The following is a 288358-nucleotide window of genomic DNA, read 5'->3' on the forward strand; positions in this document are numbered from 1 at the left end:
TTTTTTGGGGTTAATTAATCTTCCTTTTTCCTCCCCCTTTTCCTTTACCCTCCCTGTTTTGCCCTTATCGACTTCTTATATTTATGTTTATATTTTTTCCATGTTTTATTTTTGGGTGCACTCTAGATTATGGTTTTGGATTCTTTCTGGCTCGCAGCTCATATACCTATGGAAGAAATGCTCTGGATTCTGGATGGAGTAACTTCTGAGTCTGTATATCATCTTGAAGGACCCTATCTTCTATCTGCAAATCCTGGACTCATGTTGTGACTAATGATCGGTCTTGTTGACAACTTCTATTGGGTCAAATGTATTCGTTCTGACGTCTCTATTGATTTGAAATTCCGTGGAGTTGCTGGTTTTTCCCATTTTTGATATTTGGTGCTATCCCTTTTCTTATATTATGACTGTCTTCTTGCAGGGGTTTGTTTCATTAAGTTCATCTTGTTACCCTTCAATGGCTCATGGGGCGTTATAGGGATTTAGGCCTCCGCTGCTCTGTGTATATTCTCATGATTTGTTTACAGAATTCCATTGAGGGTTTGTCTATTTAATTGCCACTGGGCTCATGTTTTATAAGAACTTTGATCTTAGGGGGTGGGGTCATCCGACTTCTGTCTGACTAAGACGCCACATCTGGGGGTTCGCTGCTATTTGGGGAGTGTACAAATGTTGTGTTTTGTTACATGTTATTGCAATATTTAATAAAAACTATTTTTATTGTCATATTTTTATATTAATACCTCTTCCCTTTCAGGCCGCAGTGATGTTGTATGACATGTGTGTTGGTGTGCCCCCGGGGGTTGTGTGGTTATTGAGGTGCCTGTACTTTGCATGTATGGATACATATGAGTACAGGGTTTGCTATATAGGGTCCTATTTGGGACCATATATGTCGGCCCTAAGCTTGGCTATCATTATATGGCCCTCTATATTTGTTTGGCTGTAGGTGACTTTATTCCTGCAGCATATATTCCGATGTAGATCTGCTTCTATTGGGTTGCAAGGTCTATACATGACTCTAGGGATTACATAGATATCTTGCCATATCCTGGCACAGATATCCTGCCATATACTTAGTAGATGGCTTTCTGATGCAGCATTCTTATTTTTCTATTTTGGGCTGTTTCCACGCCCTGGCTGTGCGTTCTGTCTTGGTCTGCACCTTTTTTCCCCCCAAACCGGCTCCCCCCTCCTCCTTGCCCTTCTCTTCTTTCGGACGATCACCTTTCCGGCTATAAGAGGAGTTGCCCTCCTCTCAGCTGTTTATTTGCGCTTGCGCACATGTTATAGACAGACCAGCCGCGTCTCCGGCGGCTGGAGATGCTCAGGTCCTGCTGGCATGACTGCGCACGCGCACCTTTTGCCTGACTTGGGGGGGGGGGTGTGTCCACTCCTCATTGCTGGGCGACGCATGCTTCTCTCCTAAGTACCATACTTCCGGTAGCACCGGCTTCTCTATCCACCTGCGTTTCATTAGGTAAGCCATATACATATTATTTATACAGGGGGTCCTTTGACACACGGCACCTTCCCCTGACGAAGCCCTCTTGAGAAGGGCGATACGCGTTGGGCGTTCTTTCTTTTTGGCACATACTTTGTCTGCGCCTGGAGCTGGCGTGCCTGCCCTCTCCACCTTGGGTATGTTTAGCCTACCCATCTTATTAGAGACATGGGATCTACTGGGACTCTATAAGTCATCATAGGTGCCACTGAATTCGGGTGGCCCTGCCCTGTACGTTAGGCGTCCACACTTTAGTGGTTTTCCCAGTTTGGTGGATAGTTTTTTGGCTATTATAAAGGTTGTGCACTTGTCCGGTCATTTATTATCAGCTCCATGAGCCAGAGGGTTACTTCTGCTATTTATATACTGGTTTTTGCAGACTTGTACTCTGTATTTTTGTACACGTTATCTGTCTATGTGCCAATCGTACTTTGCATTGTTTTTAATTATGTTTTATGTGTTCTGAAGTTGCTGTGTGTCAATAAAAATCCTTTGGTTATATTATATATATATATCCTTGTTTCATTTTCTGTGGTGTGCATCCTTTGGAGCAGCTTCTTTTCTTTGTGTATTCTTCATGCTTGGCTGCTTGGTTGCACCCCGTTGTGACATTTCATTATAGCCTGTATTGGTAGTGCGCTCTATTTTTTGTTTTTCATGGAGTTCAGTTTTTCCCTATTCTTTTTATAGGGTTTTCGTGAGCAGCACACATCCTATTATGGATTATGTTTATTAATATAAGATCCCTTATGGGATATTGGTTTTTGTATTATTCTTGATAGTATATGGCTGCCTGGTGGCATCTATCGTAGGTGGGTTTTATATTTTCTTTGCGATAGAGTGTTTCCCCACCCGACTTCCTACAGTTTCTTGCTTATGGTTGGTTTTTGTATTTAGCACTCTCCTTAGGTATCCCTTTGTACAATGGACTGGGAGGCACGTGAGGCGGCATGGCAGGCTCAGTCGGCTGATATTTTCTCCTCTACAAAGGACATCACTGTCGATTCGGATTTTGTTAAACTTACAACGGAATTGACTACGGCCCATCGCACTGGCATACGGCTATGGTGGAATATCCATAGTCTGGAGGAGTATATCAAGTCCAACATCGTGCCTCGTGGCCTCAGAGTATCCATCTATCCAGCCTGGGAGCCCTCCCCTGTATTTAAGAACACTTGGGAACAGGGATTGCTCAAATGTTCCGGTATTATTATTAATATGTTGCTGGAGCATGACAGAGAACTGTTATTAATAACCAAAACCAAAATCAAGGATCTGGATTCAAAGTTGGTCAAGTTTGATGAGGTTAAGGAGGTCCAGCCCTTTAGACAGCGATTGAAGGAGAATCTCGACAAGTATGATCGAGATATTATGAATAAGAAGAAATCTAAATTCTATAGAGACCGTATGGATTTTGAGTCATCTAGGGTTTTCAGATGGAAACATCAGGGTAACCAGAGATCTACTACACCTGCACAGAAAACCAGAGACATGGTGCAAGATGGTCCAAGGACTACCAATTATACTTCGGGCAGTGATTTTTTATCGTCGGCAGAGAGCGAGCCAGACGCCGGGTCCGAAGAGGGCGCAGGCGCCGCTGTGGTGCCCACACGGACCACTCGGTTCGGGGGTCGGCGTCAGCTGACACAGAAACAATATCGGAATTATCGCAAATACTAGCTTCGCCCTCGGTGGAAGCGGATTCGATGGGGGTCCATGCTTCAGGTAATGTTTTACAGGTTATCAACCTTTCTGATTATGTTCTGTCTCCCATTGAATTGTCTGTCCTACAGAGGGGTTTAACTTTTTCACCTGTGCAATGTGCTGATAAATTTACACTTGTAAAGGATTTATATCTCTTCTGTAGGAAGCTCGTTCTCCAAGTGCTGCATAGTCGGCCCCATCTGGCCAATAATCCGGACTACACGGACCAACAAATTCTACAGGATCTGATTCAATTACTTCACGAGAATGAGGTTGGCCTAGGTAGGAATCGCTTCCCACATAGAAATCCATCTAGGGTCTCTCCACCCCTCTCATTGGTGCCCACCATTCGAGTTTTCTTCGAATTGGTTAAGAAGGATATTATGAACCTTGTCCCTCGGGCACTGGTCCCTAACAATTTAAACAGGGAGGAACAAAGGGCTCTTACTAAGCTTCGTCAGAACTCCACATTTTTGATCAAAGAAGCGGACAAGGGGGGTAACGTGGTCTTGTGGCCACATGCTTTATACTTGGAGGAGGCACAGCGCCAACTGGGCGACTGTAGGTTCTACAGGAAATTACCCTCTGACCCCACCGTGATTTTTGCCTCAAGGCTTAGACGTCTTCTGGACAGGGCTAAGGATTTGGGCATTATTGACCACCATGAGCATAAATTCTTGTGGGTGGAGTGCCCGGTTACAGCGACCTTTTACTTACTACCTAAGGTACACAAATGTTTACTTAAACCTCCGGGTAGGCCCATAGTGGCCTGCATTGGTAGTTTATGTGAAAAGGTCTGCATCTATGTTGACTTTTTTCTCCAGCCCTTAGTCAAGACACTACCTTCTTTTGTTAAGGACTCAGCCCACTTCATCCAGATCTGCCGGGGCCTGACGGTGCCCCCTGGAGCCTGGCTCGTGACTTGTGATGTGGAGTCCTTGTACTCCAACATCGGTCACAAGGACGGCATCCAGGCGGTTCTGTTTTTCTTGGACCAACTTAATCACTCTGACCGTATGCACGATTCCCTGATAGTGGACTTGTTAGATTTCATACTCAGGCACAATTACTTTTTGTTTGATAGGGCCTATTATTTACAAGTCTCAGGGGTGGCCATGGGTGCGAGATGTGCGCCCGCCCTAGCAAATTTGTTTTTAGGATGGTGGGAGGCGACCAAGGTGTTTCCATCTGTGTCTTTTATGGAGAAGGTTTCGCATTGGTCTAGGTATATTGATGACCTATTCTTTGTTTGGACGGGTTCTCAAGAAGAGTGTTGTCAGTTTATTGAGTCTCTAAATAACAATACTCACCATATTTTTCTAACATATACCATGTCACTATCCACAGCTACATTCTTGGACCTGGAGGTCTTGTTGGATAATGGATCGATCATGACCAAATTGTATCGAAAACCCACGGCCACAAACAGCCTATTGGATTTTAGGAGCTTCCACCCGCTTCACACCCGGATGGGTGTTCCAACAGGCCAATTCCTTCGGGCCAGAAGGAACTGCACTAATGATTTGGATTTTCAGATAGAAGCTAGGGAGCTCACTTATCGCTTTAAGGACCGGCACTACCCACATAGGAGCATTTCGAGGGCCTACCAGCGGGCTAGAGCCCATACACAGGATTCACTATTGGCCCCAAGGACCAGGGTAAGTGATAATAAACCCAGGTTTATTACGACGTTTAACAACAATTGGGTTGGTCTTAGTGGCATCCTGCGTAAACATTGGGGGATACTCACCACGGATCTCAGTACTTCATCTATCGTGGGTGATCGGCCCCTGATAGTTGCTAGAAGGGCCCCGAATTTTAGGGACATCCTTACCAGGAGTCATTATGCCAGACAAACTACTCGTACAGGTCAGGGCATTAGACTCCTGGGCTCTTTCGCCTGCGGTGACTGTAATGTCTGTGCTCATATGACCATGACCAGGGATTTTTTCATCAATCCCTTGGATGGCGGATGGTACAAATTACGTTCTTACATCAATTGCAAGACTTCACATGTGATTTACGCCCTAATCTGTCCTTGCCACTTGGTATATGTAGGTCAAACTACACAAGAATTACGTCGCAGAGTACAGAAGCATTTCTCTACCATCCATATGGCCTCGGGTGAACGGGCCAAGGGCAAAATGCTTACCCCAGTCGCTTCCCATTTTCTGTCCCATCATGGGGGACGTACCACCAATACGCAGGTAGTTGGGTTGGAAAGAATTCTTCGGACGAATAGGGGTGGCCCCATTGTACTCCAGCTCCTCCGGGCTGAGGCTCGGTGGATTTTCCATTTGGGATCAGTGACTCTGGGGGGGCTTAATGAGGAGTTATTATTTACCGTTTTTTGGGGTTAATTAATCTTCCTTTTTCCTCCCCCTTTTCCTTTACCCTCCCTGTTTTGCCCTTATCGACTTCTTATATTTATGTTTATATTTTTTCCATGTTTTATTTTTGGGTGCACTCTAGATTATGGTTTTGGATTCTTTCTGGCTCGCAGCTCATATACCTATGGAAGAAATGCTCTGGATTCTGGATGGAGTAACTTCTGAGTCTGTATATCATCTTGAAGGACCCTATCTTCTATCTGCAAATCCTGGACTCATGTTGTGACTAATGATCGGTCTTGTTGACAACTTCTATTGGGTCAAATGTATTCGTTCTGACGTCTCTATTGATTTGAAATTCCGTGGAGTTGCTGGTTTTTCCCATTTTTGATATTTGGTGCTATCCCTTTTCTTATATTATGACTGTCTTCTTGCAGGGGTTTGTTTCATTAAGTTCATCTTGTTACCCTTCAATGGCTCATGGGGCGTTATAGGGATTTAGGCCTCCGCTGCTCTGTGTATATTCTCATGATTTGTTTACAGAATTCCATTGAGGGTTTGTCTATTTAATTGCCACTGGGCTCATGTTTTATAAGAACTTTGATCTTAGGGGGTGGGGTCATCCGACTTCTGTCTGACTAAGACGCCACATCTGGGGGTTCGCTGCTATTTGGGGAGTGTACAAATGTTGTGTTTTGTTACATGTTATTGCAATATTTAATAAAAACTATTTTTATTGTCATATTTTTATATTAATACCTCTTCCCTTTCAGGCCGCAGTGATGTTGTATGACATGTGTGTTGGTGTGCCCCCGGGGGTTGTGTGGTTATTGAGGTGCCTGTACTTTGCATGTATGGTTACATATGAGTACAGGGTTTGCTATATAGGGTCCTATTTGGGACCATATATGTCGGCCCTAAGCTTGGCTATCATTATATGGCCCTCTATATTTGTTTGGCTGTAGGTGACTTTATTCCTGCAGCATATATTCCGATGTAGATCTGCTTCTATTGGGTTGCAAGGTCTATACATGACTCTAGGGATTACATAGATATCTTGCCATATCCTGGCACAGATATCCTGCCATATACTTAGTAGATGGCTTTCTGATGCAGCATTCTTATTTTTCTATTTTGGGCTGTTTCCACGCCCTGGCTGTGCGTTCTGTCTTGGTCTGCACCTTTTTTCCCCCCAAACCGGCTCCCCCCTCCTCCTTGCCCTTCTCTTCTTTCGGACGATCACCTTTCCGGCTATAAGAGGAGTTGTCCTCCTCTCAGCTGTTTATTTGCGCTTGCGCACATGTTATAGACAGACCGGCCGCGTCTCCGGCGGCTGGAGATGCTCAGGTCCTGCTGGCGTGACTGCGCACGCGCACCTTTTGCCTGACTTGGGGGGGGGGGTGTGTCCACTCCTCATTGCTGGGCGACGCATGCTTCTCTCCTAAGTACCATACTTCCGGTAGCACCGGCTTCTCTATCCACCTGCGTTTCATTAGGTAAGCCATATACATATTATTTATACAGGGGGTCCTTTGACACACGGCACCTTCCCCTGACGAAGCCCTCTTGAGAAGGGCGATACGCGTTGGGCGTTCTTTCTTTTTGGCACATACTTTGTCTGCGCCTGGAGCTGGCGTGCCTGCCCTCTCCACCTTGGGTATGTTTAGCCTACCCATCTTATTAGAGACATGGGATCTACTGGGACTCTATAAGTTATCATAGGTGCCACTGAATTCGGGTGGCCCTGCCCTGTACGTTAGTCGTCCACACTTTAGTGGTTTTCCCAGTTTGGTGGATAGTTTTTTGGCTATTATAAAGGTTGTGCACTTGTCCGGTCATTTATTATCAGCTCCATGAGCCAGAGGGTTACTTCTGCTATTTATATACTGGTTTTTGCAGACTTGTACTCTGTATTTTTGTACACGTTATCTGTCTATGTGCCAATCGTACTTTGCATTGTTTTTAATTATGTTTTATGTGTTCTGAAGTTGCTGTGTGTCAATAAAAATCCTTTGGTTATATTATATATATATATATCCTTGTTTCATTTTCTGTGGTGTGCATCCTTTGGAGCAGCTTCTTTTCTTTGTGTATTCTTCATGCTTGGCTGCTTGGTTGCACCCCGTTGTGACATTTCATTATAGCCTGTATTGGTAGTGCGCTCTATTTTTTGTTTCTCGCCTGTTAGCAGTCTGGCACACATGGCTGTCTTTATGTTGTGCTGCGTTTCACGTGACCCTCGCATTCTAAAAATTTTTGGTGACACTCACTACTGGTTGGTGACACTTCTAGACCCACGCCAAAAGGAGAACTTTCAATCTTTTCTGTCAGAGGCAGAGAGGTGTACTAAAATGTTGCAGTACCAGAAGGCTCTTGTAGTGGAATTACTTAGAAAGTTCCCATGTGAGAACGCTGGCAGCAGACGTCAGAGTTTGTTGTATAACCAAGGAGTCCAAGCGAGAGAGACAGAAGTACAATCCAGCTCAGGCAGGGGAACAATGGCAAAGTTCTCGGACAGTTTTCTCAGACCCTCCCATCGTGCCAGGACAGAGGCAAGGGGTGCTGTCACAAGAAGTATAATGTTTGGGAAGATGCTGAGGGAGTACCTTGCAGATTGTACAAACGTCCCCGGGATTCCTCTGTGCCTTTTAATTATTGGGTATCCAAGCTGGACACGTGGCATGAACTGGCTCTCTACGCCTTGGAGATTCTGGTGCTAGATTTCTGTCAGAGTGGGTTTTTAGTGCCGCTGGTGATATTATAACAGATAAGCGCATCTGCCTGTCAACTGAAAATGCTGACAGGCTAACTCTTATAAAAATGGATTGGGAAAGACTTCTGCACACCATCAAGTTAAAACAGCGAAACATAACCTCTAATACATTCTCTTTTTTGGGGAGTTGTATTCTCATGGACCTCTTCACAACCACACATGGGTATACGCTTCCAGATTTGGTCTGTTTGTTGTAATCCTCCTTATTCTTATCCTCATCATCCACACCCAGTAGAACACCAGGGTGAATGGATTCCGTGATGCCAAAGTCACAATTTTTTTGTGAAAGGGTGTTTTTATGATGCCGTTACTAATTGGAAACCAAAACAAATGTTACCCCCACAGGGGGAAATGTCATAAAAAAGAGATGTACATCTATTATTCCCATTTATTCTTATATTTTCCATTGTCCTTTAATGAGGTAGTGTATAACCCTACAATAGAAAATAATTCAAAGACTTTTATTTTTATTTTTAGCCCTATCTCTGAGCTGTTGCTAGGGACAAACATATCTCGTTGGACACATTCTGGCTTCAAATCTATGAACCTGTGTTCATCCCTCACTTTTGTTATTTACTTTCATTGGTGGATTTACATTTTTTATTTATTTGTTTTATTTAATTATGATATATCTGTATGTCTCCTCATTCTCCACCAATAGATGCTTAATGTCTTCTGTGCTGCTACAGACAGTAAATTTTTTGACAAGGGTGTCTATGATGCCCATAGTATATTTTTTAAAAATTTCCCCCCATGGGCAAATGTTTGTCAGCCCATACACTTAGTGTATGGGCATTACAAGTCTAGTAGACCCTTTAAATTGGGCCTAGTTTTTAATGAGGCCTTCAGCAATGTCTCTTCATTCTCCACACTAGATCACCAGGCTTAACGTCTTCTGTGCTGCTACAGACAGTCAGTTTTTTGGCAAGGGTGTCTATGATGCCCATAATATATTTTTTTTAAATTTACCCCCATTTGGAAATGTTTGTCAGCCCATACACTTAGTGTATTACAAGTGTAGGAGACCAGCTAATTTAAATTGGGACTAGTTTTTAATGAGGCCTTCTTCCACCTCTCATCATTTTCCACCACTAGATCACCAGGGTTCACGTGTTCCGTGCTGCTACAGACAGTCAATTTTTTGGCAAGGGTGTCTATGATCCCCATGAAATATTTTACCCCCCATAGGCAAATGCTTGTCAGGCCATGCACTTCATTGCAAGTCTCAGAGACCCACACCCCTACATTGGGTCTACTTCTTAACTCAGTTTCCTGCAATGTCTCTTCCTTATCTCCAACTACATGACCTGGGTGAACGTGTTCTGTACTGTTACAGGCCACTGAATTTTGGGCAAGGGGGGTTGTGATGGCAATAGTATATTTTAAAAAAAGGTACCCCCCATTGGTGAAACCACATCCTTGTTGGGAAAGACTTCATAACATTTGTGTACCTTAAAGAGCTCACTTGAAAAGCTCCTTTTTGTGTTGCCTGGTTGCTCGGTTGCTCACATTGGACACAATACACTTCATATAAATTTGATAAAGCAATGCTGTTAGTTTGGCTCAGTAGTTACCATATTTTTCGGACTATAAGACGCACTTTGTTTCCTCCAAATTTGGGAGGAAAGTGTGGGTGCGTCTTATAGTACGGATATAGCATGTGGGGAGGGGGGCAGCAGCGAGTGGGATCGCACTGTTATCCCACTTCAGGATGTCCCCGCTGCCCGGAATCAGCTGCTGGGGAAAGCACATGGCCCCGCTGATTAAGTGCAGTGAATATTTATTAGCTGCTCCCCGCCCACCGATCAGCTGAGCGGTGAGCCGGGAGCAGCAAATGAATTCTGCACTTAACCGGGACACACAGTTTTCCCCAGCACTGATTCCGGGGAGAATCTGTGTGTCCGGGGGAGGAGGAGGCAGCAGCAGGGGCCAGGAGATCGCTGCATACCTGCCTGTGCTGGATGCTGAGCTGTCTGGTGCACAGGGAGGACCTGTGTGATGTCAGTAGTGGGTGGGCTGGAGCATCACATGGCAGCTCAGAGCCCTCCCTCTTCTGACATCATCACAGGTCCTTCAGACTCCCACCAAGAATCTGCAGCTTCCTCTTATGTCCTGCGCTGTGGAAAGGCAACATCAACAGGGAGGGCTCTGTGTGTGTGCAGCCATGGGATGCTCCAGCTTTTACCTCACAACAGTGTGGCTGGCTGCCACAATTAAGAGGTCAGTCTTTACAAAACACAATAAAGCACTCTGCCACTCCTTTGGTGAACTATAACTCCCAGCATGTCATAGGATCTGCAGGACATGCTGGGAGTTATAGTTCTCCCATGGGATTTTAAAGCAGCACTCCAGTGTTATTTTCGTTTCTCTCCTTGAGAGCCATAACTTTAGCTGCATCAAATGGTAAGAGTTCAATACAAAAAAGTGATGGCTGAATGCTTGTAGATGCAGAGGACTTAATCAATTTTGGCAAACATAACTTGAATGAGGGAGACTGCATGTTCCATCTTTCTTTCTAGGATAATAGACAGGAATAATAATAAATGTTCTTTTATCTGTAAAGTAATTATTTGAAAGGATGTCAGATCATCTATTGTGTCTCCAAAATTTATTACACAGCTGAATGGAACAGTTATGGAAAATTGAGCATGGTCACAGTTATGTTTTAGAACATCTTCACATTCTTGCAGTTCTCACTTTTATTTCCAGAATACATAGTAGCAGCTATTTTTAACATTACTTACCTATAGATACAGGTCATGAAGATTGTCATGATTGTCCAGAGTACTTAATGGGTTAAAGTTAAGTTTTTCTAGAACCTCCGGGTAGGCCCATAGTGGCCTGCATTGGTAGTTTATGTGAAAAGGTCTGCATCTATGTTGACTTTTTTCTCCAGCCCTTAGTCAAGACACTACCTTCTTTTGTTAAGGACTCAGCCCACTTCATCCAGATCTGCCGGGGCCTGACGGTGCCCCCTGGAGCCTGGCTCGTGACTTGTGATGTGGAGTCCTTGTACTCCAACATCGGTCACAAGGACGGCATCCAGGCGGTTCTGTTTTTCTTGGACCAACTTAATCACTCTGACCGTATGCACGATTCCCTGATAGTGGACTTGTTAGATTTCATACTCAGGCACAATTACTTTTTGTTTGATAGGGCCTATTATTTACAAGTCTCAGGGGTGGCCATGGGTGCGAGATGTGCGCCCGCCCTAGCAAATTTGTTTTTAGGATGGTGGGAGGCGACCAAGGTGTTTCCATCTGTGTCTTTTATGGAGAAGGTTTCGCATTGGTCTAGGTATATTGATGACCTATTCTTTGTTTGGACGGGTTCTCAAGAAGAGTGTTGTCAGTTTATTGAGTCTCTAAATAACAATACTCACCATATTTTTCTAACATATACCATGTCACTATCCACAGCTACATTCTTGGACCTGGAGGTCTTGTTGGATAATGGATCGATCATGACCAAATTGTATCGAAAACCCACGGCCACAAACAGCCTATTGGATTTTAGGAGCTTCCACCCGCTTCACACCCGGATGGGTGTTCCAACAGGCCAATTCCTTCGGGCCAGAAGGAACTGCACTAATGATTTGGATTTTCAGATAGAAGCTAGGGAGCTCACTTATCGCTTTAAGGACCGGCACTACCCACATAGGAGCATTTCGAGGGCCTACCAGCGGGCTAGAGCCCATACACAGGATTCACTATTGGCCCCAAGGACCAGGGTAAGTGATAATAAACCCAGGTTTATTACGACGTTTAACAACAATTGGGTTGGTCTTAGTGGCATCCTGCGTAAACATTGGGGGATACTCACCACGGATCTCAGTACTTCATCTATCGTGGGTGATCGGCCCCTGATAGTTGCTAGAAGGGCCCCGAATTTTAGGGACATCCTTACCAGGAGTCATTATGCCAGACAAACTACTCGTACAGGTCAGGGCATTAGACTCCTGGGCTCTTTCGCCTGCGGTGACTGTAATGTCTGTGCTCATATGACCATGACCAGGGATTTTTTCATCAATCCCTTGGATGGCGGATGGTACAAATTACGTTCTTACATCAATTGCAAGACTTCACATGTGATTTACGCCCTAATCTGTCCTTGCCACTTGGTATATGTAGGTCAAACTACACAAGAATTACGTCGCAGAGTACAGAAGCATTTCTCTACCATCCATATGGCCTCGGGTGAACGGGCCAAGGGCAAAATGCTTACCCCAGTCGCTTCCCATTTTCTGTCCCATCATGGGGGACGTACCACCAATACGCAGGTAGTTGGGTTGGAAAGAATTCTTCGGACGAATAGGGGTGGCCCCATTGTACTCCAGCTCCTCCGGGCTGAGGCTCGGTGGATTTTCCATTTGGGATCAGTGACTCTGGGGGGGCTTAATGAGGAGTTATTATTTACCGTTTTTTGGGGTTAATTAATCTTCCTTTTTCCTCCCCCTTTTCCTTTACCCTCCCTGTTTTGCCCTTATCGACTTCTTATATTTATGTTTATATTTTTTCCATGTTTTATTTTTGGGTGCACTCTAGATTATGGTTTTGGATTCTTTCTGGCTCGCAGCTCATATACCTATGGAAGAAATGCTCTGGATTCTGGATGGAGTAACTTCTGAGTCTGTATATCATCTTGAAGGACCCTATCTTCTATCTGCAAATCCTGGACTCATGTTGTGACTAATGATCGGTCTTGTTGACAACTTCTATTGGGTCAAATGTATTCGTTCTGACGTCTCTATTGATTTGAAATTCCGTGGAGTTGCTGGTTTTTCCCATTTTTGATATTTGGTGCTATCCCTTTTCTTATATTATGACTGTCTTCTTGCAGGGGTTTGTTTCATTAAGTTCATCTTGTTACCCTTCAATGGCTCATGGGGCGTTATAGGGATTTAGGCCTCCGCTGCTCTGTGTATATTCTCATGATTTGTTTACAGAATTCCATTGAGGGTTTGTCTATTTAATTGCCACTGGGCTCATGTTTTATAAGAACTTTGATCTTAGGGGGTGGGGTCATCCGACTTCTGTCTGACTAAGACGCCACATCTGGGGGTTCGCTGCTATTTGGGGAGTGTACAAATGTTGTGTTTTGTTACATGTTATTGCAATATTTAATAAAAACTATTTTTATTGTCATATTTTTATATTAATACCTCTTCCCTTTCAGGCCGCAGTGATGTTGTATGACATGTGTGTTGGTGTGCCCCCGGGGGTTGTGTGGTTATTGAGGTGCCTGTACTTTGCATGTATGGATACATATGAGTACAGGGTTTGCTATATAGGGTCCTATTTGGGACCATATATGTCGGCCCTAAGCTTGGCTATCATTATATGGCCCTCTATATTTGTTTGGCTGTAGGTGACTTTATTCCTGCAGCATATATTCCGATGTAGATCTGCTTCTATTGGGTTGCAAGGTCTATACATGACTCTAGGGATTACATAGATATCTTGCCATATCCTGGCACAGATATCCTGCCATATACTTAGTAGATGGCTTTCTGATGCAGCATTCTTATTTTTCTATTTTGGGCTGTTTCCACGCCCTGGCTGTGCGTTCTGTCTTGGTCTGCACCTTTTTTCCCCCCAAACCGGCTCCCCCCTCCTCCTTGCCCTTCTCTTCTTTCGGACGATCACCTTTCCGGCTATAAGAGGAGTTGCCCTCCTCTCAGCTGTTTATTTGCGCTTGCGCACATGTTATAGACAGACCAGCCGCGTCTCCGGCGGCTGGAGATGCTCAGGTCCTGCTGGCATGACTGCGCACGCGCACCTTTTGCCTGACTTGGGGGGGGGGGTGTGTCCACTCCTCATTGCTGGGCGACGCATGCTTCTCTCCTAAGTACCATACTTCCGGTAGCACCGGCTTCTCTATCCACCTGCGTTTCATTAGGTAAGCCATATACATATTATTTATACAGGGGGTCCTTTGACACACGGCACCTTCCCCTGACGAAGCCCTCTTGAGAAGGGCGATACGCGTTGGGCGTTCTTTCTTTTTGGCACATACTTTGTCTGCGCCTGGAGCTGGCGTGCCTGCCCTCTCCACCTTGGGTATGTTTAGCCTACCCATCTTATTAGAGACATGGGATCTACTGGGACTCTATAAGTCATCATAGGTGCCACTGAATTCGGGTGGCCCTGCCCTGTACGTTAGGCGTCCACACTTTAGTGGTTTTCCCAGTTTGGTGGATAGTTTTTTGGCTATTATAAAGGTTGTGCACTTGTCCGGTCATTTATTATCAGCTCCATGAGCCAGAGGGTTACTTCTGCTATTTATATACTGGTTTTTGCAGACTTGTACTCTGTATTTTTGTACACGTTATCTGTCTATGTGCCAATCGTACTTTGCATTGTTTTTAATTATGTTTTATGTGTTCTGAAGTTGCTGTGTGTCAATAAAAATCCTTTGGTTATATTATATATATATATCCTTGTTTCATTTTCTGTGGTGTGCATCCTTTGGAGCAGCTTCTTTTCTTTGTGTATTCTTCATGCTTGGCTGCTTGGTTGCACCCCGTTGTGACATTTCATTATAGCCTGTATTGGTAGTGCGCTCTATTTTTTGTTTTTCATGGAGTTCAGTTTTTCCCTATTCTTTTTATAGGGTTTTCGTGAGCAGCACACATCCTATTATGGATTATGTTTATTAATATAAGATCCCTTATGGGATATTGGTTTTTGTATTATTCTTGATAGTATATGGCTGCCTGGTGGCATCTATCGTAGGTGGGTTTTATATTTTCTTTGCGATAGAGTGTTTCCCCACCCGACTTCCTACAGTTTCTTGCTTATGGTTGGTTTTTGTATTTAGCACTCTCCTTAGGTATCCCTTTGTACAATGGACTGGGAGGCACGTGAGGCGGCATGGCAGGCTCAGTCGGCTGATATTTTCTCCTCTACAAAGGACATCACTGTCGATTCGGATTTTGTTAAACTTACAACGGAATTGACTACGGCCCATCGCACTGGCATACGGCTATGGTGGAATATCCATAGTCTGGAGGAGTATATCAAGTCCAACATCGTGCCTCGTGGCCTCAGAGTATCCATCTATCCAGCCTGGGAGCCCTCCCCTGTATTTAAGAACACTTGGGAACAGGGATTGCTCAAATGTTCCGGTATTATTATTAATATGTTGCTGGAGCATGACAGAGAACTGTTATTAATAACCAAAACCAAAATCAAGGATCTGGATTCAAAGTTGGTCAAGTTTGATGAGGTTAAGGAGGTCCAGCCCTTTAGACAGCGATTGAAGGAGAATCTCGACAAGTATGATCGAGATATTATGAATAAGAAGAAATCTAAATTCTATAGAGACCGTATGGATTTTGAGTCATCTAGGGTTTTCAGATGGAAACATCAGGGTAACCAGAGATCTACTACACCTGCACAGAAAACCAGAGACATGGTGCAAGATGGTCCAAGGACTACCAATTATACTTCGGGCAGTGATTTTTTATCGTCGGCAGAGAGCGAGCCAGACGCCGGGTCCGAAGAGGGCGCAGGCGCCGCTGTGGTGCCCACACGGACCACTCGGTTCGGGGGTCGGCGTCAGCTGACACAGAAACAATATCGGAATTATCGCAAATACTAGCTTCGCCCTCGGTGGAAGCGGATTCGATGGGGGTCCATGCTTCAGGTAATGTTTTACAGGTTATCAACCTTTCTGATTATGTTCTGTCTCCCATTGAATTGTCTGTCCTACAGAGGGGTTTAACTTTTTCACCTGTGCAATGTGCTGATAAATTTACACTTGTAAAGGATTTATATCTCTTCTGTAGGAAGCTCGTTCTCCAAGTGCTGCATAGTCGGCCCCATCTGGCCAATAATCCGGACTACACGGACCAACAAATTCTACAGGATCTGATTCAATTACTTCACGAGAATGAGGTTGGCCTAGGTAGGAATCGCTTCCCACATAGAAATCCATCTAGGGTCTCTCCACCCCTCTCATTGGTGCCCACCATTCGAGTTTTCTTCGAATTGGTTAAGAAGGATATTATGAACCTTGTCCCTCGGGCACTGGTCCCTAACAATTTAAACAGGGAGGAACAAAGGGCTCTTACTAAGCTTCGTCAGAACTCCACATTTTTGATCAAAGAAGCGGACAAGGGGGGTAACGTGGTCTTGTGGCCACATGCTTTATACTTGGAGGAGGCACAGCGCCAACTGGGCGACTGTAGGTTCTACAGGAAATTACCCTCTGACCCCACCGTGATTTTTGCCTCAAGGCTTAGACGTCTTCTGGACAGGGCTAAGGATTTGGGCATTATTGACCACCATGAGCATAAATTCTTGTGGGTGGAGTGCCCGGTTACAGCGACCTTTTACTTACTACCTAAGGTACACAAATGTTTACTTAAACCTCCGGGTAGGCCCATAGTGGCCTGCATTGGTAGTTTATGTGAAAAGGTCTGCATCTATGTTGACTTTTTTCTCCAGCCCTTAGTCAAGACACTACCTTCTTTTGTTAAGGACTCAGCCCACTTCATCCAGATCTGCCGGGGCCTGACGGTGCCCCCTGGAGCCTGGCTCGTGACTTGTGATGTGGAGTCCTTGTACTCCAACATCGGTCACAAGGACGGCATCCAGGCGGTTCTGTTTTTCTTGGACCAACTTAATCACTCTGACCGTATGCACGATTCCCTGATAGTGGACTTGTTAGATTTCATACTCAGGCACAATTACTTTTTGTTTGATAGGGCCTATTATTTACAAGTCTCAGGGGTGGCCATGGGTGCGAGATGTGCGCCCGCCCTAGCAAATTTGTTTTTAGGATGGTGGGAGGCGACCAAGGTGTTTCCATCTGTGTCTTTTATGGAGAAGGTTTCGCATTGGTCTAGGTATATTGATGACCTATTCTTTGTTTGGACGGGTTCTCAAGAAGAGTGTTGTCAGTTTATTGAGTCTCTAAATAACAATACTCACCATATTTTTCTAACATATACCATGTCACTATCCACAGCTACATTCTTGGACCTGGAGGTCTTGTTGGATAATGGATCGATCATGACCAAATTGTATCGAAAACCCACGGCCACAAACAGCCTATTGGATTTTAGGAGCTTCCACCCGCTTCACACCCGGATGGGTGTTCCAACAGGCCAATTCCTTCGGGCCAGAAGGAACTGCACTAATGATTTGGATTTTCAGATAGAAGCTAGGGAGCTCACTTATCGCTTTAAGGACCGGCACTACCCACATAGGAGCATTTCGAGGGCCTACCAGCGGGCTAGAGCCCATACACAGGATTCACTATTGGCCCCAAGGACCAGGGTAAGTGATAATAAACCCAGGTTTATTACGACGTTTAACAACAATTGGGTTGGTCTTAGTGGCATCCTGCGTAAACATTGGGGGATACTCACCACGGATCTCAGTACTTCATCTATCGTGGGTGATCGGCCCCTGATAGTTGCTAGAAGGGCCCCGAATTTTAGGGACATCCTTACCAGGAGTCATTATGCCAGACAAACTACTCGTACAGGTCAGGGCATTAGACTCCTGGGCTCTTTCGCCTGCGGTGACTGTAATGTCTGTGCTCATATGACCATGACCAGGGATTTTTTCATCAATCCCTTGGATGGCGGATGGTACAAATTACGTTCTTACATCAATTGCAAGACTTCACATGTGATTTACGCCCTAATCTGTCCTTGCCACTTGGTATATGTAGGTCAAACTACACAAGAATTACGTCGCAGAGTACAGAAGCATTTCTCTACCATCCATATGGCCTCGGGTGAACGGGCCAAGGGCAAAATGCTTACCCCAGTCGCTTCCCATTTTCTGTCCCATCATGGGGGACGTACCACCAATACGCAGGTAGTTGGGTTGGAAAGAATTCTTCGGACGAATAGGGGTGGCCCCATTGTACTCCAGCTCCTCCGGGCTGAGGCTCGGTGGATTTTCCATTTGGGATCAGTGACTCTGGGGGGGCTTAATGAGGAGTTATTATTTACCGTTTTTTGGGGTTAATTAATCTTCCTTTTTCCTCCCCCTTTTCCTTTACCCTCCCTGTTTTGCCCTTATCGACTTCTTATATTTATGTTTATATTTTTTCCATGTTTTATTTTTGGGTGCACTCTAGATTATGGTTTTGGATTCTTTCTGGCTCGCAGCTCATATACCTATGGAAGAAATGCTCTGGATTCTGGATGGAGTAACTTCTGAGTCTGTATATCATCTTGAAGGACCCTATCTTCTATCTGCAAATCCTGGACTCATGTTGTGACTAATGATCGGTCTTGTTGACAACTTCTATTGGGTCAAATGTATTCGTTCTGACGTCTCTATTGATTTGAAATTCCGTGGAGTTGCTGGTTTTTCCCATTTTTGATATTTGGTGCTATCCCTTTTCTTATATTATGACTGTCTTCTTGCAGGGGTTTGTTTCATTAAGTTCATCTTGTTACCCTTCAATGGCTCATGGGGCGTTATAGGGATTTAGGCCTCCGCTGCTCTGTGTATATTCTCATGATTTGTTTACAGAATTCCATTGAGGGTTTGTCTATTTAATTGCCACTGGGCTCATGTTTTATAAGAACTTTGATCTTAGGGGGTGGGGTCATCCGACTTCTGTCTGACTAAGACGCCACATCTGGGGGTTCGCTGCTATTTGGGGAGTGTACAAATGTTGTGTTTTGTTACATGTTATTGCAATATTTAATAAAAACTATTTTTATTGTCATATTTTTATATTAATACCTCTTCCCTTTCAGGCCGCAGTGATGTTGTATGACATGTGTGTTGGTGTGCCCCCGGGGGTTGTGTGGTTATTGAGGTGCCTGTACTTTGCATGTATGGTTACATATGAGTACAGGGTTTGCTATATAGGGTCCTATTTGGGACCATATATGTCGGCCCTAAGCTTGGCTATCATTATATGGCCCTCTATATTTGTTTGGCTGTAGGTGACTTTATTCCTGCAGCATATATTCCGATGTAGATCTGCTTCTATTGGGTTGCAAGGTCTATACATGACTCTAGGGATTACATAGATATCTTGCCATATCCTGGCACAGATATCCTGCCATATACTTAGTAGATGGCTTTCTGATGCAGCATTCTTATTTTTCTATTTTGGGCTGTTTCCACGCCCTGGCTGTGCGTTCTGTCTTGGTCTGCACCTTTTTTCCCCCCAAACCGGCTCCCCCCTCCTCCTTGCCCTTCTCTTCTTTCGGACGATCACCTTTCCGGCTATAAGAGGAGTTGTCCTCCTCTCAGCTGTTTATTTGCGCTTGCGCACATGTTATAGACAGACCGGCCGCGTCTCCGGCGGCTGGAGATGCTCAGGTCCTGCTGGCGTGACTGCGCACGCGCACCTTTTGCCTGACTTGGGGGGGGGGGTGTGTCCACTCCTCATTGCTGGGCGACGCATGCTTCTCTCCTAAGTACCATACTTCCGGTAGCACCGGCTTCTCTATCCACCTGCGTTTCATTAGGTAAGCCATATACATATTATTTATACAGGGGGTCCTTTGACACACGGCACCTTCCCCTGACGAAGCCCTCTTGAGAAGGGCGATACGCGTTGGGTGTTCTTTCTTTTTGGCACATACTTTGTCTGCGCCTGGAGCTGGCGTGCCTGCCCTCTCCACCTTGGGTATGTTTAGCCTACCCATCTTATTAGAGACATGGGATCTACTGGGACTCTATAAGTTATCATAGGTGCCACTGAATTCGGGTGGCCCTGCCCTGTACGTTAGTCGTCCACACTTTAGTGGTTTTCCCAGTTTGGTGGATAGTTTTTTGGCTATTATAAAGGTTGTGCACTTGTCCGGTCATTTATTATCAGCTCCATGAGCCAGAGGGTTACTTCTGCTATTTATATACTGGTTTTTGCAGACTTGTACTCTGTATTTTTGTACACGTTATCTGTCTATGTGCCAATCGTACTTTGCATTGTTTTTAATTATGTTTTATGTGTTCTGAAGTTGCTGTGTGTCAATAAAAATCCTTTGGTTATATTATATATATATATATCCTTGTTTCATTTTCTGTGGTGTGCATCCTTTGGAGCAGCTTCTTTTCTTTGTGTATTCTTCATGCTTGGCTGCTTGGTTGCACCCCGTTGTGACATTTCATTATAGCCTGTATTGGTAGTGCGCTCTATTTTTTGTTTCTCGCCTGTTAGCAGTCTGGCACACATGGCTGTCTTTATGTTGTGCTGCGTTTCACGTGACCCTCGCATTCTAAAAATTTTTGGTGACACTCACTACTGGTTGGTGACACTTCTAGACCCACGCCAAAAGGAGAACTTTCAATCTTTTCTGTCAGAGGCAGAGAGGTGTACTAAAATGTTGCAGTACCAGAAGGCTCTTGTAGTGGAATTACTTAGAAAGTTCCCATGTGAGAACGCTGGCAGCAGACGTCAGAGTTTGTTGTATAACCAAGGAGTCCAAGCGAGAGAGACAGAAGTACAATCCAGCTCAGGCAGGGGAACAATGGCAAAGTTCTCGGACAGTTTTCTCAGACCCTCCCATCGTGCCAGGACAGAGGCAAGGGGTGCTGTCACAAGAAGTATAATGTTTGGGAAGATGCTGAGGGAGTACCTTGCAGATTGTACAAACGTCCCCGGGATTCCTCTGTGCCTTTTAATTATTGGGTATCCAAGCTGGACACGTGGCATGAACTGGCTCTCTACGCCTTGGAGATTCTGGTGCTAGATTTCTGTCAGAGTGGGTTTTTAGTGCCGCTGGTGATATTATAACAGATAAGCGCATCTGCCTGTCAACTGAAAATGCTGACAGGCTAACTCTTATAAAAATGGATTGGGAAAGACTTCTGCACACCATCAAGTTAAAACAGCGAAACATAACCTCTAATACATTCTCTTTTTTGGGGAGTTGTATTCTCATGGACCTCTTCACAACCACACATGGGTATACGCTTCCAGATTTGGTCTGTTTGTTGTAATCCTCCTTATTCTTATCCTCATCATCCACACCCAGTAGAACACCAGGGTGAATGGATTCCGTGATGCCAAAGTCACAATTTTTTTGTGAAAGGGTGTTTTTATGATGCCGTTACTAATTGGAAACCAAAACAAATGTTACCCCCACAGGGGGAAATGTCATAAAAAAGAGATGTACATCTATTATTCCCATTTATTCTTATATTTTCCATTGTCCTTTAATGAGGTAGTGTATAACCCTACAATAGAAAATAATTCAAAGACTTTTATTTTTATTTTTAGCCCTATCTCTGAGCTGTTGCTAGGGACAAACATATCTCGTTGGACACATTCTGGCTTCAAATCTATGAACCTGTGTTCATCCCTCACTTTTGTTATTTACTTTCATTGGTGGATTTACATTTTTTATTTATTTGTTTTATTTAATTATGATATATCTGTATGTCTCCTCATTCTCCACCAATAGATGCTTAATGTCTTCTGTGCTGCTACAGACAGTAAATTTTTTGACAAGGGTGTCTATGATGCCCATAGTATATTTTTTAAAAATTTCCCCCCATGGGCAAATGTTTGTCAGCCCATACACTTAGTGTATGGGCATTACAAGTCTAGTAGACCCTTTAAATTGGGCCTAGTTTTTAATGAGGCCTTCAGCAATGTCTCTTCATTCTCCACACTAGATCACCAGGCTTAACGTCTTCTGTGCTGCTACAGACAGTCAGTTTTTTGGCAAGGGTGTCTATGATGCCCATAATATATTTTTTTTAAATTTACCCCCATTTGGAAATGTTTGTCAGCCCATACACTTAGTGTATTACAAGTGTAGGAGACCAGCTAATTTAAATTGGGACTAGTTTTTAATGAGGCCTTCTTCCACCTCTCATCATTTTCCACCACTAGATCACCAGGGTTCACGTGTTCCGTGCTGCTACAGACAGTCAATTTTTTGGCAAGGGTGTCTATGATCCCCATGAAATATTTTACCCCCCATAGGCAAATGCTTGTCAGGCCATGCACTTCATTGCAAGTCTCAGAGACCCACACCCCTACATTGGGTCTACTTCTTAACTCAGTTTCCTGCAATGTCTCTTCCTTATCTCCAACTACATGACCTGGGTGAACGTGTTCTGTACTGTTACAGGCCACTGAATTTTGGGCAAGGGGGGTTGTGATGGCAATAGTATATTTTAAAAAAAGGTACCCCCCATTGGTGAAACCACATCCTTGTTGGGAAAGACTTCATAACATTTGTGTACCTTAAAGAGCTCACTTGAAAAGCTCCTTTTTGTGTTGCCTGGTTGCTCGGTTGCTCACATTGGACACAATACACTTCATATAAATTTGATAAAGCAATGCTGTTAGTTTGGCTCAGTAGTTACCATATTTTTCGGACTATAAGACGCACTTTGTTTCCTCCAAATTTGGGAGGAAAGTGTGGGTGCGTCTTATAGTACGGATATAGCATGTGGGGAGGGGGGCAGCAGCGAGTGGGATCGCACTGTTATCCCACTTCAGGATGTCCCCGCTGCCCGGAATCAGCTGCTGGGGAAAGCACATGGCCCCGCTGATTAAGTGCAGTGAATATTTATTAGCTGCTCCCCGCCCACCGATCAGCTGAGCGGTGAGCCGGGAGCAGCAAATGAATTCTGCACTTAACCGGGACACACAGTTTTCCCCAGCACTGATTCCGGGGAGAATCTGTGTGTCCGGGGGAGGAGGAGGCAGCAGCAGGGGCCAGGAGATCGCTGCATACCTGCCTGTGCTGGATGCTGAGCTGTCTGGTGCACAGGGAGGACCTGTGTGATGTCAGTAGTGGGTGGGCTGGAGCATCACATGGCAGCTCAGAGCCCTCCCTCTTCTGACATCATCACAGGTCCTTCAGACTCCCACCAAGAATCTGCAGCTTCCTCTTATGTCCTGCGCTGTGGAAAGGCAACATCAACAGGGAGGGCTCTGTGTGTGTGCAGCCATGGGATGCTCCAGCTTTTACCTCACAACAGTGTGGCTGGCTGCCACAATTAAGAGGTCAGTCTTTACAAAACACAATAAAGCACTCTGCCACTCCTTTGGTGAACTATAACTCCCAGCATGTCATAGGATCTGCAGGACATGCTGGGAGTTATAGTTCTCCCATGGGATTTTAAAGCAGCACTCCAGTGTTATTTTCGTTTCTCTCCTTGAGAGCCATAACTTTAGCTGCATCAAATGGTAAGAGTTCAATACAAAAAAGTGATGGCTGAATGCTTGTAGATGCAGAGGACTTAATCAATTTTGGCAAACATAACTTGAATGAGGGAGACTGCATGTTCCATCTTTCTTTCTAGGATAATAGACAGGAATAATAATAAATGTTCTTTTATCTGTAAAGTAATTATTTGAAAGGATGTCAGATCATCTATTGTGTCTCCAAAATTTATTACACAGCTGAATGGAACAGTTATGGAAAATTGAGCATGGTCACAGTTATGTTTTAGAACATCTTCACATTCTTGCAGTTCTCACTTTTATTTCCAGAATACATAGTAGCAGCTATTTTTAACATTACTTACCTATAGATACAGGTCATGAAGATTGTCATGATTGTCCAGAGTACTTAATGGGTTAAAGTTAAGTTTTTCTAGAAAGGCTGAAAATAGATATGATTGCTGTTAATAGTGTAGTGCGAATATACAAATGCCGATTTTGAATCCAGATTGAAATATACCGAATGCATCCAGATAATTACATAGCTGCATTTCTTGTAAAAAATGTACAGATGTGACAGACAATGCTCATAGTGACACAATCTTGATAAATGTTTGTTTATTCACTTCACAAACAGTTCTAAGCCTCTATATGTCTGTTGTTTGTCATTGCAAAACATTAAGGTTTACTGAACCTCTGCCTGTGGTGGTTTTATCTAAATCCTTGTGGCTTTTATATTCTAAGGGTTTATGGCCCCTCGTCTGATGACTCCATGATATCTCAGTTTCATCTGACCATGAAAGCTGGCCACTTGAAGGGCTGGGTGAAACTAGAGTTACTACATAGTGTAAATCACTATATAGGACCAGAAAAACATGACTAAGACAAATGCAAAAACTGGGGTACCTGTACATGTACAGTGTGCTCATACTTGCATAATTGGGGACGCACATGCAGTGTAGTGAATCTCCCAGGGGTTCTCTGTCTTGGTGTTGCTTCTCTGATATTCCAGACGGATGATGTTTAAAAGCCTCTTGGTGATGATGTAAGTATACTGTATGTAGTTAATCTTTATATATACTTAATAATTTTATGTATTTAATCCTTATATGTACTTAACCTTTGTATGTTAACATATACAAAAGTGTACGCACTCACACTATTCAATCATTCTATTCCTTGAATTTTGTGCTTTGAAATAAAATTGCTTTGTATTGCAAGTACTAGCCATCTTTAAAGCCGTATCTGAACCTTAGTGTTAAAAACTTGGCACATAAAATTGCCAAATTCTCTTGTAAATAATTCTGCAAAGAGGGAACCATCATACCATTAAAAATATAAAAAGTTAATCGTCCTTCAATGTAGTGCATCCTGCTCTCAAGATATTGTCGGGATTCCATTACCATTTGAAAACCAAGATAGGGTTTGACAGCTTGAGGTTTCATGGTACACAATTTTTTTTCTTTTCAAACTAACAGTCTCCTGTCACGTCTTTCAGACTGCTTTGTTGGGTATTCTCAGAAGCTTAACTGAAAACAGACATCATTTTGTGTCACATTAGTAAACTTTATAGTCTTGCAAGGATATAAAGTAATCTGTTTCACTCGCTTTTGGACTAATTGTTGATATTTTTATCAGCCACAACTCTGAAGTATTGCAAGTTTTGGTGGAAGATATACAGATTCTTTCCTTTTTTTCCTTGCAGTCAGTTTTCCTTAACTCTGTGTGATTTTATATTTGATTTTTTATTTGAACATTGAGAAATGGATTTGGTAGGGGGAGAACATACTTTTCTGACATTTGAAAATAATCTTTTGGAACCATGCCTTGTTTATTGTTCACCATTTTGCAATGTACGATCTTTGCCTACAGTTTAACAGTTCACTGAATGCTTTTCCTTTCCATCAGAAGACGATTTCTTTATCTGATACAATAACAGTCGAAAAAAATATAATGATCTTCAAGTGTTTCTGTGGAGAAAACTCACAGTTTGCATGGATGTGTAATTACTTTTTTTGGCGTGGAAATGCCATTTACTTTTGTATGTTGGAAATCTTGCACTGAAGCCCCATTTATAATCACTTGGGTAGGGTAACTTAGACCTTTTATGTCTATCATTGGTGACTTCTGGATGTACAAAATGCATATTGTGAAGTGGATTTTCATGGGCCCATCCAGTATGTGGGTTCCAAGGCGTAATGGGGTGCATATGACTATGCAGTAGGGCAGACATTGCTATCACTGTGTAAACAAAGGAGTACAGGAGTACAACATGAATATTATGAAGTGAATTTTCATGGGTCCATCCAGTATGTGGGTTCCAAGGCGTAATGGGGTGCATATGACTATGCAGTAGGGCAGACTTTGCTGCCAATGTGTAAAACAAAGAGTACAGAAGTACAAAATGCATATTGTGAAGTGGATTTTCATGGGCCCATCCAGTATGTGGGTTCCAAGGCGTAATGGGGTGCATATGACTATGCAGCAGGGCAGACATTGCTGTCACTGTGTAAACAAAGGAGTACGGGAGTACAAAATGAATATTGTGAAGTGGATTTTCATGGTCCCATCCAATATGTGGGTTCCAAGGTGTAATGGGGTGCATATGACTATATGCACCTGCAACCAGGATGTCTTGTCTGCCATTTGTCTTTTATCTCTGGACATCGGCTGATCCATTTGCCTCCTGATGAACTTTGATTATGGAAGGGAAACGCGTTGAAGCACTCTTTCATTATCCGGATTTCAGATAAGATTCCACTGATTATTTCCTGATTATGCTGGGTATAGTGCAATAGGGGACTAGTGCAATTATAATAATCTGTGCAAAACTATTAGTGTACAATCTAAAAAATTTTGATATCATAAGTAGTGTTAAGCGATACTTTCCGATATCGGAAAGTATCGGTATCGGAAAGTATCGGCCGATACCGTCAAAATATCGGATCTAATCCGATACCGATACCCGATCCCAATGCAAGTCAATGGGACGAAAATATCGGAATTAAAATAAACCCTTTATAAACTTGTAGGTTCATTCTACATGAAGGAAAACAACTAAGAATAATGTAGGATGTATTGGGGGACGTGGCGGAGACATTAAAGGCACAGAGGTTTAGCCCAATGTAATAGAATAGCAGGATTTTGCTTTTTTTTATGACGTTCGGCGGTAGAAAGATTTTGACTATGTTAATTTTTTTTTTATTTTGTCAGATATTGATGTTTCACTACTTCCACGCCCTTCACCTTCTTTTTTACTTCTCCCACACTTTCTTCTTCATTATCCTCATCATCAGCTTCTTTGACATCAACTTTTTCACCTTATTCATCTTCTTCTTCATCTTCTACCTATTATTTTTTTGGTTACATTGTTCATATTCTTTTTATTTTACTATTATCTTCATCATATTCTACTTCTTCATCATATTCTTATTTGTGACAGGCATTCCCGTAGTTGTTATCTATAAAAGTTTGAAGATTACACCTACCGTTCTGCCTGTCACAAAAGAGTTACATTTGTCCGCGTTCAGTTTGGCCTGCAGCATCAGGCTTTATCCAGGGGCACCACAAGGAGGAACGGACTCACCCCCATACACTGCTTAGTCTTCTTCTGCTTATAATTTAGATAATATTTTTTGCTCTGATATTTAGTGTTATGCTTAATGTTCTTCTGCTCTTTGTTCTGCAGCCTCTTGTTCTTCTGCTTCTCGGTCTTCCAGGTCGTCGTCGTCTCCAGGGTCGTCGTCTCTGGGGTCGTCGTCATCGGGGTGGTCTTCAGGGTCGTCGTCTCCGGGGTCGTCGTCATCGGGGTGGTCTTCAGGGTCATCGTCTCCAGGGTCGTCGTCATCACGGTGGTTGTCGTCTCTGGTGTCGTCGTCATCTTAGGGGTGGTCTTCCGGGTCATCGTGTTTAGTCTCTTGAACTTGGAAATGTAGCAGAAGGTACAAGAAGGCTGAGAAAATGCCGAGAACCAGCTGATGGAACTGGAACTCGGATGGCTACCCGAAGGTCCAAGAGCCAATGGAACTACCGAGGACCAGCTGACGTTACTGGAACCCGGTTACTAAGCAGGAGGTACCCGTGCCTGAAAGCACTACCAAGGACCACCTGACGTTGGTGGAACTCGGATACCCAGAGGGAGGCACCTAAGCCAAAGGCTCTGCCCGGAACCAGCTGACGGTACTGGAACCAGGATGGGGAGCAGAAGGTACAAGAGCAAAAGACACTGCCGAGAACCAGCTGACGGTGCTGGAACCCGGATGGGTAGCCGAAGGTCCAAGAGCCAATGGAACTACCGAAGACCAGCTGACGTTACTGGAACCCGGTTACTAAGCAGGAGGTACCCGTGCCTGAAAGCACTACCAAGGACCACCTGACGTTGGTGGAACTCGGATACCCAGAGGGAGGCACCTAAGCCAAAGGCTCTGCCCGGAACCAGCTGACGGTACTGGAACAAGGATGGGGAGCAGAAGGTACAAGAGCAAGTGTCTGCGTGGCTTTTGCAGGACACGATGCCGGCTGCACAGCAGGGGAACAGCTGGCGGTGCTGAACCCCACTGACACATTGGCTGGTGTTTTTCTCTGTGCAGCTAGCAGTACCGGGCCCCAACTGGCGGTGTTAGAGCCCGGGGTCAGCAGGAGGAGGAGATGGAGCAGAGTGTAGGCCGAAGCCTGCACTGGCGGCAGCTTTGGGTCTGTTGTGCCTGCGTGGCTGTTGCAGGACACGTTGCCGGCTGCACAGCAGGGGAACAGCTGGCGGTGCTGAACCCCACTGACACATTGGCTGGTGTTTTTCTCTGTGCAGCTAGCAGTACCGGGCCCCAACTGGCGGTGTTGGAGCCCGGGCTCTGCAGGGGGAGCAGAGTGTAGGCCGAAGCCTAATTGAACCAATTTCAAAGGTAACCTTTAACCCCCCCTCAGGGGTTACAAAGTAGAAGAGCCACAGCTTATGCAGCAGTAGTGCTGCACAAGTCAAAGGTTGCTCTTTTAATTTTGCTCCTTGCACACGCTGAATGAAACACGTATAACATTTAGCCCTTTATACAGTCAAACTGTGTTGGAGGCGCGAGTTCCCTTTGTAATGAGACGCAGCACAGATGTCAAGAATCCCACCTTGGTGCTGGGTGCAGCCTCCTGAGCGTTGTTATTTGCTGTACAGGAGTCTGCGCTGTCGTGTTATCCCCTGGCCTAGCGCTGTTAGCGCTGCCCATCTTCTGACCTCATTTAATGTCGGCCGGTGCGGTTCGCGATGACCATGAATCCCAGCCCCGTGGTGTCTTAACATTGTTAAAACACTGCGGGGCTGTGATTCATGGCCTGGCGCAGCACATATGTTCGCCTCTCGCACTCGGGTCCTTACACCCGCTGCAGACTGTGCGGCGTCAGCTGATCCCTTATCGCATGCCACGGCCATGAAGCCGCACAGTCTGAAGAAGGCGGAAGGAGATGAGGGACAGGCGAACTGATGCACTGCTCATGCCCATCAATCACACGCTCGCAGTCCCAATAAATAAGACACCGAGGGATGTTGTGTGGGTCAGGGCGGCCGCAGAGGCGCAGGCAGCCAAACAATGATGCCAGAAGACGGGCAGCGCTACCAAGGGGGTTGCAGCGTGTCATTACAAAGGAAAGTCACACCACCGGGACGGTTAAATGGTCACACAGAGGACACATTTCAGACGTGTTTTCAGTTCCACATGTGCGAGGAGAATACGTTTATGAGCCACCTTGCACACATGCAGCATTACCGCTGTACAAGGTGGCTGTAAAACGTACAAACGCCTGGGGGAGGGGGGACAGGTTCCCTTCAATTTCAGTTCTTGTGTCTGCGTGGCTTTTGCAGGACACGATGCCGGCTGCACAGCAGGGGAACAGCTGGCGGTGCTGAACCCCACTGACACATTGGCTGGTGTTTTTCTCTGTGCAGCTAGCAGTACCGGGCCCCAACTGGCGGTGTTAGAGCCCGGGGTCAGCAGGAGGAGGAGATGTGTTATGGTTCTCAATGGCAAGAGAACATAGCCCAGCAAACATAAGAACTAGCTCTTGGAAGGATGGAAACTAAACTGACCATGAACTAAACCTGCCGCACAACTAACAGTAGCCGGGTAGCGTAGCCTGCGTTTTATCCCTAGACGCCCAGCGCCGGCCGGAGGACTAACTAATCCTGGCAGAGGAAAATATAGTCCTGGCTCACCTCTAGAGAAATTTCCCCGAAAGGCAGACAGAGGCCCCCACAAATATTGGCGGTGATTTAAGATGAAATGACAAACGTAGTATGAAAATAGGTTTAGCAAAATTGAGGTCCGCTTACTAGATAGCAGGAAGACAGAAAGGGCACTTTCATGGTCAGCTGAAAACCCTATCAAAACACCATCCTGAAATTACTTTAAGACTCTAGTATTAACTCATAACATCAGAGTGGCAATTTCAGATCACAAGAGCTTTCCAGACACAGAAACGAAACTACAGCTGTGAACTGGAACAAAATGCAAAAACAAACAAGGACTAAAGTCCAACTTAGCTGGGAGTTGTCTAGCAGCAGGAACATGCACAGAAAGGCTTCTGATTACAATGTTGACCGGCATGGAAGTGACAGAGGAGCAAGGCTAAATAGCGACTCCCACATCCTGATGGAAACAGGCGAACAGAGAGGATGATGCACACCAGTTCAATTCCACCAGTGGCCACCGGGGGAGCCCAAAATCCAATTTCACAACAGTACCCCCCCCCTCAAGGAGGGGGCACCGAACCCTCACCAGAACGACCAGGGCGATCAGGATGAGCCCTATGAAAGGCACGGACCAAATCGGAGGCATGAACATCAGAGGCAGTCACCCAAGAATTATCCTCCTGACCGTATCCCTTCCATTTGACCAGATACTGGAGTTTCCGTCTGGAAACACGGGAGTCCAAGATTTTTTCCACAATGTACTCCAACTCGCCCTCAACCAACACCGGAGCAGGAGGCTCAACGGAAGGCACAACCGGTACCTCATACCTGCGCAATAATGACCGATGAAAAACATTATGAATAGAAAAAGATGCAGGGAGGTCCAAACGGAAGGACACAGGGTTAAGAATCTCCAATATCTTGTACGGGCCGATGAACCGAGGCTTAAACTTGGGAGAAGAAACCCTCATAGGGACAAAACGAGAAGACAACCACACCAAGTCCCCAACAAAAAGCCGAGGACCAACCCGACGCCGGCGGTTGGCAAAAAGCTGAGTCTTCTCCTGGGACAACTTCAAATTGTCCACTACCTGCCCCCAAATCTGATGCAACCTCTCCAGCACAGCATCCACTCCAGGACAATCCGAAGATTCCACCTGACCAGAAGAAAATCGAGGATGAAACCCCGAATTACAGAAAAAGGGAGACACCAAGGTGGCAGAGCTGGCCCGATTATTGAGGGCAAACTCCGCTAAAGGCAAAAAAGCAACCCAATCATCCTGATCTGCAGACACAAAACACCTCAAATATGTCTCCAAGGTCTGATTCGTCCGCTCGGTCTGGCCATTAGTCTGAGGATGGAAAGCAGACGAGAAAGACAAATCTATGCCCATCCCAGCACAGAATGCTCGCCAAAATCTAGACACGAATTGGGTACCTCTGTCAGAAACGATATTCTCCGGAATACCATGCAAACGGACCACATTTTGAAAAAACAGAGGAACCAACTCGGAAGAAGAAGGCAACTTAGGCAGGGGAACCAAATGGACCATCTTAGAGAAACGATCACACACCACCCAGATGACAGACATCTTCTGAGAAACAGGAAGATCCGAAATAAAATCCATCGAGATGTGCGTCCAGGGCCTCTTCGGGATAGGCAAGGGCAACAACAATCCACTAGCCCGAGAACAACAAGGCTTGGCCCGAGCACAAACGTCACAAGACTGCACGAAGCCTCGCACATCTCGAGACAGGGAAGGCCACCAGAAGGACCTTGCCACCAAATCCCTGGTACCAAAGATTCCAGGATGACCTGCCAACGCAGAAGAATGAACCTCAGAAATGACTTTACTGGTCCAATCATCAGGAACAAACAGTCTACCAGGTGGGCAACGATCAGGTCTATCCGCCTGAAACTCCTGCAAGGCCCGCCGCAGGTCTGGAGAAACGGCAGACAATATCACTCCATCCTTAAGGATACCTGTAGGTTCAGAATTACCAGGGGAGTCAGGCTCAAAACTCCTAGAAAGGGCATCCGCCTTAACATTCTTAGAACCCGGCAGGTAGGACACCACAAAATTAAACCGAGAGAAAAACAACGACCAGCGCGCCTGTCTAGGATTCAGGCGTCTGGCGGACTCAAGATAAATTAGATTTTTGTGGTCAGTCAATACCACCACCTGATGTCTAGCCCCCTCAAGCCAATGACGCCACTCCTCAAAAGCCCACTTCATGGCCAAAAGCTCCCGATTCCCAACATCATAATTCCGCTCGGCGGGCGAAAATTTACGCGAGAAAAAAGCACAAGGTCTCATCACGGAGCAATCGCAACTTCTCTGCGACAAAACCGCCCCAGCTCCGATTTCAGAAGCGTCGACCTCAACCTGAAAAGGAAGAGCAACATCAGGCTGACGCAACACAGGGGCGGAAGAAAAGCGGCGCTTAAGCTCCCGAAAGGCCTCCACAGCAGCAGGGGACCAATCAGCAACATCAGCACCCTTCTTAGTCAAATCAGTCAATGGTTTAACAACATCAGAAAAACCAGCAATAAATCGACGATAAAAGTTAGCAAAGCCCAAAAATTTCTGAAGACTCTTAAGAGAAGAGGGTTGCGTCCAATCACAAATAGCCTGAACCTTGACAGGATCCATCTCGATGGAAGAGGGGGAAAAAATATATCCCAAAAAGGAAATCTTTTGAACCCCAAAAACGCACTTAGAACCCTTCACACACAAGGAATTAGACCGCAAAACCTGAAAAACCCTCCTGACCTACTGGACATGAGAGTCCCAGTCATCCGAAAAAATCAAAATATCATCCAGATACACAATCATAAATTTATCCAAATAATCACGGAAAATGTCATGCATAAAGGACTGAAAGACTGAAGGGGCATTTGAAAGACCAAAAGGCATCACCAAATACTCAAAGTGGCCCTCGGGCGTATTAAATGCGGTTTTCCACTCATCCCCCTGCTTAATTCGCACCAAATTATACGCCCCACGGAGATCTATCTTAGAGAACCACTTGGCCCCCTTTATGCGAGCAAACAAATCAGTCAGCAGTGGCCACGGATATTGATATTTAACCGTGATTTTATTCAAAAGCCGATAATCAATGCACGGCCTCAAAGAGCCATCTTTCTTAGCCACAAAGAAAAAACCGGCTCCTAAGGAAGATGACGAAGGACGAATATGTCCCTTTTCCAAGGACTCCTTTATATATTCTCGCATAGCAGCATGTTCAGGCACAGACAGATTAAATAAACGACCCTTAGGGTATTTACTACCCGGAATCAAATCTATGGCACAATCGCACTCCCGGTGCGGAGGTAATGAACCAAGCTTAGGTTCTTCAAAAACGTCATGATATTCAGTCAAGAATTCAGGAATCTCAGAGGGAATAGATGATGAAATGGAAACCACAGGTACGTCCCCATGCGTCCCCTTACATCCCCAGCTTAACACAGACATAGCTTTCCAGTCAAGGACTGGGTTATGAGATTGCAGCCATGGCAATCCAAGCACCAACACATCATGTAGGTTATACAGCACAAGAAAGCGAATAATCTCCTGGTGATCCGGATTAATCCGCATAGTTACTTGTGTCCAGTATTGTGGTTTATTGCTAGCCAATGGGGTGGAGTCAATCCCCTTCAGGGGTATAGGAGTTTCAAGAGGCTCCAAATCATACCCACAGCATTTGGCAAAGGACCAATCCATAAGACTCAAAGCGGCGCCAGAGTCGACATAGGCATCCGCGGTAATAGATGATAAAGAACAAATCAGGGTCACAGATAGAATAAACTTAGACTGTAAAGTGCCAATTGAAACAGACTTATCAAGCTTCTTAGTACGCTTAGAGCATGCTGATATAACATGAGTTGAATCACCGCAATAGAAGCACAACCCATTTTTTCGTCTAAAATTCTGCCGTTCACTTCTGGACAGAATTCTATCACATTGCATATTCTCTGGCGTCTTCTCAGTAGACACCGCCAAATGGTGCACAGGTTTGCGCTCCCGCAGACACCTATCGATCTGGATAGCCATTGTCATGGACTCATTCAGACCCGCAGGCACAGGGAACCCCACCATAACATCCTTAATGGCATCAGAGAGACCCTCTCTGAAATTCGCCGCCAGGGCGCACTCATTCCACTGAGTAAGCACAGCCCATTTACGGAATTTCTGGCAGTATATTTCAGCTTCGTCTTGCCCCTGAGATAGGGACATCAAGGCCTTTTCCGCCTGAAGTTCTAACTGAGGTTCCTCATAAAGCAACCCCAAGGCCAGAAAAAACGCATCCACATTGAGCAACACAGGATCCCCTGGAGCCAATGCAAAAGCCCAATCCTGAGGGTCGCCCCGGAGCAAGGAAATCACAATCCTGACCTGCTGAGCAGGATCTCCAGCAGAGCGAGATTTCAGGGACAAAAACAACTTGCAATTATTTTTGAAATTTTGAAAGCAAGATCTATTCCCCGAGAAAAATTCAGGCAAAGGAATTCTAGGTTCAGATATAGGAACATGAACAACAAAATCTTGTAAATTTTGAACTTTCGTGGTGAGATTATTCAAACCTGCAGCTAAACTCTGAATATCCATTTTAAACAGGTGAACACAGAGCCATTCCAGGATTAGAAGGAGAGAGAGAGAGAAAGGCTGCAATATAGGCAGACTTGCAAGAGATTCAATTACAAGCACACTCAGAACTGAAGGAAAAAAAAAAAAATCTTCAGCAGACTTCTCTTTTCTCTCCTTTCTCTGTCAATTAATTTAACTCTTTTAGGCCGGTCAAACTGTTATGGTTCTCAATGGCAAGAGAACATAGCCCAGCAAACATAAGAACTAGCTCTTGGAAGGATGGAAACTAAACTGACCATGAACTAAACCTGCCGCACAACTAACAGTAGCCGGGTAGCGTAGCCTGCGTTTTATCCCTAGACGCCCAGCGCCGGCCGGAGGACTAACTAATCCTGGCAGAGGAAAATATAGTCCTGGCTCACCTCTAGAGAAATTTCCCCGAAAGGCAGACAGAGGCCCCCACAAATATTGGCGGTGATTTAAGATGAAATGACAAATGTAGTATGAAAATAGGTTTAGCAAAATTGAGGTCCGCTTACTAGATAGCAGGAAGACAGAAAGGGCACTTTCATGGTCAGCTGAAAACCCTATCAAAACACCATCCTGAAATTACTTTAAGACTCTAGTATTAACTCATAACATCAGAGTGGCAATTTCAGATCACAAGAGCTTTCCAGACACAGAAACGAAACTACAGCTGTGAACTGGAACAAAATGCAAAAACAAACAAGGACTAAAGTCCAACTTAGCTGGGAGTTGTCTAGCAGCAGGAACATGCACAGAAAGGCTTCTGATTACAATGTTGACCGGCATGGAAGTGACAGAGGAGCAAGGCTAAATAGCGACTCCCACATCCTGATGGAAACAGGTGAACAGAGAGGATGATGCACACCAGTTCAATTCCACCAGTGGCCACCGGGGGAGCCCAAAATCCAATTTCACAACAGAGATGGAGCAGAGTGTAGGCCGAAGCCTGCACTAGCGGCAGCTTTGGGTCTGTTGTGCCTGCGTGGCTGTTGCAGGACACGTTGCCGGCTGCACAGCAGGGGAACAGCTGGCGGTGCTGAACCCCACTGACACATTGGCTGGTGTTTTTCTCTGTGCAGCTAGCAGTACCGGGCCCCAACTGGCGGTGTTAGAGCCCGGGGTCAGCAGGAGGAGGAGATGGAGCAGAGTGTAGGCCGAAGCCTGCACTGGCGGCAGCTTTGGGTCTGTTGTGCCTGCGTGGCTGTTGCAGGACACGTTGCCGGCTGCACAGCAGGGGAACAGCTGGCGGTGCTGAACCCCACTGACACATTGGCTGGTGTTTTTCTCTGTGCAGCTAGCAGTACCGGGCCCCAACTGGCGGTGTTGGAGCCCGGGCTCTGCAGGGGGAGCAGAGTGTAGGCCGAAGCCTAATTGAACCAATTTCAAAGGTAACCTTTAACCCCCCCTCAGGGGTTACAAAGTAGAAGAGCCACAGCTTATGCAGCAGTAGTGCTGCACAAGTCAAAGGTTGCTCTTTTAATTTTGCTCCTTGCACACGCTGAATGAAGCACGTATAACATTTAGCCCTTTATACAGTCAAACTGTGTTGGAGGCGCGAGTTCCCTTTGTAATGAGACGCAGCACAGATGTCAAGAATCCCACCTTGGTGCTGGGTGCAGCCTCCTGAGCGTTGTTATTTGCTGTACAGGAGTCTGCGCTGTCGTGTTATCCCCTGGCCTAGCGCTGTTAGCGCTGCCCATCTTCTGACCTCATTTAATGTCGGCCGGTGCGGTTCGCGATGACCATGAATCCCAGCCCCGCGGTGTCTTAACATTGTTAAAACACTGCGGGGCTGTGATTCATGGCCTGGCGCAGCACATATGTTCGCCTCTCGCACTCGGGTCCTTACACCCGCTGCAGACTGTGCGGCGTCAGCTGATCCCTTATCGCATGCCACGGCCATGAAGCCGCACAGTCTGAAGAAGGCGGAAGGAGATGAGGGACAGGCGAACTGATGCACTGCTCATGCCCATCAATCACACCCTCGCAGTCCCAATAAATAAGACACCGAGGGGCGTTGTGTGGGTCAGGGCGGCCGCAGAGGCGCAGGCAGCCAAACAATGATGCCAGAAGACGGGCAGCGCTACCAAGGGGGTTGCAGCGTGTCATTACAAAGGAAAGTCACACCACCGGGACGGTTAAATGGTCACACAGAGGACACATTTCAGACGTGTTTTCAGTTCCACATGTGCGAGGAGAATACGTTTATGAGCCACCTTGCACACATGCAGCATTACCGCTGTACAAGGTGGCTGTAAAACGTACAAACGCCTGGGGGAGGGGGGACAGGTTCCCTTCAATTTCAGTTCTTGTGTCTGCGTGGCTTTTGCAGGACACGATGCCGGCTGCACAGCAGGGGAACAGCTGGCGGTGCTGAACCCCACTGACACATTGGCTGGTGTTTTTCTCTGTGCAGCTAGCAGTACCGGGCCCCAACTGGCGGTGTTAGAGCCCGGGGTCAGCAGGAGGAGGAGATGGAGCAGAGTGTAGGCCGAAGCCTGCACTGGCGGCAGCTTTGGGTCTGTTGTGCCTGCGTGGCTGTTGCAGGACACGTTGCCGGCTGCACAGCAGGGGAACAGCTGGCGGTGCTGAACCCCACTGACACATTGGCTGGTGTTTTTCTCTGTGCAGCTAGCAGTACCGGGCCCCAACTGGCGGTGTTGGAGCCCGGGCTCTGTAGGGGGAGCAGAGTGTAGGCCGAAGCCTAATTGAACCAATTTCAAAGGTAACCTTTAACCCCCCCTCAGGGGTTACAAAGTAGAAGAGCCACAGCTTATGCAGCAGTAATGCTGCACAAGTCAAAGGTTGCTCTTTTAATTTTGCTCCTTGCACACGCTGAAAGGAACACGTATAACATTTAGGCCCTTACACAGTCAAACTGATTTTGAGGCGTGAGTTCCCTTCATAAAGAGACGCAGTACAGCTGGCAAAAATGCCACCTTGGTGCTTTGCGCGGCCTCCTGAGCATCGTTATTTGTTGCACAGGAGTCTGCGCTTTTGTGTTATCCCTTGGCCTTGGGCTGTTAGCGCTGACCATCCTCTGACATCATGTTATGTCGGCTGTTGCGGTTTGCGATGGCCATGCATCCCAGCCCCCCAGTGTGTTAACATTGTTAAAACACTGCGGGGCTGGGATTCATGGCCTGGCGCAGTACATATGTTCGCCTCTCACACTCGGGTCCTTACACCCGCTTCAGACTGTGCGGCGTCAGCTGATCCCTTATCGCATGCCGCGGCCATGAAGCCGCACAGTCTGAGGAAGGCGGAAGGAGATGAGGGACAGGCGAAGAAATGCACCGTTCATGCCCATCAATCACACCCTCGCAGTCCAAATAAATAAGACACCGAGGGGCGTTGTGTGGGGCAAGGCGGCCGCAGAGGCGCAGGCAGCCAAACAATGATATCAGAAGACGGGCAGCGCTACCAAGGAGCTTGTTGCGTGTCAATACAAAGGAAAATCACACCTGAGGGACGTTTTAATGGTCGCAGAGGACTCATTTTTAGACGTGTTCACTTCAACATGGGCAAGGAGATTAAGTTTCTGATCCACCTTGCACACATGCAGCATTACTGTCGTACAAGGTGGCTGTAAAACGTAAAAACGCCTGGGGGAGGGGGGACAGGTTTCCTTCAATTTCAGTTCTTGTGTCTGCGTGGCTGTTGCAGGACACGTTGCCGGCTACACAGCAGGGGAACAGCTGGCGGTGCTGAACCCCACTGACACATTGGCTGGTGTTTGGCTCTGTGCAGCTAGCACATCTGGGCCCCAACTGGCGGTGTTAGAGCCCAGGGTCAGCAGGAGGAGGAGAGGGAGCAGAGTGTAGGCCGAAGCCTGCACTGGAGCAAGTTGAAAGGGAAACTTTAACCCCCCCCCCAGGCGTTTGTAGCTGAAAGAGCCATCGTGTACAGCACTAATGCTGGAAAAGGTAAACTTAGCTCTTTTAATTATGGTCCTTGCACATGCTGAACCTAACACTTATAAAAAGTGTCCCCTCCTACCGTGATACCGTCCGGTAGGTGGAACTTTCCTTTGTGATGTGACGCAGCACAGCCGTCATTCTTACCCCCTTGGCGCCGTGCGCCGCCTCCTCAGCTTTGTTTGAATCAGTCCCGGAGCCTGCGCTGTTAGGTTAGCCCTTGGCCATGCACACATTTTGCGCTGCCCGTCTTCTGACATCATTTGGTGTCAGGCTGGCTGCGCCTGTGCGGCCGCACTGGCCGAGAGCCCGCCTCGTACTGTCTTCTGATTTAATCCCACTGGGGGCCTGAGATCCATGGACATGCGCAGTGCATATCTGAACCTCCACCTCTCACTCATCTCCCTACGGCTTCTTCTGACTGTGCGGTGTCACGGCCGTGGCATGCTATTAGGGACCAGCTGACACCGCACAGTTTGAAGAAGCCGTAGGGAGATGAGTGAGAGGTGGAGGTTCAGATATGCACTGCGCATGTCCATGGATCTCAGGCCCCCAGTGGGATTAAATCAGAAGACAGTACGAGGCGGGCTCTCGGCCAGCGCGGCCGCACAGGCGCAGCCAGCCTGACACCAAATGATGTCAGAAGATGGGCAGCGCAAAATGTGTGCATGGCCAAGGGCTAACCTAACAGCGCAGGCTCCGGGACTGATTTAAACAACGCTGAGGAGGCGGCGCACGGCGCCAAGGGGGTAAGAATGACGGCTGTGCTGCGTCACATCACAAAGGAAAGTTCCACCAACCGGACGGTATCACGGTAGGAGGGGACACTTTTCATAAGTGTTAGGATCAGCATGTGCAAGGAGCACCACGAAAAGAGGCACTTTTTCCCTTTGCATCATTACTGCTGCACAAGGTGGCTCCTTCAGTAACAAACGCCTGGGGGGGGGGACAGGTTCCCTTAAATTTAACTTGTTGTGCCTGCGTGGCGGTCGCAGTACACGTTGCCGGCTGCACAGCAGGGGAACAGCTGGCGGTGCTGAACCCCACAAACACATTGGCGAGGTGTTTGGCTCTGTGCGGACAGCACTTCTGGACGGCAACTAGCGGTGTTGGAGCCCAGGGACAGGTGGAGGAGGAGGAGGTAGGAGGAGGTAGGAGGGATTGCCACACACACAGCTGGGGAACAGCTGACGTTACTGAACCCCAATAACAGAGGAGGGACTGTTGACTGTGCGCACAGCACTACCAGGCAACAACTAGCGGTGTTGGAGCCCAGGGACAGGAGGGGGAGGTGGAGGTGGAGGAGATAGGAGGGATTGCCACACACACAGCAGGGGAACAGCTGACGTTACTGAACCCCAATAACAGAGGAGCGACTGTTGGGACTGTGCAGACAGCACTTCTGGACGGCAACTAGCGGTGTTGGAGCCCAGGGACAGGTGGAGGAAGAGGAGGTGGAGGAGGTAGGAGGGATTGCCACACACACAGCAGGGGAACAGCTGACGTTACTGAACCCCAATAACAGAGGAGCGACTGTTGGGACTGTGCGGACAGCACTACCAGGCAACAACTAGCGGTGTTGGAGCCCAGGGACAGGTGGAGGAGGAGGAGGTAGGAGGAGGTAGGAGGGATTGCCACACACACAACAGGGGAACAGCTGACGTTACTGAACCCCAATAACAGAGGAGGGACTGTTGGGACTGTGCGGACAGCACTACCAGGCAACAACTAGCGGTGTTGGAGCCCAGGGACAGGTGGAGGTGGAGGAGGTAGGAGGGATTGCCACACACACAGCAGGGGAACAGCTGACGTTACTGAACCCCAATAACAGAGGAGGGACTGTTGGGAGTGTGCGTACAGCACTACCAGGCAACAACTAGCGGTGTTGGAGCCCAGGGACAGGTGGAGGAGGAGGAGGTAGGAGGAGGTAGGAGGGATTGCCACACACACAACAGGGGAACAGCTGACGTTACTGAACCCCAATAACAGAGGAGGGACTGTTGGGACTGTGCGGACAGCACTACCAGGCAACAACTAGCGGTGTTGGAGCCCAGGGACAGGTGGAGGTGGAGGAGGTAGGAGGGATTGCCACACACACAGCAGGGGAACAGCTGACGTTACTGAACCCCAATAACAGAGGAGGGACTGTTGGGAGTGTGCGTACAGCACTACCAGGCAACAACTAGCGGTGTTGGAGCCCAGGGACAGGTGGAGGAGGAGGAGGTAGGAGGAGGTAGGAGGGATTGCCACACACACAGCAGGGGAACAGCTGACGTTACTGAACCCCAATAACAGAGGAGGGACTGTTGACTGTGCGCACAGCACTACCAGGCAACAACTAGCGGTGCTGGAGCCCAGGGACAGGAGGGGGAGGTGGAGGTGGAGGAGATAGGAGGGATTGCCACACACACAGCAGGGGAACAGCTGACGTTACTGAACCCCAATAACAGAGGAGGGACTGTTGGGACTGTGCGTACAGCACTACCAGGCAACAACTAGCGGTGTTGGAGCCCAGGGACAGGTGGAGGAGGAGGAGGTAGGAGGAGGTAGGAGGGATTGCCACACACACAGCTGGGGAACAGCTGACGTTACTGAACCCCAATAACAGAGGAGGGACTGTTGACTGTGCGCACAGCACTACCAGGCAACAACTAGCGGTGTTGGAGCCCAGGGACAGGAGGGGGAGGTGGAGGTGGAGGAGATAGGAGGGATTGCCACACACACAGCAGGGGAACAGCTGACGTTACTGAACCCCAATAACAGAGGAGCGACAGTTGGGACTGTGCGGACAGCACTTCTGGACGGCAACTAGCGGTGTTGGAGCCCAGGGACAGGTGGAGGAGGAGGAGGTGGAGGAGGTAGGAGGGATTGCCACACACACAGCAGGGGAACAGCTGACGTTACTGAACCCCAATAACAGAGGAGCGACTGTTGGGACTGTGCGTACAGCACTACCAGGCAACAACTAGCGGTGTTGGAGCCCAGGGACAGGTGGAGGAGGAGGAGGTAGGAGGAGGTAGGAGGGATTGCCACACACACAGCAGGGGAACAGCTGACGTTACTGAACCCCAATAACAGAGGAGGGACTGTTGGGACTGTGCGTACAGCACTACCAGGCAACAACTAGCGGTGTTGGAGCCCAGGGACAGGTGGAGGAGGAGGAGGTGGAGGAGGTAGGAGGGATTGCCACACACACAGCAGGGGAACAGCTGATGTTACTGAACCCCAGTAACAGAGGAGGGACTGTTGGGACTGTGCGTACAGCACTACCAGGCAACAACTAGCGGTGTTGGAGCCCAGGGACAGGTGGAGGAGGAGGAGGTAGGAGGAGGTAGGAGGGATTGCCACACACACAGCTGGGGAACAGCTGACGTTACTGAACCCCAATAACAGAGGAGCGACTGTTGGGACTGTGCGGACAGCACTACCAGGCAACAACTAGCGGTGTTGGAGCCCAGGGACAGGTGGAAAAGCAGAGGAACACAATGTAGGCCGAAGCCTGAGAAAGTCGAAAGGGAACCGTTAACCCCCCCCCAAGGCGTTTGTAGCTGAAAGAGCCAGCTTGTGCAGCACAAAAGATGCAAAAGGAAAAGGTGGCTCTTTTCATCATGCTCCTTGCAAACACAGAACTAAACACTTATAAAATGTGTCCCCTGAAACCGTGAAACCGTCCCGGAGGTGGGACTTTCCTTCGTAATATGACGCAGCACAGCCGTCATTCCTACCCCCCCGGCGCCGCGCCCCGGCTCCTCAGCGTAGTTTGATTCCGTCCCGGAGCCTGCGCTGTTATGTTATCCCTTGGCCAGGCACACTTAGCGCTGCCCATCTTCTGACATCATTTGGTGTCAGGCTGGCTGCGCCTGTGCGGCCGCGCTGGCCGAGAGCCCGCCTCGCAGTGTCTTCTGATTTTATCCCACTGGGGGCCTGGGATCCATGGCCATGCGCAGTGCATATCCTCGCCTCTCACTCCCCTCCCTACGGCTTCTTAAGACTGTGCGGTGTCACGGCCGTGGCATGCTATTAGGGACCAGCTGACACCGAACAGTCTGAAGAAGCCATAGGGAGATGAGTGAGAGGTGGAGGTTCAGATATGCACTGCGCATGTCCATGGATCCCAGGCCCCCAGTGGGATTAAATCAGAAGACACTGCGAGGCGGGCTCTCGGCCAGCGCGGCCGCACAGGCGCAGCCATCCTGACACCAAATGATGCCAGAAGACGGGCAGCGCTAAGTGTGCCTGGCCACGGGATAACATAACAGCGCAGGCTCCGGGACGGAATCAAACAACGCTGAGGAGCCGGGGCGCGGCGCTGGGGGGGTAGGAATGACGGCTGTGCTGCGTCATATTACGAAGGAAAGTCCCACCTCCGGGACGGTTTTACGGTATCAGTGGACACATTTTATAAGTGTTAAGTTCTGCGTGTGCAAGGAGCTAAACCAAAATAGCTACCTTTTCCTTGTGCAGCATTACTGCTGCACAAGGTGGCTCTTTCAGTAACAAACGCCTTGGGGGGGGGGACAGATTCCCTTACATTTCAGTTGTTGTGTCAGCGTGGCGGTCGCATGACACATTGCTGGCTACACAGCTGGGGATCAGCTGACGTTACTGAAACCCAATAACACTGGGTCGTATGTTTTGACTGTGCAGACGGCACTTCTGAGCCTCAACTGGCGGTGTTGGAGCCCAGGAATTTAAGTTCAGGTGGTAGAAAGATGAACACAACAGGAGACCTGGATAACGTATACAGTGACCTAATTATTTAATCAGGAGGAGGAGTGGCAAATTCCTGCAAGATCCAGGCCTTGTTCATTTTCAAGAAAGTAAGCCGGTCAACGTTATCGGAGGATAGTCGCATGCGACGGTCAGTTAGTACACCACCTGCAGCACTAAAGACACGTTCCGATAATACACTGGCCGCAGGGCGAGACAGCACCTCCAATGCATACTGGCTTAGCTCTGGCCATGTATCCAGCTTTGAGACCCAAAACTTGAAAGGGGAAGAGCCGTCTGGGAGTACAGCAAGAGGGCAAGACATGTAGTCTGTCACCATCTGACGGAACCGTTGCCTCCTGCTGACTGGAGCCGTCTGTGATGGTGTAGATTTTTGTGGGGGGCACAGAAAACTGTGCCACAGTTGGGCCATACTGGTCTTGCCTTGGGCAGAGGCACTGCTTCTGCTCCCTCTTTGTGCAGAGCCTCCACCACTGCCTGGACGCACTGAGCTGCTTTGGAATGCACTAGTAGCACTTCTCTCAGTTGGAATGGAGAAGATGATGGAATTGACCAGTGTGTCTTGGTACTCCCGCATTTTTCGCTCCCGGTTCAACGGTGTGATGAGGCTTTCTACGTTGTCCCGGTAGCGAGGATCGAGGAGGGTGAACACCCAATAATCAGACATGTTGAGAATGTGGGCGATGCGGCGGTCGTTTCTCAGGCACTGCAGCATGTAATCCACCATGTGCTGCAGACTGCCAACTGCCCAAGAAACGCTGTCCCCTGCTGGAGGCGTGATCTCTGCCCGCTCGTCATCACCCCACCCTCGCTGTACACACTGAGTACTGGACAATTCGGTAACTCCCTCCTCTGGACGGATGTCTTCCTCCTCCATTGACTCCTCCTCATCCTCCTCACAAACTGTCCCCTGCCTACGCGTTTGTGAGGAACCACGTGGCGCTGACTGTCCAGAAGATGATAGAAATGGTGAATCCTCATCCTCCACCTCTTCCACAACATCATCCCTTAGCGCATGCAGTGATTTTTCAAGCAGGCAGATAAGGGGGACAGTCATGCTGACTAGTGCATCATCTGCACTCGCCATCCGCGTGGAATAATCAAAGGGACGCAAAACCTGGCAGACGTCATTCATAGTGGCCCACTCTGTGGTTGTGAAGTCTGTACGGCGCTGACTGCGACTTCTTTGCGCCTGAAGCAGCTGGTACTCCATTACAGCTTGCTGCTGCTCACACAACCGCTCCAACATATGTAACGTGGAATTCCACCTGGTAGGTAGGTCACATATGATGCGATGTTCCGGCAGGCGGTGTCGGCGCTGCAGAGCCGCAATGCGCGCTTTTGCCGTGCTGGAACGCCGCAAGTGAGCACACTCTAGGCGGACCTTGTGCAGCAGTGCATCAAGATCCGGATAGTCCCTCAAAAAGCTCTGCACGACCAAATTGAGCACATGTGCCAGACATGGGATGTGAGTGAGGTTGCCGAGGCCCAGAGCTGCCACCAGATTTCGGCCATTATCACACACTACCATGCCTGGCTGGAGATTCGCTGGCACAAACCACACATCGCTCTCCTGCTTGATGGCATTCCAGAGCTCCTGCGCTGTGTGGCTACGATTCCCCAAAAAAATTAATTTCAAGACGGCCTGTTGACGTTTGGCCACGGCTGTGCTCATGCCGGTCGTAACAGGTACACGTTCATCACGGGTCCATGTGGAGGTGGACTGTGACGGCTCCTGCAGCGATGATTCTGAGGAACTGGTGTAAGAGGAGGAGTCAATGCGTGCAGAATGGATTCCTGCAATCCTTGGAGTGGGCAGGACACGTCCTGCGCCACTCGCACGGTCTGTACCCGGCTCAACGACATTAACCCAATGGGCAGTGAGGGAAAGGTATCGCCCCTGTCCATGTTGACTGGTCCACGCATCGGTGGTGAGGTGGACCTTGCTACTGATGGCGTTCAGTAGCGCGTGTTTTATGTGTCCCTCCACATGCTTGTGCAGGGCAGGGACGGCTTGCCTGCTGAAGTAAAAGCGGCTGGGCACATTGTACTGTGGGACTGCCAATGACATCAAGTCACGGAAGCTGTCAGTCTCCACCAGCCTGAATGACAGCATTTCCAGTGACAGAAGTTTGGCAATGCCTGCAGTCAGAGCCTGTGCTCGTGGGTGGTTTGACGAGAAAGGCCGCCTTTTCTCCCATGCCTGTACTACTGATGGCTGTAGACTGGGCTGGGAGTGTGTGGATGACTGGGAAAGTGGTGCTGCGGGTGGAATTACAGCGGGTCTCTGGACAACAGGGCCAGAGGTTCTTCCACGGCGATCCTGGGAGGAAGCCGAACCAGCTGCGTGTGAGCTAGAGGAAGAGGCAACACGAGCTGAAGAGGTGGTAGCTGCCGCTGTTGGTTGGCCTAGCTCTTCAGTGTGTTTTTCTAACTCCGCCGGGTGCCTGTTGCGCACATGTTTCCAGATGTTGGAGGTATTGAGGTTGCTGACATTTCGACCTCTTTTGACTTTTTGATGACACACCTTGCATCTGACATAGCAAATGTCATCTGCAACTGTGTCAAAAAAGGACCAGGCACTGCAAGTCTTGGGAGCGCCCTTTTTGGCTTTTGGAAGAGACATGCTCCTAACGGGTGCCAAAGCGGAGGCTGCAGGATCCACAGTCTTCCCCCTCCCTCTCCCTCTTTGGGCCGTACGGGGAATCTCTTCCTCAGAGCTGCTCCCACCACCTTCCTGTCCCTCACGCCAAGATGGGTCAAGGACCTCATCATCTACACTACCCTCTGCCCCCAACTGCTCCTCCTGGGTAGTCTCAGCAGCAGAGCACGCACCAGTAAGTGGCACCTGAGTGTCATCATCAGCTGATGCGGCCTGCGATGTGGTGACCGGAGCCACTGGCCCACCCGCCTCTTCAGAGGAAGAGAGAAAAAGCTGTTGGGCATCACTGCACCCTGCCTCTTCTTCCATTTCTCCAATGCTGCTTGGCTGGCCCCCTGTTTCCAAGCCAAGAGATTCAGAGAACAGAAGTAGAGACGGCTCCTGTCCTGGGCTCTCTGTCTGCCTGGGCAATTTGGCAGGTGGTGAAGAGACAGATGGCTGCTCTCCAGTGCTCTGTGTCTGAGAGGATGTGGCACTAATTGAAGTTGATGCATTAGCTGCCATCCATCCGACAACGGCTTCAATTTGTTCTTCACGCAGCAGCGGTGTACGGCGCTCTGACACAAAGCTGCTCATGAATGACTGTTGCCTGGTGAAAGTGGGTGCTGATTAGTCACCGGTGCCCGCAGCAGGCACAGAATCCCCACGTCCCCTCCCTGCTCCGCGCCCACGCCCACGCCCACGTGCCTTACTCACTGCCTTCTTCATCTTGGTTGACTGATAAAGATAAGCAGAAAAGTACTAACGGCTTTGTGTGCTTATTCCTGAGCAACTCCTCCTAACAGGTATAAGAAACACTAATTTTCTAAAGTGTGGACTAGACTTTAATATGAGCTAATGTGGCCTACACAAATGTAAAGTGGTGTAACTGGTGTGTTTGGTGAACTTTATTATTTATTTATTTTTTTGGGGCTGAACTGACAACGGATAGAGCTGCAGTCACACGGAGACCGTGCAGACAGACGTAAACGGCGCTGCAAGGCCCAAAAACCCTCCTCTACGTTATCCTATGTAGTGTTTTTCCACAAGTTAGCTGGAGACGGGTGGAAAGACACTAATAGGATTTTTTTGAAAAAATGTGCAGCAGCCTGCACTACTTAAAACAAAATGAAAATTGATTTGGCGGTATGACGCAGTGAAGAACCCTGAGCTGGAGACAACCAGGCTATGGCTGCTCACAGACTACAGGGCGAGCTGCAGTCACACGGAGACCGTGCAGACAGCCGTAAACGGCGCTGCAAGGCCCAAAAACCCTCCTCTACGTTATCCTATGTAGTGTTTTTCCACAAATTAGCTGGAGACGGGTGGAAAGACACTAATAGGAATTTTTTGAAAAAATGTGCAGCAGCCTGCACTACTTAAAACAAAATGAAAATTGATTTGGCGGTATGACGCAGTGAACAACCCTGAGCTGGAGACAACCAGGCTATGGCTGCTCACAGACTACAGGGCGAGCTGCAATCACACGGAGACCGTGCAGACAGCCGTAAACGGCGCTGCAAGGCCCAAAAACCCTCCTCTACGTTATCCTATGTAGTGTTTTTCCACAAATTAGTGGGAGACAGGTGGAAAGACACTAATAGGATTTTTTTTAATAAATTAGCAGCAGACTACACTACTTGAAAAAAAAAAAAAAAAAGAACAGTATGAGGCAATGAACCACCCTCCCTGAACTGAATACAACCAGCTATGGATGGCCTATGTGGCTGCACTCAGACTAGAGAGTGGGCTGCACTCACACACACACACACACAGACCTTGCAGATCGCTGTGAAAACAGCGCTACAAGGCAAAAGCAAGGTGAATAGTAGGTGAACACAGCGGTTGCTAAATTAGCCTTTGGAAAGCACAAAGAAGCAAATCGCTATCTCTAAACTGTCCCTCAGTCAGCAAACAGCGTCCTGTCACTAACTGAATTCACAGCAGAGTGATCGCAAAATGGCGCCAGCGACTTTTAAACTGCATCATGACATCATTTCAGCAGCCAATCACAGCCTTGCCAGTAGTTTCATGCCCTCCATGCTAAACAGGATGTGCCCACACTTGGAATCATTCTCATTGGCTGAATTTCTGCATTTTGAATCTTGGAACTTCCGATTCTGGTATCCGATACACGGCAAGTATCGGAATCCCGGTATCAGAATTCCGATACCGCAAGTATCGGCCGATACCCGATACTTGCGGTATCGGAATGCTCAACACTAATCATAAGTGAATTTAATGATCTCAGATTGGCTTTCCAGGTGAGTGATTTGCTGTATGTTGCACTTTTTATTACTTTGACCCTTAACCCCTTAATCCCATATGACGTACTATCCCGTCGAGGTGGGGTGGGCCTTAATTCCCACCGACGGGATAGTACGTCATAGCCGGCACATAGTCACGGACCGCCCCGGCACATTAACCCCCGGCACACCGCGATCAAACATGATCGCGGTGTACCGGCGGTACAGGGAAGCATCGCGCAGGGAGGGGGCTCCCTGCGTGCTTCCCTGAGACGATCGGTACAAGGCGATGTACTCACCTTGTACCGAGTGTCTTCTGCCTGCAGGCCCCGGATCCAAAATGGCCACGGGGCTGCATCCGGGTTCTGCAGGGAGTACTTCCGGGTCGGAGCAGGCTGCAGAGCAGCCTGCTCCGATGAAAGTATGATCGCCGATCTGATAGAGTGCTATGCAAACTATCAGATCGGCGATCTGTGATGTCCCCCCCGGGACAAAGTAAAAAAGTTTAAAAAAAATTTTTCACATGTGTAAAAAAAATAAAAAATAAATTCCTAAATAAAGAAGAAAAAAAAAATAATATTCCCATAAATACATTTCTTTATCTAAAAAAACAAAAACAATAAAAGTACACATATTTAGTATCGCCGCGTCCGTAACGACCCAACCTATAAAACTGTCCCACTAGTTAACCCCTTCAGTGAACATCGTAAGAAAAAAAAAAAAAAAAACGAGCCAAAAAACCAACGCTTTATTATCATATCGCCGAACATAAAGTGGAATAACACGCGATCAAAAAGACGGATATAAATAACCATGGTATCTCTGAAAACATCATCTTGTCCCGCAAAATAAGAGCTACAATACAGCATCATAAGCAAAAAGATAAAAAAGTTATAGTCCTCAGAATAAAGCAATGCCAAAATAATTATTTTTTCTATACAATAGCTTTTATCGTATAAAAGCGCCAAAACATAAAAAAATAATAAAAGTGAGATATCGCTGTAATCGGACTGACCCAACGAATAAAACTGCTTTATCAATTTTACCAAACGTGGAACGGTATAAACGCCTCCCCCAAAAGAAATTCATGAATAGCTGGTTTTTGGTCATTCTGCCTCACAAAAATCGGAATAAAGTGATCAAAAACTGTCACATGTCCGAAAATGTTACCAATAAAAATGTCAACTCGTCCCGCAAAAAACAAGACCTCACATGACTCTGTGGACCAAAATACGGAAAAATTATAGGTCTCAAAATGTGGAGACGCAAAAACTTTTTTGCTATAAAAAGCGTCCTTTAGTGTGTAACAGCTGCCAATCATAAAAATCCGATATAAAAAACGCTATAAAAGTAAATCAAACCCCCCTTTCATCACCCCCTTAGTTAGGGAAAAATAATAAAATTAAAAAAATGTGTTTATTTCCATTTTCCCATTAGGGCTAGGGTTAGGGCTAGTGTTAGGGTTAGGGCTAGGGTTAGGGTTAGGGCTAGGGTTAGGGTTAGGGCTAGGGTTATGGCTAGGGTTAAGGTTGGGGCTAGGGTTGGAGCTAAAGTTAGGGTTGGGGCTAAAGTTAGGGATAGGGTTGGGGCTAAAGTTAGGGTTAGGGTTGGGGCTAAAGTTATTGTTAGGATTACATTTACGGTTGGGATTAGGGTTGGGATTAGAATTAGGGGTATGTCAGGGTTAGGGGTGTGGTTAGGGTTACAGATGGGATTAGGGATAGGGGTGTGTTTGGATTAGAGTTTCAGGTAGAATTGGGGAGTTTCCACTGTTCAGGCACATCAGGGGCTCTCCAAACGCGACATGGCATCCAATCTCAATTCCAGACAATTCTGCGTTGAAAAAGTAAAACAGTGCTCTTTCCCTTTCGAGCTCTCCTGTGCGCCCAAACAGGGGTTTACCCCAACATATGGGGCATCAGCGTACTCGGGACAAATTGGACAACAACTTTTGGGGTCCAAGTTCCCTTGTTATCCTTGGGAAAATAAAAATTTGGGGGGCTAAAAATCATTTTTGTGAAAAAAAAAGAATTTTTATTTTCACGGCTCTGCGTTATAAACTGTAGTGAAACACTTTGGGGTTCAAAATTCTCACAACACATCTAGATAAGTTCCTTGGGAGGTCTAGTTTCTAATATGGGGTCACTTGTGGGGGGTTTGTACTGCTTGGGTACATCAGGGGCTCTGCAAATGCAAAGTGACGCCTGCAGACCAATCAATCTAAGTCTGCATTCCAAATGGCGCTCCTTCCCTTCCGAGCTCTGCCATGTGCCCAAACAGTGGTTCCCCCCCACATATGGGGTATCAGCGTACTCAGGACAAATTGGACAACAACCTTTGAGGTCCAATTTATCCTGTTACCTCTGTGAAAATACAAAACTGGGGGCTAAAATATCTGAAAAAAAAAAAGAATTTTTATTTTCACGGCTCTGCGTTATAAACTGTAGTGAAACACTTTGGGGTTCAAAATTCTCACAACACATCTAGATAAGTTCCTTGGGAGGTCTAGTTTCTAATATGGGGTCACTTGTGGGGGGTTTGTACTGCTTGGGTACATCAGGGGCTCTGCAAATGCAAAGTGACGCCTGCAGACCAATCAATCTAAGTCTGCATTCCAAATGGCGCTCCTTCCCTTCCGAGCTCTGCCATGTGCCCAAACAGTGGTTCCCCCCCACATATGGGGTATCAGCGTACTCAGGACAAATTGGACAACAACCTTTGAGGTCCAATTTATCCTGTTACCTCTGTGAAAATACAAAACTGGGGGCTAAAATATCTGAAAAAAAAAAAGAATTTTTATTTTCACGGCTCTGCGTTATAAACTGTAGTGAAATACTTGGGGGTTCAAAGCTCTCAAATCCCATCTAGATAAGTTCCTTAGGGGGTCTACTTTCCAAAATGGTGTTACTTGTGGGGGTTTTAATGTTTAGGCACATCAGGGGCTCTCCAAACGCGACATGGTGTCCCATCTCAATTCCAGTAAATTTTGCATTAAAAAGTCAAATGGCGCTCCTTCCCTTCCGAGCTCTGCTATGCACCCAAGCAATGGTTTACACCCACATATGGGGCATCAGCGTACTCAGGACAAATTGCACAACAATTTTTGGCATGCAATTTCTTCTCTTACCCTTGGGAAAATAAAAAATTGGGGGCGAAAAAATCATTTTTGTGAAAAAATGATTTTTTATTTTTACGGCTCTGCATTATAAACTTCTGTGAAGCACTTGGTGGGTCAAAGTGCTCACCACACATCTAGATAAGTTCCTTAGGGGGTATACTTTCCAAAATGGTGTCACTTGTGGGGGGTTTCAATGTTTAGGCACATCAGGGGCTCTCCAAACGCAACATGGCGTTCCATATAAATTCCAGTCAATTTTGCATTGAAAAGTCAAATGGCGCACCTTTCCTTCCGAGCTCTGCCATGCGCCCAAACAGTGCTTTACCCCCACATATGGGGTATCAGCGTACTCAGGACAAATTGTACAACAACTGTTGGGGTCCATTTTCTCCTGTTACCCTTGGTAAAATAAAACAAATTGGAGCTGAAATAAATTTTGTGTGAAAAAAAGTTAAATGTTCATTTTTATTTAAACATTCCAAAAATTCCTGTGAAACACCTGAAGGGTTAATAAAGTTCTTGAAAGTGGTTTTGAGCACCTTGAGGGGTGAAGTTTTTAGAATGGTGTCACACTTGGGTATTATCTATCATATAGACCCCTCAAAATGACTTCAAATGAGATGTGGTCCCTAAAAAAAAATGGTGTTGTAAAAATGAAAAATTTCTGGTCAAATTTTAACCCTTATAACTCCCTAACAAAAAAAAATTTTGGTTCCAAAATTGTGCTGATGTAAAGTAGACATGTGGGAAATGTTATTTATTAAGTATTTTGCGTGACATATCTCTGTGATTTAAGGGCATAAAAATTCAAAGTTGGAAAATTGTGAAATTTTCAAAATTTTCGCCAAATTTCCGTTTTTTTCACAAATAAACGCAAGTTATATCGAATAAATTTTACCACTAACATGAAGTAGAATATCTCACGAGAAAACAATGTCAGAATCGCCAAGATCCGTTGAAGCGTTCCAGAGTTATAACCTCATAAAGAGACAGTGGTCCGAATTGTAAAAATTGGCCCGGTCATTAACGTGTAAACCACCCTCGGGGCTTAAGGGGTTAATGGACACAAATACAGATATAATCCCTTAGCATGCCATTGTTGAATTGTGGAATCTTTTCTGTCCCTATCACCCATATTAAATATTCTTTGCACACTTGGTTTCCCCTCTCGCCTATCTTTATTGTTGAGAGTAAGGAGGGTGAGCATCAAGGGGAAGTGAGGGTGAGTCAACGAGAGCGGGGGCGCCACTTTGCGCATTTATTTAGGGTGCCAACCTCCGCAGCAAGGTAGGGACAGTTCTAGTAGGGTAAGTGGAGGGCAAGTCAGTCTAGGCTTTGTTATTTGGTCCTGCACCCCTAAAAATATGTCCATGAATCTGGTTTAAATGGTTTTTGCATGTTTTTAGAGACTCTTTTTTGATTGTTGCTGTTTGGGGCTCTTGATGAGGAGCAGGTTGCTAATAATTAAGACATCACTTCATCGGGTTCACCCATCATACCCCTTGTCTTTTTATAATCACCATGGCACTATTTTCCTGTATTTTGTGTTGTTTGTTAAGGACTGGTTATACTCCATATCTACGTAGGGAATACTAGGGTGCATCTAGAGTCAGTCGTCAGTGAGCGGGGGTGCCATTTTGCGTTCAAGCTAGGTTGCCAACCTCCGCTTGTAGGAAGGGTATATAAGGGTCCGGTAGGGCCATTTAGGGGTATTAGATTTATCAAATAGCATCAAATCAATGTGTTTGTAGGCTGTGGGCCTTTGTGTTATTTTTTGTCTAATTATATAATTTAATAAAGATTATTAGTTTTAGGTATTAGTATATGTTAGTCTTGCAAACTTTAATACCGTTGCATCTAGTTTATCATGTGCATATGACTGTGCAGCAGGGCTGGCCTTGCTGTGAATGCGTAACAAAAAGAGTACGGGTGTACAAAATACATATTGTGAAGTGGATTTTCATGGGCCCATCCAGTTTGTGGGTTTAAATGCTTATTGTGGTGCATATGAATCGGTAGCAGGGCAGGCCTTGCATTCAATGCAACATTTTTTCAGGAGGCCCTCCTGGACATCTTATGAAAGGGTTATTGTGGTGCGTCATAATTCTTGGCAGCCCATCCACTCACAGCATAGGCTACAACAGTTTAGGAGACGCACTGTTTAATAATGACCCTTTAAGAAGATAAATGCCGCCTGATGGACCAGTAAAAATAGGCTCTTTGACTTTAAGAGTCCCTCCTTCATAAATGAAACAAGATGGGTCTGCTCATGTGTCACACACCACATGGCCAGCTAGGGTTGTTAAATGTTACAATGACATTTCCCAGTGAATGCATTTGTAGTGGTTGAAAGCAATGTTACAGTTGAAAATCGCTTCAAAAACGCAGCATTTGAACTAAACCCAAGTGGGGGAGGAACATTTCGGTCTGGTGTTAATTATTTGGCCTTACAGGCAAGTCATTTACCTGCAAAGGATGTACCTTAACATGTTTCCCAGCAAAATCCGTTTTGGTTTAGTTTTAATGTGCTTTTTGTTGCACCGGGCATTAATCTCAGAAAAAAATCTTTACAGCTGTGAACTAGGAGTCGGGAATGCTTCCAGGGGCGATCCCCATGATGTTCCTGTGTCATTTGAGCAGTGTTTCCATCATTTTCAGACATTTTTAGACCTTAAAAGGACCCCCGGGGGGATCGCGGTAAAAATACTCGGGTTTCCCATAGACTTACATTGGATTCGTTGCTCGGGTCGAGTACACGAGTATTCCAATCTGCTCGACCTGAGCAACGAGCACCTGACCTTTTTAGTGCTCGCTCATCACTACAGTCTTGTGATTTGCACACATGGTTTCACGTGCCGACTAAATGGGTGTGCCTTTTCTCAATGCAAGTGAATTAAGTGAAGCCAGACACGTCTGGTCAGGACGATGTGTTTTGTAATTCTAATTTTCAAGGACCGTCACATAGGAGAATGTGGAAAAACTCTTTTTTTCTCCACATATGAGAAAAACGGATGACACTCAGGCCACACTCTGATCAAACGCTGATCAAAGTCGAATCAAAATAATCTATCACATGAGAAAAACAGATGTCTGAATGAGGCCTTGGAGTAGGTTACAAAGTAGGTTGTGGTCCACCAACCATAATGGAAGTCTGTAACCTTAGGATCAGAGCCTCCTCCAACCTACTGGCATTCCCAGTGCTTCACCTGATTAGTAGTCCCAGCGTGGCATCATGCATACATTACACAACGATTTCACATTGGTCCTACTAATCATTAGAGGTGCAGGTTATGCTGACAGGTAGGAAGACCTTCCTGAGACTCTAGTCCGATGATCTTGAACTAACGATGTGGCAACTGGACCTGTGAATCTTGCTGCTCAACTGTATCGTCAATGTTGCATCACTGTGCCTATATGTGTGTGCACATTTCTGTGTAAATGCTTGTGTATATATTTTATTGTACTGTATACTGTATAAGCGTTTTCCGTATTTATTACTGCACTACGCAAGTGTGTATATGTCCATTTATTTTTCAAGAGTGAATGTAAGGATGTATCTCTATGTAAGGGTGCTTTGCAATGATACCCTTCATTGTCACATATACTACGTAATGCAACACAACACAATACTAATACCTTGTCAAATATATACAACAAACTTTTCACTGTTCTAAATAACATCATGTAACAAGTTCTGAATTAAGAAAATGTAAGAAGGAAGTTTAAATGTATGTAAGTACATAATTATACAACAAAGCATTCAAATACTTGCTTTCTGCAATACCTTAGCATAATAAGAAGCTAGCTGTTGTCACCCTGATCTATTTCTAGTACATTCAGACTGAATTGAAAACTTCATGTCGCAGTTTGTGCGTGACACCCCTGTGCCAGAGCTAGAAAACAGCAGGGGACGTCCACAGTAACAGCGACACCTAAATATCATGCGGATCAGTTGCATGTGTTTTACGATTGCTGCCTCAGCTTTATGCCATCACTTTATCTGGACCCCTGCAAAGTTTCAGTTTCCAGCAGTGTTATTTCCTCAGTACGTAGCATTCATCAAGAATACAGCTATGCACAATGCTTTTGTATTGAAAAATTCAAATATTTTTTTTAAAACTGAATTTTGCGCTACACAAATATATAATGGTGATTCAAGTATCATATGTTTGAAGTTTATACAGGAGGATAGCTTGGTTCTAATAAATAAATATAGGCCTTCAAGAATGTCCTAATTATCAGTCAGTTAAAATGCTTGTCCACTACTATGAAAACCCTTTCTTGATCAAAATGTTTGGCCCCCATAAAATAATAAAGCCTTTAACCCTGCTATTCTCCTGGTTACCACTATACACTTGTTATCTTCCGGTCATTTTTGACCGGACCTAATAAAGTCTTGATTTTTAGCTAATTTAAGTGTTTTAATTGAATAATTTTTGCAGTATTATATTGTATGTGAACCTGGTTGATTGTAAACAAATGAAAAATGGAAAGAAAAACTTAGTTTTTAATTTTTTTTTTTTTTGTCAAAACATTTAACATGGCTTTATTGGAATATTTATGCATATTGCATATTTGCACATACAAAAATAATGATTCATCCAACTGTAAACTATAACTAATAACAATAAATGTATGTGTAAGGCCGGCGTCACACTGGCGAGTTTTACGGACGTAAGAGCGCAGAAACTACGTCCGTAAAACTCGCATTACATACGGCACAATTATTCTCAATGGGGCTGCTCCTATTAGCCGTATATTACGGTTCAGTATTATACGGCTTTCTACGGCCGTACAAAATCGCAGCATGCTGCGTTTGTCAGCGTATTGCGCAAATAATACGCCAATGAAAGTCTATGGGGGCGAGAAAAATAGGGATTCCACACGGACCTGCAGTGTGACTTGCGAGAAATACGCAGCGGTGTTAGTGAAAAGTCGGTAATTCAATTGCCGGCTTTTTCCTTCTCCTTCACAAACCCGACATGATATGAGACATGGTTTACATACAGTAAACCATCTCATATCCCCATTTTTTTTGCATATTCCACACTACTAATGTTAGTAGTGTGTGTATGCAAAATTTGGGCGCTGTAGCTGCTAAAATAAAGGGTTAAATGGCGGAAAAAATTGGCGTGGGCTCCCGCGCAATTTTCTCCGCCAGAGTGGTAAAGCCAGTGACTGACGGCAGATATTAATAGCCAGGAGAGGGTCCATGGTTATTGGCCCCCCCTGGCTAAAAACATCTGCCCCCAGCCACCCCAGAAAAGGCACATCTGGAAGATGCGCCTATTCTGGCACTTGGCCACTCTCTTCTCACTCCCTGTAGCGGTGGGCTATGGGGTAATGAAGGGTTAATGCCACCTTGCTATTGTAAGGTGACATTAAGCCAGATTAATAATGGAGAGGCGTCAATTATGTCACCTATCCATTATTAATCCAATTGTATGAAAGGGTTAAAAAACACACACACACATGATTAAAAAGGATTTTAATGAAATAAACACAGCGGTTGTTGTAATAATTTATTGTTCTCGCAATCCATTTGCAGACCCTCGCTTGGAAAAATAATAAACGCACAAGATACATACCTTCTGGTGAACTGTCTCGTCCAACGAGGTAATCCATCTGAAGGGGTTAACTAATATTACAGGCAGGAGCCCTGCAAATGCAGCTGTGTGCTCGTGCTTGTAATTCCCCGGCGAATGAATGAAATGTAGGTCATTGACCTACATTTCCTTCAGTCGCGGTGATGCGCCCCCTGGTGGATGTCCTCATATGACCTGGAGCGTGGGAAAAAGTTCCCAGGCTGCAGTTCATGAGAACATCCAGCAGGGGCGCATCACCGCGACTCAATGTAAGTACAGATCCAGCTTTCCTTTCAGCACCCGGGGATTACAGGCACGAGCGAGTGGTTTATCGCAGCTCTGCCTGTAATATTAGTTAACCCCTTCAGATGGATTACTTCGTTGGACGTGATCTGACATCAGAAGGTATGTATCTTGTGCGTTTATTATTTTGCCAAGCGAGGGCCTGCAAATGGATTGCGAGAACAATAAATTATTACAACAACCGCTGTGTTTATTTCATTAAAATCCTTTTTAATCATGTGTGTGTGTGTTTTTTAACCCTTTCCTACAATTGGATTAATAATGGATAGGTGACATAATTGACGCCTCTCCATTATTAATCTGGCTTAATGTCATCTTACAATAGCAAGGTGGCATTAACCCTTCATTACCCCATAGCCCACCGCTACAGGGAGTGGGAAGAGAGTGGCCAAGTGCCAGAATAGGCGCATCTTCCAGATGTGCCTTTTCTGGGGTGGCTGGGGGCAGATGTTTTTAGCCACGGGGGGGCCAATAACCATGGACCCTCTCCTGGCTATTAATATCTGCCCTCAGTCACTGGCTTTAAAATTCTGGCGGAGAAAATTGCGCGGGAGCCCACGCCAATTTTTTCCGCGATTTAACCCTTTATTTTAGCAGCTACAGCGCTGAAATTTTGCACATACACACTACTAACATTAGTAGTGTGGAATATGCAAAAAAAAAGGGGATATGAGATGGTTTACTGTATGTAAACCATGTCTCATATCCTGTCGGGTTTGTGAAGGAGAAATGAAAAGCCGGCAATTGAATTACCGGCTGTTCACAGATATCGCGCTGAATGAAATATAAATACAGAATATATATATATGTGTCTCAATGACATATATATATATACATACTGTATATATGTTTTAATGAACATTTGAGCACATAAATCCATTAGATGTCGGTTTTGCAAGCCTGCGCGAAAATCTCGCAGTATGGATGCCATACGGATTACATACGGAGGATGCCATGCGCAAAATACGCTGACACACCCTGACTACGGATCACTATTTTGGGAACATTTCACCGTATTTCGGCCGTATTACGGCCGTAAAATACGGACCGTATTGTCTTACGCCGAGTGTGACTCCAGCCTAAATCTGCATGGACCAAAAGGACCTAAACAAATTGATAAATAGTAGTAGATGTAATATATAGTCCAAAATGAAATTATAGCTCCTTTATTTTACTCATAAAATGGCTGGAGATCACTATAAAAGGCTATCGGTCATTTGTGACCGAAGAGTTCAAGTGTATAAAAAATTGTGGAGCAAAAAGTAAACTTAAAAAAAATATATAAAAATACGCATAGTAAGAACCCCTCAAATGAGGAAAAGTCAATCAACCACAAGTTTCAGAACCGCATCTTGAATTTTTTTAAAAATATTAAAGTTAAAAAATCGGTCGTTTTTGACTGAAGACAACAGCAGGGTTAATCACATCCCATGTCAGCCCTGTTCCCACGGTGTCAACATTCCATCTCCTGGGGCTTCCGTGAGGATGTTGTTACACGTTACGCCAGCACTCATTGTCCCCTCTTTCGGAAAAAATGAACATGCAGAGGAAGTCCTGCTGCAGCTGATCTCAGACTTCCTCTTCCTGCTCAATTCGACAGGAGGTGGGGACAGTGACGCCAGTGCTGATTGTTTTGCTGGGGTCACGTGTCACAGCAAGAGCATGGTAGCCCCAGGAGATGGCCTGTCAACACCGCAGGAACAGCGCCGGCACAGGAGGTGAGTATAAGCTTTATTATTTTATGGGGAACAAGCGAAAGGTATGACAAGAAGTTGTCCAAGTAGAGGAAAACTTCTTTAATGGTAAATGAACTATGCATGTAAACCAGATATATTGTAGCATAAGTAAAAATAGCCCAAAGAATGTCAATCACAACAGTATAATAGCCCAAAGAATGTCAATCACAACAGTATAATAGCCCAAAGAATGTCAATCACAACAGTATAACAATAAATGCATATTTATCATCCGTAACAATATTACATGCATGTTGCACGGCACTTAACCCAATTACTGATCCATCCCCACCAGCTAATTTGATGGCTATATTGAAAAAATATAATGTTTGAGTAAGATTTAGCACACTGTACCTTTAACTCAGATGCGTGATGATGATTACTGTAAAGCAATGAAAACCATGTTCACTGAAGTTATCATATTTGGCATTGAGAAGAAAATAATACATGCTGACACTACTTATTATTATTCAGTCAAGTAAATAAGGCAGCACACTGCAGTGCTGAAACATGCAAACATGAAACATGAAAACTGAACTGCATTACTGCACTAGAAATATGAAAAATGAGAGCGTTTAGCGCATAAAAATGGCCAATTTTATGTGTACCTGGTAGCCACTTTAGGGCATCTCTCGTATACCAGGTCCTACACTTTCCTTTCCTCGCTGAGAATAAACATCTCCATCTGAATGGGTACCTGTGAAAACCTCTTCTTAGTCTAACATTCTCTCTCTCTGTGGAGGGGTAATGGACCTGTTGCGATTAAAACACCTGTGGCTAGGAGGCAGAGTGCTCGGTCAGGAGGCCAAAGAATACATTTCAAAAAACTGACCGTCACACCCAAACATAGACTAAGTGTGAACAGGTGCTGAACCTAGAGTGACCAACTCATATACAGTCAAGTAAATAAGGCAGCACACTGCAGCGCTGAAACATGCAAACATGAAACATGAAAACTGAACTGCATTAATGCACTAGAAATATGAAAAATGAGAGCGTTTAGCACATAAAAATGGCCAATTTTATGTGTACCTGGTAGCCACTTTAGGGCATCTCTCGTATACCAGGTCCTACGCTTTCCTTTCCTCGCTGAGAATAAACGTCTCCATCTGAATGGGTACCTGTGAAAACCTCTTCTTAGACTAACATTCTCTCTCTCTGTGGAGGGGTAATGGACCTGTTGCGGTTAAAACACCTGTGGCTAGGAGGCAGAGTGCTCGGTCAGAAGGCTAAAGAATACATTTCAAAAAACTGACCGTCACATCCAAACATAGACTAAGTGTGAACAGGTGCTGAACCTAGAGTAACCAACTCATATACAGTCAGGTAAATAAGGCAGCACACTGCAGCGCTGAAACATGCAAACATGAAACATGAAAACTGAACTGCATTACTGCACTAGAAATATGAAAAATGAGAGCATTTAGCGCATAAAAATGGCCAATTTTATGTGTACCTGGTAGCCACTTTAGGGCATCTCTCGTATACCAGGTCCTAAAGTGGCTACCAGGTACACATAAAATTGGCCATTTTTATGCGCTAAATGCTCTCATTTTTCATATTTCTAGTGCAGTAATGCAGTTCAGTTTTCATGTTTCATGTTTGCATGTTTCAGCGCTGCAGTGTGCTGCCTTATTTACTTGACTGTATATGAGTTGGTTACTCTAGGTTCAGCACCTGTTCACACTTAGTCTATGTTTGGATGTGACGGTCAGTTTTTTGAAATGTACTACTTATTATTACGCAGTAATGTCTCCTTCATCACTATAATAAAATACTTATTTCCATTGTCATTGCCACCAAGAAATGACAACAATGAGAGAAGAATAAAAATGTTCATCTTGACACTGTATTGTGCTAGCAATCATTAGTACCACCGAAGGCTGTGTTCTCAACAGTTATGACTGCAGTTTTTATTTCTATGTACACCATGTTCCAAATTATTATGCAAATGATATTTTTCTCGGGTTTTCCTAAATGGTCTGTGCAAATGACAGTCAGTCTAATAAAAGTCATCATCCATTGAGTATACATCGAATTTTATTGAAGAAACCTCTCAATGATAACAGTATAATCTCCAAAGTGAATAAAACCTCAAAATGCACTGTTCCAAATTATTAGGTGTTAGGACTAGCAGAACGCACCGAGTATAGATAGGTAGCTACAAGGTGCGTTCGCAGTCCGGGGTCCACCGTGCAGAGATATCTCCTGCAAAGTGACGACGGATAACCTCTGAGCTCACACGTGGGTTAAGCTTCACCCCGTGTGAACTGGAAGCGATCTCTGTTGACTCAGAGTTGCGCTGTACACAAACTATTACCCTATCTAAGGGTTGTGCTTGCTCTGGAACTCTTCTGTGCTAACCGCACATATGAAGGAACCAGATGCTAAGCCAAGGTTAATTGCCCCCAGTGATGCTAGCTGCCTGCCTGAGTGTACAGTCCCAAAGCTACAGCCTCACACCACATAAGTATAGAGTGGTCTAGTATCTACTGGCATAAGCCAAACATATTTGATACTAGCGCATGGCCTTGCGGCCATGCCAACCTTTTATAGTTGCAGCTCTACAGGACCTTCCTGGTGGACCAATAGGAGCTGCAACAGGGCCTGAGCATGTGACTCCCGACCTCCAATGAGAGGACCTCCCGTGGGCATGCTCAGTGCGTGAAAAGCAGTCCCAGAACAGCCGCTGACCAGTGCTGGCTACAAGGGCAGAGCCTGGAAAGGCAGCAGTAACCATTTGCACAGTATCAGACTGAGCCAGCCGCTGGGACTGACGTCTCCGCTGAGCAGGTTCCACTGCAGCTGGAGGAGAATGGGAGACTGCAGCAGACATGGTTCGATATTCCCCCTGTGCAGCGGCGGGAACTCGACACCTAACATTAGGCACAGTAGAATTTCTAAACATTTGGTATGTTTTGAAGAACTGAAAATGTTCTTTTGTTGAATTTGCAGCATTAGGAGGTCACATTCACTGAACAAAAAAGATATTTAACTCCAAAACAGGCCAAGTTACATGTTAGCATAGGACCCCTTCTTTGATATCACCTTCACAATTCTTGCATCCATTGAACTTGTGAATTTTTGGAGAGTTTCTGCTTGTATTTCTTTGTATGAAGTCAGAATAGCCTCCAGAGCTGCTGTTTTGATGTGAACTTTCTCCCACCCTCATAGATCTTTTCCTTGATGATAGTCCAAAGATTCTCTATTGGGTTGAGGTCAGGGGAAGATGTGTCCACTCCATGAGTTTATCTCCTTTTATGCCCATAGCAGTCAATGACTCGGAGGTATTCTTTGCAGCATGAGATGGTACATTGTCATGCATGAAGATGATTTTCCTCCTGAAGGCACGTATCAGCTTTTTATACCATGGAAGAAAGTTGTCAGTCAGAAACTCTATATACTTTGCAGAGGTCATTTTCACACCTTCATGAACCTTAAAGGGCCCTACCAGCTGTTTCCCCCTGATTCCAGCCTAAAACATGACTCCTCCACCTCCTTGCTGATGTCGTAGCCTTGTTGGGACATGGTGGCCATCCACCAACCATCCACTGCTCCATCCATCTGGACCATCCAAAGTTGCTCGACACTCATTAGTAAACAAGACTGTTTGCAAATTAGTTGTCATGTATGTCTGGGCCCACTGCAACCATTTCTGCTTGTGAACACTGTTTAGGGTGGCCGAATAGTAGGTTTATGAACCAAAGTAAGCCTTTGAAGGATCCTACATCTTGAGGTTTGAGGGACTCCAGAGGCACCAGCAGCTTCAAATAACTGCTTGCTGGTTTGTAATGGCTTTTTAGCAGCTGCTTTCTTAATCTGATGAACTTGCCTGGCAGAAACCTTCCTCATTATGCCTTTATCAGCACGAACACGTCTGTACTCAGATTCAGCCACAAATCTCTTAACAGTACAATGATCACTCTTAAGTTTTCGGGAAATATCTAATGTTTTCATCATCTTGACCAAGGCATTGCACTATTTGATGCTTTTCGGCAGCAGAGAGATCCTTTTTATTTCCCATGTTACTTGAAAACTGTGGCCTGCTTAATAATGTGGAACATCATTTTTAAGTAGTTTTCCTTTAATTAATTCTGCCTTTAATTTTTGGGCCACTCAAATGGTCTACAATATGATGATACGAGGTACCTATCTTGTTTGTAAAACAACATAAGGCTGGTTTCATATTTGTGTTCAGAAGGGCTGCGGATGGCAGCGTACTTCCTCCCTTTTCCTCCCTGAAGCTCCGCCTACGCTCTGCCTACAATGCATGTCCCTGCGTACCCAACGTTAAAGATAGGTATGCAGGGAAATGAAGGATGCATACCGAAGTAGGTGGAGCGTAGGCGGAGTTTCAGAGAAGAAGAAGGGAGGAAGTACGCAGCCATCCGCAGCCCTCCTGAACGCAAATGTGAACCTAGCCTAAATTAGTACACAATTACTACTGCTCAGAACATAATCGGAGCTGTACTTTCAAATAATGTAAAATTATATGGCTTGTGTGATCTGAGTTTCCACATTATCCTAGCGTATATCTTATTTCTGCTACTACATTTATATACAGCAACTTAGGGTGAAACTAGAATGTTGGAATTGTGGTTATTAAGAAAAGAACATTCTGTTGCACTATGCATTATTTGTATCTCTTTTTTGGATGTATCGATCAACTGTATTTGTTTTGGACATATTTTTTGGTGGTTCAAGCAGTATCTGAAACATCACCCATAGCACATAAATGACAGATTGCATCATTCATTGCATGGTGAGTGATTTATTCAATATTTTTAGTCTATGATAAACTGTCTGTGCATTACAACATCTAAGATCCATACTTCACTTTTTGTGTAAAAGATGTAAAGGATTATGTCATCCCCAAGTGGTAAATTACATACTGGGGTGCAAAAGAAGCTATAGAAGAGATCTCAAAAGGCTCTGGTCATTCGTCTGTATGGTGCTTGGCTACAAAATTGGAAACTACAGTGCAGATTTTCACATGGTGATGTGCAATACCTGGGTTTCTGTTTTGGAGAATATTGGACTATTTGTTTCTTGACCTGGATACATTCTATGCAGTAAATAGATGTGTCATTTACACAGAGCGCTATCTATCCATCTCCCATTGTTTGATTCATTAATAATGCAGTGTGATAAAATCACAGGAAACTAACTAACAAACTGAATTGCGACTTATCTTTAGAAGAGCTCATGTAGTAGAAAATATCAAGTTTGTTTGTATTCTGTCAGCCAAGACACATAGAAAATAGAAATAAACGGGTCACTGGCACTGAACCACACGCTCTACACCCGCCACTGACCTGTGGCATTTATTAATTTCTCTCCAGTTGTGCGCCCCCAGCAGGAGCCAAGATGTTATGGACTCCCTAGGGATTGCAAAATGCAGCACTGAGCTGTAAATTGGTATTTTAAAGCCTCTAAAAGATGCTCAACACCTGCTAACTTGAAATAGTTGGGTTCTAATAGCAGCTGAACCCAGCACAGAAAGGGCACAGCATGTACCTAGAGTTTTCTGCTCTTTCACATCACGTATATACAATGCTCATTACTGGCTTTCTATTTTCTTTTTTTTTCACCTTTCAGGTGTTCTTTCTTACTTTCTGCAATGACTGTTTGGATTCTATAAACCAGCAACAAATTGAGCAGAACAGCACAACAGTGCATCACACAAAATAATAAAGTTACTGTTGCACATGCTGCTAGAGGAGATATACAATCAAGTCTCTATCTGTCTCGACTTCTCCCCACTCCTTTTTTAATTAACAGAAACAAGCTGTCCTGAAATTGTCAGTACTTTCCCATTGAACTCCAGTTGCTGTTCCCACTCTCCCCTCCCCCCTTTTTCTGCACATTTCTCGTAAAAGGATCCAATTTTGTTACAGTGTCAGTACAGAATATTGCACAGCCCAGGAAAGAATTACTCTACACAAATATCACCTTTCTCAGTATGCTACAAATGGACATGAATCTACTGTTTGTGCCCTACTCTTACTCATTTGTGCTAGTGTCGTGCCCAGACCTAGTTACAGCAGTTTCCAATAGCTTTACATGAGACCATTTAATAAAAATGGTGTTGTCTAAACTAAATAACCTCATTAACTTTTATCATCCTGTCGTATGTACTGTTTTATCACAATCTATAAAATAAAGAATTAAATATATCACTGCTGCAGGATTAAATATGTTAAATAAATACCTTTCACCATATATTTTCATGTTGAAAAATAGAAGTTAGACCAGGAGATCGGAGCAGTGACATTACATCTCACACACTAAGAGATCTAATCTATGGAGGGGATGTGTTCTTTTTCTGCTGTGTTGCTGCCTGCTTGTGATTGGACAGCTGATACAGGGAGAAGTACATGTCATCAATGAAAGCTGTCTGATAACTTTTTTAAGTCCAAGCAGGTGTTAACTCATTAAATGTCAAATTCAATTGCTAATTTCTCCACAATGGAGAGGCGATATAAAACAATGCTTTATTACAGTCTGCAGCTACTATTACATGCATGTTCAGTTTAACATGAAAAATTTTCATAAATGGTCCTTTTTAAGCGGTTTTCTGGGCCAGGGCAAATGTTCAAACAATCATCATGTTTCTATTTGTACAATCTGGGGTGGCTGCAGGCTGCAATTTTTAGGCTGGAGGGGCCAATATCCATGGCCCCTTACCAGCCTTAGAATGTCATCACCCAGCTGTCAGCTTTAGCTTGGCTGGTTGTCAAAAATGTGGGGGACTCCAAACCCTTTTTTAAAATTATTTATTTGAATAACTAAAGAAACAGTGTGGGGACTCCTCTTTTCTTGATAACCAGCATTGCTAATGGTGACAGCTAAGGGTTGCAGCCCACAGGTGTCAGTTTTGTCTGGCTGGTTATCAAAAACACAAAGGAATCCATACCTATTTTTTTTATTATTTTTTTATAGCGCAATTGATGGGTCAATTGATGCCACTTTTCCTGGTGTCTACGCATAATTTTAGCTGTTTTGCCAGCTTTTTGGCCCATCTGAAAGTGTTGTCTATGCTTTTGACTTTGTCTCTCATAGAAGTCAATGGTATTCGGGTATGTTCGGCGAACAGCTCTGCAAATATGCTCATCGAACATCGGGATGTTCGACAATCCAAACCGGACCGAACCTTAAAAAGGTTTGCTCATCTATAATCGAGAACATCAAGTGATGTTGATGAAGGAGGGTCAACAGTGTCTATAAGCTACTGCCCAGTCACATGTGCCCGAATCTGGGGTGTGGGACTTTTGTTGCATGTTGAAGATAGATGAATCTTTGGCTGTCTCCAGGTTCTGCAGGAAGTGAATAAGCCATGAACATCAAAGCTCGCATTGACTAGGAACTATGGTTATTCGTCAGTACATAAAATTATTTGGATAAAGATGGCCAGCATGTTCTCCTCCTACCCCTTCTCCTCATGTTCATGTTCATGTCAGCCAGGCTACATTTTGAAGTAGTACCTGGCCAAATTAATTACCACCATCATCGTCATCCACCATCACTGCTTTTCATACTCTGCATACAGGGCTGTATTTAGAGTTTATGCTGCCCTAGGCACTTTTAGTGCTGCTTCCCCTTTGGTAAGTATAACACTATCGGCAGTGACTTTGGCAAAAATTGATGATGTAAAAGTAGCCTTTTGCAGCAGATCAGGCAGTTTTTCTGCATCTGCCACGTAACAGATCACTTATGGCAACACTGCGTTCGGCTTCATTCATTTCCTATTGGATTTGTGGACATTTGCGGCACTTGCCACGATCCGGCAAATGCGGTAGCATACCTCCCAACTTTTGAAGAAGGGAAAGAGGGATAAAGTTTGCAGCGTGCTATGCGCGCCGTGGCAAATTTTAGGCCACATCTCTGACCACACCCATTTCACAACTAGTCACACCCATATCCACTCCCCAACCACACCCATTTAGTACTGCTGATCACACTGTTTCATAAACAATAATTATAAACAAAGAATATGGCCACACAGTGCTCCATACTGTATAACAACCCCACATGATGCTCAATACTGTATAATGGCCACACATGATGCTCCATACTGTATAATGGCCCCACATGATGCTCCATACTGCATAATGGCCACACATGATGCTCCATACTGTATAATGGCCACACATGATGCTCCATACTGTATAATGACCCCACATGATGCTCAATACTGTATAATCGCCACATAGTGCTCCATACTGTATAATGACCCCACATGATGCTCCATACTGTATAATGGCCACACATAATGCTCAATACTGTATAATGACCACATATGATGCCCCATACTGTATAATGGCCACACATGATGCTCCATACTGTATAATGGCCACACATGATGCTCCATACTGTATAATGGCAACACATGATGCTCCATACTGCATTATGGCCCTCTCCCTCCCATCTTGTATGCATGGCTCATCCCCCCTCCCATCTTGTATGCATGGCTCATCTCCCCCCTCCCATCCTGTATGCATGGCTCAGCTCCCCCCTCCCATGCTGTATGCATGGCTCATCTCCCCCCTCCTATCCTGTGTGCATGGCTCATCTCCCCCCTCCCATCCTGTATGCATGACTCTTCTCCCCCCTCCCATCTTCTATGCATGGCTCATCTCACCCCCCCTCCCATCCTGTATGCATGGCTAATCTCCCCCTCCCTCCTATCCTGTATACATGGCTAATCTCCCCCTCCCTCCTATCCTGTATACATGGCTTATCTCACCCTCCCTCCGATTCTGTATGCATGGCTCATCTCCCCCTCCCATCCTGCATGCATGGCTCATCTCACCCCCCCTCCCATCCTGTATGCATGGCTCAACTCCCCCTCCCATCCTGTATGCATGGCTCATCTCCCCCTCCCCCTCCCATCCTATATACATGGCTCATCTCACCCCCCTCCCATCCTGTATGCATGGCTCATCTCACCCCGCTCCCATCCTGTATGCATGGCTCATCTCCCCCTCCCCTCCTGTATGCATGGCTCATCTCCCCCTCCCATCCTACAGTTAGGTCCATATATATTTGGACAGAGACAACATTTTTCTAATTTTGGTTATAGACATTACCACAATGAATTTTAAACAAAACAATTCAGATGCAGTTGAAGTTCAGACTTTCAGCTTTCATTTGAGGGTATCCACATTAAAATTGGATGAAGGGTTTAGGAGTTTCAGCTCCTTAACATGTGCCACCCTGTTTTTAAAGGGACCAAAAGTAATTGGACAGATTCAATAATTTTAAATAAAATGTTCATTTCTAGTACTTGGTTGAAAACCCTTTGTTGGCAATGACTGCCTGAAGTCTTGAACTCATGGACATCACCAGACGCTGTGTTTCCTCCTTTTTGATGCTCTGCCAGGCCTTCACTGCGGTGGTTTTAAGTTGCTGTTTGTTTATGGGCCTTTCTGTCTGAAGTTTAGTCTTTAACAAGTGAAATGCATGCTCAATTGGGTTGAGATCAGGTGACTGACTTGGCCATTCAAGAATATTCCACTTCTTTGCTTTAATAAACTCCTGGGTTGCTTTGGCTTTATGTTTTGGGTCATTGTCATCTGTAGTATGAAATGACGACCAATCAGGTTGGCTGCATTTGGCTGGATCTGAACACACAGTATGGCGGCTCTGAATACCTCAGAATTCATTCGGCTGCTTCTGTCCTGTGTCACATCATCAATAAACACTAGTGACCCAGTGCCACTGGCAGCCATGCATGCACAAGCCATCACACTGCCTCCGCCGTGTTTTACAGATGATGTGGTATGCTTTGGATCATGAGCTGTACCACGCCTTCGCCATACTTTTCTCTTTCAATCATTCTGGTAGACGTTGATCTTGGTTTCATCTGTCCAAAGAATGTTCTTCCAGAACTGTGCTGGCTTTTTTAGATGTTTTTTAGCAAAGTCCAGTCTAGCCTTTTTATTCTTGATGCTTATGAGTTGCTTGCACCGTGCAGTGAACCCTCTGTATTTACTTTCATGCAGTCTTCTCTTTATGGTAGATTTGGATATTGATACGCCTACCTCCTGGAGAGTGTTGTTCACTTGGTTGGCTGTTGTGAAGGGGTTTCTCTTCACCATGGAGATTATTCTGCGATCATCCCCCACTGTTGTCTTCCATGGGCGCCCAGGTCTTTTTGCATTGATGAGTTCACCAGTGCTTTCTTTCTTTCTCAGGTTGTACCAAACTATAGATTTTGCCACTCCTAATATTGTAGCAATTTCTCGGATGGGTTTTTTCTGTTTTCACAGCTTAAGTCTGGCTTGTTTCACCTGCATGGAGAGCTCCTTTGACCGTATGCTTACTTCACAGCAATACCTTCCAAATGCAAGCACCACACCTCAAATCAACTCCAGGTCTTTTATCTGCTTAATTGAGAATGACTTAACAAAGGGATTGCCCACACCTGTCCATGAAATAGCCTTGGAGTCAATTGTCCAATTACTTTTGGTCCCTTTAAAAACAGGGTGGCACATGTTAAGGCGCTGAAAATCCTAAACCCTTCATCCAATTTTAATGTGGAGAGCCTCAAATGAAAGCTGAAAGTCTGAACTTCAACTGCATCTGAATTGTTTTGTTTAAAATTCATTGTGTTAATGTCTATAACCAAAAATAGAAAAATGTTGCCTCTGTCCAAATATATATGGACCTAACTGTATATGCATGGCTCATCTCACCCCCTCCCATCCTGTATGCATAGCTCATCTCACCCCCTACCATCCTGTATGCATGGCTCATCTCACCCCCCCTCCCATCCTGTATGCATGGCTCATCTCACCCCCCCCCTTGTGTATGCATGGCTCATCTCCCCCCTCCCATCCTGTGTGCATGGCTCATCTCTCTCCCCCTCCCATCCTGTATGCATGGCTCATCTCCCCGTCCCATCCTGTATGCATGTCTCATCTCCCCCTCCCCCTCCCATACTGTATGCAAAGCTCGGCTCCCCCTCCCATCCTGTATGCATGGCTCATTATCCCCCTCCCATCCTGTATGCATGGCTCATCTCACCCCCCCTCCCCTCCCATCCCCTCCCATCCCCTCCCATCCCCTCCCATCCTCTCCCATCCTGTATGCATGGCTCGGCTCCCTGCTCCCATCTTGCATGGCTCGGCTCCCCATCCTCTTTCATCCTCCCCCTGTCCTCCCTGGCTGTCATACTCACCTTTCCCATACCGCACCGAACATCCCTCCACCTCTGTCCCGGCATGGCAGTGTCTTCCTGCATGAGCGGTCACATGGTACAGCTCACTAAGGTGATGAATATGCGTCCATATTCATCACCTTAGTGAGCGGTACCACGTGACCGCTCACACAGGACGAGCTGCCGGCGCTGAGACCAGGCATCGCTAGAGTAGGGTGAGTGTGACATCTTCAAGGAGGCAGGCAGGCGGGCTGGCAGCCGGGGGGGGCGGTCGGTCGGGAGGTGACTGCGGACTTTAATTAGAAAAAAAAAAACTTGCTCAGGTGCCGCCCCCCCGCATCGTCCTGCCCTAGGCGTGTGCCCTCAAGTGCCTAGTGGCAAATACGGCCCTGTCTGCATACCCCTCCTTCTTTGTTGCACGGCCAGATATTCATCCCTGATTGTCTGCTGAGGAAACAGAGGCACGCTCTCATTCATCTGCTTGTCTGCCAACTATTCTCCCATGTCATATCAAAAGGAGACAAAAACTGCAACATCAAAAATGCACCAAACATTATTTGTGGGAACTGAGTCTTATTGGCAATTAAAGGCTTAGCAGTAATGTTGATTTGTGGTAAATTAATTCGCTGCAATCAATAAAAATAAAAATAAATATTATCAAAGCTGGCGAATTTGAATTTCAAAAGATATGATTATCTCTATTAAGCAGCAATTATAAAAATAGGTCCTAATTTTTATTCTTTTGCCTTAAATACAGCACATATCATGTGTAAATTTTGTCATGGTTTGACTGTTAACTATATTCTTATGCTTCCTTATACAATATTTAGGGCATTTTCTAGGAAATTACGTGAAAAGAGTACAAAAATTCATCCATGCCAACGTAAAAAAAAAAATGCTGATAACATGATACATAATTCAAAAAATAATACTCCTAATTATCGGTAATCAAACCTCAGACCAGACCCCCCAGAAAACCTTCAGACCAAAACACTTAACCCCTTTCTGACATCAGGCGTATATTTACGCTGATGTTGGACTTCCTCCCTTTGATGTGGGCTCCGGCGGTGCACCCACGTCGTTTCTGGCACATGTCCGGAAAATACCTCCCAGAGGTAAGGGGTTAAATCAACATACAAAAATGCATACAATGCTTACTATGTGAATCATAGCGGGTATTGCTGGATACTTTTCACTTGGGGTGGGTACTTCCTACTGTATTTTATGTACCCGCTATATGATAAAACCCACTTGGACTTATCTCAAGTTAACTCATTACTACCAAAACTCTGCAAACAAGAGGCAAAATAAAATATCTCTACAAACAAGAGACACAATAAAGAAAGTTGTATTTCGCTCTGCAGCCTCTATTATGTTATGTGTCCAGCTCAACATGGAACATTTGGTGACCTCTTTAAATATGGTCTAGTTATTGTCATTATAGTCATCATCCTCATCTAATGCTTTCTGTACACTTCCTCATGTTCTTCTGCTGTTATTTACTATATGTGTGCCTAAGCCCCCACAGGTCAAAGTTCAATGCAATCGATGATTTGCCACTTAGATTGTTGCCATTTCAGAAATGATGGTGTGCTCTGAGCCACAAGTGAAGATATGTAGCCACCATTATTAATCTGCGCCACTATCATATTTGATAATATTTAGTGAAAATGGAAGTTTTTGGGGCATCAACTGCAGTGAATTCTTTTTGTCAAACTCAGCATGGAATTGGGCTCCAGCTTCAAGCTGGGCACAAAAACAAAAACATTTTCTCAAACAAAAATTCAAAACAACAATTTTCTTCACCATTTCTGATTCTTTTTCATTGTTGTTGTTAGCGAAATTAAGTTTTTGAGCATCAAATAGGGCGAATTCCACCAATGAGACCCTTTGCGGGACTATACCACAGCACATGTCTGGGCACAAAAGGCAAATATAAAAAAAAATAATTATTGGTCTTCCGTGCTAACAATTTTCTTTAACCACTTTACACCCGAAGGTGGTTTGCAAGTTAATAACCAGGCCAATTTTTACAATTCTGACCACTGTCACTTTATGAGGTAATAACTCTGGAACGCTTTAATAGATCCAGGTGATTCTGAGATAATTTTTTTGTGACATATTGTACTTCATGATAGTGGTAAAATTTTGTTGAGTACGACTTGCGTTTATTTGTGAAAAAAGCAGAAATTTGGCAAAAATGTTTTCATGCCCTTAAATCACAGAGATATGTCACACAAAATACATAATAAGTAACTTCCCACAAGTCTACTTTACATCAGCACAATTTTGGAACCAAATTTTTTTTGTTAGAAAGTTATAAGGGTTACACGTTTACCAGCAATTTCTCACTATTTGTATTGCTGGCGCACTGCAATGGCGATTTCTAATTTCTAATCTAAGAAAACCATTTTTTTTAGGGACCACATCACATTTGAAGCTCCTTTGAGGGTCTATATATGATAGAAGATATCCAAAATTTGTTGTGTAATTTCTCCTGAGCATGACTATACCCCATATGTGGGAGAAAAGCACTGTTTGTGTGCACGACAAAGCTCGGAAGGGAAGGAACGCTATTTGACTTTTTGAATGCAAAATTTGCTGGAACCATTGGTGGACGCTATGTCACGTTTGGAGAGCCCCTGATGTGCGTAAACAGTACAAATTCCCCACAAGTGACACCATTTCAGAAAGGAAACCCCTCTGGGAAATGATATAGATGTGTGGTGAGCACATTGAACCCTCAGGTGTTTCGCAGAAGTTTATAACGTTGAGCTGTAAAAATAAAAAAATCTAATTTTCCCCACTAATATGTTTTTAGCATAAAATATTGCATTTTCATAAGGGTAACAGGAGAAATTGCACAATACAATTTGTTTTGCAATTTATCCTGAGTGTGCCAATACCCCATATGAGGGAGCAAACTACTGTTTGGGCGCATGGCAAGGCTAAAAAAGGAAGGTGCATCATTTGACTTTCATTAGCGGATGTCATGTCCCATTTGGAGAGCCCCCTAAACAGTGGAAACCTCACACATTTGACCCCATTTTAGAAACTAGACCCCTCAAGGAATGTACTTAGATGCATGGTGAGCACCTTGAACACTCAGGTGCTTCACAGAAGTTTATAATGTTGAGCCATGAAAATAAAAAAATCTAATTTTCCCGCAAAAATGTTATTTTGGCCCCAAATTTTGCATTTTCTATAGGATAACAGGAGAGATTTCACTATATAGTTTATTGTGCAATTTCTTCTGAATACGCCAATACCTCATATGTGGGGGAATACTACTTTTGAAGCACAGTAAAAACTTCAGAAGGGAGGAGGCGCATTACTGGAGTTCAGATTTTGCTGGAATGGTTTGAGGGTGCCATGTCACATTGGCAGAGCCCCTGAGCTGCCAGAACAGCACAATCTCCTTTATCTGAACTCATTTTACACTACACTCCCCAATTAATTCATCTAGTGGTGCAGTGATCATATTGACACCACATGTACCTCACAGAATTTTATACCAGTACTGAAGAAAGAATAAATAACATTTTAACCACTAAAATGTTGTTTTAGCCCCAAGTTTTTAATTTTTCTAAGGGCTAATAGGAATTATTTTTACAACAAATCGAGGTACATTTTTTCCTGAGTGCGCCAATACCCTACATTTAATTGGGAAATATTTTTCAGGCACAATGCAAAGCTCACAAGGCAAGGAGCGCCCGATTTTTCTGTTATGGTTTGCAGGTGCCATCACCCACTGTGAGAGCCCATGAGGTTCCAAAACAACAGAACTCCCATAAGTGACCCCATTTTACAAACTACACCTCTCAATGAATTAATCTAGGGGTGCAGTGATCATATTGACACCACGGGTTTGTCACAGAATTTTATACCATTGGGCAGTGAAGAAAAAATAAGTATATTTTTACCATCAAAATTTAGTTTTAGCCCCAGATTTTACATTTTCATACAAGCTATATCCAAGTATACAAATCCAGAAAATCACATTGTACAAATTATATACATTTATTTGATTTTGTAGTGAGAATTAAGTAACCATTAAGAGTTCTGGCTCCTACAGACTAGTTAGAGGCTCCTAATCAACTCGTTACCTGCATTAAAGACAGCTGTCACTTTTATAAAAGACTCCTGTCCACAGACTCAATTAATCAGTCAGACTCTAACCTCTACAACATGGGTAAGACCAAAGAGCTTTCTAAGGTTGTCAGGGACAAGATCGTAGACCTGCACAAAGCTGGAATGGGCAGCAAAATCATACACAAGATGCAGGGTGAGAAGGAGACAACTGTGGGTGCAATAGTAAGAAAATGGAAGAAATACAAAATGGAATGGAAAATGGAAAAAATACAAAATGACTGTCAATCGACATCGATCTGGGGCACCATGCAAAGTCTCATTTCACCTCGTTGGGTATCATTGATCATGAGGAAGCTGAGAGATTGGCTAAAAACTACACGGGGGAGAACTTGTTAAAGACCTCAAGGCAACTGGGACCACAGTCACCAAGAAAACCATTGCTAACACATTACACTGTAAAGGTTTAAAATCCTGCAGTGCCCGCAAGGTCCCCCTGCTCAAGAAGGTACATGTGCAGGCCCATCTGAAGTTTGCCAATGAACACATGGATGATTCTGTGAGTAATTGGGAGAAGGTGGTGTGGTCAGATGAGACAAAAAATGAGGTCTCTGGTATTAACTCAGCTCGCTGTGTTTGGAGGAAGAGAAATGCTGCCTATGACCCAGAGAACACCATCCCCACTGTCAAGCATGGAGGTGGAAACATAATGTTTTGGAGTGTTTATCTGCTAAGGGCACAGGACTACTTCACCACATAAATAGGAGAATGGATGGAGCCATGTACTGTAAAATCCTTACTGACAACCTTCTTCACTCCACCAGGAAATTATGGGTCATGACTGGGTCTCCAGCAAGAAAGTTACTAGTGATGAGCGAATATACTCGTTACTCAAGATTTCCCGAGCATGCTCGGGTGTCCTCGAGTATTTTTTAGTGCTCGGAGATTTAGTTTTCATCGCCGCAGCTGAATGATTTACATCTGTTAGCCAGTATATGTACATGTGGGGGTTGCCTGGATGCTACGGAATCCCTACATGTAATCAAGCTGGCTATCAGCTGTAAATCATGCAGCTGCAGTGATCTCCGAGCACTAGAAAATACTGAGTAACGAGTATATTCGCTCATCACTAAAAATTACCCAAAACAAACAGCTGAGGCAACAAAGGAGTAACTAAAAAAGAAGCACATTAAGGTCATGGAGTGGCTTAGCAACAACCTTTAAAATCATAATGATTTAGAGATGATCTGCAAAGAGGAGTGGACCAAAATTCCTCCTGACATGTGCACAAACCTCAACATCAACTACAAAAAACGTCTGACTGCTGTGCTTGCCAATAAGGGTTTTGCCACCAAGCATTAAGTCTTGTTTGCCAGAGGAATCAAATACTTATTTCTCACTGCAAAATGCAAATAAATGTATATAGTTTATACAATGTGATTTTCTGGATTTTATTTTAAATGTTAAAATTAACCTACCCTTAAACTTATAGACTGTTCATGTCTTTGTAAGTGGACAAACTTACAAAATCAGCAAGGGATCAAATAATTATTTCATTCAGTGTATATAAATATGGAGAGGTCAGAGTGCAAGTGCTCTTTAAAAACAATGATAAAAGGTTATGTGGGGGGATCTGCCATGTTAAGCCTAGGATATAGGTAGTGAAGGTAACAGACTGACTCAATGCAATAAAACTTAGTGGGCATAGGGCTAGAGGTAATAGTGGTAAACACAATGCCAGTGAGACCAGGGAGGTGGTAAGGATGTAGATCAATTCCTATGGAGCTGAGGCTGCAGTGAAACCTGGGGCACAATGAAGAGAGGAAAAGTTACCTTAGTGGAAGGTGACAAAGGCGCGGCACACACTCCAACGCGGACTGTCCTTTGTCAGGGGAGGTCATCCGTAGTGAACTGGGGGGAGTCTACGCATGCTTGCCAGGAGGACCCGGAAGCCCCCATCACCCACGTCATGTGACCAATGACGCCGAGTCACATGATCAGACATGGAGACTCAGTAGGCGCAGGCAACACGGGCACAGACATACCCATGAGTACAACTCCTGTCAGAGTGATTAATTGAGTATGATAAGTAAAGCCAAGAATGGAGGTACAACAGCATGGTAGATGCTACATGGATTGTACTACCATAGATGGAAATAGGTATTATGTGCTCAGTTCAAGCGGTACGGGGCAAAGAATGGAGGAGGGTTGCCAGGAGACCCAATATCCAAGAGGATATGGAAATATTAAAGGAAACTAAACATAAAAAAAAGAGAGGAACTAAAAATAAAAAAAATATTATAAAAGGAAAATGAATCAAGGATAATACTGTATATAAAAATAAAAATAATAAACACTTCATGAATGTATAGAGAAATAATTCACATAATCACCAAACAGGTTAAGATGGTGATAATATGGGTGAAGGAATAAGGAAGTCAGGGAAAAGGGGAAGGAAGCGAGGGAATGTGGGGGAAAAAAGATGTGGGTGCATATATGCTGGAAAACGGTGTTCAGTGTAACAAAGATGAGTATGGGAGTGATAAGGGAGAATGATGGTGTCTAATAGTGAGAGATAGTGTGGGCAATAATTATAGGTGCAGCTATGGTGACCAGTACGTTGTAGTCACCAGTACGTTATGCCCAGCCCGTGCTTCTGGAGACATGCACCTGTAAGTTAGGCGGCCTTTCATCACTTCAGAGATGCCAAACGTGGACACTATATGTGGTTTATGTACACTGTGGGGCTCATAAGGGAGGTGGCATTTGGATTTGAGAGCGGAGAATTTGCTGAATTTCCTTTGGCAGGTGAGGAGCCATTTCGCTTTTCCAGAGCCTTTGTGCTACCAGTAATGTGGAAGCCATTAACACATGACAGACCTGGGCGAGGGCTTTCTTCTTTATGGATTCAGTTGAAGCTTTTATTGGGAACATTTTACATAATGTTAGGGATCACAGCTATCCGATGCTCTATGCCAGGGGTGAGGAATATTTTTTCTGCTAAGGGTTATTTGGATATTTATACCATCCTTCGGGGGCTGTACAATCTCTGCCCACAAAGTGCATCCTGACTCTGGCACTGGTTTCAGGATGTAATCTTTCATTGCATGCCCTTCAGTGTTCAGTACTAAACACTGCATGTGTGTTCTAAGTAGAGCAAGAAGAAATTAATGAGCTTGTGGCAATCAAAATACAGCTCCTTGCCCAAGAATGCGGTCTCTGTGTATCTGCTCGGGGGCCTTATAAAAGATCATCGAGGGCCGTAAATGGCCCTGGGGCCTGAGGTTCCCCACCCCTGCGCAACGCTGACAACTTTACTTTAGGGTTTCCATCTAAATGTCTGAGTGACGTGATTCAGATGAAACCTCGAGGGATCCATTCACTATAGTGAGGCAGCAGAGTTACTCTGGACTCTCTCTAGCTTCGGTTCAGTGGTGTTCTTTTTTTCAGAAGCACACAAAACTATGTTCAACGGCACTTTTATGCAATCCTAAAAAGACCGACACAGCCAGTTCAGAGGTCAGATGGCGTCCACAGTGCCTCCATCTGCCTCATTATAGGGAATCTTCCGCCAGAGGTTCCGTCTGAATCACATATTTCAGAAATTTACACGGAAACCCCGATGCAAGAGTTCAGCGCAGAGCGCAGGATAAATGTGCCTCGAGCCTTACTGCGATCTTTGGGAGGCAGAATGAAAAAAATAACAGTTGGTGAAAAATTGATTTTAATTATTTTTATGCCATTCCTCGCATAGTAAAAATAACTAGGCGACTTTATTCTTCTGGTCGGTGCAATTACAGCAATACCATATTTATATTTACAGCTTAGCAGCTGTCACACGCTAAAAGATGCTTTTTATTGCAAAAAATAGTTTTTGCATCACCATATTTTGAGAGCTATAATTTTTCTCCATAATTTTGGCACACAGAGTCATGTGTGACTCATGTGTGAACTAAAACCCGCAATTCAGGATCTCTTTTTTTGGGGGTGGGGGGTGGGGGGGTTATGCCATTCCATGTGTGGTAAAATTGATAAGGCAGTTCTATTCTTTGGGTCAGTACAATTACAGCGACAGCTCAATAAAAACTATTTTATAAACAAAATTATTTTTGCATTGCTTTATTCTGAGAGCTATAACTTTTTTATTTTTTCACTGATGGAGCTGTATGGTGCCTTGTTTTTGTGGGACAAGATTACGTTTTCAGCGGTACCATGTTAATTTAAATCCATCTTTTTGATCGCGTTTCATTCCACTTTTTGTTCAGCAGTATGATGATAAAGCATTGTTTCTTGCCTTTTTTTAATTTATTTTTTATGGTCTTCATTAAAAGGGGTAAATAGTGGGACAGTTTTATAGGTCGGGTCATTGCAGACACGGCTATACCAAGTATGTGTACTTTTATTGTTTATATATTTTTTTCATTCAAATCTTTATTTATAGATACAATATCTTTTGATTTTTTCATTTTGATTTTGGTTTTTTTCATCTTTTTACAGTTATTTAAAACATTTTTTCAACTTTTTTTTTATTTTTTTTACTTTGTCCCATTAAGGGACTATCATTTTTTGCAGGTTGATTGTTTCTACTGCATGAGGATGCAGCAGCATACCCATGCTGTATAAAATGTCAGCTCTGCACTGACAGGGAAAGTTGCTGATCATGCACTGTGCATGATCAGCAAGTTTTCTAGCTCTGGTGACCCGGATGTCATCATGAGAACATCGGGTCACCATGGTAACGATCGGGACGCCACGTCACGTTGCGGGGTCTCCAATCAAAAGGCAGAGGGGCTGTCAGCCTCCTGCCTGCTCCTGGAATGCTGCAATCACGTTTGATCGCAGTATTTTGTGGGGTTAATGAGCCAGGAGCAGTGTGTGACTGCTCATGACACTTAGTGCACGATGTCAGCTGTCAGAAATAGCTGACACCTGGCGGCGATTACCCGCTAACCACCTGTGTGCACGGGCGATCAAAATGACGTAATAATCCATCCCTGTTAAAGTTGGCCCAGGGCACATGGACGGATTATTACATCTGATATCAGAATGGGATTAGCCAATTTTTTTCACAAAATTAAGTTTTTTTTGTGTGTCAAGTAGTGTCGTGTTCCCTAGTAGCACCCTGTTCAGCATTGGGTTCTTTCTAGCGCTGGGAGCATTAAAGTCTGTTGTAGTGTTATTTTTTTCATCACCTACTCAAATGGTTGGAGATTGTTATCAAGCAAGGAATTCATCCCTGATATTATATTTTCCAAGGTCTGGACACTATTTTAGGCACAGAAAGTAACATACAAAGTTGATATAACACAGTGACAATGACACAAGTATGGATGGTCATTATCAAATCCAGCAACTTGCATGCATTATTTATACACCGTCAAGCAAAAGGGTAACAAAGTTTAGAACTTTTAACTATCAGGCTCCATATCTCACCATCCACTACTGCTTCGAATGTTAGTCTACCATCGTTTTATAGGCAATCATCTTGGCTGTCTCATACACAAATTTGACTTGCAACTGTTTAAGCATATGATTAAGTATGCAGATTCATGTCATGTCACTGCATTGATACTGTTTTGCTCCTGGTGGTGGAAAAATCTTTTTCTTCCTGAATACTACAAAATACAATCTGTTATCATATTCCCTAATAGCTCAAAGCATTATTAGGTTGATTCCCAAATGAAAGGTCATTGGTTCGAATTGAGGAGCAGCCATGAATATTTCCCAAGAAAAGAGAAACAGCATCATCCAGCCAAGGCCAAGAAAATTGCCAAACTACATTATGTGAGTGCCATAACAGTCGGGAGAATAGAAAATGAAGTCTGTCCATCCATTCAGAAGACAAGATGTGGACGTCCAGTCAAAATATCGTAGTCAACATGTTGGCTCATCACAAGGTCTATAAGTTTTGAGGCGATAAACACAGCAGTGGAGGTGGCTCATATACTTCACAATAGTGAGATCACAGACATCGATACAAGCACCATGCGATGCACATTACACAATTCTGAAATGGTGGCTCGAAAAAAAGGTGAAGAAGCCTCAACTTCAATATCATCATGAGAAGCGTCGGTTCGAGTTTGCAAAAAATGTACGAAATTCACAGTGGAAGATTGGAAAGGGTGACTTAGGAACGGAGGCTGACGGTTACATCGCTAAGGTCCAGGGGCCGCCGGAGGGGTGAGTATATCCATATTTTTTATTTTAATTCTTTAATTTTTACATGAATATGGATCCCAGGGCCTGAAGGAGAGTCTCCTCTCCTCCAGACCCTGGGAACCATACACTGGGAACTTCCGATTCCGATTTCCAATATCACAAAAATATCGGAACTCGGTATCAGAATTCCGATGCAGCAAATATCGGCCGATACCCGATACTTGCGGTATCGGAATGCTCAACACTACTTATACGTTATAAACGTAAATATAAAGTTGAGCTTTTCACTTTACCTTTGCAGCTTTTGTACATGGCAAAACAGTTCATGGAATATCATTTCTAATCATCTGACAGCGGTATAACTCAATAAATGAGAGGCTACAAAGCTCATTCTTGAAGAACAATGTCATACATAGAGCATAAAGTTTTAGCCATTCAGCAATGACTTATTATAAATCTGATACATTATTGAAGCACCACAAGGGCAAGTGAAGTCAAAAGAGGTCAACGGGTAGCATTTAAGAGGCCTTTGCTCCAGAGGAAAAAATTAGATGCTGGCTACATTTTGATGTATTGCCCAGATTTACAATGCTTGTAAAGTTGGCTATAAAAATATGAAAATAATACTTTGAATTATTACCAGAAATTATGGCATGTATTCATAAAATGCTCGTAGATGTCTATGTAAGGTATTTTAGTTGAGGAGATAAATAAGAACTGCTGATAAATAGGTAGAACATTTCTTAAGGTGTGTATCAGGACAAGATCAACTTTGTTTTATAAATATAATTATTGTAGTAGCTTGTATCCTTCAAAAATAATTTTAATAAACAAGAAAGGAAAGAGAACTCCCCTAAGACATGAGGTGTTGGAGAGCTCCCGATATACCTGCAATTTCAAACAGCCGAACACACGTGTTAACTTGTAAACGCAACACTTTACTGAAGGAGAAAATGGGGTATTATCTCTCTCACTTAAAGGCAAAGTGGTGATAATTCACAACATAGATTTCACTGCATATTGTGAATATGAAAAAAGATGTCTTCTCCTTATGAAACATGCAAGGTTAAGGCCTCTCAGGGCGGCTTGAGCACAATTCTTTTCACTTGTCATTGGAGGAAATATTAGGTTGGCTCCCCATAGCGACACACTAGTGGTATGGAAGTACTTGCGGTTTTGGCACTACTATTCCCTATTGCATGAAGTATGACAGACAAAGTTTATGGCGTGGTTGACATGTGGATCTAGTTTCCAGCTAGAAGCACATAGGAATTATAGTAGGCAGAAGAGCACTTGGTCATACTTATGTCTCCTGACTGTATGAGGAATCACTCCTTTGTAGAGGCGTCTATGTAGAGAATAAGTTCCCCTCATTGTGGACTGAAATGAATTCAGGCAGCTTCCTTGATGGTCCTTCCCTGGACTAAACTAGTTTTTACTAGTTCACAGGAAGTATGTTAGAACTGAGCTGGGCGCCGCCAATTCAATGGTATCTATGGTGATTAATCACACTTTCCTAACCATACATTGCCCAGCAGAGTCGGACTGGAGCACCTTGGGCCCACCAGAGAAAATCATTCTTGGGGCCCACTATGTAGGTACATAGAAATAAATACAAGACTGCCAACTGTGCGATAAAATGCGCTAATATCAGGGTATAATATAAGGTAGTAATGTCTTAATTATGTAGCAGGGGTTGGGGTAGTCCCCTTATAGAAAATAAAGTAGCCCCCTCATAGAATATAATGTAGCCCCCCTCGTAGAATATAATGTAGCCCCCCTCATAGAATATAATGCAACCCCTCATAAGGTATAATGCAGCCCCCCATTGAATATAATGTAGCACCCTCAAAGGGTATAATGCAGCCCCCCTCATATAGTATAATGCAACCCCACCACAGAATATAATGTAGTTGTCTCAGAGTATAATGCAACCCCCTCATAAGGTATAATGCAGCCCCCCATAGGGCATAATGCTGCTCACCTCATATAGTATGATGTAGCCCCCAGAATATAATGTAGTCCCCTAAGAGAATAATGCAGCCCCCATACAGAATATAATGCAGACCCCAACAGAATATAATGTAGCCCCCTCATAAAGTATAATGCAGCCCTCCTCATAGGGTGTAATGCTGCCCACTCATTGGGAATAATGCAGCCCCCCTCCACCTCCATCATTGTTCTCCCCCTCCACCCCATCATTGTCCTCATCACCACCTCCATCATTGCCTTCTCACCCACCATCCCTATCATTGCCCTTTCCACCACCTCCATCACTGCTTTCTCCCCCACCACCACCATTTTCCTTTCCACCAATACCATCATTGTTCTTTCCACCACAACATCATTGCTTTCTCCCCCACAATCCCCATCATTGCCCATTCCACCATCTCAATCATTGCCTCCTCCCCCACCACCACCATTGTCCTTTCCACCACTACCATCATTGTTCTTTCCACCACAACATCATTGCTTTCTCCCCCACAATCCCCATCATTACCCATTCCACACCTCAATCATTGCTACATCCCTCACCACCACCATTGTCGTTTCCACCACTGCCATCATTGTCCTTTCCACCACAACCATCATTGCTTTCTCCCCCACCACCCCCATCATTGCCCATTTCAACACCTCCATCATTGCCTCCCATACAACCATCATTACCTTCTCCTCCACAACCCCATCATTGCCCATTCCACCACCTCCATCATTGCCCATTTCAACACCTCCATCATTACCTCCCCCCACCACCCCTATCGTCCTTTCCACTACCAACTACATTGCCTTCTCCCCACCACCCCATTACTGCTCTCTCCATCACCCACAACAGTGCCAATCTCCAATACACACATCTCCAAAACACACACACAGCACCACACACTCAGCACGGCATCACTCTGTCACACACACACACAAAGCACCGCACCGCACACACACATGCACACAGACAGACACACAGCACCACTCACCTCTCCGCATGTTCCCCGCAGCCGCACCACATCCTGGAAGCATCTTCCTTGCTGGAAACATTTGTCTGAAACAGCCGTGTGCTGAATGTTGACGTCATCCAGCTGCGCTGTGTCAGACAGGAAACGTCGGGCAGGAAGCAGGGCACCATTGGATCCCTGCAGCTCCGCTCCACTGCCAAGCTACAGGGATCGCTCCCTGCCCGCCGATTGCCCTCAGGGTTAGTCGCCCTGCAGGGGCCCAATGCAGCCGCACCGGCTTTATATGCAGGCAGTGTTATCCTCAGCCACTAGCGACATTAGCGACACGCCACTATCTAGGGGCCCCTGGATCAGTGGGGGCCCTAGTCAGCTGTTGGCAAGTATGCCAGCAGGTTTCAATGCCTTGGCCCACCGGAGAATCTTCCAGTTCTCCGGTAGGCCAGTCTGACCTTGCTGACCAGTAGCTGGCAGCAAAGTTTGCACATTTATGAATCCTCAGTGTACGCATTACAATAAATTGTATCTCCTATCGCATAGTGCCTAAAGTAGTACTGGCGCACTGGAACAAATATACTGCCACACGACAATTGTTTCACTCAACAGCAGTAAATCGGGAACTGAGATACCACATAAATACAGTATAACAGTTTTGGGCAAAAGCCGGCTGTATATTACAATAAAAAACATGATTAGTCAGTTTCAAACTAAATGCCCAATATACAATATCAACTTTTTAACAGACATCTGCCTTTCATTAGTATATGTTCAAAGGTGATGCATTGCAGGAAAATTGTTAAAATCTGCTTTTTTAGATATCCAAAATCTCTAGAGTATAGTCAGCCTAAAGGTTATGGGAATGTATGACATTTATAGAATATGTCATAGTATTGACTTATGGGACCCAAATTTTCTCTAGAAAGAGCTTCTGTTCTGCATCTCTAAAAATAGAGTCGTGTCAGTGAATGCACTGCTCTCTTAATTCACTAACAGAATTTTCCCAAAAAATTACATAAATCTTTTCCTTGGCTATTTTTAAAACTCCAATAAAAGAGAATGGAAAAATGCCGACTGACAACACACCTCAGCCATCATGGTTAAGTTGTAGTGTACTGTAATATACCAACCAGACTAACAAACACAGACAACAGAGAAGTGCACCGGCGAGTGGAGGATGGGGCTAAACAAAAGCAGGAGAAGAAATGGAATTATCACACACTCAAAACCTAGCAACAGTCACAGATAAATCCACCAACCGCCTACTCCAATAACCAGCAACAACAACCTTCAGCCATGCAGCATTATCTCCTTCTGACAATGAGAGCTAGCCAGGACCCAGTTTATATAGGAGATGGGAGTGGCAAACAGTGCACAGCAGAGAGCCTTATCAAAGCTTCCAGGAACTCTCAACTAAGCAGATTAACCCCTGCACTGCTAAAATAAAATTGCACCATTTAATGTGAAGGTGAAATTCTTCTAACCAGTGCAGGAGTAGGAGAAATCAAATGCTGTGGTCTTCTGGCTCCTCTTTCTCATGGTAAACCTGTGACAGCCACCTTACACACTAGATTACACACTCACTGAATCACACAAAACCTTCGTCTTATATGGCCATTCCACACATCACATGACTTTATGGTGATGAAGTTCTGGGAAGTGCTGTAATGCTCCTCCTGGTATGTTACCGCTGAGCCTGGGATACACAGCTAAAGTTACATCCTATTGTCGGGTCTCTAACTTTGAAGCGGGCTTGCAAATGAGTCCACATGTTTCTCAGCATATTACGGCTGAATTATTCAGTCACCATCTGGCTCTAACCACCGTGTGTAGAGCGGAGCTCCACCACCGCTCTTAAAATGGTAAATGCCGCTGTCAGTGGTATTAAATGTAGTGGGCATGGGGAGCGTCATTCTGTGAGCCCATTGACGCATTCATAACAAGATCAAGGGCGCGCCAATGGTTTGTCTTAACAGCCCAAGCCCCTCATACTGGTCATCATGGTACTCCTGTGAAAGCAAGTGTTTAGCTGGCGTTCGTAAGAGACCGTCATTTTTTATAACCATAGCAGTGCTGTAGCACTGCTTTGTAAAGTACAAGCAATCAGATGATTGCAGGTTCAAGCCCCTTAAAGGGACTAACAAATATAGTGGAAAGTAAAAAAAAGTTTTTAAAAATATGAATGTCTCAAAATCTAAAATAAATTAATCTGATTGTTAAGCAGCACAGCAATCAAAAATCAAAAAGTCAGAATTACGTTATTTTAACCATCAAAAAATTGCAATCAAATGCAATCAAATGCAATCAAATGCGATCAAAACAATACCCATGCCTTTGGTCTCAGGGCTACGAACAACCAACTCATAACTGATAAAGCACCCCAGGGGCCAAATTTCTTTTCCCACCAAGTTAAATAAAATCACTGACTGAGTTGGAAAAACAAGAAAATATAACTTTAATGATAACTAAATAAAAAAAGATCTATCCACCGTGCTTATGTGCAGTCTATCCACTTTCCCCCTGAGATTGATCAAACAGCGTTATTGAAGAGGACACTAATAAAGTTTAAAATACGATACTGGCATATCAAAGATAATGAGACAGAAGGGCAAATAATATACCCTATAATGGAATATTACTAATGATAATGCCTCCCAGACTGTGGCTACAGTGGTGAGGAATATTCCACTAGGTATTCCTTTATTATGGAATGCACATGACAATTATTGAACTATGCCCATAGTCCAAGGAATTGACAATATGTCATTAGTTACTGAGAGACCCTTCCTAGGTCCAGGACCATCAGCTTAACCCCTTCATGACCCAGCCTATTTTGACCTTAATGACCTGGCCGTTTTTTGCAATTCGACCAGTGTCTCTTTATGAGGTAATAACTCAGGAACGCTTCAACGGATCCTAGCGGTTCTGAGATTGTTTTTTTGTGACATATTGGGATTCACGTTAGTGGTAAATGTAGGTCGATAATTTCCGAGTTTATTTGTGAAAAAAACGGAAATTTGGCGAAAATTTAGAAAATTTTGCAATTTTCACATTTTGAATTTTTATTCTGTTAAACCAGAGAGATATGTGACACAAAATAGTTAATAAATAACATTTCCCACATGTCTACTTTATAACAGCACAATTTTGGAAACAATTTTTTTTTTTGCTAGGAAGTTACAAGGGTTAAAATTTGACCAGTGATTTCTCATTTTTACAACAAAATTTACAAAACCATTTTTTTTAGGGACCACCTCACATTTGAAGTCAGTTTGAGGGTTCTCTTTGGCTGAAAATACCCAAAAGTGACACCATTCTAAAAACGTCACCCCTCAAGGTGCTCAAAACCACATTCAAGAAGTTTATTAACTCTTCAGGTGTTTCACAGCAGCAGAAGCAACATGGAAGGAAAAAATGAACATTTAACTTTTTAGTCACAAAAATGATATTTTAGCAACAATTTTTTTTATTTTCCCAAGAGTAAAAGGAGAAACTGGACCACGATCGTTGTTGTCCAATTTGTCCTGAGTATGCTAATACCTCATATGTGGGGGTAAACCACTGTTTGGGCGCACGGCATGGCTCGGAAGGGAAGGAGCGCCATTTGACTTTTTGAATGAAAAATTGGCTCCTTTAGCGGACACCATGTTGCATTTGGAGAGCCCCCGTGTGCCTAAACATTGGAGCTCCCCCACAAGAGACCCCATTTTGGAAACTAGACCCCCAAAGGAACTTATCTCGAAGCATAGTGAGCACTTTAAACCCTCAGGTGCTTCACAAATTGATCCGTAAAAATGAAAAAGTACTTTTTTTTCACACAAAATTTATTTTAGCCTCAATTTTTTCATTTTCACATGGGCATCAGGATAACATGGATCCTAAAATTTGTTGAGCAATTTCTTCTGAGTACACCGATACCTCACATGTGGGGGTAAACCACTGTTTGGGCACATGGTAAGGCTCGGAAGGGAAGGTGCGCCATTTGACTTTTTGAATGGAAAATTAGCTCCAATCGTTAGCGGACACCATGTCGCGTTTGGAAAGCCCCTGTGTGCCTAATCATTGGAGCTTCCCTACAAGTGACCCCATTTCGGAAACTAGACCCCCCAAGGAACTTATCTAGATGCATAGTGAGAACTTTAAACCCCCAGGTGCTTCACAGAAGTTTATAACGCAGAGCCGTGAAAATAAAAAATAATTTTTCTTTCCTCAAAAATGATTTTTAGGCCGGAATTTTTTATTTTCCCAAGGGTAACAGGAGAAATTGGACCCCAAATGTTGTTTTCCAGTTTGTCTTGAGTACGATGATATTCCATATGTGGGGGTAAACCACTGTTTGGGTGCACGGCAGGGCTCGGAAGGGAAGGCATGCCATTTGGCTTTTTGAATGGAAAATTAGCTCCAATCATTAGTCGACACCATGTCACGTTTGGAGAGCCCCTGTGTGCCTAAACATTGGAGCTCCCCCACAAGTGACCCAATTTTGGAAACTAGACCTCCCAAGGAACTAATCTAGATGAGTGGTGAGCACTTTGAAAACCCAAGTGCTTCACAGAAGTTTATAACGCAGAGCCGTGAAAATAATAAATGTGTTTTCTTTCCTCAAAAATATTTTTTAGCCCAGAATTTTTTAATTTTCCCAAGGGTAACAGGAGAAATTTGACCCCAAGAGTTGTTGTCCAGTTTCTCCTGAGTACACTGATAGCCCATATGTGGGAGTAAACCACTGCTTGGGCACACGTCGGGGCTCGGAAAGGAAGTAGTGATGTTTTGAAATGCAGACTTTGATGGAATGGTCTGCGGGTGCCACGTTGCGTTTGCGGAGCCCCTGATGTGCCTAAACAGTAGAAACACCCCACATGTGACCCCATTTTGGAAACTAGACCCCCCAAGGAACTTATCTAGATGTGTGGTGAGCACTTTGAACCCCCAAGTGCTTCACAGAAGTTTATAACGCAGAGCCGTGAAAATAAAAATCATTTTTCTTTCCTCAAAAATTATGTATTAGCAAGCAATTTTTTATTTTTGCAAGGGTAACAGAAGAAATTGGACCCCAATAGTTGTTGCCCAGTTTGTCCTGAGTATGCTGGTACCCCATATGTGGGGGTAAACCACTGTTTGGGCGCACGTCAGGGCTCGGAAGGGAGGGAGCACCATTTGACTTTTTGAACGCAAGATTGGCAGGAATCAATGGTGGCGCCATGTTGCGTTTGGAGACCCCTGATGTGCCTAAACAGTGAGAACCCCTCAATTCTAACTCCAACACTAACCCCAACACACCCCTAACCCTAATCCCAACTCTAGCCATAACCCTAATCACAACCCTAACCACAACACACTCCTAACCACAACCCTAACCCTAATTCCAACTCTAACCCTAATCCTAACCCTAATCCCAACCCTAACCCTAACCCCAACCACAACTTTAACCCCAACACACCCCTAACCATAACCCTAAGGACAAGCCTATTCTTAACCCTATTTCCAACCCCCCTAACTTTAATTCCAACCCTAAGGCTATGTGCCCACGTTGCGGATTCGTGTGAGATTTTTCCGCACCATTTTTGAAAAATCCGCAGGTAAAAGGCACTGCGTTTTACCTGCGGATTTACCATGGATTTCCAGTGTTTTTTATGCCAATTTCACCTGCGGATTCCTATTGAGGAACAGGTCTAAAACGCTGCGGAATACGCACAAAGAATTAACATGCTGCGTAAAATACAACGCAGCATTTCCGCGCGGTATTTTCCGCACCATGGACACAGCGGATGGTACTGTAAACCTGATGGAACACTGCTACGAATCCGCAGCCAAATCCGCACCGTGTGCACATAGCCTAATTCTAACGCTAACCCTAGTTCTAACCCTAACCCTACCCCTAACCCTACCCCTAACCCTACCCCTAACCCTACACCTAACCCTACCCCTAACCCTAACCCTACCCCTAACCCTAACCCTAACCCTACCCCTAACCCTACCCCTAGTTCTAAGCCTAGTTATTATTGTCCCTACGTATGGGGGTGATAAAGGGGGGGGATCATTTACTATTTTTTTATTTTGATCACTGTGATAGGTTTTATTACAGTGATCAAAATGTAGCTGGAACGAATCTGCCGGCCGGCAGATTCGGCAGGCGCACTGCGCATGCGCCCGCCATTTTGGAAGATGGCGGCGCCCGTGGAGAAGACGGACAGACACCAGGAAGCTCGATAAGTATGAGGGGGGGGGATCAGAGCAGGGGGGTGGGATCGGAGCATGGGGGGAGAGGACAGGAGGACGGAGGGGAGCGGAGTACATGATGGAGGACTGGGGAGGAGATCGGTGGCGGTGGATGGGGGTGCAGACCAGTGTTTCCAGCCATGGCCGATGATATTGCAGCATCGGCCATGGCTGGATTGTAATATTTCACCAGTTTTCATAGTAAAATATTACAAATCGCTCTGATTGGCTGTTTCACTTTCAACAGCCAATCAGAGCGATCGTAGCCACGGGGGGGTGAAGCCACCCCCCCTGGGCTGAAGTACCACTCCCCCTGTCCCTGCAGATCGGGTGAAATTGGAGTTAACCCTTTCACCCGATCTGCAGGGATGCGATCATTCCATGACGCCACATAGGCGTCACAGGTCGGATTGGCACCAACTTTCATGACGCCTACGTGGTGTCAAAGGTCGGGAAGGGGTTAATAAAGTGCATAGCTCATCGCACATTGTCCAAATTAGGCATATTATAGTCTCATTTGGTGCTCTATAGCTACCATAACTAGATACCGCCATCTAGAACCAATTCCATTAGATGCACATTGTCCTCATTAGATATACAGTGGGTACGGAAAGTATTAAGACCCCTTTTTTTTTTTTTTTTTTTTCACTCTTTGCTCGCGCGAGTTTCTGGCATTGCATTTGCAAGTGGGGCACCAACAAAGATGTTCTGTTGGCTGCCCTAGCGTGATGGTATGCTGTGTTTAATACATTAATTGCGTATCCTCTTTTGATGAATCTATCATCCAACTCCCCTGCTCTCCTCTCAAACTCATCGAAGGAAGAGCAGTGGCATCTCAGCCTTAAAAACTGGCCTTTGGGGATTCCTCTTTTGAGTGGTAGAGGGTGATGGCTTTGCCACTGAAGGAAGCTGTTTGTGGCTGTCGTTTTCCTTAACAGATCCATGAAAAGAGGACTTGTAGTGTCAATTTGAGTCCAAATTTCCAAAAATGAAATCTGACATTCATGTATGGTGAAATTTATGTCTCCCGAGGTGCATTCCTCTCATCTGCAGGAAATATCTCACCGCCCCACAGCCTGCCTGATGTGGTATTGAGCTGTAGAGTGCCTCAACATTGAGACTAGTGAGAAAAACTCCCTCCTCAACCTGCAGATACTTCAATTTCCTGAGGATGTCCATTGTGTCTCGGACATAGGAAGGAAAAGCCAACACAAATAGTCTTAATATCGTGTCAACATATGTACTAATGCCCTGTATTAGATTTCCTATGTCCAAGACAATAGGATGTCCCCTGAGAGGACTGCACCCCTTAAGGACCTTATGAAGTTCACAATAAGTTGCAATTTGTACGGACAACTGACATGGCTGATCCTGGTAATCTTTTTGCTCAACTCTACTGCCATTCCTCTGGTCACCTCCATCATACTGTGGCATGTTACAAAAACAACACTCTCCTATTGGGACACACCTTTTCTCCTTAGAACATGCGGATGTATGCGAATGTATGCGGATGCGTTGTTTTGATGCACCCGCCGACCGCACAGGAATGCAACAAGATGCGTTTTGTGGGGATGCATCCGCATACATCAGCATTAGTGTTGAGCAATACCGTCCGATACTTGAAAGTATCGGTATCGGATAGTATCGGCCGATACCCGAAAAGTATCGGATATCGCCGATACCGATACCCGATACCAATACAAGTCAATGGGACACCAAGTATCGGAAGGTATCCTGATGGTTCCCAGGGTCTGAAGGAGAGGAAACTCTCCTTCAGGCCCTGGGATCCATATTAATGTGTAAAGTAAAGAATTAAAATAAAAAATATTGATATACTCACCTCTCCGGAGGCCCCTGCACCTCACCGCTGTTAACCGGCAGCCTTCTTTGCTTAAAATGAGTGCGTTTAGGGCCTTCCATGACGTCACGGCTTCTGATTAGTCGCGTGCCGCTCATGTGACCGCCAAGCATCCAATCACAAGCCGTGACGTCATTCTCAGGTCCTAAATTCCTAGGCCGATACCCGATACTTGCGGTATCGGAATGCTCAACACTAATCAGCATACATCTGCATGTCCTGCATACCCAATGTTAAAGATAGGTACAGAACAGACCAAAAGTTTGGACACACCTTCTCATTTAAAGATTTTTCTGTATTTTCAGGACTATGAAAATTGTACATTCACACTGAATGCATCAAAGCTATGAATTAACACATGTGGAATTATATACTTAACAAAAAAGTGTGAAACAACTGAAATTATGTCTTATATTCTAGGTTCTTCAAAGTAGCCACCTTTTGCTTTGATGACGACTTTGCACACTTTTGGCATTCTCTTGATGAGATTCAAGAGGTAGTCATCGGGAATGGTATTCCAACAATCTTGAAGGAGTTCCCAGAGATGCTTAGCACTTGTTGGCCCTTTTGCCTTCATTCTGCAGTCTAGCTCATCCCAAACCATCTAGATTGGGTTCAGGCCTGGTGACTGTGGAGGTCAGGTCATCTGGCGTAGCACACCGTCACTCTCCTTCTTGGTGGCAGGACTCATTTTTTACCTTTTGTGCATTACTGCCCTTTTTCAAGATGGCGTCTTTGGTCTCATGTGCACTGTGTCTCCTGCTATAAAACTCCACCCCAGCCTTCAGTCTGTGCTACAGTATTCTGCCTTACATCCAGCTCCTGACCTCTGATTACTCCCTGGCTATACACCTGCTCCTGTGAACCTGTGTGGTGATCCTGCTACTCTGCTCTGAGTTCCTGCTGCATACACAAGTCTCCAGTAATCCCCCTTCATCTGCTGTTCGTGTTTACTTCCATCTGCATTTGCTGGTCATGTAAGCTGTTGCTGCTTTGCAATAACCTGAGACTATTAACCAGGCCTCCCTGGTTGAGCTAAGATATGATTTGAACTGCCTAATAAGCATATCTATCTGTACCTGGACTAAGATAAGGATTTATTCGTGTCAAGTATCCTCAAGAATAACTGTGCTTCATAGACTTTCTGCTTGATTGCATTTTCCTCTGAAGTTTCCTATAGACTGCTAAGCTGCGTTTATTATTTGCACCAAGTGTTGTGGACTTGAGTTTCTCTCTGCACCTGTTTGAATCACCATGTGATAATATAGACTTTACCACTTATAAAACTGTGTCCTGTAGTTGTCTTTTTCCACGCAAACAGTCTCCTGAGTTATCCCCTATAATTATTACAGGATACTCTAGCCTAAAAAAAAAAAAGGGAGACTGCTGGAACAATGACTGCAGAAAGCAGATTAGAGCAGGTGTTTTCCATAATTAGATCACTGCAGAAAGATGTGGAAGGTCTGCAAAAGAAGTTTGGAAGCTTTGAACACAATCAACAAGTGTTTGGACAAACTTTGCAGGACTTGAGCAACCGCATAGCAGCCCAGGAAAACAAACTTGCTGGCATAGAGTCCCAGTATGGACGGGCTTTTCAGGACATAAGAACGCAAATAGCTGCACAAGTGACTTTACCCTCTGGGCAACCGCCACCAGCTAACCCACCTAAGTTGCCCCCATTCAGATTTAATGGCGATCACGACAAATTTTGTGGCTTTGTGAATCAATGTATGCTATATTTTGATGTGCATGCTGACCGTTTTCCTACTGATAGATCCAAAGTATTGTGTGTAATAATGCTACTGACCTCACGAGCACTCGCCTGGGTGAATCCGATGATTGAGTCTCGTGACCCACGGTTAAATGACTTGGATGATTTCTTGGCCGCTATGGCATTAATGTTTGATGACCCTAATCGCTGTGCAACCGCTGAATCTGCTTTGCTGTCTTTACGCCAGGCTAAACGTTCTGTTATTGAGTATGCCACTGAATTCAGGAGATTGGCGGTAGATACCAATTGGGACAGTTATGCGCAATTGCCTATTTTTAAAAGGGGTCAGTCTAGTATTGTAAAAGATGAACTAGCCTGCTCTGAGTCACCACAAAAGCTAGAGACATTTATACAGCATTGTGTGCACATAGACATTCGCCTTACTGAGCGTAGGCAGGAGAAATTATAACCGTGTTTCTAACTTTTCCCTTCCTTCCAAAGAGCCTACAGGTAAAACCTCTCGGGAGGTAGAGTAGGTGACCATGCAAATTGATTCCGTTCAGAGGCGCAAAATCAATGTGCGCCGGGAGCATCGCCTGCGTAAAAGTCTATGTTTCTACTGCGGCCAGTCTGACCACTTCTTGATCAATTGTCCTAAGTGTCCTAGATGGCCAAACAAGGTGCTAGCAGCAGTAGGGGAGCATGACAACTGTGATGATGAATCTGACATCTCTGAATGTAGCCTGCCTTTAAACGCTGTATTCCATTCACTTTCTATGACTTCACCCCCCAAGGAGCTGAAGGAAAATAACTCTCACTGTTCTCTCCCTATTACGATCCTGTGTTCAGGACAGTGGATTTCCAGTGCAGCTATGATTGACACTGGTGCAGGTGGCAATTTCATGGATATCGCATTTGCCAAGGAACATGGTATTGAAATTCAGCAAAGAGCCTCTCCAATTTCCATGGAAACAGTGGATGGATCACCTTTAATCTCTGGGCCTGTGGATCAGGAGACCGTACCCCTTGAAATTTTGTTGGAGCCTAATCATCATCAGCAACTTTCTTTCTTGCTAATTTCTTCTCCTCGTTTTCCTGTGATTTTAGGCATTCCTTGGTTGCATTCTCAGAACCAAATTATCAACTGGGAGACTAAGGAGATTATCTTCCCAACAAGGAGCAACTCAGCGTTAACAGAAGCTGTCCGAGTCCACGGCTACGGAACCACATGTACAGGTATTTTCTTTACCTCCAGCTTATAAAGAGTTCTCTGACATCTGTGACAAGAAGAATGCAGATCATCTTCCTCCACACAGGCATTATGACTGTCCCATTGAGCTGCTTCCCGGGGCAGCCATTCCTTTTGTTAAAGTATACCCTTTGGTGGCACCTGAGCTTCAAGCCTTAAAAGAGTATATTGATGAAAATCTGGCCAAAGGCTTCATACGTCCTTCTTCCTCACCAGCAGTGGCACCTATCTTTTTTGTAAAGAAGAAGGATGGGACCCTGAGACCCTGTGTTGACTATCGAGAACTCAATAAGGTAACCGTACGAAACCATTACCCTTTGCCTCTGATTCCCGAATTACTGGAAAGAGTCCACCATGCTAAGGTGTTCTTTAAACAGGATCTTTGTGGGGCTTATAATTTGGTGCGTATTCGTCCAGGGGATGAGTGGAAGACAGCATTCAGATGCCGGTATGGACACTTTGAATCTCTTGTGATGCCCTTCGTGCTTTGTAATGCCCCTGCAACATTTCAACACCTTGCTAATAATATTTTCAGAGATTTGTTGGACTAGTTGTAGTGATCTATTTGGACGATATGCTAATCTTTTCTGACTCTCTACAGGAGCATGAAGAACATGTCAAAACTGTTTTAAGATGTCTGAAAGAGAACCATCTGTATATTAAGCCAGAGAAATGCGAGTTCCATCATTCTGAGATACAGTTCTTAGGTTATATCATCTCTCCCCAGGTGCTGAACATGGAATCTGGTAAGATTCAGGCTATCTTTTACTGGCCGGTATCCAAGAACGTTAAGGAGGTCCAACGTTTTATTGGTTTTGCAAATTTCTACAGACGCTTCATTCGAAATTTTTCTGATATTGTCCGTCCCATTATTTCCTTGACAAAGAAGGAAAAGCCCTTTAAGTGATCATCACAGGCTCAAGAAGCTTTTGATCGGCTTAAAGTCTGTTTCACATCAGCACCGCTGTTGATACACCCAGATCCAACACTTCCTTTCATTGTGGAGGTGGACGCTTCTGATATTGCTTTGGGGGCTATTCTCTCCCAAAGAACTGAAGAAAAGGGTCTGCTACATCCTTGTTTTTTTTTATCCCGTAGACTAACCTCAGCAGAGAAGAATTACGATGTGGGAGACAAGGAATTGCTGGCTATTATTGCGGCTTTCAAGGAATGGAGGCATCATCTGCAAGGAGCTGCACAACAGATCATAGTGCTAACGGACCATTGCAATCTAGAGTTCTTTAGATTCGCTAGATGTCTTTCTCCTCGTCAGGCTCGTTGGAACTTATTTTTAAATCAATTTAACTTTGTTATCTCGTACCATCCAGGTTCTCGTAATGGGAAGGCTGATGCTTTATCCTGAATCCATGCTTCAGATTCCGTACCTGGAGCCCTGTCCAAGACCATTCTATCTGATGCCAATTTCATCGGAGTTATCCACGATCAGGACTTGTGGAAGGAGTGCAGGGAGGCCTATGAAGGTGATGTATTTCTGGCCAACCCACCTGTGGATATTAATCTTGTCTTTAAGGGTGGCATGTGGTTCAGAGATCGACGTATCTACGTCCTGGAGGTCGTCCGTCTCCAGATTCTCTAGTTGGTACATGACTCCAAGTTGGCTGGTCACAGGGGGGTACAGAAGACACAAGAGATCCTGAGCCGATTCTTCTGGTGGCCAACTTGCCTGAAGGATACCAAGGACTATGTTCTCTCTTGCGAGGTATGTGCCTGTTACAAGACTCCTCATGTGGCACCTACGGGTCTTCTACAACCATTACCTGTTCCGTCCCACCCTTGGGGGTCTATATCAATGGACTTTATTGTGGAGCTGCCTACATCGGGGGGCATGAATACAATCATGGTGGTAGTTGATCGCCTGACTAAAGCTGCTCATTTTGTTCCATGCACCGGCCTCCCCTCAGCTAAAGATACAGTGAACTTTGTTATACAGAATGTCTTTCGGTTGCACGGGGTTCCGGATGAGATCATCTCTGACCGTGGAGTACAGTTCACTTCAAGATTCTGGAAGGGGTTTTGCTCTGCACTCAATATTAATGTCTGTCTCTCTTCTGCTTACCATCCCCAGACAAATGGTTAGACTGAGCGTACCAACCAGATGCTGGAACAATATCTAAGATGTTATGTCAGCCATCTCCAGGATGATTGGTTGGAGTTGTTGCCGTTAGCCGAATTTTCATATAATAATTCTCAGAGCGCCTCCGCTAAATTTACACCTTTCTTTGCCAATCTGGGTTATCATCCGTGTATTTTACCTAGGTCTCCAATTATTTCTCCGGTTCCGGCAGTGGAGGAAAGGCTGACTGCGATGAGACAGAATCTGGAGGTTCTGAAGGAATCCCTGACCACAGTTCAAGAACGTTATAAGAGATCGGCTGATAGATTCCGTAAACCTGCATCCATTTTCAAGGTAGGAGATTCCGTGTGGTTATCAACTAAGAATCTGAAGTTAAACGTTCCTTCACAAAAACTTGGACAGAAATTCATTGGCCCTTTCAAGATCAACGGTATTGTGAGCTCTGTGGCCTGCCGGCTGAAGCTGCCTAGGACAATGAAGGTACACCCAGTTTTTCATGTATCTTTACTAAAGCCTGTATCTCCTAATACCTTCCAGGGACGTGTTGTGCCACCTGCACAGCCTGTGGTGATTGATGGGCAAGACGAATTCGTGGTGGAGGAAATTATTGATTCCAGGATTCGCAGGAATCGGCTCCAATATCTGATAAGATGGCAGGGATATCCGCCATAAGTATATTCCAGCAACTCAAACTGTATTATGGCACTCTTAAGCTGTTATTTTTTCTCAGATCCTGAAGAACCCTTAAGGGTATGTGCACACGTCCGGATTTCTTGCAGAAATTTCCGGAAGAAAACCGGAAATTTTCTGCAAGAAATCCGCATTTTTTTTTGCGTTTTTTTTCCGTTTTTTTCGCTTTTTTTTTTTAGCATTCTGCAAGCGTAATTAGCTTGCAGAATGCTAAAGTTTTCCAAGCGATCTGTAGCTTCACTTGGAAAACTGACTGACAAGTTGGTCACACTTGTCAGACATAGTGTTTGACAAGTGTGACCAACTTTTTACTATAGATGCTGCTTATGCAGCATCTATAGTAAAAGATAGAATGTTTAAAAATAATAAAAAAAATAAAAAAATGGTTATACTCACCCTCTGCACACAGCCGATGTCCTCAGCGGCGTCCATTCCTATAGATGCCGGTGTGGTTCAGGACCTTCGATGACGTCGCGGCTTGTGATTGGTCGCGTGAGTCACATGAGCGGTCACGCGACCAATCACAAGACAGCGACGTCATCACAGGTCCTGAACCACAACGTCTATAGAAACGGAAGATAAAGCATGCACCGGAGAGGCGGGAACACTTCGGGGGGCATCAGAGGGTGAGTATAGGACTATTTTTATTTTAATTCTTTTTTTTTTACCAATTATATGGTGCCCAGTCCGTGGAGGAGAGTCTCCTCTCCTCCACCCTGGGTACCAACCACATATAATCTGCTTACTTCCCGCATGGTGTGCACAGCCCCGTGCGGGAAGTAAGCAGATCAATGGGCTCCGAGGTGTGCGGAATCCCCGCAATTCCGCATTTTTAATGAACATGTTGCTTTTTTTTCCGCGATGCGATTTTTTCGCGGAAAAAATCGCAACATTTGCACAAAAAATGCAGAATACCCTTTAAATAATAGGAGGCATATGTAAGCGTTTTTTTCACGTTTTTATAGCGAAAAAAACGCGAAAAAAACGCGAAAAATCCTGAACGTGTGCACATGGCCTTAATGTTCAGTTTAAAAAAATTCACATACTGCTCAGAACAGAAAATGTGCACTTTTATACAACTTGTGCTGTTTTTTTACTTCCTGAATTAATTCATTTGTAAATCTGACTGAAGAAGCAGCCTCTGAATATATATTTTTTTTCTGGCTAGCCAATAGAAGTATCACTCTTTTATCACTTTTGAACATAAAAGTATTTACATCGTATATACATAAAAAGTTAAAGTATAAGTTATTTTCTTCAGTTAGTAAAACTACTGTACACATTTATATAATAAATATCTTCTGTGTGCAGCAAATGATTGTGAACTGAGATGGTTGTGGCAAACATAATCATATAGAGTAGATTATATCTCATAGATCTTGACAAGTTCATTCAAACTAATCCAAGAGCTAGGGCTTCTGTAAGGAAACTGTACATTTGTAACAGGATGTAGAGCACTGGAGACCTCCATGTGACCTTGATTATAATAACTTCTCCTAGCTAGTCACACAAGGTTGGCAGACTCTAAGGACTGTATAATAGGAACCAAGAAAATGACAGAATGGAATGTCCCCTCATCCCCTGCATGTCCTTTACATCTGATAGTGAACCATTTCAGTAACAAAGAGACGTTACAAAGAGCTCTGATGGGCTATTGGCTCTTTTTGTCTCTGTCATTGTGTCATTCTACTTTTACTAGAATAGCCTTGATAAGCATTAGAACCCTTTTCTTTGGCAATGATACAGTTTTCTGGAAATAACATGCTTTAATGGTTCATAGATCCTTATTCCTTTTTTCTACTCAACAAATAGAGCTTTGCTGCTCATCAGCCTTTCTGTCCCAGTTTGCTGGACCCTTTCGCGGAAAGACAGAATTAAATGCAGAGCACTTCTCTCCTATGTGATGTGAGATGAACAGAGTCTTCTGAGAGATCAATACGTTTTGCTGCATTGAATGTGGGAGGCCCGAGCCCTAGTTTCCAGCTAGCAAGGTTGCATTGATCACAGGGATTAAGGAAATACACATAGGAAAAGGGCGAATTTATGGTGGTTGTAAGATCTGATATGGGATTTGGTTATTTCAGCCATCAAGGACAGGAAATAAAGAGATAACACATGGATTTCAAGCTTGGATGTTTACATCAACCTCTGAGATTCGATAGCTTAGGCAATCACAAGTGAAGGGCCTGCAGCTAAGGATAACCTCTGCACTACTGGGAGGTTTGATGCTGTTACTCTTTGGCTGATGAGGGGTAAGATTGTTGTGATAACTGCTTGTGTATTTTATCTTCCCCAAATAGCAGCATGGTATAAATGTGCCATCTGTGATGGAGAGACGTCTCACACACTGTCATCTTGGAACCATAGTAGCTCTTAAGTTTAACTGGGCCTGCAGTGTGAGCGTGGTGAGAGTGGCAACGGGAACATCACAGTCTTTGTGCCAGATTGTGCACCGAGGACATAAACACAAATAGTTTGTAGCCATGAAAACATTACTAAAAAAAAAAAAATCCACATTCGGAAGTGAATTAAAATTGAAAACTCTTCCCTTTTATACAATTTGGGCTAAATGCATCTGAATACTGAAAAGTAACACATTGCCACTTAAAAGGCTCGATCTTCCCATGCTTTACTATAACAGCCTTCCCGTATATTATAATAGAGCATTGTATCAATTAAACATCCATTTCATCTATTTGCAGCTGTATTTGGGACTAAGAAGTGCAATATTAATTGTGACTCACTGGGAAATACTTTGAATACATATGTAATAATTACAGGGGATAATTCAGGAGACTCTTTGCGTGGAACAAGACAACAGGACACAGTTTTATAAGTGGTAAAGTTTATATTATCACACGGTGATTCAAACAGGTGCAGAGAGAAACTCAAGTCCACAACACTTGGTGCAAATAATAAACGCAGCTTAGCAGTCAATAGGAAACTTTAGAGGTAGATGCAAACAAACAGAAAGTCTATGAAGCACAGTTATTCTTGAGGAAACTTGACACGAATAGATCCTTGACTTAGTCTAGACACAGATAGATATGCTATAAGGCAGTTCAAATCATATCTTAGCTCAACCAGGGAGGCCTGGTTAATATTCTCAGGTTTTGCAGAGCAGCAAACGGCTTACACGAGCAGCAGATGAAGGAGGATTACTGAACACTGGTATATGCAGCAGGAACTCAGAGCAGAGTAGCAGGATCACCACACAGGTTCACAGGAGCAGGTGCAGGTGCAAGGCCAGGGAGTAATCAGGAGCTGGATGCAAAGCAGAATAATTTAGCACAGACTGAAGGCTGGGGTGGAGTTTTATAGCAGGAAGACAAGCGCACATGAGACCAAAGACGCCATGTTGGAAAAGGGCAGTAATGCACAAAAGGTAAAAAATGTTCAGAGTCCTGACAACATACTTGTATGTCCACCACATTGTTTGCAGAAATGTCCACAATGTCCTCCAGACTGAATCATGGTATTTTTCTTCAATGGTTTAAGCAAATACCCTCTAACCCTCCAGCAATTTACAAAGAAAAAAACTTTAAAGGGGTTGTCCACTACATCCTATAATGCCCCCATCGATTTAAAACCTTGTAAAGAAGTACTTTTGTAAATACCTCTTGTTGTCGTCTGTGCCTGTGAGAGGCGCTATCGCTGACCATTCGCTCGGCATCACGTAACCATGGCTTCAGCTGCCGCTGATGTCACCTCAAGTACCAGAATGCCTTACATCACCCCTCCTGATTGACTGGGCTGTGGGCGGAATTTCATCGCATGTCACAACCCAGTATCCAACGTGCAATTGCGGCCAATGAAAACAAAGGAGAGAAGGAAAGCACACGCTGGATACTAGGCTGTGACATGTATACACAGCACAGTCAATCAAGAGGGGTGCCCGTGGGGGGCGTGGTTTGCCAGGGGACAGGAGTGGACGTGCATCTGCAGGGCTCCTGCTAACCCCTTACTTGCTACTAATTAAGCCTACTTAATCGTGGATTATTTAACTCCACAACACTCAAGAATATGCCTGGAACAAGAGGAGATTGGAAAGAAGCGGGCACACCGACAAAAACGTCCGCATTTTGGCAGAGAACTTTCCGGGAGAGATCCAATGGCGGCAGGCTTCCCTCTGCTGAGGGAAGTAGTTCCGTGAGTGTAAGCAGTGGAACTGTCGGCCGAGAACTTGCGGACCTGCAGCCCCTAAGAAAACTGACCAATGCCCGGGCTGCTGCATGGAGGACACCTGCCCCCGCCTCATCCCTGGTGAAGACTGCGGGAGATCCGGCAAGATGCAGAGTGACCGCGGACATCTACTCTGCAAAGACGCGGCGGAGGGATACTGCAAACAACCCAGCGGCTCCAGCAACGAGAATCCCGGCCCCCGCAATGAGAATCCCGGCCCCCATCAAGTCATGGAAGCCAGGCGGGGAAGAAGCTGAGGAGCGCCGGAGGATCACCCAGGCACCGCAAGATACAGTGACGCTGAGAGAGCCAATGAAGGTTTCACCGGCAGCACAGCAGTCCAGACGCGGTATGATCTCCCCGACGTGCCGAAGCACATTAAGGTATGACGCAAGGGAGTTCATACCCGGAAGTGGAGGAGGTAGTAAATATCAGATGCCGGGAGCGGCGGTGAGAGACAGTGAAGCCAGGGAGCAGCGGCGAGGCTTGCCTGCCGCACTCCACACAGAGGAGAAATATTTTGTGAGCCATACATCTCCCCAGAACAGGAGGGGGGAACTATTAAAAGCAATTAAATATAAACATAAATCACCAGATGGGATCAGTCTCTTTCAGAAAGAGGGAGACTCGAACCAACAACAGGGGCACTGCCTTAGGTACAACTCCCTATCTCCACTGTCGCAGGATTATAATGAGGAAGAGATGATTTCTCTGGAGTTGGGGATACAGCTCAATAATACCACCAATGACTGTTCACCCTCTAAAAGCATGCCAAACCTGCATGGGAAAAAATCCCCTTTATTTAAGAAAACAACAGAATATGCTGCACTGACGCCCCAGTCATTTATTAAGTCGCTCACCTCGCGGTTTGAGGAGAAATTTGAGACCATTACTAAAGGGACAATTAAAGATCAGTCCAACGCTGACAATTTTCATTTGACCCTTGACCCTCCTATGTCACCCTCGGAGGAGAAATGTGCAGACTCAGGTAATAATAAGGACTCTTCAGTCTCTTCTGACTGTGACTACAATGATTCATCTGACAATGACTTTGATTATGAGGGTCCTGATGAACACTCAGAGGGGTTCAGTGACAGTGAGGATCTAAGCGGCTCAGATGATATGTCTAAATCATCAAACACTAGCGACATGGATCAGCAGCAGTCATGCCCTGAGGTCCCTGATTATTCCCTATTGGATAGAGTCTCAGCCTCTGATGAATACCCCTCAGCAAAATTCATGGTTAACTTATGTATGGCTTTCCTAACATCTATAGACCAAAAAGGAACTGTAACATCTGAGAAAACCCTCAAAAAATTATTTAAGGACACCCTCTCACAAATAAATGCTGTCCCATTCCATGTCCTTAACATGACCTCGGACAAACCTCCCAACACTCCGAAAATGTCCAACCCTCCAAGCAAACATCACGAGTTGGCGTCTTTTAATAATACAGAGTGTGTGCGTTCAGATCCTCTGGTCAATCTAAAGAACGACATAGATGCTCTCAAGAATAAATTAACAGACTTCGAAAATCATAAAAGAAAAAATAACCTTAAAGTCCGTGGTATCCCGGAATCGGTGGGGAAATCTCAGCTGGGAAACTACATCTCTTCTATGATATCTTACATGCTCCCCGAAGCTAAGGGGAAAAACCTAATTGTGAAAGCATTTAGGATACGGAGACCACCTTTTCTCCCGCCTAATACTGCCGCGGACGTCATCGTCTCACTCTACCCTAACTGGCTAAGAGACTCATTGCTTGTCACCGCAAGAGAACCAAAGTTCCTCTCGTCTCCATACGGTCACTTGACCCTATACAGGGATCTGTGTAAGGATACCATGCAAAAACGGAAAATGTTTCAGTTCGCCACCAATAGACTACAACAGGCTGAAATACAATACAACTGGCACCAGTTCTCCAGTCTGAGATTCTTCTTCGCGGCAAAATGGCGCACTTTTACTTCTCCAGCAGAGGCGGTGGACTTTCTAAACCGCGCGGGTATAGGTCCTCCCGGATCTTCTTCTGGCCACACTTCCAAACCCAAACTAAACTCTTGAATATTTCTCTTCTCCTCTTTGTATAGTCCACGTCACAACATGTGACTGAACCGAACTTTTTGCCCAATATGTTTGTGGACCATCAATAATGATGGTCCTGCCTTGACAGGCTGTCATATATTCCTTTCAGATACGTAAAATTTTGGTTGCTAAATTTTTACAGGGTTTATTACGTGATGCTACCTATTTTTAATATGCAGTATTATATATAACCTCAGCTGCTGGCCTAAACTAATTTAGTTAATTTATAGCCTACTGCATCTTCAAAGTTAACAAATTCGTCTGATATTATATAGTATAGGAAAGCTACATATATGACTATCATTGTCTTTGCTTACGTTACTTAACTCACTTTCAAGCATTTCTTTTATGCTACTTCTACTCTGTTAAATTCTACTAAACTATGTGACTGCTTGTCTCCCCTATTGTATAGGGGTCTTTCCCTATTCTCGTATCCCTTCCCTCCCTTCCTTCCCTCCCTCGTTTACCCTTCCCGGTTAAAAACAAAATTCAATAAAGTTTCTTGAAAAGAGGGGTGCCCGTGACTGGGTCATGCACGGGTGATGCAAGGCATTCTGGAACTCGACATGAAACCAGCGGATGTCAGCGGCGGATGCAGCCAGGGTCACGTGATGACGAGTGACAACGCCACTCACAGGTACAGATGACAACAAGAGGTATTTTACAAACATACTTCTTTACAAGGTTTAAATCGGTGGAGGTGGAGGAATAATAGAATGTAGTGGACAACTTTTTTTAAAGCAAATGTTAAATATTCTGAAGCAATATTTCAATCTGTATCAACGAACTATAAAATAGCATATGTGGGGAGTGATGATATTAGTGGTGACAATACCTCGGTCAAATTGATGGCCAGAATAGTGCTGCAGAATCACAAAAACCCAACAAAAGAAATAAAATGCTGGTATGTATGACAGTAAACTTGTTGGCTTTCAGTAACAACCAGCAGACCTTTGACTGCAAATCTTGACTTTTACTTAAAGGTTGGTTTTTTTTTTTAACTATGACACTAAGAACTACCTGCCCATTAGGCCCAGCACCAATCTCCTGCCGGCAATTCTCCTTTCGTTGACACCACATTGGTAGAGAAGCTCCTTCTTGTCTGCTTTGCTCTGTCGAAGGTGTGTCACTGCCAAGGTCTTGCCGATTGACAGCCAGCTCAAGCTGCCTAACTGGCAGGCAATCAGCATGATGTCAGACGTGATGCCTCGTCAACAGAGCAGACCAGGAATGAAAGAGCTACTCGGTTGACATGATATCAAGTGAATCCAGAGAATTGCCACCTGAACTGGAACATATTGTCACATGAAAGAACAGCCAGGTAGTGAGCAACTACCTGCCAGTAAGTTTTTAGCTTGATAGCCAGCCAAATAAAGACCTCATTCCTGGATAACCACTTTAAATTCATTTACAAAGTTGACCGGTTTTAAATTTAGATACAGTTTATTGTATGTATAAATTTAAAAATAATGTTATGTTCCAATATTTTTATGATTTAAGCTGATCTGTCATCAGATTTTGCAATACCACCTGCATACATTATTAAATACAGTAGATGTCTTACACCTGATGAGGCTAGTGACCTTACCATGAAAATCCTTGTCTGCTGACAGTAAAATGAGGAGTTTATGATTGCAGCTAAAGAGGGTGAGTGCTGATGAGCCTAAATGGTTTTGGTTTCCAACCACCAAGCCTGACTAACAGCTACAGCTTGTACTGAGCAGAGGGAGATTTCAGCAGCAACATAAGTGAGATGGGAACTGATTAGATTGTCAATCAGCCTAGGTGTGTTGATATTGATTTGAAGCAATAAAAAACAATGAAGCCTGTGAAATCGAAATGCCAGAATTGTGTGTTTCTGTTTGATGCAACTCCACAAACAATGCAATAAGAAGTGACCATATACCCCAGACAAGTGTCAATGAAACCCTCAGGTTAACACACAAAAAATGAGCCCTCACGCAGCTCCATTGACTGATAAATAAAAATGTTACAGAATTTGGAAAATGGCAACTTAAGGAAATATATGCATATTTTTTTAATTCTGAATTTGTATTCACTATTTTTTATTGTTATAATCACATTGACCTGAATAGTAATATTTCTAGGTAATTTTTGCTGCACACTAAATGCAGAGAAAATAAAGCCAAAAAACAATTGTGGACTTGAGTTTTCTTTTTCACTTGGATTTTTTTCCCCATTTTCCAGTAAACTGTATGATAAATGAATGATGTCATTCAAAAGAACAATTAGTCCCTCAAAAGACAAACTCTCAAATGGCTTTGCCGGCAGGAAAATAAGAAAGTTACAGCACTTGGAAGAAGGAGAAGGAAAAATAAAACCACAAAAACAAAAAATGGTTTGGTCTATAAGGGGTAAAGATATCCTCATCTATCAACATCACTATATTATTCCCTTAACAAAAACGTTGCTATAGGGTTGTATCATTTAATTCTAGCAAAATAAGATGTAATTAGTGTTGAGCGATACCGTCCGATACTTGAAAGTATCAGTATCGGATAGTATCGGCCGATACCCGAAAAGTATCGGATATCGCCGATACCGATACCCGATACCAATACAAGTCAATGGGACACCAAGTATCGGAAGGTATCCTGATGGTTCCCAGGGTCTGAAGGAGAGGAAACTCTCCTTCAGGCCCTGGGATCCATATTACTGTGTAAAATAAAGAATTAAAATAAAAAATATTGATATACTCACCTCTCCGGAGGCCCCTGGACATCACCGCTGGTAACCGGCAGCCTTCTTTGCTTAAAATGAGCGCGTTTAGGGCCTTCCATGACGTCACGGCTTCTGATTGGTCGCGTGCCGCTCATGTGACCGCCACTCAACCAATCACAAGCCGCGACGTTATTCTCAGGTCCTAAATTCCTAGAATGAGGAGTTTAGGGCCTGAGAATGACGTCACGGCTTGTGATTGGTCACGTGGCGGTCACATGAGCAGCACGCGACCAATCAGAAGCCGTGACGTCATGGAAGGCCCTAAATGCGCTCATTTAAAGCAAAGAAGGCTGCCGGTTACCAGCGGTGATGTCCAGGGGCCTCCGGAGAGGTGAGTATATTAATATTTTTTATTTTAATTCTTTATTTTACACAGTAATATGGATCCGATACCGATTCCCGATACCACAAAAGTATCGGATCTCGGTATCGGAATTCCGATACCGCAAGTATCGGCCGATACCCGATACTTGCGGTATCGGAATGCTCAACACTAGATGTAATCCTTTTGCCATATTTAATTCAAAAACTTCTTTCTCTGAATTAATCCTTAAACAAGAGACTACGCACTCTAATATTACAAAACCTACAAGAAACAAAATGAGCCAAAACCTGCTGTAACTAAATAAGTAAAAAGCAAAAGTGCATTTAAATGGCTGACGAAGCCCTATTTGGAGGGTGATATGTGTTGGGTCGTGTCGCTTTGTCCGTGTTAGCCTGCACACGGGGACTGTGTCCCTGGCCTCTCCCCTGGGTAATATTATATATCTCTCACTTTAGTCATGGGTGACTTTATCTGCTTATACACTGCGCATTTCTTGCGGTGATTCATCTTTGCGGTGCACTTTCCACCGTTTATGCCCAGGTGGCTCATTATCGAGGGCTGCAGTCAGGGCTATTCTCTGCCTCGGTTGGATATCTCGCCATTGTATTTATGGCTGGGGGTGATCTAGAGGTGCTAAGGCCATGAATACACATTTTGTCCTTAAGTCCCATGAGCCAGGGGGTAGGTATACAGTATATCAGTGTTGTTGTGCAGGCTTGCTTTTGTTTATTTAAATACTCTAAATATTATATGTTACCATCTGTATATGGACCAAGTTTTCTTGTGTATTGTTTTTAATTATGTTTTAATATTTTTGTGTGGTGTGCCAATAAATTCTTGTTTCTACAATTGCTTCATTATTGTTTATATGTCCGTGGTGTGCATAGTATAGTGGCTTTCTTTTTCTTTTTGTTTCTTGCTACTTGATTAATGCCACTTTTTGCACCCCGGTTGATATTTATTTATTTATTATAGTAGTGCGCTCGGTTTTTTGTTTCTCTGACACTTGCTATTTAGGCACCAACTCCAACATGGAGGTGCTTGTGCAATGTTGTGAGTATGTTTCCAAACACTCTTGTGAGTTTTCAGGTCCCAGTGCTCATATCCCTGTACATTGCACCTGCACGTGCTCATCTCTACGTCAGCTGGTCCCGTTAGACCTACCAGTGCTCATCTCTATGTCAGCCAGTCCCTTTGTATTTGACAGTGCTCATCTCTACCTCAGCCGGTCCCGCTGCACCTGCTCCTAGTCACGGCCCTCAAGGTCTTCCCTGGGCTTCAGCGAAGTGGTTCTTCCACCCAGCCTGTTACAGTTTGCACATGCCATAGAATCTGCTGGCTCCAAGGCATCTTCCATCTTGGACCTATACCAGGAGATCTCCCACCAGAAAGAACAGCAGGATAAGATTTTTTCCTATCTACGGACTGTGCATACTCACCTTGACACTCTGGCAGTACCAGCCGCTTCCACATTCTCTCAGGCGGCAGTTAAAACGACAGTGGCCCACCAGGCTGCCAGTTGTGCACCAGGTTCTGTACCTTATTTGTTGGCTCCTCCACGCTTTGGCCTTGATCCCTCCCTGTGTTGGGGGTTCATTAATCATTGCTTGCTGCACTTCGAACTCCTGGCTTATCAGTTCATCTCAGACTGAGCTAAAGTGGCCTTCATCATGTCCCATCTATCTGGAAAGGCCCTAGCATGACTCAATCCTCTGTGGGAGAGAGGGGATCCTTTGGTGTCGAACCTACAGCCCTTCTCAAAAGCCTTCCATAAGGTTTTTGACGAGCCTGGCTGTGTGTCTTCTGCAGCTTCTCCTCTACTCCGATTATGCTAAGGTAACATGTCCATGGGCTAGTATGCAGTCCATTTTTGTACCTTATCCTCAGAACTTGTGTGGAATAATGAGGCTCTGGTGGCAACCTTCTGGGAGGGCCTCTGCAGGTGAATCAAGGACGAACTGGCTGGTCGGGAGCTACCCACCTCTCTGATGACCTGGTGTCCCTGGCAACCCAGATTAACATTAGGTTCCAGAAGCAGACCAAAGAGGTGAACTGCGAAAGGAGATTGGTGCATTTGGCTCACACCTTTCAATGGTCGATCATTAAGCAAGTTCCTGCTGCAACATCTTTCATTGAACCCATGCAGATTGATCTGGTGAAGCTATGTAAGCACCGCCAGGAGGTTCGTCATGCTGAAGGAACATGCTTCTATTGTGGTAGCTCAGAACACTTTATCCGAATCTGCCCTGAGAGAAACACCAGTGCCTAGGGTCTATAGGATAGGCTACCCTGGGCAAGACTTCTTCCTCTCCATCATGACCCTGACTGTATCGGTCTCCTGTGGTAAAAGCTCATTTGTTCAATTGGCGCACCTGGACTCTGGTTCCGCAGGTAATTTTGCTCAACAGGCTGTGGTCGAATGGTATAAAATACCAATCCTATGTCATTTGGATCCATTGTTGATTTCTTCAGTGGATGGAATGCCTCTTCCCGAGACCATCCAGTTTGTAACAGAACCCATGGAGCTTCAGGTGGAGATGCAGCTTACTGAGAAGATTTCTCTTTGTGCTGTCTGGTCTATCTAACCACTGCTTCTTGTCCTGGCTGCAAAGACAAGAACCAGTTCTGGACTGGAAGTCTGGAGAAGTACTCCGTTGGGGTTCAGTTTGTCACGAGAGTTGCCTTGCTCTCATCCAGCCTGCCCAATCTCCTACTTCTCCCGCTAATTTACCTGACCTGCCTGAGGCCTATTGGACATATGCAGATGTCTTTGACAAGAAAGAGGCTGAGACTTTGCCACCTCACAGGCTGCATGACTGCCCGATTGACCTTCAGCCTGGCACATCACCTCTACGAGTCTGAATCTATCCTCTGTCCCAGGCAGAGACTTGTGCCATGTCCAAGTATATTGAGGAAAACCTTGCTAGGGGATTTATTCAGAAATCTTCCTCTCCGGCCGGAGTTGGATTTTTCTTTGTGGAGAAGATGGACGGTACTCTGCAACCTTCTATTGACAACAGGGGTCTTAACCAAATCAAGGATAATAATAAGTATCCCCTACCTTTTATCTCTGAGCTGTTTGATTGCTTGAAGAATTGCAAAGTCTTTACGAAGCTTGACCTATGAAGGCAATACAACCTGATTTGGATTCGCCATGAAGACGAATGGAAGACGGCCTTTAACACCCACGACATCCATTACGAGTATCGCGTTATACTGTGTGGACTCTAATGCCCCAGCCATCTTCCAAGAATTGGTAAATGACATCTTGCGTGTCTGCTCTATACGTGTGTGGTAGTATACCTAGACAACATCTTGGTATTGTCTCCTGATCTGCCAACACACAGGAGGGACGTTGGCCAGGTTCTATTAAGGTTAAGAACTAACCATCTGTTTGCCAAATATGAAAAATGCATCTTTGAACAGACCTCCCTTCCGTTTCTTGGTTACATAATTTCCGAGACCAATGTGAATATGGATCCTGAGAAGGCATCCAACGTCCTGAAGTGGCCTAGTCTAGATGATGTTAAGGCTATCCAGCGGTTTCTCAGGTTTGCAATTTATTAGAGCTGATTTATTCCCCATTTTTCCTCCCGGACTGCTCCTATTTCTGTCTTGATCTGCAAAAGAGCCAATCCTAAGGAATGGACTCCAGAGGCATAAAACACCTTTGTATCCCTCAAGCAGGCATTCTCCTCGGCCTCTGTGCTGCATGGTTCAATCTATAACAAGCAGTTCTTCCTGGAAGTGGATGCATCTTTCTCAGGGTCCGGTACAGTTCTTACTTAGAAGTCTTCATCATTTTGCAGGGTGACCAGTGGCTTCTTCTCTAAGATCTTTGCTGCATCGGAAGGCAACTACCATTTTGTCAATAGAGAATTGCTTGCGAGCAATCTGGCTCTGTAGGAGTGGCAATAGTTTCTGGAAGGAGCGTTGCACCCTGTGGTTATATACACTGACCACAAGAATCTTGCTTAGCTGCAATCCACACAGTGGCTTAACCCTCGACAAGCCAGGTGGTCTTTGTTTTTCCCTCACTTCATCTTCACTCTCCATTTTCGGCCGCTGATTAAAACATCAAGGCAGATGTGTTGTGAAATTGGATTCTGGGCTCCCCCGGTGGCCACTTGTGGAATTGGACTTGTGTGCATCATCCCCTCTGTTCACCTGCTCCTATCAGGATGTGGGAGTCGCTATATAACCTTGCTCCTCTGTCAGTTTCTTGCCGGTCAACAATGTAATCAGAAGCCTTCTGTGCTTGTTCCTGCTGCTGGACAACTCCCAGCTAAGTTGGACTTTTGTCCTTGTGTGTTTTTGCATTTTGTTCCTGTTCACAGCTGCTGTTTCGTTGCTGTGTCTGGAGGGCTCTTGTGATCGGAAATTGCCACTCTGGTGTTGTGAGTTAATGCTAGAGTCTTGAAGGAATTTCTGGATGGTGTTTTGATAGGGTTTTCTGCTGACCATGAGAGTGTCCTTTCTGTCTTCCTGCTATCTAGAAGGCGGACCTCGATTTTGCTAGACCTATTTTCATACTACGTTTGTCATTTCACACCAATAGAGGACTATGAAGACTCAGGATCGCAGGGTAAGTATAAAATCCCAATTTTATTACAAAACATATTTAAAAACACATATAAATAGAAAACACACATACATATTGGTGAGCCGTTGTAGTAGACGGATGCAGAGTCAAAAAGACGAAAAGCTACAGACCAATAGGACCCCTTTGCACAGGCCATACGATCCCCTACCCGCGGCAAAATATGACTACAGGTAATCACTATTATTAACTGTGACTTAGTATTTTTACCTGTGCATTGGCACATATATTTAGTGTTATTGGAGTACTACTATAGTCACATTTTGTGTGTTGATGGAATGGATACATTATAGTTAGCCGCCGCGTGGTGTGTCCATTTGGACTTTATGGTAAGCGGTTATCCCGCTTATGATTGTGCAAAGGGGTCCTATTGGTCTGTAGCTTTTCGTCTTTTTGACTCTGCATCCGTCTACTACAACGGCTCACCAATATGTATGTGTGTTTTCTATTTATATGTGTTTTTAAATATGTTTTGTAATAAAATTGGGATTTTATACTTACCCTGCGATCCTGAGTCTTCATAGTCCTCTATTGGTGTGCAATATGTATTCGTGAAGGGATCTTATCATGATATATGGGAATTTTGTGTTTTACGTTTGTCATTTCGTCTAAAGTCACCGCCAATATATGTGGGGGCCTCTGTCTGCCTTTTGGGAAAGTTTCTCTAGAGGTGAGCCAGGACTGTCTTTTCCTCTGCTAGGATTAGGTAGTTCTCCGGCTGGCGCTGGGCGTCTAGGGTTAAAAAACGTAGGCATGCTACCCGGCCGCTTCTGGTTGTGCGGCAGGTTTAGTTCATGGTCAGTGTGGTTTCCATCTTCCAAGAGCTAGTTCTCGTATATGCTGGGCTATGTTCTCTCGCCATTGAGAATCATGACAGTTTGACCGGCCCAAAAAAGGGTTAAATTACTGGCTGAGAAAGGAGAGAAAAAAGAAGTCTGCTACAATTTTTTTTTTTTTTTTTTTTCCTCTAGTTCTGAGTGTGCTCTTAATTGAATCACTTGCTAGTCTGCCTATACTGCAGCCTTCCTCTCTTTCTCTCCTTCTAATCCTTGAATGGCTCTGTGTTCACCTGTTTCAAATGGATCTTCAGAGTGTAGCTACAGGTTTGAATAATCTCGCCACAAAGGTACAAAATTTGCAAGATTTTGTTGTTCATGCACCTATGTCTGAGCCTAGAATTCCTTTGCCTGAATTCTTCTCGGGGAATAGATCTCACTTTCAAAATTTTAAAAATAATTGCAAATTGTTTTTGTCCCTGAAGTCTCGCTCTGCCGGAGACCCTGCACAGCAGGTCAGGATTGTAATTTCCTTGCTCCGGGGCGACCCTCAAGACTGGGCTTTTGCATTGGCACCAGGGGATCCTGCGTTGCTCAATGTGGATGCATTTTTTCTGGCCTTGGGGTTGCTTTATGAGGAACCTCATTTAGAGCTTCAGGCGGAAAAGGCCTTGATGTCCTTGTCTCAGGGGCAAGATGAAGCTGAAATATACTGCCAAAAATTCCGCAAATGGTCTGTGCTTACTCAGTGGAATGAGTGCGCCCTGGCGGCGATTTTCAGAGAAGGTCTCTCTGATGCCATTAAGGATGTTATGGTGGGGTTCCCTGTGCCTGCGAGTCTGAATGAGTCCATGACGATGGCTATTCAGATCGATAGGCGTCTGCGGGAGCGCAAACCTGTGCACCATTTGGCGGTGTCTACTGAGAAAACGCCAGAAAATATGCAATGTGATAGAATTCTGTCCAGAAGCGAGCGGCAGAATTTTAGACGAAAAAATGGGTTGTGCTTCTATTGTGGTGATTCAACTCATGTTATATCAGCATGCTTTAAGCGTACTAAGAAGCCTGACAAGTCTGTTTCAATTAGCACTTTACAGTCTAAGTTTATTCTATCTGTGACCCTGATTTGTTCTTTGTCATCTATTACCGCGGACGCCTATGTCGACTCTGGCGCTGCTTTGAGTCTTATGGATTGGTCCTTTGCCAAACGCTGTGGGTATGATTTGGAGCCACTGGAGGCTCCGATACCTCTGAAAGGGATTGACTCCACCCCATTGGCTAGTAATAAACCACAATACTGGACACAAGTGACTATGCGTGTTAATCCGGATCACCAGGAGGTTATTCGCTTTCTGGTGCTGTATAATCTACATGATGTTTTGGTGCTGGGATTGCCATGGCTGCAATCTCATAACCCAGTCCTCGACTGGAGAGCTATGTCTGTGTTAAGCTGGGGATGTAAAGGAACTCATGGGGACGTACCTTTGGTTTCCATTTCATCATCTATTCCCTCTGAGATTCCTGAATTCTTGTCTGACTTTCGTGACGTTTTTGAAGAACCCAAGGTTGGTTCACTACCTCCGCACCGGGAGTGCGATTGTGCCATAGACTTGATTCCGGGTAGTAAATACCCTAAGGGTCGTTTATTTAATCTGTCTGTGCCTGAACACGCTGCTATGCGAGAATATATAAAGGAGTCCTTGGAAAAGGGACATATTCGTCCTTCGTCATCTCCCTTAGGAGCCGGTTTTTTCTTTGTGTCTAAGAAAGACGGCTCTTTGAGGCCGTGTATTGATTATCGACTTTTGAATAAAATCACGGTTAAATATCAATATCCGTTACCACTGCTTACTGATTTGTTTGCTCGTATAAAGGGGGCCAAGTGGTTCTCTAAGATTGATCTCCGTGGGGCGTATAATTTGGTGCGAATCAAGCAGGGGGATGAGTGGAAAACCGCATTTAATACGCCCGAGGGCCATTTTGAGTATTTGGTGATGCCTTTTGGTCTTTCAAATGCCCCTTCAGTCTTCCAGTCCTTTATGCATGACATTTAACGCGATTATTTGGATAAATTTATGATTGTGTATCTGGATGATATTCTGATTTTTTCGGATGACTGGGACTCTCATGTCCAGCAGGTCAGGAGGGTTTTTCAGGTTTTGCGGTCTAATTCCTTGTGTGTGAAGGGTTCTAAGTGTGTTTTTGGGGTTCAAAAGATTTCTTTCTTGGGATACATTTTTTCCCCCTCTTCCATCGAGATGGATCCTGTCAAGGTTCAGGCTATTGGTGATTGGACGCAACCCTCTTCTCTTAAGAGTCTTCAGAAATTTTTGGGCTTTGCTAACTTTTATCGTCGATTTATTGCTGGTTTTTCTGATGTTGTAAAACCATTGACTGATTTGACTAAGAAGGGTGCTGATGTTGCTGATTGGTCCCCTGATGCTGTGGAGGCCTTTCGGGAGCTCAAGCGCCGCTTTTCTTCCGCCCCAGTGTTGCGTCAGCCTGATGTTGCTCTTCCTTTTCAGGTTGAGGTCGACGCTTCTGAAATCGGAGCTGGGGCGGTGTTGTCGCAGAGAAGTTCCGACTGCTCCGTGATGAGACCTTGTGTTTTTTTTTCCCGTAAATTTTCGCCCGCCGAGCGGAATTATGATATTGGGAATCGGGAGCTTTTGGCCATGAAGTGGGCTTTTGAGGAGTGGCGTCACTGGCTTGAGGGGGCCAGACATCAGGTGGTGGTATTGACTGACCACAAAAATTTAATTTACCTTGAGTCTGCCAGGCGCCTGAATCCTAGACAGGCGCGCTGGTCGTTGTTTTTCTCTCGGTTTAATTTTGTGGTGTCGTACCTACCGGGTTCTAAGAATGTTAAGGCGGATGCCCTTTCTAGGAGTTTTGAGCCTGACTCCCCTGGTAATTCTGAGCCCACAGGTATCCTTAAAGATGGAGTGATATTGTCTGCCGTTTCTCCAGACCTGCGGCGGGCCTTGCAGGAGTTTCAGGCGGATAGACCTGATCGTTGCCCACCTGGTAGACTGTTTGTTCCTGATGATTGGACCAGTAGAGTCATCTCTGAGGTTCATTCTTCTGCGTTGGCAGGTCATCCTGGCATCTTTGGTACCAGGGATTTGGTGGCAAGGTCCTTCTGGTGGCCTTCCCTGTCACGAGATGTGCGAGGCTTTGTGCAGTCTTGTGACGTTTGTGCTCGGGCCAAGCTTTGTTGTTCTCGGGCTAGTGGATTGTTGTTGCCCTTGCCTATCCCGAAGAGGCCTTGGACGCACATCTCGATGGATTTTATTTCGGATCTGCCTGTTTCTCAGAAGATGTCTGTCATCTGGGTGGTGTGTGACCGTTTCTCTAAGATGGTCCATCTGGTTCCCTTGCCTAAGTTGCCTTCTTCTTCCGAGTTGGTTCCTCTGTTTTTTCAAAATGTTGTTCGTTTGCATGGTATTCCTGAGAATATCGTTTCTGACAGAGGGACCCAATTCGTGTCTAGATTTTGGCGGGCATTCTGTGCTAGGATGGGCATAGATTTGTCTTTTTCGTCTGCTTTCCATCCTCAGACTAATGGCCAGACCGAGCGGACTAATCAGACCTTGGAGACATATTTGAGGTGTTTTGTGTCTGCGGATCAGGATGATTGGGTTGCTTTTTTGCCTTTGGCGGAGTTCGCCCTCAATAATCGGGCCAGCTCTGCCACCTTGGTGTCCCCGTTTTTCTGTAATTTGGGGTTTCATCCTCGATTTTCCTCCGGTCAAGTGGAATCTTCGGATTGTCCTGGAGTGGATACTGTGGTGGAGAGGTTGCATCAGATTTGGGGGCAGGTGGTGGACAATTTGAAGTTGTCCCAGGAGAAGACTCAGCTTTTTGCCAACTGCCGTCGTCGTGTTGGTCCTCGGCTTTGTGTTGGGGACTTGGTGTGGTTGTCTTCTCGTTTTGTCCCTATGAGGGTTTCTTCTCCTAAGTTTAAGCCTCGGTTCATCGGCCCGTACAAGATATTGGAGATTCTTAACCCTGTGTCCTTCCGTTTGGACCTCCCTGCATCCTTTTCGATTCATAATGTTTTTCATCGGTCATTGTTGCGCAGGTATGAGGTACCGGTTGTGCCTTCCGTTGAGCCTCCTGCTCCGGTGTTGGTTGAGGGTGAGTTGGAGTACGTTGTGGAAAAGATCTTAGACTCTCGTGTTTCCAGACGGAGACTCCAGTATCTGGTCAAATGGAAGGGATACGGTCAGGAGGATAATTCTTGGGTCACTGCCTCTGATGTTCATGCCTCCGATCTTGTCCGTGCCTTTCATAGGGCTCATCCTGATCGCCCTGGTGGTTCTGGTGAGGGTTCGGTGCCCCCTCCTTGAGGGGGGGGTACTGTTGTGAAATTGGATTCTGGGCTCCCCCGGTGGCCACTTGTGGAATTGGACTTGTGTGCATCATCCCCTCTGTTCACCTGCTCCTATCAGGATGTGGGAGTCGCTATATAACCTTGCTCCTCTGTCAGTTTCTTGCCGGTCAACAATGTAATCAGAAGCCTTCTGTGCTTGTTCCTGCTGCTGGACAACTCCCAGCTAAGTTGGACTTTTGTCCTTGTGTGTTTTTGCATTTTGTTCCTGTTCACAGCTGCTGTTTCGTTGCTGTGTCTGGAGGGCTCTTGTGATCGGAAATTGCCACTCTGGTGTTGTGAGTTAATGCTAGAGTCTTGAAGGAATTTCTGGATGGTGTTTTGATAGGGTTTTCTGCTGACCATGAGAGTGTCCTTTCTGTCTTCCTGCTATCTAGAAGGCGGACCTCGATTTTGCTAGACCTATTTTCATACTACGTTTGTCATTTCGTCTAAAGTCACCGCCAATATATGTGGGGGCCTCTGTCTGCCTTTTGGGAAAGTTTCTCTAGAGGTGAGCCAGGACTGTCTTTTCCTCTGCTAGGATTAGGTAGTTCTCCGGCTGGCGCTGGGCGTCTAGGGTTAAAAAACGTAGGCATGCTACCCGGCCGCTTCTGGTTGTGCGGCAGGTTTAGTTCATGGTCAGTGTGGTTTCCATCTTCCAAGAGCTAGTTCTCGTATATGCTGGGCTATGTTCTCTCGCCATTGAGAATCATGACACAGATGCTCCCTCCAGGTCCTTTCAGGCCTCTGAACAGGAGGAGGAGCTTAAACACATCATCAAGCCATCCAAAATAGTCATGGTCGCTCCACTGGACTTGTCTCGTTTTCCATTTACATGGCTGAACCTGGTAGGAAGTAGGTTCTTCTTTGCGGCCATTCATCTAAGGTAGCAGGCCATACCAGACAGAAAAAACAGCTCTTCTTATTTCTCAACATTATTGGTGGCCGAACTTGCACAAAGATATTGCGAATTTTGTCTCTGCCTGTCCCTCGTGTGCCCAAAATAAGACTCGCAAACAGCTTCTGACCAGTTGCTTCCCTGGCCGAGCCATCTGCTCCCTGGCAGCATTTTTTCCATGGATTTTATCATGAATCTGCCTGTATCGGCCAGTAGTACTATTATCTGGGTGGTTATGGATCGGTTCTCCAAGATGGCCCACTTCACCTCGTTACCCTGTCTTCCATCTGCACCAGTACTGGCAAAATAATTTGTTGTTCATATTTTTCGCCTCCATGGTCTACCACTTCACAAAGTCTCCGTTAGAGATGTTCAGTTTACCTCTTGCTTCTAGAGGGCTACCTGTAAGATACTGGATGTTACTTTGGATTTTTTTTCATCCTACCATTCCCAGTCCAATGGCCAAGTGGAACAAGTCAATCAGATCCTAACTAATTTCCTCCAGCACTTTGCCAACATTCGCCACAGTGACTGTGCTGAATTTCTGCCTTGGGCTGAATTCTCAAACAATAACCACGTGAGCGAGTCTTCTGTCAAATCTCTATTTTTTGCGGTCTATGGACAACACCCCAAAGTCCCGTTTCCTGTGGCTATCACCTCCGATATTCCTGCTGCTGATTCCCTTGTCAATAGATTTTCAGAAATCTGGGAGGACACCAAGGCATCCTTAGTAAAATCCTCCGATGAAAAGACACATGGACAAAAGACGTCTGGATTAGCCTCTGTTTCATCCTGGAGATAAAGTCTGGCTTTCATCTAAGTTTGTCCATCTCAAGATACAATCCTATAAATTGGGTCCTCGCTTGATCGGTCCCTTCGAGGTGTTGAAACAAGTTAATCCAGTAGCCCACAAACTCAAACTCCCGGCCTCTTTTCGAATCCCCAATTCCTTCCATGTGTCTCTTCTCAAACTCATTGTCCCCAGTTGTGTCTTCAAGGATCCTGGTACCACTCCTGCTCCTGTCAGCACTGAGGATGTTTCAAGGTACAGAACATTCTGGCCACCAAGAAGGTAAATGGAAAGACCTTCTTTCTTGTGGATTGGAAGAGGTTTGGTCCTGAGGAGAGGTCCTGGGAGCCCAGGGAGATCATCTATGCCCCTCTCCTCCTGGACACATTTCTGGCAGGCTTGAAAAAGAGGGGTTGTAAAGGGGGGTACTGTAGCACCCGTGTCTTTGCGTGCGGTCCCCAGGCACTGTGCTAAGGGCACGCGTGCACACTTCCCCTTTATTAATGGGGCTGTGCAAGTCCTCAAAAGTGTCCCCAATAGCTGGAGCACACTTACTATTTAAGGCACCCCGCCAACATGGAGGTGCCTGTGCAATGTTGTAATTTTGTTTCCTAACACTCTTGTGAGTTCTCAGTTCCCATTGTTCAGATCCCTGTATGCTGCGCCTACCAGTTCTCATCTCTATGTCAGCTGGTCCTGTTGCACTTGCCAGTGTTCTTCTCTACTTCAGCCAGTCCTGTTCCACATGTCAGTGCTCATCTCGACATCAGCTGCTCCCTCTGCACCAGCCAGAGCTCATCTCTATGTCACCTGGTTCAGTTGCACTTGCTAGTGCTCATCTCTCCATCCACTGGTCCAATCTGCCTCCCTTGTCTCTCCTCGGATCTCGGTATTGTATGCTGCTGCGTATCCGTGGTCAGATTGGGTGAGGCTCCTAGTCACTCCCCTCTAGGTATTCCTTGGGCTCTGAAACAGTGATTCCACCACCCAGCCCATTACAATTAGTGATGAGTGAGCGTGCTGGACACTGCTTGATACTCAATCGAACATCATGGTGCTTGGGCACACTCATTACTTGATCAAGTATCGTGGGTACTTGAGCGCCATGTTCGAGTCTCCGGCTTCCATGTTTTGCATCTCTTAGACAACCAGTAAACATGCGGAGTTGCCCTCTATACACAGTAATGTCGTAGCCATGTTAGCTACTGGCATTAGTGTGATTGGCCTGTCGCATCGCATCATGGGGTCTTATATATGACCTGAAAGCGCAATACTCGGCACACTGTCCTCTAGGAGCAGTTCATGGAGAGTTGATACAGGAGAGAGAGCTTAATTAATTTAGATTAATTTCCGCCCCCCCTAAATATTATAAAGTTGCACCCTTTAATGGCTTTCCTGTGACACTAAAGTGTGTTTTTAACCTTTTTGAAACCCATTAAATAATTCATTTTTAAAAATGGAGTGGGGTCCCTTATAAAGCAAACAGCTGAGGGCTGATATTATCACACTGTGAAGGTCCATGGATATTTACTCCTTCCCAGCCTAAAAATAGCAGCTTGCAGCCACTCCAGAATTGGTGCATAACTTTAGTTTCACCAATTATGGAACTTTGCCTGGCTCTTACCGATTACCCTGGTGCATTGGCTATCAGGGTAATATTTTGGGGGGGTTGATGTCAACTTTGTATTGTCAGCTTGCATCAAGCCCAGAGGTTAGCAATAGAGATGAATCTATCAGACACACCATTACTAAACAAGAAAGGTAAAAGGGAAAATATTTTATTGTAAAAAAGACTTCCCGAATCCCATGTTCACTAATTCATTAATTTAAAAAAAAGCCATGCTGGTCCGCAGTAGTCCAAGGATTCCGACATAGTCCATAAATGACAACCTGAAACACATACAAAGAGAGAATTAATTAAAAAAGATACAGTCCCTTGTTCACCAATTTATTAACCCCTGAGCTCCAACATAATCCAAGGCGTTCCCATGACATCCACCAATTTTGTGGTATAACGAAGCTTCATAGGTCATTCCTGTGTGACCCGGCGAGTGCAGTGATGTCAGTAAAATTACTGACATCATCACTGCTCTCACTGGATCTCGTGGAGTGCAGTCTGACCGGGAGTGACTTTTGAAGCTAACCAAGTAGCTACGTAAGTGATACATCGTTGGAATCTGGGATTCTGCCTCTACACTATGTTGCTATCAGATTCAAAAGCAAATATCTGCCATTAGATTCCCCTTAAAGAATACATTTATTCCACTAATAAACGCAATGAAAAAAAACATGAGGAACTTAGTATACAGTTTTGATTCTAATTGCCATACACAAGCTCAGAGGAGGACATACCGCCAGAGCAGCTGCACCAGGACCCCAAAGGAGAGAGGGCCCGATCAACTGATGAAACTTCATTATTCATTCTGGAGCCAGCGGCAACATCAAACTAAATGGGGAGTAGGGCCGCTCTGCTGCACTCTGCAAAAGACGCTGGGAGGGATGTTGTGAACTCTGTTTTCAGGCTCCCTCTTGTGGTCACTGGTGGTATGGTGTGACTTTTGCTTTGGGCTCCCCCTGGTGGCTTTGTTTGTTATCCTGCTGGTCTCTGGCTATCAGCTGGTTCGTTATCCTCTGGGAGGTTCCTATATGGCTCTGTTTTGCTTTCACTTGTTGCCGGCTGTCGATGTAATCAGTGCTACTCAGATTCCTTCTGACTACCTTGCTCCCAGTCCATCCAGGACAAGCTAAGTTTTGTTTGCTCATTTTTTGATCAGCAGTGTTTATCATGTTTTCTTGTCCAGCTTGCTAAAATGTGATTCCCTCGCTTGCTGGATGCTCTAGTGGACTGAGTTTCTCCCCACACGCCATTAGTTGGTGCGTGGGTTCTTGAAATCTCAGGATGGATATTTTGTAAGGGTTTTTTATTGATCGCATAGACCCCTGCTCTATTTTCTGCTTTCTAGTACTAGTGGGCCTCTTTTGCTGAATCTGATTTCATCCCTACGTATGTGCCTTCTTTTTACTTCACCGTTAATATTTGTTGGGGGCTTCTATATCTTTGGGGATTATTTCTCTGGCGGCAAGCGAGGTCTTTCTTTCTCTTTAGGGGTAGCTAGTTCCTCAGGCTGGCTCGAGACGTCTAGGAATATTTTAGGCACGTTCACCGGCTACCTCTATTTGTGTTGGATGGGTTCAGATTTGCGATCAGTCCAGTTACCATCTCCCTAGAGCTTGTTCTTAGTTTATTCACTTGCTGGTCCATTCGTGATCCTCAGCCACTATGGATCATAACAGTACAGCCGGCCCATAAAGTGTTAATTGCATGGCAGAAGCAGGAGAAAAGAAGCCTTGAGAATTTTTTTTTTTTTTTTGTTGCTGTGTGTCTAGCTGCTGTGGCTAGCTTTTCTCCTCCTCTTAATCTTGGTGTGGCTCTGAGTTCAGCTGCTGACATGGATGTCCAGAGCTTGGCTTCCAGTCTGGATCATCTTGCTGCTAGGGTTCAAAGTATTCAGGATTTTGTTGTTCACAGTCCTATGTCAGAGCCTAGAATACCTATTCCGGAGTTGTTTTCTGGAGATAGATCTAGGTTCCTGAATTTTAGGAACAATTGTAAGTTGTTTCTTTCTTTGAAACCTCGTTTCTCTGGTGATGCTGTTCAGCAAGTTAAGATTATCATTTCCTTTTTGCGCGGTGACCCTCAAGATTCGGCCTTCGCATTGGCGCCAGGGGATCCTGCATTGCTTAGTGTAGATGCGTTTTTTCTAGCCCTTGGATTGCTCTATGAGGAACCTAATCTTGAGAACCAGGCTGAAAAAACGTTATTGGCCCTCTCGCAGGGGCAAGATGAAGCAGAGGTGTACTGCCAGAAATTTCGGAAATGGTCGGTGCTTACTCAGTGGAATGCGTGTGCCCTGGCTGCAAATTTCAGAGAAGGTCTTTCTGAAGCCATTAAGAATGTCATGGTGGGGTTCCCTACGCCTGCAGGTCTGAATGAGTCAATGACTCTGGCCATTCAGATTGATCGGCATTTGCGGGAGCGCAAACCTGTGCACCATTTGGCGGTGTCTTCTGAACAGACACCTGAATCTATGCAATGTGACAGAATTCTGACCAGAAGTGAACGGCAAAATTATAGACGGCAAAATGGGTTGTGCTTTTACTGTGGTGACTCAGCTCATGTTATCTCAGCATGCTCTAAGCGCAAATAAAAGGTTGATAAATCTGTCACCATTGGTACTTTACAGCCTAAGTTTATTTTGTCTGTTACCCTGATTTGTTCCCTGTCATCTTACCCGGTTAATGCTTTTGTAGATTCAGGTGCCGCCCTGAGTCTGATGGATTGGTCATTTGCCAGGCGCTGTGGTTTTGATTTGGAGCCTTTAAAATTCCCTATTCCACTAAGGGGAATTGATTCTACACCATTGGCTACGAATAGACCTCAGTACTGGACACAAGTGACCTTGTGCATGACTCCTGTTCATCAGGAGGTGATTCGCTTTCTTGTACTGCATAATTTGCATGATGTCGTCGTGTTGGGTCTACCATGGTTGCAGACTCATAATCCAGTCCTGGATTGGAAAGCTATGTCGGTGTCAAGTTGGGGTTGTCAGGGAATTCATGGTGACGCTCCTGTGGTGTCAATTGCTTCGTCCACTCCTTCTGAAGTCCCTACGTTTTTGTCAGACTACCAGGATGTATTTGAGGAGCCCAAACTCAATTCTCTACCTCCTCATAGGGACTGTGATTGTGCTATAAATTTGATTCCTGGTAGTAAGTTTCCTAAGGGACGACTTTTCAATTTATCTGTGCCGGAGCATGCTGCCATGCGGAGTTATATAAAGGAGTCTTTAGAGAAGGGACATATTCGCCCGTCCTCATCCCCTCTTGGTGCAGGATTCTTTTTTGTGGCTAAAAAGGATGGTTCCCTGAGACCCTGTATTGATTATCGCCTTTTGAATAAAATCACGGTCAAATTTCAGTATCCTTTGCCATTGTTAACTGATTTGTTTGCTCGCATTAGGGGGTCTAGTTGGTTCACCAAGATAGATCTTCGTGGTGCGTATAACCTTGTGCGTATAAAACAGGGTGATGAATGGAAAACTGCATTTAATACGCCTGAAGGCCATTTTGAGTACTTGGTGATGCCTTTTGGACTTTCTAATGCTCCTTCAGTCTTTCAGTCCTTTATGCATGACATCTTCCGTGAATATCTGGATAAGTTTATGATTGTATATCTGGATGATATTCTGGTTTTTTCGGATGATTGGGAGTCTCATGTTAAGCAGGTCAGGATGGTCTTTCAGGTCCTGCGTGACAATGCTTTATTTGTGAAGGGCTCAAAATGTCTTTTTGGAGTCCAGAAGATTTCTTTTTTGGGTTTCATTTTTTCTCCTTCTACTATTGAGATGGACCCAGTCAAGGTTCAGGCTATTCATGACTGGACGCAGCCTACAAATCCAAAAAATAGGTTAAACCGCACCCTATGTCCCTTACAGCCTTCCTAGGCCTGTGGACGCAAGTCCTTGCCAGGGGGTCAGCCCAGCTAAAAAGTCCAATCCATAATGTAAAAAAGAGGACAGCGCCACAACGGTCAGTGATGAGAAAAAACTTACAGCTTTAACCCCTTCATGACCTTGCCGTTTTTTGCAATTCTGACCAGTGTCCCTTTATGAGGTAATAACTCAGGAACGCTTCAACGGATCCTAGCGATTCTGAGATTGTTTTTTCGTGACATATTGGGCTTCATGTTAGTGGTAAATTTAGGTCGATAATTTCTGAGTTTATTTGTGAAAAAAACGGAAATTTGGCAAAAATTTTGAAAATTTCGCAATTTTCACATTTTGAATTTTTATTCTGTTAAACCAGAGAGTTATGTGACACAAAATAGTTAATAAATAACATTTCCCACATGTCTACTTTACATCAGCACAATTTTGGAAACAAATTTTTTTTTTGCTAGGAAGTTATAAGGGTTAAAATTTGACCAGTGATTTCTCATTTTTACAACAAAATTTACAAAACCATTTTTTTTAGGGATCACCTCACATTTGAAGTCAGTTTGAGGGTTCTATATGGCTGAAAATACCCCAAAGTGACACCATTCTAAAAACTGCACCCCTCAAGGTGCTCAAAACCACATTCAAGAAGTTTATTAACCCTTCAGGTGTTTCACAGCAGCAGAAGCAACATGGAAGTAAAAAATGAACATTTAACTTTTTAGTCACAAAAATGATATTTTAGCAAAAATTTTTTTATTTTCCCAAGGGTAAAAGGAGAAACTGGACCACGGACGTTGTTGTCCAATTTGTCCTGAGTACGCTGATACCTCATATGTGGGAGTAAACCACTGTTTGGGCGCACGGCAGGGCTCGGAAGGGAAGGAGCGCCATTTGACTTTTTCAATGAAAAATTGGCTCCAATCTTTAGCGGACACCATGTCGCGTTTGGAGAGCCCCCCACAAGTGACCCCATTTTGGAAACTAGACCCCCCAAGGAACTTATCTAGAAGCATAGTGAGCACTTTAAACCCCCAGGTGCTTCACAAATTGATCCGTAAAAATGAAAAAGTACTTTTTTTTCACGAAAAAATTATTTTAGCCTCAATTTTTTCATTTTCACATGGGCAACAGGATAAAATGGATCCTAAATTTTGTTGGGCAATTTCTCCTGAGTACACCAATACCTCACATGTGGGGGTAAACCACTGTTTGGGCACATGGTAAGGCTCGGAAGGGAAGGAGCGCCATTTGACTTTTTGAATGAAAAATTATCTCCATCGTTAGCGGACACCATGTCGCGTTTGGAAAGCCCCTGTGTGCCTAAACATTGGAGCTCCTCCACAAGTGACCCCATTTTGGAAAGTAGACCCCCCAAGGAACTCATCTAGAGGCATAGTGAGCACTTTAAACCCCCAGGTGCTTCACAAATTGATCCGCAAAAATGAAAAAGTACTTTTTTTTCACACAAAATTTCTTTTAGCCTCAATTCTTTCATTTTCACATGGGCAACAGGATAAAATGGATCCTAAAATTTGTTGGGAAATTTCTCCTGAGTATGCCGATACCTCATATGTGGGGGTAAACCACTGTTTGGGTGCACGGCAAGGCTCGGAAGGGGAGGCGTGCCATTTGACTTTTTGAATGGAAAATTAGCTCCAATCGTTAGCGGACACCATGTCGCGTTTGGAGAGCCCCTGTGTGCCTAAACATTGGAGCTCCCCTACAAGTGACCCCATTTTGGAAACTAGACCCCCCAAGGAACTTATCTAGATGCATAGTAAACACGCAGAGCCGTGAAAATAAAAAAATAATTTTTCTTTCCTCAAAAATGATTTTTAGCCCAGAATTTTTTATTTTCCCAAGGGTAATAGGAGAAATTGGACCCCAAATGTTGTTGTCCAGTTTGTCCTGAGTACGATGATACCCCATATGTGGGGGTAAACCACTGTTTGGGCGCACAGCAGGGCTCGGAAGGGGAGGCGTGCCATTTGGCTTTTTGAATGGAAAATTAGCTCCAATCATTAGCGGACACCATGTCGCTTTTGGAGAGCCCCTGTGTGCCTAAACATTGGAGCTCCCACACAAGTGGCCCCATTTTGGAAACTAGACCTCCCAAGGAACTAATCTAGATGTGTGGTGAGCACTTTGAACCCCCAAGTGCTTCACAGAAGTTTATAACGCAGAGCCATGAAAATAAAAAATAATTTTTCTTTTCTCAAAAATGATTTTTTAGCCCACAATTTTTTATTTTCCCAAGGGTAATAGGAGAAATTGGACCCCAAAAGTTGTTTTCCAGTTTCTCCTGAGTACGATGATACCCCATATGTGGGGGTAAACCACTGTTTTGGCACACGTCGGGGTTCGGAAGGGAAGTAGTGACGTTTTGAAATGCAGACTTTGATGGAATGCTCTGCGGGCATCAGGTTGCGTTTGCAGAGCCCCTGATGTGCCTAAACAGTAGGAACTCCCCACAAGTGACTCCATTTTGGAAACTAGACCCCCAAGGGAACTTATCTAGATGTGTGGTGAGCACTTTGAACCCCCAAGTGCTTCACAGAAGTTTATAACGCAGAGCCGTGAAAATAATAAATGTGTTTCCTTTCCTCAAAAATATTTTTTTAGCCCAGAATTTTTTATTTTTGCAAGAGTAACAGGAGAAATTGGACCCCAAAAGTTGTTGTCCAGTTTCTCCTGAGTACGCTGATACCCCATATGTGGGGGTAAACCACTGTTTGGGTACATGCCGGGGCTCGGAAGGGAAGTAGTGACGTTTTGGAATGCAGACTTTGATGGAATGGTCTGCGGGCATCATGTTACGTTTGCAGAGCCCCTGATATGCCTAAACAGTAGAAACCCCCCACAAGTGACCCCATTTTGGAAACTAGACCCCCCAAGGAACTTATCTAGATGTGTGGTGAGCACGTTCAACCCCCAAGTGCTTCACAGAAGTTTACAACGCAGAGCCGTGAAAATAAAAAATCATTTTTCTTTCCTCAAAAAAGATGTTTTAGCAAGCAATTTTTTATTTTCACAAGGGTAACAGGAGAATTTGGACCACAATATTTGTTGCCCAGTTTGTTGTGAGTACGCTGATACCCCATATGTGGGGGTAAACCACTGTTTGGGCACACGTCAGGGCTCGGAAGGGAAGTAGTGACATTTGAAATGCAGACTTTGATGGAATGGTCTGCGGGCGTCACATTGCATTTGCAGAGCCCCTGATGTGCCTAAACAGTAGAAACACCCCACAAGTGACCCCATTTTGGAAACTAGACCCCCGAAGGAACTTATCTAGATGTGTGGTGAGCACTTTCAACCCCCAAGTGCTTCACAGAAGTTTATAACGCAGAGCCGTGAAAATAAAAAATAATTGTTCTTTCCTCAAAAATTATGTTTTAGCAAGTAATTTTTTATTTTTGCAAGGGTAACAGGAGAAATTGGACCCCAACAGTTGTTGCCCAGTTTGTCCTGAGTACGCTGGTACCCCAAATGTGGGGGTAAACCACTGTTTCGGCGCACGTCGGGGCTTGGAAGGGCGGGAGCACCATTTGACTTTTTGAACGCAAGATTGGCTGGAATCAATGGTGGCGCCATGTTGCGTTTGGAGACCCCTGATGTGCCTAAAACAGTGGAAACCCCTCAATTCTAACTTCAACACTTACCCCAACACACCCCTAATCCTAATCCCAACTGTAGCCATAACCCTAATCACAACCCTAACCCCAACACACCCCTAACCACAACCCTAACCGCAACACAACCGTAACCCTAATTCCAACCCTAATCCTAACCCTAATCCCAACCGTAACCCTAATCCCAACCCTAACCACAACTGTAACCCCAACACACCCCTAACCCTATCCGTAACCCTAACCACAAGCCTATTCTTAACCCTATTTCCAACCCTAGCCCTAATTCCAACCCTAACCCTAAGGGTATGTGCCCACGTTGCGGATTCGTGTGAGATTTTTCCGCACGATTTTTGAAAAATCTGCAGGTAAAAGGCACTGCGTTTTGCCTGCGGATTTACAGCAGATTTCCAGTGTTTTTTTGTGCGGATTTCACCTGCGGATTCCTATTGAGGAACAGGTGTAAACCGCTGCGGAATCCGCACAAAGAATTGACATGCTGCGGAAAATACAATGCAGCGTTTCTGCACGGAATTTTCCGCACCATGGGCACAGCAGATTTGGTTTTCCTTAGGTGTACATGGTACTGTAAACCTGATGGAAAACTGCTTCGAATTCGCATCGGCCAATCCGCTGCGGATCCGCGGCCAATCCGCTGCCAATCCGCTGCAGATCCGCGGCCAATCCGCTGCGGATCCGCTGCAGATCCGCGGCCAATCCGCTGCGGATCCGCTGCGGATCCGCGGCCAATCCGCTGCGGATCCGCTGCCGATCCGCTGCGGATCCGCGGCCGATCCGCTGCGGATCCGCGGCCGATCCGCTGCGGATCCGCGGCCGATCCGCTGCGGATCCACTGCGGATCCGCGGCCGATCCGCTGCGGATCCGCGGCCGATCCGCTGCAGATCCGCGGCCGATCCGCTGCGGATCCGCGGCCGATCCGCGGCCGATCCGCTGCGGATCTGTGGCCGATCCGCTCTGTGTGCACATGCCATAACCCTACCCCTAACCCTAACCCTACCCGTAACCCTAACCCTACCCCTAACCCTACCCCTAGTTCTAACCCTAACCCTAGTGGTAAAAGAAAAAAAAAATTTTTCTTTATTTTATTATTGTCCCTACCTATGGGGGTGATAAAGGGGGGGGTTTATTTATTATTTTTTTATTTTGATCGCTGTGGTAGAACCTACCACAGCGATCAAAATGTACCTTTAACGAATCTGCCAGCCTGCAGATTCGGCGGGCGTACTGAGCATGCGCCCGCCATTTTCCAAGATGGCGGCGCCCAGCGAGGAGACGGCCGGACACCGGGAGGATCGGTAAGTATGAGGGGGTGGTGGGGGGGTGGATCGGAGCACAGGGGGGGGGATCGGAGGACGGGGGGAGCGGACAGGAGCACGGGGGAGCGGACAGGAGCACGGGGGAGCGAACAGGGGGACGGAGGGGGGTACCTGACAGAACGGACGACTGGGGAGGAGATCGGGGGCGGTGGGGGGGGCCAGTACATGATTTCCAGCCATGGCAGATGCTATTGCAGCATCGGCCATGGCTGGATTGCAATATTTCACCATTTTCATAGGTGAAATATTGCAAATTGCTCTGATTGGCTGTTGCACTTTCAACAGCCAATCAGAGCGATCGTAGCCACGTGGGGGCAAAGCCACCCCCCCCCTAGGCTGAAGTACAACTCCCCCTCTCCCTGCAGATCGGGTAAAATAGGAATTAACCCTTTCACCCGATCTGCAGGGATGCGATCATTCCATGACGCCGCATAGGCGTCATGGGTCGGGAAGGGGTTAATCTGCCAACTGCGGCGACGTTTCGGTATAAACCTTTATCAAGCACAGTGTGACACATGTTCCAACCACCATTATATATCCCAAGCACCACCCCTCATTAGAACAAAACACCAATAGGAGTATAGTACTACAATGACACAATACATCAGTACATCAAAATACATATAAATATACAAAAAATACTTGTACAAATACATAAACATTGACAATACAGCATCAGAAAAAGGCATACTAGTCCTGATCTCTAAAAATCCAACGAACTAACCTACAAAAATGCAAAAAAGATCGCCCTCAAACAGATGTAAACAAACGACATTCCTCCAATAGAACTATAGCATTCCCCGTAGTCAAGACACAAACCACCCCCCCAGGATGATGTCATAACGGCCGTAGTCCAATCAAATACTCCTCCACAAATCATGTGATCATGGTGATAGAAAAGATTGCTGCACAGATCCAGTCCATACATGGGAGAAGTCTCCATTGCGCATAGCAGGATTAGTATCCAGGATATCGATCAGCTCCAAAACAAAATAACAGTAGTCCAATGCAAAATAACAGTAGTCCAATGCAAAATAACAGTAGTCCAATGGGATCCTTGTTTACATCAGTGTGGTCACAGGGGTAAGATGAATCCCTGCGCATGTTCAGTTAGTTCACAGCAAGCATACCCACTATATATGCCACAGGCAGCGTCCATAACGATCCAGATAAATAGCGATATCCTGCAGACTCATCATATTCCGATAGCGTTCACCTATGCAGGAAAATGGGGGCAGCAGTCCAAATGTGGCAGTTGTAGGTATGCTGCAGCTTGTCCATAGTGCACATTATCCCGGCCATATATAAATATATCAAATTCAGAACTAACAGTCTATGAAAATAAAAGTAAAACATCTCTACATTATTAGACTCAAATACTGTCACCCAGGCCTGATTCAGAACACACCCTCAATGACAATATATCAAAGACCGCCCACAAGTGTACCTCCCCCATTGGAATCTACTTCAAAACATCAACATCATATATAGAAAAAAACTTTAAGCTGATAACCTTTAATAGTGCAACAAACATGAAGGACCGAAGAGATCTATCATGATAGCCGCACCGATATGTGCAAATAGCCCTCCTGGGGAGGAAATAAAAAGTCAGTAAACAAAAAATGCTTAACATTAAGGGAATCATTCATCATTAATATCCCCACCAGGGCCGGTTTTAGACAAAGTGGGGCCCTAGGCAAAAGTTTAAAATGAGGCCCCCAATGCTCACATACATATTGTCGTTTGGCTCTTGTTTCTCGGCCTCTTTACATCGTCTGAGGACGAATCGAATGATGGGGACAGAACACTAGTAGATCAATCTGTCCCCATATAGTATCATGCTATAAGCAGCAGGGCTGTGTGTGTGTGTGTGTCTATATATATATATATATATATATATATATATATATATATATATATACACACACACACACACACACACACACACACACACACACACACACACACACACACACACACACACACACACACACACTCTAGTCTGTTCAACCATTATTTTAAAATGTGCATGGAACACACACACGATCACTGTATGTTTATATAGAATAATGCAAAAAATTATATATATACACACAATTAAACACACGCACATGACACATGCTTATACACACACACTTATACACACATTCATACATGTACATGGCACGCACGTATACACACATACACGGCACACACTTATATACACACACATATATATGGCATGCACTTATACACAGACACATACATAGCATTCTTATACATACACACATACATAGCGTATATATATATGTATATATATATTACACACACATATGGCACGCACTTATACACACAAATATATACATGGCACGCATTTATACACATACATGGCACGCATTTATACACATACATGGCACGCATTTATACACACATACATACACACATATATATACACATAGATACACACACATATATATATATATATATATATATATACACACACACACACACACACGGCAAGCAAAGACACACTTATACACACACATACACGGCACACACATGCAGCACAACAAATGCTCATTTGATACATGTGATTCACATAAGCACACACTACACATGACACACGCTATACACACACACACACACACCTTTATGCTGGAGGGAATGAGATGATGCACACTATCAGATGCAGCTCCTCCTGCTCCCAGCAGACACCTTCCTGCCCTCTCCTCTGCTGGGACTGCTGACAAGAGCAGGAGTTGCTGACAGCAGGACAGGAGCCATCATCACCAGGAGCAGCACACACAGTGGGACGGGTGCTCTTTACTTATCTGCCGGCTCAGGTTGTTACTGGTGCTGGGTCTCTCTCCCTTCCCCTCAGAGGCTCCGTTCAGCAGGACAGGGCGCTGGCCAATGAGCACTTCTATCACGCTGATGGGGGAGGTTCAGTGGCCGCTGCTCCTGTGCTTCACTGCAGGCTCCTATTTTACTGCTACAAACATTCCCAGAGTACATGGCCTGTGGTGACATCACGGTCACATGGCAGGTCACCTGATCGTGATGTCACTACAGGTCCTTAACCAGTCTCTACTCGGAAGCTTCACTGATAATGCTATTATCAGTGAAGCTTCTGCTGTAGATGCTGGGGGCCCCCAAGGGAGTGGGGGCCCCAGGCAGCTGCCTAGTCTGCCTGGCCCTAACGCCGGCCCTGATCCCCACACATAAAAATAGCTAGTTCAATGGGACAAACCCTCAATATTCTACCAGGGGTTCCCAGCTAGTCTCCCATGCCGGTACTTGCCTAGCCTCAAGCTGCTTAGCATTTACAATCTGGCGAGGGCAGGCACATTCAGCCTAAAGTGGCCATATATACCATAAAGAAAATAAAAAAAGAAGAAAGAAAAACAGGAAAACAATAATGGTTAAAAACATTATACCAGAAGATTATTGTCAGAAATATTTAGCAGATACTAAAGGCAACAGCTCTGTTGGTACTCCAAATTTAACCCCCTAGGTGACAGGGTGTCGAGCTCAAAAATCCATCTTAATTCCCTCTTTTTTAAAAGGGCAACACGATCTCCCCCACGTCGCATCACTGGTACATCATCAATCACCCTGTACCTTAGTTGATTGACCGAATGTCCCTTATCGTGAAAGTGTCTCGGTACGGGCAGATCCAATAATTTGGTCCTAATCGTACTTTTGTGTTTGCTGATTCTTGCCTTGACCTCCATAGTGGTCTCCCCCACATAGAAGAGACCACACGGACAGGTCAAGACATACACCACAAAACTGCTCTTACATGTATACCGCCTCCTAATGTCGTATTTTTTACCAGTATAGGGGTGACAGAATGAAGCCCCCTTGAGCATGTTACCACAGCAAGCACATCCCAAACATGGAAAATTGCCAAGGCTCGGCTGACTCAATGTCATTTGTAAATCCCTTTTAGAACTTCCAATATCCGAAAGGACCAATTCATCCCTTAAATTTTTGTTCCTTCTGTATGAGAATAAGGGAGGTGCCTGAAACTCAACAACATTGGAGTGACCCTTATTCAGCAAAGACCAATATTTACGTATGATACCCGAGACCTTCGAACTCATACCATTATATGTACTCACAAATGGAATTCTTTTGTTAGTCTCTACCCTATCCTTTGGGACCAAAAGATCCTCGCGTCTGGTATCCAAGGCCCGCTGTTTATATTTTACAAGGTCACCCCTGGGATAACGATACGACATTAGGAGGCGGTATACATGTAAGAGCAGTTTTGTGGTGTATGTCTTGACCTGTCCGTGTGGTGCGACGTGGGGGAGATCGTGTTGCCCTTTTAAAAAAGAGGGAATTAAGATGGATTTTTGAGCTCGACACCCTGTCACCTAGGGGGTTAAATTTGGAGTACCAACAGAGCTGTTGCCTTTAGTATCTGCTAAATATTTCTGACAATAATCTTCTGGTATAATGTTTTTAACCATTATTGTTTTCCTGTTTTTCTTTCTTCTTTTTTTATTTTCTTTATGGTATATATGGCCACTTTAGGCTGAATGTGCCTGCCCTCGCCAGATTGTAAATGCTAAGCAGCTTGAGGCTAGGCAAGTACCGGCATGGGAGACTAGCTGGGAACCCCTGGTAGAATATTGAGGGTTTGTCCCATTGAACTAGCTATTTTTATGTGTGGGGATATTAATGATGAATGATTCCCTTAATGTTAAGCATTTTTTGTTTACTGACTTTTTATTTCCTCCCCAGGAGGGCTATTTGCACATATCGGTGCGGCTATCATGATAGATCTCTTCGGTCCTTCATGTTTGTTGCACTATTAAAGGTTATCAGCTTAAAGTTTTTTTCTATATATGATGTTGATGTTTTGAAGTAGATTCCAATGGGGGAGGTACACTTGTGGGCGGTCTTTGATATATTGTCATTGAGGGTGTGTTCTGAATCAGGCCTGGGTGACAGTATTTGAGTCTAATAATGTAGAGATGTTTTACTTTTATTTTCATAGACTGTTAGTTCTGAATTTGATATATTTATATATGGCCGGGATAATGTGCACTATGGACAAGCTGCAGCATACCTACAACTGCCACATTTGGACTGCTGCCCCCATTTTCCTGCATAGGTGAACGCTATCGGAATATGATGAGTCTGCAGGATATCGCTATTTATCTGGATCGTTATGGACGCTGCCTGTGGCATATATAGTGGGTATGCTTGCTGTGAACTAACTGAACATGCGCAGGGATTCATCTTACCCCTGTGACCACACTGATGTAAACAAGGATCCCATTGGACTACTGTTATTTTGCATTGGACTACTGTTATTTTGCATTGGACTACTGTTATTTTGTTTGGGAGCTGATCGATATCCTGGATACTAATCCTGCTATGCGCAATGGAGACTTCTCCCATGTATGGACTGGATCTGTGCAGCAATCTTTTCTATCACCATGATCACATGATTTGTGGAGGAGTATTTGATTGGACTACGGCCGTTATGACATCATCCTGGGGGGGGTGGTTTGTATCTTGACTACGGGGAATGCTATAGTTCTATTGGAGGAATGTCGTTTGTTTACATCTGTTTGAGGGCGATCTTTTTTGCATTTTTGTAGGTTAGTTCGTTGGATTTTTAGAGATCAGGACTAGTATGCCTTTTTCTGATGCTGTATTGTCAATGTTTATGTATTTGTACAAGTATTTTTTGTATATTTATATGTATTTTGATGTACTGATGTATTGTGTCATTGTAGTACTATACTCCTATTGGTGTTTTGTTCTAATGAGGGGTGGTGCTTGGGATATATAATGGTGGTTGGAACATGTGTCACACTGTGCTTGATAAAGGTTTATACCGAAACGTCGCCGCAGTTGGCAGATTAAAGCTGTAAGTTTTTTCTCATCACTGACCGTTGTGGCGCTGTCCTCTTTTTTACATTATGGATTGGACGCAGCCTACATCTGTTAAGAGTCTTCAGAAGTTCTTGGGTTTTGCTAATTTTTACTGTCGCTTCATAGCTAATTTTTCTGGCGTTGTTAAGCCTTTGACGGATTTGACCAAGAAGGGTTCTGATGTGACTAATTGGTCTTCTGCGGCTGTGGAGGCCTTTCGGGAGCTGAAGCGTCGGTTTTCTTCGGCTCCGGTCTTGTGTCAGCCAGATGTCTCACTTCCCTTCCAGGTGGAGGTTGATGCTTCCGAGATTGGAGCGGGGGCTGTTTTGTCACAGAGAAGCCCCGATGGCTCTGTGATGAAGCCATGTGCTTTCTTTTCAAGAAAGTTTTCGCCTGCCGAGCGGAATTATGATGTCGGTAATCGGGAGCTGTTGGCTATGAAGTGGGCATTTGAGGAGTGGCGACATTGGCTCGAGGGAGCTAAACATCGTGTGGTGGTCTTGACTGATCACAAGAATTTGATTTATCTCGAGTCGGCCAAGCGGCTGAATCCCAGACAGGCTCGTTGGTCGTTGTTTTTCTCTCGTTTTGATTTCATGGTCTCGTACCTGCCGGGTTCGAAGAATGTGAAGGCTGATGCTCTTTCTAGGAGTTTTGTGCCTGACTCTCCTGGAGATTCAGAGCCGGCTGGTATCCTTAGAGAAGGGGTGATTTTGTCTGCCATCTCCCCAGATTTGCGACGTGTGCTGCAAGAGTTTCAGGCGGATAGACCTGACCGCTGTCCACCGGAGAGACTGTTTGTCCCGGATAGATGGACCAACAGAGTCATCTCCGAGGTTCATTCTTCGGTGTTGGCGGGCCATCCTGGAATATTTGGTACCAGAGACTTGGTGGCCAGGTCTTTTTGGTGGCCTTCCTTGTCGCGGGATGTGCGTTCCTTTGTGCAGTCTTGTGGAATTTGTGCTCGGGCGAAGCCTTGCTGTTCTCGTGCCAGTGGTTTGCTGTTACCTTTGCCTGTCCCGAAGAGGCCTTGGACGCACATTTCCATGGATTTTATTTCAGATCTCCCTGTCTCTCAGAGAATGTCTGTCATCTGGGTGGTGTGTGATCGTTTTTCTAAGATGGTCCATTTGGAGCCCTTGCCTAAGTTGCCTTCCTCCTCCGAGTTGGTTCCACTGTTTTTTCAAAATGTGGTTCGTTTGCACGGGATTCCTGAGAACATTGTTTCTGACAGAGGATCCCAGTTTGTGTCTAGATTTTGGCGGACCTTTTGTGCTAAGTTGGGCATTGAATTGTCTTTTTCGTCGGCCTTCCATCCTCAGACGAATGGCCAAACCGAGCGAACTAATCAGACCTTGGAGACTTATTTAAGATGTTTTGTTTCTGCTGACCAGGACGACTGGGTTACTTTTTTGCCGTTGGCCGAGTTTGCCCTTAATAATCGGGCTAGTTCTGCTACTTTGGTTTCTCCTTTTTTTTGCAATTCGGGGTTTCATCCTCGTTTTTCCTCGGGTCAGGTGGAGCTTTCTGACTGTCCTGGAGTGGATGTTGTGGTGGATAGGTTGCATCAGATTTGGAATCATGTGGTGGACAATTTGAAGTTGTCACAAGAGAAGGCTCAGCTCTTTGCCAACCGCCGTCGCTGTGTGGGTCCCCGACTTCGTGTTGGGGACTTGGTGTGGTTGTCTTCTCGCTTCGTTCCTATGAAGGTCTCCTCTCCTAAGTTCAAGCCTCGGTTTATCGGTCCTTATAAGATTCTGGAAGTCCTTGGCCCTGTGTCATTCCGTCTGGACCTCCCGGCATCATTTGCTATTCATAATGTGTTCCATCGCTCGTTGTTGCGGAGGTATGTGGTACCTGTGGTTCCTCCGGTTGAGCCTCCTGCCCCGGTGCTGGTTGAGGGAGAATTGGAATACGTGGTGGAGAAGATCTTGGATTCTCGTGTTTCTAGACGGAGGCTCCAGTATTTGGTCAAGTGGAAGGGCTATGGTCAGGAGGATAATTCTTGGGTTGTCGCCTCTGATGTTCATGCGGCCGATTTGGTTCGTGCCTTCCATGTGGCTCATCCTGATCGCCCTGGGGGTTTTCATGAGGGTTCGGTGACCCCTCCTTAAGGGGTGGGTACTGTTGTGAACTCTGTTTTCAGGCTCCCTCTTGTGGTCACTGGTGGTATGGTGTGACTTTTGCTTTGGGCTCCCCCTGGTGGCTTTGTTTGTTATCCTGCTGGTATCTGGCTATCAGCTGGTTCGTTATCCTCTGGGAGGTTCCTATATGGCTCTGTTTTGCTTTCACTTGTTGCCGGCTGTCGATGTAATCAGTGCTACTCAGATTCCTTCTGACTACCTTGCTCCCAGTCCATCCAGGACAAGCTAAGTTTTGTTTGCTCATTTTTTGATCAGCAGTGTTTATCATGTTTTCTTGTCCAGCTTGCTAAAATGTGATTCCCTCGCTTGCTGGATGCTCTAGTGGACTGAGTTTCTCCCCACACGCCATTAGTTGGTGCGTGGGTTCTTGAAATCTCAGGATGGATATTTTGTAAGGGTTTTTTATTGATCGCATAGACCCCTGCTCTATTTTCTGCTTTCTAGTACTAGTGGGCCTCTTTTGCTGAATCTGATTTCATCCCTACGTATGTGCCTTCTTCTTACTTCACCGTTAATATTTGTTGGGGGCTTCTATATCTTTGGGGATTATTTCTCTGGCGGCAAGCGAGGTCTTTCTTTCTCTTTAGGGGTAGCTAGTTCCTCAGGCTGGCTCGAGACGTCTAGGAATTTTTTAGGCACGTTCACCGGCTACCTCTATTTGTGTTGGATAGGTTCAGATTTGCGATCAGTCCAGTTACCATCTCCCTAGAGCTTGTTCTTAGTTTATTCACTTGCTGGTCTATTCGTGATCCTCAGCCACTATGGATCATAACAGAGGGACCTTCTTCTTCCTTGTCATTGTTGCTGCTGGTTTTGTAATACTGGAGATTCACAGCACTGCAGGGAGAGAGTTCCATGGTGTGTAGGACTTTCCATCAGCCAGACCCAAAGGGTGGAGTGGTGCTCTGTGTGCTGTGGATACTAGGCTTCCCAGCATGCAGACTGCTCTCATGTGGATCTGCACAAGGTGGGTGAAAGGGGGGATGCTAGGGACTGAGAGACACTAGTGCTTAGTGGCTCAATGGAAATACTACCCAAAGCCACTATAAGGAGTCTGCCGCAGGCCCCTTATACAGCTACAGTGCAGTGCACACAGTGACACAAGGGTCTCATCCCCTGTTAGCCAATCACAGACTGCTTTATGAGCACATGACAGGGGTTGAAGAACAAGTGTCTTCTTCTTTATTGCACCTTCTCTTGTAAAAAAAATTATAAGAATTTTGTTTAACAAAAAAACCCTTAATTTTTGTTAATGAACATGTTGCCAGCAGTGGTCACCAGATAGAAGAAAAGTTATGTCTGCACATTGCAGGTTAGTGATGAGCGAGTGTGCTCATTACTCAAGATTTCGGAGCATGCTCGGGTATTTTTGGGCATGCTCGTAGATTATGTTTGTGTCCCCGGAGCTGCATGATTTGCGGCAGTTAAACAACCTGAACACATGCAGGGGTTGCCTGTTTGTTAGGGAATCCCCACATGTATTCAAGCTGTCTAGCAGCCGCAAATCATGCAGCTACGGGGACTCAAACATAATCTACGAGCATGCCCAGGATACTTGGAGAACACCCGAGCATGTTCGGAAAACTCGAGTAACGAGCACACTCGCTCATCACTGTTGTAGGTGTGACAGGCTCGGCAAGAATGGCCTTTTTCACACATCAGTTTTTAGCTGTCAGGCACAATCTGGCTAATTTTGAAAAAAACGGATCCGTTGCACATTGTGAAAAACTTATGCGACGGATCGGTTTTTCTGCTCGATTCGACTATATATATATATATATATATATATATATATATATATATATATATATATATATATTACAGATCAAAAGTTTGGACACACCTTCTCATTTAAAGATTTTTCTGTATTGTCATGACTATGAAAATTGTACATTCACACTTAAGGCATCAAAACTGTTGTGAATTCTGCTTTTGGGTTCCCTCCGGTGGTGGTAGGTGGTAATGCAGTTGTCCCTGGGTTTTAGTCCTGGTCAGGTGTTTCTGCTGATTGCAGTTCTGACTGGGGTATTTAGGTGTGCAGGATTCATTAGCCCTTGCCGGTTGTCAATTGTTGTTGGGAGGTGTTGGACCTCTGCCTGGTTCCTCCTGCCTTTCTGCCAAATCAGCAAAGATAAGTGTCTTTTTTTTTTCTGTGGCACACATGCTGTGTGCTTCATGATTCAGTGCTATTCTTTTGTGTTTTCTTGTCCAGCTTAGATTGTGTCAGTATTTTCTCAGTCTTGTTGGATTCTCTGGGGTTGCAGATATTCATTCCACGTCTTTAGTTAGATTGTGGAATTTTTTGTATTATCTGCTGTGGATATTTTTTGAAGGGTTTTAATACTGACCGCCTAGTATTCTGTCCTATCCTTTCCTATTTAGCTAGAGTGGCCTCTTTTGCTAAATCTTGTTTTCTGCCTGCATGTGTCTTTTCTTCTCCTACTCACAGTCAATATTCGTGGGGGCTGCCTATCCTTTGGGGTTCTGCTCTGAGGCAAGGTAGTATTCCTGAAAATAGTATGTTAGTGGATCACAGGGGCGCTAAACACGCGTGCCTGAAAAAGCAGCAGCAGGCAGACTAGCCAGTAGGTGTGTGGAACTGCCCGAAAATAAGAAATGAAAAACAAACGTTGCCGCGCTGCAAGGCACTTACTAGTTCAAGTACAGTCCTAAGTGTTACCACTTATACGACGATTTCTTCTCCACCGTTCGATAGTCTTCTGCTGAAGGGAGCGTCCTCCCCAAGAATGCAAATCCCCTGTAGAGACCCGTCACCACAGCTCAGCGGAAGCCTCGGCCGATGGCGCCGCTGCCAGCGAAGCGAGGTGTGCAGGGGGCGTGGTTAGATGGTGACGTCACCTAGCCGTGTGTAACGGACGTGAAAAGGGGCCATCCCGACGCGTTTCGAGGGTAACGTCCCTCTTCCTCAAGGTATGGCTCCCCCACTGCCGTGACACTTGTATATGTCACGCATCTGCAGCCCTGTGATCTCAGTGAAGACTGGTGGAATATACTAATCAGCTCATACCTAATCTAACTTAATAAGACCGGTGTGTCTGCTGTTATTGCAACTGCTATGCTGTGAGTGTAATTGTATAAAACTCTCAATGAGGGTAAATATGTATTCCTACTGTGTACAGTTAGAGACAATCAAAATGCTACTTCTATAAAATTTAAGTTTATACTAATATTTCCTATTTAAAATATCTTTATTGAGAATCTGAATAAAATTAATAAATATGTACATTTACATTTATTAAGTTAGATTAGGTATGAGCTGATTAGTATATTCCACCAGTCTTCACTGAGATCACAGGGCTGCAGATGCGTGGCTAGATATATAAGTGTCACGGCAGTGGGGGAGCCATACCTTGAGGAAGAGGGACGTTACCCTCAAAACGCGTCGGGTGGCCCCTTTTTACGTCCGTTACGGCCCCTTTTTACATCCGTTACACACGGCTAGGTGACGTCACCATCTAACCACGCCCCCTGCACACCTCGCTTCACTGGCAGCGGCGCCATCGGCCGAGGCTTCCGCTGAGCTGCGGCGACGGGTCTCTACAGGGGATTTGCATTCTTGGGGAGGACGCTCCCTTCAGCAGAAGACTATCGAACGGTGGAGAAGAAATCATCATATAAGTGGTAACACTTAGCAAGGTAGTATTCCTATTTCCATCTATAGGGGTATTTAGTCCTCCGGCTGTGTCGAGGTGTCTAGGGTTTGTTAGGCACACCCCACGGCTACTTCTAGTTGCGGTGTTAGTTCAGGATCTGCGGTCAGTATAGTTTCCACCTACTCCAGAGAAAGTTTCATGCGGCTCCAAGGTCACCAGATCATAACAGTACAACTGGCCAATAATGAGCTAAATGCATCTCAGAAGAAGGGAAGAAAGGTATTGAGCCATTTTTTTTTCTGCAGTCTGTTTTGTCTTTTTTTCCCTCTTTATCTATGGGTGGCTGAGAAGTCTTGTGTTAGCATGGATGTTCAGGAATAAGCTTTTCATGTAGACCAGCTTGCTGCTAGGGTACAGGGTATTTCTGATTATATTGTTCAGACTCCTGTTTTAGAACCGAAGATTCCTACTCCTGATTTGTTTTTTGGTGACAGGTCCAAATTTTTGAGTTTTAAAAACAATTTTAAACTGTTTTTTGCTTTGAGACCTCGATCCTCCGGTGATTCCATTCAGCAGGTTAAAATCGTCATCTCCCTGCTGCGTGGTGATCCACAGGATTGGGCATTTTCCCTGGAATCTGGGAATCCTGCTTTGCTTAATGTAGACTCCTTTTTTCAGGCTTTAGGATTATTATATGATGAACCGAATTCTGTGGATCAAGCGGAGAAGACCTTGTTGGCCCTGTCTCAGGGTCAAGAGGCGGCAGAATTGTATTGTCAGAAATTCAGAAAATGGTCTGTGTTGACTAAATGGAATGATGATGCTTTGGCGGCAATTTTCAGAAAGGGTCTTTCTGAATCCGTTAAAGATGTTATGGTGGGGTTTCCAACGCCTTCCGGTCTGAGTGATACTATGTCTCTGGCCATTCAGATTGATCGGCGCTTGCGGGAACGTAGAACTGTGCGCGCTGTGGCGTCGTCCTCAGAGCCTATTCCTGAGCCAATGCAGTGTGATAGTATTCTGTCTAGGACAGAACGACAAGGACTCAGACGTCAGAATAGGTTGTGTTATTATTGTGGTGACGCTTCTCATGTCATTTCAGTCTGCCCTAAGCGGACAAAAAGGATCGCTAGTTCATTTACCACCAGTACTGTACAACCTAAATTTCTGTTATCAGTGTCCTTGATCTGCTCATTGTCATCATTTTCTGTCATGGCATTTGTGGATTCAGGCGCCGCCTTGAACTTAATGGATTTTGAGTTTGCCAGGCGTTGTGGTTTTCCCTTGCAGCCTTTGCAGAACCCTATTCCTTTAAGGGAGATTGATGCTACACCTTTGGCTAAAAATAAGACTCAGTTTTGGACACAGGTGACCATGCACATGGCGCCAGCCCATCAGGAAGATTGTCGATTTCTGGTGTTGCATAATTTGCATGATGTTATCGTGCTGGGTTTTCCGTGGTTGCAGGTACATAATCCTGTGTTGGATTGGAAGTCTATGTCTGTGACTAGTTGGGGTTGTCAGGGGGTTCATAATGATGTTCCTTTGATGTCAATCTCCTCTTCTTCCTCTTCTGAAATTCCAGAGTTTTTGTCTGATTTTCAGGATGTATTCTATGAGCCCAAGTCCAGTTCCCTTCCACCGCACAGGGACTGTGATTGTGCGATTGACTTGATTCCAGGCAGTAAGTTTCCTAAGGGCCGACTTTTCAACCTGTCTGTGCCTGAACATACCGCCATGCGGAATTATGTTAAGGAGTCTTTGGAGAAAGCATATTCGGCCATCTTCTTCACCGTTGGGAGAGGGATTTTTTTTTGTTGCTAAGAAGGATGGCTCCTTGAGACCTTGTATTGATTATCGCCTCTTGAATAAGATCACGGTCAAGTTTCAATACCCTTTACCTTTGCTTTCTGATTTGTTTGCTAGGATTAAGGGGGCTAGTTGGTTTACTAAGATTGACCTTCGGGGGGCATATAATCTTGTTCGTATTAAACAGGGTGATGAATGGAAAACTGCGTTTAATACGCCCGAAGGCCATTTTGAATACCTTGTGATGCCATTCGGGCCCACTAATGCTCCATCGGTTTTTCAATCCTTCATGCATGATATCTTCCGGACTTATATTGATAAATTCTTGATTGTATATTTGGACGATATTTTGATTTTTTCTGATGTTTGGGAGTCTCATGTGGAACAGGTCAGGATGGTATTTCAGATCCTTCGTGACAATGCTTTGTTTGTGAAGGGGTCTAAGTGCCTCTTTGGGGTGCAGAAGGTTTCTTTTTTGGGCTTCATTTTTTCTCCCTCATCTATGGAGATGGATCCGGTTAAGGTTCAGGCCATTTATGATTGGATTCAACCCACATCTGTGAAGAGCCTTCAGAAATTTTTGGGTTTTGCAAATTTTTATTGCCGTTTCATTGCTAATTTCTCCAGCGTGGTTAAACCCTTGACCGATTTGATGAAGAAAGGCGCTGATGTGGCGAATTGGTCCTCTGCGGCTGTCTCTGCCTCTCAGGAGCTTAAACGCTGATTTACTTCTGCTCCGGTGTTGCGCCAACCGGATGTTTCCCTTCCGTTTCAGGTTGAGATTGACGCCTCTGAGATTGGAGCAGGGGCTGTTTTGTCTCAGAGGGATTCTGTGGGTTCCTTGATGAAACCGTGTGCCTTCTTTTCCCGCAAGTTTTCGCCTGCTGAACGCAATTATGATGTTGGCAATCGGGAGTTGTTGGCTATGAAGTGGGAATTGAGGAGTGGCGACATTGGATGGAGGGAGCTAAGAATCGTATTGTGGTCCTGACTGATCATAAGAATCTGATTTACCTCGAGTCTGCCAAACGGCTGAGTCCTAAACAGGCTCGATGGTCCTTGTTTTTTTCCCGTTTTGATTTTGTGGTTTCGTATCTTCCGGGTTCTAAGAATATTAAGGCTGATGCCCTTTCTAGGAGTTTTTTGCCTGATTCTCCTGAGGTCCTTGAACCGGTCGGCATTCTGAAAGAAGGGGTGGTCCTTTCTGCCATTTCCCCTGATTTACGGCGGGTTCTTCAGGAATTTCAGGCTGACAGACCTGACCGCTGTCCTGTGGGGAAATTGTTTGTTCCTGACAGATGGACTAGTAGAGTGATTTCTGAGGTTCACTGTTCCATGTTGGCTGGTCATCCTGGTATTTTTGGTACCAGAGATTTTGTTGGTAGGTCCTTTTGGTGGCCTTCCTTGTCACGTGATGTGCGTTCTTTTGTGCAGTCCTGTGGGACTTGTGCGCGGGCCAAGCCTTGTTGTTCCGGTGCTAGTGGGTTACTTTTGCCATTGCCGTCCCTGAGAGGCCCTGGACGCATATTTCTATGGATTTTATTTCTGATCTTCCGGTTTCCCAGAGGATGTCGGTTATCGGGGTTGTTTGTGACCGGTTTTCTAAGATGGTTCATTTGGTGCCTTTGCCTAAATTGCCTTCCTCTTCAGATTTGGTTCCGTTGTTTTTTCAGCATGTGGTTCGTTTGCATGGTATTCCGGAGAATATTGTGTCCGACAGAGGTTCCCAGTTTGTTTCTAGGTTTTGGCGGGCCTTTTGTGCTAGGCTGGGCATTGATTTGTCTTTTTCTTCTGCATTTCATCCTCAGACAAATGGCCAGACCGAGCGAACTAATCAGACCTTGGAGACCTATTTGAGATGCTTTTTGTCTGCTGATCAGGATGATTGGGTGGCCTTTTTGCCATTGGCCGAGTTTGCCCTTAATAATCGGGCTAGTTCAGCTACTTTGGTTTCGCCTTTCTTTTGTAATTTTGGTTTTCATCCTCGTTTTTCTTCTGGGCAGGTTGAGCCTTCTGACTGTCCTGGTGTGGATTCTGTGGTTGACAGGTTGCAGCAGATTTGGGCTCATGTGGTGGACAATTTGGTGTTGTCTCAGGAGGAGGCTCAACGTTTTGCTAACCATCGTCGGTGTGTTGGTTCCCGGCTTCGGGTTGGGGATCTGGTTTGGTTGTCTTCCCATCATGTTCCTATGAAGGTTTCTTCCCCTAAGTTTAAGCCTCGGTTTATTGGTCCTTATAGGATTTCTGGGATTATTAATCCGGTGTCTTTTCGATTGGCGCTTCCGGCCTCTTTTGCTATCCATAATGTCTTCCATAGATCTTTATTGCGGAATTATGTGGTGCCCGTTGTTCCCTCTGTTGATCCTCCGGCCCCTGTGTTGGTTGATGGGGAGTTGGAGTATGTGGTTGAGAAGATTTTGGATTCTCGTTTTTCGAGGCGGAGGCTTCAGTACCTTGTCAAATGGAAGGGTTATGGCCAGGAGGATAATTCTTGGGTTTTTGCTTCTGATGTCCATGCTGCTCATTTGGTCCGTGCCTTTCATCTGGCTCGTCCTGATCGGCCTGGGGGCGCTGGTGAGGGTTCGGTGACCCCTCCTCAAGGGGGGGTACTGTTGTGAATTCTGCTTTTGGGTTCCCTCCGGTGGTGGTAGGTGGTAATGCAGTTGTCCCTGAGTTGCAGTCCTGGTCAGGTGTTTCTGCTGATTGCAGTTCTGACTGGGGTATTTAGGTGTGCAGGATTCATTAGTCCTTGCCAGTTGTCAATTGTTGTTGGGAGGTGTTGGACCTCTGCCTGTTTCCTCCTGCCTTTCTGCCAAATCAGCAAAGATAAGTGTCTTTTTTTTTTCTGTGGCACACATGCTGTGTGCTTCATGATTCAGTGCTATTCTTTTGTGTTTTCTTGTCCAGCTTAGACTGTGTCAGTATTTTCTCAGTCTTGTTGGATTCTCTGGGGTTGCAGATATTCATTCCACGTCTTTAGTTAGATTGTGGAATTTTTTGTATTATCTGCTGTGGATATTTTTTGAAGGGTTTTAATACTGACCGCCTAGTATTCTGTCCTATCCTTTCCTATTTAGCTAGAGTGGCCTCTTTTGCTAAATCTTGTTTTCTGCCTGCGTGTGTCTTTTCTTCTCCTACTCACAGTCAATATTCGTGGGGGCTGCCTATCCTTTGGGGTTCTGCTCTGAGGCAAGGTAGTATTCCTATTTCCATCTATAGGGGTATTTAGTCCTCCGGCTGTGTCGATTTGTCTAGGGTTTGTTAGGCACACCCCACGGCTACTTCTAGTTGTGGTGTTAGTTCAGGATCTGCAGTCAGTATAGTTTCCACCTACTCCAGAGAAAGTTTCATGCGGCTCCAAGGTCACCGGATCATAACACAAAACTATGAATTAACACATGTGGAATTATATACTTCACAAAAAAGTGTGACACAGCTGAAATTATGTCTTATATTCTAGGTTCTTCAAAGTAGCCACCTTTTGCTTTGATGACTGCTTTGCACATTCTTGGCATTCTCTTGATGAACTTCAAGAGGTAGTTGTCATGATCCAGTTCTGTGTTTATGTTCAGCTGTCTTGTCTCTGGACTGGTCATGTGGGAGTTAATTCCCTCTGCCTCACTTTGAAGCTGGCTGAGCTATTTAAGTCCTCTGCAGCCTGTGGGCCAGTGTCTGCTATAGTTCATGCTGCACGGCTTGAGCACCTGACCTGGTCACTTGTACTAGTGTTCCTTTTTGCCTCTGACTGCCTGTACCCGTTTATGACTTGTTCTGACCTCTGGCTTGTATCCCGACTTCGTCTTACGTCTCACGTTTTGGTTACCATGTTCCTAGTAGGCTCTGACTTCTTGTTTGTCCCCCACCATTCTTCTGACTTCCCCTGTGTACTGCGCTTATCTCTATGTGTATGACCTTTGGCTTGTCTGACTTCTCTTTCATTACCTGTGACACCTGTGTTGTTGTTCAGTATTGCTGCGCTGTGTGTACAACCTCTTTTCCTGAACCAGCACCCCCTGGTGGAGGTTGCACTATACTGCACTGCAGCAGCACATTACAGTAGTCACCGGGAATGGTTGTCACTTCAAAGGTGTGCCCTGTCCAGTTTAAATAAGTGGGATTTCTTGCCTTATAAATAGGGTTGGGACCATCAGTTGTGTTGTGCAGAAGTCTGGTGGATACACAGCTGATAGTCTTACTGAATAGACTGTTAGAATTTGTGTTATGGCAAGAAAAAAGCAGCTAAGCAAAGAAAAACGAGTGGCCATCATTACTTTAAGAAATGAAGGTCAGTCAGTCCGAAAAAATGGGAAAACTTTGAAAGTGTCCCCAAGTGCAGTTGCAAAAACCATCAAGCGCTACAAAGAAACCAGCTTACATGAGGACCGCCCCAGGAAAGGAAGACCAAGAGTCACCTCTGCTTCTGAGGATAAGTTTATCTGAGTCACCAGACTCAGGAATTGCAGGTTAACAGCAGCTCAGATTAGAGAAAGGTCAATGCCACACAGAGTTTTAGCAGGAGACACATCTCTACAACAACTGTTAAGAGAAGACTTTGTGCAGCAGGCCTTCATGGTAAAATAGCAGCTAGGAAACCACTGCTAAGGACAGGCAACAAGCAGAAGAGACTTGTTTGGGCTAAAGAACACAAGGAATGGACACTAGACCAGTGGAAATCTGTGCTTTGGTCTGATGAGTCCAAATTTGAGATCTTTGGTTCCAACCACCATGTCTTTGTGCGAAGCAGAAAAGGTGAACGGATGGACTCTACATGCCTGGTTCCCACCGTGAAGCATGGAGTAGGAGGTGTGATGGTGTGGGGGTGCTTTTGCTGGTGATACTGTTGGGGATTTATTTAAAATTGTAGGCATACTGAACTAGCATGGCTACCACAGCATCTTGAAGCGGCATGCTATTCCATCCGGTTTGTGTTTAGTTTGACCATCATTTATTTTTCAACAGGACAATGACCCCAAACACACCTCCAGGCTGTGTAAGGGCTATTTGACAAAGAAGGAGAGTGATGGGGTGCTCCACCAGATGTCCTGGCCTCCACAGTCACCAGGCCTGAACCCAATCGAGATGGTTTGCGGTGAGCTGGACCACAGAGTGAAGGCAAAAGGGCCAACAAGTGCTAAGCATCTCTGGGATCTCCTTCAAGATTGTTGGAAGACCATTCCCGGTGACTACCTCTTGAAGCTCATCAAAAGAATGCCAAGAGTGTGCAAAGCAGTCATCAAAGCAAAAGGTGGCTACTTTGAAGAACCTAGAATATAAGACATATTTTCAGTTGTTTCACACTTTTTTGTTAAGTATATAATTCCACATCTGTTAATTCATAGTTTTGATGCGTTCAGTGTGAATGTACAATTTTCATAGTCATGAAAATACAGAAAAATCTTTAAATGAGAAGGTCCAAACTTTTGGTCTGCACTGTATACACTCACCGGCCACTTTATTAGGTACACCTGTCCAACTTCTTGTTAACACTTAATTTCTAATCAGCCAATCACATGGCGGCAACTCAGTGCATTTAGGCATGTAGACATGGTCAAGACAATCTCCTGCAGTTCAAACCGAGCATCAGTATGGGGAAGAAAGGTGATTTGAGTGCCTTTGAACGTGGCATGGTTGTTGGTGCCAGAAGGGCTGGTCTGAGTATTTCAGAAACTGCTGATCTACTGGGATTTTCACGCACAACCATCTCTAGGGTTTACTGAGAATGGTCCGAAAAAGAAAAAAAATCCAGTGAGCGGCAGTTCTGTGGGCGGAAATGCCTTGTTGATGCCAGAGGTCAGAGGAGAATGGGCAGACTGGTTCGAGCTGATAGAAAGGCAACAGTGACTCAAATCGCCACCCGTTACAACCAAGGAAGGCCTAAGAGCATCTCTGAACGCACAGTGCGTCGAACTTTGAGGCAGATGGGCTACAGCAGCAGAAGACCACACCGGGTACCACTCCTTTCAGCTAAGAACAGGAAACTGAGGCTACAATTTGTACAAGCTCATCGAAATTGGACAGTAGAAGATTGGAAAAACGTTGCTTGGTCTGATGAGTCTCGATTTCTGCTGCGACATTCGGATGGTAGGGTCAGAATTTGGCGTAAACAACATGAAAGCATGGATCCATCCTGCCTTGTATGGAGCATCTTTGGGATGTGCAGCCGACAAATCTGCGGCAACTGTGTGATGCCATCATGTCAATATGGACCAAAATCTCTGAGGAATGCTTCCAGCACCTTGTTGAATCTATGCCACGAAGAATTGAGGCAGTTCTGAAGGCAAAAGGGGGTCCAACCCGTTACTAGCATGGTGTACCTAATAAAGTGGCCGGTGAGTGTATATATATATATATTTTTTTTAACCTGGGGATAGAGTTTGGAGAGATAGAGAGAGAGAGAGATTTACATAAATAAAAGGTATGGCTGTTTGCCAACTAATTTATAAACAAAATAAATATATTGTCTAGTGTTGTGAACAAGTGCATCACAATAGTGTTCATGAATACATATTATATATATGCTTTTGTGCATGGGTGTACTATGTACAATAATAATGTGTAAATCGGTATGTGAAATGTTATATTGTGCCTAATGTGAATATACTTGCTAATGTACATGTTTATATGGTGTGTCTTGATAGGGGGGCCCAGACAGGGACCCTTAACAGTCAGTGTTCGCCCCTCCATCAGCTCCAAGGTGACATCATGGCATAGACCCAAACTCTATTGCCTCACCTTGCCGTGCGCCTAAACAGGGGAAGGGAAATGATCCGCATTCATTTAATACCATAGGCTGCCCTGTCCTATATTTTTGCAGTCTTTTGTTTTGTTGTACCCCACTTTTGTGCAATATAAAGTGCTACAGAAGTTGATGGTGTAATATAAATAACTAAAAATAATAATACCGGTCATGTGAAAATATGATGTGAAACAAAGTAGCCACATCTAGAATCTGATTGAAGAACACTGCTAGGCATTAAACTTTAAGACATTGCTCGCCATAATTCAGCATTTCAGAGCTTTCTTTCTTTTCTTCATTCTTGAGCTGCCTTTATTTTTGTAAGCTTTATTATTGTGTCACATTTCTGCTAGTATTCTCCTTTTTGGAGTGGAATTTAATAAATGTTCTATACATTAGGAGCTATACTAGCTCTGACTTAAGGCCCTAGGTTTCAATATACATTGCCTTTATATTAAATATATTATTTATTAAAGCTGTAGATCTGAGATTGAGCCCTAGAGGATTCATGTTTCAAGTGTATTAGGAAGTATCTGCTGCTTTTAATTCTACTGCTTTCAAATCCATGAAGAAATGATTTCTCTTAGGCACAGTTCACTTATTTTATAGACTGGTTATGGCCCCTAATGTATCCACGATTCTACACACATCTTAGTGGTTGCCAAAGAGGTTAGCTGGTAACATGTGAGCCTCATAAAATCATTTTGATTTATGCTAATAATTTTGTTTTTCACAATATAATCCTAGATGCTATAATGGCACCCCTGGGTACTTTCACCATTATGTTAACAGTTAAGAAATCATGCTACCCAGACACTTCACATTGAATCAGGATTATCAGCTTCCAGGAGATTGATTACATTTAAAATCATAATGTCAAACGAAAAGATAATTTTGTGTAAGGCACAACTGAGATGAGATTGTATCCTGTAGTACATATGTCATACTTTTGTTGCAATATATACATATTTTTATAACCTTTATATTTGACATGCGCCGTAGATATACTGCTCTTCGGGTGTTGCGTTCCTGCAAACAGCAGTATATGTATGGAGCGGCGATCGTGCGGCCTCACGCTGAGCACCGTGGTGATCGCGTGCAAGTGTCAAATCTGTGTGAGAGCTGACAGCCCACAGCAACACCCACGATTGGTGCTAGGACCAATCGTGGGCATTTGACCCCTCTGATGCCACTCTCAGTAGTGACAGCGGCATAGAGGAACATTGCTCAGGGAATCAGTTGCCTGCACATTTCCATCAGGACAACATGATGTGATAGCGTTGTCCTGATGGCCTCCATGGAGACCCCCGGCATCAAGATGGCCGCAGGATCCTTCCGATTCCTGCAGGGAAGTTGGCTTGTGAGCACCTCCTTCCCTGCCTGTCAGATCCTGATGGGATACTCTACAGTGCAGAATATCAGATCAATGATCTGACACTATACAGTGATGTCTCATCCTGGGACAATTTAAAAAAAGTTTTTAAAAAATATTGAAAAGCGTAAAAATATATTTTTTTAAATCCCTAAATAAAGAAAAAAAAGAAATAAATATTTTTCCAATAAATACATTTATCTATGTAGAGAAAAAAATAAACAATAAAAGTACACATATTTGATATTACCGCGTCCGTAGTGACCCGCTCTATTAAACTGTCCCACCAGTTAACCCCTTCAGTGAACACCACAAAAATAAAAACAAGGCAAAAAACAACGCTTTATCATCATACCTCCGAACAAAAAGTGCAATAAAACACGATAAAAAAGACAGATATAAATAAAAATGATACAACTGAAAACATCATCTTGTTCCACAAAAAATAAATGAACACATGGCTCCATCAGCAGAAAAATAAAAAAGTTATAGCTCTCAGAATGAAGTGATGCAAAAATGTTTTTTTCTATAAAATAGTTTTTATTGTGTACAAGCTCCAAAACATAAAAAAAATATAAATGAGATATCGCTGTAAATTGACTGACCCAAAGAATAAAGCTGCCTTACCAATTTTGCAGTGCGCAGAAGGATGTAAAAAACAAAAACAAAAAGCAATTCCTTAATTACTCATTTTTGTTCATTCTGTCTCTCAACAATCAGAATAGAAAGCGATCAAAAAAGTCATGTGCCCGAAAATGATACCAATAAAAACATCAGTTCGTCTTGCAAAAAACGAGCCCTCACATGACTCTGTCAGACGAAATATGGAAAAATTATAACTCTCAAAAAATGATGATGCAAAAAATAGTTTTTGCAGTAAAAAGCGTCTTTTAGTGTGTGTCAGCAGCTAAACATAAAAACCCTGTAATTGCACGGACCCGAAGAATAAATTTGCCTAATCACTTATACCGCACAAGGAATGGCGTAAAAAATAAAATAAATCAATTCTTCACATGCTGTTGATTTTTTCATTCTGCCTCCCAAAGATCGCAGTAAGACTCTGTGCACATTTATCCTGTGCTCTACACTAAGCGCTTAGACCACGGTTTCTGTGTAAATCTCTGAAATACGTGATTCAGGCAGAACTCCCAGTAGAAAATCCCCAATAATGAGGCAGATGGAGGCACTGTGAATGTCATAGGACCTGTGCCCATCTTTTTAGGATTGCCATAGGCCACAGTTTTGTGCACTTGTGAAAATGACACTGCTCAACAGAGGCCAGATGGAGTCCAGAGTATATCTGCTGCATCATTATAGTGAATGGATCCCTTGGGGGTTTCATCTGAATCAAGTCAAGAGATTTAGATGGAAACCCCCAAGTAAGTGCTCAGCATAGAGTGCCGAATAACTGTGATCTCAAACGTTATATAGAATTTTCCCAATAAAAGCTTCATCTCAATTGACAAAAAAAAGCAAGTCCCCACTCAGATCTGTCATCTGTTAATGGAAATATAGGGGACTTCCCCTTTACTTGTAGCACAAAGGCTCGCTTCCCAAAAGAAATTCAGCAAATCTCCACTCCCAAGTCCAAATGCTCCCCTCCCTTCTGAGCCCCAGTGTGCCTAAACCACATTTACAGCTCACGTGTTTGGCTTTTCTGCAGTGATGAGAACTCGCCTAATTTACAGGCGCTTGTCTCCAGAAGCATGAGCTGGACATAATGTACTGGTGACTGCAACGTACTGGTCACTACAATGGCAGTTTGCAATTTTTACGCAGCAACATCCACTGCTGCTTGTTTCTGGAAAACACCCATGAAGTCAAAATCGTCATACTACATCTGTAGATAAATTCCCAAAGGGTTATAATTTCCAAAATGTGGTCACTTGAGGGGGGATTCTGCTTTTCTAGCACTTAAGGGCTCTTTATATGGAAACCGCAAACTAGTCTAGGAAAATATGCTCTCCAGGAGACAAATAGTTCACCATCCCTCCTGAGTCTCTCTGTATGGCTAAGCAGTACTGTAGATCCACAAATATTTCTACATTCATCAGGAATTTTAGGGCACATTTTGGTGCCATTTTTACCCATTTCCCAGTATGGAAATGCAAAACTTGGGGCTAACACACCATCTTGGTGGCAAAAATGTAAATTATTTTTTCTTCACTGCCCAATGGTATAAAAGCCTATGACAGACCTGTGGAGTCAATATAATCATGCACCCCTAGATGAATTCACTGAGAGGTTTATTTAGTAAAATGGGGTCACTTATGGGGGGTTCTGCTGTTTTGGCACCTCACGGGCTCTGCCAGTGTAACATGGCACCCTCAAACAAGTGCAGGAAAATATGCACTGTAATATGGCGCTACTTCCCTTTCTGAGCATTGCACTGTTCCTCAAAAGTAGTTTTCAACCACATATGGGGTATCGGTGAACTCATCAGAAATTGCACAACAAACTACAGAGTCCATTTCCTCCTTTTGCCATTGTGACAATACAAAATTTGTAGCTAAATATAAAATATTTTTGTGGGAAAAAATGTGATTTGTTTTTTTATTTTCACGGCATAATGTTAAAAACTTCTGTGAAGCACCTGGGGATTCAAGGTGCTCAATACACATCTAGATTTAGATCCCTAAGGGGTCTAGTTTACCAAATGGTGTCACTTGTTTGGGGTTTCCACTGTTTAGTCACATCAGCTCTCCAAATATGACAAGGCATTTGTTAATTTTGCCAGCAAATTTTACATTCAAAAAGTGAATTGACACTCCTTCCTTTCCTAGCCCTGCCGTGTGCCCAAACAGTAGATTTCCCAAACATATGGAGTATTGGCCTGCTCAGGAGTAATTCCACAACAAATTGTATGGTTAATTTTCTCCTGTTATTCTTGCGAAAGAAAGAAAAATAGGTCTAAACGAAAATTTTTGTGAAAGAAAACTGAATGTTTATTTTTCCTTCCACATTCCAAAAATTACTGTGAAGCACTTGAAGGGTTAATAAATTTCTTGAATGTGGTTTTAAGTACCTTGATGGGTGCAGTTTTAGAATAGTGTCAGTTTGGGGTATTTTCTGTCATATCGGCCCCTCAAAGTCCTAATTGAGTAACAGTTCTGGCGAGTATCAGAATTGTAGTATGTGAAGAACTATAAAGCTCACCTCAAGGTCTGCTGTAACATATTTAACTGTCAGTGGTTTCTTCCTAAATGTACACTGCTATCACTGCATTTACACATAGAGATAATTGGACATTTGAACAAGCACATGACTCAGTGAGAGCTATCATTAGGAGAGTTGCCCTGAAAGCAGCTAATGGTGAGAGTTGATGATTATGTATGATTTATAACAGCAGCTTGTCAGTTTCTGAGAAAGAAGGGGATGGAGATAAGCAATTAACTGAGGTATAGAAATTAATGGTCTGTACTGAGATGACTGGTATGTTAGGAGTTAACCCCTTTTTGGAATTTAGCTACTGCATATTCTTGGCCAGGCACTGGGCAAGCAATAATAGTCAAGCTATTTGGAAGCCAACTGTGCACTATGTAACATAACAGCTCTTATAGCAGTAGAATGACATCAGATAGAAAAAGCAAGTCAATTGCAAACTTGCTTATTTTCATGCTAACTACCTAAAGTAATGCAATAACATGAAAATACCCCTTTTAGCTTAAATCTCTCTAATAGTTGCTGGCCATACCTTACCAGTAAACCATACCTGTCTTTCCAAATTTTAGAGAGTGTGGTTCAAAATGTGAAATTTTAGCTAGATGGACAGTGTAGAAAGGGTACATAAGTAATAACGCAGTATAATTGTATGTGTTTATTAATCTATGTCCAATCAAGTCCTACCAAGATTCCTGGCGACCGTAAAAACTTCAGGATGTCCTACATGACTGAAATCATTAATATTTGTTTTATCTGGTCAAATATCCATGGTCACTGTCCTTGATACTCTAAAAAATCTGTGTCATTATTCTATATGTCACATCTTAATTATTCTGTTTTTGCATACATCAAAAGCAAACTAAAATATTTTCTGGATGATCCTGATGTTGCTCTGGTTGGTGATAGGGAAGCAGAGTAATGAATGCACTTCTAATTTTCTATTATAAGAACCATTGATTACTAATGATGTTACAAATGGGTTCTACTGGAGCATTGTGAACATATTGAATTATTTGTACCTGTCTGCAAAAATCAATTTCAGTGATGCCAGTCAAGTAAAGACATTATATAATTTGATCTCAAAGAACATGGGTCCATATTTTGCGAAGTGAAACTACATTTTCTACTTTATGGATGAGTGTTACACAACATGATTACTTTGATATTATATAGTCATATATCCTATGGGATATGAAGTCTTTATTTTATATTGCTAAAGCAAACATAAACTTTTATTGCTAATTCAAAATTCTTTAGGAAGTGGAATGAAAAATCAAGGTGTTGTATAACAATGAAAGTGATAATATTTCATTATGTTTTAAGCACAGATCTGTATTTTCTAAACTGAGGTTATTTTTTCTAAAACCTAGAGATTAAAATTCAGTGTGGAATCATCTCAGGTGTATTTTATCCACATAGTTTCACAAATATGTTTCAATTTACTTGACATAATTATTCTCAAGTATGATTTTAGTTACAGCAAATTAATGGTTGAATTGTAGTACTGTACAAATAGCTTTTAAATATATGGCATCTCTATTTTGCTTTTTTATTTAAATCATTTTGGTCATCAAAAAGTATCTTAAGACAAGTTAAGAGGACCCCAGCTGATCCTCCAAGCCACTGATGTAGTACAGCAGTCTGGACTTTCACCAATTGTTTTTAATGTCTAATTGCTTAAAGGGAACCTGTCACCACGTTTTTGGAAGATGGGATAAAAATAGCGTTAAATAGGGGCAGAGGTGGGCGTTACATTAGTGTGTGTGTTATGCGTTTATTACCCACCTAAGTTGCCGAAATAACTTTGCAAAGTCTCCGTTTTCGCCTGTCAATCAGGCTGGTCAGGTCACATGGGCGTGGTGTCTTCACCCAGATTTGGCGTAGTTTTCCGTTGGTGGCGTAGTGGTGTGCGCATGCCCAAAGTCCGGAATCCTCTTCCAGGGGATTTAAAATAGCGCGGTGTTCGTTATTGCATTGGTGATCGGTGGGCGCGGCCATCTTCCTTTGGCCGCGCGTGCGCAGAAGCGGCGCTCTGCTGGCCGCGGCTTCAGGAAAATGGCTGCGGGATGCCGCGCGTGCGCAGATGGATATCGCGGCGGCCATTTTCCTGAAGCCGCGGCCAGCAGAGCGCCGCTTCTGCGCACGCGCGGCCAAAGGAAGATGGCCGCGCCCACCGATCACCAATGCAATAACGAACACCGCGCTATTTTAAATCCCCTGGAAGAGGATTCCGGACTTTGGGCATGCGCACACCACTACGCCACCAACGGAAAACTACGCCAAATCTGGGGGAAGACAACGCCCATGCGACCAGACCAGCCTGATTGACAGGCGAAAACGGAGACTTTGCAAAGTTATTTCGGCAACTTAGGTGGGTAATAAACGCATAACAAACACACTAATGTAACGCCCACCTCTGCCCCTATTTAACGCTATTTTTATCCCATCTTCCAAAAACGTGGTGACAGGTTCCCTTTAAGCTGCCAGAGCTAAAACAGTCCTGATCTCCTCCAATCAGTCTACTATTGCATGCTATATTTACATGACATAAACATTTAAGAACCAGGGAAAAAATAACCTATCCACTTTCCTGATGTTTGTTCTAGTAAATAATAGCTTTCCTTATGACTTGAAAATGCTGGAGAACCTTTTCTTTACAGAGTTTGACATTTTCAGCACTGAATGGACAGTGTTAGTCTGTAGGGACACATCTTATTGATAAAGGAAATGGTAAAGTGGAGTTGTCAATTTTTCATACATTTCCAAGGGCAAAAAAATTGATATGGCACAACACAGAGTTAGAAGATATGAAACTCCAGCTATTTTTAAGGGCCAAGCAAGTATTTACTAATGTTGACATGTAGGGAACGTAAAGCAGACAATTTCTCTTGGGGTTTTGCATAGTTTAAAATTAAATAAAAGAAAATAGTATAATGGAGTAATTGAAGAATGTCAATATTTTCTTTGTTCTTTTCTTGGAAGTATACTGTACTTTATGAAACAGTGGCGCAAAAGGGAATCAAGCTTTTAGAGTTCATAACTAGAGATGAGCGGATTGCTTTGTGGATCCCTGGTCCATGGTCCAGGTCAATGATCTTTGGTTGTAGATAGAACTTGCGTGAATTTACTGTGTTTCTGGTTGATTCGCTAGCCCTGCATGATGTAATCTGTTGAGCATGTAGCACACAGATGCCCGACATGTCAGCGTGGCAAATCATAAGATGAGCCTAGGATCCTGGAGTTTATGGAAATTGATGCAGGTCCTGTCCACAGCCAGAGAGCACTGACCTGAACGACAGACTGGAGTTAAATTAAGAGATCCACTCATCACTATTCAGAACTTTCAAAGACGTAATGTGCTAGAGGAATACAAATGACAACAAAAACAGTAACAGCAACTGTTCTACATATCTAAATATGTTTTCCAGAAGGCACCTCTTTTCTCAGCTTCTCTCAGCTCTACAGCTCATACAAAATACAGAGCAGTAGGGTTGAGCGAAACGGGTCGACCATTTTCAGAAGTCGCCGACTTTTGGCAAAGTCGAGTTTCATGAAACCCGACCCCTGTGTGGAGTCGGCCATGAGGTCGGCGATCTTCTGAATCTGGTATCGGGATTCCGATACCGAGTTCCGATATGTTTGCGATATCGGAAATCGGTATCAGAATCCACATTTAAGTGTAAAATAAAGAATTAAAATAAAAAATATTGATATGCTCACCTCTCCGACGCAGCCTGGACATCGCCGCTGGTAACCGGCATCTTCCGTTCCTAAAAATGGCGCTTGAAAGACCTTTCGAATGCTTCACGGCTTGTGATTGGTCGCGGCGGCCCACGTGACCGCTGAGCGACCAATCACAAGCCGGTGACGTAATTCTCAGGTCCTGTTCTGGTTCTCAGGTACATGAGAATTACGTCACGGCTTGTGATTGGTCGCTGAGCGGTCACGTGGGCCGCCGCGACAAATCACAAAGCCGTGACGTCATCGGAAGGTCCTTCACGCGTTCATTCTTAAGAAGGAAAGCTGCCGGAAAGAAGCCGAGGGTGAGTATATTCCTATTAGGTATATACTCACCCTCTTACGCACCCTGCTTCTTTCCGGCAGCCTTCCTTCTTAAGAATGAACGCGTGAAGGACCTTCTGATTACGTCACGGCTTTGTGATTGGTCGCGGCGGCCCACGTGACCGCTCAGCGACCAATCACAAGCCGTGACGTAATTCTCATGTACCTGAGAACCAGAACAGGACCTGAGATTTACGTCACCGGCTTGTGATTGGTCGCTCAGCGGTCACGTGGGCCGCCGCGACCAATCACAAGCCGTGAAGCATTCGAAAGGTCTTTCAAGCGCCATTTTTAGGAACGGAAGATGCCGGTTACTACAAGGGTGCGTCAGAGGGTGAGTATATCAATTTTGTTTATTTTAATTCTTTATTTTACACGTAAATATGGATCCCAGGGCCTGAAGGAGAGTTTCCTCTCCTTCAGACCCTGGGAACCATAGTATCCCATTGCACTGCATTGGGTTTCGCGTTACGGCCGACCCCGACCCCGACTTTTTTATAGGATCGGCCGATTTCACTCGACCCGACTTTTGAGAAAGTCGGGTTTCGTGAAACCCGACCCGATCCTATAAAAATAAAAGTCGCTCAACCCTACAGAGCAGTTGAAGCCTTGCTTTTAGAGAGGAATTAGAGATAAGGTTCATCACTGTTCTCACTGTAGTGAGGACCTAGCATGCTGAACCCAGGCTTTAGCCCCTGCATTTATACTGAAAGTTAATCACGAATGAGAGTTCTTAAAAATGCCTGTTTTTTATTATCTTACAGTGTAAACAGGCTGTCAATCATCTGATCAACAGGCAAAATGCTCGCTCTTTGGGTGAAATGATCTTTTGCACAGTGCCAAAGATGATTGCTCTTAGCAGTGCTTTGTCCTATGCCTGCAGCTCCAACAATAAGTCAACACTGAATTTTCATCCCACCTCTCATCTATCTCACTATTTGACAACCTACAACCCAGGTTCAGTCTACACCACTTCACTTAAATTGCTCTAACAATATTACTAATGACTTATCAACAAAGCAAACAGGTAATTCTCTATAATCTTTCTTCTAGACCTGTAGTCTGCCTTTGACACAGTCAACCAATCACTCCTTCTGCAGATCTTCGCTTCAATTAGCGTCAAAGATCTTGTCCTCTCCTTAGATATCTTATCAACTGCACATTTAGTGTATTATTTTCCTAACCTCCCTACTCATCCCACTCTCTATCTGTTGGTGTACCTCAAGGCTCTGTCTTTGGACCTCTACTCTTCTTTATCTATACCTTTGGCCTTGGACAGCTAATAAAGTCCCATGGCTTCCAGTACCACCTATATGGTGATGACACTCAGATCTACCGAGTGTCTAACAGCGATATCCTCCTTCTCATCACGCGTTTTAAAGCTCAATGTGAACAAAACCGAACTCATCATCTTTCCTCTATCCCACTTAACTCCCCTACCCAATCTATCTATCTATCACAATAAATTACATCACACTTTCTCCTATACCTGAAGTGCACTGCCTTGGTAACCATTAACTCTGCTCTGTCCTTCAAATCGCACATCCAGACTCTTACCACCTCCTGCTGTCTCCAACTCAAAATACTTCCTGAATCTGTGCTTTCCTCAAACCTGAACCTATTAAAATGTTAGTGCATGCCCTCATCATCTTCCGTCTTCACTACTGCAATATCCTCCTCCGTGGTTTCTCAGCTAACACTCTCACACCTGTTGAGTCAATCCTTAAGTCTGTTGTCCAAATTATCAACCTCTTTTCTAGCCACTCCTTGGCCTCTCCCCTCTAAAAATTCCTTAATTGAATTCCAATTCCCCAACTAATCAAATTCAAACTACTAACACTGACTTAGTAAACAGTCCATAATCTGCCCCATTCACATATCTCCAATCTAATCTTCTGATACCTACCCACATGTACTATCCAGTCCTTCTAAAGGCCCCGTCTCACATAGCGAGATCGCTAGCGAGATCGCTGCTGAGTCACAAGTTTTGTGACGCAACAGCGACCTCAGTAGCGATCTCGCTATGTGTGACACGTACCAGCGATCAGGCCCCTGCTGCGAGATCGCTGGTCGTGTCGGAATGGCCTGGACCTTTTTTTGGTCGTTGAGGTCCCGCTGACATCGCTGAATCGGTGTGTGTGACACCGATCCAGCGATGTCTTCACTGGTAACCAGGGTAAACATCGGGTTACTAAGCGCAGGGCCGCGCTTAGTAACCCGATGTTTACCCTGGTTACCAGCGTAAATGTAAAAAAAACAAACAGTACATACTCACCATCTGTTGCCCGTCAGGTCCCTTGGTGTCTGCTTCCTGCTCTGACTGCTGCCGTAAAGTGAGAGCACAGCAGTGACGTCACCGCTGTGCTGTGCTCTCACCATACGGCGGCACACAGTCAGAGCGGGAAGCGGACGGCAAGGGACCTGACGGGCAAGAGATGGTGAGTATGTACTGTTTGTTTTTTTTACATTTACGCTGGTAACCAGGGTAAACATCGGGTTACTAAGCGCGGCCCTGCGCTTAGTAACCCGATGTTTACCCTGGTTACCCGGGTGCTGCAGGGGGACTTCGGCATCGTTGAAGACAGTTTCAACGATGCCGAAGTCGTTCCCCTGATCGTTGGTCGCTGGAGAGAGCTGTCTGTGTGACAGCTCCCCAGCGACCACACAGCGACCACACAGCGACGCTGCAGCGATCAGCATCGTTGTCTGTATCGCTGCAGCGTCGCTGTGTGAGACGGGGCCTTAAAACCTCTTTCTCTCCGAAACACTTGGAAATTCCTTACCTAATCATTTGCAAGACTACTCCTGATTATCTTCCATCCTCTGGAGTTCCATGCCCTCAATATTTAATTATCCACCACATTCAGAGCCTTTAGACAGAACTTGAAAACCCATCTCTTCAAGAAAGCTTTCAGCCTGCAATGACCCCGCTGCCACCTCACCACCACAGGAGCTATTGCAAACCTCTAACTTACTTAATAATTCCCCACTATCCTGTAGACTATAAACCCCTCTGTTCTAGTCTGTCACTGTTAGTTTGTTCTCTGTAATTTATATTTGTATTTTGTATGTAACCCCTTCTCACACGTGGAATCAATGGTGCTCTAAAAGTAAATAATAATAATAGGTACTGCTGAGAACCATGGCAGTCTATGCGCACCAATGTATTACAGAGCACTCAGTGCGCATTGTTTACATTGGTCTGCCTGTGTAAACACCCGCTGATTGGTAAGGGTTATTAATAAGAAAATCCATGGATATTAACAAGGTTTCAACGAACATACAGTAAGAAGTTTGGTTCAGGTACTGAACCCAAAAGAAGTCAATTTGACCAGGACTTTAGTGCTTTAAAATGGCTGTAAAATGGTCACAGTCAGTGCTAGAGGGCTTCAGAAGGAAGCTATATAGGAATAAGAGCAGGACAATTGCCTTGCAAGCAAATGTAGGTTAGGGAAATGATTTAAAATAACACAGAATGTGAAAAAAAAAATCTTGAACCAGGAGGCGGAGGTCTAAGCAGAAGAGGTGGAGGAGGTGGAAATGATGCTGTAGGCGGAAGAGGTAGGGGAGGAGGTATCTAATGATGTTTTTGTGTAGTTTTTTTGTTTTTGTTAGGGGACTGACTTTAAAGAACATAGAATAAAAAAATAACATTCTGGAACTAGTAGGCAGAGGTCTAAGTGGAAGAGGAGGTTGAGGTGGAAGAGGCATAGGAGGAGGAGGTAGGCAACACTGGTTTTGGGTGATTTTTTGGGAGGTACTCTAAAAAAGGGCTGTTTAATAATTTGCTGGCTCTTTGTATACAGGCTGTGTAATACTCTACACTTTTTTGGTTTGAAGACAGTGAGGTAAGCATCAAATAGGGAATGTGTTCTTGTTGCTGCTGCTGGTGGTGTAGCTGCTGCAGGAGGAGAGAGGATGTGGTGGATAAGTGCCTGCTACAAGAACTGTGAAGTCAGAGTCACAGAGTCGGAGTCGGTGTCCATTTTGGTGGAGTCGGTATAAAATGGACCAACTCATAAAATATATAATTAATTGGGTACAGTAATTCAATGTAGTATGTGCTGTAAATTTTTCTGAAGAATTTGGGAAAGTTATAAAATGTACTATAAATGTATGTTCTATTCCTAATCTAAGGATATAGGCTTTAGTTGTGATAAAGCTGTGCTGTGCTTTATGTAGATGCTCAGTAGTAAGGTACTGCTGTGGAGTCAGAGTCGTGGAGTCAGAGTCATGGAGTTGGAGTCATGGAGTTAGAGTCGGGAGTCAGGGAAATTGAGGACTCGGAGCTTTTACCTATCGAATCCACAGTCGTGCCTGCTACGTGCTCAAATGAAACACCTTCCCTGGGTACACATGCAGTAGGGGAAATAAGTATTTGATCCCTTGCCCTTGGTGATTTTGTAAGTTTGCCCACTGACAAAGACATGAACAGTTTATAATTATAAGGGTAGGTTAATTTTAACATTGAGAGAAAGAATATCAAAAATAAAATCCAGAAAGTCACATTGCATAAATTATATACATTTATTTGCATTTTGCAGTGAGAAATTAGTATTTGATCCCTCTGGCAAACAAGACTTGATACTTGGTGGCAAAACCCTTGTTGGCAAGCACAGCAGTCAGACTTTTTTTGCAGTTGATGATGAAGTTTGCACACATGTCAGGAGGAATTTTGGTCCACTCCTCTTTGCAGATCATCTCTAAATCAATACAATTTTGAGGCTGTCGCTTGGCAACTGGGAGTTTCTACTCCCTCCATAATTTTCTATGGGATAAAGGTCTGGAGACTGGCTAGGCCACTCCATGACCTTAATGTGCTTCTTTTTTAGCCACTCCTTTGTTGCCTTGGCTGTATGATTTGGGTCATTGTCTTGCTGGGAGACTCAGCCATTACCCATTTTTAATGTCCTGATGGAAGGAAGGAGGTTGTCACGCAGGATTTTACAGTACATGGCTCTATCCATTCTCCTATTGATGCAGTGAAGTAGTCCTTTACCCTTAGCAGAGAAACACCCCCAAAACATAATGTTTCCACCTCCATGCTTGACAGTGGGGATAGTGTTCTTTGGGTCATAGGCAGCATTTCTCTTTTTCCAAACATGGTGAGTTGAGTTAATGCCAAAGACCTCAATTTTTTGTCTCATTTGACCACAGCACCTTCCCCCAATCACTCACAGAATCATCTAGGTGTTCATTGACAAACTTCAGACTTCTTGAGCAGGCTGACCTTGCGGGCACTGCAGGATTTTAAACCTTTACGGCGTAATATGTTACCAATGGTTTTCTTGGTGACTGTGATCCCAGCTGCCTTGAGATCATTAATAGGTTCCCCCCGTACTTAATTTATACAATGTGATTTTCTGGATTTTATTTTTGATATTCTACCTCTCAATGTTAAAATGAGCCTGCTTTTAAAATTACAGGCTATTCAGGTCTTTGTCAGTGGTCAAACTTACAAAATCAGCAAGGGATCAAACACTTATTTCCCCCACTGGAGGCTACAGGACGTTCTGCGTAATTTCATAGGCACAAGAACCGCTGGACGAATGATTAGGCCAGAACACGTAGACGTGGTTTTAGATTGGTTGGCTGAGAGTCCCTTAAGTTCCTTTGCTTTGTCTCGCACCCGGTCTCCTGCTGAAAGCACAGATTTTACACCTGTGGCCCATGGGCATCTGTCTTCCACCTCACTTTGTTGCAAAGCAGGCAAGCAGTCTAAATCCCAAGTCATGCAGCAGTCAGTTCTGCATTTTGATGACTCTGCTGGTTGCAGGTCTGTGGGCCACCCTCCTGGACCTGGCCAACAAATGGAAGAAATTGAGTGCACTGATGCCCAACCACTTAATCTGTTGGAGTATGAGGGGTAGTGCAAACCGTCAATGGACCACTGTAACACGTCCCTGGTAACGATGAACCACAGGTGCAAACTGCTGCAGCTTTATGCTGTGTCTAGTCTGGCAAGAAGAGCACGGAAGAGGACTGGGTGGAACAACATGTGGAGGATTATTATTATTTTTTTTTTTAGATCACCATTGATTTCATGGTGCTGTACATGAGGAGAGGTTGCATTCAAAACATAAATAGAAATTACAATGAACAAACTAATAGCGACAGAAAGGGACAGAAGGGCGAGTACCCTACTCTTGTGGCCTTACATTTTACAGAATAATGTAGGGGATATTCGATATGTTGAACCACAGAATTCTACAGGATGGGTTAGAATCAAGAGAAGTCTTGCAGGCAATTGGTTGAGGAACATACGATTGGGGAGGAGAGGAGGAGGTCTTGGGAGGATCAGAGATTAAGTGGTGGGAGATATCGGGAATTTAGTTCAGAGATATATGAGGGAGATAGATTACAGACAGCTTTTGTAGGTCACTGTTAGTAGCTTGAAGTGGATAAGTTGTGGAACTGGGAGATAATGAAGGGATTAAGAGAGGGGAGAAGCAGAGGAGTAGCAAGGACAGAAGTGGATTAGTAGGGCAGAAGAGTTAAGGACAGACTGAGAAGGTGTGATGATGTGATGGGAGATGATGAGGAACTTGACCCCACATGGAGTGAAGGTTGTCAGAGTGATGTAGGCAGTTCAGAGGAATAGGTGATGGCCACGCTGCCCCAGCTACAGAGCAAAAGATGTATCGGTGTGCAAAAGTGCTGATGACAGCCCCTAGCCATTAAGTTGGCTCCTACTGCCCACCGAGGCTGATTGCTAGCTATTACTTCAGTTGTTACAAAGTGCCTTGGCTGGCCCCTAGTCATTAAGTTGGCTGCTACTGTGCATCGGGGCCTGTCCCTAACTATTATGTCAGCTCATACAAAGCGCAGAGGCTGGCTCCTAGCCATTAAGTTGACTGCTACTGTGTACCGCAGATGGCCCTTGACCATTAAGCCAACTGTCTTTGTCCATTTTGCCTCTTCCTCTGCTTCCTCCACCGTCTCATCAGGTTAGAAAGTGCGGGCCGTCTATGTATGCTTTTGGCGTTCTCACCCTGCTGCTCTTTGCCTGTCTGTGGTGCAGCATCACTGCTTGCATCCTGCTCTTCACCTTATAAGGAGGTGGTGGAGAACCTCATTGCTTCTCACCCTCTCTCTCGTGTGCTGGGCACATGCATTTTATATGGTACCCGAACGGTGTACCCGTTTAGCAATGTTCGTATTTCCTATACCTTGTATATTAATGTTTTAAATTTCTTTTTATTAAATTTTTACATATAACAAACAGCAGGTAACAGTAAAGATATACTAGCGAGTCACCAATCAAGGCTCACCAAGTGGCCAATACATCTCAATAAACATTATCAGAAACGACCTAATGATTAAAAATCAAGTTACAATCGATTACTACTTTTAATAAGGTTCGATCTACAACCTCTTGTATCTTCCTGATGACCGAACTCGAAGCCGAGACCGGCAACTCTCAGATAATACATCTATTCAACAGATAATGTAGAATAATAGAAAAAGAAAGAGAGAAAGACAGGGGAAAAAGGGGTTTGGGGTTGACTCCTCAAAAGGGAGAAAATCCAGCTTATCATCTATTTATATAATTGTCTAAGGGTTTTTCTGTCTGTCTGTCTGTCCTGGAAATCCCGCCTCTGATTGGTCGAGGCCGCCTGGGCCTCGAGCAATCAGCGACGGGCACAGTATTGACGTAGATGTCATAATGGTTGCCATGGCAACGATGATGTCATAAAGGTTGCCTCGACCAATCAGCGACGGGCACAGTCTGCCGCGAATTCTGGAATCATCATTGTCCATATACTACGGGGACATGCATATTCTAGAATACCCGATGCGTTAGAATCGGGCCACAATCTAGTAATATAATAACGAGGAAGTTAATAGGACATATCGGAGAATGTACCTTCGAGTTGGAAAGGAATCCAAACATCCAAAGAGACTCTTAATTGTTAATGATATCCAAGTATTCATCGCTAGTTCTAAAAGATTTCCAGGGAGCCCATGTTGTGTAAAATCTCTCTTGTGAAAAATAGGTGAATGTGGATAGTTCTTCTATGTAGTATAACTGGTCCACTTTATTAACCCAATCTGCAAGGCTCAGGTAATTTTTAGTCAACCAATGAACTGGAATGAGGAGCTTAGCTGCCGACAGGAGGAATGCCAGTAGGGATTTATTTTTATATTTTGATTTCTCTCCTCTCCAATTCAGAAAAATGAGTGTCAGAGAAGGAGGGTGTTGTAATTTACATATTTTAGTTGTGTGTTTCAATACTCCCTTCCAAAAGGTTTGTAAAATTTTGCAAGACCACCAGATGTGCAAAAAAGTCCCAGTGTCTTTAGAGCACCTCCAACAGGTTGATGTGGATTTAGGGTACCAAAGGTGGGATAGAGTCGGGGTGGTGTACCATCTAGTGATGACCTTGTATGAATTTTCCTGTACCCTTACCTTGTATATTAACGTATTACCCTTTTTATTCCTATGCTGTGATCTGTGTTAACTTGTAATGTAATGTATGTGATGTGTTTGTAATGTCTGATAATGTTATGTTAGAGACAGGGATAGAAGGGCTTAACCCAGGGGGTTAGGTTAACAGCCCCAAAAAGGAGCAGGAAGTTGTTGCTCCTCAGTTGTAGCAGAGGCAGGCTTGCCTACGGCAGGACATGCTCCCCTGTAGGGAGCTGACCAATCCCCAGGAGGGGAAAAGACTGCTGCCCCAGACCCACGGGCAGTGAAATGGGCACTAGGACTGTGGAGGTGCCCCGCCGAGGGGACTTTAAGCATCCAGATTCCGGCGAAAGGACTATCTCCTCTCTCGGTCACCATGGCTGTTGTGGGTATGGCTGCAGACGTCATTAGGGAGAGAGCAGGTAGTTGGTAGTTTCTTCAATCCTATTATTAAACCGTTTCCCTCTTGGACTGCAGCTGTGTCTGAAATTGCGTTTGTCCGGTCCATTTCTGTACAAGGTGCCGGGGTGTACACTGACTGTGGCTTAGTTGATTAGTTGATTCAGCTGGTACTACCACCCCGTGCCTCCTTGTTACACCCTTATATGTGACACACCTGCAAGATGGAACTCCACCTTGCATATGCTGGACAGACTGTGTGAGTAGCAGCAGGTGATAGTGGAATTTCAGCTACAGCACACACTGGTGAGTCGCTCTGCAGAAGAACACTACTAAATACCTGTCGAGAGGTACAGAAGTCTCATTGACAGTTACAGGAATCATTTGATTGCAGTGACTGCCTCAAAAGGTTGTGCAACAAAATATTAAGTTAAGGGTATCGTTATTTCTGTCCAAGCCTATTTCATGAGTTTTTTTTTTTTTTAATTCTTTGGAAGCCTGGTTGAAAAGCAATGTCTGACTTTCATTTGTTCATTTTCATAGATGTTTTATTTATTATTACTTTTGTCAGATTCAAGTTATTTCTGTGACCTTTGTGGGCTTTTCTGTCATTAAACGAGGGGTACCAACAATTTTGACCACGTGTGTATTAATCCTGACTAGTATTTCTTTGTTTCTATACTTTGAAGAATTCCTACCCTTATTGAGTGCCATAATGGTCCATTTCTTCAGTTTGGTCAAACAAAGTAAACCCTTTAAAGCAATAAATATTTATAATGAAACGGTCATAAAAGATTGATTATGAGAGGTCTAGATCAAAGTTAGGTTTAAATGAAAGCATAAAAACAAGTATTAAAAGATATGTATATATACATTTTTGCGCTCAGTTGTATCCCCTAAACTGATTAATAAAGGCACTGAGCAATAGATATAATCTGCAGTGTTAGTAACTTAATTTTAATATTTTTCGAATAAAGAAATTTGGAAATTTTATCCCAGGAGCTGGAGGTGAATTTTTTCAGTCTTTACCATGTATTCACGTCTGACCAGGATGGCCCTCCGTGCACCGGTGTTTCATTAGGTGAGATGGCTTTTTTCTCTTTTTTTGTTCACGTTAGTAACTTAACATAAAAGTCATAAAGCATGTAGCATATAGGTTGCTGCAAACTTAATCAATTAACTGCAGATTAGAAGGTCAAACTCTAATATTCCGCAGGCGAAAACAATGTAAGAGTTGGTGGTAAAGTTAGTACCTTGTTACAGTCTGTGGAAGAAATGTCTGGTGTCCAGTCCCAAATGGAAATAGCGGAAATGATTGTGGGTATTACCCGCAAAGTCAGGCATCCAATGTCTCACTGCTATTTTGTCTAAATACATAGACTACCATTTACAAAGGGTAGACTCTCTACTGCCCTCCTATTTGAAGGACAGTACACACATTTTACAAATTTTAAATGAAATCCAATGGCAGGAACACTATATCTCGGGCACATTAGATATTACCTCACTCTATATTGTGATCCAACATGAAAAAGGCTGCCAAACAGTCACGTACTTTTTAAAAAAATTTTATACATTACCAGAAGATCAAATTTCTTTTATTTCAGATTGTATGACTTTTATTCTAACCCACAACTTTTTTTGTTTCAGCCATGGGACCAGGTTCACACCTAGTTATCTAAATCTGTACTTGGGCAGATGGGAGCAGCAAAATATACAGTATATGAGAACAACGCACTACGGGTGAACCTGATTCTCTGGTTCGTTTTATCGATGATACTATTTTTATTTGGTCAGGAGGCTCAGAATTATTAGCTAATTTTATCGTTGAAATTAATAAAAATGACTTATTTTCAAATTTTACAGCCATAACGAGCACTGAGTCCATAATTTTTTTAGATTTAAATATTTTTATACAGGAGGGAACTATCCATACCTGGACGTACCATAAACCCACAGATTCTAATAATTATATTTCTATGGATAGCTGTCATCTGCCCAGCTGGCTTATTAATGTTCCAAAGAGCCAATATATAAGCGCACACAGAAATTGTTCAAGAAGATTTTACCATAGAGGCTGATTAGCCTGACAAGTCAATTTATCAGCAAAGGCTAAGACAGGAGCCACCTTATGGAGGTAAAAAAATCAGTGGAGAACCTACCAAGGGCAAATTTGCTTCAAGATAAAACCAATAGAAACACAGATTTGACTGTTGGAGATGATGTCCCTATCATCACCCAGTTTAATGCTAACACTCATATTCTGAGAAAAATTGTAGGTAAACATTGGGGAATTCTAAAAGAAGACAAAATGATAGGAGAACAATTACTGGCACATCCTAAATTTATATATAGGAAACCAAAAAATTTGGGGAATTTAGTAGCCCAATCAGCTTCTAACCTCTTTAGGATATCTCCCTCTTATCTCCTAGAGAACCGACTGGACTTTTATCAATGCCGTAAATGCAAGACATGTCAAACACTGAAAACAGGCAAACAATACAGCATCTCTAACGGGAACACGGAATTCAGTATTAGGGATCTAATTACTTGTACCACTCTGGGGTCATTTCTTTTATTATCAATAATGAAACACGTCACTCCGTAGTCCACATTTAGGTTGCACAGAGAAAGGATACCAATCCTAGCCATAGCTTAAAGAAAAATCTGGCACTCCCATTTAGCCACAAAAATATTTTTCTTTGAATGTTATAGTCCAAAAGGTTATAATCATGTAACGTTTCGGTCTTCTCTTAGACCTTCTTCAGACTAGAGTATAGTTAATAAAATAAAAAATGATGAAAAATAATAAATACATTTATTCTATTAAGTGCCCCTGTGGGAAAATCTATGTGGGATGTACGAAGTGCCCACTTAACACCAGAATTAGTGAACATTTGAGAAATATCAAAAACAAATTTGTAGGTCATCCCCTATCTAAGCACTATTTACACCATCACGATGGTTCAGCTCATGGTACCATAGTCACAGGCCTCTAAATTGTTAGACAAAACTGGAGAAAAGGGGACTTTATCAAACAGATGTCCCGTGCAGAGAGTAGATGGATTTTTGACTTGGACACCATAAGGCCTAGGAGCCTCAACAGCAAAGTCAAACTGTTTGCTTTTTATTGATTTTCTGTATATCACATGATGCATGCCTTGAGTTAAAATGCAGCTCTATTCTTTGATGGACCATCCCTGATAAAGGAAACCAAGTATTTCCAAAAAGCTTAGGAACCATTTGGTCCACACTGTGCTCCATACTTTGTCACCTGTCACGTGACCGCTGACGTCACGTGGGGTCCTGTCAGCTGTGCACACGCCGCAGGTCCTTATGGCGAGTTACCCTCACGCCCCGCTGCAGAAGGGAGCGATAGGAGCGTCTGCCACCGGCCAGGACAGTGCTCCAGAAGAGAAATATACTTAGCTGCAACTAACTTCTACTTTGTGTGTAAATACTCACCATCGTTTCCACTATTTCCATTTGGGACTGGACACTGGACATTTCTTCCACCGACCGTAACAAGGTACTAACTTTACCACCAACTCTTACATTGTTTTCGCCTGCGGAATATTAGCGTTTGACCTTCTAATCTGCAGTTAATTGATTAAGTTTGCAGCAACCTATGTGCTTCATGCTTTATGACTTTTATGTTAAGTTATTAACACTACAGATTGATTGATCAGTGTCTTTACTAATCAGTATAGGGGATACAACTGAGCGCAAAAATTTATATGAACTTATTTTGTATTTGAATTGGACAGCTGCGTGGTGTTGTTCTAATTTTTTGCAGCCAATATCCTCCCTAGCACGCTAGCGCCCCTGAACTCTGGTAATATAAGTATTAAAAGATTTAAAGTCTTCTTGGGATATTGTTTCTTAATAAGATTTACTATTCTAATTACTTGAATAATTGCAATTTGATTAATATAAATTAATCTAAAAAATAATAATGATAAATGTCTTCCAGGTCAGTTTATATGATACGATATAACAAAAAATGAAACCTAAGATAATAGACTGCTTTAATGAGAAATGTCTCAGCAAAACTATTGGTATTTTTGGTTTAGCTCTTAATAGACAGTGGATTCACACACAGAATATCAGCTCTGTGTAAACAGACAACATAAGAAAATGAAGCTACAATTTTTGTGACACATGAAGAATCTTCATCAGTGTACCTTCAATCTTTGATGAAGTGAAACTTTCCCTCCTAATAACCCGCTAAAAATTAAATAAAAGCTATATACTGGTACATTTCATATGCAATTAATTAAACACTGGGAACCTGAATTGAAATCTCAAATTTGATACTGCTATTGTTTATATATACATATTCCAGTAATGTAGTCATAGTCTTATTATTATTACTAGATGGTGGCCCGATTCTAACGCATCGGGTATTCTAGAATGTGTATGCGTAGTCTATAGCACAGCCCACGTAGTATATTGCACAGCCATGCAGTACATTGCGCAGCCCACGCAGTACATTGCGCAGCCCACGCAGTACATTGCACAGCCCACGCAGTACATTTCGCAGCCCACACAGTACATTGTGCAGCCCACGCAGTACATTGCGCAGCCCACGTAGTGCATTGCGCAGCCCACGTAGTACATTGCGCAGCCCAAGTAGTATATTGCGCAGCCCACGCTGTATATTGCGCACCCCATGTTGTATATTGCGCAGCCCACGTAGTACATTGCGCAGCCCACATTGTATATTGCGCAGCCCATGTAGTACATTGTGCAGCCCATGTAGTATATTGCGCAGCCTACGTAGTATATTGCGCAGCCCACGTTGTATATTGTGCAGTTCACGTTGTATATTGCACAGCCCACCTATATATAGCAATGTGGGCATGATATCCCTGTTAAAAAAAAGAATAAAAATAAAAAATTGTTATATACTCACCTTCCGTTGGCTCCTGGATCCAGGAAGCAGTTACCGACGCTCCTCGTGCGCTCCGGTCCGAAGAGTGTATTGCGGTCTCGCGAGATGATGACGTAGCGGTCTCGCGAGACCGCTACGTTATCATCTCCCGAGGTTGCAATGCATGGAACGGTTACTGGAGCACTGCGAGGAGCGGGAAAGGCGCCAGAAGGTGAGTATATGATGATTTTTTATTTTTTTATTATTTTTAACATTACATTTTTTTACTACTGAGGCTGCATAGGCAGCGTCAATAGTAAAAAAGTTGGTCACACAGGGTTATTAGCAGTATTAATGGAGTGCGTTACACTGCAGCATAACACAGTCCATTAGCGCTGCCATTAACCCTGTGTGAATGCTGACTGGAGGGGAGTATGGAGGGGGCACTGACTGCGGGGAGGAAGGAGCGGCCATGTTGCCATCAGACTGCGCCCCTCGCTGACCGATCGTGGCAATGGTCGTGGGCGTTTTGCCACGACCAATCAGCGACTTGGATTCCATGACAGACAGAGGCCGCGACCAATGAATATCCGGGACAGACAGACTGAAGTACCCCTTAGACAATTATATAGTAGGTTTATTATACAATGATTTTACAGTGTCAAGCTACGGCTATGATTAAGCTATACAGAGATCCTGGAAACTATTTAATATTTTTCTATATGCATAATTATACACACATATAAAATTACTTTGGTTTTGGTACATTGGTTTGCAGAGGAAAGTGTAATATGCAGCATACACTGCTCATAACTAGGATAATACTTCTGTTCAGCAGTTAGACTGAACAACTGTAGCTACTTTCAGCTATGGCACTAAAGACTAATGTATAGGGAATAGTGATGAGCGAATATACTCGTTACTCGAAATTTCCCGAGCACGCTCGGGTGACCTCCAAGTACTTTTTAGTGCTCGGAGATTTAGTTTTCCTCCCCTCAGCTGAATGATTTACATCTCTTAGCCAGCTTGATTACATGTGGGGATTCCCTAGCAACCAGGCAACCCCCACATGTACTTATGCTGGCTAACAGATGTAAATCATTCAGCTACGGCTATGAAAACTAAATCTCCGAGTACTAACAAATACTCGGAGGACACCCAAGCGTGCTCAGAAAATCTCGAGTAACGAGTATATTCGCTCATCTATATATATAATCGTCTAAGGGTTTTTCTGTCTGTCTGTCTGTCTGTCCTGGAAATCCCGCGTCTCTGATTGGTCAAGGCTGCCAGGCCTCGACCAATCAGTGACGGGCACAGCATGGCGATGATGATGTCATAATGGAAATCCCGTGTCTCTGATTGGTCGAGGCCGCCAGGCCTCGACCAATCAGCGACGGGCACAGTATCGACGTAGATGTCATAATGGTTGCCATGGCGACGATGATGTCATAAAGGTTGCCTCGACCAATCAGCGACGGGCACAGTCTGCCGCGAATTCTGGAATCATCATTGTCCATATACTACGGGGACAAGCATATTCTAGAATACCCGATGCATTAGAATCGGGCCACAGTCTAGTAACTAATACGGAACACTACAGGTAGACCCCCAAGTTCCTGCATGCAGCATTTATTATGATTTTTTGGCAACAGGACATTGTGATATATTGTAGACACTCAAATAAAAAAATATACTGGGTGTTTTTTTTATCAGTGTGCATTTACCCTTTTTTAAGTGAAGGAGCAACTCCATCAACAAATTATTACACATCTGGTATATAAAATGAGTCATTCTGTATCAGCCTCTCTTAATGGGGAGAAATACATTCACTGAGCATGCTAATATCTGTAACATGGCATACATTCCTGTGGGGTCAAATAAACTGATAACAAAAGTCATGGCACGGATTGGATGTGCAAAATAGTAAATCAGGTTATTCATTAATCCCTTCACCTCAAAGCCTGTTTTCACCTTCATGACCAGGCCAGTGTCACTTTATGGGCTCATTTCCACATGCGAGGCACACGTCCGTATCTCGCATGTGTAAACCAAGCTCTGGCGCCAGCACTTTGGAGCGGAGCTGTGCAGCTCCATGTGTTCCTATGCGGCCGCACGCTCCACTCTGGAGTGCCGGCTCCACAGCTTGGTTTCCACATGCAAGATACGGACGTGTGCCTCGCATGTGGAAATGAGCCCTTAGAGGTCATAACTCCGGAACGCTTCAAAGGATTCCAATGATTGTGAGATTTTTTTTAGGCATATTGATATGACTTGCGCTTATTTGTGAAAAAATTGGAAACTTGTCAAAAATTTTAAAAATTTTGCAACTTTCAAACTTTTAATTTGTATGCCCTTAAATCAGAGAATCATGTCACACAAATTAGTTACTAAATAACATTTCCGACATGTCTACTTTATATCAGCACAATTTTTGAAACATAGGTTTTTTTTATTAGGAAGTTATAAGGGTTAAAAGTTGACCAGCAAATTGTAATTTTTACATTTTTACTTACTACACAAAATTTTAAGTGACTTTGAGAGGCCTGTATGACAGAAAATACACAAAAGTGACACCATTCTAAAACTGCACCCCTCAAGGTACTAAAAACAACATTCAAGAATTGCATTAACCCTTCAGGTGATTCACGGGAATTTATGGAATGTGGAAAGAAAAAATAAACATACAACTTTTTTCACAAAAATTTTCTTTAGACCCATTTTTTTTTTATTTTCATAATGGCAACTGGAGAAATTGCACCATACAATTTGTTGTGCAATTTCTCCTGAGCAAGCTGATACCCCATTTGTATGGGAAAACCACTGTTTGTGCACATGGCAGAACTCTGAAGGGATGGAGCACCATGTGACTTTTTGAATGTAAAATTTGCTGGAATTATTAGCAGACGCCATGTCGCATTTGGAGAGCCCTTGATGTACCTATACAGTGGAAAACCCCCACAAGTGACACCATTTCGGAAACTAGACCCCTCAGGGAACTTTTCTAGATGTATATTGAACACCTTGAACTCCCAGGTGCTTCACAGAAGTTTATAATGTTGAGCCGTGAAAATAAAAAAATCACATCTTTCCCACAAAAATGATTTTTAGATGTTTAGCTCCAAACTTAAAATTTTCAGAAGGGTAACTGTAAAAATTGTACCATAAAATTGGTAGTGCAATTTCTCTTGAGCATGCTGGCACCCCATATTTTTTGGGAAAACCACTGTTTGGGCGCACGACAGAGCTCAGAAGGGTATGAGCGCCATTTGAATTTTTGAATGTAAAACTTGCTGAAATAATTAGCATATGCCATGTCAGGTTTGGAGAGCCCCTGATGTGCCAAGATACTGGAAACCCCCCCACAAGTGACACCATTTTAGAATCCAGACCCCCAAAGGAACTTATCTAGACTTGTGGTGAGTACTTTGAACTCCCAGGTGCTTCGCAAAAGTTTATAACATTGAGCCATGAAAACAAAAAAAAAACACCATTACTCTCACAAAAATGTTTTTTAGCCCAAAATGTTGTATTTTCACAAAGATAACAGGAGAAAATGGCCCCCAAAATTTGTTGTGCAATTTCTTCTGAGTTCACTGATACCCCATATGTGATTGAAAACTACTTCACAGTGCAAAGCTCAGAAGGGAAGTAGTGTCATATTACAGTGGAGATTTAGCTTCACTGGTTTGAGGGGGCCATGTCACATTGGCAGAGCACCTGAGGTGCCAGAACAGCAGAACCGCCCATAAGTGACCTCATTTTACAAACTAAACCTCTCAATGAATTCATCTACATCTATGGGTGCAGTGATGATCTTGACACCACAGGTATGTCACAGAATTTTATACTATTAGGCAGTGAATAAAAATAATGTACATTTTTACCACCAACATTGTGTGTTCGCCCCAAATTTTACATTTTCACACTGGGAAATGGGTAAAAATGGCACCAAAATATGTCCCACAATGTCTGCTGAATGTAGAAATACTCGATATTTGACTGTACAGTACTGCTTAGCCGTACGGAGAGACTCAGGAGGGATGGAACACTTTTTGGCTACTGGAGTGCAGATTGTCCTACATACGCAGAGCCCCTAAGTGCCAGAAAAGCAGAATTTCCCCTCAAGTGACCCCATTTTGGAAATTTTACTGCTTTGGGAATTTATCTACAGGTGTAGTGATGATTTTGACTCCATGGGTGTTTTCCAGATACAAGCAGTAGTGGATGTTTCTGAAAATTGCAAACTGTCATTGTAGTGACCAGTATGTTATAGTGAATAGTACATTATGCCCAGCTCATGCTTCTGGAGACACGCACCCGTAAATTAGATGGGCTCTCATCACTACAGAAATGGCAAACATGTGGGCGCTATATTTGGTTTAGACACACTGGGGCTCAGAAGAGAGGGGGGCATTTGTACCTGAGTGGGTACTTGCTTTTTTGTGGATTCTGTTGACACTTTTATTGGGAACATTTTGCATAATGTTTTGGATCAAATTTATTCGGCGCTCTACGCTGAGAACTTTGTGGTTTTCATCTAAATCTCTGAGTGATGTGATTCAGATGAAACCCAAGGGATCCATTCACTATAATAAGGTAGCAGAATTACTCTGAACTACGTCTGGCTTTTGTTCATTGTTGTCCTTTTCAGAAGGGCACAAAACTGTGGCCGACAGTACTTTTATGCACGCCTAAAAAGACGGACACCACCGGTTCACAGGTCCTATGGCATCCACAGTGCCTCCATCTGCCTCATTATAGGGAATCTTGTGGTAGAGGTTCTGATTGAATCAGGTATTTTAGAGATTTACATGGAAATCCTGGTGTAAGCGCTCAGCGTAGAGTGCTGGATAAATGTGCGCAGAGTATTATTTCGATCTTTCGGAGTCAGAATGAAAAAATCAACAGCAAGTGGAGAATTGGTTTTATTTTTCACGCCGTACCTCGTGCGTTATAAGTGATTAGGTGACTTTATTCTTGGGGGAATGTGCGATTACAGTGTTACCAGATTTATATAGGGTTTTTACGTTTGGCTGCTGTCGCACAGTAAAAGACGCCTTTTATTGCAAAAACTTGCAGCTTCATATTTTGAGAGCTATAATTTTCGGCCGACAGAGTCATGTTATGGCTTTTTTTTGTAGGAGCATCATAGATAAAACCAATTGCTATTGAATCTGTATTTTACTCAGGTCATTCGAGGATATGTCTGGAGGTGGAGGCCATACATTTGGAATCAATTGATTTTTATGTGCTAGAGGGCTGGCCAACTCCTGTGATTCTTGGACTACCTTGGTGGACGTTGCACAATCCTATGGTGGCCTAGCAGACTCAGGAGGTAGTAAGGTGGAGTGAGTACTGTACACTGCTTGGGCACCTGCTTAGCCAAGGTTGATACCCGGTTCCTGCCAGAATACCTGTCTGATTTTGAGGGTGTGTTCTCGTAACAGGGTGTCAAGAACTTCCTCCTTATCATCCTTATGATTGCACCATTAATTTAGTTTCTGGGGCCAATTTGTCTAATAGCAGGTTGTATAATATTTCAGATCCAGAGAGGCAGGGCATATCAGACCTACCTCATCTCTCACTGCAGCATGGTTTTCCTTTGTTAAGAAAAAAGACAGGGGTTACGCCCCAGCCTAGATTTCCGTGAACTACAGTGGAGAAAAAAGTATTTAGTCGGCCACAAATTGTGGAGGTTCTCCCACTTAAAAAGATGAGAGAGGCCTGTAATTGACATCATAGGTAGACCACATCTATGAGAATCAAAATTGAGAAAACAAATCCAGAAAATCACCTTGTCTGATTTGGCAAGATTTATTTTGCAAATTATGGTGGAAAATAAGTATTTGGTCATTAACAAAAGTTCATCTCAATATTTTGTTATATATCCTTTTTTTGGCAATGACAGTGGTCAAACATTTTCTGTAAGTCTTCACAAGGCTGGCACACACTGTTAGTGGTATGTTCGCCCATTCCTCCATGCAGATCTCAAGAGCAGTGATGTTTTGGCCCTGTTGCTGGAGACATAGATAGACTAGGGTGCCCCCAGTTCAAGGGATCGGGTAGGTGCCTTTGTCTCTTGTCACTACGTGACATTTCAGTAGTCAAAATAGTTTATTACCATTGTTTCCTACATTTTCCCAATAAAATTGCTGTTTATGCGGCACAGTTTTTAATGGTAAAGTATCAAGCCAAAAAATATGTAGTGCTTCTCAATTACACCACCCTTACTGATTGCAGATAATTCCCTTGCTAGTAGCCACATACTCGGGGGAAATAAACACACCATGTCTTTAGCAATCCTTTTTGCTGCAGAAACCAAGAATTTCAGGATTCATCCTGCATGTCCTGGTCATTAGCTTTTGGAAAAAGAACAGAGTTGTTGAAAAAAATCATTTATTGAGATATTCGCAAGGAATTCAGTTGGAGAGAAAATATACATGACCAAGTAAATAGAGGTGGCACTATACCAGCTGTTATAAGCATGTTCATTTTAATGACACTCCACTATATCCATTAGCTTTGCTGTTGAAGAGTTTGCTTATTGGCATACAATGGGTTACCATTTCTCATTTTTCCAAAAAGCGTTTCCACTACTAAAACCAATAAGAGCACAGCTTAAATTGGTAGCTCTTACAATAGCATACGCTATGAAAGCAACAATCAGCTTCACGCTTGCATAATTGTATTTCATTGCCAGCTATTAAAAACATAATCAGAAAGTGCCTCAGACTCCTGCAGTTGTAGTGCCTGATGTCAACCAATCATACAGCCTTTCTAGGCAGCACATAGATGGATTTTGGCACAGAAGAAATATGCCAGTCGAAAACAATTTATAACCAAATACTCAGCCAGGCAGAAGGAAGCGAAAGCAAATGCTGTATATTTTATGCATAAGATGATAGGGCAAAACATGTCCTCCTAAACCATTAAAATATTGATAATACTCTACTGCTATCCTTGCTGGCATTTACTAAAGGCACTATGTCGAATGTGGTATGTTATAACATCAGACTCAAAAAATAATACTATTTGTGCATGCAGAGATGAGGAAATATTAAGACTCTAACTTTTTAGTGGGAGTCAAAAGCCAGCATACAAAAAAATTGGTTAAAGAATCTTTTTTTTTTACTTAGCAATATGTTGGACACCCACTGTCAAGGGCTGATTCAGGAATCCAAGCATTCAGAGATTTGTTATTAGTTATCAATATTCCAACATATTGGCTCGCAACAGGCCTAAAAGCAAAATGAAACTCTATTAAAACGGACCGATTAGCTCTCATGATTTGTTTGTTTCAGTTAACACGTTTAATCCCCTTATTCTTGGATTCTGGATATTACATTGAAGCATGTCCCTAAATACCAAGATGCTGCAGACAGTACTAGCCAGACAGTGCAGGAAAACATCCAGTTAACACACATTTGTCAATTCAATCATATATTTCCCCAAGGAATAATAGAGGAATTGTAGAGTTCTAAGACATGATGCTTCATCATTTTTATTTATGGGGAATACAAGTGTTTAGTTAAACATGAGAATTGATAGATGCCTTTTAGGCCGGGTCAAATGAGAATATAAACAGGCGACCAATTTTCTGGATGATTTTACTTTATATTGTCATTCGTGTGCTATTGGTGTATCCATTATTTATGTCCGTGTGATATCCAAGGTCGGTCTGGCCCACCAGAACACCGGAGAATTCATGTTGTACATTCATTTGAAATGTATTGCGCCATTGCAATAGGCTGCCATCCTAGCAAAGGTGGGCGGCTGACTTGTGTGCGCCGCACCTTTTGCAGGCGGTGCTTGACAGTGACATCGCTAACGTTAGGTTGGCGGCCATTTTAACATGAGTGTGACGGGAGTGCAGGCAGGTAAGAGAGTTTTTTTATACTTCTGTCACTATGGATGCAACATGATGCTGGGGCCAGGCCAAGGGACATAGAGGGCACAGCCAGGGCCAAGGGACATAAGACCCCTAGGTCCCTTGGCCCTGGCTGTGCCCCATAGGTCAATGGCTATGCCCCCTAGGCCCATGGCTTTGCCCCTTAGGTCCATGGCTGTGCCCCTCAGGTCCATGGCTGTGCCCCCTTGATCCCTGACTGTGCCCCTAGTCATTGTGGACTCCAGGTTTTCATGGGCCCCAGGAAAAAGAGACTCAGTGGGTCCCTTTAACATGTACCACGATTCATGATACACAGATATGGCATAGAAATATAGGTATAGTACAATGCCAAAGATGTCCCTTACTTCTTTACTTCTTTCATTACATGGGTGATATCTATTAAAAATGGTGAATCCTCACAGCGCATAATGCGTGCCCTGAAGGGATTGAAGCGGTTTCATTTTAGACTGGACAGTATTATGGGCACCACATAGTACTCCATAGAATAATATGGGCACCACATAGTCCTCCATACAGTATAATATAATATATATTGCTTCATACAGAATAATCAGCCTCATATAATGCTCCATACAGAATAATGGGCCTCATATAATGCTCCATATAGAATAATGGGCCCCATATAATACTCCATACAGAATAGGCCTTATATTTTGCTTCAAACAGAATGGGCCCCATATATTGCTCCATACAGAATGGGCCCCATATAAAGCTTCATACAGAATGGGCTTCATATATTGCTCCATACAGAATGTGCCTGATAGATTGCTCCATATAGAATGGGCCCCATTTATGGCTCCATACAGTATAGCATGTAAAGTAAGCTGCGGAGTTTGCATATTTCCCATAAGGGATGGGGGCAGTGTTCTGGATCACTGCGTTGAGAAACACGTGATGGTGTCTCCGCAGTGTTGGATGTTTTGGTCTCCCCGAGGTCATTCATCTGTTCCTCCATACAGTATAGTTCCCATATAATACTCCATACAGTATGGGCCCAATATATTGCTCTATACAGAATGTGCCCCATATATTGCTCCACAAATAAAAAAAATTAAATACTCTCCTCTCATCGTTGGCCGCAGGTACGAACTCCTCAGTGTCACTGTCTTCCGACTCTCTGCACTGTGGTGACATCATCACACCCTCTGCCCTAAGACTTCACAGAGTCAGCAGATGCAAGAGGCACTGGTGTTGCACAGGAACAGCGAGAGGTAAGTATTGCAAGGCCCTGAGCAAGTGGGGGAGCCCACTCATGGGCGCTGGCACTGACCTCCTGTGACTGCATTGCATGTCGGTGTCCCCGACGGCAAGTGGGCCACTCGCTTGCTTAGGACATTGGCACTTACATGGGTTTGCTGAGCGGTGATGCCGATCCTGCCCTTAGGCCCCTGACTGTGCCCCCAGGTCCATGACTGTACCCCCTGATCTATGACTGTTCTCCCTATGCCTCTGACTGTGCCCTTCAGATTGCTGGCTGTGCCCCCTAAGCCTCTAGCTGTAAACAAGGGACCTAGGGGGCACAGCCAGGCCAATGGACTTAGGGGGCACAGCCAGGGCCAAGGGACTTAGGGGGCCCAGATGGGTCACATTGTTAAATAAAGGGGGTTAGGATGAGTGACTTAAAGGGAACCTAACCTATAAGGTCCCCTATGCCCTCCAACGCAGCAGCATTCACTTATGTATGAGTAAATTCGCTGCCTAAGCAACCCTGTATAATGTTTTCCTTTAAAAACGAGGTATAAAAAAGCATTTATATTATCCTTGTTTCCTATGCTAATGACGACTTTGATTAGTAGATGGGGTGTTAGTTGCCCCTGACTAGTCAGCCCTCTTTCCATGTTATCACAGGGTTCAGAGGCACACTGCGCATGATTGGAAGTTCAGAAGATGATTTCCAGTCATGTTCAGTGCGCCGCTGAAGCAGAGAAGTTGGTGCAGAGGTGCAGTGACGCTGCTGAAATGTGCAGCGGGTGTGCGTGAGATTTGCAGGGGAGTGATAACCTGGAAAGAGAGAAGACTAGTCTGAGCAACTAATGCCCCATTGACTAGTCAAAGCCCTCATTAGAATAGAAAACAGCAACAATATAAATGCTTTTTTATACATCACTTTTACAGAAAAACGTTATACAGAGCTGGTTAGGCAGGGAATTTACTCATACATATGTGAATACTGCTCTGTTGGAGGGCATGGGGGACCTGACAAGTTTCCTTATATTACTTTATGGGGGCTAGAATGAGGAACATACATTATTAATTTTTATTAGTTATTACTTCTGTAATATAATAATATAATTTTTAGTAGACTGTTTTCCATGAGTGGGGACAAAAGGGAGGTCCTGTTACTGTGCAGGGCAGCACTATGTCGCTTTTTTTCATCTGGCAAAGTGTAGAAGTCAGGGAAAAAGTGGGGAATGTGCTCTAGAAGAGATCAGCTATAAATGACTGTTATTTTCTGCAGAGACAAGTCCCAGCAGGAAGAAGTGATGGCAGTCTGTGCCAAATGAAGAAGAAAAGTGAAGATGAAACATTTGACCTAGAGACCTCACTCGTGAATCAGTGTATTACATGTACATGCTCACTTTACACTATATAAAGAGCTCCTGTGTATAATTTTACTGGCGATTCATGTATTACCTTCACACTAAATACAAAGCTCCTGTGTATGATGTCACTGGTGATCCCCGTATTACCTGTACACTGACACTATATACAGAGCTCCTGAGTATAATGTCACTGGTAATCATTGTATTACCTGTACACTATATACCACCTACAGAGCCGATGTGTATAATGTCACTGGTGATCCCTGTTTTACCTGTACACTGACACTATATACAGAGCTCCTGTATATAATTTGTATAATGTCACTGGTGATCACTGTATTACCTGTACACTATACACCATATACAGAGCTTCTGTGTATAATGTCACTGCTGATCCCTGTATTACCTGTACACTATTAACTATAAAAAGAGCTCCTCTGTATAATGTCACTGGTGATCTCTGTATTGCCTGTTCACTGATACTATATACAGAGCTCCTGTGTATAAAGGCACTTATAGTAATATTAGTATTGTGGTTTTTATTCAGTATTCGGTCACTATGTGGTGGTGATATGTGGTCTGGTCATGGTGTAGCATTAATTGTCCTCTAAGTGGTGTTATTCGGTCACCATGTGATGGTAATATGTGGTCTGATCACAGTGTGGTGGTATTTTGCCCTTGTATGTGGTATTATTTGGTCACTATGTAGTGGTAATAGGTGGTCTGAGCATGGTGTGACAGTATTTGTTCCTTGTATGTATTATTATTCGTCACTATGTGGTGTTAATATGTGGTCTGGTCATGGTGTGGCAGTATTTGTCCTCTGTATGTGGCATTGTTCAGTCACTATATGCTGGTATTATTTGGTCACTATGTGGTGGAATATATAGTCCAATCATGGTGTGGCAGTTTTTCTCTCTTTAATGTGGTATTATTATAGCTTCTTTTAACCATAGAAGCCCTACCAGAATTATACATCCCAGTTATGGGGGTGCACAGTAGATGTGCAAGAGCCTCCTGTGTTTTACAGTCGATGCTCCACTGTAATGGGGATAACGGCTAACAGGTATTTGAATATTGATGTAGGGTGAGCTCCTAAGGTCAATTCCCCCTATTGGCCCCGTACACCCCAGTTTGACATGTTGACATCCATGTGGTATTCATTTTTGTACATTCAAATTTTAAAATCTACATGATTAAATACAATATCCAACGTGTTAATAATGGAAATGAATCCAAAAAATGTACATACTACACAAGTGATCCATTTGGGATCTGTATTTTTTTTTTGTGCATCCATAGACGTGTGTAGGCGATTCTCATCCTAAGCTTGGAAGATAATAGTACATGCTGCAAATTTTTTCAGACGGGACAAGTGTCACCTGAATAGCTCTGTTGAATTATAGTGGTCAGTGTGCTATCCATATAATGCACTCATCTGAAGGAGCCCTTAAAGAGAAACCGTTGTTAATTTTTTATTTTATAAATCAATAGTACACATGAAAATAAACAACTTTTTAACATATATTATCAGAAAAATATGCTTCCTTCTCTGTTGGAAATATTAATTCAATGTCAAATTTCTTAATTCACCGGTAAAATCTGTATTCAGTAACATCAGATTATTATTTTACTGAGATAGGAGATGGCAGCTGCTACTAATATAATTATATTGCATCCCAGTGCCTTCATGAATACATACTGTATATAAATATGTGCAAAGGCAAATAAAGTGAACTAGAAATCTTTAAAAGTTCAAAAATGTATTAGTTAAATGAGAGTAAATGCAAAATATCAAAACACAGGTGCCTCACAACAGTAGGACACGTGAAAACTAGACTGAAGAAGCATATGATATGCAGTACCAAGTATAGTAGTAATAGCACTAATTATTAGGTGTAATGAGCTATCATACAATATATTACATAGATTAAACATTGGGTGTCCTCCTCCAGTAGGCGTATATGCCCAAAAAGTATGCCAGTCACAGCACATGTTTGTTCTGCTGGCATGTCAGAACACATGTTTGTTCTGCCAGAAACATTATAGTATATGGCCCCATCGGCGCATAGGTTTTGTAGGGGGATTCGGATCCATGCCCCGATGGGACCCACGAACTTACTGAAAAGCACAATGTGAAAGCACCCATAGTCAATACATGTATTGCAAATCCAGAAAAAGTGGGTATTAACCAAAGTCACAATATGTGCATTGTACATTGTACCTAATACTGGTTATGTAAGATAGATAAAAATACAGTGTCATGACTCTTTTGTCGAGGGTTTCCGGCCAGGGGCTCCTTCCCTGTCCTAACTCTAGGGGCACCCTAGGTCAACCTGTTTCCCGGATTACTTCTGATGGTGAAGATGTCGGGGACACGTACCTTGTCTTGGCTACTGAATCCTCCCTCAATCTGTACCCTTCCCCCATCCAGGGAAGAGGGGAGTAGTAGTGTACCGTAATACTTCAACCAGACTAACAAGGTAATACAAACAGGGATAAAGGAAAATGTCAATGATGCAAATATACTCATACAAACAACAAAGGTAAACACTGGGGAGTGGAGGATTGGTGTAAAACCAAAATCGGAGAAGGGAATTAGCACACATCCAAAACTTAGCAAGAGTCTCAGATAAATCTACCAAACGCCTTCTCAAACAACCACAAAAAACCACCATATCTTAACCATGCAGCATAAGCAACTCTGACAATGAGTGCTAGCCAGGACCCAGATTACGTAGGAGATGGGAGTGGCTAACAGTGAACAGTTAAGAACCTTAATGTAGGAAAGCATCCAGGAGCTCTCAACTGAGCAAATTAGATTAACTCCTGCACTGCTAAAAGAAACCTGCACTATTTAATAAGAAGATGAAGTGCTTCTAAACAGTGAAGGAGTAGGAGTAATCAATCTTCTGGCACCTCTCTGTCGCGGAACACCTGTGACATACAGATTGTGTCCAGTATCATGTTCATCAGATTTTATGGTATAATACATGGACTCATTACAATTAAAATTAAAAGTTAAAAGCTAAAATTACAAATTAAGAATTAGTAAGAGCATCCATATGCTCAGAGATTACACCAATTGCAGTGAGAACTAAACCTGGATAATAAAGTGCAAGTACTTGAGAAAAACACAAGAGCAATGACAAAGTCCCTACAAATGTGAAAAACCCATCGTCACATCTATAACAAAATACATATCATGTAGAAATACTAAATGCTAAGTTTTTTTGTTTGCCACAACATTGCAATAAAGTGAAATAAGAGGCAAACATCGTATCTACCCCCAAATGGTATCAGTAAAAATGACAGCTTGGGTGCCAAAACTTGCACAAAGTTCCCCCCAAAATGTCACCACTTAAATTAAAAAACTATACATATTTGATATCTGTGTAATTGTATTGACCTGGGGAATCATATTGCCAGGTCAGTTTTACCATATAGTGAACATGGTAAAAAAAAAGCCACTAAAAAAATTGTGGAATTGCACTTTTTTGGAATTTCAGCACACTTGGAATTTGTTTCCGTCTTTCCAATGCATCACATAATAAAATCAGTGGTGTCATTAAAAAGTACAACTTGTTCCACAAAAAACAAACTCTCATGTGGTTATGTGCTTGGAAAAATAAAAAAGTCTGGGCTCTTGGAAGAAAGAGGGTTAAAAACAAAAATGAAAAAATGGAAAATGGCTCAGTCATGCAGAGGTTGAGCCAAAACAGACCTTTCAAACTTGAAAGCGAGTTTACCTCAGCTCCATAAAAAGCGAGCTACAAGTGAATGGAGGCAAAGAAAATAAATGAGGCCACAATATTCAGCAATACTTAAAGGTGGCAGGTTTTACTTTTGTTCTCAACGTATCATAGAAGAAAGTGAAATATCAATAAGTCTGGAATCTATTGTGTGTTGGGTACAAAAAGAAATAGCAATCTTTCCATGTTTTTGTTTGAAAGGCACAAGAGCTAGGGCTTCTTTCTGTAAAAAAAGCGAGCGAACCCAGAATGCTTTGAGAAAGAGTGAAGAGAAAAACACTGCATCAACATGTCAATGAGCATTAATTTGGCACTGCTCGGTATCGACATTCTTATCACCACTAGAATGAAGAATAAAGGCACAACAGGGGTTATTTATTAGAACTCCTCTATGTATTTGTAAGTTGTTTCTTTTTGTCTCTTTTGCTTGTGGTGTTGCTCAGTTTATCTAGCTTTAACCTGCAGCTCCTACTCGATGATAAAAAGTCAACATAGCAGGAATGTTCTTATGGTGGAAATGTGCCTTTTTTGCAGTTTATAAGAAGTTGCTACTTTAGCTTTGTGCTGTTTTTATGTCTTAATTACGACCTACATCACAGGACTGTGTTTATTCCTGTGATCCAAGTATCAAGAATATTTTGTTTGGTTCTCTTTATAGAATTGTAAATCTAAACAACATGATTATAAGTAGGTAGGTAGACAGACATTTTACTTAGTGGATTCAGTCATTTTACCCTTTTCCAAGCTTACAGATATGTAATTTCCAAAGACTAGCAGGTGTTTTAGAACTACAACATGGCAAAAGCTGAGGACGTTTTGAGTTGCAAAATCCCAAACTACACTATGTGCAGAACTATTAGAAAAGTGAGCATTTTTACCATATCATAATTTTTATGTAGATTTTCCAACTCTCAACTCTAGAACCTTGAATGCTTATTGGATGATGCATATCATATGATTTGTACTTGTTATGAGGCAGGGTGTTACCTAAAGATATCAACACTCTTTAGCAAGGTGTGCAGAATTTTTAGGCAGCTTGTTTCCTCAGGCAAATTGAGACCAAAAAGAGATGTAACTGACTCTGAAGAGTTAAAAATTGTCTACGGAAAGGTTTAATGAACTGTAAAGATGAGAGCGAATTTTGACGAACCAGACCGATGAGCCTGTGGCTGGATCAATAATGGACACAGACGTCCGTTTCAACACACACACACCATCAGGTGGAGTTGGGATACTTCTATGGGCTGTTTTGTTAATGTTGAGCAAGTTGGACCTTCTCAGGCTGAAGATGGACTCCAAATCAACATCAAACCTGCTGCCAGTTTTAGAACTTAGAAAACGCTTCATCAGAAAACGTCTGCATCTTTCAAGAAAACCATGATTGTTATGCTGGACAATGCTTGATCACATACATTGAAGTACTCCACTGCTTAGCTGCCAGCAAAGGACTTAAAGTTTAATTAATATTGACATTGCCCCCATTCATCACCTGACCTAAATCTTATGCAGAATTTTTGGGGTCCTCTTAAACAGGATATTTACATTGAAAGAAAACAGTACACCTCTCTGTACAGTGTCTGGGAGACTACGGTTGGTGCTTCCCAAAAAAGTTGATTGTCAACAGATTAAGAAACTGACAGACTCCATGAGTGGAAGGCTTATATCAGTTATTGAATAGAAGGGTGAATATATTGAGTTGTTTTGTTGTTATTATTCTCACTTTAACAGATGAAAATATTCAATTGTGATAGGAAAATTTTTAAATCAACCTAGGCTGATCCCTGTTATTTCATTGTGTATCTCAATATCTCCAAATCAACAAATAAAGTCCAAAGATTGCCATACAAACCACGCAACCAGACTTAACCACAATGTTAAATGTATAGAAAATTAGTTTATTAATAATTACAAAAATAAATCAAAATGATTTTAAACAAAGAAAAAACCTCCAAATGTTTGATGGAGCGGAGAAATCCACATAACATAAATAGACACAGCAGATAGAAGGATAGAGTTGGTAAAATTGGTAATACTGCTGCCCATACAAAGACTATGGCCTCACATAGAATTTAATCATAGTGCATAAGGCTCAATAGGTATCTATAGTGGAGCTTAATGAATTAACCACTACTATAAAGCATATATTATAACGCCCACTACCTTTGTGCAATCATGCTGATACCAATTTGTAATAAGTTATATAAAATGCAAAGGGCAAACGTAAACCAAATAATTTACTCACATGCGGTCTGATGTCTGTGTCTCCGTTCCTGTACCCCGACGCGCATTTCGTAACACTTCCTCAGGGACGCCCCCTGAGGAAGTGTTACGAAACGCGCGTCGGGGTACAGGAACGGAGACACAGACATCAGACCGCATGTGAGTAAATTATTTGGTTTACGTTTGCCCTTTGCATTTTATATAACTTATTACAAATTGGTATCAGCATGATTGCACAAAGGTAGTGGGCGTTATAATATATGCTTTATAGTAGTGGTTAATTCATTAAGCTCCACTATAGATACCTATTGAGCCTTATGCACTATGATTAAATTCTATGTGAGGCCATAGTCTTTGTATGGGCAGCAGTATTACCAATTTTACCAACTCTATCCTTCTATCTGCTGTGTCTATTTATGTTATGTGGATTTCTCCGCTCCATCAAACATTTGGAGGTTTTTTCTTTGTTTAAAATCATTTTGATTTATTTTTGTAATTATTAATAAACTAATTTTCTATACATTTAACATTGTGGTTAAGTCTGGTTGCGTGGTTTGTATGGCAATCTTTGGACTTTATTTGTTGATTGTGATAGGAAAATGTATGTTATTCACTTAGTTGCATAATATTTCTGCACGTTAATAGTTGTCATAGTTATGCACAAATAGATATTCTCCCAAGAAATACAAAACCCCACCTTTTTAATACTTAGGTTTCATCCTTTTGGAATAACCAATAGTACTGTAGCTGTTCAATAACACAGGTCAACCAAAAAAAAAAAAATTTCTGGTGTCCAAAATATTTTAATGAATTTGGGGTATTTTTGGGGTGCTGATTCTGAATATGCTATCAGTTTTGCCAGATTGGCTCAAGTTTTTGACATTTTTGGTATCTTATTTATAGCACTTGTTGGTAAATGTGACGCATCATCTCATTAATTAATTTCTTTGGATTAGTACTTGAACTGAGCAGTTCTCAATATAGTTTTGTGTTAATTAGTGTTCTAAAAGTTTGTTCATAGCTTGATTTTTGCACTAACTTTATGTTGTTGTCTGTTTTCCAGTGAAAAGCATGAACTCATCAAGAAGAAGTTGTCTTAACGATCCAGACTCATTCTGTTACATTTGTGGTGAATACACACTGCCAAAACATAGAAGAAACATAACAGACTTCATAAAAAAAGTGTATTTTGCCTATTTTGGGGTTATGCTTGGGGACCAAGACAAGTTTTGGGCACCACACATAGTGTGCAAAGCATGTATCGAATTATTAGGAAAATGGAGCAAAGGACAAAGGAAAAGCTTCAAATTTGGTGTTCCAATGGTGTGGAGAGAGCCAAAAAATCATCATGATGACTGTTATTTCTGTGCAGTGCAAGTGCAAGGATTCAATAAGCATAAGAAACGAAAATGGGAGTAACATGGAATCTGCAAGAAGGCCTGTCCCTCATTGTGAAGATGTGCCTGTACCTGTGTTTACCATAAATAACAGTCATCATGATGATTTTTTGGCTCTCTCCACACCATTGGAACACCAAATGAATGAGTCTGGATTGTTAAGACAACTTCTTCTTGATGAGTTCATGCTTTTCACTGGAAAACAGACAACAACATAAAGTTAGTGCAAAAATCAAGCTATGAACAAACTTTTAGAACACTAATTAACACAAAACTATATTGAGAACTGCTCAGTTCAAGTACTAATCCAAAGAAATTAATGAGATGATGCGTCGCATTTACCAACAAGTGCTATAAATAAGATACCAAAAATCTCAAAAACTTGAGCCAATCTGGCAAAACTGATGACATATTCAGAATCAGCACCCCAAAAATACCCTAAATTCGATGAAATATCTTTGGCACCAAAAATGCTGTTGACCAGTGTAATAGATTTAATCATCAAAACTATAAATTGCCTAATATTTGTACTCACAGTGTATAAGTATCTATCTATCTATCTATCTATCTATCTATCTATCTATCTATCTATCTATCTATCTATCTATCTATCTATCTATCTCTGTATGCAGTGAGAGAAATAAGTATTTGATCCCTTGCTGATTTTGTAAGTTTGCCCACTGACAAAGACACGAATAGTCTATAATTTTAAGGGTAGGTTAATTTTAACATTGTGAGATAGAATAGCAAAAATAAAATCCAGAAAATCACATTGTATGCATTCTATAAATGTATTTGCATTTTGCAGTGAGAAATAAGTATTTGATCCCCTACTAACCATTAAGAGTTCTGGCTCCTACAGACCAGGTACATGCTCCTAATCAACTCATTACCTGCATTAAAGACAGCTGTCTTACATAGTCACCTTTTATAAAAGACTCCTGTCCACAGACTCAATTACCGTATATACTCGAGTATAAGCCGACCCGAGTATAAGCCGACCCCCCTAATTTTGCCACAAAAAACTGGGAAAACTTATTGACTCGAGTATAAGCCTAGGGAGGAAAATGCAGCAGCTACTGGTTAATGTCAAAAATAAAAATAGATACCAATAAAAGTAAAATTAATTGAGACATCAGTAGGTTAAGTGTTTTTGAATATCCATATTGAATCAGGAGCCCCATATAATGCTCCATACAGTTCATGATGGCCCCATAAGATGCTCCATATTAAAATATACCCCATATAATGCTGCACAAAGGTTAATAATGGCCCCATAAGGTGCTCCATAGACACATTTGCCCCATACAATGCTGCATAAAGGTTGATGGCCCCATAAGATGCTCCACATATTATGGCCCCATAAGATGCTCCACACATTATGGCCCCATGAGATGCTCCATACATTATGGCCCCATACATGGTGGCCCCATGAGATGCTCCACACATTAGGGGCCCCATGAGATGCTCCACACATTAGGGGCCCCATGAGATGCTCCACACATTATGCCCCATACAATGCTCCATACATTGTGGCCCCATGAGATGCTCCACACATTAGGGGCCCCATGAGATGCTCCACACATTATGCCCCATAAGATGCTCCTCATTTATGCCCCATAAGATGCTCCTCATATATGCCCCATAAGATGCTCCTCATATATGCCCCATAAGTTGCTCCTCATATATGCCCCATAAGATGCTCCTCATGTATGCCCCATAAGATGCTCCTCATATATGCCCCATAAGATGCTCCATACATTTGCCCCATTTGCTGTTGCTGCACACTAATCATGTCATCGCGCCCTCTGACCTGTACAGTCACAGCCAGAAGACGGAAGACAGAGCAGCACGCAGCGATGGAACGAGGAAGGTGACTATCGCGCAATGCTCCCCCTCCCCTGATATACTCACCTGCTCCCGGCGCGGTCCCCTGGCAGCGTCTCACTGTCAGATGATCTCCGGGAGCCGGCGGCATCTTCCTGTGTTCAGCGGTCACGTACCGCTCATTAGAATAATGAATATGCGTGCATATTCATTACTTTAATGAGCGGTACCACGTGACGCTGAACACAGAAAGCGCTGCCCGGAGACCATGGGACATGCAGGGACAGCGCCAGGAGCAGGTAAGTATATCACAGCTCCCCCTCACCTGCCGACCCGCCGCCGACACTGACTCGAGTATAAGCCGAGAGGGTCACTTTCAGCACAAAAAAGTGGGCTTAAAATCTCGGCTTATACTCGAGTATATACGGTAATCAGTCAGACTCAAACCTCTACAACATAGGCAAGACCAAAGAGCTTTATAAGGATGTCAGGGACAAGATCATAGACCTTCTTTGAGCTGCTGAACAAAGAAAATATATGCAAAAATGATCAGTTATAAAAAAGAATTGGCTAATTTGTGAGGTGATTTCGAAACAAAATTGGCACTCATAGGCAATCACTGGTAGTGATGCTGTAAAGTGACCTGCAGTGACTGATCATCCAACCTGCCTCCCCTGCAACTTTTTGTGGTCACTACAGTGTGACCTGAGACAATTAAAGAGATGGTAGCTGATGACGCCATGGACTGAGACATTGGAGATAACTGTGACCTGTATTGAGAGCCTTTTTTGCCCCGAGACAGTGAGGAAGACTGTGACCTGCAATGGACCTTTTGTGGAAATGTTCCGTTGTGTCCTGCATGTGAGACAATCTGTGGACATTTCAGAGGGTGAAAATTGAAAGGCGTTTCAAGTTATTCTCCCTCAATTTAAAGCTGTAGGGCTGTGTTTATTGCTGGCAGAAACTACATGCTATATTTGGGAAAGAGATTGTTTCTATGGTACCGTAACTGCGGAGCTAAAATGCCACAATGTTGTAGTGTAACCACCAAACCTGATTTATCACAGTGGTTCATGCTTGAGCATACATTTATCATATCTCTAGACAAGTTATCTAACTTTACACTGTCTCTTGAGCATCCAATTGCACTACTTTCTTGCTCTTTGGCAAATATTCTAATATTTTAAGCCATGTTTAGGGGTGTAACAGTTGTGGTCTCAGAGAGTGCGACCATGACCTGGTTCATGCAGGAGGGGGACCCGCCGATGCCAGCAGCTATATCAGCTGAATGTGTGTCTGAGGAGGCACATTCATGCGAGAGAGGAAAAGACCGATGCAAAAAATGGTGTGCACACATGATGAAATACCAAAAATATACAACTTTATGATATACTGAGGACATGCACAAACAAACCATTAAAAACATCTAAAAACATACATGTAGCAAAATAACCATCCAGCACTCCTGAATGATGCATAAAGAAGGGCAAATTATATACATTTGTGGACAAATGAACGGTAACGAGCAAGAGCAAAAAGAAAGCTACAATTGTAGAACATCCAAATAACCTATAAGTGGCCCTAATAAAGGCAACCAAGGCCCGAATAGCTGATAGTGCCCCTAGGCCACCAATGTAGCTGGTAAACATAGATCTAGTGTGGCACCCCAGGAGTTCAGGTACCACAGTGGTATTGCCTTCCTCTCGGGGAGTGTAATGCCATGCCTGGAGACAGAAGGAATCCCTTTGGCAGGTAACCTTACATGCAACACATTTTGACTCCAGGCCAGAAGGGGGAGCTCTACACCCGACTAGAGGGGAGCTGCTCTCTCTGGTCGGGAGGATGAGTCAGTTGCTAGGCAGACAAGCAGACAGTTGGTAGCAGACAGTGAAGGAGCACAGAGGTACTTAGGAGCTAGAGGAAGACTGCTACTGGGCCTCTCTAAGCTGAGCACAGAAACCGGGTACCGAGAGTCCGAGGCTGAGGGGGACTGCAAGCCCCACGGCAGAACCGGAGGGCAGGAAACTAAAAGGGACTTGCCCACATAATACCTGAGGTACAGCAGCAATCAGAGTCACCATGAACAGAGACCCAAAAGAGATGGCTCAAGTTGCCTACCGTGCAGGTACTGTCCCTGGACAGGGAAGCAAGAGGGCCTTGTTAGAGAGCTACAGGCAGCAAGGGACCAGCGCATAGTGGAAGGCTCCCAAACTGACCTGTCAAGGGAATTTCCACCTGTCTTCAGGCTGCCTCGACTCCAGCTACACCTGTTACCGGTACCCTAGACTGGGGCTGAATACCATCACAGTAAACCAGGTAAAGACTGCAACCCTGTGTCCTCCAATTATTTGCGGCATTCACCATCCCTGCCAAATATACCGGGAGCCCTGGGGACACTGTTTCACCTGTGGGAAGTGACATCATCTTTGCTGCAGCACCATCGCCCCCAGAGGACCCCTTTAAGCAGCGTCAGTCACTTCTGACCAAGAACCACAGGTGGCGTCACGAACTTTCCTTATTTCCACAACCCCTTTAAAGACCGTCCCTTTAACATGGGCGCTCAGGGCCACGGACCAGGTTGCGGCCGCCGTGACACATCCCTTTAACCCCTTTCTGACATCTGACGTACTATCCCGTCGAGGTGGGGTGGGCCCGTATGACCACTGACGGGATAGTACGTCATACGCGATCGGTCGCGCTCACGGGGGGAGCGAAGCCGATCGCGGCCGGGTGTCAGCTGCATATCGCTGCTGACATCTGGCACTATGTGCCAGGAGCGGTCACGGACCGCCCCCGGCACATTAACCCCCGGCACATCAAACATGATCGCGGTGTACCGGCAGTATAGGGAAGCATCGCGCAGGGAGGGGGCTCCCTGCGGGCTTCCCTGAGACCCCCAGAGCAACGCGATGCGATCGCATTGCTCCGAGGGTCTCCTACCTCCCTCCTCGCCACAGGTCCCGGATCCAAGATGGCCGCGGCATCCGGGTCCTGCAGGGAGGGAGGTGGCTTACCGAGTGTCTGCTCAGAGCAGACACTTGGTAAGCCTGCAGCCCTGCACAGCAGATCGCAGATCTGGCAGAGTGCTGTGCACACTGCCAGATCAATGATCTGTGATGTCCCCCCCTGGGACAAAGTCAAAAAGTCAAAAAAAAATCCCACATGTGTGTAAAAAAAAAATAAAAAAAATATCCTAAATAAAGAAAAAAAAAAAAATATTATTCCCATAAATACATTTCTTTAGCTAAATAAAATAAAATAAACAATAAAAGTACACATATTTAGTATCGCCGCGTCCGTAACGACCCAACCTATAAAACTGCCCCACTATTTAACCCCTTCAGTAAACACCGTAAGAAAAAAAAAAAAAAACGAGGCAAAAAACAACGCTTTATTATCATACCGCCGAACAAAAAGTGGAATAACACGCGATCAAAAAGACTGATATAAATGACCATGGTACCGCTGAAAACGGCATCTTGTCCCGCAAAAAATGAGCTGCCATACAGCATCATCAGCAAAAAAATAAAAAAGTTATAGTCCTGAGAATAAAGCGATACCAAAATAATTATTTTTTCTATAAAATAGTTTTTATCGTATAAAAGCGCCAAAACATAAAAAAAATGATATAAATGAGATATCACTGTAATCGTACTGACCCGACAAATACAACTGCTTTATCAATTTTACCAAAGTCGGAACGGTATAAACGCCTCCCCCAAAAGAAATTCATGAATAGCTGGTTTTTGATCACTCTGCCTCACAAAAATCGGAATAAAAAGCGATCAAAAAATGTCACATGTCCGAAAATGTTACCAATAAAAACGTCAACTCGTCCCGCAAAAAACAAGATCTCACATGACTCTGTGGACTCAAATATGGAAAAATTACAGCTCTCAAAATGTGGTAACGCAAAAAATATTTTTTGCAATGAAAAGCGTCTTTCAGTGTGTGACGGCTGCCAATCATAAAAATCCGCTAAAAAACCCGCCATAAAAGTAAATCAAACCCCCATTCATCACCCCCTTAGTTAGGGAAAAATAAAAAAAATAAAAAATGTATTTATTTCCATTTTCCCATTAGGGTTAGGGTTAGGGCTAGAGTTAGGACTAGAGTTAGGGCTAGGGTTAGGGTTAGGGTTAGGGCAAGGGTTAGGGCTAGGGTTAGGGCTAGGGTTGGGGCTAGGGTTAGGGCTAGGGTTAGGGCTAGGGTTGGGGCTAGGGTTAGGGTTAGGGCTAGGGTTAGGGCTAGGGTTGGGGCTAGGGTTAGGGCTAGGGTTAGGGCTAGTGTTACGGCTAGTGTTAGGGCTAGTGATAGGGCTAGTGATAGGGCTAGGGTTATTGCTAGGGTTAGGGCTAGGGTTGGGGCTAGGGTTGGGGCTACAGTTAGGGTTGGGGCTAAAGATAGGGTTAGGGTTTGGAATACATTTACGGTTGGGAATAGAGTTGGGTGTGTCTGGGTTAGAGGAGTGGTTAGGGTTACTGTTGGGATTAGGGTAAGGGGTGTGTTTGGATTAGGGTTTCAGTTATAATTGGGGGGTTTCCACTGTTTAGGCACATCAGGGGCTCTCCAAACGGGACATGGCATCCGATCTGAATTCCAGCCAATTCTGCGTTGAAAAAGGAAAACAGTGCTCCTTCCCTTCAGAGCTCTCCCTTGTGCCCAAACAGGGGTTTACCCCAACATATGGGGTATCAGCGTACTCAGGACAAATTGGACATCATCTATTGGGGTCCAATTTCTCCTGCTACCTTTGGGAAAATACAAAACTGGGGGCCAAAAAATAAGTTTTGTGGGAAAAAAAGGATTTTTTTATTTTCATGGCTCTGCGTTGTAAACTGTAGTGAAACACTTGGGGGTTCAAAGTTCTCACAACACATCTAGATAAGTTCCTTGGGGGGTCTAGTTTCCAATATGGGGTCACTTATGGGGGGTTTGTACTGTTTGGGTACATCAGTGGCTCTGCAAATGCAACGTGACGCCTGCAGACCAATCCATTTAAGTCTGCATTCCAAATGGCGCTCCTTCCCTTCCGAGCTCTGTCATGCGCCCAAACAGTGGTTCCCCCCCACATATGGGGTATCAGCGTACTCAGGACAAATTGGACAACAACTTTTGGGGTCCAATTTATCCTGATATCCTTGTGAAAATACAAAACTGGGGGCTAAAAAAATCATTTTTGTGAAAAAAAAATAATTTTTATTTTCACGGCTCTGCGTTATAAACTGTAGTGAAACACTTGGGGGTTCAAAGCTCTCAAAACACATCTAGATAAGTTCCTTAGGGGGTCTACTTTCCAAAATGGTGTCACTTGTGGGGGTTTTTAATGTTTAGGCACATCAGGGGTCTCTGTTATGGTTTCCAATGGCAAGGAAACATCAGAAGCATAGAATAAACGGACAAGCTCTCGGGTGATGGAAACTAGAGCTGACCGCGATGCTAAACCTACACACCACACTAGAAGTAGCCAGGGGGCATTCCTGCGTTGTCTCTAGATGCCGCACGCCAGCCGGAGAACTAACTACCTGTTGTGAAATTGGATTTTGGGCTCCCCCGGTGGCCACTGGTGGAATTGAACTTGTGTGCATCATCCCCTCTGTTCACCTGTTCCCATCAGGATGTGGGAGTCGCTATTTAACCTTGCTCCTCTGTCACTTCCATGCTGGTCATCATTGTAATCAGAAGCCTTTCTGTGCATGTTCCTGCTACCAGACAACTTCCAGCTAAGTCGGACTTTTGTCCTTGTTTGTTTTTTGCATTTTGTTCCAGTTCACAGCTGCAGTTTCGTTTCTGTGTCTGGAAAGCTCTTGTGATCTGAAATTGCCACTCTGATGTTATGAGTTAATACTAGAGTCTTAAAGTAATTTCAGGATGGTGTATTGATAGGGTTTTCAGCTGACCATGAAAGTACCCTTTCTGTCTTCCTGCTATCTAGTAAGCGGACCTCGATTTTGCTAAACCTATTTTCATACTACGTTTGTCATTTTCATCTTAAATCACCGCCAATATATCTGGGGGCCTCTGTCTGCCTTTCGGGGAAATTTCTCTAGAGGTGAGCCAGGACTATATTTTCCTCTGCCAGGATTAGTTAGTCCTCCGGCCGGCGCTGGGCGTCTAGGGATAAAACGCAGGCTACGCTACCCGGCTACTGTTAGTTGTGCGGCAGGTTTAGTTCATGGTCAGTTTAAGTTTCCATCCTTCCAAGAGCTAGTTCCTATGTATGCTGGGCTATGTTCTCTTGCCATTGAGAACCATAACAGTTTGACCGGCCATCAAAGGGTTAAATTAATTGGCAGAGAAAGGAGAGAAAAAAGAAGTCTGCTGAAAAATTTTTTTTTTTTTTTTTTTTCCTTCAGTTCTGAGTGTGCTTTCAATTGAATCACTTGCAAGTATGCCTATATTGCAGCCTTCCTCTCTCTCTCTCCTTCTAATCCTGGAATGGCTCTGTGTTCACCTGTTTAAAATGGATATTCAGAGTTTAGCTGCAGGTTTGAATAATCTCACCACGAAAGTTCAAAATTTACAAGATTTTGTTGTTCATGTTCCTATATCTGAACCTAGAATTCCTTTGCCTGAATTTTTCTCGGGGAATAGATCTTGCTTTCAAAATTTCAAAAATAATTGCAAGTTGTTTTTGTCCCTGAAATCTCGCTCTGCTGGAGATCCTGCTCAGCAGGTCAGGATTGTGATTTCCTTGCATTGGCTCCAGGGGATCCTGCGTTGCTCAATGTGGATGCGTTTTTTCTGGCCTTGGGGTTGCTTTATGAGGAACCTCATTTAGAGCTTCAGGCGGAAAAAGCCTTGATGTCCCTATCTCAGGGGCAAGATGAAGTTGAAATATACTGCCAAAAATTCCGTAAATGGTCTGTGCTTACTCAGTGGAATGAGTGCGCCCTGGCGGCGAATTTCAGAGAGGGTCTCTCTGATGCCGTTAAGGATGTTATGGTGGGGTTCCCTGTGCCTGCGGGTCTGAATGAGTCCATGACAATGGCTATCCAGATCGATAGACGTCTGCGGGAGCGCAAACCTGTGCACCATTTGGCGGTGTCTACTGAGAAGACGCCAGAGAATATGCAATGTGATAGAATTCTGTCCAGAAGCGAACGGCAGACGAAAAAATGGGTTGTGCTTTTATTGTGGTGATTCAACTCATGTTATATCAGCATGCTCTAAGCGTACTAAGAAGCTTGATAAGTCAGTTTCAATTGGCACTTTTCAGTCTAAGTTTATTCTATCTGTGACCCTGATTTGTTCTTTATCATCTAATACCGCGGATGCCTATGTCGACTCTGGCGCCGCTTTGAGTCTTATGGATTGGTCCTTTGCCAAACGCTGTGGGTATGATTTAGAGCCTCTTGAAACTCCTATACCTCTGAAGGGGATTGACTCCACCCCATTGGCTAGTAATAAACCACAATACTGGACACAAGTAACTATGCGAATTAATCCGGATCATCAGGAGATTATTCGCTTTCTTGTGCTGTATAATCTACATGATGTGTTGGTGCTTGGATTGCCATGGCTGCAATCTCATAACCCAGTCCTCGACTGGAACGCTATGTCTGTGTTAAGCTGGGGATGTAAGGGGATGCATGGGGACGTACCTTTGGTTTCCATTTCGTCATCTATTCCCTCTGAGATTCCTGAATTCTTGTCTGACTATCGTGACGTTTTTGAAGAACCTAAGCTTGGTTCATTACCTCCGCACCGGGAGTGCGATTGTGCCATAGATTTGATTCCGGGTAGTAAATACCCTAAGGGTCGTTTATTTAATCTGTCTGTGCCTGAACATGCTGCTATGCGAGAATATATAAAGGAGTCCTTGGAAAAGGGACATATTCGTCCTTCATCATCTCCCTTAGGAGCCGGTTTTTTCTTTGTGTCTAAGAAAGATGGCTCTTTGAGGCCGTGTATTGATTCGGCTTTTGAATAAAATCACGGTTAAATATCAATATCCGTTGCCACTGCTGACTGATTTGTTTGCTCGCATAAAGGGGGCCAAGTGGTTCTCTAAGATAGATCTCCGTGGGGCGTACAATTTGGTGCGAATTAAGCAGGGGGATGAGTGGAAAACCGCATTTAATACGCCCGAGGGCCACTTTGAGTATTTGGTGATGCCTTTTGGCCTTTCAAATGCCCCTTCAGTCTTTCAGTCCTTTATGCATGACATTTTCCGTGATTATTTGGATAAATTTATGATCGTGTATCTGGATGATATTCTGATTTTTTCGGATGACTGGGACTCTCATGTCCAGCAGGTCAGGAGGGTTTTTCAGGTTTTGCGGTCTAATTCCTTGTGTGTGAAGGGTTCTAAGTGCGTTTTTGGGGTTCAAAAGATTTCCTTCTTGGGATACATTTTTTCCCCCTCTTCCATCGAGATGGATCCTGTCAAGGTTCGGGCTATTTGTGATTGGACGCAACCCTCTTCTCTTAAGAGTCTTCAGAAATTTTTGGGCTTTGCTAACTTTTATCGTCGATTTATTGCTGGTTTTTCTGATGTTGTTAAACCATTGACTGATTTGACTAAGAAGGGTGCTGATGTTGCTGATTGGTCCCCTGCTGCTGTGGAGGCCTTTCGGGAGCTTAAGCGCCGCTTTTCTTCCGCCCCTGTGTTGCGTCAGCCTGATGTTGCTCTTCCTTTTCAGGTTGAGGTCGACGCTTCTGAAATCGGAGCTGGGGCGGTTTTGTCGCAAAGAAGTTCCGACTGCTCCGTGATGAAACCTTGTGCTTTTTTTTCTCGTAAATTTTCGCCCGCCGAGCGGAATTATGATATTGGGAATCGGGAGCTTTTGGCCATGAAGTGGGCTTTTGAGGAGTGGCGTCATTGGCTTGAGGGGGCTAGACATCAGGTGGTGGTATTGACCGACCACAAAAATTTAATTTATCTTGAGTCCGCCAGACGCCTGAATCCTAGACAGGCGCGCTGGTCGTTGTTTTTCTCTCGGTTTAATTTTGTGGTGTCATACCTACCGGGTTCTAAGAATGTTAAGGCGGATGCCCTTTCTAGGAGTTTTGAGCCTGACTCCCCTGGTAATTCTGAACCTACAGGTATCCTTAAGGATGGAGTGATATTGTCTGCCGTTTCTCCAGACCTGCGGCGGGCCTTGCAGGATTTTCAGGCGGATAGACCTGATCGTTGCCCACCTGGTAGACTGTTTGTTCCTGATGATTGGACCAGTAAAGTCATTTCTGAGGTTCATTCTTCTGCGTTGGCAGGTCATCCTGGAATCTTTGGTACCAGGGATTTGGTGGCAAGGTCCTTCTGGTGGCCTTCCCTGTCACGAGATGTACGAGGCTTTGTGCAGTCTTGTGACGTTTGTGCTCGGGCCAAGCCTTGTTGTTCTCGGGCTAGTGGATTGTTGTTGCCCTTGCCTATCCCGAAGAGGCCTTGGACGCACATCTCGATGGATTTTATTTCGGATCTTCCTGTTTCTCAGAAGATGTCTGTCATCTGGGTGGTGTGTGACCGTTTCTCTAAGATGGTCCATTTAGTTCCCCTGCCTAAGTTGCCTTCTTCTTCCGAGTTGGTTCCTCTGTTTTTTCAAAATGTGGTTCGTTTGCATGGTATTCCGGAGAATATCGTTTCTGACAGAGGAACCCAATTCGTGTCTAGATTTTGGCGGGCATTCTGTGCTAGGATGGGCATGGATTTGTCTTTCTCGTCTGCTTTCCATCCTCAGACTAATGGCCAGACCGAGCGGACGAATCAGACTTTGGAGACATATTTGAGGTGTTTTGTGTCTGCAGATCAGGATGATTGGGTTGCTTTTTTGCCTTTAGCGGAGTTTGCCCTCAATAATCGGGCCAGCTCTGCCACCTTGGTGTCTCCTTTTTTCTGTAATTCGGGGTTTCATCCTCGATTTTCCTCCGGTCAGGTGGAATCTTCGGATTGTCCTGGAGTGGATGCTGTGGTGGAGAGGTTGCATCAGATTTGGGGGCAGGTGGTGGACAATTTGAAGTTGTCCCAGGAGAAGACTCAGCTTTTTGCCAACCGCTGGCGTCGGGTTGGTCCTCGGCTTTGTGTCGGGGACTTGGTGTGGTTGTCTTCTCGTTTTGTCCCTATGAGGGTTTCTTCTCCTAAGTTTAAGCCTCGGTTCATCGGCCCGTACAAGATATTGGAGATTCTTAACCCTGTGTCCTTCCGTTTGGACCTCCCTGCATCTTTTTCTATTCATAATGTTTTTCATCGGTCATTGTTGCGCAGGTATGAGGTACCGGTTGTGCCTTCCGTTGAGCCTCTTGCTCCGGTGTTGGTTGAGGGCGAGTTGGAGTACGTTGTGGAAAAAATCTTGGACTCCCGTGTTTCCAGACGGAAACTCCAGTATCTGGTCAAATGGAAGGGATACGGTCAGGAGGATAATTCTTGGGTGACTGCCTCTGATGTTCATGCCTCCGATCTGGTCCGTGCCTTTCATAGGGCTCATCCTGATCGCCCTGGTGGTTCTGGTGAGGGTTCGGTGCCCCCTCCTTGAGGGGGGGGTACTGTTGTGAAATTGGATTTTGGGCTCCCCCGGTGGCCACTGGTGGAATTGAACTTGTGTGCATCATCCCCTCTGTTCACCTGTTCCCATCAGGATGTGGGAGTCGCTATTTAACCTTGCTCCTCTGTCACTTCCATGCCGGTCATCATTGTAATCAGAAGCCTTTCTGTGCATGTTCCTGCTACCAGACAACTTCCAGCTAAGTCGGACTTTTGTCCTTGTTTGTTTTTTGCATTTTGTTCCAGTTCACAGCTGCAGTTTCGTTTCTGTGTCTGGAAAGCTCTTGTGATCTGAAATTGCCACTCTGATGTTATGAGTTAATACTAGAGTCTTAAAGTAATTTTAGGATGGTGTATTGATAGGGTTTTCAGCTGACCATGAAAGTACCCTTTCTGTCTTCCTGCTATCTAGTAAGCGGACCTCGATTTTGCTAAACCTATTTTCATACTACGTTTGTCATTTTCATCTTAAATCACCGCCAATATATCTGGGGGCCTCTGTCTGCCTTTCGGGGAAATTTCTCTAGAGGTGAGCCAGGACTATATTTTCCTCTGCCAGGATTAGTTAGTCCTCCGGCCGGCGCTGGGCGTCTAGGGATAAAACGCAGGCTACGCTACCCGGCTACTGTTAGTTGTGCGGCAGGTTTAGTTCATGGTCAGTTTAAGTTTCCATCCTTCCAAGAGCTAGTTCCTATGTATGCTGGGCTATGTTCTCTTGCCATTGAGAACCATAACAACTACCCCTGGTAGAAGAAAACACAGTCCTGGCTTGCCTCCAGAGAATGTCCCCACAGGAGATAGCAGCCCCCCACATATAATAACGGTGAGAGCAGATGAAAAGACACACATAGTATGAAAGCAGATTTAGCACAGAGAGGCCCGCTAACTAAATAGCAGAAAGATACAACAGAGGACTTCGCGGTCAGCTGCAAAACCCTTCAAAACACCATCCTGAAATTACCTTAACTCATGTGACAACTCATGCCACTGGAGTGGTAATTTCAGCCCAACAAGAGCTTCCAGCTGCAGAGATTCACATAAGTGCAAACTGGACAAAACATACAAAAATAGACTTAAGGACTAAAGTGTCCAACTTAGCTGAGCAGAAAACTGGGAGCAGGAACATGCAACAGAATCACTCTGGATACATTGATGGCCAGCATTAGAATGACTGAGGAGCAAGGTTAAATAGGATACTCCCACATCCTGATAGGAACAGGTGAACTGAGAAGGCAAAGCTTGCAGGACACCAGTACCACAAGAGACCACCGGGGGAGCCCACGAACCGAATCACAACAGTACCCCCCCCTTAAGGAGGGGGCACCGAACCCTCACAAGAACCACCAGGGCGATCTGGATGAGCCCTATGAAAGGCACGGACCAAATCAGAAGCATGAACATCAGAAGCTGTAACCCAAGAATTATCCTCTTGACCGTAGCCCTTCCATTTCACCAGATATTGAAGTCTCCGTCTGGAAACACGGGAGTCCAAGATTTTCTCCACCACGTACTCCAATTCACCCTCAACCAGCACAGGAGCAGGAGGCTCAACAGAAGGCACAAGTGGTACCTCATACCTCCGCAATAATGACCGATGGAAGACATTATGGATAGCAAAGGATGCTGGGAGGTCCAAACGAAAAGACACAGGGTTAAGAATTTCCAAAATCTTATAAGGACCGATGAACCGAGGCTTAAACTTAGGAGAAGAGACCCTCATAGGGACAAAACGGGAGGACAACCACACCAAGTCCCCAACACGAAGACGAGGACCAACACGACGATGGCGATTAGCAAAACATTGAGTCTTCTCCTGGGACAACTCCAAATTGTCCACCACCTGCCCCCAAATACGATGCAACCTATCCACCATGGTATCCACTACAGGACAATCCGAAGACTCCACCTGACCAGATGAAAAACGAGGATGGAACCCTGAATTGCAAAAGAAAGGGGAGACCAAAGTGGCAGAACTGGCCCGATTATTAAGGGCAAACTCAGCCAACGGCAAAAAGGAGACCCAGTCATCCTGATCAGCAGACACGAAACACCTCAAATAAGTCTCCAAGGTCTGATTAGTACGTTCCGTCTGGCCATTTGTCTGGGGATGAAATGCAGACGAAAAAGACAAATCAATGCCCATCCTGGCACAAAACGCCCGCCAAAATCTGGACACAAACTGGGATCCCCTGTCGGAAACGATATTCTCCGGAATACCATGCAGCCGAACCACATTCTGAAAAAACAGGGGCACCAACTCAGATGAGGAAGGCAGCTTGGGCAAGGGCACCAAATGAACCATCTTAGAAAAGCGGTCACACACCACCCAAATGACGGACATCTTCTGAGAAACAGGGAGATCAGAAATAAAATCCATAGAGATGTGTGTCCAAGGCCTCTTAGGAACAGGCAAGGGCAACAACAACCCACTAGCCCGAGAACAACAAGGCTTGGCCCGAGCACAAACATCGCAAGACTGCACAAAAGTACGCACGTCCCGAGACAGGGAAGGCCACCAGAAGGACCTAGCCACCAAATCTCTGGTACCAAAAATTCCCGGATGACCTGCCAACGCAGAAGAATGAACCTCCGAGATGACTCTATTGGTCCACTCATCCGGCACAAACAATCTACCAGGCGGACAACGATCAGGCCAATCCGCCTGAAACTCTTGTAAAGCACGTCGCAGGTCTGGGAAGACAGCAGACAATATCACCCCATCCTTAAGTATACCCGTAGGTTTAGAATCACCAGGGGAATCAGGTTCAAAACTCCTAGAAAGGGCATCCGCCTTCACATTCTTAGTACCTGGCAGATACGAAACCACAAAATTAAACCGGGAGAAAAACAACGACCAGCGCGCCTGTCTAGGATTCAGACGTCTGGCCGACTCAAGATAAATCAAATTTTTGTGATCAGTCAAGACCACCACCTGATGTTTAGCACCCTCAAGCCAATGACGCCACTCCTCGAATGCCCACTTCATCGCCAAAAGCTCCCGATTACCGACGTCATAATTTCGCTTGGCGGGCGAAAATTTTCGAGAAAAGAACGCACAAGGTCTCATCACTGAACAATCTGAACTTTTCTGCGACAAAACCGCCCCCGCTCCGATCTCGGAAGCATCAACTTCCACCTGAAAAGGAAGAGAAACATCAGGCTGGCACAACACCGGAGCAGAAGAAAAACGGCGCTTAAGCTCCCGAAAGGCCTCCACAGCAGCAGGAGACCAATCAGCAACATCAGCACCCTTTTTAGTCAAATCAGTCAAAGGCCTGACAACGCTAGAAAAACCAGTTATGAATCGACGATAAAAGTTAGCAAAGCCCAAAAATTTCTGAAGGCCCTTAAGAGAAGTCGGTTGCGTCCAGTCACAAATAGCCCGAACCTTCACAGGATCCATCTCAATAGAAGAGGGGGAAAAAATGTACCCCAAAAAAGAAATCTTCTGAACCCCAAAAACACACTTTGAACCTTTAACAAACAGAGAATTGGTCCGCAAAACCTGAAAAACCCTCCTAACTTGTTGAACATGAGATTCCCAGTCATCCGAAAAAATCAAGATATCGTCCAAATACACAATCATAAATTTATCCAGATATTCACGGAAAATATTGTGCATAAAAGACTGAAAGACCGAAGGGGCATTTGACAGACCAAAAGGCATCACCAAATACTCAAAATGGCCCTCGGGCGTATTAAATGCGGTTTTCCACTCATCCCCCTGCTTAATTCGCACCAAATTATACGCACCGCGAAGATCAATCTTAGAGAACCACTTCGCCCCCTCAATGCGAGCAAATAAATCTGTCAGCAATGGCAAAGGATACTGATACTTGACTGTGATCTTATTCAAGAGTCTATAATCAATACAAGGTCTCAAAGAACCATCGCTTTTAGCTGCGAAAAAGAACCCCGCTCCAAGAGGAGACGAAGAAGGACGAATATGTCCCTTTTCCAAGGACTCCCTAATATACTCTCGCATGGCAGCATGTTCAGGTACAGACAGATTGAATAGACGACCCTTAGGAAATTTACTGCCAGGGATCAAATCTATGGCGCAATCGCAATCTCTGTGAGGAGGAAGAGAATTAAGAGTAGATTCCTCAAAAACCTCACGATAATCAGACAAAAACTCAGGAATTTCAGAGGGAATAGATGAAGCAATGGAGACCAAAGATGTGTCCCCATGATTTCCCTGACATCCCCAGCTTAGTACAGACATTGTTTTCCAGTCAAGGACTGGGTTATGAGTTTGCAACCATGGCAATCCCAGCACCAACACATCATGTAGATTATACAGTACAAGGAAGCGAATCACCTCTTGATGGTCTGGAGTCATACGCATAGTCACTTGTGTCCAGTATTGTGGTTTATTACTAGCCAATGGTGTAGAATCAATACCCTTTAAAGGTATAGGAACTTCCAGAGGCTCTAGATCAAACCCACAGCGCCTGGCAAAGGACCAATCCATAAGACTCAAAGCGGCGCCAGAATCCACATACGCATCCGCAACAATAGAAGATAACGAACAAATTAGAGTTACAGACAAAATAAACTTGGACTGCAAAGTGCCAATAGCAGAGGATTTATCAACTTTCTTTGTTCGTTTAGAGCATGCTGATATAACATGAGTAGAATTTCCACAATAGAAGCACAAATGATTTTTGCGCCTATAAATCTGTCGTTCGCTTCTGGACAGAAAGCTATCACATTGCATACTCTGTGGTGCCTCTTCAGAAGACACCGCCAACTGGTGCACAGGTTTGCGTTCCCGTAAACGCCGATCAATCTGAATTGCCATTGTCATGGACTCATTCAGACCAGTAGGCGCAGGAAACCCCACCATGACGTCTTTTACAGCATCAGAGAGACCTTCTCTGAAAATTGCCGCCAGAGCGCACTCATTCCACTGAGTAAGCACAGACCATTTTCGAAATTTTTGGTAATATATTTCGGCTTCATCTTGCCCCTGAGAGAGGGCTATTAGGGCTTTCTCAGCCTGAATCTCCAAATTTGGTTCCTCATAAAGCAACCCCAAAGCCAGAAAAAACGCATCCACATTGAGCAACGCAGGATCCCCTGGTGCCAATGAAAATGCCCAATTTTGGGGGTAACCCCGCAGTAAAGAAATAACAATTTTTACTTGCTGGGCAGAATATCCAGCAGAATGAGATCTCAGCGAAAGAAACAATTTACAATTGTATTTAAAATTTAGAAAACAAGATCGATCTCCAGAAAAAAACTCCGGTATAGGAATTTTAGGTTCAGACCGAGGAGCATGTAACAAAAAATCTTGTATATTCTGAACTTTAGAGGCAAGATTATTCAAATTGGTAGCCAGACTCTGGGGATCCATATTTCAACAGATAAAGTCTGAGCCATTCAGGGGTTAAGAGGAGAGGAAAACAGGAGACTGCAATTAGAGCTGGAGTGCAACTTCAGAGGAAGGAAAAAAAAGAAAAAAAAAAAAAAAGGTTTCACACAGTTCCTTTTCTCTCCTGCTTCAGCCTATAGATTAACCATTTTGGCTGGCCATACTGTTATGGTTTCCAATGGCAAGGAAACATCAGAAGCATAGAATAAACGGACAAGCTCTCGGGTGATGGAAACTAGAGCTGACCGCGATGCTAAACCTACACACCACACTAGAAGTAGCCAGGGGGCATTCCTGCGTTGTCTCTAGATGCCGCGCGCCAGCCGGAGAACTAACTACCCCTGGTAGAAGAAAACACAGTCCTGGCTTGCCTCCAGAGAATGTCCCCACAGGAGATAGCAGCCCCCCACATATAATAACGGTGAGAGCAGATGAAAAGACACACGTAGTATGAAAGCAGATTTAGCACAGAGAGGCCCGCTAACTAAATAGCAGAAAGATACAACAGAGGACTTCGCGGTCAGCTGCAAAACCCTTCAAAACACCATCCTGAAATTACCTTAACTCATGTGACAACTCATGCCACTGGAGTGGTAATTTCAGCCCAACAAGAGCTTCCAGCTGCAGAGATTCACATAAGTGCAAACTGGACAAAACATACAAAAATAGACTTAAGGACTAAAGTGTCCAACTTAGCTGAGCAGAAAACTGGGAGCAGGAACATGCAACAGAATCACTCTGGATACATTGATGGCCAGCATTAGAATGACTGAGGAGCAAGGTTAAATAGGATACTCCCACATCCTGATAGGAACAGGTGAACTGAGAAGGCAAAGCTTGCAGGACACCAGTACCACAAGAGACCACCGGGGGAGCCCACGAACCGAATCACAACAGGTCTCCAAACGCAACATGGCATCCCATCTTAATTCCAGTCAATTTTGCATTGAAAAGTAAAATAGCGCTCCTTCCCTTCCGAGCTCTGCTATGCGCCCAAAGAGTGGTTTACCCCCACATATGGGGTATCGTCGTACTCAGGACAAATTGCACAACAACTTTTGTGGTCTAATTTCTTCTCTTACCCTTGGGGAAATAAAAAAATGGGGGCGAAAAGATCATTTTTGTGAAAAAATATGATTTTTTATTTTTACGGCTCTGCATTATAAACTTCTGTGAAGCACTTGTTGGGTCAAAGTGCTCAACACACATCTAGATAAGTTCCTTAAGGGGTCTACTTTCCAAAATGGTGTCACTTGTGGGGGGTTTCAATGTTTAGGCACATCAGGGGCTCTCCATATGCAACATGGCGTCCCATCTCAATTCCAGTCAATTTTGCATTGAAAAGTCAAATGGCGCTCTTTCCCTTCCGAGCTCTGCCCTGCGCCCAAACAATGGTTTACACCCACATATGGGGTATCAGCGTACTCAGGACAAATTGCACAACAATTTTGGGGGTCCAATTTCTTCTCTTACCCTTGGGAAAATAAAAAATTGGGGGCGAAAAGATCATTTTTGTGAAAAAATATGATTTTTTATTTTTACGGCTCTGCATTATAAACTTCTGTGAAGCACTTGTTGGGTCAAAGTGCTCACCACACATCTAGATAAGATCCTTAGGGGGTCTACTTTCCAAAATGGTGTCACTTGTGGGGGGTTTCAATGTTTAGGCACATCAGGGGCTCTCCAAATGCAACATGGCGTCCCATCTCAATTCCAGTCAATTTTGCATTGAAAAGTCAAATGGTGCTCCTTTCCTTCCGAGCTCTGCCATGCGCCCAAACAGTGGTTTACCCCCACAAATGGGGTATCAGCTTACTCAGGACAAAATGTACAACAAATTTTGGGGTCTATTTTCTCCTGTTACCCTTGGTAAAATAAAACAAATTGGAGCTGAAATAAATTTTGTGTGAAAAAAAGTTAAATGTTCATTTTTATTTAAACATTCCAAAAATTCCTGTGAAACACCTGAAGGGTTAATAAACTTCTTGAAAGTGGTTTTGAGTACCTTGAGGGGTGCAGTTTTTAGAATGATGTCACACTTGGGTATTTTCTATCATATAGACCCCTCAAAATGACTTCAAATGAGATGTGGTCCCTAAAAAAAAATGGTGTTGTAAAAATGAGAAATTGCTGGTCATTTTTTAACCCTTATAACTCCGTCACAAAAAAAAATTTTGGTTCCAAAATTGTGCTGATGTAAAGTAGACATGTGGGAAATGTTACTTATTAAGTATTTTGCATGACATCTCTCTGTGATTTAAGGGCATAAAAATTCAAAGTTGGAAAATTGTGAAATTTTCAAAATTTTAGCCAAATATTCGTTTTTTTCACAAATAAACGCAAGTTATATCGAAGAAATTTTACCACTATCATGAAGTACAATATGTCACGAGAAAACATTGTCAGAATCGCCAAGATCTGTTGAAGCGTTCCAGAGTTATAACCTCATAAAGAGACAGTAGTCAGAATTACAAAAATTGGCCCAGTCATTAACGTGCAAACCACCCTTGGGGGTGAAGGGGTTAAGCAACGGACTCGGTACCAAGTACCCCACGGCCCTGGCGAGCGACTCACTAGCAGAGAAAATAGTGTAAGAATGTATGTGAAAGAAATAAAGGGCAAAAAGACCATCTGAGTCTCTGAATGTGATACCTATCCAAAAGGAAGCAACCTGTTTGATGGACAGGTGCAAACAATGATGCCCTATTGACAATATAGTCACACCTCACAAGGTTATAGAGACATGATAGAAATAGAGGAAGTAGAAGGATGCATGGCAGAGTGGTCACAGCAATCAAAGAAAGCAGGATACAGGCAATGGGAAGCAATGCCACAAGAGACAGATATGTGAATATAAAGATGCAGATAATACTGCAAGGATAAGAATAAATGTATCCACAGAGTGATCCCTGTAGATAAAACTACCTTAAATGCTCAAAGATTGCGCCAAGCCACCACATGATGCTTTAATAGGCATAAAGCCACAAGGATCAGAGGATTGGGGAAGAACCCCAAGTGTATCACTGTTAGCAACAGCTTCATCAGGAGTAGTCACATTCAGCTGAAATATATTGTGTCATAGAGACCCACTGGGTCCCTGCACTGCAATATATGGTGCCAGGAGCAGAGATAGAACAGTACTTTTGAATACCACTACTAAGACACAGGATAATGATTTAGTACGTTTTATTACCACCTTTGATAATGGGGCTACATACGTTGGGGAAATCATTAAAAAACACTGGTCCATTCTACAAATGGAGACGGATATCTCCAACTACCTGAGTGACACCCCCGCTATCACCTATAGAAAAGCCCGTTCATTAAATGACAGATTGGTTCACAGTAATTTTGTTAGTCCTGCTAATGAGACCTGGCTCAGAAGTAATGTAACGGGCTGTCATAAATGTGGTCATTGTGCAGCCTGTCAATACATCGGGACTGGCACTAATTTTGTGAGCAACGTCACGGGTAAAAGCTATAAGATCAATCAGTTCATGAACTGTAGCACTAAGGGAGTGGTCTATAAGGTATCCTGTATCTGTGGTATCGAATATGTTGGAAAGACCATCAGGGAATTTAAAAGAAGAGTTTTGGAACATGTTGGAGATGTGGAACATGGGAGAGACACCTCGGTCTCCCGGCATGTTAATACCATGCATAATGGCCAGGCTAAACATTTGAAATTTATGGCCATCGAAAGGGTAACTAAACCAGTACGGGGAGGTAATTGGGACCAAATTCTGTTACAACGTGAGGCCAAGTGGACTTTTTACTTGAATACAGTGAGTCCACACGACCTGAATGATCAAATTAACTATAGCTGCTTTATCTGAAGTACTCCTCTTTGCCTTTTGGTTTTTGTCCTTCTCTTGGTATGATACAGTCAGTTTAATCTTACTATGCCTAAGTCCTCTTTGTCCACCCAAATCTGTCATGGGTTTTTCATGATTAACAATTTTCCTATTTTACATATCAAAAATGTTTTTTTTTGGTGTGGTTTTTGTCATATGCGGCAATATTTACTTTTTGGCTAATTAATTAGTAAACATTGCAAATATGTGGTTCTCCAGTTCTTGTGAATACCTACTGGCCTTTTTATGGGGCTAATGCATGCTTATCTTTATCTTCTACTGTAGCCCTTAGTGGCGCCTGGTCCCTATCGCATGATCACCGGTATTCCCTAGCCTTGTTTGCCAGCAGCGCTACAGGCAAACAGCCTAGCGTCCTGGGTTGCCTGGCAACACTCACTTCCGGTGTGAGCGCACCTGACAGGAAGTGTGAGCGGCGCCATTTGTTTTCAGTACGGCGGCTCTGTTACTAGGGAACGCCGGTTCCTGGTGGAAGCATGAAAGGCAGGAAGCGCCCCGTGCTCTCCATCTGTGAACCTCATGAGGTTTGGCGTGTGACGTCACCGGCATAGTGAATGCACCGAGAATGCGGGCAGCCACGTGGGCCTCCTGAGTGGAAGTACGGCAGTATGCGATGAAACAGTATGTTTTCCACATGTTTGTTTTAATGTTGCCATGGTTATTTACAGCCGCATTATGATTAAAACAAGGGGAAGTGGTCATGACTTTTCCACCTCCCCTTTTGCTATTTAAATACAAGCCCTACGTCTTTGCCACTCTCTGCAGGACAGCATAGAGGGTGGCAGGACTTTTTGTCCCTCCTTTTTAGCACATAGGCACTTTATCTCCATGCACAAGCGAGTCCCCTGAAGAATCAGCTTGGACGAAACGCGTCGGGAGGGACTATATAGGGAGAGTGCAGGGCATGTGTATATAGGGGTAGCTGTGGACTGCCCTTGTAAGGGCAGGAGCTCTGGGGATAGTTTACTGATAGCCCCATAGGGACTGACATAGGGACTGTCGTCTCTTCCCTTCCGGATTTTCCCCTGACTAGAGGTTATCCGACGCTCCTCTGCCTACACCTAGGAACGGGTGAGATTGTTCCTTTTTTTACTATATGTATTTAGCCACCAGTGGCATTGGTTATATCCTATGCGTCTGCTACTGGCAATATATTGTTTTTACATGTAACTAGGTATATGATGATGCTGAGTGTTATTTTTGCATCCTGACTTCAGCTCTCTTACAGGATATATCCTGGTGTTATTTTGATTTCTCTAGAAATACGCTTATAGATGAAATCATATAATCCTGTCAGGGGATAATTGGTCTTTATGGTTACTATACCATTTGTCAAAGACTTTTGTCCCATTTTTATACACTTGGGTGTTTGGTTTTGTTCTTGTGTGGCTTTAGATAATAAAAGTTACGTTTTATTCTTTCCACTTTCGCTTTGTTATATATATGGTGCCGGCCAATCAGACACCGGCAGCTGATGTCTGTGTGAAAGTCACTGGCAGCACATGGCAGTGACGTTATGGGCTGCCCGTCGCTTGCACGCTGAAGTCAGCTATCGTCTTCTGTGCCGGCTTTGGAAGAGAACATTGCACATCGTGGGAGCAGGAGAAGGTGAGTAGAATCAGGTTTTTTTTATATTTGTTGGAAAAGAGACACGAGACAGGGAAATCATTACTGGAAATTATTACTGGAAGAATCCCAGGATGGGGGCGTTACACCAGGAAGGGAGGACATATTACTGGAAGGGGCCCATGATGTGAGACATTAGTCTGGGAAATATATTACTGGAAGAGGTCTGGGATGGTGGCCACTATACCAGTATGGGGGACCTACATTACTAGAAGAGGACCGTGATGGAGGACATTATACCAGGATGGGGAAAATTTATTACTAAAAGAGGCCTAGGATGGGGGGCATTATACCAGGATGGTGGACATATATTAATAATAATAAATAATCTTTATTTTTATATAGCGCTAACATATTACACAGCGCTTTACAGTTTTGCTGTCCCCAATGGGGCTCACAATCTAAATTCCCTATCAGTATGTCTTTGGAATGTGGGAGGAAACTGGAGTACTCGGAGGAAACCCATGCAAACACGGGGAGAACATACAAACTCCTTGCAGATGTTGTCCTTGGTGGGATTTAACCCTAGACTGCAGCACAGCAATGCTGCAGTGCTAACCACTGAGCCACCACGCTGCCCGTACTGAAAGGGGCCCAGGAAGGAGGATATTATACCAGGAAAGGGAGTCATTTTACCAGGAAGGAGACATTTTACCAGAATGTGGGACATTATTACTGGAAAAGGCTCAGGGGGGACATTTTACTAGGAAAAGGACCAGGATGGAGGACATTATACAAGGAAGGGGCCCAGGATGGGGGACATTATTACAGGAATGGACCAAGATGGAGGACATTATAACAAGAAGGGATCAGGATGGGGAACATTACAATAGAAAAGAGGCACATGATGGGGAACATTATTACAGGAAGGAGGACATAAGAGGGGAAACACGTATGTCTTCATGGGATCTGGAATGCTACAAGGACCGATACATCAGAGAAACATGCAGGTTACAATATGCCACCAATATTGTTAGTGATCTTAGCCTTACCTCTGATTGAATGACCCCCAAAAAGTGTCTAAAACACATAATTGTTATTTTTACATTAAAAGCACTGTAAACCACATAGTATATTTCCCCACAATATATTTATCATGCAGAAGAAACAGATTCCTACCGGTTTGGATAAGTGATCTAATAAGTACAATAACTGAATAATGCAGATGTAACTCTGGAGTTTGGAATAAGTCATTTATTGTTAGTCCAGTTTTTCTAAATTTACATTTATTTTGTAAGCATTCATTTGTTAGAATTCCTCTGAAAGAGCCGAAAGTGCAGGGGCATATAACACTATTTTGTTACAAGAAGATTTTTCCTGCAACCAGTAATTGGGGCTATGATCCCAGACACTGCCATTACCAACATTTCTTGGTGGAGTCTTGGTCTTTGTTTTGCTGTCATTTTGGCAACGAAGGGATTAATCACTCTGACATTGTTATCCTACCCCCCTTTCTCCGCTCACTTGATCAAGGCAGGGAGCAGGTGCCAAAATACTCAGATAGTTACACCTGAGCACTGCAAGACGCTGGCAGACACCATTTATTACCCGCGGCTATTTATATATTGCGCGAGCAGGTGTGGCGAGCATGCAAGCATCTAGAAGGAAATAAGACGACAATTTATTAACCCTCGGCACGAGAAGAAAGGAATGTTATAATGAATATGAGTAATCTCTTCTTTGTAGTTTGCAGACTACTGCAATCAGTCTACAATTATTTTACAATTAGATGAAAAATTGAATCTAGGATCTGAAAATGTGAAATGTATCTATTAAAATATGGCAAATGAAAATAAATTGCATTTTCTGCTTTTACAACAGTAGCAAATAAGCAATGTTTGGGTTTAACATTGCTGGTGCATCTGCCTGCCTCCCCACAATCACTAGTTTTGCTTTTTTTGAGTTGTCACAGCTACTGAGAAATGGTGTGTATTTTTAGCATGTTCTGCGCTCTCCGCTGATCCCCAGCTTCATATGCTTTTCTGTAATGATGGAGATGTTTGGTATCTGAAATATTCTTAAACATTGAGGGGAATGCTGTATTTTCTGATCTGTTATCACTGACAGGCTGAATGCGTTCAATACCCAACTGGAGTGTCTATAGTACTGTATGTGCCTCCATCTCTTATGCTAGTACTTGTGATGAGCGAGTATACTCGTTGCTCGGGTTTTCCAGAGCATGCTGGGGTGACCTCCGAGTATTTGTTAGTGCTCGGAGATATAGTTTTCATCGCCTCAGTTGTATGATTTACGGCTTCCAGATACGCTGAATACATGTGAGAATTCCCTAACAAACAGGCATTCCTCACATGTATTCAGCGTATCTGGCAGCCATAAATCATGCAACTGAGGCGACGAAAACTAAATCTCCGAGCAATAACAAATATTCGGAGGTCACCCCAGCATGCTCTGGAAAACCCGAGCAACGAGTATACTCACTCATCACTAGCTAGTACCAGTCATCACATTTGAGTATATACTATTGTGGTTGTAGATTGTAACTGTTGCTGATGAATTAAATGGGTGGTCCGTATTGTATTTTCTAAATATCTATCTCATACCCAAAACCCGTTTGCAATTAGCTTTATTACACAATACCCCATAATTCTCCTTATTTAGCTAATCTCTACATGTGTTTTTTTTTTTATTTCACTCCCTGTGACGTTTCATTTGAGAGGAGTCTCAAACATGCCATCACAGGAGGCTGGGGCTGCACTCACTTTCCTGCAGTGTCTATTGAGCCTATTTGAACAGGATGCATCATGGAGTGGTGCTGGAATTACTAGTTTCTTGTATTACCGCTGTCTGAAAATCTCCTGGATCCATGGTAATAGACTCTGCCGGAAACATGAGTGTAGCACTTGCACTCTGCTTCTTTCTGCGCCGCAACTTCTACCTATGAAACATAATGTCATCAGGGGGCGGTGATAAAGCAGTGAGTGACAACAGTGCTGCCGCACAGCTTCTATTCATCCAATTTAAGTCAAACGTTTCGGTCCCTGACCGGGACCTTCATCAATGACTGTAAAAGTGTATACAGATATATACAGTGAATAAATGAACAAAAACAAAGTATATACAAAATATATCGAACAAAGTACATCTGGTGTGCGCTATTTGAAAAAGAACCGTGGCAAATAACTGAAGTAGAATACAATCATAAATCGGAAGACATGTACTATACTGGACTAACCACATAAGCTGTGAACATACCGTATGAAGGGACGTGATAATATGGCTGTGCTCGCCTACAACGAAGAAAACGGTGATGATGTAATATGAGGGTTCAGAGTGTGAGGCCATAAGGGTAGGAGCAGAAGCTGCAAGAGCTGGGACTTACCAAAAGGAAGGATGTAGTAGGTATGATTGAGATGGATGGAGGACTAAGCCTGTGTGAAAGATGAAGCGTATATTAGGGGACTGTCCACTAGCGTATCTCCGCGCTGTGTCACAGAGGACAACGTGGCGTCAGGAAATAAGATGAGAGCCGAGTTTTACCTGTGTCCAATAGGCCGCGGCATCCACCGCTGTGTTGGGGGTAAAGAGGAGGGAAATAATGTTTAAATTAAGGACTCGGCGTGTAGTTCCGGTTTCCGGGAGGGGAGACCGGGCGCATTGCGCAGAAGCGGACATGACATGAGAGAGGGCGTGGATTGAGGATGCGTGTCACTGTTAGAAAACGGCAGTATGGATGTGCGTTCCACCTGCTGGGGCATGCGCAGATGCTAGATAGTGTGGGTAGAGATGTTAGAAGACGGCAGTATGGACGTGCGTTACACCTGCTTGGGCATGCGCAAATGATAGGTTGTGTGGGTAGAGATATACGCACCTGTCAGAATAAAGTGTGCTGTATGTCTGATAAGAGTGGAGATAAGAGACCCACGAGAGAGGTCTAGAAAAGGGGGGAGAGAAAAAAAGTGAGGACATAGTACCATGCTATAAATAATACAGTAGTGTGCTCATTATCCGGTATGATGACGTGAAAGGATGTACGTGAAGTACACGGAGTTTCAGAAGGGATGTGCGACAAGTGCCGGTCTATATTCGTGCATGGCGGTGTCCCAAGATCAGTAGAGGCGACTCTAAAGGGACAAGAGAAATAGTATTAGTACGTTGTAACAAAACAGTAAATACGTTAAATAAATGCCATTAAATCATAGTCCTTATTGAGACCCCTAGGTGCAAGGGTTTCTAATGTGTGGATCCAGTACGCCTCTCTTTTCTTTAATAATGTGGCTCTATTACCACCTCTTCTTGGTGGGGGAACTGAGTCAATGATCTGAAACCTAAGCTGCGAAACTGAGTGTCCATGTGTATGGAAGTGATGAGGGATCGGTAATAGTAGATTTTTACATCGGATAGTAGATTTATGTTTTGAAATCCTATCGCGGACTGGCTGGGTGGTCTCTCCAATGTAAAGAAGGCCACAGGGGCACTTGATCATATACACCACAAACGATGAATCGCAAGTGAAAAAATCTCTGATCTGAAAAGTTTTGCCGGACCGGGGATGTTGAAACGTACCACCCTTCTGTACATTGTTGCACTGAGCACAGTGCAGACACGGGAAGGTACCGGTTTTTGGTTTGGATAGAAAACGTTGTTTAGGTGTGGGATTGTGGCCCATGTCAGCCCTAATGAGGCGGTCCCTGAGATTGGGTGGTCTCTTAAAACAAGGCAAAAAGGGTTCTTTGAATTCAGGTACCTCGGGATGTGCTGTTGACAGGAGGTGCCAATGTTTTCTGATGGATTTATGTAAGATGTATGAGGCCGGGTGGTACAGGTGTACGAACGGGATCCGTTTACCTTTGTTCATAAAAGGAGGCCTAGGAGGGGGGTCCCTAGAGTGGTCAAGTACTGACGGAGGATAACCCCGTTTCCTAAATTTGGAATGCATCTCCTGAAGGCGTTGTTCCCTGAGAGGGCCAGCAGGAACTATGCGTTTGACCCTCTGAAATTGGGATTTGGGAATAGAGTGTTTCACCGGAGGAGGGTGAAAGCTCTGGAAATGGAGAATGCTGTTCCTGTCTGTAGGCTTGATGTAGATGTCAGTGGTAAGAGTACCATTGGCATCCTTGAGTACCATGGTATCCAGGAAGTTGATGGCGTGAGGATCGTAATTCATGGTAAACTTAATTCCAGGCCAAGCCTCATTAAGAAATGAGAAGAACTCTTGTAGGGACTCCAATGTGCCCCCCCAAATGCAGAAGATGTCATCTATATAACGTTTCCAAAGGGAAACGTTGTTGATGAATAAATGATGTTTGTAGATGATGGAAGACTCAAAGTCAGACATATAGGTGTTTGCATAGGGGGGCGCTACATTGGAGCCCATAGCGGTCCCCCGCGTTTGCAAATAAAAATCATTCTGAAAAAGAAAGAAATTGTTAAACAGGACAGTTGTCAATAGATCAACACAGAGATTGATTTGTTCAGCATTGAAACCGGCTGTAGTAAGTGAATGGTGAACAGAATTGATACCACTAATGTGAGGAATGGACGTGTATAAATCTTTAACGTCCAGAGTGACTAAGAGAGATTCAGCCGGTACCTTGTTGATTGATGAAATGCAGTGTAGGAACCCCCCTGTGTCCAGGAGAAAGGAAGGGGAAGATTGGGTAATAGGGGTAAGAATTTTCTCCAGGTAGATGGATAATGGGGAGAGAATTGAATCACTGGAGGCTACTATAGGCCTACCCGGGGGATTCTGAAGGTTCTTGTGAATCTTGGGTAGTGTGTAAAATACTGGTATGATTGGATTATCCTTCTTGAGGAAGTCATAGGTTTTGGTGTCAAGAATGCCTTTGGAGAGATATTTGGTGAGAATAGACTCAATTTTAATGCGTATCTCCGGGGTAGGGTCCTTGGTGAGTCTGCTATAGATGGTAATGTCGCACAGTTGCCTATTGATTTCTGCTACGTATTGTGTTTTATCCATTACAACAAGGGCACCGCCCTTGTCAGCTGGTTTTATGATTAAACTATCATCTTTCTGTAGGGAAGCAAGAGCATGATGTTCAGTGGGGGATAGATTAAAGGGAAAGAACAGCTGTTTCTTTTCAATGTTGTCCCGTATTGTTAGAAAGGAGTCCTTTATGAAACCAATAAAGGTTTCCACTGCATGGGAGCCCTGGGGCGGTCGGAAAGAACTTTTATTACGGAGACCAAGATTTAAAATGGACATAGGGTTAGTAGGAGATGAGGGGGTTTCGGGAACACTGGGTGAGGAAGAAAAGTAGGCTTTAAGTCTAAGGAGACGAAAAAACCGTTGAAGGTCCATTTCCAGTTCAAATGTTTTACATTGGTAAGAAGGGCAAAACGATAGACCTTTTTGTAATATTTCCAATTCGGAAATGCCCAGCGATCGAGAGGAGATATTAACAACTATAGAGTCTGTACCTTGGATCTCGTGGTTCTCACATGCTCCGAGGTGTTTCTTTTTTCCATGGCCACGTCTGGTTTTCTTCGTTGGGGGCGTCGGCGAGGTCCTAAAAAAGGAACCAAGGTGGAGGATGAGGGATTTCTGTCCGGCTCCGAACCTGAAGTGGAGTAGTCCGTAGAGGCCCTTGGGTTGCGAGAAGATTGCCTTGTTGAAGAGAAGCTGTCCTGCCATCGGTACACTCGATTTGTTTCGTAATCGATGCTGTCCCTGGCAAACTTGTTGCGCTTACGAGTCTCGATGTCTCTTCTATGGAGATCAATGCGATCCTGGATCTGGGTCCTGAGTGCTTGTAGTTCGTCTGGTGTTCCAGCAGAGGCCAGTTGTGACTCGATGTTCTTGATCTGTGCCGCGTTGGTCTCGATAGCTTTATGCAGGTGTTCTAGGGTGAGTGTTATTAGGTCAAAAGAACACTTATTAAGTATTTGTTCAAACTTAGTGCGGAAATCAGGACAATCATGAAAGAGGGTGGGTCGCAGCGGAACTCTAAGCCCTCTTGGGATTCTCTTAACCCGTAGGTATTCAGAGAGTGTGGCGCAGTGGAGTTCGATGTTGACCTGGTGCCTCAAAGCTCGTTCCAGGTCCCGACCCCGTGTCTCGCTGGGGGGGGCTTTCAGGAAGTCACTAGAGTATGTGGATTGTGCCAAAATAGTAGAACACTCTTCCAAATTGTAAGAGAAGGTAGCAGAAGACATAGCCACCCAAGCGTGCTACACGTATGGGAAATACTAGTGGTATGAACGTCGTGTGCACAACTAGCGTAGAGGTGCCTGGGTAGGTTCCCAAACCATAATAGCAAATAAAACGTAACCCAGCACTCAACTTAGCGGTGATGAAAACAAAGAAGATTTATTCATCCAATTTAAGTCAAACGTTTCGGTCCCTGACCGGGACCTTCATCAATGACTGTAAAAGTGTATACAGATATATACAGTGAATAAATGAACAAAAACAAAGTATATACAAAATATATCGAACAAAGTACATCTGGTGTGCGCTATTTGAAAAAGAACCGTGGCAAATAACTGAAGTAGAATACAATCATAAATCGGAAGACATGTACTATACTGGACTAACCACATAAGCTGTGAACATACCGTATGAAGGGACGTGATAATATGGCTGTGCTCGCCTACAACGAAGAAAACGGTGATGATGTAATATGAGGGTTCAGAGTGTGAGGCCATAAGGGTAGGAGCAGAAGCTGCAAGAGCTGGGACTTACCAAAAGGAAGGATGTAGTAGGTATGATTGAGATGGATGGAGGACTAAGCCTGTGTGAAAGATGAAGCGTATATTAGGGGACTGTCCACTAGCGTATCTCTGCGCTGTGTCACAGAGGACAACGTGGCGTCAGGAAATAAGATGAGAGCCGAGTTTTACCTGTGTCCAATAGGCCGCGGCATCCACCGGTCAGGGACCGAAACGTTTGACTTACCGTAAATTGGATGAATAAATCTTCTTTGTTTTCATCACCGCTAAGTTGAGTGCTGGGTTACGTTTTATTTGCTATTATGGTTTGGGAACCTACCCAGGCACCTCTACGCTAGTTGTGCACACGACGTTCATACCACTAGTATTTCCCATACGTGTAGCACGCTTGGGTGGCTATGTCTTCTGCTACCTTCTCTTACAATTTGGAAGAGTGTTCTACTATTTTGGCACAATCCACATACTCTAGTGACTTCCTGAAAGCCCCCCCCAGCGAGACACGGGGTCGGGACCTGGAACGAGCTTTGAGGCACCAGGTCAACATCGAACTCCACTGCGCCACACTCTCTGAATACCTACGGGTTAAGAGAATCCCAAGAGGGCTTAGAGTTCCGCTGCGACCCACCCTCTTTCATGATTGTCCTGATTTCCGCACTAAGTTTGAACAAATACTTAATAAGTGTTCTTTTGACCTAATAACACTCACCCTAGAACACCTGCATAAAGCTATCGAGACCAACGCGGCACAGATCAAGAACATCGAGTCACAACTGGCCTCTGCTGGAACACCAGACGAACTACAAGCACTCAGGACCCAGATCCAGGATCGCATTGATCTCCATAGAAGAGACATCGAGACTCGTAAGCACAACAAGTTTGCCAGGGACAGCATCGATTACGAAACAAATCGAGTGTACCGATGGCAGGACAGCTTCTCTTCAACAAGGCAATCTTCTCGCAACCCAAGGGCCTCTACGGACTACTCCACTTCAGGTTCGGAGCCGGACAGAAATCCCTCATCCTCCACCTTGGTTCCTTTTTTAGGACCTCGCCGACGCCCCCAACGAAGAAAACCAGACATGGCCATGGAAAAAAGAAACACCTCGGAGCATGTGAGAACCACGAGATCCAAGGTACAGACTCTATAGTTGTTAATATCTCCTCTCGATCGCTGGGCATTTCCGAATTGGAAATATTACAAAAAGGTCTATCGTTTTGCCCTTCTTACCAATGTAAAACATTTGAACTGGAAATGGACCTTCAACGGTTTTTTCGTCTCCTTAGACTTAAAGCCTACTTTTCTTCCTCACCCAGTGTTCCCGAAACCCCCTCATCTCCTACTAACCCTATGTCCATTTTAAATCTTGGTCTCCGTAATAAAAGTTCTTTCCGACCGCCCCAGGGCTCCCATGCAGTGGAAACCTTTATTGGTTTCATAAAGGACTCCTTTCTAACAATACGGGACAACATTGAAAAGAAACAGCTGTTCTTTCCCTTTAATCTATCCCCCACTGAACATCATGCTCTTGCTTCCCTACAGAAAGATGATAGTTTAATCATAAAACCAGCTGACAAGGGCGGTGCCCTTGTTGTAATGGATAAAACACAATACGTAGCAGAAATCAATAGGCAACTGTGCGACATTACCATCTATAGCAGACTCACCAAGGACCCTACCCCGGAGATACGCATTAAAATTGAGTCTATTCTCACCAAATATCTCTCCAAAGGCATTCTTGACACCAAAACCTATGACTTCCTCAAGAAGGATAATCCAATCATACCAGTATTTTACACACTACCCAAGATTCACAAGAACCTTCAGAATCCCCCGGGTAGGCCTATAGTAGCCTCCAGTGATTCAATTCTCTCCCCATTATCCATCTACCTGGAGAAAATTCTTACCCCTATTACCCAATCTTCCCCTTCCTTTCTCCTGGACACAGGGGGGTTCCTACACTGCATTTCATCAATCAACAAGGTACCGGCTGAATCTCTCTTAGTCACTCTGGACGTTAAAGATTTATACACGTCCATTCCTCACATTAGTGGTATCAATTCTGTTCACCATTCACTTACTACAGCCGGTTTCAATGCTGAACAAATCAATCTCTGTGTTGATCTATTGACAACTGTCCTGTTTAACAATTTCTTTCTTTTTCAGAATGATTTTTATTTGCAAACGCGGGGGACCGCTATGGGCTCCAATGTAGCGCCCCCTATGCAAACACCTATATGTCTGACTTTGAGTCTTCCATCATCTACAAACATCATTTATTCATCAACAACGTTTCCCTTTGGAAACGTTATATAGATGACATCTTCTGCATTTGGGGGGGCACATTGGAGTCCCTACAAGAGTTCTTCTCATTTCTTAATGAGGCTTGGCCTGGAATTAAGTTTACCATGAATTACGATCCTCACGCCATCAACTTCCTGGATACCATGGTACTCAAGGATGCCAATGGTACTCTTACCACTGACATCTACATCAAGCCTACAGACAGGAACAGCATTCTCCATTTCCAGAGCTTTCACCCTCCTCCGGTGAAACACTCTATTCCCAAATCCCAATTTCAGAGGGTCAAACGCATAGTTCCTGCTGGCCCTCTCAGGGAACAACGCCTTCAGGAGATGCATTCCAAATTTAGGAAACGGGGTTATCCTCCGTCAGTACTTGACCACTCTAGGGACCCCCCTCCTAGGCCTCCTTTTATGAACAAAGGTAAACGGATCCCGTTCGTACACCTGTACCACCCGGCCTCATACATCTTACATAAATCCATCAGAAAACATTGGCACCTCCTGTCAACAGCACATCCCGAGGTACCTGAATTCAAAGAACCCTTTTTGCCTTGTTTTAAGAGACCACCCAATCTCAGGGACCGCCTCATTAGGGCTGACATGGGCCACAATCCCACACCTAAACAACGTTTTCTATCCAAACCAAAAACCGGTACCTTCCCGTGTCTGCACTGTGCTCAGTGCAACAATGTACAGAAGGGTGGTACGTTTCAACATCCCCGGTCCGGCAAAACTTTTCAGATCAGAGATTTTTTCACTTGCGATTCATCGTTTGTGGTGTATATGATCAAGTGCCCCTGTGGCCTTCTTTACATTGGAGAGACCACCCAGCCAGTCCGCGATAGGATTTCAAAACATAAATCTACTATCCGATGTAAAAATCTACTATTACCGATCCCTCATCACTTCCATACACATGGACACTCAGTTTCGCAGCTTAGGTTTCAGATCATTGACTCAGTTCCCCCACCAAGAAGAGGTGGTAATAGAGCCACATTATTAAAGAAAAGAGAGGCGTACTGGATCCACACATTAGAAACCCTTGCACCTAGGGGTCTCAATAAGGACTATGATTTAATGGCATTTATTTAACGTATTTACTGTTTTGTTACAACGTACTAATACTATTTCTCTTGTCCCTTTAGAGTCGCCTCTACTGATCTTGGGACACCGCCATGCACGAATATAGACCGGCACTTGTCGCACATCCCTTCTGAAACTCCGTGTACTTCACGTACATCCTTTCACGTCATCATACCGGATAATGAGCACACTACTGTATTATTTATAGCATGGTACTATGTCCTCACTTTTTTTCTCTCCCCCCTTTTCTAGACCTCTCTCGTGGGTCTCTTATCTCCACTCTTATCAGACATACAGCACACTTTATTCTGACAGGTGCGTATATCTCTACCCACACAACCTATCATTTGCGCATGCCCAAGCAGGTGTAACGCACGTCCATACTGCCGTCTTCTAACATCTCTACCCACACTATCTAGCATCTGCGCATGCCCCAGCAGGTGGAACGCACATCCATACTGCCGTTTTCTAACAGTGACACGCATCCTCAATCCACGCCCTCTCTCATGTCATGTCCGCTTCTGCGCAATGCGCCCGGTCTCCCCTCCCGGAAACCGGAACTACACGCCGAGTCCTTAATTTAAACATTATTTCCCTCCTCTTTACCCCCAACACAGCGGTGGATGCCGCGGCCTATTGGACACAGGTAAAACTCGGCTCTCATCTTATTTCCTGACGCCACGTTGTCCTCTGTGACACAGCGCGGAGATACGCTAGTGGACAGTCCCCTAATATACGCTTCATCTTTCACACAGGCTTAGTCCTCCATCCATCTCAATCATACCTACTACATCCTTCCTTTTGGTAAGTCCCAGCTCTTGCAGCTTCTGCTCCTACCCTTATGGCCTCACACTCTGAACCCTCATATTACATCATCACCGTTTTCTTCGTTGTAGGCGAGCACAGCCATATTATCACGTCCCTTCATACGGTATGTTCACAGCTTATGTGGTTAGTCCAGTATAGTACATGTCTTCCGATTTATGATTGTATTCTACTTCAGTTATTTGCCACGGTTCTTTTTCAAATAGCGCACACCAGATGTACTTTGTTCGATATATTTTGTATATACTTTGTTTTTGTTTATTTATTCACTGTATATATCTGTATACACTTTTACAGTCATTGATGAAGGTCCCGGTCAGGGACCGAAACGTTTGACTTAAATTGGATGAATAAATCTTCTTTGTTTTCATCACCGCTAAGTTGAGTGCTGGGTTACGTTTTATTTGCTATTATGGTTTGGGAACCTACCCAGGCACCTCTACGCTAGTTGTGCACACGACGTTCATAGCACAGCTTCTATTAGCACCCTCAAATGAATCTTTATCAGGGGGAAGGTATAGAAGCGGCAAGAGTGAAACCAGCGCTCTGATGATGATTCTTTTTTTGGTATATTGTATATGGAGGTAGTTCCTCCAGGTATGCACCTATTCACACTATCTTGGAGGTGCCAGTCATTCTTTTGTTATGATTTCTATGATTCATTTGAGAGTGGTGATAGAAGCTGTGGGCAGCGATCTGACAAAGTCTTTTTGCACAGTTAGAAGATGCGGCAGCGGAGATAGAAGCAGAGTTCTCTCACTGTGGTCACCTCTTCTGCAGTGTCTATCACCATATAGCTAGGACATCTTCATAGGACGGCAATGCAATAAACTGTATGAAATAACTATAACGCCGTCCCTTTATAATGTCCTTTTCCAGGAGTGGGGATAGACACTGCAGTGAAGTGAGTGCAGCTGCAGCTGCCTGTGACATCCTGTTTTAGACTCCTCTTGGGGTACGTGTCCACCTTCAGGATGGCCGGCGGTTTGGACCGAGCGGCAAACCCGCTCCGCCCTAAGCTACGCCCCCTTCTGTGACACGGTGATTCCGGATGTGTTCATTGCACACATCCGGAATCATCGCTCCCCACACATAGGGCCCTGTGTTTTTACCTTGCGGTGGCGCAGCGTCACCGCAAGGTAAACGGACATGCTGTGATCTTAAAAGACGCGCCGCATGTCCGGAATCGCAGGGCCGCCGGGTGTGTGTTACCACGCATAGTGGAGACAGGATTTGATAAAATCCCCTCCACTATGCTGTAACATCTGGATGCTGCGGGTTTGACACTGCGGCTCTGCGCAGCGTCAAACAAGCAGCGTTTCCTGAACGTGGAAACATACCCTTACAGGATGTGAAATACCAAAACAAACACATTTAGGGATTAGCTAGATAGGGAAAAGTGTAGGGCATTATATAATAAAGATAATATAAAAGTGGCTATGGTGTAAAGCTTGATATTTAGAAAGGATAATCTAGGTAAGGGACCAACCCTTCAATTGAAAACAAGGCATTTTTTACACGTGACAGAATTGATGCAGATTTTTCACCCAGATTCCCTAGTGAAAAACACATTGCATATAATACAGTAGCAGCAAGGTGGATTACATTTTAACAATTCTCCACCATGCCCTTGTGACGTGGTGTGGAGTGGTAGTACCATGCCGTGAAAGGACGTCCGCATCACATCATCGATTCTTATTCATACCCGGTGATGAGATTCTCGACATACTCTCCTCTGGAAACAGTTCAGGGATAGTTTATCTTGGAGGGGCAGCTTAGTTTAGAGCAGGCATATAGGCAGTTTTTAATTGCTATTGAAGTACTTGTATATCATTGCTGCACCATCAAAACGAAAGTCCTTTTTGGGGCTACATACTGTCCTTTTTCTAGTAAAACTGCTGTTACCTGCATTCAGTGTAGGAATAGCTGGTGGAGGAGGGATAGTTTGGGATTAGACATATATAGACAGGGTTTATATAGTCCTTCCATAAGTATACTGCTGCTTCAACCTAAAAAAAAGTCCTTTTCAGGGCTACATATTTTCATTTATTTATTAATATCAGAAAGTTTGCAGGCATGTATTATAAACCTAGATTAAAATGCGCAAGGTGTATAGTAAAGGACGGAGAAGATGCTGTGCTGCTGATGGTGCACGCAGAGGCTGAGGCCATGGGGGTCAAGGAGGAAACTGCGTCTGCTGCAAGAGCACAAGAAACACGCTCATCCATGAGATCTAGCTTCCTGGCATGGACCATCACTCTTGAAGTCAGAAGATAGCAAACAGGTGATCGTTTGGAAGGCAGATAATGCTTCCAGCATGTTTCTCAGCACCATGCTGTCTTCCACACAGTACAGTCTCACTAGCCAAGAGTCTGTACCACATAATCCTCACCCTAATCCTCTTTCTTCCAAACATGGTGAATCACAGAAGACAAGTGTTACCTTACTTGGACACTAGGAGGAGCTCATTACATTTCCGTTTATTGATTCTGGCCTCTCCCCCTGCGCGTTTCAAGAGGAATATGAGGAGATGTTGTATAGTTATGCCCAAATATTTGAGCAGACATGGCCAGAAGAAGATGACTCTTGGAAATGGCAATTGATGTCTCGAGAGGCAGATGATGATGAGACACAGTTGCCAACAGGTGATGTTATTAAGTCAACAAGTCAGGAGGACCAGAGTGCAGAAGCAGAAGACAAGGTGGTTGACAATAAAGTCAATGACCCAACCTGGGAAGGTGGCATACAAACTGAGGACATCAGCGCAGAGGGGGAGGGACTTGCATCTCCACCACAAGCAGAAAGAGGCAGAGGGGTGGCCAGAAGGAGAAGACAGGCACCTGTTCCTCAGAGCACCCACTTGCAACCACTTCCAGCCCAAGGGATAGGCATTCCCTCACTATTTTAAATAAAAGGTTAGTCATTTGCAACTTGTGCTACACTAAGATCAGCAGAAGCCTGACCACTACCAGCATGCTCAGCACATGTCATTAAAGCACCTGACTAGATGGGACAAATGCCTTGGTGAAGATGCCGAAACGTGCGTCGGCGCAGGGCACATCCTGGGGACCTTGAATATACAGCCATAAATAATAAATTGGGTGGCTATTGAGCGTACTTACTTAAGTATATTTCAGTTATGGATGCATATATATGCCTTGCAATTATCATCTCAATTCTAGCGCCCTTACATGATTGATCCTCGGTATTTCACTTTAATTCTTTGTATGCCTGTATACATTTTGCACACCAACATCTCTTTTTTGATTAGATCTTTTTGTATCTTTATCTCTGTGGTACAATGATTATTTGATTAGATTTTTTTCTGATAATAACAATTATATTATGGTATAACATCTTGGCCACACTATATTGATTTATAATTATTGTCCCCTGTGTTGCCCCTTCTTTCCTTGGTTTACGTATCCCAGAATAAACATTATTCTTTATTTGAACATTGGACATTTGTTCGGGTTCCTTTTCGTCGTTAGTTAGAAGGGACAAATGCCTGGGTGACACCGCTGCCTCTCCCCCTATGATACTTGCTTGCCAATCCCTTGTCAACGATGCAGGCATAGATGCCTCCTGCCTTGCACCTATCGTAACATAGGAACACAAATGCAATACCCAGCCACCCCACCCACAGGTCAAAACACTAAACAGACAAATTTATAGGCTGCTTACTCAGGAAATGTTGTGGTTTAGTCTTATGGACACTGAGGCTTTCCACAATATCCTGCATGTCCCTCTATAAAATAACATCACCTATGCCCTGATCAATGCATTTACTTGCGAAGGTCTACTGAATGACCGGCACATGGACAAATGCTTGTGGCCAGGGATGCTACATTTCACTGACGACACACTGAATGAACCTTAAGGAGGCTGAGGCCAAGTCCATCCCTGGGATGACACACGTGCTACTGACACCAAGGACTGAGGGCCCTTGTTCCTTCAGGGTTCCACCACCTCCTACACCAGTTCCTGCACCCCCTCCTCATCCTCCATCTCTGAATTGTCATCTCAGAGCACATCATCCAAATCATTCATAAGCTGGAAACACTGCAGCACTGCCTGGGCGAAGCAGCAACCTGCTCTGCTGAAACTAATTTGTTTAGGTGACAGACAGAACACTGCTGCAGAGTTGTGGAAAGGTATAACAGACCAGACAGATCTGTGGTCCTCAATGCTGAACCTACAACCAGGCATGGTCGTGTGTGATAATGGCCTTAACTTGGTGTTTGGTCTGAAGCTTGGGAAGCTCGTACATGTACCATGCCTGGCCCACATGCTCAGCTTAGTGGTTCAGCGGTTTCTGAAAACCTACCCAGATTTGCCTGAGCTACTTGTGAAGGTACACTGTGTGTGCGCCCATTTCCGCATGTCAGCTACAGCTGCCACCGGTCAAGTGCGGTGTGCGACATGACCATATGCTGGAACTCCATATTACATATGTTCGCAAGGCTTTGTGAGCAACAGAGGGCAGTAGTTGAATACCAATTGCAAAATGGCCATCATTATTCTGGTCAGCCCGTTGCACATAACAACCGATGAGTGGGCATGAATATCTGACATCTGTGAGCTTCTACAAAACTTGGAGGAACTAAGATGGTGAGGGGCAATGATGCCATAATCAGCATAACCATCCCGATCCTGTGTATACATAAACTCTTGCTGCTCACAATTAAAAAGGAAGCTTTGCATGTCGACCAGGTGGAGATTGAGGAAGAAAGCACACAGGGTGATACTACCCAGCCCAAACTCATCTAATCTTCCCAGCGTCGATCGGGTGATAATGAGCAGGAGGAGGAGGAAAAGGAGATGGTTGCCTGTGTTACAGAGGATACTACCCACACCAGCTTCATCCCGTCTGTTCAGCATGGATGAGCTTGTAGGAGGGGAGAGCCAGGGAGGTAGTCATGGCCGAAAGCAATCCCTGTATCACTCCCTGGACCCCTTCCCGCATAGGATCACATCTCTCTGTTGCAGTACTTTGTATCTGGCTCCCTGCGCCATCTGGACTTGCCCGGTATGGGAATGTATTCCTCACAGACAGTTCTGCAATAAAGGAGGCACACTCTGGCTTAACTTCATTTATAACTCTTTTACTCAGCACATCTTGTTCAAATACAGGCACTTCAAGTATCAAAGTTGATTTCTTCCTTTCTGTCCCTTCTCTGTCCTTTACTTCACTGTCCTTTCCTTGACTATGCTCAGCCCCAGGTTGGACCGAATCTGCTGGTCCCGAAGAATCTATTAATTCCGGATTTCTTGCCACACATATGGGAGTCCTACACCGCTTCGCACCAGTTTTAAGAACTGCAACCCAGGCAAAGATCTGCCACATCTTGCTTGTGCTGCCCGGCTGAATAATCTTCTTTCTCTCTCTATGGGGACAAATTCCTTTAGCTGCATCCACAGCGCTGTCATACTTCTTTCCTCCTAGAGGAATCCTTCGGTGCTATGTGTGCTATGCTGGGCTCCTTCCTTGAACGTTGTGGGGCACAGCGACTCCTGGCCAGGCAGACCAATGAGCTGCATGTGCGCCCAGGCCCCAACTGACTAACCCAGGAAGCTTACACTCTTCTTATTTCACTGTGCCCCTCCTACTCTAACTATATACTATAGTGCCCCCTCTAGTAGTCAACTATAGACACTACTCCCCTAACACTATTCTGGGCATGAGGACAAATTTTACCTATAAACTATATGTGCAAGTGAATAGCAAACAATGGCATTACATAAATATACAGAGCAATATACAGAAGGTATAGCAATGCTCTTGTACACGGTGGTAATACATTTTATATGTAGCAGTACCACCGTGTATGAACACTTTAATAATATGCAATATTTATATTCTTAAAGGGGTTGGGGAGAGGAGGGAGCAACAAACATTTCACATCCCCTACAGGCTGACGAGAGGAAGGTGGAGGAGATTGATAGTCATCCTCCAGGTGAGTACAGCGAAGTCTTGCCTGTTGAGAGTCTGACACAAATGGCTCACTTTATGTCCCACTACCTTTCCTGTGACCCTCACTTCATTTGCATTTTAACCGACACTAATTACTGGTTATTCACCCTTCTCAACCGATGCTACAAAGACAACTTTCCATCTCAACTTCCTGAGGCAAGAGGTCTAATGCAATCCCCGAAGGCTCTAGTCGAACAATTAGTAGAAAAACACTATCAAAGGTCTGGGACAGTTTCATTAGACCCTCTTAGCGCCCAGGCCCTGATACACTGGGTAGTCTGACAAGAAGGGACATTTGGTGAAGGAATACCTAGACAACTGTACCAGTATCCTCCGTGATTCATCTATGCCATAAAAATATTAGGTATCCAAGCTGGACACATGGCATGAACTGTCCCTCTACGCCTTTTAGATGCTGGCCTGCCCTGCCGCTAGTGTTTTGTCAGAGCGGGTTTTTAGTGCCGCCAAGGTAATAATAACTAATAGGTGCATCCGCTTGTCAACTGAAAATACTGACAGATTGACTCTTCAAAAAGGAGCAAGGACTGGATTGGCCTAGGTTTCTCAACCCCACCAGAGTATAGCAGTGGAACATAAAGCCAATTGAATTGTTCCTTTTTTTTCTGGTATCTTCCAATGCACCCCTTCCCACCCAAAAAAGTATACAGTTCACGGTTTCTTCTTTTTTCTTGTCCTCCTCCTCCACCATATCAACAGGATCATCATGCAGCCCTTGCTCGAAATTTTTAGACTGTAAACAGGGTGCCCTCACTCATAAATTTTTAGAGGGTCATCATGCGGCCCTCGGTCCAAATTTTTAGAAGGTAAACAGGCAGCCCTCACTCATAATTTTAAGAGGGTCATTAGGTGTTCCTCACTCATAATTTTTAGAGGGTAAACAGGAGGCCCTGGCTCATAATTTTTACAGGGTCATCATGCAGCCATCACTCCAAGTTTTAGGGGGTCATCATGCAGCCTTTGCTCATAATTTTTAGAGGGTCGTCAAGTTTCCCATTGACTTCCATTCTACTCAGTACTCGAGTCAAGCCTGTCGATTTGAGTACGGAGCACTCGAGCATTTCACTCATCACTAGAGACTACTATTCAAAAATAAGGTCTTACTGAATTGTAACTTGATAAGAGTTCTATACAAGGGAAAACGGGTATACAGTCTTATAAACATTTCCTTTACGACTTGTACCTTTTCCACAAAGTTTCCTTCCTCAGTAGTTTACTCTAGTGCTCTCTGTATCCATTGTTTCCCCCTATTTCACCACAATCAAAATTTACTGTTAATTTGCAGTCCTGACAAAAAAGTGTTCTTTACTTGTTCTGCAGTTCTGCATCCTCTTTTCACTGCTGACAACCTGGGACTCCCACCCGGGACACTCTACTTGTCCCATGGACTCAGTACGGTTTAGGCCCCTTTAGCTTCCAGCTTTGTAAGCTTGGGGTCTCGTGGTTAGGCATCCCTTCCTAGGACTCGTGTTTGGAAGGCCACTCTGTTTCTTAGTCATTTATGCTTCGGATCTCACTATCCCTCTTCTTCGTTGTCCTTTCACTTAAGGTCATCCCAAAATACAGCACTGCTCACCTTGGACCTTTTTGCTCCACTCACTGCGCAATCCAGGCCCTCTCTGACTTCACTATCAGGAAGTCCTCTCTAACCTTTCTTCATAGTCCTTCCCTCTCTAGGCTAGTTCCAAACATCAACTCCAAATGTTAAAACTACACATCATTAACGCATTACACTATTCACATTACAAAACGCAGTTCATACTACATCCCAATAACATGATAGGTGTCTTCAGGGAAAGGAATGTGACAGCAGCAGTCCACATTCTTACACCCAGCAGAAAATTTGCATAAAGAATTTTACCTGAAACGTGTTTTGTTCAGTCCACATTATGTGAATTCTTATATCAGTTTCGTTTCAAACTTGTTGTAGATTTTTCCCCTTCCTTCAAAATGTGGCAGCAAAATCACATCAATGCAGGCTGCAGTGATCATGTGAGACAAGTCATTGTAGCGCCCCCACTGCCGCAGGGCCGAGGGATACCCGGTACCGGGCCTCTGAGTCTCTGCTCTGGGGTTGTCACGGTGGCTAGGCCCAGTCCGTGACCCTGCCGAGGGGCGTACAGTGATAGATATAATGGGTGATGGTAGTGGTGATGGTGCAGTGCAATAAACAACAAGGACACCAAGTTGCAGTCTCTTTACCTCTTTACTGAAGATCTCTTGGTCCTCAGTCCGAAGTCCAGATAGCCAGGCTGCGCAAGTCCGGCCGGTCCAATGGCACCTCCAGAGCTCTCTTAGCAGGTGGAAATCTGTGCCTTCCTTCTAGCGCTATGTGTTGCGGTCCTTCCCTGCTGTGATTACGGAAAGTCCCCACAACTGTTGTGTCCGTTTCTTAAGTTCCCTCACAACTCAATTAGATGATGTTCTGCTAATTCTCCGTTCCTCCCTGTTGTTACGGTTAGAACGGCACCCGTTTGACGGGTAGGCTCGGAGCTCTTCCGGGACCCTAGAGTCGCCCCTCTCCACAAGTTGCCCCCCAAGACTGCATAGGTGATTTAGGTGAGACAGCCCGCCTTAGACTGACTGTCCTGCCGCTGTTTAGAGTATTGCTTGAAGCTGAATATTGTAATACTCCCTCGGCGTTCCGGCCGCCGGTTGTGCGCCTCAGTAGAATGTTGCCTCGATCTTTCAGCACGACCCCTACTGGTATTCTCCTTGTTGCTTTGATCTCGTTTCTCACTCAGCACAATCTATCTCGCTTCCAATCCTTTCTTGGGCACCGCCGCTATACTGAGCAGGCACGGTCCCGTTTCGTTCTCTCTAGTTGCCAAGTCTCGGCCAGGATCCCACTCCTGACAGAGACCCTACCGAATCTTCTCCTGCAACACCCTCTGCCACAAGGTGTTGCCTGGTTCCAACCCAGTCAGCTTTCTCTCTAACTTCCTGCCTGACCCCCAGTTTTACCAGTGTGTGAGGAGTGGCCTAATGAATAGAACCCTTAGCTCCCCCTGAAGGCCCGGCGGTGAAATGTATTGGTGTCTGTGATACCTGCTCAGATGAACTCCTTCAGTGCCATCAGATGTACCATAGCTCCCCTTAGTGGCGGAGCCACAGTACTGCAACGACCAGGACTCTGGGGCGCTGCACTCCCCCCTGGTTAAATCCAGTACTCCGGGACTGGGAAGAAAACAACAATACAAGTTAGCAAACAGACATACAATTTTGTTGAGTGCAATAACAATAAGTATATTTGAACAGAGCTTCCCTTTATGGGAGGTGAGGACACTTGAACGTTACAAACATGGTTAAATATCATAGCAACATGCTATAAATAACTTTTCTTACCCAACCGGGTATTCTACTTAGTACAAATTCTTGAACAATAATTTAACATCGCCTTTAAGGATGTACACTCTAAATCCGCTAAAGACCTTCTTATAATCACATTATAAGGCAATTTAACTTTTACATTCTCCTTCTTTAAATCTGCAGGACTGCCTGTCCTAACGGCACCAGACCTACTGCCTCTCCTTTCTTACAGGACCGCTCCTTTCAGCCCGAGCCTTCTGTCTTTTCAACTACTATACACAGTATAGAACATAACATTACTTTCAATTTTAAGAGCACTGAGCCATCTCTACATGGCTCCTAGGAGGACTCAGGGTTTACCTTCTATCCTCATTTTCTATCAACATTATCAAACATTTTCTATAAAACATTAAATTTTCTCATTACTTTCTTACTAGCAACTATGCAGGACACTACGTCTACCCCTATGGGCCCACTGCATCTTTCTTCTAACTTTCACTTTCTTTCGGGAAACATTATCAGCATTCTTTTACAATTAACTAGTTCCATACATATAACTTTTACATGTAAACATTATCATTTTCTTTTCGGTCAAGACATTATTGCTATCTATCTTAAAGCAATACCATTCTTTAGATGCACAAGTGAACATCCCCTTTAAGAGGGGACCAAGTCTTTATGAGGTAGCATATCTTCTCAAGCTACCATTCCATACTCATCAAAGGCTCCGGTGCGGTATCTTCGCAAAGAGTCTCTCGTTAAGTAAAACCAGTAGGGAGCGCCTTTAAGAAGGTGCAAACTATTTACAAGAAGTTTGTATCATGCACTGTTCATGATTGCGGCAGTTCTGAAAACTTGTGCAAAACTTAGAAAAACAAACAAAACAAAACAATAGGGATCCCGGGTCAACAAAGGGATCCCTTTAAAAGTTAACCCAGGACGGGTTTAGCAGCAAAGATCGGGAAACAGACAGTTTGGAGAACTATTTACAAATAATGCAGTATCTTACTCATTTTTCGGTAACCCCCACCGAGGCTTCACCTGGCAGGTGGCCCTCTGCGGCCCAGGCGGGTCGGACTCCAAGTTCACTCCCGCGGCCAGGTGCACCCCGTGGGTTCGAGTCTTCTGCACGACCAGGTCGTGCGCTGCAATGAGGGTCTGTGTGGGCCGATGAATGATGCTGGCAGCAGCGGCGGCTTCAGCGGCGAGCTCCTCCCCCTCAGTGCGGGATACCGCCAGAACGGCGGTGCCGCGCTGCATATCCCGGGCCCACCAGCTACTCCCTTTTAGGTGCCGGCGGTATGTGACCACATCCCCCGGCTTCAGGAAGGACTTGGCGCCGTCCCCGCACAGGCAGGGCTCCACTTCATCCCGGGTGATGCGGACTCTCAGGGTTGTCCCGATCTCCTGCACGAAGCCCTTTCCCGTCTGGGGCAGGTAAACGATCACGACGCCCCACTTCGGCATCGAGCCCTCCAGCAGTTCTCCGCGCGCCTCCCGCTCTACTTCTCGCTGGAACTCTGCAATCAGGTGGTTTCGATATTCCCCCCAGGGGAAGGGCCCGAGGTCATGCCCCCCCGGTGCATTGGTGCCAGACGGCGGGGACACCGGGGCGTCACTGGTCGCAGCAGTGGCCGGGCCGTGTGCAGGGGTGAGGTGGCCTCCCCGGGGGTCGCGGCACTGGGTACCTTCACTTGCGGTAGCTCCTCCTGCGCCGCTCCCCTCTTCTGTGGAAGGCGTATGAACCGGGCACCGTCCAGGCACGGGATGCCCCATCGGCAGCTCCCAAGGATACAAATCCTCCAGCGGGGGCATATCGGAGTAATCCACTGGTGACGGGAGTCGATGCGGGGCCATTCTTTTCTGCAGGCCTTCCCTGGTCTCCAGTTCCTCCTCATCTGAGTCATAGTTTCGTTTCTTCGGTCTCCGCCCGCCATAGAAGATCAAGAGGCAGATCTCTCCTGTCGACGGGCCCACCCTTAGAATGCAACAATATTTAGACTGGGCGGTCATTGTCCTTCGCGCTCTTTAGTTTGTCTACGCCTATTCCACGCCCCTCTTCTTCTCCTGCGCTCTCCTCAGCGCTGTAATGGCGGCAGATTTTGGCGGTAAATGGCGCAGCACAGTTCTTGCAATAAAGTACAGTCCCAGCACAGTAAATCACAGTTCCAAGGGACACATGACCTGATTCTTCAGGCTTAAGTAGATCCTGTTCGTGACGCCAAGTTGTAGCGCCCCCACTGCCGCAGGGCCGAGGGATACCCGGTACCGGGCCTCTGAGTCTCTGCTCTGGGGTTGTCACGGTGGCTAGGCCCAGTCCGTGACCCTGCCGAGGGGCGTACAGTGATAGATATAATGGGTGATGATAGTGGTGATGGTGCAGTGCAATAAACAACAAGGACACCAAGTTGCAGTCTCTTTACCTCTTTACTGAAGATCTCTTGGTCCTCAGTCCGAAGTCCAGATAGCCAGGCTGCGCAAGTCCGGCCGGTCCAATGGCACCTCCAGAGCTCTCTTAGCAGGTGGAAATCTGTGCCTTCCTTCTAGCGCTATGTGTTGCGGTCCTTCCCTGCTGTGCTTACGGAAAGTCCCCACAACTGTTGTGTCCGTTTCTTAAGTTCCCTCACAACTCAATTAGATGATGTTCTGCTAATTCTCCGTTCCTCCCTGTTGTTACGGTTAGAACGGCACCCGTTTGACGGGTAGGCTTGGAGCTCTTCCGGGACCCTAGAGTCGCCCCTCTCCACAAGTTGCCCCCCAAGACTGCATAGGTGATTTAGGTGAGACAGCCCGCCTTAGACTGACTGTCCTGCCGCTGTTTAGAGTATTGCTTGAAGCTGAATATTGTAATACTCCCTCGGCGTTCCGGACGCCGGTTGTGCGCCTCAGTAGAATGTTGCCTCGATCTTTCAGCACGACCCCTACTGGTATTCTCCATGTTGCTTTGATCTCGTTTCTCACTCAGCACAATCTATCTCGCTTCCAATCCTTTCTTGGGCACCGCCGCTATACTGAGCAGGCACGGTCCCGTTTCGTTCTCTCTAGTTGCCAAGTCTCGGCCAGGATCCCACTCCTGACAGAGACCCTACCGAATCTTCTCCTGCAACACCCTCTGCCACAAGGTGTTGCCTGGTTCCAACCCAGTCAGCTTTCTCTCTAACTTCCTGCCTGACCCCCAGTTTTACCAGTGTGTGAGGAGTGGCCTAATGAATAGAACCCTTAGCTCCCCCTGAAGGCCCGGCGGTGAAATGTATTGGTGTCTGTGATACCTGCTCAGATGAACTCCTTCAGTGCCATCAGACGTACCATAGCTCCCCTTAGTGGCGGAGCCACAGTACTGCAACGACCTAGACTCTGGGGCGCTGCACTCCCCTTCCTTCAAAATGTGGCAGCAAAATCACATCAATGCAGGCTGCAGTGATCATGTGAGACAAGTCATCATTACAGTTTGAATGGGGGATAGCATTGTACCAGGCAAACGAGCCAAAATGACAAAGAGGGACAGTATAGTAGTTTTTATTTTTTATTTGACATGGAAATCTGTATATTTTGATGCTGATTTCCCTGCAGATATTTGTGGGATAGCTGTGAATATTCAACATATATTACATGATTGAATGCATATTGTAACACTAAATGCCGGCAACCCTGCATGGTTCTTCTACCCCCTCCATGCAGGGACTTTGGCATACTTACTGTACCTGCCACATGGCATGGTTCCTGGCATTCTCACTGCCTCCTGCTGTGTGTGTGCACATCACACTTACAAGAGGAGAGTGCACACACTCGCCTGCTCTTAATTTGGCAGGATGTGCATATGGTAACATGCCCCCAGCCAATAGCTTGGAAGCATCTGTGTATAAAAGGCACCCTCCCCAATAGGGTGGTGCCAAAGCAACATTAGTTCATTAGTGAGTTAGGTGTACTTCTAGTGAGTTTTTAGGTCCCCTGGTCCTGGTGTGGTCAGTGTTCTGAACCTGAAGTCATTAGTCCTTGCGTGGCCAGTCTGAACCCAAACCCCTGGTTCTTGCATGGTCAGTCCTGCAACTGAACCGCTGGTTCTTGTGCAGCCAGTACCTGAATGTACTCTCTCGCTCCTTGTGAGGCCGATGCCTGAATCCAAACCGCTGGTCCTTGTGCTGCCATTTTCTGAACAAGTACTCTGTATATCCAGACTGCTAAAATAAGTCTCAAAATCCAGTCCTGTCTATGACTCCATGTCAGTAACTACTGTGCCCGAGTATCCTGAACCTAGCAGTCTGAATGGGGCCCGAGTCGGTGCCCATGTCAGTAACAATTCTGCAGAGGATCCAGAACCTAGTAGTCTAAATGGAACCCTAGTCCAGAGTGCTTCTGTGTACTTGTCCCCTGGGATCATCAGCTGCATTGCCGGGAACTGCCTAGGAGTGGTACATGGCTGTTACCTGCACCTCAACCCGGACTCAACCATCAGGAGCTCCTCTGAACACCAGGTAGACACTTAGCTATGTCCCTCTTAGACAAACATGGCTCTGTGATGCAGTGGGTTCACAAACCAAGTATGCCACATACATGCGTGTTACATATAGGCATCTGAAATTACATCTTCACACCATCTTTCATAGTAAGAAAAAGTATTCATCACCATATACAGTGCTTTCTTTATTAAGAGCTTATGCTTTTCAGTACTGTAAAAATATGGTATTCAAACACAAACATGTCCAACATATGTCACATGGGCACTCTTTTGTCACATATCTATTAAATTGAAGCATATGGATGCTATACTGTATGATAGTGTAGTAACAAATATGAACTTATCTGGTCCTAGGGTAAAAGTCTGAAGTCACTCTATGTGACTGAAAACTTGTGAATCCTCACATCATGATCACTGCAAGCTGTGAGGATTTTCTGGTGCTGTTGAATCACCCCCAGACGCAGGGCAGTGGGGTACTCGGTACCAGGTCGCTCTGTCTCGGTTCTGGGGATGTCACGGTGGCCCGACCCGGTCCGTGGCCCTGCTAAGGGGCGCCCAATTAAAGGTGTAGTTTGTCAAGTGTTCGTGACGCCACCTGTGGTGTTCGGTCAGGGTGACCGACGCTGCTAAGGGGTCCGCTGGGGTGATGTTATGGCAGCTAGATGGTATACCTTCCCACAGGTGAAGTATGTCCTCAGGGCTTCCCAGTAAGGTTGATGGCGATGGTGTAGGTCGCAGTAAATAACGAGGACACAAGGTTGCAGCCTCTTTACCTTTTACTGAAGACTTCAGCATCCACAATCCAGAGCACTGCTAACAGGGCTGGCTGAATTCGGCCGGTCCGAAGGCACATCCAAAGTTCCCTTTGCAGGTGGAAATCAGTAGCCTTCCTACTAGTGCCTGTGTGTTGTAGTACCTCCCTGCTGAGCACCACGGGATAGTCCTCACAACTGTCGTGTATGTTTCTATTTCTCTCTCTCTGTCCCCCAGATGGTATGGATAGGTTGACCTGTATGACGGGGTAGGCCTGGAGCTATTTTATAGGGACCCTAGTGATGCCCCTCTCCCACAATTTGCCTCCGTTGTCTTCATTAGGTTAAAGGTTGGGCAGCCAACTTGGAATTAACTGTCCTGCCGTTGTTTGAAGTAATGCATATGTAGCGCCCCCACTGCCACAGGGCCGAGGGGTACCCGGTACCGGGCCTCTGAGTCTCTGCTCTGGGGTTGTCACGGTGGCTAGGCCCAGTCCGTGACCCTGCCGAGGGGCGTACAGTGATAGATATGATGGATGATGGTAGTGGTGGTGGTGCGGTGCAATAAACAACGAGGACACCAGGTTGCAGTCTCTTTACCTCTTTACTGAATATCTCTGGGTCCTCAGTTCGGAATCCGGATAACCAGGCTGCGCAAGCCCGGCCGGTCCAATGGCACCTCCAGAGTTCTCTTTACAGGTGGAAATCTGTGCCTTCCTTCTAGCGCTATGTGTTGCGGTCCTTCCCTGCTGTGCTTACGGAAAGTCCCCACAACTGTTGTGTCCGTTTCTTAAGTTCCCTCACAACTCGATTAGATGATGTTCTGCTAATCCTCCGTCCCTCCCTGATGTTACGGTTGGGACGGCACCCGTTTGACGGGTAGGCTCGGAGCTCTTCCGGGACCCTAGAGTCGCCCCTCTCCACAAGTTGCCCCCCAAGACTGCATAGGTGATTTAGGTGAGACAGCCCGCCTGAGACTGACTGTCCTGCCGTAGGTTCGAAGTATTGCCTGAAGCTGTATATAGAAAAACTTCCTTCGGCGTTCCAGCCACCGGTTGTTTGCGCCTCAGTAGGATGTTGCCTCGGTCTTACAGCACGACCCCTACTGGTATTCTCCTTGTTGCTTTGATCTCGTTTCTCAGCACAATCTATCTCGCTTCTAGTCCTTCCTTGGGCACCGCCGCTATACTGAGAAGGCACGGTCCCATTACGTTCTCTCAGTTTGCCAAGCCTCTGTCAGGATCCCACCCCTGACAGAGACCCTACCGAATCTTCTCCTGCAACACCCTCTGCCACAAGGTGTTGCCTGGCTCCAACCCAGTCAGCTTTCTGTCTAACTTCCTGCCTGACCCCCAGTTTTACCAGTGTGTGGAGAGTGGCCTAGTAAATAGAACCCTTAGCTCCCCCTGGAGGCCCGGCGGTGAAATGTATTGGTGTCTGTGATACCTGCTCAGATGAACTCCTTCAGTGCCATCAGACGTACCATAGCTCCCCTTAGTGGCGGAGCCACAGTACTGCAACGACCAGGACTCTGGGGCACTGCACTCCCCCCTGGTTAAATCCAGTACTACGGGACTGGGAAGAAAACAACAATACAGATTAGCAAAAAGACATACAATTTGTTGAGTGCAAATAACAATACGTATATTTGAACAGAGCTTCCCTTTATGGGAGGTGAGGACACTTGAACGTTACAAACATGGTTAAATATCATAGCAACATGCTATAAGTAACTTTTCTTACCCAACCGGGTATTCTACTTAGTACAAATTCTTGAACAATAATTTAACATTGCCTTTAAGGACGTACACTCAATATCCGCTAAAGACCCTCTTATAATCACATTATAAGGCAGTTTAACTTTTTCATTCTCCTTCTTTAAATCTGCAGGACCGCCTTTCCTAACGGCACCAGACCTACTGCCTCTCCTTTCTTACAGGACCGCTCCTTTCAGCCCGAGCCTTCTGTCTTTTCAACTACTATACACAGTATAGAACATAACATTACTTTCAGTTTAGGATCAATGAGCCATCTCTATATGGCTCCTAGGAGGACTCACTGACTAACCCCTACGGGTTCACTTTCTTGTCCTCGTTCTTCAACACATTATTAAACACTTTCTATAAAACATTAAACTTTCTCATTACTTTCTTACTGACATGTATGCAGGACACTACGTCTACCCCTACGGGCCCACTGCATCTTTCTTCTAATTTTCACTTTCCTTCGGGGAACATTATCAGCATTCTTTTAAAATTAACTAGTTAGTTACATTAACGATTACATATCAACATTATCACTTTACTGTTCTAAGGCAGTATTACTCATAAGTACACAGATGAACATCCCCTTTAAGAGGGGACCAAGTCTTTATGATGTAGCATATCTTCTCAGGCTACCAGTCCATTCTCATCAAAGGCTCCGGTGCGGTATCTTCGCAAAGAGTCTCTCTTTAAGTAAAACCAGTAGGGAGCACCTTTAAGAAGGTGCAAACTATTTACAAGCAGATTGTATCATGCACTGTTCATGATTGCGGCAGTTCTTAATAACAAGGAAGAAAATAGAAAATAACCAAAAAGCAGTAGGGATCCCGGGTCAACTAAGGGATCCCTTTAAGAATAACCCAGGTGGGGTATTAGTAGCAAAAAGCAGGGAAACAAACAGTTAACTATGTACAGTTTCAGGTTTCCGAGGTTTAGTTGAACGGCTTCCAGGGCTGCACCTGGCACTCAACCCTTCTTGGCCTGGGAGAAGTGAGGTCCAGGATTATACCCAGTGCTGGACAAACGCCGTTAATCCGTCTTTCATGTACAGTTAAATCATGTGCAGCTATGGAGGTCTGCGCAGCTTGAGTATGGGCATTTGCTGCAGCAGAGGTAGCGGCTGCTGCAAGATCAGTCACTGGAACGGAGTCAGCAGCTGTGGCACTAGCAGTCACTGGAGTGGTGTCGGTTGTCAGGGCAGGGTCGTCCTTCATACCTGCTTCAGATGCGGTCCCTCCGGTGCCGGTCTGCTCTGCCTCCGCTGGGGTCTGGAATGCTGGCTGCAGGGCCTCGTGCTGTGACGTTGTCATCTCTGCTCGCAGCATCTCGCTTTCCGGCAGGGCCTTGCTTTCTGGCTTCGGAGCGCTGGAACTTCTTTCTTTCTCCGGACCAGACGAGGCTGCCGACAGATGTCTGGTGAGGCTCCCGATGATGGTCTTCTTCCACCCGGCCTCAGTGCTCAGCTGCGTCTGCGGGAGTTGGTGGATCAGCTCGTCCGCGCCGGTCTGCAGGAGGTCAGCGTCAACTATGGAGGTCTGGCTGCGGTGCCTCTCCGGGTAGCTGGGGGAGTCCTCGGCTCCGACCCCACGCTCCAGCTCCGGCCGGCTCGCCATGGCATCCTCCATGTCGCTGACTTCTTCTTCCTGGTCCTTTTCCCGCTCTCTCCTCCGTGGGCGGTTTCGTTTTCTTTGTCTCTGCCCACCATTGAGGATCAGGAGGCGGATCTCGGCTGCTGACGGACACGTCCTCAAGGGGCCGAAATATTTAGACTGGGCGGCCATTGTCTTTCGCGCTCTTCAGCTTGTTCACGCCCACTTCCACGCCCTTCTTCTTCTCCTGCGCTCTCCTTAGCGCTGCAATGGCGGCGGTTTTGGCGGGAACTTTAGGCGGCATGTGGCAACACACAGTTCTTGCAATAAAGTACAGTCCAAGCACAATAAATCACAGTTCCAAGGCACACATGACCTGATTCTTCAGGCTTAAGTAGATCCTGTTCGTGACGCCAAAATTGTAGCGCCCCCACTGCCACAGGGCCGAGGGGTACCCGGTACCGGGCCTCTGAGTCTCTGCTCTGGGGTTGTCATGGTGGCTAGGCCCAGTCCGTGACCCTGCCGAGGGGCGTACAGTGATAGATATGATGGATGATGGTAGTGGTGGTGGTGCGGTGCAATAAACAACGAGGACACCAGGTTGCAGTCTCTTTACCTCTTTACTGAAGATCTCTGGGTCCTCAGTCCGGAATCCGGATAACCAGGCTGCGCAAGCCCGGCCGGTCCAATGGCACCTCCAGAGTTCTCTTTACAGGTGGAAATCTGTGCCTTCCTTCTAGCGCTATGTGTTGCGGTCCTTCCCTGCTGTGCTTACGGAAAGTCCCCACAACTGTTGTGTCTGTTTCTTAAGTTCCCTCACAACTCGATTAGATGATGTTCTGCTAATCCTCCGTCCCTCCCTGATGTTACGTTTGGGACGGCACCCGTTTGACGGGTAGGCTCGGAGCTCCTCCGGGACCCTAGAGTCGCCCCTCTCCACAAGTTGCCCCCCAAGACTGCATAGGTGATTTAGGTGAGACAGCCCGCCTGAGACTGACTGTCCTGCCGTAGGTTCGAAGTATTGCCTGAAGCTGAATATAGAAATACTTCCTTCGGCGTTCCGGCCACCGGTTGTTTGCGCCTCAGTAGGATGTTGCCTCGGTCTTACACCACGACCCCTACTGGTATTCTCCTTGTTGCTTTGATCTCGTTTCTCACTCAGCACAATCTATCTCACTTCTAGTCCTTCCTTGGGCACCGCCGCTATACTGAGCAGGCACGGTCCCGTTACGTTCTCTCAGTTTGCCAAGCCTCTGTCAGGATCCCACCCCTGACAGAGACCCTACCGAATCTTCTCCTGCAACACCCTCTGCCACAAGGTGTTGCCTGGCTCCAACCCAGTCAGCTTTCTGTCTAACTTCCTGCCTGACCCCCAGTTTTACCAGTGTGTGGAGAGTGGCCTAGTAAATAGAACCCTTAGCTCCCCCTGGAGGCCCGGCAGTGAAATGTATTGGTGTCTGTGATACCTGCTCAGATGAACTCCTTCAGTGCCATCAGACGTACCATAGCTCCCCTTAGTGGCGGAGCCACAGTACTGCATCGACCAGGACTCTGGGGCGCTGCACGTAGAGCCTATTACTCCCTCGGTGTTCCGGCCACCGGCTACGCGCCTCAGAAGGATGTTGCCGATCTTAAGGCAGGACTCCTCCTGGTATTATCTCCTTGTGCCGTGATCTCGTTTCTCACTTCTCCACAATATACTTCGCTTCTTGTCCTTTCTTAGGATGCTGCCGCAATGAGGTGCAGGCGCAGCTCCGTAACGTTCTATCTCTTGCTAAGTCTCTGCCAGGATCCCACCCCTGACAAGGACCTCTGTCTGCAGCTCACAACAAGTAAATATAACAGTGCTTCCCATTATTGGAAGGTGAGGACACTTGAACGTTGCAAACAAAAACATATTTACATTGTGCTTAAGATTTTAAATAAAACTTATAATTAACTAATTATAAATAACTACTATTACCCATACGGGTGTGCTATCTACTATCTACTAAGTGCAAACTTTTCCTTTAAGGGCGTATACCCACTAAAGGCATGCTATAAAACTCAAAAGTGCAATTCAACATTTTCTTTAATTTTCTCTTTTACTTTCACGTATGCAGGACTATCTGTCTACCCCTCCGGGCCTACTGCATTCTTGCTTTAGTCTAATTCTATGAAACCTAGTAATTACTTTAACTTCAACTTTTATTTAAAAAACATTATCAACACTTCTATTCCTTATCACTATCTTTACTAACTACATACTATCACTATATAAAACATTATTACTATCTAGCTATTTAAGGCAACATTATCATGTTTTAGGCTAAGTGCAACAGATGAATATTTCCTTTAAGGGGGAACCAAGTCTCTTTTGAGGTAGTGCAAATCATCAATTTGCAAGTCAGTTCCAAGTAAGAACTTTCACGCTGTAATCAGGAACAGTCTCTTCAAAAAGCTCTTCTTTTTGTAAAACCAGTAGGGAGCACCTTTAAGAAGGTGCAAACTATGTACAGTAACAGTTTGTGAATCATTCACCATCCATGATTCAGCAGTCTTTTGATAAACGTAGAAAACTTGTGCAAAACTTAGAAACACTAGGGATCCCGGGTCAACAAAGGGATCCCTGTAAGAGAAATAACCCTAAACAGGTTTAAAGCAGCAAAACAGAAAAACAAACAGTTAACTATTTACAGTTTTCGGTTCTCCGAGGTTTATTCTCATAGTAAGCTGCAAGACATCAGTTGATAGCGAACACCTCCTGGCCTAGGTAATTCTGGGTTCGCGTTCTCTCTTGTTGCGGTATCAATGTCACTAATCGGTGTTTCAGGTATGGTCGAGTCATTGGAAGTCTGGGTTCTAATGTCAGTTTTGGTAGTAGGTTCAGTAGTAGAGATAATGCACACTGTGGTAGTAGTGTGGAGACTTGTCAGTTCAGAGTTAGTCTTAGTCAGGGCAGCAGGTGGCGCTGCTACGGGGCCTACCAGTAGGCCTTCTGTCACTGGGGCAGGGTCGTTCTTCATACCTGCTTCATATGCGGTCCCTCCGGTGCCGGCCTGCTCCGTCTCCGCTGGGGTCTGGAACGCTGGCTGCGGGGCCTTGTGCTGCGGCGTTGTCATCTCTGTTTGCAGTATCTCGCTTTCCGGCAGGGCCTTGCTTTCTGGCTTCGGAGCGCTGGAACTTTTTTCTTGCTCCGGACCAGACGAGGCTGCCAACAGACGTCTGGTGAGGCTCCCGATGAAGGTCTTCTTCCACCCGGCCTCAGTGCTCAGCTGCGTCCGCAGGAGTTGGTCGATGAGCTCGTCCACTCCGGCCTGCAGGAAGTCAGGGCCAACAGGTGATGCCTGGCCGCGGTGTCTCTCTGGGTAGCTGGGGGAGTCCTCTGCCCCGACCCCACGCTCCGATCCCGGGCTGCTGGCCATGGCATCCTCCACATGGCTCGCTTCCTCCTGGTCTTTTTCCCGCTCTCTCCATCGTGGGCCGTTTCACTTTCTTTGCTTCCGCCCCCCTTTGAGGATCAGGAGGCGGATCTCGGCTGCTGATGGACACGTCCTCAAGGTACAGAAATATTTAGATTGGGCGGCCATTGTTCTTCGTGCCTCTCCGTTTGTTCACGCCCAGAACTCCACGCCCTTCTTCTTCTCCTGCGCTCCTCGTGGCGCGGTAATGACGGCAGTTTTGGCGGGAATTTTTGGCGGCAAATGGCGATACACAGTCTTTAAGCAAATCACAGTTTCAATACAGTTCTGACACAGTTCTTAGGCACACATGACCTGATTCTTCAGGCTTAAGTAGATTCTGTTCATGACGCCAAAGCTGAATCGCCCCCAGACGCAGGGCAGTTGTGTACTCAGTACCGGGTCGCTCTGTCTCGGTTCTGGGGATGTCATGGTGGCCCGACCCGGTCCGTGGCCCTGCTAAGGGGCGCCCAATTAAAGGTGTAGTTTGTCAAGTGGTCGTGATGCCACCTGTGGTGTTCGGTCAGCGTGACCGATGCTGCTTAGGGGTCCGCTGGGGTGATGTTATGGCAGCTAGATGGTATACCTTCCCACAGGTGAAGTATGTCCCCAGGGCTTCCCAGTAAGGTTGATGGTAATGGTGTAGGTCACAGTAAATATTGAGGACACAAGGTTGCAGCCTCTTTACCTTTTACTGAAGACTTCAGCGTCCACAATCCAGAGCACTGCTAACAGGGCTGGCTGAATCCGGCCGGTCTGAAGGCACATCCAAAGTTCCCTTTGCAGGTGGAAATCAGTAGCCTTCCTACTAGCGCCTGTGTGTTGTAGTACCTCCCTGCTGAGCACCACGGGATAGTCCTCACAACTGTCATGTATGTTTCTGTTTCTCTCTCTCCGTCCCCCAGATGGTATGGATAGGACGACCAGTATGACGGGGTAGGCCTGGAGCTATTTTATAGGGACCCTAGTGACGCCCCTCTCCCACAATAAGCCTCCGTTGTCTTCATTAGGTTAAAGGTTGGGCAGCCAACTTGGAATTAACTGTCCTGCCGTTGTTTGAAGTAATGCGTAGAGCCTATTACTCCCTCGGTGGTCCGGCCACCGGCTATGCGCCTCAGAAGGATGTTGCCGATCTTAAGGCAGGACTCCTCCTGGTATTATCTCCTTGTGCCGTGATCTCGTTTCTCACTTCTCCACAATATACTTTGCTTCTTGTCCTTTCTTAGGATGCTGCCGCAATGAGGTGCAGGCGCAGCTCCGTAACATTCTATCTCTTGCTAAGTCTCTGCCAGGATCCCACCCCTGATAGGGACCTCTGTCTGCAGCTCAGATGTTCCTCCTTCTCCCCCTGTCTGCCTGACAGGTCTTCTCTGGGTCAAACCCAGTAGCGTTCTCCACTAACTTCTTATCTAACCCCCAGTTTTACCAGTGTGTGAGGAGTGGCCTAATAGATAGAACCCTTTGCTCCCCCTGGTGGCCGGAGTGTGAAGTGTAGTGTGTGACTGTGATACCTGGTCAGGTGAACTCCTTTAGTGCCATCAGACGTAACATCACTCCCCCTGGTGGAAGAGCGACATTACTGCAACGACCAGGACTCTGGGGCGCTGCACTGTCACATAGAGTGACTGCAAACTTGCAGCCTTAGGCCAGGGAAACCCTTTAAAAAATTGCCTACAGGATGATTCACTAATATCAGATGGGGATCAAACATGTAGCACCACACCGATAAGCTATTATTTGCTCCAGTGGCCAGTGGCCAGATATAAATAGAGTGCAATGTGGAGCTAAATTCAATGTGTAGAAGCTACTTTCAGGTACTGCAAACCAGCCCCTATTTTGTTAAAGAACAAGAGTTGTTCCATAGCACCTGGCAGCAGCTGCTGCTCTGTTCAACTATTGATAGCTGATCTGAAGAGTTTTTTTTTATTGGATCCTCACTGATCTGATACTGGGTGACCTATCCTCTTTAGCAACACTTATTTGAGCAGTTTATTCCAGACTTCCAATAGAGTCGGCTAAACATTCAGTCATACTTATACAAATCAATTAAAAAGGGTTGTCTAATAAAGACTACATTTTTATATATCCTTTTAGAGAACATAAGAGGGTAATTTTCATGGGGTTACCACAACAGTGTGGGGCCAGAAGACTGCAGCGTCTTGCTCCTACACCAGCGCTGAAAAGAAGCACTTCTCCGTCATATTAAATGTGTTTATTTCTTCTGGCAGAACAGGGGTTAATCGGCCATATTGGAAATCACTGTGCTCAGCTGTCCTCAGTTAGCCACTCCTTTTCTCTTTATAATCTGGTCTCTGATACTAATCCTTGTCTTAGCAAGCAGTTGTTGCATGGCTAGCGGAGGGAGACAAGTTCATATGAGAAGGAGAGTTGGAGGAGATATTAGTGACTGTTACTTGGTTTGTATGCGTGGTAATTCCTTATCCTTCTCTATTTTGGTTTATTGCCCTACCTCCTCTCCCCAGTGCACTCCTCTGTTATATGTGAGTGAATATTTTGTATGCCTGGAATTTTCTGTTAACCCTTGTTTGTGTTGCCTTGTTTGTGGAGTTGGTGTACGACGGTGCACAGTAGCGCCCTTCTTCCCTGGGTGGGGGAAGAGAACAGATGGAGCAAACTCAGGCGATAAGGCAAGGGTGGAAGTCCTGGCATCTTCACCTTCAGAAGTATCCCGAGGAGTAGGGTGAGCTAGGGCGCCTCCAAGTGTTAGGGACAGGAAAGGAGTCCCTGGTCCCAGGTCACCTGACAGTTGTGTCATGACAGTAATTTTAGCAACCCATTATATGAATGAGTGCTCAGAACTTCTAGCTATCAGCGGCTCCTTGTCCAGTATACGTAAAGAGAACATGACAGGTCCCCCAGGCCCAGTAGACCACCACCATGTGATTGCATTGTTAGGCAAAAAAGAATGTTAAAAACACATTTCCAACATTTATTTTTTATTTTATTTTGCTCTCCAATTTAGCACCATTAGTTCCACAGCGCTGTGCAGACATTATCATAACTGTCTCCATAGGGGCTCACAATCTAAATTCCCTATCAGTATGTCTTTGGAGTGTGGGAGGTAGTCCAGAGCACTCGGAGAAATCCATGCAAACACGGGGAGAACATTCAAATGTCTTGCAGATGTTGTCTCTGGTTGGATTTGAACCTAGGACCCAGTGCCAACCACTGAGCCACCATGCTGCTTCAAACAGTATGTTAGGTTGGCGGCAAAGTTTTCCAAATTTTTCACATGCAAATCTGAAAATATACTGTCTTTGCCAAATAGTACTAACAACATAAAATGTAAACTAATTAGTTTCAGACTAGTTAAGGAGGTATTGGTTTCTCAAACTATTATTCCCAGTTATGATGTTACTATGCCCTTGTGGCATGACAACATCATTTGCAAGAGCTTGCATCACTACTGGCTCTGCAAGTCTTGCCCATGAGCGCCACTTTCATCAGAACATACACCCGGCTTCACTGCACACTGACGTGAAGTGAAAAAAGTCTTGCAGAAAGCCAAGACTTGAAAATTATGTTGTCGCATTCACAAGGGTGCTGTAACATGATTAGACAACTAGTCTGGGAAAATCAACACCCTTCGACAACTCTTAAACTAATTAGCATTTTGGAAACAGATATTTGATATTTTTTTTGCTATACACTGCAGTCACTTATACTGTACAAAGGGCTTGTTAGGCATGTGTGTTCACATAAGAATAAACACAAGGTAGCTGTTTGGATGGCTTGGGGACGTGTCAGGGATCAGATCCTTTTAATCCATACAGTAAGCATGTATTAGTTATTTGAACCACATTTCGAGACACGGTGTGCCCATGATGACAGCGAAAACTGTCCAAAAATGATCCTATGAGAATGTAATGAATACAAAAGCAGAGTTGTTCCCTTGTGTCTACTGTTAGGGGGAAACAGGGTTTACCATGTTAGATTTTTTCTTTCAGTAAGGATTTAAGCAGTGACAAGTTTTTTTGGTGGCTTATTCTCCCCTCCCTATCACAATTAACATAATTAACACCTAACCAGTGGCTCCAACCTCTGGCACATCCCTGCATATTTTTAAATGGCCATGCCTAGTACTTCAGCTCATTGCATCTCAGTCCCATTCCATTTACTGAAACCTGACACCTCCTTTAATGAGTCTCTAGATCAGTCTTGTCACATGGACCTGTTATTAATTTGATATGTGTCCCAAGGAAGCAAACTTTGCATTTAGCACAATACATATATTATAGCAATTAGCTATTAATTGTATCACAGCTGACTACAGTATGCAGCTTTTTGTCTGAGAGTCATGCTCCTCAGATGAACTATTAGACAAGATGCAGCAATTAATTGCCTTATATCTGGATATGTACCTGCAGATCTGTGCCAAGTGCTGTTGTTAGAGCAGGATCTCTTGAAAACACAATCTCCTCAATTGTTATGGCTCACTTGTTAAATCTGTTAGGACTATTTAGCAAACATGCCGTGATATAAAAAGTAATTTGATGAGCGCATCATCATACAGATGAGCAATACTTCTTTTTCTCATAATAAACCCATAGTAGCATTGCTTTTCTCATATAGTACGCAAGATGTCATGCAGAAATTAGCACAGATGCATTAAGATTTAAGATGCACTTATAACCAAAGCATGCATTTCCACAGAGTCTAAATCTACTGATATAATTTCTCTCTTTTGTATTTAAACCATTAACATGGACATAAACATCCCTATGCTACGTGATTGGACAGGTGACACAAAGGCACACAAAGAGATAGAAAAGAATGTACACTAAGACCTTCCCCTAATCCTTTCCAATGCATTTTGTATGCCCAAGTAGTAAAGATTTTTAGTTATACCACAATGTTGACCCCACTCAATATAAGGCTAGGTTCACATTGCGTTAGGGCAATCCGTTTAGCGCTAGCGGATTGCGCTAACGCAATGTTTATTTAGGGGCCGCGCTAGGGGTCGCGTTAACGTCCCCGCTCTCGCAGATCCCCGATCTGCGAGAGCGGGGAACGGACCTCGGGCGCGCCGCGGACGCTGCAAGCAGCGTCCGAGGCGCGCCACAGAAGAACGGCGCATCGCTAGCGCGAGCCGAAAAAGGGAAACTTCACATTGCTGTCAATGGGTGCGCTAACGGACCCGTTGCACGGCGTTAATTGCGACATTTTCGCCGTGCAACGCTGTCTGTTAGCGTGCACACATTAACGCAATGTGAACCTAGCCTAATTCCTCTCCATGCAGAATAAAACTCCTACAATGTCTCCCAATATAGTATGATGCCCTCACAGTCCCCAAAATATACATTATGTTGCCCCCAGAGTCCCCAACACACAGTATGATGCGCCCACAGTGTCCAAAACACAGTATGATTCCCCATAGTGATCTGTCATGCTAATGTCTCCCACCCATGATGCCCTTTACACAGTAGGGTGCCCACAATGACCCATACAAAGTTTGATGCCCTCACAGTATTCTCACCACACACACTATGAATCCCCACAGTGCTCCCTTACACACAATATGGTTCCCCAACATTGACCACTACCTCCCAGACACATATTTTACTGTGCCCCCACAGTGTTCCCTTTTGCACAATATGGTTCCCCAAAGTGATTCCCCTTTTCCTCTCCATACACATTATGGTCTAAAACAAACTTTATTGAATGGGATACAACCCAGCCTTGTGTACCAGCCCACTATGTCTATTGGTTAAAGGAAAAAACGGATGCTGTGGTCATGAGGGGATCAGGATTAGATGAGTATAATACTTTTTTTTAAGGGGGCACAATGGTGGCATTTAAAAATGGTGCAAATTGATTCTCATGATCCAGTCGAGCAGTTATGTCAGAAATTTGGATGAGAGCTCTTCGAACAGCTGCTTACCAACAACATCCACAGCTCCTCTTTTGATTAGCCATCATAGGACAATGTCATTGTTGTGGCATGACACACATGTGGCGTTGTACTAAGCTGACTAATCAAAAGAAAAGTCGCGAATGCTAGCAGGTAGTAGACGGTTTGCAGTGCTCCCCTTCAGAGACCACAGATTGCTGGCAAAGCCTCCGGACTACATCCGGCAAATCAATACTCACCATATCTAGTGGCATTATTACTTTTTTAAGGGAACTTCCTGGAGTACTATTATTTTTTAAATGAGCACTTAGGGTGCATTATCACTGTGAAGGGGGCACTTAATGAGCATTACTACTTTTTAAAGGGACTCCATGGAGAATAGATTCATACTTACTTTAAGGGGGCACTCAGTATATTATAAACTTCAAAGAAGCACACATTACAATTACTTTCTACGCTGCACACATGAAAGTCCGTTAAAGGATGGTCTGAAACTAATATTGATTTCCATCCTAAATGTCTTATTTATGTCCAATCCTATTTATTTTAATAATATAATAGTTTTTCTAATATGGTCTAATTGAAAAATCACTACCCTTCCCTCTCAAATCTAATGGCTTTATTTATGGTTTGATGATGCTTTGTTTGAGAATCCCCAGTGCATGATAGGATGCTCAAATTGATGTAATCAAACTTGATGCTCACTGACAGTGCGATCTGTTGCCAGCTTGTCACTTCTAATTAGAGATGGCGAGGGAGTGTACTGTCACTGTGCACTAAGAAAAATATTAAACAGTAAGAAGGGAGCGCATACTGAGATTATGTCAGATTTAGCTTCCAACGCATGCTCAGAACAGCAGGGACTAGCCCAGAACATGAAATGGACGTCACTGATGTTGCTTCATTCAGGGTGGGGATAGAAGATGTGGTAGTAACCGCAGCCTCTGCTTCCTGATTTCATCCCATTCAAGTACCCCAATATACAAAAGGGGAGAAGCCAGCACTGCTTATGGTCAGAACACAATACACAAAGTGAGTATGCACATATTAATTTCTAACTATATTTCAAAATGAGACATTTAGCAAACAATTAATACATTTTTTGAGCCACCCCGCCATGCCAAGTCATTCTCAAATGGGGCAGTCCTACTCTACACTTTTTATATTCGCTGTGCGATTACGGTCTCCTAAATGTATTAAAAGCAAAACCACATTAAATTCAAATTGTACCTGAAGCATTTCTGAATCACTCCCATCACCCCAGAAAGGGCAAGCGCAGATAAAGGTTGACCAGGTCCGGACATAGATGTTTTAGGTTCAACCTCCATAATGCCTAACCAGCACCACAGATGAAGTTTGAGACAGGCTCAGACACAGGTGCACAATCAAACAGAGCCTAGAGCAGGGCAGGGCTGCTGTATCTAGGCTACTGTGTGCAGTAGCCTAGATCAATCACAATGAACGCAGAAAGAATGGCATACATGACCCAGCGTGCACAGCAACAGTGGTGGTCAGCCACAAACCAATGTCAAAATAAAAAAGGGGAGAAGCCAGCGCTGCCTATGGTCAGGATGCAATACATAAAGTGCAAATGCACATATTAATTTATAACTGTATTTCAAAATGAGACATTTAGCAAACAATTGATTGATCAATTCTTTGAGCCACCCTGTCATGCCAAGGCATTCTCAAATGGGGCAGTCCTATTATGGTCTTGTTTTCAATACATTTAGGAGGCCGTAATGGCACAGGGACTATAAAAAACGTAGAGTAGGACTGCCCCATTTTAGAATGCCTTGGCGTGGTGGGGTAGCTCAAAGAATTTAAAGTGGTCTTGCTTTCAATACATTTAGGAGGCCGTAATGGCACAGTGAATATAAAAAATGTAGAGTAGGACTGCCCCATTTGAGAATGCCTTGGCGTGGCTGGGTGGCTCATGGAATTGATCAATTGATTGCCAAATATCTCATTTTGAAATACAGTTAGAAATTAATATGTGCATATGCACTTCATGTATTGCGTTCTGACCATAAGCAGCGCTGGCTTCTCCCCTTTTTTTTTGTACCCCAATATACACTGGGGATGCGCAAACATAGCATCATCAAATTGGAAATAATAAAAAAAAAATAAAGCAGTTAGATTAGAGAGGGAAGAATAGGGACTTTTTAAACAAAACATATTTGATAAACTAGATTATTAAAATAAACAGAGACATTTAGGATGAAAATCAATATTAGTTTCAAACCACCCTTTTAATTTATAGAAAGAACAGTGGGGACATTATTAATTTCTATGGGCCTTACAGGGGTTAACATTACAATCCAAAGTACATTATTTATTAGTGTGTAGGTGCTCATAAAGCACTTATATTGTTTGGGGAAATTGAAACTATTACCATTTTGGATATTTGCTAACTGTTCAACACTATTTTTAAAGAAGCACTCCCATGAAGTTCTTTTTCTAAATCTGTGTAAATATACTCAACTACTGTCGTCTTCTCTGGTATCCAGTTCCGTTCGTTCTCTCCTCTTCTGAGTGATGTCACTGCTCTTCAGACTCTCCAGATCACTCCATGCTCTATGCGTGTAGTACACTACATACACATACAAAAGTCGGAAGACTTTTTAAGGACATTATTTATGGGTGCCTTTCTTTTTTTCACAGACGTTATGTAGAATATTTTTTGTGAATAAATACAGTATAATAATAATAATGCAATTTTTGGTCACTCTGTCACGCAAGTTCATAGTGATGGGGCAAATGGGGAAGCAACAGGTACAGAATTTAGAGAGCATAGGACAGAGTTTGTGTACACTAGAGAAAGGTAGAGAGATTATGAGAAATGTGAGAATTAAAATGTGCATGTGTAGAAAGCTCTGCAAATACCTCTTGTGGCAGGATTAGAAGTTCTTCATGAAAGCCTGAATCTGATGGAAAAGTGAAGGATTCCAATGAGAAAGAACAGTAACTGTAAATCAGTGGATTTAATTGTAACTGTAGCCATGTAATCTGCAGAACTTGAATATTGGAACACTTTATGTATGGCGGTGATATTTGTCTTTTTTTATAGTGTTTTGTTTTAATATATTAATAGTTTGGCGGTTCAATTTTGTATCCTGTGTTTTGCTGAGTAAACAATTGTTTTTTTTTTTTACTTAGTGGTCAGTGTATAGTGCTATTATTGCTAAAATTTGACTTTGTACCCTGTGTTTCGCTGAGTAGAAGTATGGTAATTTTTTTTTCACTAAGTAACGGTGATGCTAGTGGTCTAGCTATAGTGGTATTGCTTGGGACTAATAATGGTCTTTGAATAGTATACACTGTGTGCAGAATTATTAGGCAAGATGTATTTTAGAGGATTATTTTTATTATTGATCAACTACTATGTTCTCAATCAACCCCAAAGACTCATAAATAATGTTGAGCATTCCGATACCGCAAGTATCGGGTATCGGCCGATATTTGCTGTATCGGAATTCCGATACCAAGTTACGATATTTTTGTGATATCGGAAATCGGAATCGGAAGTTCCCAGTGTATGGTTCTCAGGGTCTGGAGGAGAGGAGACTCTCCTTCAGGCCCTGGGATCGATATTCATGTAAAAAATAAAGAATAAAAATAAAAAATATGGATATACTCACCCGTTCGGCGGCCCCTGGACCTTACCGATCTAACCGGCAGCCTCCGTTCCTAAGAATGCAGTGAGTTTAGGACCTGCGATGATGTCGCGGCTTGTGATTGGTCGCGTGAGCGGTCACATGAGCGGTCACGCGACTAATCACAAGCCGCGACGTCATCGAAGGTCCTTCACTGCTCATTCTTAGGAACGGAGGGTGCCGGTTACATCGGTAAGGTCCAGGGGCCGCTGGACGGGTGAGTATATCCATATTTTTTATTTTAATTCTTTATTTTTTACATGAATATGGATCCCAGGGCCTGAAGGAGAGTTTCCTCTCCTTCAGACCCTGGGAACCATCCAGGATATCTTCCGATACTTGTGTCCCATTGACTTGCATTGGTATCGGGTATCGGTATCGGCGATATCCGATATTTTTTGGATATCGGCCGATGCCATCCGATACCGATAACTTTGAGTATCGGAAGGTATCGCTCAAGACTACTCATAAATATCAAAGCTTAATATTTTTGGAAGTTGGAGTGTTTTTTTTCTTAGATTTGGCTATCTTAGGAGGATATCTGTTTGTGCAGGTAAAAACAAAACCCCCCAAAATTAGTGACCAATATAGCCACCTTTCTTTATGATGGCACTCAACAGCCTTCCATCCATAGGTTCTGTCAGTTGCTTGATCTGTTTACGATCAACATTGCATGCAGCAGCCACCACAGCCTCCCACACACTGTTCCGAGAGGTATACTGTTTTCCCTCCCTGTAGATCTCACATTTTATGAGGGACCACAGGTTCTCTATGGGGTTCAGATCAGGTGAACAAGGGGGCCATGTCATTCTTTTTTCTTCTTTGAGACCTTTACTGGCCAGCCACGCTGTGGAGTAGTTGGAGGCATGTGATGGAGCATTGTCCTGCATGAAAATCATGTTTTTCTTGAACGATACCGACTTCTTCCTGTACCACTGCTTGAAGAAGTTTTCTTCCAAAAACTGGCAGTAGGTCGAGTTGAGCTTCACTCCATCCTCAACCTGAAAAGGTCCCACAAGTTCATCTTTGATGATACCAGCCCATACCAGTACCCCACCTCCACCTTGCTGGCGTCTGAGTCAGAGTGAAGCTCTCTGCCCTTTACTGATCCAGCCTCTGGCCCATCCATCTGGCCCATCAAGAGTCACTCTCATTTTATCAGTCCATAAAACCTTTGAAAAGTCAGTCTTAAGATATTTCTTGGCCCAATCTTGAAGTTTTTTATCTTATGTTTATTGTTCAAAGGTGGTCATTTTTCAGCCTTCCTTACCTCGGCCATGTCCCTGAGTATTGCACACCTTGTGCTTTTTGTTACTCCAGTAACATTGCAGCTCTGAAATTTGGCAAAACTGGTGGCAAATGGCATCTTGGCAGCTTCACGCTTGATTTTCCTCAATTCATGGGCAGTTATTTTGCGCCTTTTTTGCCCAACATGCTTCTTGCGACCCTGTTGGCTATTTGCCATAAAACGCTTGATTGTTCGAAAGTTTGGCAATTTCAAGACTGCTGCATCCCTCTGCAAGACATCTCACAATTTTGGATTTTTCAGAGCCCGTCAAATCTCTCTTCTGACCCATTTTGCCAAAGGAAAGCAAGTTGCCTAATAAATAAGCACACCTTAGATAGGGTTTTGATGTCATTAGACAACACCCCTCCTCATTACAGAGATGCACATCACCTGATTTACTTAATTGATAGTTGGCTCTCAAGCCTGAACAGCTTGGAGTAGGACAACATGTATAAAAAGTATCATGTGATCAAAATACAACTTGCCTAATAATTCTGTACACAGTGTATTTAGAATTTTTATTTATAAGTGTTGGCCAGTGTATAGAGAGATTTATAATTTGGGTCTTGTGCCTGTGAATTTTTAAGGCTCTAGTAATGCTCCTGGATGCACTATTCTATGAATATCACTGCTGACCTTTCTTTCTTTTGTAGGGAGCCAAAAAAGGCTGTAACGAGACATTGACCATAACAAAACATTTGTTTTGGTATTTGCGGCAACTTATAGACTAAATATATCACTGTTTACAACAATGGAGGAAAATTCTGGTCGGTTGCAACATAATCCGCTGTTGATCATAGTGACCCTATTTAATATGCTAATAGCTTCTAGTTTCAGAGACTGGAGATGTCCAGTTTTTAAAATCTGCAGACAAAAGGATAAGGACCTAAATAGCTTGACGGGTCAAAATCAGTTTGTGTTTTAGTTGACTTTTGTTCTGTGAGTTCAGGGAGGTTGTTATCTCAGGCTTCAAATTGAGCATCATCTTCTTCAACTCCACAATTAACTCCAGAACCTAAAATTTCCTAGTGAAAGTGAGTAAAGATGAACAGATCAGTCAAAATTTGAATTTAGAATGTTGTGTCCATGTCGTGTCCCAGAAGTCCCAATCTAGTGTGAGAGGCCCAGCATGAGTAGCCCAGGGAGTTCAGCGCTTTTGGTGGTCATAAGAATTATGATGTGGAGATTGTAAAAAGATGAGGACAGGATGAGTGATGGTGAGGAGCATAGGGGCTGGACAGTATAAATACTAGCCTTTAAAGGCCTTTTACAGTTTAGAAAAATGGAGGCCACTGTTTTCCTGAAAAATTTGGGGAGCAAACTGCAAAAAAAAAGCATTTTGGCAAATGCCGAAATGTGCAATATTTGAGTAGAATTCAACTACACTCAAATATATTCGCTCATTTCTAAGAATGAGGTTCTACATTTTCAGGTTCTATCCTAAATAGTAAGAAAAGCTGATCATTGATCCCTATGATTCCCTAAGCATCATATCACCTTGATTAGCCAAATCTCTAGATCCAGAACAACTATTATCTCTTCTTGACAAAGTCAGGTTACCATAGTTGAGATGAGTTCTACTATAATGAGTGCTCCACTTGTCTGACCATCACAAATGCAGACCAGTTTGGTCAGGGAGACACTGTGTAATCTGGAAGCCCCAAAATGAAGATGTGGGAAATTAAGAAATGACTGTGGCAAGCTATATCATAACTGACAGGAATAAAGGCTGGATTGTCACATGGGTTGAAATTAAATTCCTGCTCTATGTAGAGGGTCATCTACTTCCTTAAACCCCTACTAAAGTGGAGAGTGAAAAGTTACCACCCTCCCTCTCAGTGTACTTTTTGTTTTTGGGATATTTTTCAATTGCATTTATAATTTTAACATATGCCTCATCTATTAAAAAAAATCCTATTAATTTACTAATGAACATATCTTGGCTTTATATATATATATATATATATATATATATATATATATATATATATATATATATATATATATATATATATATATATATATATTCTTATTTTCTTTTTCCCAGTCACAGGGAGTCTCCTTTAAAATTTTTGATTCCTGTTACGTGAATAATGTTTTTACTCAATGACCAATGATCTTGAAAATTGTGTCGTATTGATATGCAAGGAATATTGAAAAACTGCACATCTTTATTAAACAATATATATTTTATATTTGCTAAAACCCGAAGCCAGTGTAAATCTAATCAATCTTGTCAATGTAAAATGACAATTAAATCTGTACTATGTGATCACAAAGTGACCATACTGTATATTCTTGTGTCTGTGGTCACTGTTAGATGAACTGTGCATTAATGTGTGTTGTCAGCTAGGAAATTAACGCATGCCTACAACTCTAATGACTGTAATTGACTCCTAATAACAAATATAATAAAATGAGGATTAGTTACCATCTCAAATACCTAATACATGTAATTTCATAATCACGACATTATATTAGATGGTGTTCACAGCACCGTAATATACATTCCCTCTGCGAAATAGTCTGTGACCATGGAAATAATCATATTACACATATAATAGTTGCTATAATTGGACTCAGGCCTAAAAAAACTCTGATGGCCTATTCAGGTTGTCATGGACTCACAAAATGTGCAACAAGTGCAAGTCTTTTAATGATTTAATTGGAAATCTTTTTAATTCCTACGAAATTACTTGCCACAACCGGTTTTGTCAAAAAAGCATAATTAGCAACATTTAGCAGTAGTTTTAGCATAATTTCTGGTATTGGCTTGGAACGATCCCAATTCCATTTGGGATTGTCCTCTTTTTGGTCTCAGGCGTCCCCAAATTTGTCGGAAATGTTTCAGAAAAACTGGGACAGTCCCAGCAAACTGAGGACTGTTGGCAAGAAAGAAAGAGATATTATTTCTAGCATATGAAAATAAATACACTTTCCTTATAACCTTGATTGACAACTCTGTGCAAAAATATTCTATAGTGTTGTATCTACACAGCTCTTATGTAGACCTAGGTAGATACAAGCAAAACCTGTTTTGTGTCAGAGGTTCCCTATGACATCCATGTGTTTTCATACTTTAAAAACAAATACACAGTATGTTAGAAAATATAGGGAGCACATGGAGGGAATTAAGATTGCAAAATCAAAGTAAACATGATTTGTTTTGTAATCTGTAACTATATAGGTCTGCATAAGAGCTGTTAACACAAAATGGGGTAATATATATTATATATACATATATATATATATATATATATATGTATATATATATATATATATATATATATATGTATATATATATATATATATATATATATATATGTTTTTTTACTCACTGTGGATAACTGTACAATTGGGACAGACCTATCATTATATGGAAAATGTGTTCACGATGGCAAAACTGGAGTTATATGGGCTCTGGTGCAAAATTTGGACCTTAGCCACCACCAGGATATTGTTCAGATGTACCTATTACTATATCTCTCATCCTGTAATAATGTCCCTCCTCCTGGCCCCTTCCTGACTAATATCTACCACCCTGTAATAATGTCTCCTGTCCATCCAACTTCCAGTAGAAATGTTTCCCATCCAGTAATAATTACCTTTGTCCCGGCCCCTTCCTGTAATAATGTTCTCTATCCATGCCGCTATACAGTAAAAATATTCCCCATCCAGTAAAAATGTCCATCCTGGCCCCTTTCTGTAATAATGTCTCTTGTCCTGTAATAATTTCCCGCACCTTGGACTGTAACAATGTCCCCGATTCTGTAAAACTGCCCACTGTGCTGTCCCCTTTGTAATTATGTAAATTCCCCCTTCTGTAATAATCTCCTTTGCCCTGGTCCTTTTCTGTAATAATTTCCCCCATCCTGGTCTGCATCATCTAATAATGTTTCTAACACTGTAATAATGTCACCCTACATGTAATATTATATTCCATCCTGTAATAATGGTTTGCAACATGTAATAAAGTCCCCCATCCTGGATTCAAGTCTGTAATAATGTCTTCCTTCCTGGCCATTGTCTTATAATAAGGTCCCCCATCCTGTATTAATATCCCCCATTCTGACTTCCATCACATAATAATGCCTCCCATCCAGTAATAATGCTCCCCACCTTGGCCTTAACCCTGTAATAATGCCCCCCCAAATAGCCTCGGTTTGAGTTCCTTTCTATAATAATATCCCCGCAGCATGACCTCCATCAAATAATAATGTTACCCATTCTGTAATAATATCCTCTATCATGACCTAGATCCTATAAAATGTCAACATCCCAGCTTCCACTCTGTAATAATGTCTCCCATCCTGTAATAATGTCCTCCATTCTTGCCTCCATCCTGTAATATTATGCCCCTTTCTGTAACAATGTATCCCATCTTCTCTTTTTCTCTAAAACATTAAAAAGCAAAATGATTCCGCTCCCCTGTCCTTGCTCACACAGCAAGCAACATCCTCTTCATTCTCCATAGCCGACACACAGGGTCAGAAGTGTATGACAGTGACGCCACTCGTCTCCCGTGATGGGCATGTTGATATCAGCTGCTGGCCTGTTTGGCTGGTTGCCTGGATAGTGGTTACAGTACAAGGAGCAACAGTTTCTCTGTGCTTAAATATGTTTCAGCTAAATGTGTGTTCAAGCTTTTAGCTTACAAAGGCATTGGTGTTGATGACTAGCGATGAGCAAATTTGTTCGGAAAATGATCTCCAAATATCGTAAACACGAGCAAAATTTTGTAAAACTTGATAGAGAGAAAGGCCTTGGAGACCTCTTCTGACCACAATTTGGGATTATCTCCCTTCTTGGTGAGGGCAACCAAGGGAGCAACCAAAGTTGAGAAGTGGGGAATGAACTGGCGATAATAGGTAATGAACCCCATAAAGCGCTGCCAGTCCAGCACAGCCTGTAGCTTGGCAGGCTCCATGGCCAATCCCTGGGCGGATATGATATAGCCCAGAAAAGGCAAGGACTATGCTCAAACACACTTCTCCAACTTGGCATAGAGGGAGTTTGCCAGTAGGAGGTCGAAGACTTTGCAAACATATCTACGCTGGGAGTCTATATCTGGAGAGTAGATGAGAATATCATCCAGATAGACTACGATCGAGGTGGTAGGCATATCCCGGAAGATATAGTTCACAAAGTCTTGGAAAACAGCAGGGGAATTACAGAGCCCGAAAGGCATCACCAGGTATTCATAGTGCCTGTCCTTGGTGTTAAATGCCGTCTTCCATTCGTCCCCCTCACAGATGCGAATCAGGTTGTAATCACCCCGCAGATCAAGCTTAGTAAATACCCTCGCTCCCCGCAACCTATCGAAGAGCTCCGATATAAGAGGGTACTTATTCTTAACGGTTATGGCGTTAAGACCCCTGTAGTCAATGCAGGAACATAATTCTCTGTTCTTCTTCTTCACGAAGAAGAACCCAGCCCCTGCGGGTGACACTGTCTTCCTAATGAATCCTCTTGCCAGATTCTCCTGGATGTACTGAGACATTGCCTCCATCTCCAGGAGAGACAATGGTAGACTCAACCCTGGGGAGGCTCAGGCAAGAGGTCAATAGGACAGTCATAGGGGCGGTGAAGCAGAAGAGTTTACACAGCCTTTTTGGAGAAAACATCTGCATAGACCCAATAGTGTTTGGGGAGAGAGGAAAGATCTGCGGGTACCTCTGTAGTAGCAACCTGAATGCACTCCCTCAGACATCTACGCTCACGAGATTTACTCCATCGCAGAATTCTCTCCATGGACCACTCAATATGGGAGGAGTGACAGCGTAGCCAAGGTACCCCTAACAGGACCTCATCAATACCCTCAGGTATGACCATTAGAGAGATAATCTCCTGATTGGAAGGAGACATGGAGAGAGTAAGTGGGATGGTTTGGTGTGTAATCTGTGAGGGCAGTGTCAACCCATTCACCACTCGTACGGTCACTGGTTTGGCGAGCAACACCAGAGGGATTGCGTACCGTTGCGTGAAGGCAGAAGACATGAAATTGCCCTCCACCCCGGCATCCATGCAAAGCTCTACCGTGTGAGTAGATAGGCCAAAGGTGAGTGTCACTTTGAAGGACAATTTGGAGGAAAATGCCGCTATGTCTAGTAATCCTCCTCCTATGGCCACTAGACGTGGTCATTTCCCGACCGCTGGGAACATCTCTTTGCAAAATGTTCCGACTGCAGGCAGACAGAACAGACCATGGGTACATGAGGGACCCAGAACTTAGATCCCACTCAAGATACCTCCAGAGCCTCTTGTGGCTCGGATGACTGATACAGAGATTCCAGAGGTCTGGCGAAGGTATGAGCCAGCCGAAACCTGTGCCTGGACTCACTCCAACCTTTGCTCGGAAAAATGAAGGTCGATGCGAGTGGAGACCACTATTAGCTCCTCCAGTGTGGCAGGAATCTCCCTAGTGGCCAGAGCGTCCTTCACATGGTTAGTCAGCCCCTTCCAAAATACAGGGATGAGGACTTTATCTGGCCACTCCAGCTCAGTCCAGAAGTGGACGGCAAAGTGACTGACCATGGATGAGCCCTGTGTCAGTGCCAGCAATTGGAGCACCATATCATGATTGACACACGGTCCCAAAAAGACCTGTTTCAGAGTGCTCAGAAACCATGGAGTACTCTGCACCACATGATCGTCATGCTCCCACAGCAGCGTTGCCCACTCCAATGCCCTGCCCGACAAGAGGGATATTATGAATCCCACTTTAACCTGCTCTGAGGGGAAATGTGCAGCCAGGAGCTCAAGATACCTATATGAAAGAGAGGAGCTCAAGACTCATATAACTACACGGGGCCAACCACAAATCTGATTGAATATAAATTTTTATTTATTAAACATAGACACAGAATACAAAAAAGACACAAAGGCCCAATATATATACAGATAAATTCTATGGACGAGTGTCTGGAAGGGGATGAAAGAGCAAAAAACAATATGCACAATGGCTGCAAGGAATCACCACTGAGGAATGGGTCAGGAAAAGATTATACCACTATCAAGTTGACCCTGTACCCATAGCAGTAAACCGCTAGACCAGAAATCTACAGTAGGAAATATATTACAGATCTGGTACAAAAACCTGGATCTATATAAGCATCTGGCCACTCATAAGTAATTAAAGTAATATACATACCATCCCAAAAAAAGTGCTCATGCTAAAGTGCAATTGTGCAGGACAGCAGCGGTTAGAGACAAAACTTACCCATGTCAGGGGGTGATAGCGCAGTCACTGTGCATACAGCATGCCCCAAGCCAGGATCTCAAGGTGTATTGCACACTGGCTCACAAATCCCCTATACGACTTGATATCGCCAGAGAACTTATCTGGCAGCGGGAGGCGGGATAAGGTCGGAACAGGGGTGGCAGTGGCCTTCTGGCTTCAGCTTCACTAGCAACCTGAACAGCTACTACGGTAACATCCACAGCTGAGGTTGTGCGCTTGAAAGCCGTCCAACCTGCCCTCCAGCTGCTGTATGTACCACTGCAGTCGCTGCTCGGCTGCCATTACTAGCCAGACCCTGGCGCTAGCATAATGTTAGGGCTGGTGGAATGCACCAAATAGTAAAAGAGTAGTAATAAGGTGCGTCCACAGCCCGGGGTCCACCGTGCAGAGATGTTACCTGCTGCCCGGTAATGGTGGACACTATATGGCGGTAAATAATGAACACACATGGGTTGACGTCACCCAGTATGTATAGAGATGGACTCTTTTGCTTTACAGAGCTGAAATACCGCAGAATGTGCCCTAGTGTTTGGTCACAGGACTCTGCCCCAAAGATACGGGGTTAGAGTCCCTCTAGACCCACTAACACACCACACGATGCCGCACCTGTGATGCCAGGAAAAGCAAAATAATAAATTTAGCACACTGAGTGCTTGCAGCGTCGCTCTAGCGAACGCCACAAACCGCCCTAACTAGAGAATATATATATGCGCTCTAACTGCGCGCGGCGTTGCACTGGCGAACGCCTCTGGTTGACGCTGGTAGATCGTGCTCAGTGCTGGTATGCACTAACTGGTGCTATTTCAGCTCCAAACACCCAGACTCATGCACCAACGCTAGGGAAGGGGATAATTAGGAGCTTTCACTAGTATGATACACGCATCCACACACTCTACGATATCAGGTTATACTAGCGCATGGCCGAGTGGCCATGCGAACTTCTTACAGTCGCAGCCTTCTGGGACCTTGCCAGTGGTCCAAACAGAGCCACTTGAGGACCAGGGCATGTAACTTCCGACCTCCAATGAGAGGTCATTTCACGGGCATATGAGTCGCCTGCCAAGGCCGTAGGGTGCTTGGTACCGGGTCTGGTACTTAAGGGGATGTGTCACGGTGGCTAGGACCCGGTCCTTGGCCCTGGGCGCCGATGTAAACGGGAATGTCTTTAAAGGGGTTTTGAATAAAGTTTGTGTTCGTGACGCCACCTGTGGTGTTTGGCCAGTGGGGACTGACGCTGCTTAAGGGGTCCTCTGGGGTGATGTTATGGCAGCTAGATGGTATAAATTCCCACAGGTGAAGTAGGTCCACAGGGCTCCCGGTATATAGATGAGGATGGTGAGTGGTGCAGTAAAGAATGGAGGACACAGGTTTGCAGTCTCTTTACCTGGTTTACTGAAGGCTTCAGGCAACCACAGTCCAGGGCACCAGATCACAGATACAGGCAGGGTCCGGCCAACTTGGAAGCAAATTCAGAGTCCCCTTTACCAGGTGGAGTTAGAAGCCTTCCTATTAGCGCAGTGATGTTGTAGTCCTTTACTGCCTTTGGCTTCTGGCAAGGTCCTCACAGTTCTCTCTGTCCTCCATAAAGCTTAAGACCCAAACCCGTATGACATGTGGTTCGAGCCTTTTTATAGGGTCTCTATCATGACCCGGACTCTATGTGCCACTGTGCCTCCTGGGTATTAGGGCAGACAGGTGATATGTAATCCAGCTGTCCTGCCAGTTTCTGCTGTGCCTCCTAGAGTCCGACACAACCTCGGTCTTCCGGCTACCGGAATCTGTGCTTGGCCAGGGAGGTAGCCCAACGCTGCTATGCTCCCCTGGTGTCCCTCTCCTGTGCTCCACTCTCCTGGATGCTCACTAACGCTGTTCTTTCTTTCTTGTTCTCTCAATCCTGGAGCTGCAGCACCTCCGGCTGCATGGCTTCAAACACATCTCTCTGCCTCAGACTGTTCCAGTCTGCTGTCTGGCACCAACTGCCTAACTTTCCCTCCAAGCAAGAATCTATATTAGGGAAGTTCCCCTTAATCCAGGTTCAGGGTTCCACCTTCTGGCCTGGAGTGTGAACATGTTGTGTGTATTGTGATTACCTGATAAATGAGATCTTTCTTCGCTTCCAAGCATGACATCACTCTCCCCGTGAGGAAAGCAATGCCACTGTGACGACCAAGACTCTGGGTCGTCACACATGCCCAGTAGGCAAAAAGCCGGACTTAGTCCCAGGAGCGCAGGCTTGCCGCTGACTAATGCTGGTTACAATAGCTGAACCTGGTACAGCAGCAGTAACCAGATGCACAGCATCATCTTGAGCAAGATGCTGGGACCGACGTCTCTGCTGAGCAGAATCCTCTGAGGAAGAATGGAAGACCGCAGAGGATATGGTTTTCCCCTGTGCAGCGGCGGAACTTGACACCTAACACATTCAGTAAAAAGTGCGGGAAAATATTTGCATTGCTACATAGTATTTTCACCACTTTTGCAACGAGTGTGATTAGGGGAGGGGATTTGCAGAGCTCAGAGGTGCGTCATTCTTGTAAATAGTAATTTTTTTTCTCCTAACTTTTTGTGGGCACATTGCGTGCTTGCCAATCTTGGCACAGGAAACATCCACAATGTCCTGACACAACAGCTTGTGTCATTGGCTGCTGAAATCACGTGTCCCTTTCCATATAAAGATCGGACATCTTGTTTTAGTGCCATTTTGACACTGTAACAGTGCAGAGAGGCTGCTCCTGATGCTGGCAGTGTTAGCAGCTAGATTTTAGATAGCTAGCTAGGCAATTGTTTATTACTCAGATAGTTTAGCTAGGTAGTATACTGTGTGGCTGTGAAATCGACCTTCCAGCTATTTTTTTTTCAACCATTACTGAGGTCCAGAGACAAAGCCAGCAGGGCACGTCAAACAAGTGTGTTGCGCACTGCTTCTATTGTGCTCCATGCATGAGTATAGTGTTCTAATTCTTATTTTTTCACTAGCTAAATGTGAAACAGCATGCCAAATCCCACTTTCTCATTTAGGGGTGTTCTGACATTTTTCTGTGATTTGAGCTGTTATGCATGAAGAAATATTTTTTGGGGGCAGTTTCTACCGTGTTTCACCATGCAATATCTTACCTTGTTATTTAGTGGCGGTGAAATTCCACAGTGTGCATAGCTCATGCACATAAAAAAATTATAATCTATTCTGCTGCTAAATGTGTTACAGCCCACCATATTCCACTTTGTAATTTTGTGGCGGTGATATGAAGCTGTCTGCAGAACTAATGCACATTGAAAAAAAATTGTATTTTTTTTCTGTTGCAAAATATGATACAGCCCGCCATATCCCACGTTGTAGTTGTAGAACAATTCTTCTGTTACGAACGTCGTACAGTAGGAGACAGGTCACTTTCAAATTGTTTGTAGCATCTAGTCTGTTATAGAGGCCTAAACCACTGTTAGGTCTAGCGGCACCGAGTAAATATAGATGTTTATTATTATTGATGCGTTCGCAGCCCGGGGTCAACCGTGCAGGGGAACCTGCTGCTAGTAAATGGTGGCACTATTTGGCATTATAGACTAGCTCTGTTACCTCACAGAGTAGCCAAGAACGGAAAGCTCTGCGCCCTGTTAGACTTCACAGGAGCACAGGTTAACCTCCCATCAGAGAGCAGTCAGTGGTCATGCAAACATACAATCTCCTCACCGGAGGAGCTGGTATTCTAGGGGCTTATTTCAGCCGGGGCCCTAAATCCACACACACAATCTCCTCGCCGGAGGTGCCAGCATTCTAGGGGCTTATTTCAGCCGAGTCCCTGAACACACATAAATGACCACACTGGCGCATGCACGTAACAGATTCAATACTAGCACATGGCTGTGCGGTCATGAGAGCCTTAAATAGCTGCAGCAAGTACAGGACCTTCCTAGAAGGACCAATGAGAGGCTGCTACAGAGCCTGAGGACCTTCAGGACCTTCCTGGAGGACATAAAATTGCCTTCCGTCCCAGAATCCACGCAGAGCTCCACCGAGTGGGTGGATGAGCCTATACTAATTGTCCCCTTAAAGGACAATTTGGAGGCAAACGTCGCCATGTCTAGTGTACCTCCACCTACTACCACTAGACGCTGACGTTTCCTCGACCGCTGGGAACATCTGGTGGCAAGATGTCCTGACTGCTGGCAAACATGACAGACCATCATGACAAACCTTGTGTGCACAAGCGGTCCGGGACTTAGATCCAGCTCATGACACTTCCAAGGCCTCATGTGACTCAGGGACCAGGACCGGAGATTCCAGAGGTTTGGCGAAGGTGGGAGCCAGTCAAAACCTCTGCCTACACTGGGCTCGCTCTAACCTCCACTCGTTAAAATGGAGGTCAATACGACTGGAGACAGCTATTAACTCCTCCAGTGAGGCGGGAATCTCCCTAGTGGCCAGAGCGTCCTTCACGTGGTCAGCCAGCCCCCTCCAAAATATGGGGATAAGAGCTTTATCCGACCAATACAGCTCAGATGTTAAGGTACGGAAGTGGACGGCAAAATGGCTGACCAAGGACGAACCCTGAGTCAATGCCAGCAGTTGGAGCGCCATGTCATGGGTGACTCGAGGTCCTAAAAAGACCTGTTTCAGAATGCTCAGGAACAGTGGAGCACTCGGCACCACATGATTGCCACGCTCCCACAGCAGCATAGCCCATTCTAGCGCCCTGTCCGACAAGAGAGACACAATAAATCCCACCTTTGCCTGTTCTGTGGGAAAACGTGCAGCCAGCATCTCGAGGTATATAGAGCACTGACTCACGAAACCCTTACAAGATTTACTATCTCCAGAAAATTTTTCTGGCAGCGGGAGGTGAGATAATGTCGGAACAGGGGTGGCAATGGACAAGGTTGCTGCAGCCACGCTAGCAGCCTGTACAGCAACTGCGGTAACATCCACAGCTGAGGTTGTGCTCTCAAGAGCCGCCAACCTACCCTCCAGCTGCTGGATGTACCGCAAGGACTGCTGTATGTCCGCCATTTACTAGCCAGACCCTGGCTCTAGTAATCTGTTAGGGCTAGCGGAATGCACTGAGTAAATATAGATGTTTATTATTTTTGATGCGTTCGCAGCCCGGGGTCCACCGTGCAGGGGAACCTGCTGCTAGTAAATGGTGGCACTATTTGGCGGTATAGACTAGCTCTGTTACCTCACAGAGTAGCCAAGAAAGGAAAGCTCTGCGCCCTGTTAGACTTCATGGGAGCACAGGTTAACCTCCCATCAGAGAGCAGTCAGTGGTCATGCAAACATACAATCTCCTCACCGGAGGAGCCGGTATTCTAGGGGCTTATTTCAGCCGGGGCCCTAAATCCACGCACACAATCTCCTCGCCGGAGGTGCCGGCATTCTAGGGGCTTATTTCAGCCGAGTCCCTGAACACACATAAATGACCACACTGGCGCATGCACGTAACAGATTCAATACTAGCGCATGGCCGTGCAGTCATGAGAGCCTTAAATAGCTGCAGCAAATACAGGACCTTCCTAGAAGGACCAATGAGAGGCTGCTACAGAGCCTGAACACCTTCAGGACCTTCCTGGAGGACCAATTCATTTAGCTGCAGTATCTGAACATGTGACCCTCGATCTCCACTGAGAGATCTTACTCTGGGCATGCTCAGAACGAGAAAAGCAGGACTTAGTCCCAGAAGCATCTGCTCGCCGCTGCCCAGCACTGACTTCAATGGCAGAAGCTGGAAAAGCAGCAGTAACCCTTTGTACAGAGTCAGACTGAGCGAGACGCTGGGACTGATGTCTCCGTTGAGCAGGCTCCACTGCGGCAGGAGAAGAATGGGAGACCACAGCGGAGATGGCCTGAGATTCCCCCTGTGCAGAGGCGGGAACTCAACCCCTAACATTCACAGGCCTAAAAAATTCTTCTGTTACTAACATCGTACATCTCACTTCATTGTACATCGTACATCTCACTTCCAAATTGTTTGCAAAATCTAGTCTGTTATAGAAGCCTAATCCACAGGCACCAAAAGAATGAGTCTGTTACTAACATCGTATGGTATAATAATAACACAGGTCAACAACAAAAATTTTTTTTTCTGGTGTCCAAAATATTTTAATGAATTTAGGGTATTTTTGGGGTGCTGATTCTGAATATGTCATCAGTTTTGCCAGATTGGCTCAAGTTTTTGACATTTTTGGTATCTTATTTATAGCACTTGTTGGTAAATGCGACGCATCATCTCATTAATTTCTTTGGATTAGTACTTGAACTGAGCAGTTCTCAATATAGTTTTGTGTTAATTAGTGTTCTAAAAGTTTGTTCATAGCTTGATTTTTGCACTTACTTTATGTTGTTGTCTGTTTTCCAGTGAAAAGCATGAACTCATCAAGAAGAAGTTGTCTTAACGATCCAGACTCATTCTGTTACATTTGTGGTGAATACACACTGCCAAAACATAGAAGAAACATAACAGACTTCGTAAAAAAAGTGTATTTTGCCTATTTTGGGGTTATGCTTGGGGACCAAGACAAGTTTTGGGCACCACACATAGTGTGCAAAGCATGTATCGAATTATTACGAAAATGGAGCAAAGGACAAAGAAAAAGCTTCAAATTTGGTGTTCCAATGGTGTGGAGAGAGCCAAAAAATCATCATGATGACTGTTATTTCTGTGCAGTGCAAGTGCAAGGATTCAATAAGCATAAGAAACGAAAATGGGAGTAACATGGAATCTGCAAGAAGGCCTGTCCCTCATTGTGAAGATGTGCCTGTACCTGTGTTTACCATAAATAACAGTCATCATGATGATTTTTTGGCTCTCTCCACACCATTGGAACACCAAATTTGAAGCTTTTTCTTTGTCCTTTGCTCCAGTTTCGTAATAATTCGATACATGCTTTGCACACTATGTGTGGTGCCCAAAACTTGTCTTGGTCCCCAAGCATAACCCCAAAATAGGCAAAATACACTTTTTTACGAAGTCTGTTATGTTTCTTCTATGTTTTGGCAGTGTGTATTCACCACAAATGTAACAGAATGAGTCTGGATCGTTAAGACAACTTCTTCTTGATGAGTTCATGCTTTTCACTGGAAAACAGACAACAACATAAAGTTAGTGCAAAAATCAAGCTATGAACAAACTTTTAGAACACTAATTAACACAAAACTATATTGAGAACTGCTCAGTTCAAGTACTAATCCAAAGAAATTAATGAGATGATGCGTCGCATTTACCAACAAGTGCTATAAATAAGATACCAAAAATCTCAAAAACTTGAGCCAATCTGGCAAAACTGATGACATATTCAGAATCAGCACCCCAAAAATACCCTAAATTCGATGAAATATCTTTGGCACCAAAAATGCTGTTGACCAGTGTAATCTTTACTTTTATATAGCGCTAACATATTCCGCAGTGCTTTACAGTTTGCACACTTTATCATCACTGTCCCCGATGGGGCTCACAATCTAAATTCCCTATCAGTATGTCTTTGGAGTGTGGGAGGAAACCAGAGTACCCGGAGGAAACCCACGCAAACACAGGGAGATCATACAAACTCCATGCAGATGTTGTCCAAGGTGGGATTAGAACCCAGGACCCCAGTGCTGCAGTGCTATTCACTGAGCCACCGTGCTGCCCATATATCTCACTTTCAAATTGCTTGTAGCATGTAGTTTGTTATAGAGGCCTAATCCACAGGCCCCCCAAAACTCTTGTGTTAATAACAGCATACAGTAGAAGATATCTCCCTTTCAAATTTTTGTAGCATCTAGTCTGTTATAGCGGCCTAATCCACAGGCCTCAAAAAAATTCAAATGTTACTAACATCGTTCAGTAGGGGACATCTCTTTCAAACTGTTTGTAGTATCTAGTCTGTTACAGAGGCTTAAGCCACAAGCACCAAAAAAATTCCTGTTACTAACGTTGTACAGTAGGCGACATCTCGCTTTCAAATTGTTTGCAGCATCTAGTCTGTTATAGAGGCCTAATCCACAGGCCTCAATAAAATCTTTTGTTACTAATGTCACACAGTAGGGGACATCTCACTTTCAAATTGCTTGTATAATCTAGTCTGTTATAGAGGCCTAATCCACAGGCACCAAAAAAATTCTTCTGTAACTAATGTCGTATAGTAGGAGACATCTCACTTTCAAACTGTTTGTACCATCTGGACTGTTATAGAGGCCTCATCCAAAGGCCCCCCAAAACTCTTGTGTTACTAACTTCATACAGTAGGGGACATCTCACTTTCAAATTGTGTGCAGCATCTCGTCTGTTAAAGAGGCCTAATTCAAAGGCCCTCCAAAAATTCTTGTGTTACTACATCATACAGTAGGGGAAATCTCACTTTCAAATTGTTTGTAGCATCTAGTCTGTTATAGAGGCCTAATCCACAGGCCTCAAAAAAATTCTTCTGCTACTGACGTCCTACAGTAGGGGACATCTTAATTTCAAATTGTTTTTAGCATCTAGTCTGTCATAGAGGCCTAATCCACAGGCAACAAAAAATTATTCTGTTACATATGTTGTGCAGTAGGGGACAGCTCACTTTAAAGTTATTTTTAGCATCTTGTCTGTTATAGAGGCCTATTCCACAGGTCCACAAAAAATTGTTGTGTTACTACCATCATACAGTAGGAGAGATCTTATTTTAAAATTGTTTGGAGTAAATCTTTTTGCCTTACAGGCCTCATCCACACTCAAACAATTCTTTCTTCTGTGATTAACGCGATTCAGCACATCCTATTTCACCTTGTCATTTACTGCTGCTTAAATTCAGCTGTTGGCAGAACTGGTGAAGAGGTAAAATCAAATTTTTTGTTGCTAATACTATGCTCCTATCACACTATCGGAGCAACATGACTGGGAAAAAGCGAGGCCATGGTGGAAGGGGGATTATGCTTGCTGTTCAAGGTGTAATTGGTGTAGGTGGTAATGTTTGTGAAAGCACTTGTGAACCAACAACAACACGTCCTATGAAAAGACAACTTACAACTTCTGTTACTGGACAGGCTACTCCACTACATTTCTTTGGCAGATCCACAGCAGTATGCCTTGTTGATGAGGCTCGGAAAGAGCATGTGCTAGAGTGGATGGCAAGTGCAGCTTCAAGTGGCCTCTCTTCCTCTTCCTCCACCTCAACACCTCACCCATGACAGTCCCCAGAGGTGTTGATCAAATTACCCTTGCTTTCCCCCGTGTCCCAACTCTCCAACCATACAACTCACTTTAAAAAACTACAGATGGGTGAGTCTGAAGAGCTATTTACACATTCTATGCCATGGTCATCAGAAGTGTACTCAAAAACTTCACAAAGTCAAGAGAAGGAAATCTGCACCGAAGTCCAATTATTTTTAGCTTGGATCAGGGGCAGGACAAAGTAGGGTCTGAGCAGCATCCTGACCCTCATCACCAGACATCCGGGGGGGGGAGGTTATCCTGATGAGACTCATATATCTGAGACTCTCACAGACTGTACTGTGCTGTCAGGGCAGGAACAGTAGGAGGGTGACTCCAAGGGCGATGAATGTGAAAACACAGAGGATGATGATGAGGTGTTAGACCCCAGTTGGTGTGAACATAGAGGCACAGAGCTGAGTAGGTCATCTGAGGAGGAAGACAAGGAGGTTAATTTACGCAGTATGACACAGACACGTGCAGTACATCATCAGTCACAACAGTGGCTGTGACCTGCAGTGTCCACGAGTCTGCAGCTCACAGGGGTGTCAAAGGTTGCCTAGCCTGCGCCTTTTTTGACACTGCAAAGGATGAGCCAACTCACATAATCTGCCAACTTTGCAAAGAAAAAAACTGAGTAAAGGTAAAAAGTGCAATAATTTGACTACTACATGTATGAACCTTCACATGCACTTCAATATGTGTTACTCTGGGATTCCCACTGTGCTAAAATGTGGACCAGCAAACCTCAAAAACCATTTTTTGCCCCATTAATCACATCTGCCAACTATTGAGATGCAGGTCTTTGAACGCAGAACGTCGTGTTCTTTAACCACTCCAGTCAACTGCCTGCTGTTTTTGACCAAATTTAGAGAACAAGCACACCACAACTTTCTCAATCCACCACATCATCTCCGCTTGCACCTCCCTCACGGTCCAGTAGTTTGTCCGGTTCACCATACTCCGTCCTCTCTCAGCACTGGAGCCAGTCCACGGAACCACATTTGTGGTCATGTAAAAGATTGTTTCCTTCCATGCATGACAAAGCTAAGAAGTTGAACTCCACCATCTCCAATCTTTTGGCCATGGAAATGCTGCCTTTCTGCCTGGTAGATACAGACAGTTTCCGAAAGCTTATGGTCATCACAGTCCCCCAGTACCAATTGCACAGTAGCCATTACTTTTCTATGAAAGCTGTGCCTGTGCTACAGCAGCATGTTGCATCACCCATTCCTTGACTAAATCTCTGTCTGCCAGGGTTAATTTCACCACAGACACTTGAACGAGTAAACATGGCCAAGGGCTTTACATCTCACTGACTGGGCACTGGGTGACTCTGGTGGCTGTGGGGGCAGGCACTGCTCCACAAGTCTTGGAATCCCCAAGGCTTGCAGGGCAAACCTCTATATTTAATACTTTCTCCACTGCTTCTGCCTCCTCTATTTGCTCTAAAGCCTCCATCTGCAACCTCAGCCTCTACCTTAATGAGACACGCGTTCCAACAGTACAGAGCGAATCCGCGCCTCCTCCGTACTGCACAGCCAGGGCTCACCGCAATCAGACAGTGTTAAAATTGATATGCCTTGGAGATCGCAGTCATACAGCTGAAGAGTTGTGGACAGCTCTCCAGGACAGCTCCAGGCCGAGTCTGAGCAATGGCTGCATCCAGGGAAGGTCGTGTTCAATAAAGGTGTGAACCAAGTGGTGGCCCTAGGGCGAGGCAAGCTCACATATGTGCCTTGCATGGCTCACATCCTCAACCTGGTGGTACAGTGTTTTCTCCACCACTATCTTGTCCTGGGTCAGCTGCTGCAGATAGCAAGGAAGCTCTGTGCTCATTTCCACCATTTGCACCTCTCAGGTCATTGACTTGCGTCGATACAGAGGTCTTCGTCCATGCCAGTTAACAGGTTGATATGCGATGTGCTGACACGGTGGAATTCCACTCTGCACATGTTGCAGCGACTGTGGCAGCAGCAATCAGCCCTAATGCAGTTTGTCATGTCGTATAGCCTGAGCCAAGGCAGTACGGATGTGGTGCATATCATGTTTACATAGTGGACACAGATTAAGGACCTCTGCACCCTTCTACACAGTTTTGAAATGGCTACTAAGATGATTAGCACTGATGATGCCATCATCAGCATCACTGTTCTGGTCATCTATATGCTGGAGCAAACTTTGAATAGCCTTCGGGAGGAGATGGAGGTCCCAGAGGAATTTAAGGAAGCAAATGAGGATGCGGAAGGGATGACATAATCTCAAAGTCCCATACTGTCGTCACACAGGCAGGTGCCAAGAGGTGATGGGCAAGCAACTATCAGGAGATGAAGAGGATAATCATCTCCTCTCTGTTGTTTGTATTTGGCAGGAGGGGCAGAGGAAACAAGCATCAATATTACTCAGCCACCAACTCAGCATGGGCTTAGACCTCATGGTAGAGCCCGATGTAAGGGGGTGACTTGGTACGTCACGTACTTCCCTGCCTTTGGACTTTTATACATGTGTCTAGTGTGTCTATTTCACATCCCTCATATCTTCTTTATCCCACAACCCCAAACAGTTGTTCAACACCTTTAACTCCCTCCTCCATCCACCACTGCCCCCTCCGACTTCCTTAATCTCTGCTGAGGACTTCAAAATAAGATAGACCAAACAAGGCAAGTCTTTGTTGTCCAACCACCACAACCCCTTTGTATGCCAGACCAATGCCTTAACCCCATAACTTCCCTCTCCAAAATCACTGAAGGACAGCTTGCTCATCTTCCCTCCAAATCACACCTCACCACTTGTGCACTTGACCCCATCCCATCCCACCTCCTCCCCAACCTCACCACTACACTAATTCCATCCCTAACCTATATCTTCAATCTATCACTAACTTCTGCTACCTTCCCCTCTGCTTTCAAACATGCCACAGTCACACCTATCCTCAAAAAGCCTTCCTCTGACACAGGCGTTATGTCCAGCTACCGCCCCATATCTTTGCTCCCATTTGCTTCCAAACTACTTGACCAGCATGTCCACACTGAACTTTCCTCTCACCTTGCATCTAACTCTCTCTTTGACAGCCTACAATCTGGCTTCCGTCCCCACCATTCTACTGAGACTGCCCTGACCAAACTTACGAACGACTTACTTACAGCCAAAGCTAACAGAAAATTTTCTAAACTCCTCCTTCTAGACCTGTCTTCTGCCTTCGACATAGTTGACCACTGCCTCCTACTACAGATTTTCTCTTCCTTTGGTGTCAAAGACCTCGCCCTATCCTGGATCTCCTCATACATCACTAACTGCACATTTAGTGTTTCCTACTCCAATACTACCTCTTCATCTTGCCTCCTCTCTGTTGGTGTCCCTCAAGGCTCTATCCTAGGACCTCTTCTCTTCTCAATCTATACCCTTGGCCTGGGACAACTCATAAAGTCCTATGGCTTCCAGTACCATCTAAATGCCAATGACACTCAGATCTACCTCTCTGGCCCAGATGTCACCTCTCTCCTCTCCAGAATCCAAGAGTGTCTATCAGTCATAGCCTTCTCCTTCTCCTCTCACCTCCTCAAACTCAATGTGAACAAAACAAAACTAATTACCTTTCCTCCATCTCGCATATCTTCCCTAACTGATCTATCTATCACAATAAATTAATTCACACTTTCCCCCATCCCGGTAATCCGCAGCCTCGGAGTAACCCTTGACTCTGCCCTGTCCTTTAAACTGCAGATCCATCTCTCGCCACCTTCTGTCGCCTCCAGCTCAAAAATATTTCCAGAATCCATTCTTTCCTCAACCCTCATTCTACCAAAATGATTTTGCATGCCCTAATCATCTCCTGCCTCGACTACTGCAACATCCTCCTTTGTGGCCTACCCTCTAACACTCTCGCACCCCTACAGTCCATCCTTAACTCTGCTGCCCGACTAATTAATCCCGCTCCTCGTTACACTCCTGCTTCCCCTCTTTGCAAATCCCTTCACTGGCTCACAATTTCCCAGCATATCCAGTTTAAACTACTAACACTGACCTACAAAGCCATCCATAACCTTTCTCCTCCGTATATTTCCAAACTAATCTCTCAATATCTTCCCCCACGTAATCTCCAGTCCTCCCAAGACCTCCTTCTCTCCTCCACGCTGATTTGCTCCTCAACCAATCGCCTCCAAGACTTCTCCCAAATATCCCCCATCATCTGGAATTCTGTGCCCCAACACGTCCGGTTATCCACCACATTTGGATCCCTCAAACGGAACCTGAAAACCCATCTCTTCAAAAAAAGCTTACAACCTGTAATGACCACACAACCACCTCAACACGATCAGAGCTACTGCAACCCCCGACCTACTGTCTCCTTCTCCACAATCCTGTAGAATGTAAGCCCGCAAGGGCAGGGTCCTCACCCTTCTGTATCAGTCTGTCATTGTTAGTTTTGTTTATTGTAAGTGGTATTTGTATTTTGATGTAACCCCATCTCATATACAGCACCATGGAATTAATGGTGCTATATAAATAAATAATAATAATAATGTGGCACTCTGATGTTTTAGCAATGCTAATGTAATGTGTGGTTTCCTGCTGTTTATTCATGTGCACTGTAATGTATTTGTCATGTACTGTAATGTGTTGTATTGTGCTTTAGTTTAGGGATAGATTAGTATCAGAAAATTAGAATAGAGGGGTCATAGTAGAAATAGAGCACAGGATAGATAAGAGTGGTAGTTAGATATAGGCAGCAAAGGAGTTAAGTAAATGGGAGGGACACAGAGCAGAGCAACACACAGCAGGGGGAGAAAGGAGGAAGACTTCATGGTTAATAGGGAGTTCTGGGCAGCTTGCCCGAAGGCAAGATGCATGTGGAATTCAGGATTTATATAGTGTGGCAGGCGGGAGTCCCAGGATAGGGACCAGTGTGGATGGCCACAAGTGATCAGAGGTCAACTCAAGGAGGATTCGCGGTTTATGACCGGGGCATGTGGAGCTGAGAGAGCTATCCTAGCACCTCTTCCTAAGGAAGCCGGACCTTGGACACGAGTAGAACTGGTGGACCGAAGCATGTGTGGAACAAAGTAAGAGCAGGAGATGGAAGAATTTGTCAGAAAGAATCAGGCCTGTCTGAAGGATAGGGAGAGTGAGGAGATGCCACTCTGTGTGAACTGTGCTGCTGATTTGATGGATGCTTTGCTGTTTATTAAAGTTTAATTGTTGGAAAAAGACCTCTTCTCTGAAGTGATTTGCAGAGCCTACCATGATAGCAAACTGAAAGGAATTTGACAGAGCTTGAGAGTGTGCTGTGGTGCATGTTACACATGCTGTACAAGGAACTTTACTTAACTCTTCATGAATAAGGTGCCGGGGTGCTCACTGACCAGAAATACTGCTGAGTACTGGGTTGCCACTCTGTTACATCCACGTTATAAAACCAAAATTTACCAGATGCTTTCTACCCAGGAAAGGGACCTGCAAATGCTGGAGTATAGGAACATGCTTTTACACAACCTTAAGAGAGGGTTTTCCCCAAGACAGCAGTGAAGCGCATAGTGCACATCCCTGCTCTAGACTTTCAATGCCCGACAAGTCAATTTGTCAAAGCCAAAACATTAGCCACAGTAGTAGTGTAAGTGGAAGAAGCAATTTCTGTAAGTCCTTTGACACTCTTTTTAGACCAGCTCATGCACCTGCACAACAGAGTCCCAGTCTTACATGTTGTGAACGAATAGAGAGGATAGTGCAGGAGTATCTCGAGCTGACTGTCATTGCCATCAGGGAGGGCTTGGACCCTTTCACATTTCGGTCTTCCAAAATAGATGAGTAGCCTGAGCTCTCCTCACATGCCTTGGAGGTTTTATCATGCCTGGCAGCCAGCGTTCTCTCAGAACATGTCTTAAGAGCTGCTGGTGACTTCCTGATGGATATGCACAGCAGGCTGTCCCCTGAAAGTGTCTACTTCCTAACTTTCATCAAGACGAACAAGTGATGGATCTCCAAGGACTTTTGCACCCCAATCGCAGACTGTACAGACTAGGTGATATGGCAGTTTTTAGTCTGCTGCATTAATCTTGCGTAACTGCTCTCTGTGATATCTTTAGTGTGGCTTCTGTGCGTGCTGTTGCTGCTGCTGCAGATGTTAACACAAATTTGTGGAAATGTGAACAGTCTTGGTTGGTCTACATCTGATGGGTTGGCTGTAGTGGAAGACATGTCGATGCCTATTACACTATTTCTACTCTTGTGAAATGTATTCCACTTTGATGGTGTCAGGCCCTCACTTTTTGAAATTTGAAAACTCCTGGTTGGGTGTCCATCTGCTGGATTGGGTGTAATGGAAGACCTATCGGTCCATATTATACTATTTATACTGTGATGAAATGAATTCTACTTTGGTGGTGTCTGCCAATATTTTGTGGAAATGTGAACACTCCTGGTTGGATGTCCATCTACTGGATTGGGCATAGTGGAAGATCTGTCGGTCCCTATTATACTATTTCTACTGTGGTGAAATTGATGCCACTTTGGTGTCTGCCACTAATTTAAATTAAACTAAATTTAAAATTTAAATTTAAAACTAAAACTAATTTAAACTGTGTAGACTCTTGGTTTGGTCTCCTTCATGTGTGTTGCCATATCACCTCTGAAACCATCAGGCTTCCACTTCATTGGAGTCAACCTCCCATATTACTACTATCCTTAAATTTTTCTGACAATGGTAGCCTACGAAACTAATATTTGTGCTACCTGTCTAAGCATGAAAGCAGGTTAAGCTGTTGCATGTGGTATCAGGGCTCCCAGCACAGCAGGCTAACATCGATCCCTCACCCACCTAGTCTTACTTTGACTTTCAGTTGAAAGCTGTGAATGATGGCCCAGACCACGATACCTCATTCATGGCTGATTGCTGCAGTGCCTGCTGCAGTGCCATGCTACAATTTGTATTCTGGGTGAATCGAGGCCACTTTCCTGGTGTCTGTCCTTCATTTGATGTGTTTTGGCAGCTTTTGGGGCCGTTAGAAGGTGTTGTGCATGCATTTGTTTTTGCCTCCCATTGTCTTGAATAGCATTCGACTATGTTCAGCGAATATTCAACAAATTATTTGGCGAATATTGCAAATACGACAATCGAACCAGACATTGAAATATTCGCTCATCTCTATTGGTGACTCCCTGACTGCACAGGCATGGCCGCACACAGCATGGCCGCACACACTGTGACCATGATCATTATGCCCCTTTGTGTTCAATGGAACTTCAAAAGAAAAACCAATATTGCTTTTCAAAAATGATTCCATGACAATAGCTGTTGAATTGAGGCCCAGTGTAAACATTTTTCGAAAATTACAAAGGTATAACTAATTCTCTTTCCATAGAGATGATCTAATCTTCCAAAACTTTATATTGGCAAATCGCTAGGATTTCACAGTGGACAGCAAAGTAATCCAATATGAATCGAGTGCTCCTTATTATGCTCTGATGGCTGGATTTGGCCTAATAAAAGTAGAATTTAAAAAAAAAAATAATACTCACCTCTCATCTGTGGCAGCCAAGCATCCATTTCTCTGCTGCCTCTTTTTTCCCCTTCCCATGCTGTACACAGCCTCTTCACTTCAGGCTATGATTTCCAGTTTACTAGGCTTTAAATGACACTGAGGTGACGCATGTCATATCACTGTAACGTCATGACTTTCAGTGTGGCAGCATGGCGCACAGTAACTTCAGAGTCCTAGTTGAGACAGAAACCAGAGTCTGGAGGAGGGGGAAAAGAAGCAATGCAAAGAACCAGGCAGAGGACTGCAGGGATGGCAGGACAGGTGAGAATTTATTTTTTTTACCCGTTTTCATGACCTTTTGTGTTTCATAAAAATAGCATGCTTCAATCAATTAAAGTCAAATAAATTCACTCATCTCTAAACACTTCAAAATAATACTTAGAAACTAAGGGATCTATATAATGCTGTTGCACAGGAGTCCACTGTCCACTGCTATATTGCTTCTGCCCCTGATGTAAACCTGTGTGTATGTGTAGAGATAGATGCATATTGTTTGTCAAAGTAGGCCAAACTACTTCGTAACAGATATAAAAAAAACAATATAGCGGCTCCTTTCGTTGCATAGGATGTCTATGAATAATATTCCTACTATGCTTCCTTACAAAACTATGCATTTTTCAGGTGCGTAGAGCAGCTTATGTGTGCATGTCACTTGTAGGATCGCTACTTCCAACAGGTGGCGCTATAGAGTTAAGTCCTCTTTTTCTCAGAAGAGGCAATTTGCATATGTCAAATGACAATGTTTCTAGGTCAGATTATATCCATATATATGGAGTCCAACATGTGTTCATGAAGGTGCACCAAGGCTGTGGCTCCATTATTAGGTGACACACATTGCCATACACGCACTAAGGTTACCATGTACTTATATATTTTCCCTAATCTCTTTAAATCCCAAATACGTTTCAGAGAAAAATATTCTTGTCTTTAACAAGCTGAATATTATGCAAGATTCACCTTTCTAGAGATTTTTTGGTTCAACTATAAATGTTCCTGCTTAGAAATAAGAAAATAGCTTAAATTTTACTTTTTTGATCTTTTCATTACTATAAAACAAATCACTAGTCTTTGTACGGATAGCTAATAAGAACACACATTTAATGCCAACTTCAAAGTGGTTTAATCAGAAATCGCAATAGTGGTACAGTATACTTAAACCAAACTCTTAATATACTTTATTTAGAATTTGCATAATAATTATGTTAAATTGACGATTCTTTATTTAATGCTTAGTCTATTACATTGCTGAGTTCCATAAGGGAAAAATGGCAGTTAACACAAAGCACTGTAATTTATCTATGTGTGGTGCTAATTGAAGAGAATACACATGTGTAATTAAATGTGCTTATTTGCATATTATATATACCCGCCATAATGTTTATAACCAAAACTCCCAATTACAAAACATTTTGTCCATTTTTCTTCTAAGCTCTAATTTTTAGATTATACAACTTCCTCATTAGTTTTGCATGTCGGCATTATTTATACCCTCTGAAAACTGCACATGGTGTATGTTTTTATGAATCTTATTTGCAACAGTATTAATATTTTTTTTTTGCGTAGGTATATTACTAGATCATTAATTCAACATTAGATCAAAAACATACATCTAGATATCCTTCACTCAGCAAGTTTACTTTTCAAGGTATTTACAAGTGCTAAAGTCAGCTTTAGTATGAGCTTCTGAACAGCTCTATCTTCATCTATTCATTCACAAATCGAGGTAGGAACATCATAGCGATGCACTTTTGTGTTGGTTTTAATTGGCTAATGGGACTGTACTGTCAGTCTCCTCAATAGGAGATAGATTATGGTTTGTAGGATAAAGGTCTCTATTGTTTAGTGTGTGTTCCCACAATCTATTACAGTCTATATCTGTCCAGCTATTTCCATTATTCAAGCAGACAGTGTCTTGGATAAAGACAGAGTACTTGTCAATATATATAAAATAAGACTCACATGGTCTTATGAGAAAAAAATATGTGAATCGTCGATGTTTTTTAGGACATGCCATTTTTGAACTGTTAAATTAACAATTTTAATACATTTTCTAAAAGAGAACCTGTGAGCTCAATGTTGCATGTTAAAGTAAAGGAATGACCTTAATTGCACTGTTATGCAGATTAAATAGGTACTTTTAGTGAAGAAATCCTATTGGTGGTTGGGCTTTAATTAGCATTTGAACTTTTGCTGTAATAAGTTCTATTTACATAGGGGCAGGAGTGTGGATGGGGTCTTCAACTCCTGCCCCGACCCTTCCAACTGCTTCTGATGTCTGATGTGAGGGACCTGCATCCTGGTAAAAAATTCGGCCCAGTGCAGGCCTTGATCTACTGATCTTCCAACAGTCTTCAGTAAAATGTCGCCAGAGGCAGCGCATGTCTGCACGGGTTGAGATGTCATTTAAATCTCTAAAGGATGCAATTGAGCCAAGATCTCATTCCGCGCATTTGCTGCCACAGGCGCCATTTTACTGAAAACTGCCAGGAGATCAATCTACGTAAGGGCAGCCCGCAAAGAAGAAGACTCATTAAACAGTGACTTGTCACACAGACACCAGAGGCTGTCAGAGGAGTGAGGGCAGGCTACTCACAGTCCTGCCCTTATGCACTTAAAGCTTATTACACCACAACTTCAAATGCTGATTAAAGAACTACCATGTGGATTTCTTCAATAAAGGTATGTATTTAATCTGTAGAACAGTGCCATTATGGCCATGTTTTTACTTTAATATGCAAAATCATGCTGACAAGTTTTCTTGAATTAATGTTAAGTTACGTGTACAGGTATAAAATCATGTACTCCTGTCCTGGAATACTTTGCGTCGTCTTCGCTTTTATAGTTATTGCTGCTCGTTTGCTACTATGTGTGCCAAAGTTTGGAACATTTTGATGTAAATTGTTTTAGTTAGACCTATATATAATGCTGTTCGCCTACCTTGAAATAAATTGAGTCTTACATTTCCTGATATTTGACTCTTGGAGGGGCCCCAAAAGATGGGGACTGTTACACACCTGTTTTGTCTTTACAGGCAGGCTCTACTCCATTTCCCCATGGTTGCTGCACTTTTCTGTGCTTCACATCAGGTTTTACAAGAGAACTGGCTTTCCACAGTGAAATCATCTTGCAAGGTCTTTTACATCCTAATTAGTCACACCTCTGTGTGTGAGTATTGAGGCTGCAATGTGTTCAGTAGTTATTTGCTTAGAGATTGTCTCCATCCTATTTCTTCTGTTGCCATCTTCTTCACAGACTCCTGTGAATTCCACCATTTGCATCTGTTGCTGGTTAACCTATCGTTTGATGTAAGCATCAGAAACTCTTATTAGAAACAGTTCTCATTATGGAACAATCTGCTGTAGATACTATAAGTTGCATCTGCTCTGGTTAAACCATTGTATGCAAAATAGTCTGTTCGCACTACATTCCAATCAGTTGTGGATTCTGCTTTCTATATCTGTGTGCTCCTTGTTTCCTCCCGGTTCTGTGCCTTCCAGTGTGTACTTCCTCACTTGTTTTTTTCTGCACTCCAGCATAGCCTGTTGTATGGGTCCTTACTGTTCCAAATGCCTTTCCACTTTCAGTGCCTATGCCCTGGGTCTAAGCTGACCTGTGACTTTGTGAATCCACTTCACCAGGTGAGCACAACAGTTTTCATGGAAGGTGTGACTTCACTAAAAAGATTGTGGAGTAGAAAGTCCTAAAATGCAGAAAAATGTAGTTTTAAAATTGGTTTTAAAGTAAGCCAGCTACGAGATGTCTAGACTAAGCTTAAGCTGTCTACAAATAAAAATGGATTAATAAATTTTTCTCCATATGTTTTTTATTACAAGTATCAAATGTGTTCTATATGATGATAACCCTAAAATAGGGTGAATTATCCATACAAATCTTCAGAAAAGAGTTCAGCATTACTTAAACCATGCGTGATGCAATTTTGCACAAGGTTCGATGAAGATTAGACCTTACTGAAGATTTCAATGGAAATGATTTTCTAAACGGTTAGAAAATCATTTTAATTGCACTCATCTGAGACACATCTTGTCAGTTCATATAATTGCTTTTCTATTGTGGGCAGTGGGTATTGTATATGTTTCTAGCACATTATGGTAAAAGCAGCAGTAGATCATTATGAAAAAAAGAACCCACTAATTGCTGTACAAAAATGACATAATTTATGGCATGACCTTAACTCCACTTGAAATAATCCCAGTTGCTGAAATTGCAGAATTATTGTTGAATGTTCTGAAACAATTGTACAGTACAATGTCAATGTATAGCCACTGTTGTTTTAGAATGTAAATTCAATTTGAAATATTGAACTATAGAGTCCAGTTAATACATCTTTAAATTATTATCTAGCATTGATTTTGTGACGTCTTGGATTATATCCTAGAGTTATTTTCAGAATCACTCCATTTCAGTATAATTTCCCCATCCTGGTATAATGCCCTCATCCAGGGTCCTTTCCATGCTTTTCCAGCACATTTTAAAAAGAAATCAATGATTCTACTCACCTTTCTCCACTTTCACACCACAAAGTGTCCTCTTATGTAGCTGGTGCAGGAGCAGGCAGCTAACATTGGCATGCTGACAGGCAGTAAATGATATCACTGCCATGTGCTGTGCATCACTGGCAAGATAATATCAGCTTCCGGTTTCTGATTTTGCAGCAACGTGTATTGCAGTGCAGGGAGCTGGAAGGTGCAGCACAGAGCATTGGCGGGTCCCCCTCTAGGATGGGTCCAAAATAATTTGAGATTGTGATCTTTATGCCCCTTGGACCTATACAGTCATGCTAAAACTTTCAGTATTAATGACTGGTTGCCATTGAAAGAAACATGAATGTGGCCAAGTACAGAGTTATCCTGGATGAAAACCTCTTCCACAGTGCTCTGGACCTCAGACTTGGAAGAAGGTTCACCTTCCAATGAGACAATGACCCTAAGCACACAGCTAAAATAACAAAGGAGTGGCTTCAGAACAACTCTGAGACCATTGTTGACTGGCCCAGCCAGAGCCCTGACCTAAACCCAATTGAGAATCTCTGGCGAGACCTGAAAATGGCTGTCCACCAACAATCACCATCCAACCTGACAGAACTGTAGAGTATCTGCAAGGAAAAATGGCAGAGGATCCCTAAATCCAGGTGTGAAAAACTTGTTTCTTCTTTCCCAAGAATGCTCATGGCTTACTAGCTCAAAAGGGTGCTTCTACTCAATACTGAGCAAAGGGTCTGAATACTTATGAACATGTGTTATTTCAGTTTTTCTTTTTTAATAAATTTGCTAAAATTTTTACATTTCTGTTTTTTTTTCAGTCAAGATGAGTGCAGAGAGTACATTAATAAGAAAAAAATTAACTTTTTTGAATTTACTAAATGGCTGCAATGAAACAAAGAGTGAAAAATGTAAAGAGGTCTGAATACTTTCCATACCCACTGTAGTTTACGCTACCGTTAAATGTGCATAGTGGTGAATGTTATAAAGAGGAAAGTTTAAGAAGGGTTAGTAGGAGTTAATAGGTCATATACTGCACTGTGTCAATACCAGGCTGGTTTTGGTATACGAGGAACACCCTATGATTTAAGATAGCGGGGGTTACCTGGAGTTGCTGTGTAGAAGTACGTGCTTCCTTAAGGTTCTTAGCTGAGTTCTTTGCAGTTTGCTGGTACACTGGAGCTCCCTGAGCCAGAGAGCAGAGAGCACGTAGCCATGATATGGTTGTAGAAGCTTTGACAAGTTGGAGCACTGTCCCAGCTGGTGACATGGGCTCATGCATGAAGTCTGACGGTAGCCATATTAGTGCTGTGGGTACTTGCAGGACCTTCAGGACCTGTGTCACATCTTCAGTCACGTGACGATCATGTGACGTTGATGTAATCGAGTATGGTGGGCAAGTAGGACCAAAATCCAACGCGTTTCGGAGATCTGTTGCTTTCCTTCTTCACCTTTTGACACAGTGCAGTGTATGACCTATTAACCCCTACTAACCCCTCTTAATCTGTCCTCTTTATAACATTCACCACTATACACAACACAATTACAGTGGGGCAAAAAAGTATTTAGTCAGCCAGCAATAGTGCAAGTTCCACCACTTAAAAAGATGAGAGGCGTCTGTAATTTACATCATAGGTAGACCTCAACTATGGGAGACAAACTGAGAAACAAAAATCCAGAAAATCACATTGTCTGTTTTTTTATCATTTTATTTGCATATTCTGGTGGAAAATAAGTATTTGGTCAGAAACAAACAATCAAGATTTCTGGCTCTCACAGACCTGTAACCTTCTTTAAGAGTCTCCTCTTTCCTCCACTCATTACCTGTAGTAATGGCACCTGTTTAAACTTGTTATCAGTATAAAAAGACACCTGTGCACACCCTCAAACAGTCTGACTCCAAACTCCACTATGGTGAAGACCAAAGAGCTGTCAAAGGACACCAGAAACAAAATTGTAGCCCTGCACCAGGCTGGGAAGACTGAATCTGCAATAGCCAACCAGCTTGGAGTGAAGAAATCAACAGTGGGAGCAATAATTAGAAAATGGAAGACATTCAAGACCACTGATAATCTCCCTCGATCTGGGGCTCCACGCAAAATCCCACCCCGTGGGGTCAGAATGATCACAAGAACGGTGAGCAAAAATCCCAGAACCACGCGGGGGGACCTAGTGAATGAACTGCAGAGAGCTGGGACCAATGTAACAAGGCCTACCATAAGTAACACACTACGCCACCATGGACTCAGATCCTGCAGTGCCAGACGTGTCCCACTGCTTAAGCCAGTACATGTCCGGGCCCGTCTGAAGTTTGCTAGAGAGCATTTGGATGATCCAGAGGAGTTTAGGGAGAATGTCCTATGGTCTGATGAAACCAAACTGGAACTGTTTGGTAGAAACACAACTTGTCGTGTTTGGAGGAAAAAGAATACTGAGTTGCATCCATCAAACACCATACCTACTGTAAAGCATGGTGGTGGAAACATCATGCTTTGGGGCTGTTTCTCTGCAAAGGGGCCAGGACGACTGATCCGGGTACATGAAAGAATGAATGGGGCCATGTATCGTGAGATTTTGAGTGCAAACCTCCTTCCATCAGCAAGGGCATTGAAGATGAAACGTGGCTGGGTCTTTCAACATGGCAATGATCCAAAGCACACCGCCAGGGCAACGAAGGAGTGGCTTCATAAGAAGCATTTCAAGGTCCTGGAGTGGCCTAGCCAGTCTCCAGATCTCAACCCTATAGAAAACCTTTGGAGGGAGTTGAAAGTCCGTGTTGCCAAGTGAAAAGCCAAAAACATCACTGCTCTAGAGGAGATCTGCATGGAGGAATGGGCCAACATACCAACAACAGTGTGTGGCAACCTTGTGAAGACTTACAGAAAACGTTTGACCTCTGTCATTGCCAACAAAGGATGTATTACAAAGTATTGAGATGAAATTTTGTTTCTGACCAAATACTTATTTTCCACCATAATATGCAAATAAAATGATAAAAAAACAGACAATGTGATTTTCTGGATTTTTGTTTCTCAGTTTGTCTCCCATAGTTGAGGTCTACCTATGATGTAAATTACAGACGCCTCTCATCTTTTTAAGTGGTGGAACTTGCACTATTGCTGGCTGACTAAATACTTTTTTGCCCCACTGTAACTGTAGTGCAAACTATATTTACCTTTTCTGAAAGTTGTTAGTGATCTTTGCTCTACTCTAGTACTTTCTCACCATACAGGATGTTAGACTAAGTGATCATGGCTATATCATTACATCTCGCACACTGAGAAACTTGCTCTAAGCTGTGGTGGTGGCAGGGTTCTTTTTCTGCTGTGTTGCTGCAGATTAGGATCAGCCAACATCATACAGGAAAAAAGTATACTTTCCCAGTAAAAAAAAATTCTGATTCTACCCAGTTTCGTTTTTTTAAAAAGTTAACTTACTAATGCCAAACATTTTGCTAATATTTTTGCAATAGAGAGGCATGATTAAAATAAAATAAAAATATTTTTTTATTAAGCTACAGACCTTCTATCAACTATCCTTCACTTCTAGTACTTTGGGCTCTGCTGTACTGCAACTCCACCAAACTACATGTCCAGGGATGTGTCAGTAATCAAACTAATGTCTTCTGTGCTTAAGCAACTTACAATTCCTCTGCGGTGAACTCAAAAAAGGGTCTCATAATATCTTATTTCTGTGTGAGACTTATTGACAGCCCTGATTTCACTGTAGAGGGATTACAAGTTTCCGGAGCACAGCAGACATTAGTATGTGTCATGTCGGACGCTGTTCACACTAGGGCGTCTGACAGACAGCGGTAATACCTCATTCGTCCACTATATGCTCAGTGGTGCCAGTTAGATTCTATCCAGATTATCCGGGGTTAATCTGGCTGGTACACAGGTTGAGGGCTGAGTCACGCCCACTGCCGTTAAATAGTTTTGCTGGGCTTTGGGCGTCGCCGATTACAGCTTCTGTCGTGTGCTTGGTTATCTCGGCCTGGAGTGGTGGTCTAGGAGAAGGAGTTTCGTATCCAGTGGTGTATTTCCCTTTGACATATTTTCTCCTTCCTTTATTTGTATTGTTTTGCCCTGTGCACTTATAGTGTATTCCTGTGTGACTGCGGCGTGGTGCATATTTTCCGTTATCCTTGTCTGTGCTAACTGTGGGTATTGGTGTGTGGTCTCTTCACTGGGTGGTGGGTGGTGGTTTCAGCCTAGGGTTGAAACAGGAGACAGGGTGAGGGTGGAGGCCCAGACATGCACACCATCAGTGTAAACTCTGGGAGAAGGGTCAGTCAGGGTTTCCCAGAGTTGAGGGAAATCGCAGGGGCCTGGGTTATTAGCTCTTGCCTACCTAGGCTTCCCGTGACAGTATGATTACATCTCACACTCTGAGAAACCTGCTCTAAACTGTGACTAAGGTGTTTTTTTCTTTCATTTGAATGTTGCTGCTTGCTTATAATTGGTCAGCGTCATACATGGGAAGAAGTACACGCTGCAAGTGAAAACGGTCAGATAATACCCACTTGGACTTATAAAAATAATTAGCTAATTAGGTGCCAAATACTTTGATTGCTAATCATTTTGCAACAGAG

The sequence above is a fragment of the Ranitomeya variabilis genome, chromosome 5 (genome assembly GCF_051348905.1).
Source record: "Ranitomeya variabilis isolate aRanVar5 chromosome 5, aRanVar5.hap1, whole genome shotgun sequence".
In the NCBI taxonomy this organism is placed as follows: Eukaryota; Metazoa; Chordata; class Amphibia; order Anura; family Dendrobatidae; genus Ranitomeya; species Ranitomeya variabilis.